A 249,206-nucleotide genomic window follows, 5' to 3' on the forward strand; every position below is an offset into this window, starting at 1 on the left:
ATAAAACAAACTGCATGATATATAGTACTGTAGTTAAATTTATGTTTACTGTTGTTACTGCATTGAACTTTACTCGGGTACCAAGTGATTCATATTTCCAACTTGTTTTGGTGTACACTACGTGTTTTAACTGCTTCACAGTTCCCATCCTGTGGGCTATGGTTAATTTCCTACTTTTTTGGGGGGGAGGGGGGTGGGGGTGGGGCTATTGGTATTATGCAAAATTGAAGGCAAACTTTTTTACCGGGTTACAAGCTAAGAGAGTCATCTTATATATTTATCATATTACGTCATTCCCCCAGCGCTGAAAGTGAAAGTATGTAAATTAGATATTCGTTTCTACTTTTATATTGATCGCATATCCTTATGTCATGCAGAAAATACTTTTCTTTACTCGAAGCAGATAAAAGAGATACTGTATCTCGGATAAACATGTTCGAGATACCCGAACTCGTGATATAGCCAATAACTGGCCCTAACTGATAAATGGTCCTAGCTGATAATTGGTCCTAAACTAGTATAGTCATTTTGTACACGAGGGCTAAAATGTAAACATTTTTTAACTGTGTTGTTCTTCCAAAACCTGACCAAAACTGTTACAAAAGATACAAAGGCAATAAATGTTTCTATAAAATTGAGTGTACTTGAAATTATTTTTTATCGAGTATAGTTATTCCACGGTCATTTTTTGTAGCTGCATGATTTTCCACCATCTGAAAATACTTGGATTGATTTTAGATTTTCTTTAAAAGAGTTATGTCATAAAAGAATATTTCATTTTATATTTTAGTCGTGTTGAATGTTTGTTGTATTTGTATGTCAGTATATATATGCAATATACTGAAACATGACATATTCATCGTGAAAATGTTAAAATATACGAAAGCGAGTTTAGTTCTTTTTTATCGATGATTTTTACATTACATCAGGAATTTTTTCAGCCATCGGTATTTCCGCGTGAAACGTTTATTTAAATATCTTCTTGCATATGACGAAAACATTTGACACAATAAGATAATTGTCCATTGGATTGTAATAATCTTGTTCTACCAAGCAAATAAACTATAAGCCCCATGTATAAACACTGTAATTAACATTACAGGCCCTTTTCTCTTGATTTAATCAGTAATGTCCTTTGAAAGCAAATTTATTGAGATTCACCATTTGATTGTCAACACTATTTATGTTTCAAAGTAGTTCTTTCAAGAAATGTTTGATACTTACTCTTATTTCTTTATTCGATTTAGAATTAATAACAACATTTTTAACTATAAGATGCAATTATCATAATTATGAATAGGACAAAACTTCCAAAGAACTTGTATTTGAACTTCCGGACTAGATCAACTCTCTTTGAAAGAAAATCAAAGTTCTTTTTGAAGGTACATAGCTCAGAATTTTACAATCATGACGACAATTGAACAAAATATAATTATTTAAATCATTTTATATCTATAGACAGTATCTATCATATGGCAAAATTAGTTCTTAACATTATTTAATTAAACGTGAAAGGGACACACAAAATTATATTCAATTCACCATTATGTCGTTCAAATTGATGAGATCTTTAAGATTGCCTTCCATATCCTTCATATTTCTATCATATTTCTATATTAAATAATACATTGTGTCCTTTGAAGCACTTGCATAATGTTGATATACATTCTTTCTGTAAAAAAAAATATATATATATATATATATATATATATATATATATATATATATATATATATATATATATATATATATATATATATATATATGCAGCAAAATATTCATTAAATTTGAGTTAATGCGTAAACTCTTTTTTACAAACGTTTATACCCCAAAAATACACTTTATAAGAACTTATGAGGAAGACATAACCCTTTTACTTCTGTAAAACGTCTATAAGACAGATCCATGTTTTAATAATTATCATAAATACACTTTTAAAGGATAACGTCTGAATTGGTATATTAAAACTCTTGGACGATATTGACGCATTTTGATAATGCATGCAATGATCAAAGTCTAAATTTACAAGTACTTTGGTTTAATTTTAACTAAACCAAATTTCTCAAAACGCAATGTAACATACATGTAGGAAGTACCTAGTCATGTGTTTGAACAGTTGTTAACTTGATGCGTAACGTTTGGAAAACATCGTGTTTGATTATAATTAGATAACGAAATTCACAGTTTAAAAAGATATATTATTACACAGGAACAACTCAAGGAAAATGAAATTCACAAAATTTAGATCAATGACAATAAAAATGCAGCAATAAATCTTATTAGTACGTTGTTATCATAATCAACATTTATCATGGTAAAACTATTATGGATTTTTTTAATACAGTATTTGAACATTTCCATGGTCGTCTGTCAAAATATTGCTGGGTCGAATGTCTGCATGGTTCCTAACAGGTAAGCAATTTTCCTGACTAAATAGAATTTTAATGCGACACTAATTATAAATTTATTTCGAATTGTTTTGAAATATTATTTGAAAACACATGGTAATGTTAATAATCTTGCCATTCATACAAGCGTTTAAACGTCATCTTTTAATGTTTTGTTTTAGCCCCTCTGTCAAATGTTGCAATGGGCTTTATCTGAGTCAGGATAAATGTATAAGTAAGTATGATCAGCCATTAATACAATCGGACCAGTAGTCAAATTTATATAGGCTGAAAAATAGAATTCAAAAACAAAAAGATCAGATTACCCATATTGCCCATTCTTTATTGATGGTAATTTAGATACAAGATCATTTACGTATGTTTTAAGTTAAATAATTAACATGAAAAAGATCATTGGTTTAGTATTTGAAAATGAATTACAATACTAAATTCATATGTCTGCATTGTCCATTGGAGCTTTTTTTATCAAGTTTGTTTCATTTAAGTAAATCCTTAATAATGATCAGAAACCCAATCAGCGTGTATGTTTCGATGTAAATTGTTAGTGTGGCGTTACCAATCAAGCAATAATTTGATTATAAACTTGCAATCATCAATAATAATTGGAAGGTTTTTTCTGATATCTCTCGTTGAAACTGCATGGCAGTATAGTTTTACTTTATTTTAGTAGAAAAAGATATTCGTGCACTTTATACGCCTTTATACGAAAGCCGAGAAGGATCATTCGAGATTCGAGATTCAAAATACGAGATTCGAAATACGAGATTTGAGATTCGAAATTCGAGATTCAATATCTAAATTAACCAATCAAATCATGGATCTGAAACCTGTATCCTAGCAACATCAAACTGTTCTAAATAAAGATCATTCGTACATGCTCTTTCCTACAAATAAATGTCTTAATAGCTCTTATGTAATGGTTATAAAATGGTTAAATTAACATTAATGAATTAACCCCACACAATATAAACAATTAAATGAGTGATAACACTGTTGGCTTTGCGAATCTATGTGATTTTGTTTGTCCTGTATGTATTTTCCCCCCGAACCATTTTAACCCGTAGTGTATTCGCCACAACTGTGTAAAAATCGGCTCGCGAAAAAAGATCTGTTTGATCTAAATAATTAAAACTGAGTGTGGTTTTAGCTATGAAACGAAATTCAATGAAATAATCGAAATGTCAAAATATATGTTATGATAAAGTTTTAAACCATAGGATATATAATGATTTACAACCTCAACGACAACAATCCAGATAGGAATAGTGTATTGTAGGGTATCAATGTCATTGTCGATATGAGAGAGAGAGAGAGAGAGAGAGAGAGAGAGAGAGAGAGAAAGTGTTGTAGTGTCATATTCAATTTTGATTTAGAATTTGAAATTGTTTGATTTGATACAAGCATATACAGACAGTTAAGCCACTCAAAGGAGAAAAGAGAGGAGGTAGCTAGGATAGGGCAGACCAACTAGCAAGCTTTAATTTGAACGGTGTTAACGCACGTGTGATTTACATCGACTCTCTCTCTCTCTCTCTCTCTCGTTCTCTCTCTCTCATCACCTAGCATTTCCTTTTCCGTGAAGGGGTTTGGGGTAATTGTGATTTCTTACATTAGCAAGCAAAAATGATAAAAAAAAAAAAACCATGGAATTTTCTTTAAATTGTGTGCGGATGTTGTACTCAATAATCTGTTTTCAGTATATAAATTTCGGGGGGGGGGGCTATATAGTCCTAATTTAATTTGTCAGTTATTCTGTCCCCACTTCGTTCTCTCTTCGTTTTCCAGGCTTTTTTTTTATTTGGCTAGGCAAAATATATCCGTACTTAATTAAATTTGACTCTTATAATCGGATTTAATGTTCCAATAAATATAGGGTAGGAAAGAGTAGACGGGACTTTTTTGCGCATATCCTACTGTACCATTCATTCAACACAGGTATTAGCAATCATCGAGTTCGACTTTCATTTTTTTATCCACTGGTTTTAAAGCTATTAATTTTTGAAAAATTTCGAATTTATGGCCTGATTATATATAAATTAGAGCTGCGCTGGTGCATCTATTTACCCAAATGGACCAAAATATAACTAAATGAATCTAAAAAATTTGACAAAATTAGTTTTAAACGACTCATTTTTCAATTCTAATCGGGTGGTGCCGGTAAAAGACATGTATTGTTTGTGGCAGTTGGGCTATACTCTCATTTGTTATAATAGGTATTACTACATATTGATATAAAATGAAAGTTTCCAATTACACTGTACATAGCTTCTATCATGCATTTTGACCCGCGCGATACTTTTAGACAATTTTCAAAGCATTTAATGTAATTCAACCGATCATTTTTGGAAGAAAAAAAATTCCGGATCCCAGCCTGATACGTCCGCCTCCATGTACATTAGAATTACATGTACGTTGACCATAATATGTAAACATTAACTTAATCGGCTATGTTATGTGACGATAACATTTTTTATCAATGTATTTGCAGGATAGGTAACAAATAACAGCCTATTTGTTGATTTTTGCACTGGTTATTTGAGATAATTTGCCGCCATCTTTTATGCATTCCCCACACCACACACAGTTTCTTAATTTGGTGTTCTGTGTGTATGGCGACAAATTGGTAAATTTGCACTTCTCGCCCCTTGTAGCTATCACCCTGATTACATTTTATCTGGCTTAGTGTAATGTAGTAGTATATTAAGTACACACATCTTTGCAGTGCTTATTTACATCTTTAGAGAGTTACTTACATACAAAGTAAACTTTTGTATGATTTATATGCAATTATTGTCAATTTTGATGCGTTTGGGGGGGGGAGGGGGTAGGAAACTACAGAGACACTCAACTTGGGTGTGATACATATGCCTGTCTATACCTTCTATTCTTTCTTGTTGATATATCAATGAATGAATTATAACAAACTACAACAATAGATTTTGAAAAATTCATGCACAATCAAATTTTTTAAATTTTACTGTTCTCTGCACAAGAAATCAGCAATGTGAACAAATTGGCACCCTATTATCCCTACCTTTAATTGTACAGAATATGTATCCTTCTATATTGAAAACAATGCCAAAAGTAAGACTCATAAGAGGTTGTTTACTCAAGAAAAGGGAAAAAATTGTATATATTAATAATTCCCTATGATGTGATAATATTTCAATGATTAGTTTATAATCATAGTACTAGTGTATGCCTGTATACATAAAAAACGATAAGTAATGCCTATATTTATTGGTGAAACCTGGACTGATTATTTATATTTAGATTAAAACGTATTTTAGATACTAATCTTCATGCGCGGAGGAGGTCTATAAAGGAGGGGGTCAGGGGGTCTGGACTTTCCTCGGGAAAATTGAAGCTTAATATACATAGTAAAATTATTGAAAATTGGCCTAGGACCCCCTTACCGAAAAAAAATTGGCTCCGCTTATGAAGCTCTCTACCATAACCGCATTTGTACACAAAAAGGGTGAATAAAGCCGGGGTTTAAACTATTGGTGGTGAAATACCCCAGGGTTCAAACGCATCAGGTGGAAATTACATGCACAAGGGCAAACAAAATCACATAGATCTGCGAAACACACTGCATTATTACTATTCTACTTGAATATTCTGCGTAAACATAAATACAAACAATTATTTAGTTAGCTAGGGAGAAGTGAACATAGCATTTATTTGTATATAAGAGCATGTACTAATAATCTTTATTTAGAACAGTTTGATGTCGCTAGGATACGTGTTTTCAGATCCTTGATTTGATTGGTTAATTAGATATTGAATCTCGAATTTCGAATCTCGAATCTCGTATTTCGAATCTCGTATTTCGAATCTCGTATTTCGAATCTCGTATCTCGAATGATCCTTCTCGGCTTTCGTACCTTTACATGTTTTTTGTTTTAAAATACTTTACATTTAAAACTAACGGAGTGTTATAGCTATGCTTATACAAAACATGAATGCAGAGTGTGAACCAGGCACCACAGGTGTGAACTGCTCCTTACCCTGTGCACCTGGATATTTTGGACGTCAGTGTAATGAACGATGTCACTGCCCACCGGACAAGTACTGTGACCCAACGAAAGGGTGTGTGTGTAACTTAACAAGTGTTAAATGTACAGATCCAGGTAGGGTTTTGATAGAATCAAAGAGAAATAATCAAACGTCCTTATACCCCATTGAAGTTCAATGTAACATATAATTTTTTACTTAAGACATATTTGAAGTTTTGTGCAATATCCCTGCAGAAAATCGTTAATAATATTTGTTTTGTGATAAACATGATACTTTCAGTTGAATCTTGTCTATTAATGATAGTTCTATAAAACAGATTTCATTTATTTACACTTATTGTATCCCTAATATTAAAAGCAAATTGAGACATGTACGGCGTATGATGAAAATTTGATTTGCAGAATCATAAATCCCTATTTATAACTATTTTGTTCTCTGTTATTCGCAATTAAGTTCAACCAACTGTATTTTGTTGTTATCACTGGTTTACAGTTCATATGAAATATTTGAGTGTAACAATATGCTTTACATTCTACGGTTAGTTTTTTTTTAACTTGATCGCAAAAATGACGTCATACAACTGCAAGGAGCAGTGCACCTAGATTTCATTAAGAAATATACAGCAAGTAAAGACCATTTGGCCTGAAAAGCTGAATCCTGTTTGGAGACATTCTCATGTAGTGTAGATTCAAGTTTGTGATTATCATGGTCCCCGGGGTGGGGTAGGCCAAAATGTAGAGATGAACGTTACATAGGATTATAAATAGAAAATCTTTAAAAAATCTCTCTTTAATTTATCTAGTGTAGATTCAAGTTTGTTCAAATCATGGTCCACGGGGGTAAGGTAGGCCACAAAGTACAGATGAATTTTTACATAGAATTATATAGAGAAAATCTTTAAAAATCTCCTTTTGATAAAATATTTGGCCAAAATAGCTGAAACTTGTTTTGAAACATCAACAGATAGTAAAGGTTTAAGTTTGTTCGAATCATAATCCCCGTGGATTTAATGGGACCACAATGAGGGAGAACTTTTTACGTAGGAAATTAAAAAGAAAGAAATCTTTAAAATTATTCTTCACAAAAACCAATTTGCCAGACAAGCTTTCACTTGTATATATTCAAGGTTGTACAAAACATGATCTCCGGGGGTTGGGTGGATCACAAGGGGGGGGGGTGGGATTTTAACAAAGGATTGTATAGAGAAAACACCTTTTAAATTTTTCTTCTCTTAAACCAGTTATCCAGAAAAGCTCAAACTCGTGGGAAGCATCATCATGTAGTTCATATTCAAGTTTGTTCAAATCATGACCCGGGAAAAAAGGTTGATCCTCAATTGGGGGGAGGGTCGAATTTCTTTTTTACATACGAATATATTAAAAGAAAAACGTCTTAAAGATCTTCTGGAAAAGCATTCAGTCCAAAAACCTGAACTTGTGCAGATAAAAGTTTGATCACATCAGGGTTCCTGAAGGGTGGGATCACAAAGGGGAGATGAATAGGAATAGTGAAAATTCTTCTCACAAATACTGAAACAACAACAAGGACTTTAATTTTAACATATGTGGATCAAAATAGAAAGGTTTTTGTAGCTTTTTGTGCAAGATCTACTTTACTAAATTGTCAATATATTTTGAATTAGATACTGTAGTGCTAATTTGATCAGAGTTATCGCTATTGTTGCTCTGGTGTGGGATGTGGCCTCCGGGCTTCTTGTTATATTAACATGTAATATGAGAAAGGCGTGTGGTAATCATTGTGAGGTCACTAAAAAGTTCACACAGAATTGTCCATATCAGTGTAATAGTCTTTATACGTGGGACCGTTTTGTAACAAGGATCCTTGTGTTACATGATGACACCTTCGGGTTTGTTGATATATAATTTATTCACTATAGATCTGAATAATCATCCTGAAAAGATACATAAATATCACTTAATGACATAGTTCATATCAGATATGTTTACTTTTACATGCATAGAATATATACATAAAAGTATAATGTCGAATAGTTATTCCCCTTGACACAGTATCTGAAGAAAAAAAAATTGAATCCTACATGATATAAAGAAATTTCACTTCCTAAACTGTTTAATAATTTATTTTAAATGAATAATTTTTGACTTGTAATAATTCCATGTTGGTATTTTACATTTTAACAAAAATGGTATAACAAAGCCACACATGCCAATTTTATGTTAGTTTATCGAATAGTGCCAAAAACATATTGGTCTTTGAATTCCCACATGCACCATCAATTTTCTAATGATGCGACGCTTAAAGTTACCATCATTATGGATGAATTTATAATTAGGACATCATAGGGTACTGCACTTCTATATGAAATATTTTTGATTTTATGCCCAAATTCAGTACACAAAATTGATAAGGAAGAAATAAATACATATGTGCTTGTAATATAATGAAGTAAACAGTAGAAGAACGTGTATCCTTTTCTATTAGTAACAAATAGGAAATACGTCCGTCAAAGTTTAGCCGTTCTCTTTGAGGAACTTAACATCCATATATTCTTTTTTTCCTGTCCCTTTGTAACAATAAAAAGATAAGAAGTGACACGTCGTTTATTGTTTGTTGCATTGTGTAAGTTTTACTTTGTCTGCAAGCACAGAAATAAGTGGGCCTAGAGTTTGTATGCCACCAGATAGATAAGTTATTGCTTTGATTAATCTGAATACTTTTCAATTAACGTTCCTTTGAAATTACAAGTGAACAAGTGAAAACATCGCATTTTTGGACGACAAAGTAATTCCATGTGTTAGAAAAAGTGTAATTTCAGTTCGTTTGTTATTTTGATGATATTAGATTAGACGCTGTTTTCATTGACTTTAAATATTTTATTTATGTCGGTAATTTTAAGATACACTTCTTTTTCAGCATAATCACTAAATGTTGTACAGGATATATGTTCGTAGGAAACATTTGTTTAGGTGAGTAGAATTAGATTTTTTAAAAATACCATTTATCTAATATCCATAGTAATGATATAAAGTAAAGTTGACATTATACGTATCTTCAGTAATTACAATTATTATTTTCAAAAATTCTTGAACAGCCGTTAATATGTTTGTCGTAAGATGTTTTTGAGCATACATAAACAGGATCGGAGAGACTTTGAAACTTTTTCATAAAACTTAAATTGAATTGTAGATGTGTCATAGGGCATTCAAATCTGCCTGGTACAAAAAGCACCGACGACACGAAAATTAAAATAAAAAGGCATTTCTTATATTTTTTGGATTATTTCTTTTCTCGATAATTTTCAGTGAACATATTTAATATCAAGCTTAAAATGTTTTTAAATGCATTCTAGTAAGTGACACTAAGAAAAATGGGCTGCACCTGTATATGGAATGCCTTAATGAGTTTCAAGTCTTCCCTTAAAGGCTCTTTAATGTAATTTGTTTTGCTATATGTTTAGTGAAGTCATTCACTAATGCATAATAGTTATCTATAATATCATCCATACTGGTATTTGAGGGTTTTAATGGACCAGAAGATTAAATCTTTAATTATTTATATATATGAACGGAAAAGACAGTGAAAAGCAATAGAGAAGAATATATTTCTACTACGAATTTGTCTTAAATGTTTGTTAAACGGTCCGATAAGGAAGGAGTCGATTTCCAGAAAAATACCACACAAACTACAACATTTCTATTCCTTAATATATTTTGTTAAACAGGCAAGCTATTGCATTTGTCATCAAGATTAAAAAGGGTTGACCCTTCGAATATAACACCACCGTGGCAAAACATTTATCGTTCAAATCTCCTTATAACATGTTTTAAACCCCTGTCACACCGGAGCTGCGTCCTCACGGCAATCCCACTGCGTCCTTAAATAATAAAAAACGCCGAGGTAAACACAGTAGAGTCTCCTACACCGCCGTAACAACACAACGGCATCTTCGTCCGTCGCGGTGGGATCGCCTTGAACATTTTAGAACGCCATGCTAAGGCGCACACTTTGAACATGCACAACTTTGGTCTTATAAACACGCCATAGAAGCGTAGTGAGGTCGCCGTGACAGCGCCGAAAGATATCCAACAGCGCCAAGAGAGCTACGTCGGCGCTCAAGGAACGCAGCTAATCGCAATGTAGACGCAGTGATAAGTCAATCGCGTTTACACGAAGACCTTTCGGAGTCCTTTGGTATCTCCGTGCGTCTCTATCGTGCTCTCACTGCGCTCTCACTGCGCATCCATAGCGTTTTAACCCGTAGTTTTTCATTTGGCTGCGTTCACACAGCGACCCCAAAGAGCTGTTGCTACGTTCATCGCGCTCTCGTGACGTTTCGTCTGCGTTTATACCGCGCTCCCACGCCGTTTTTAGTGCGTTGTCACCAAGACAACGTAAACTCGAACAATTGCTGTTGTACATTTGCAAGCGATGTAATTATTATCAAACTAGATGTAGATGACAATGTAAAAAGTAGCATTTGCTAATATTCCAAGACCTATCAATGGACGTAGATGAAATCCATGCCATTTGGTTCTGATGTTTTCACATCTTTTCTATGTTTTGAAACATCTAATAACGGATCTTTTTGTAGACCTTACTACTAAGAGTTCTGTCCTAGTCCTTCACAAATTATTTAAAAGTAGTTATGTTTCAATTACAATGTACCTTTTCATGAAATCAAAGCAATTTTTTAATAATTCATTTACTAGTTGTAAATTCGTGTTTGTTTCCTATACAATTGTACAAATTAATATTAACCTACCAAGAAGTAAGAACGTCTTGTGCACGCAGTCAGCGCACAAAGCACGTCGTGGACGCGCGGTAAAATCTCCTAGCTCGTCATGTGCGCTCGGCGGAGACTCATCGAAAGCGCAGTTTATCGCCAAGTAGAACTCCGTGGAAACGCAGTAACACGCAGTGGGAGCTCCGTAAGAACGCCTCGGTCGCCATCAGGACGCCGTCACATCTCCACTTGTAAAATTTTTAAATAAAACTGTACATTTTTTCTGAATTTTCCTTGCGATCCTACGGCGATTCCATGAATTTTACAACGTTGTGAACACAACGTGGGACGCAGTTCGGTGTGACAGGGCCATTAAATTGCAGAAGAAAACACTTTCCATTTCTACATAACCACCTATAGAGCGCTATAATAAATCATGTACACTACAGCCAACGCGGATCCCGTATTTTCCCGCGACACCGTGATGGTGTTTTAATCTTTTCCGCGATACACCGTCGCGGTATTGTCATCGCGGTGATCGCGGGGCCACGATTTTACCGCGATGGTGTAAGACACCGTAACAAGCGTGTTATCTGTATCAGGGATTAAACCAAGAAGGAGAAAACAAGCGCTGTTTTAATCATTGTTAGAATTTAGATATAAATTATATTAGAAGAAAAATTCATTATTTTCTTTGAATTGTTTTTAACAAAAACTTCTAAAAAAACTATTGCTGCATCAATTTTGTTAATGTTGTTCAAGAGTCCCAAACATAGCAATGTTTTACGCAAATCATGCATATACGTGTACTTGAAAATTAGTAATATTTTAAAGTATTATTTTTTGTATATGATAAGTTGAAATTATGCCACAGATTTAAAGAAGACAAATATTCCGCGATGTACTATTATAAGGTCGCTACCGTAGGCATCAACTCATCTTGTATGTTTTCCCCTCAATATGACTCTTGTTTAACTCATTAAATATTTTCCGGCCTCTCTCTCTCTCTCTCTCTCTCTCTCTCTCTCTCTCGTTTTAAATAAATCAGATTATATGTACATTTAGGACGATCGGTATTAATTATAGTCTAGGCAACGGTATGGTCAATCAAGGAACACTTATCACCTTGCAGGACGAGTGTCACCTGCAAAAAAACCCGTAACACGGGTCCCGCGTCTAATGCCTTGAGCCATTTAAATGACAAAGTAGGTGTTAAAATTAGGTAACGCTTGCATATACTCCACTTCGGAGTATCGAGAGTAAAAGAACAACAGATTATGAATAACGGGACTGCAGTTTGACTTCGAGGGATCAAGGGTTTTGAGAGATCAAGAGAGTAGATTTACTTGGAAATATTGGGGGAGGGGGGGTGGGGGGTGGAGGATATGGACCAGAGACTCACATCGAGTGAAATAATTCAGACAGGTACATTGACAATCAGTCATCCCTGTGTTTATGGGTGTGTAACTATTACATAACACTTCCTGACCATGGCAGCACCCGTGCTCTGACCACGTGCCGTGAAGTATTTTATTGACTGCCGAGACTCTCTCTCCCCTCTCTCATTTCAAATAACTAATATTTTATGTGAACTGCTAAAGTAGTACATATAGCCGTAACGGCATTCTGATTGAAATGCACATAATAACACATGTTTTCGTAACGGGCGTTTTCAGAAAAATCATACCAGGGACGTAGATATAAAAGTCCCTGATCATACGCGCCTTCTATCTTTACTGCATGAAGATAAAATAATGCCTGAATCAGACAGGTATATAGAAAATCATAAGTTCGGCACAATTTATAGAAAAGTTATTCCTGTGTTTACGGGTGTGTATAACTATTACATAACACTTCCTGTCTGTGACAGCACCCGTGCTCTGACCACGTGCCGTGAGAAATCTTATCAAATGTTGAGACAACTCTCTCTCTCTCTCTCTCTCTCTCTCTCTCTCTCTCTCTCTCTCTCTTTCTCTCTCTCTCTCTCTCTCTCTTTCTCTCTCTCTCCCCAAAATCAAAATAAATAAAATTCTAACAAAATAGAAAATTAAAACTTTCTTAATTTTAACATGGCTAGAGGAATAAATAATATACCACATATCGCGTAAGGAAGTTTTTTTTACTTATGCACACAAACACACATCTTTGTTCATATGATTCCCATAATGATTCTAAACTAACATTCATTCAAACAATCTCATTTTTACCATTTTAAAAAGTACAAATACTAGATGTGTATATAAAATTTACTTTAGCTGTGTTCTCAATTACTCTCTCCATTCCTGATTAGCCCTGATTATAGTCTGTTTGTTAATTGTATTTCAATCGAGTATAAAGTATATCATTAAAAGGTAATTTTATGGATGTATTTTGTAAACACTGTGTTCTGAATACGCAGAATAATTTCCTTAAATTTAAATTGAAAAACAAATTTTCATTTGTTTGAAATTAATTTAAAATTATTCTATCAAGAAAATGTTGCTGTTCGAAAGAACGGACTATATACTTCTATTTAGCGGACCCCAAGTCACACTTATTGCTGCAGGTCACCCACCCTGACGGCAACAACCAAAATTCTGTATACACATACTGTATACGTAATGTTACGCAATTCACCTTCCTCTGTTGGTCAACTGACACTGCGAAATTGGATACCCAAGAATAAATGATCATTCATATTTTTTAATCCCGGGTTTTGAACGACAGACATAAATACTGGGCGACCCACTGAACATCATACTTTAGCTAGACCGGATAGGAAATCAATTTTTAAATACACACGATTTTAACATTAGCATTTTCGTAAACTGATTGAATCTTTTTTTTAAACATTTAATAAACAATTTATACAACTTATATTAATAGCCTTCGTTGGCACGGATGTTAGCGCGAGGGGGTCATCGATATGGAAGAAAGCCTGAGTGCCCTGAGAAAACCCACGTGTCCAAGCGGGCAACCAGCATATCTATTCAACTAATGTAGATCACGGGGATAGAACTCGGGTCGCAGCGGTGATAAGCGAGTATACTTCAAATTATTTTATATCTACATGTATTTTGTTATTCATTAAACGAGTTCTTTAAATGTTTTTAAGAGAAATGACCAAGTGTAAGATATGTTTTAAAGGTAAGATTTAGATATGAAAGATTGTAAATGAAACGCTAATTAGTATCCCTTTCTTGAGGCGAAATAAGATATTTTGGTGAAGTGTTTATTACCGGGTATATAATTACAATCAAATTCATTGATAACCAAGAATTGTCAGCGATGAATGTGCCAAGATTAATTTATCTGTAACGCCATCGAGTATACAAAATAGTATACAAAATTCTGTATTAGCATAATTACACCTTCCTTTTATTTCTACCACTTTTTTAAAAATAATAATAAATTGTAACAATCAACTCCTTTCATAAAATAAAGGAATATGAATTAATATTCATTAATTATCTCAATCATATTTCCCGTATGAGAAAAAATGGGGGGAGGTAACTCGCGTTAAAAACAAGAATAGTTTTACCTGGGACTGGTTTCACAGTACCGCGACGGTGTGGCCAAGGTGAGAAGCTGTACCGCGAGGATGCGCGGTTTTACCTGAGTTACCTGTGCTAAACCGCGATCAATTTCACACCACGAGGACTCGCGGTAAATACGCAAACCGCGTTGGCCGTAGTGTATACAGTCATTTCAGAAGAAGTTTCAAGGATCAGAAGACTAAAGCTTTGATCTATTATAACTAAAAAACATTTTGAAAAAGTAAAAAAAGATGAGATGGGAAAACAAATGGTTTAGACAATTAATTTCTATAAAACTTTGTGTTAAACGACTCCGGTGTTGTAGCATAGACGTTGACATTCCTCCAAATCTTTTCTCTTGCCCGAAAAAAAGTTAGATGCTCCTCCCTGTACAAAAAGAGTAATCAGACTATTTTGTATAAAATTCATGATTCTATGCATTTTTTCTGATATTTTAATGAAATAAATTTTATCCATGCACATCAATCAGTATCGTTTTAGACCGTTTAACTACTTTGTGCGCATTATCTGTCAGCAGCATGTTATTTTCTAACATTATATATGATTAATGAACCAAATTAATTTTATGTTTTCATTAATTAGATATTAACTTGAAACTTTTGCTTCATGCATTGTCAAAGAGAATATATAAACTAAACTATTCTTTAATTATGATATCACTAATAAAACGTTAAACCATGATAGTTTTGGTAAACTATATACAAACTGTCGCATAAGCGTTAAATATGTACATCATTTGTAAAACATACAAGGGTGATCAGAAACGTCCATATCAAATTGATTTTCTATGGGCATTTTTTAAATTGATAGCAAAAATTACGTCATACAAGTATTTTTTCTTACTATAATCAAGAATTTATACTCCATGCTCTTTAAAAGATTTAAAGACGTCCTATTTTTATCACGGCTTTTTCAATGTGTTACAATCTTTCCCTTGTGTACTTCACTCTTGTAAATCTAATGTCATAAGTTGTATATAAATAATACTAGTGACAAAATTAAAACTCCTTTATTATCTCTTTTAGATTGTAACCCTGGATACATAGGTAAGAACTGTTCATTGACCTGTACATCCGGGTACTTTGGACGACTGTGTGAAGAACGATGCCGCTGTTCACTGGGCGAGTATTGTGATCCATCGAGAGGATGTAACACAAACAGCGTTAACTGTTTTAAAAAAGGTATGAGTTTTTGACCAGAAAATGCAATCATGCAATATCATTACATGGAAAACAGTGATATATTAACTGAATACATACAATCTATTCCTTTATATTTCTTTCTTTATTTGTTTCAAAGGTTTTATTTCTCGATCATGGTATAGAACTTCAATTATTATTATAAAACAACAACTCCATATAAAAGTAATGCTTACTTATTAATGTTTAGAGGACATATTTAAAACATACATCTTATCAAAGAGTGTGCAGGTAGTCCAGAAAGACTATGTTAACTTTCAGTGAATTTCTCATTGGTCAGAATCTCAAAATCATTGTTATAAAAAACTTATAACAACTGTAAGATACATGTAGAACTTATAAACTGATCGATCTAAGGAGGATAATCAGGTCAAAGACGCTCTTTAATATTCTTGGTCACAAACGATGACAAAATGTACGATATTAACAGTTATTTACTTTCCTAGTTCCAGTATCAACATTTTAAAGGAATTCATAAGGTGGCAAGTATTACTGAAATAGATATCTTGTAATTTAATATTTTTCCTAAAACGGAAATGCATTTTACAGTGCTAATTTTCCCAAAGAATCGGATTTACACAGCTGTTTTTATTTATTTTTTTCAGCATATGGAGGAAGGTTGATGAGTGAACAAAATGAGAGTTTACGTTTTACGGTACTATATATAAATAAACAGGTGATTTTATTATACTATGATCGATTTCATAATTATGACATGAGATACAACAATTTGTTATCTATTAATGACTCGTTAACATAGCTAGTGTTGCTTTGTTTGTGTGTAGGCGTCTCTATTGATAGAATCAAATATAAACAACCAAACTTCCTTATACCCGATTTTTGCTAAACTTGGCATTTGTCCCCTTAAAATAAGTACCAATTATTGTGCAGTTTCCCTACAGAAAATCCCTAATATTATTTGTTGTTGTTGTTGTTTCGGTTTTTTTATCATGTTACTTTCATTTAAATATAGTCTATTAATGCAACGTTCTAAAAAACAAAATTCATTTATTTGCACTTATTGTATCTTTGACATTTGCTTCAAATTGAGACATGTATGGTGCATGATGAAAATATGATTTGCAGAACAATAAACACACATAAACTAGTATAACTATTGTGTTCTCTTTTATTCACAAAACGTATTTTCTCATCATCACGGGTTTACAATTCAGGTGCAATATTTTGAGTTTATCAATATTCTTAATGTTCTCCGGTTAGTTTATTATTTTCAATCTTGATAGCAAAACTAACGTTTAACAACTGCAAGGAGTTATGAATCTTAATTAGCTTAAGAAATAAACAGCAACTTCAAGTTTAAAAATTCACCTGAATATGAACTTGGTAGGTCGCTTTATAAAATCCTCATTTGCCCGTAATAAATTTACGTCTGAAAAAAAAAAAATGTTCAGAATCATTAACATAACCGTGGTTCTATATTTAAAATGGTGCAACAGCGCGTGCGGTGTTAGTTCATTAAAAAGTTCATACATATTTGAACATTTTTGCTATTCTATAAGTTTATATAACTTTAATCATCAAAGACACAAACATAGCTATAGATAGATCATATTATATTTATTTTTAATGTTTGACGCTACTGGCCGCGGTGATGATATGGGGGTTACCACTGGGCTGTCCCCGCCAAAAAAAACAATATATAATACAATACAAAGTCTGACGAACAGTGTATGGGTGAATTGTGCATTGGGTTACAAATGCACAGATGTCACAATTACCAATATGCAATATATAATACTATAACCTAATCAACGGGATTATTACAGATTAAATATTTTCGTCTATTTTGTATGTGTATATTGTTTTTCTTAACTACTGAAACGATCTTTTGAACTGCCGGTCAATAAACTGAGATCTATTAGACCGCCGGTCAATAGACTGCGATCTGTTGGACCGCCGGTCAATAGAATGCGATCCGATGTATTCTGGAAAAACCGATCAAGGTTTCGAATTTATATTAGTAACAGTAAGGTAAGCAGACATCAGTTGCAATCAATTGAGGCAGCGATATTATTTAGTTAAATGTAGAAGACTTGAGTTAGCTAATGGATAACAAAGATTCCAAAAATACAAAAAACGCTATTTAAATGACTGTGACTGTGCTGATTTCCTATTGCGGGAATAAAAACTTTTTTTTTCGGATTTTGAGAAGTTACCATTGGACTCGTTGTGTGAAAATTTTAAAACAGTTTATGCATCTGCAAGAAACCAAAAGTCTATGATAAATTTACGATACGAAATGCAACGCCATTTTCTTAAAATTAGAGACACCGGCATTGTTAATAACAATGCATTTAAGCCAGCAAATCTTTAGTTTCAAGCAATGATGGTAAAACTGAAACAAGTAGAAATTGGGTCTAGTGAACACAAACCCCCCTATTTAAGCTGACGACCTGGCTGTACTTTATACAGCATTCGATCTAAAAAGAAAAAACCCTAATGATCTTCAAAACAAGGTGTTTTTCGATTTTATGATATATTTCTGCATCCGAGGCAGAGAAAACTTGAGAGACTTTAAATTCCATGGTTCTGGTACAAATAAGTATGTGACTTTGAGGGACCACTCTTCAAAAAAACTCACCAAGGAGATTCTACAGTTACTGATAAAAGTCAGGGCGGGCGGTTGTACACTTTACCAAACAACGATTTGTTCCCAGTGAAGTATTTAGCTGTGCTCAACCAAAATTTTGATTCATTTTGGCAACGTCCTAAATCAAAAGAATAGAAAACAGAGGTCGAGTATGAAGATATTTGTGTTCGTAAAAACAGTTTGGGAAATAAAGTACAAGTTAAGCAAATCTTACACAAACCATTCTTTGCGTGCCACTACAATTACCCTATTACATGAGGAAGGGTTTGATGCAAGGCATATTATATCAATTATTGACAAAAATCTGAGACAAGTAAAAAAAACCTTACAGCAGAACAGGAGAATCCTAAAAGCGGATGATAGCAGAAACAATTAGTTACAACATTCTAGGTAAGACCATTTTCATGCACCATTACTTAAGATTAAGATGCTTTTGCTTATAGATTTATAAAAACCCTGATTGTACTGTTTGAAAAACAGCAAGTATAACCAGATTCAATTGGTAATCTTTATTGAATGTAGATCTGAAGAGTATTTTTGACGGTTTAGATACAACAAATGAGGTTTTTCTAATTTTTTTACAACTGTTTTATTTTTTACTTTAATTTCAAGCTCATCCATTCAATGTTGCACAGGATATTTTCTAAATGAAAATAAATGTAATGGTAAGTATCAGTGATCCTTTTTTTATCTTCATAAGTAAATAATTTCTTATGAAATAATGAAATTTCAGCACACTGTAGAACTTTGTTGAACTCTACATTGGTTCTTGAGAAATTTATACAGAATATTTTCTATCTAATGAATGAATACTACGTTATATAGTAAAGCAAACCTTGGGGCAACTTATGTTGAATGAACTGCGATACGTAGTCGCACCAGAGGCCCATTGGACACATTGCTCATCTGAGATATACAAGCTTTAAATCTAATCAAATCAGATTTAGGTATCAAATACAGAATATTTGGACATGTTGGTAGAATATATACTGTTACTACTATATAATATTTTTCTACAATTATAAATAAACATCAAACTTCATTTGTTGTTTCAGTTTTTTAGAAGTTTTTTTTTTCGTATCTTAAAACCCGAGCATACCCCTATAATTTGAACAAACTTAAATAAATCTACAGTACTCAAAAATACTATTAGACATGTTTCACCTTCTCTTGTCAAATGAATTTTGAGACGAGTTTTCTCTATTTAATATATTTTATCTATGTAAAAAAATCAACTTGTCATTATGCCTTAACCCTATCCCAGGGAATTACAATTTGAGATAACTTGAATATATCCGGAGGATGCTCTCACACAAATATTAACATTTTTAGCCGGGTGGTTTTTGGGAAGAATAATTCTAAAGAATGCAAACAAAGGACTATATGCAGCAGTATGCATTTCTCGCCCACAACATTAAAGTTTAATAAATAGCTTTAAAAATAAGGTGGAAATAGCTAAGAAAAGTTTCGACGGAGAGCGCATGAAATCTGTATAGTAATAAATAATATGACGCTTCACAAGATTTTACTTTGAAATATATATTGTGTTTTAAACTGTGTTTATGATCAATTGAAAAGGAGAAAATATCCTACATATTCAAAAAACAATATATTTCAGAAAATAAAAATTTTACAATAAAAGAATGTTTCAGAGCCCATCCAACCCCAAAATATGATAATAATCGTGCTCTACTTTCAATCATATTTTTATTTTTAAGTTTTATCATTAATTGTAAAACTAGTACTACATGTATTTATCAACACCGGAAGAGTAATAAAAAGCATTGAACGTGATTGAATGTCGTATATACATATATTGAACTATCTGTCAATATTTTAGTGTCATTATAAATGAAGCAGGTTTAACAAGTGTTTTGTAAAAATTGCAAACGCCCAGCTTTTATCCATATTACATCATGTGATACATGTATATGTTACGTCTATCAGTAAGTTTTTCAGTAAACACATGTTAAGTCCGTTTAGGTCGTGCCTATAATTTCCTTTGGATGGCAATCCCTTTTAAGACTTATCAGTTTTTACAGTTTGACATAAGTAATCCTTTGTAGAGTGTGAACCAGGCTACGTGGGTATAAACTGTTCCAGAACCTGTCCACACGGGTACTTCGGACGTCGGTGCCTCGGGATGTGTAACTGTTCACTAGACATGTATTGTGAGCCTGCAAGAGGATGTTTGTGTAACATAACAAGTGGTAACTGTTCAGATCAAGGTACAATTCTTTACTGCGGCTTATAAAGAAACGTATGAAAATGCATTTAAAACATGGGCGCGGACGTTGAATTGATATTAACCTCTAACCATTTTTGACAGAAAAGGAATCTACAAAGGCATTGACAACAGTTGTTAGTCCGACAGCTAGTCTATCTGTTAAAAGTGAGTAATTTACTATCAATACCGGACTGGTTTGTCTAAATCAAAGAAAACTAGATAATAATCATAAACATTTATGTTTATAAAGTAATCAGATTTTACATTACATGTGAGGTCATATTAGTGATATAAACACACATGCAAAAAGAAAGTAATTCAGATCTACACTAGGAATTAAAGAAGGGTTTAACATCAATCCCAAGTTTGTATATATTCAAAGGACAATTTTCCAAGTTGAATCCATCATACACTTATCCTTACTTAAAACATAGTTGTGAAGTCTTTTTATTGGTCATTTAGTCTTATTACATATGGCAAGCTTATATCAGTGTGTTCAATATAAGTCTAACACTCCACTCTTCAGTATTGATAACTTTCAGAATTAGAAAATCAATAGATAGCCCAAATTAAAACACGTTGCTGCAAATACGATATATGCATCATAAACGCCCGAAAACACCAGACAGTTAAGGAATTAATTCAATATTTATTTGTTTTATACGATATAAAATGGTCTGGGGCAGTTTACGCTTTATAAACCGCGAATTCATTGCTTATAATTTAATTTTTTTACTCTCCGTTGTAGATAAAAACGGTCATTTGACCTTTAAAATGACGTAAAATTGTACAAAATTCAAACGTAACGTCAGGCGTATTGATACATTTTTGACGTTAGTCTTATTATGACGTAGGCAACATTCTTTATACGATATCAAATAATTTTTTAGCCAATCAAAAAGCGCGTTACAACCAGAATTAAATTATTTTCTGATAACCAAAGCAACCTAATATGTTTTCTTATGGAACTGCAATTGGCTGTGTCTAATATTAACCGAGATGCCTCAAATATGTTATTTTCTTAAACAAACAATGATGATGATAAGATAACGGTTCTTATCAATTTTCATCCAAGACGATTATTATCAATTTTTGTACGTTGTGCTTCATATTTATTAAAACCGATACTATTCAAAATAAGACATTACATCATATTCGTATTATTTTGTACAAAAATTAAAATATAGTGATCACCCACTTTAAACGTTTCACACTGCGAAATGCATTTTTATTGACTTTGTTTATAATATTCGTTTAACATATTGAACGTGTTACACTGCAAAATATATTTGAATTTACATTAAGAAATTTCATTGAACAAGCTTAAGACCGACAGCGAAAGCAAGGCATATATTGTATCTAATCACATATCGGAAATTTCTAATATAATGATGATCGAAAAAGAAATTTGACAAGTGAAAATTATGCAAGAAAATCTATTATGAATCTTGAATAATACTTTACCATGTATGATTTGTTAGTTATAGTTCTCGTTTACTTAGAACCTCCGTGGTAAGCGCAAAATCAACAAAATTATTTCATTTTTATTAAGGTCTCATTGGTCAATTAGGGGGTAAGTTGACAGTTAACAAGTATTTACAGAGGCACTTTGCGCTGTGGTGAAGTGTATGTCATGAAATTCATCGGATCATAGAGAGCATTGAAAGGTTATGAATCATGAAACTTCTATGAAAGATAATTATTTTAAACAATTATTATGTTTAGTTAAGACCACAGATGGAGCGGGCTTGGAGAATCGGGTCAGAGAGACGAAATCATCTAAAGATATTTTTCCTTTGGCAAGGCATCGGTCGTTAATGCTCTTTTTTTTTATGGTACTTTGTTATTCATTACTAGTGACTGATGAAGGTGAAGAAAAAATAGAAGCTGTAGCCGTTCCTTTATCGATTTCTGCCATAGCCTTTCTGGTTTTTGGCACAGTCTGCATCAGGTAAACTTGCTTAATATAATATACCATTTTCAAATCATACCTAAAACTCTAAAATAGTATCAGTGGCATATCAAATCGTTTGATTTAGATTATGTTATGTTTTTTTAAGAATACGATATTCACAAATCTTGAAAAGAAGAACAGGTAAGTATTTTCCTAATATAATTATATCAATGATAAAGGTTATAAACAGTGATTTATTTTCAAAGATGAAGTAAATAATAGTTTCATCCTTACTTAACGGGTTTCTTTTAACATATTAATACTTTTCTAATAAAACTTGTAACAGATTCCACAGTCAGAAACCACCGTTCCGAAACAGATGAGTCCAATCCAAACGACGACATTTACGACCATTTAAACCTTAGAGTTCACCATTCCAACCATTCTATCTATCACATGGGCAGTATGGCGGTGACCGGGGATACAGCGTCTGGTAGTAACGTCCCCCTACAGCAGGCGCAAAGTGAGGAAAGTATCCAAAACACATATCACGACTGTGGCTTTCAGAGATATGAAGAGGAAATTAGTGAAAGTTTAGTGGACGAACACCACAGGGAAACTGTTAACGATAAAACAACAGATCAACAAGCAGTTATATATTCAACACCATGCAAACGTATAACAAAGAAACCGCTATCTTGTTCTTCTCAACATGGGCAACAAAAGAGTTGTGATGAAACTATGAATTTCGAATATACAAACTCGACTATTGATACTGTCGTGCTCGAGCCAAAACTACAAACAAATAATATCCTTCCAAATTGGACACAAGATTAACAAACATGCAAATGATGGAGTGATTTAGTATTAAAATAGTATTAGGGCAGAAAGTCCATTGGAGAGCGAAGAGTATATGCGTCAGTTTTAATGAACAGTTGACGACGTTTTTTTATAAAAATTAATTGTGTCCACTTGCCTTGTTTAACAGAATCTGATCTCGAAATCTTAAATTAAATCAACTGTGCTGCGATATTAATGTATTTTAACACTGAACTGGGCCAAAATATAACATACTGGCTATTGCTCAGATAATGTATACCGGGAAATATTCACCCCTCTCGCCCTCATTGTCAGCTGGTGAATTTAAGACTGGGAGAGTTCCAATGTTTTATATTATCTTTTTTAAAGACGACTGCGCCTGGGTTAATTCAAAACGGGGCAAAACTTTTTGTAAGTGTAGACGGGCAAAAATTACACTGGGCAAAAGTAACCCTGTATACAGTATCTCGTTGAACTATTTTTCACAAAATAAATATTGTTGTATTTCAAAGTTTTTAAAGAAATGAATCAATTTTTTCTTTGCAATAGTTACATGTATTACTTGCTTATTCCAAAAGAAGACCTGACAAGATAATTTTCTGTCTGTAAACATGCAGAAGTGCCGAAACGGAAAAAGGCATGAGTACAGTTCCGCAGGGGGTGTAATACGGATCCGTATCAGCCCAAGGGCTAATAAATTGTATCAGTCCCGGAGGCCGATATGAGTTTTGGGGTGTCATCTGTATCACATAAACAAAAAACATGTATTTATTATTAAGGATGTAATAGAATCATATATAAAAATTTTGTAGATATCGACGAACTTTGAGATTGCATGCGATGATCAAAGTCCAAAATTGTACGGACTTTGGTTTTATTTTCACGAAATCAAATTTCTCAAAGAGCATATACATGTTACACACGATGTCCTCAATCAGATGTTTGAATAGTTGTCAACTTAATGCGTAACGCTTAGGTTTATATCATGTTTGATTTTATCAAGATTACAAAGTTCACAGGGTAAATATAGATATATTATTAAACCGGAACAACTTAAGGAAATTAAATTTAAAACATGTAGATCCCCAAAAAGAATTAAAGAAACAAATCTGTATTTTCATCTCATCTTATAATTTGAAATCAGAGTCAACATTCACCATGGTAAATCTATTATGAATTTTTGTAATACCAAAAAGGGTTGTCTGTCAAATTATTGGTTGCTCGAATGTGTGCATGGTACCTAACAAATAAGTAATTCCTTAACTAAATAAAATTCTGATGCGGCTATAATTGTAAATCAATATAGTTTCAATCATCTTTCCCTTTCCAATGATATTAATGATAAAAAAAATTTTGAAAGTTATTTGTTCAAAGTTTTGTTTTAGCGCTTCTGTTAAATGTTGTACTGGGTGTTATCTTAGTAAGAATAAATTTATAGATAAGTATGGTCGAACATTAATAATCAGAATGGTTGTCTGATATTTATAGGTTCAAAACAAAAACACCAGTTTAATTAAATTGTCAATTCTTGTTGATGATGCTGTAGATAAAAGATTATCTACCTGTGTTTTGCATTAATTCAGATAGAAAAAAAACTTATCATTAGCCTGGTTATTTACAAGAGGATATCAGAACCAAATTCATAGATTTGCATTTCTACTGGGTTTTTTTTTATCAAAGTGCCAACTAGGTAAACGTGACTTTTGGTAGTAGTCAGAAACCCGATGAATGCGAACTTGACGACATAAATTTTCAATGTTGATGTAAAAATTAAGTAATTATTTCAATGTTTTATAACACTCCACATTTTAATTTGAAACCAAAATAGAGTTAAAACTATGATTATACAAAACATAAGTGTAAACCAGGCGCCACAGGTGAGAAATCTCCTACACATGTCCACCAATGCAAAGAACAATCAAATCAAAGTTCTATACCAATATAAAATTATAAAACCTTCAAAACATAGGGTATTCGCTCAAAGCGAATCATTGTGCGGGCAATTATGACACATACCAATGTCCAATGGAAATGTTTGGCATTATGCGAGCAAATTACAGCAGGAAGCTTAATGAGATAACAAACATGGATTTGTCACATGTTATGATTTTGATAATATCAACAGGTGACATTATTACACAAACTCCAGTTTCTCTTCATGATCCTGACTGAACAGCTGTGTATCAAAGGTCACCTCAGAGAGATTTAAAATATTAGATAACTGAAATACCAAAGGGACGCACTTTATTGTGGACGAGTCTGTTTTTGGTAAACACGTTGTTAAACATAGCGTATACAATAACACAAGAGGAGTCAAAGAATTTTACGTTAGAATGCTGCCTGTAAATAGTATCGATAACTATTCCCAATTAGCACAGACATTTTTTGTACCGTTTACAATGTCTTTACAAAATATTGTGTCTTACCGCTGTAATATAACATTGAAACAAGTATTTTTTAAAAGAATGATCGGCATGTAATATCATTCGTCACAGCTTTGTTGATGTAATGCGAAAGCGTTATGTTACATGCAATAAACATAATTAATAAGATATATCGCACCGATTTGTTGATATCCGAAATAGGAAGACATGAATAAGCTTTGCTTTAAAAGGGGTGCGCAGCTATCTGTACATTTGAGGATAAGAATTTTAGCATTTCTTGAGGTGGCTTGTTTCTGCCTGATTTTTAAATCTTTAAAATAATTATGAAGCTGCGCAGTTCGACAGCTGTTTTGAGTGATTAAAAAGACATTGTCCCGTTCTTGTATACATTTTTTTCAAAGTACAAACAAAATGACATGTTTGACTTCAGAAGAAGGCAGAAACAAGCCAGTTCAAGAAATGTTTACATTCCTATCCTCAAATGTACAAGATGGCCGCACATCCCCCTTAAGTAGGCGAATTGTACTTTCTATTAAAGGGACATGGTCACGATTTTGGTCAATTGTTTTTCAGTTTTTAATGTTTTAATGAGAACTATTTTAATGTTTAAAATGATTTACTAAGGCATTTTTAATAATCGTGACCATGCCCCTTAAATATTCATAAGCATATGTGAAGATAAACGTAATCTAAAACATTATTTATGTAACTGTATAAATGTTTTATACTCTCAGATCAAACGCATTAGAATAACGCTTTTAGTCATTTACATACACGAGGTTGTCATTACATAGTAAATAGTGTAAGGTGCAATGCGCGCGCAAATAGTAACATTTGCCGGATGCCTCATATTGACACAATTTTAAAGAACGCGCTTCGTGTCGATGGCTACTTTATGCGATTGATATTAGTTTAGTTACAGTTTCAAATGCAAATAATAAATCTAAATTAATCAGAATTTATTGTGTGCCAATTTAAAACTTTAGTTAGGTATAAAAATGCAGTGAAAAATGCTGGGAATATAAAAGAGATACAGCGTGTATAGTTTAACATACCCCTTATAATGAAATATTTTATTGTAGAATTGTGATTTTACATAAAACAGTTGCAAATAATTTGGAAATTATATAAAAAAAATTTTAATAATGTTTTTGTCTATGCTATCCAAATTAAAACAATATTGCCCAGTAACGAAAATATATATAGTTGAAGCCCCGATGTGGTCATCTAACGGTGTAGGTTTTCCTCTAAGACTACATTTCCAATGACACTATCATTTAATGAGTCAATGATTTACATCTACGTATCACTACTTATTATCGCTGTAAGATGTTAAACCTCTGGTTGATCAGCAAATAAACTCATTTACTATCAAAGCAGTTCTATAAAAATGAAATATTTTGATTTGGTATATTAACATACAGCGATGATTTTTTGAGAGTGTTCAGGTTAAGACTTATTATAGTCTTTGGGATCAAAAGGATGTAATATTTTCGAAATTAGGAAACTTTCCAGTTTTACAAAAATATACATCGGAAAAACTATTTTTAAAATGCTAATATTTGTGAACGTAAGATTGCTTGGGAGTCTTTAAACTTCTTGTTATAGTCAGAAAGAGAACGTTACACTTTGGAAGAATAACCAGTCTAAACCAACCAATATTGTTATAGAAACACTTACGAATATTTTCCGAGGACATATATTTTTTGGCAATTATAATTGCAATGTAATAAAACAAACTTTATAATGTTGCAAGTTTTGGCTCACTGGATCATAGAAACGACAAACTTTCAAAACGGGCAAACTTTTGTACTTTTGCTTATTTTCATATATATATTTTCTTAGAAAGATTGAAAGTTTGAAAATATATGTACTACTTCTTTGATAAGAAGTACTGATATAAACTCAACACTAAAAGTACATTTGGACTAATTAAATCAAATTGGTATGGCGGAAATGTCCAAAGTATGCTTGATGCCTTATCGATTGATAATCACTATATAGATTTATGATTATTGGAACAAACCAGGAAAATATTTAAACTAAAATATTTACTTCAGAAATTAGCCGTTATGTATTACGTGTATATTTCATGGTATTTAATTCCTTTTAATGAAGTTTAACAATGATTCATCAGCCATGGATTATCGTTCTATGCTATTTAAACATTTTTTCGGGTGCATGCCAAACTGCTTCTGATAAAGGTTATTGTAACCTACCAAACAGGTAAGGGGTCCCTTCAAATAGTCTTAAAGAGAGAGAGACGAACCTTAACATGGAATATATATTAACATATAATGTTCAAATATTGACACACCTTTTTGAAAACGGCTTCTGCTTCTCTTCAGAACCCAAAACAAATTAATGTAGTTTCATAGTCTTGAAATACGATTTATGAGTATTTAGATCTTTCAACATTAACATTTTACACATAAATGTACGAGATAAATATTCTTATTAAACTTATATTCTTCGAACTTACTTTTTTCAGTTTTTCAATAGATTGTTGCACAGGGTTTTACCTAAGCGAAAATAAATGCAAAGGTATGTATCACCTTATATATTTATGTTTATACTTGTATTTGAGATGGCCTGACAATATTTGTTGCTTAGTTTTTTGGGGGGTTATTTTGGATTTTATTTGGTTTTGGGTTGTTGTTGTTTGTTTTGGGGTTTTTTTTTGGGGGGGGGGGTGTAAATGAAATATCGATAGTTAACATTGTATTGTAAGATATGTATATGAGAATTCAACAAAAGTTCATTCGGAAAGACATGTGGTGATAACGACAATGTTCAAATTCAAAAGTCCAAAGGAAAATTACAAAACAGGAGCAGAGCGAACACGGACATCTTAAAAATATAGAGGTAGGATCAGATGCCATGGAGGAGTGAGCATTCTCTGGTCACACCCGCCATGTGCTTTTTATAGTAATCGAGGAAAACGGAAAAAGTCCGTAGACAATTAGGTGATAAATTATGGTCAAACAATTAGTATGAAAATTTGAAAAACGTCAGTCAGCCTGCAACCCAGTGGACGATTGTATTAGCTGACAAGGTCGTTGTATCGACCATAGAACTTACGAAAAAAATTACTTTAAACAAGACTGTTGATAGTCCTGTTTTATCAGCTTGTTTGTCGGTAGCTTGCCTCGCCTTAGAAACTGTTCATACGAAGAAGTGAAGGGCATTCTGGAAGGTGAAACGTATCATTTAAAACAAACTCATTTTATTATTATTAAATGAACTGTACTGAGGAATTAATGAGGTTGCTTAGAGGTCACGTGATGGTCAGTATTTAGAGGTTTCTCAAGATGTAATGACGTTGATGTTTGGTGTTTAAGCAGTTTGGATTATTTAAGGAGTTTATTACCTATATCAGAACTTTTTATATCCAGTGCAGATTATTGTGTATTGATTGTATGAAGAACGGAAACATTTTGCAGGTCTACCTGTGCAATTAAACGCTGTAAAAATTAGGAAACGTTTTCCTGAAACTTGATATGATGCCTAACCTAATTCTGGGTGACGAGGCTGGAGCTACACCCAATTCTGGGACATGCAATAATCATGATAATGTAAACGTGACTTTACCCAATTCTGGGTTGAATGATAATGTACCTCATTCTGGGTCTGACATTCTGAATACATCCGATTCTTGATTTAAAATTATTTTGACAATGCTATTGTGCAGTCAATTAGTTCTGAATACAGATATTCCGGGATTACCGTAACGGGAACGATGGCGGCAGCCATATGCGAAGCTTTGCTAGGGACCATTTTGAACCAACAACAAACGTTCTTTAACAATTTAATGTTTGAGATCAAGCAACAGAAATCCAGAACTCCGATAACTGAAAATCGAGTGTAGAGAGTAAACTAGACCTCGGCAAATCAGAATCGGATGTATCTGACGACGACGATATAGAGGAAATTCGGAGGACATTGTCACACTAATCTGATATTCATATAGAATAAGTCGATCTCCTCAAAGTCGAACATATAAATCCAGATAAAGATGAAGACCTCATCAAACAAATTGAACATTTTTACAAACAGGACGAGAAAAGGAGTTCAAGGAATGATTGGCTAAAATAGTCAACGATAGAAGTTATATTCGTATAAATGATGATGAGAAGGAAGATCAGTTAACTAAACATTACAAGCCTGATAATTGAGTAAATTTACAAGTTCCAAGGGTAAACAAAGGCATCTGGACCTCTTTGGGACGAAGATCTCACAAAATGAACAGACACTTGTTTGCAAAGTTTTATATCCATTGTTAGATTTAATGGATTAACTCATGAATACAACCACAAATAAAATCGAGATGAAAACAACAGATGTAAAAAAATCACTTAGCCTTCGCTAATGACACCCTCACAATGATGCAAATAGCATTCGCTGATTTATCACAACGCAGTTGCCATTTTCTCAAGCCAGACCTGACCAAAGAATTTAAAACATTGTGTGCTGTGGACAATTCCGTTACCAGCAAACTCTTTTGTGATGATCTTGACAATCATATCAATGAAATCACAGATGCGCGTCAATTAAGCAGAAAAATCGTTCACTCAAATAGAGCGAAGAGAAACAATCGGAAATATATGCCCTTTGATTAACAAAAAACATCTTGATTAAGATCTTGACACAAGCAATTGGTCAACGAAATACGAAGTCGACATTTTTAGACAGGCGCCAACAGCCAAAGATATCCAGGAACCAAAACTAATTACATAAGAAGTAGACCAACATGTAAGTGAGTTACAATATATGATTGGGATTTATTCTGTGGTGATCTAAGATTATTGTGTCCTAAACTTTTTATTTTGTTAGCTTTGTTGTCAGGTCAACGAAGTCAAACATTTCAATTGATAGATAGATATTAGAAATGTACAATTTGATAGGTTTGGTGTAAATATTTATATTGGTGATATTTTGAAACAAACTTGCCCTGAATATCATTTGACACCTCTTGAGTTCAAGTATTTTACAAATGAAACCTTTTGTGCTGTGATGACTTCCCATGTATATATTGAAAGAACAAAAAGATTAATAAAGAATGAAACTCAATTGTTTATAAGTTCCACAGGATATGTAAACAGACAGTGGCAAATTGGATAAAAAATGTGCTATGTAAATCAGGGATTGATGTGATACAATTCTCACCTCATAGTACATAAAGTGCAGCAGTCAATGCAGCAGTCAATGCTGCATAACAGTATAATGTATCAATTCATATCATTTTCAAATCAGCAGACTTGGCATCAGGTTGTGTATTCAGAAAATTTTCTCATAAAGACATTATTACTCATTAAAGTATGGGAGAAAATCTTATGAAAAAGGCTTAAAAAAAGACTTAAGTTATTGTTTTATAATAGAATAGTAGATGGTATGATATTAACTGTTGTACATTTGCTGTTGTAAATATTAGATATGTATATATTGAGAATAAGATGTTTTGTTTTTGAATTATTAAATACTTTTGATGAATCTAATATCTCATTGATTCCTCAGTACAGATGGTTTGGTATAATTGAAAATTAAATGAATAGTCTATTGAATATAAAATTTAATGACAATTTTACCAATCAACATACTATTGAGGGATCAAATGCTTATTCCAATTAATTTTGGTTCCCTCTTTATAAATTACATGAATAAGTCTGAAAATGAAATTTGTAAATTTATAATTACATCAAATGTATAATGTATTTTCTTTGAAGACTGACCATCACGTAAACTCTAAACCTATTTTTTTGTAATCCTCTCAAAATGTATTAAGAATACACACACACACACACACATATCTCTCTCTCTCTCTCTCTCTCTCTCTCTCTCTCTCTCTATATATATATATATATATATATATATATATATATATATATATATACTGCCACAAAATCGATGGGAAAAGACACTTTGGTGTCATCTTAAATGCTCCAATACTTACATGTATCATTCCCTCAATTGATTACATACTGTAGATCCCTAATCTAACTCGAGGAGATAATTTCCGCGTTAAATCGCGAGAAGCAACCCTCGCTGATTTTAGAATCTCGCTTTTATTTTTCAGACAGTTTTTAACTAAAATTTATTTTTTTAAAATGATGCTCGCTTTTTAATATTCTCGCAATTTTATACAAACCAGCGGAATTGCAGGATTAAGTACTCGCGTAAAAAAGAAATTAACAGTAATACAACCAATCAATGCGTTCAGCATTAAAAATTTGAGAACACTCAATCGATTTGAAATGTTGTTTAAAAGGATTTCACTCCCTTTTGAACCCTATTATGGTTAAAGTTAGATAAAAGAAATATGCTTGTAGAATGTGAGCCAGGCTTCATTGGTAAGAACTGCTCCTTAACCTGTCAAATAGGATACTTTGGACTTCAATGCAAAGAACTTTGTAACTGCTCCCCGGATAATTATTGTGATCCAAGAAGAGGGTGTGTGTGTAACACAACCAGTGTTAACTGCACAGATCCAGGTAGGATTCCTTCTTACAATACGGATGATAATTAAAGAAACACAAGTACATGATTAACATACAAAACGCTTATATTACTTGATTTTCACTTTCGTATTATTGTTGACTATGCAGTCTTTAATTCGGAGATTGTTTATACCGCTAGTAAAACCCTAAAGGCATCAAAGTAAAGATGATTTATTTTATTAAGATAGTGCCCAAATAGTAAGAAAACTGAAAATAACAAAACACTTTATTACAATTCAATCTCAAATAACAATACCTAAAAAATAACCTTGCAGAATTATGACAGTTATTAGTGACCATACTTTCAAAATGTAAACAAAAATTCCCTACAAAATGAGTAATTTTAACAGGATATATCCCATAAGTATAAAATATAACTTTCTTAACTTTAATGACTTATCAAAATTTAAACAGTGTGCACTCAATATCATGACACAATTTCACAATAAACATTTGACAAACAAAAACATATGTAGGGAAATGCAGAAGTAATAAAGTTTACAGATGTATCAAAGATCCATATACATGTATATATATATGAAATGTATCAATATATTTAGAATACTTAGTAGTGAAACGAATTGACCGCACCAATAAAAATGGAATGACCTGACATCCCTTGGAATGAACTGTTCCAAGGGTATATAAGTCGGCTCTGCCGGCAGCTGAGGCAGTCTGACTGAGAAGCTCAAAGGCGACGCATTGGAGAAGCCTGAGCAGAAGAAGAAGAGTATTAGGAAGGCAATAGTTAGGAAATTAGAGGTTAGGGCATCTTCGTTAGCCAAGGGTTTTCGGTCCACTTTGCTCCCCATAAACCCTTGGCGGATTTCATTACGAAAACTCGGTGACAAGCTCCGTTTTATGATTGGCTACAGCTGCGAGTAGCTGATCCAATCGCAGTGCTTGTAAATATAAACTTTAAAAGAAAACACATGTGTGATCTTTCGTAAAACATTCGGTGCTTTTAACATTTTAACTTTTGCCTCCCCAACGATGGTCTAACCAGATCGCTTTAAAAACCTATATATTTTACTGGGATTGACCATAGTTCTAAAACCTTGTCAAGGCTCTCGTAATAGCATGGGAAGTAAACATGGCGAATGTAGAAGTTGCCTATCCCGTTCGTATATACGTTCCTGCTTATAGTTATTTCTTTTTAAGGTTCAGTGAGCTCTGTTTTATTTAATTTCTTTGGTCCGCAATATTCACGACAACGATACCTGATTTTATGGCATGAAAGCTTTCATATAAATCGGCGACTTTTTCACTCCCGGTACAGGTCCTTACAAAACACTATGAATAAAATATTCCGTGTTTTCCTTACGTTATAACTTAATTCGTATTTAATAGCATCGTTAATTATGTTCCGATATTCGGTAGTCAACATGTTTTCAAGTTGTATTAATTTCGTAGTGTGTATATAACCAGTTGTTTAATTCGAATAAATTGTAAATATGCAAGGGGCGCAACTCAAGTTGCTCGCTAGATAGCGCCACCACATCACCGAGTTTTCGTAATGAAATACGCCAAGGGTTTATGGGGAGCAAAGTGGACCGAAAACCCTTGGCTAGCGAAGATGAGGCTAGGGTGGGAATTCGAAAACGTTTCACCAGCAGTATTGGTGTCTGGGGAATTAAGTTGGGAATCAAGACGTAGAAGATCTGCATAAGATTGAGGCACATGGTTCCCAATATTAATAGGAACCCAGTACCGGTAAGTCTGCGGTGCAGTATACCCAGTCTTTAGAATACCTGGTAAAGTCTCTGATAAATCATTTTTATAGAAGCAAATCATAAAAAACTCAGGAAGAGTAGAGGAAAATCTTTTTATAATCGGATCAATCAAAATACTCAGAGTATCTTCGGAAAATTATATATCCCTAAAAAAGAACCCTTATATAAATTGTAGTTAGAGAAGCACGTTACAGTAGTTATGTTAAAAGATAGGAAAAAATGTATGAATTGTACAATTATGTACCATAAGTTCATTCCGAATTTTCTCTTACAATTTAAATAGCATGGTGTTATATATTTGGACTAGTAAATAAACTATATTAACAAACTTATAATTATAACAACGTTTCTGTACTATGAAAGAAAAACACAAACCCAGACAAAATTGAAAATTATTCCGGAGACGGAACATTGACAGTGTATAAATCGACACAAGAAATGACAATAAATTCGACCACTATGCAGTCTGTTGAACGTTATTTACACAATAACATCCCTAGAGAACGTTGTTATTGAGGGTATGAACGCATTGAGCATTACGGAAAAAATACATTACCCCATTATATTAATATCATTTGCTTCATTTTTCTTTAACAAATTTGTAAATTATCGTTCTTGTTCTTGTAAATTTGGTGTTACACCGAACTTATTTTATTAGTCATTACAACTACTTGTAACTCTGAGGTCAACCAATGCAGGTTCATGGAGTTCGTGGAGTTCGTGCTCTCATTGAGGTTTCTATTGGTTACTATGTCAACGTTAAACGCTTCACTTTTTCGAGTACCATGAGAACTGGTGCTTGAGAAGCGATGCACCAAATCGAGTGACGAGGAACAAGTTTAACAACATACTTAGTACATGTTTTGCACGAGAAATTATTTTTTTATATTTCAGTCTATTTATTGCTTTTAAGTTGTGTTATATTTTACCAAATCAAGGAAATATTAGGAGTTAAATGTATTAGTCCAAAAGGTCTCTTTGAATAACGAGATTATCATGTTTTTTTATTTAATTTAGAATAGAAACTTCATTCAACACGATTGTAAAAGTTTTATTTTTCAAAGTTGCAATCATTAATATTGCAAATACATGGTGTAAAGTTGTATATCGTCAGCTCATTAAAGAACATTTTATTATTGCTTAGCCTGGGTGGCCTATTTTTTTGACAACTGTTATTTATATATTCAACACTAGCTGCTGCTGATAGTATAGCAACTCTAAAAGTCGTCCCTTTACTGATAACCGCCATCACCTGTCTAGTTCTCGGCACAATCTGCATCAGGTAAATTTACTTAATATAATTGACCATTTTCACAACATCACAAGTATATTTTAATTGTAATCATTGACAAATTAATTTTGTTAATAAACGGTACATGTTGCATCTTTTAAGAATGCGGTATTCAGAAATGATGAAGAGAAAGAAAGGTAACTATGAACACATTGATACTAATGAAATATAAGTATGAATGGTACATTTGATAATATAACTGTTTTGATTTTAAAAAATTGCAAATAATTGCAAAATATATCTTATCAAAATGTCTTCTTTTAATATTAAGATCTATTTTCCATGCAAAATGTGGCCAACTTTACGGTCAGAAACCATCCTTCAGAAACAGAAGAGGAAAATCCGCACGAAGATATTTACGACCATGTAAACCTTAAAGTGCAGTATTCCAACCACTCTATCTGTAACACAGGCAGTACGGTAGATACAGGGGACTCGAGTCTCGGATTGACTAGTGCAGTCCTTTTACAGCCGTACGAAAGTGTAAAAGGAATTCAGAACAAATGGCGTCTACACGACGAGCAGTTTGGTGAAAGTACTGTGGACGAACCTGATGTAGAAACTGTTGACAACAAGACAACAGATAGAGAAGCAGATATATATTCAACACCATGCAAATTCATGACAACGAAACCAATACATCGCTATTCAGAACAAAGACAACAAAGAAATAACAATGAACCTGTGACATTTGAATATCCAAACTCGATGATTGATGCAATTGTTCACGACCCAGGATCACGAACAAAACCAATTTCCCCTCTAAAGTGGACACAAGATGAAGAAATATATACAAACAATGACATTTTAGCTCATACTAACAACTCTTTAAGACAAAATAGCCCAATGGAAAGCGATGAGTCTGAAGAATACTTTGATGTCAGTTATGAAGGACAGCAAACGGCGTAATTACACAAAAATGAAAAGCTTGACCTTGTTTGTCAAAACCTGGTCCCAAAACGTTAAGTTAGATCAACTGTCCTGCAAGAATTTTTTTTCGTATATCAATACACATAAAATTGCGAAGAATTGTACCTGATTAGATTTGTTTTAATTTTCATATTAAATAAGTTTTACTTATTAAAATACATTTGTTAATGTCAAATTTGTTTAAAAGAAGTTAAATCACAATTAAAAATAAGAATTCAGATAAAGTGTTTCAAGTATTAATACTTTTATGACAAGGAATTAATCTTATATATATATTACTTTGATGGAATTTTTGACTAACGAGATTCAGGAAGTCGTCAAATGTTTACACAGAAATATATATTTCTTGAAAATCTTTACGGCAATATGAGGGTAGATTTATTGCAGTTTTATGCAAAATTGTATGAAAAGAAAATTACCTTATATTCAGTGATCTTGTGAAAGCTAGAAATGAGCCATATATTGGATCTAAATGCCTAACATATACATTGAAACACCTAAAATAACCAAATGGATTTACACATTTTTTAACTTATTTGCAAAGTTACTATATCATTTTCCAAATCCGTATAATATAAAACAAAATCTACCTTGATATATAGAAATTAAATATCAAATAGTCATTGTATTGTTACACGATTTGCTACAGTATTTTGTGGCGAGCCCATGGATGAGTCCCCATGCTGCACCCCTCTGTGGATGTACGAGTATGCCGTCATTGTATTCTAAATAAATGTAATAATTTTTAGGACCAATTTCAAATTTTTGAGGAAAAAAACAATAGAACCTAACTGTATTTCCCGTCAAAGAAATATTAATATTCCATTCAAACCAGGGACACCGTAAAATTGCCTCAAAAAAGTAAAGTTCTAAGTTAAAACACGTAATTTAAATAATCAACTCATTTAAATATATGGTCAACTCATCCTTTCTTTGTTTAAATCACAAATAATTAGTACATGATAAAAATACAATTAAATGATGGGTTTTTTTTTTGGTGATTCATGCCAAATACGAAGGTGTCGACATTGCGAAAAAAAGCTAGCGGATTAAGTAACTTTTGTTTACAATGATCGCTACCTTCATAACCCGCATGAATCATTAAAAAGCATTTTCTTTTTTATATTTACCTCTATTACTAATAAATAAATTTATTATTAAAAGTAAGTCACTAAATTACGGTTAATGTACTTCAATACGTTAGCTAAATGAAACAGACAAATTGTCTCCTATCTAATTTCTAGTCTGACATCATCATGATTTTTTTGTGCAGTCCGTGATTTTTCTTAAGTCGCTGTAGCTTGGCATGTACATGTCATTCCTATCAGATTCCTGATATTATCAGCCTTTGTAGATTTCGACCCATCGATAAACGAGGCTTGTTGATTTCAGTCTGGCTGTTTCTATAGAGCTATGAATTACATTATATATATATATCCAAATAAAATAAAAAGTCACAGTGTCCGGTAATATATATTCAAATAACAATTAACAACACTAATCGCAAAACGTAAGCACTTTCATTTCTTCCTCAGACGCTTCACAATACATTTAAAAATAAGTGTCGTTAAAATTATATATATATATATATATATATATATATATATATATATATATATATATATATATATATATATATATATATATATATATATATATATATATATATATATATATATATATATATTCAATAAATCAATTTTTCTTGGTAGCGGGGATGAATAAACACAAAAATAAGTCCAATGCTCAAACAACTTTTATCTATAGCGCTTTCGCCCTACCAGGCTCTTCAGTAGATTTCTACTTGATATAGATAGATAGATAGATAGATAGATAGATAGATAGATAGATAGATAGATAGATAGATAGATAGATAGATAGATAGATAGATAGATAGATAGATAGATAGATAGATAGATAGATAGATAGATAGATAATATTAACATGTTTAGAATTATACATTCATTCTTAACACTGAAAGTTAAATCTATTAAATCAAATCCAGTTCATACAGAGGAAATGGAAATGTAGGTTTATCATTACATTGCAAAAAAAGGAGAAAAAAAACATACGATGCATTAAAATTAGATTTATGATTACTGGAACAAAACAGGAAGCATTGTAACTGCAATTTTTATTTGAAGTTGGGCACTTGTGAATAAAGTACAATTAGAATGATACATCAGCAATGGATGGCCGTTCAATGTTGCTTGATCATATTCCCGGCTGCTTGTCTTACCGTTCGAGATCCTGGCAATTGTACGCTACCAAACAGGTAAGCTGTGCCTTAGAATAGTCTTAAAGACAGTAAAATTAGGATAGAATAAAAAAAATACAACACATTATTTTTACTTATTTTTGCATCTGTCGGTCCGTAGCAATTTTTCCCTTCGTTTTAAATGGTGAACTATTTTGAAAACATAAAAAAATTAAATATAATTTACCAGTTTTTGTTTTTGAAATCTGACTTAAGAGTGTGTTAACACCATTTATCATTAAACAAAATGTATATAATTTTTTAAAAAGAAATACTTGTATCAAAATAATACTTTCTAAAACTTTAATTTTCAGTTTTTCCGTTAAATGTTGCCCAGGTTATTTTCAAAATGAAAATAAATGTAAAGGTATGTATGGCCTACTTAGTATATACTGATTTCTTCATGCATACATTTGACGTAAGCTGCAAAATTTGCTTTTACAAAAATAAGATTTAAAAGTTAGTATACAATGTCATTGTGAACTCCACAAAAGATTAGTAGGAAATGAGAGGCATTCTATAATAGGAAACGTCCTGTTAAACGAGGTACCAGATGAATTGTTAGCACTGCGCCAGTTTCCCTCATGTTACCGATTTTATGATTAGTCAGCAATGTTGCTGACTTGTTAAGTTAGGATGAAACTTCAAATGCAATAGCGAATGAATTCGAATGAGATATATATTTATTGTATCTCAAAAGGTTATGTTTTTACTCTTTACCTAAAAATTGATATCCCAATGGCTTACTTTCTTAGCTTTTTAAATCGCTAACATTGTATGGCCGTTTTAAAAAACTATGTGGTTTTGCAACGCTACTACGAAACAAGAGGCTTAATAATTAGTGTATGCTACTTTTTGTTGGCATGGACACAATTACGTAAAAATGTTATCGATAAACAATTGATTATTTAGTGACATTCTGTCCAAATAGTTTTATATTTTCAGAAGAGGTATAATTCCCATTTTTATAAAACAAATCGAAGTAATCACTTATTAATCGATTACATGTAACAAAGTAATCGATTACAGGACGAACATGGGTATAACAGATTATAGACAGAATTCCACTAAGTTTAAGTTTGGTAAAATTTTGACCTTGTACCTTTCGCTATCGTAATAACTCTGTTGTGTTTGATTTCTTTGAATTTGATGAAGATATTCTTGGCAATTTGCAAAGACGTTTGAGAGAATCTTTCTTAATTATTTGAATGATATTATAATAGATTCTTATTGGGTGTATTTAAATTGTAATCTAAACATAAGGATGGTCATACCTCATAAACTGCATTGTGGATTTCTTAACTTAACAGGACAAACACACTTAGTGACACTAACACAACCTATTGTCTATTCCTATTGCAAAACAAAAAATATGAATAATTTTCTCTCTCTCTCTCTCTCTCTCTCTCTCTCTCTCTCTCTCTCTCTCTCTCTCTCTCTCTCTCTCCAATGGTATATCATCAGGAACACATTAGGTTAAATTAATTTAAAAATCTGCAAGGAAGTATGAAATAGTGTGACCCGCTGAATATTTACTCATTTTCAACAATATTTATATTTATTAAGTGAAAAATCAAAATGAATGAATATAAATACTTTAAATCCATGAATTATAATATAAACATCACTGGCGTATTTTTTCATACCAAATGTGCATTACAATATATTAATGTGAAGAGTAATAGAAAGTAATCAAAAAACTAAGTATAATTAATCTGAAAATTTTAGATGTCGTCGATATAAGTACGATTACAAGTAACCGATGATCTCTAATTACAGAATATTTACATTTTCAACTGTCTTTGTCTGTGATAACATTAACATTAACATTAATTTTGAACCCTCAAACCCATTAACTTTATAAAACATGAGTGACACAAAATGGGCGTGTCTTATACAATTACAGAAAAACTGTGTTGTCTGCGCTGCGTATCTATACATAGCATATGTAACATAAAAAGAAATAATGGTTTTAAAAATAATGTTGTTTTAAAGTTTACAAATTGGAAATAATATAAATATAAGTAATAAGGGATCGTTCTTTGCATATTATGATGAGCTTTATGATAGATTTGACCAAGCTCCGACCGACATTATCACCTCAGAATATTCAAAGAATGATTCCTTATTCCTTAATTACTGTCGATTGCTTCAAAATGAGCAATCATTACAATTACCCCATGTCTACCCCCTTGAAGCTTTGCGGAGAGAGAGAGAGAGAGAGAGAGAGAGAGAGAGAGAGAGAGAGAGAGAGAGAGAGAGAGAGAGAGAGAGAGAGAGAGAGAGACTGGTTCAACAAGAAATATTAAGAAAATGTTATAGATTTATAAAAGTGACAATGCGGTAAAATTGGTGTTTCGTAAACATTTTGAAAATGTTTTCATTGACAACAAACTTATAGAACCTTTGAAAATATTATTTTTTGATTACATATTGAGTAAAGAATAAAATTAATAGTGTATATAAGTTTTGTAATGCAGAAACACAAATGGTTCGCGGCAGTTCTTCTGCAACTGTGTTAATGTGTTTCTTGTACGATACTTGAAGTAACATACATAGCATGCGATAAACACAAGATATATACAATTATTTTATTTGGAAATGTCACAGCAATTGCTAATAATATCAAGGCAAAACAATTGTATTTCCTGATAACACTAGAGGTTACAAAACATCAACAACACAAAAACAAAAATCTTTATTTGTCTTCAATCCAGTGATAGAAAAGCAATACTTACAATCGGGTCCTTTTAAATTATTTGATTAATCGTGCTTTAAATTTTAACTATTTTGAAATTCAAACTAAAGATTTTTTTTTCATCAGGAGAGTTAAAAAGAAAATGAATATGATCGGAGTTTTAATACATTGACACTGCCATATAGGTCATTTTGTGTGTCATTTCAAATGAATCAATTTGAAACTATTTGATTAGAAAAATCATCGGGTATACACAATAGATCAAATAAAATACATCAATTGATAAGTTCTAAGAAACATTTAAAATCTGTTAAATCCTTTATCCATTTGCATTATTATTATAATTTCAAAGAAATCTGGTCCCTTTTAAATCTTATCAGGGTATGTAGTACAGTACAAAATATTTGATTGTAGAGTGTGAACCAGGCTACATTGGTGAGAACTGCTCATTGACCTGTCCTCCTGGACACTATGGTCGTCAGTGCAGAGAACATTGTGACTGCTCCCCGGACATGTATTGTGTACCAACTAGAGGGTGTGTGTGTAACACAACCAGTGTTAACTGTACAGATCCAGGTAGAGGTCCTTCTTACAATATGGATGATAAAGAAACACAATAATATGAATGCCAAATCATGTGCGTTTAGCGATTACCTCATGCATATTTACTTTTGATTATTGTTGACAGAGCTAGAATTAACACAGGAAATGACAATATATTCAACATCTATGCAATCTGTTAAACGTGAGTATCATGCACACAACAGCATACATCGACTTATTTTTAGAGGGTATGAACGTAGTGACCATTACAGAAAAAAATTAAAAACAACGAAATTTTAACCCAACAAAATATGTGATTCTACAGTATAACCTGCATTAGCCCACATGAGACGCCAACCAAAAGTTGTCAATATTAATATCAGCTGTTTCATTTTTCCATGACAAGTGAGTGAAAAAAGGTTCAACATGTTACACAAAGGTAACAAAACTACAATTAATATAACTTCTGTAGTAGCACATATTTTCGTTGGGTTCAAGTTTCGTTCTTTTTAAACCATACACAATTTTGCTGGCATTTAATTTCGTCATAGTGTAATTCCTTATATATATCAACTCTGTATCTTTATAATACTTCGGTTGAAAATTCGTCATGAATTTAAACAAGTTAAAATACCTATTTGGCATTACTAATACCAATGAACATAATATAAGTGTAACATCAGATAATTTAAAATAATTTCAAACCGTTGATCTTAGTACGATTCATGTACATGTCTTGTTCATTTCTGCGTCATAAACTCATCATTAAGTAAAAAAAAGTCCGAAGAAATCAGTTATAAATATCGACAATTCTATCTTTATAAAGAACTCTTAGTCTGAATGTCTAAAAATGGCCAAAAATAGTAAGTCCTCATATTAAATATAACTTATTTGTTAATGGCAAATCCTCTTTGAAATGTGAAATTATCATGTACATGACAATTGTGTTTATTTTTTTCTTAATCTTAAACAGAGACTTTATTTAACTTGATTGTTTAGTTTTATCATTTAATTGGATCTATTTAATTGCAATCATGAATATTGCAAAAAGATGGTGTTACATTCTATGATCTAAACTAATTAAAAACACATTTTACTAAGGTTTCGCCTGGGTGGCGTATTTCTTTCTTGACAACTTTTATTTTAAATATTCAAACACTAGCTGCTGCTGACAGTATAAAATCTCGTCTGGTCGTCACTTTATTGATACCTGTCATCGCCTGTCTGGTTTTCGCCACAGTCTGTATCGGGTAAACTAACAATATAATAGACCTTTTTGAAAACATAATACTTAGAAGATTTGAATTGTAATCATCGGTAAATGAATTTTGTTTATAAACGGTACATTTTGTGTCTTTTAAGAATATGGTATTCTCAAATGATGAAGAGAAATAAAGGTAACAATGAACACAATGATACTAATGGCATATACTTTATGAATGGTAAATTTAATAACATGACTTTTTAATATTCAAAGATGCAAATAATTGCAAAATATGTCATTTCTTGTCAAACTATCTTCTTTGAAAATGTAGATCTATTTTCCATCCAAAATGTGGCCGACTTTACGGTCAGAAACCATCGTTCAGAAACGGAAGAGCAAAATCCAAATGACGATATTTACGACCATGTAAACCTTAGAGTGGAGCAATCCAGCCACTCTATCTATAACACAGACGATACGGTAGATGCAGGGGACTCGAGTCTCGGATTGACTAGTGCTGTCCTTTTACAGCAGTACCAAAGTGTAAAAGGAATTCAGAACAAATGGCGTCTACACGACGAGCAGTTTAGTGAAAGTATTGTGGACGAACCTGACGTAGAAACTGTTGGCAACAAGACAACAGATAGAGAAGCAGATATATATTCAACACCATGCAAATTCATGACAAAGAAACCGATACATCGCTATTCAGAACAAAGACAACAAGGAAATAACAATGAAACTGTGACATTTGAATACCCAAACTCGATTATTGATACAATTGTTCACGAGCCAGAATCACGAACAAAACAGTTTGGTGAAAGTACTGCGGACGAATCTGACGTAAAAACTGTTGACAACAAGACAACAGATCGACAGACAGATATATATTCCACACCATGCAAACGCATGACAAAGAAAAAGCAATGAAACTGTGACATTTGTATACGCAAACCCGATTATTGATACAATTGTTCACGAGCCAGAATCACGAACAAATCTCAGTTCCCCTTTAAAGTGGACACAATATGAAGAAATATATACAAACGGTGACGATTTTGCTTATACTAACAATCTTGTCCAATGGAAAGCGACGAGTCTGAAGAATACTTTGATGTCAGTTATGAAGGACAGCTGCCGGTGTAATTACGCAAAACAATGACAAGTGTAAGCTTGTTTGTCAAAACCTGGTCCCTAAAAGGTTAGAACAACTGTGCTGCAATACATTTTTTTCTGTATACCAATGCTCTTAAAACTTGGAAGAATTGCAGCTAATTAGATATGTTTTAATTTATATATTAGATAAGTTTTACTAATTAAAATGCATTTTTTTTATTTCAGTTTTGTTTAATAAAAGTCAAAACACATTAACGAGATTTTATTTTTATTTTATTCTATTTTATCTCTGTAAGATATGATACTTATTTGCATATTTGCATGATGCTGTGCGTAAATAAGCGAAAATATGCGACATTTACAATATATGTTGACTTGTACAGATGAGAAAAGAATTCATAATGTTAAGTGAAACAGTGAGTTTAAACCAAAGCACTCTATAAATGACAAATAAAATTAATGATGAAGTCGAGTAAAATTTCATATCTGTAGATTAAACACATACTAGTAAGTGGCACTTGTAACGATATCCTCTCCCAAATTGCTTTTCGGTATTAGAGCCGAAACAGTTAAACTGAAAAGCTATGAAATATTTGGAAAACTAACCGCACCTTATAATAATCAACATAATTCAGCATTATATCATGTGTATAAGATAATATCAACAAGTGGTATAATTGGAAACGTTGTGTTTAGGATAATATAAACAGATGATATAATGAGAAACGTTGTCTTTTGATGATTCTGTCTAGCAAGCACCTGTCCCTTAAGTCGCTTGTTCCTAACTAAGTAATGTTAAAAACTTAATCTTGTTTATACATGTAGTATGTTCTAGTGTTTTAATTCTTCATTCATATTGATTAATTACTCTACTGTCATTTAGAACGAGAAGGGGGCAAGCAAAGATGCATTCTATTTAACGGTATTTCATTCAAATTGAATGCTAATAGAAGGTTTCCTGTCCAGTTCTCTCATTATGTCTATTCTAATTTATACCCTTTTTTTTTTTACATTACTTGTATTTTGTCGATGTACATTCTTTTGGTACAATTTAGTAAATATATGAGGGATAAAAATTGGACATTGGACAAAGAGAAACCTAGAGAGGTCTGTTTTCCTTAAAAGGTTGATGGTCAAGAAATTAACCATCAAATCTTCTGGAACTTTAAAATATGAGCTGTTATGCTAAAAATTATGATGTGTAAGAAATAAAAAAACCATATAACTTACCTTTTAAATTTGGGTATTTTCCTTCATTCTGATACGGACCTCTTCATAGAAAATAGATCAATACAGTCTAAAAATGGCCAGAACCATCAGTCCGCTGACGATTGTTGAAGAAAAACTTTGAACCTTTGAAAGAGTGGTTGAAAATTTTTGGAAAATCCGTCTATTCTAATTGTTTCAGTTGATGTATTGGTACTATATGAGTTATCAGCTTAAATTTACGGGGTTTTTTTTATTGTAACTTATTTAAATATCTGAAAATATCTGCATGGATATTGATAGTGTAAATCATTGACTCTTACTTACTGTTAAGTTTATTTTAATTGTAAAACATTGTACACCTATTTCAAATGATCTTTAGAACACCCGATCCTCGCTGACTTATAACGAATCATTGGACCAGTTTCGACAACATGTTAATAAAGTTAAAAAAAATCATCAAAGCATGTAATATATTTAAATAATTCACTCATATTGATTTCATAATAAAACAAACTGCATGATATATAGTATTGTATTTATGTTTACTGTTGTTACTGCATTAAACATTACTCCGGTACCAAGTGATTCATTTTTCCAACTTGTATTGGTGTACACTACGTGTTTTAAATGCTTCACAGTTCCCATCCTGTAGACTATGGTTAATTTCCTTCATTTTTTTTTGGGGGGGGGGGGGTGTTGGTTTATGGAAAATTGAAAGCAAACTTTTTACCGGGTTACAAGCTAAAAGAGTCATCTTATATATTTATCATATTAAGTCATTCCCCCAGCGCTGAAAGTGAAAGTATGTAAATTAGATATTGGTTTCTACTTTTATATTGATCGCATATCCTTACGCCATACAGTAAATACTTTTCTTTACTCGAAGCAGATAACTGAGATATCTCGGATAAACATGTTCGAGATACCCAAACTCGTGATATAGCCGATAACTGGCCCTAACTGATTAATGGTCCTTGCTGATAATAGGTCCCAATCCAGTATAGTCATTTTGTACACGAGGGCTTAAATGTAATCATTTTGAACTGTTTTGTCTCTTCCAAAACCTGACCAAAACTGATACAAAAAATACAAAAGGAATAAATGTTTCTATTAAATTGAGTGTACATAAAATTATTTTTTATTGAGTATAGTTATTCCACGGACCTTTTTTGTAGCTTCATGATTTTCCACCATCTGAGAATACTTGGATTGATTTTAGATTTTCTTTCAAAGAGTACTGTCATAAGAGATTTTTTTATTTTATATTTTAGTTGTTTTGAATGTTTGTTTTTTTATGTCAGTATATATATATGCAAGATACTAAAACATGACATATTCATCGTGAAGATGTTTGTAAAATATATGAAAGCGAGTTTAGTTCTTCTTTATCGATGATTTTTACATTACAGGAATTTTTTAAGCCATCGGTATTTCCGCGTGAAACGTTTAATTAAATATCTTCTTGTATATGACGAACACATGTGACACAATAAGATAAACGTTCATTGTATAGTAATAATCTTGTTCTACCAAGCAAATAAACTATAAGTCCCATGTATAAACACTGTAATCAACATTACAGGCCCTTTTCCCTTAACTTAATCAGTAATGTCCTTTGAAAGCAAATTTATTGAGAATCACCGTTTGATTGTCAACACTATTTATGTTTCAAAGTAGTTCTTTCAAGAAATGTTTGATACTTACTCTAATTTCTGTATTCGATTTAGAATTAATAACAACATTTTTGTAACTATAAGATGCAATTATCATAATTATAATTAGGACAAAACTTCCAAAGAACAAGTATTTGAACTTCCGGACTAGATCAACTCTCTTTCGAAGAAAATCAAAGTTCTTTTTGAAGATACATATCTCAGAATTTTATAATCATGACGACAATTGAACAAAATATGATTATTTGAATCATTTTATATCTATAGCCAGTATCTATCCTATGGTAAAATTAGATCTTAACATTACTTAATTAAACGTGAATGCAACACACAAAAGTATATTCAATTTACCATTATGTCGTTCAAATTGATGAGATTTCTTTCCATATTCTTCATATTTCTATCATATTTCTATCATATTTCTATCCAAAAAAAAAAGTGTGTCCTTTAAATCACTTGCATAATGTTGATATACATTCTTTCTGTAAAATTTAAGAAAATACTACAGAGATGAAAAAGGGTTAAAGGTTTTCTTTATATATAGCATATATATGTAGCAAAATGTTCATTAAATTTGAGTTAATGCGTAAACTCTTTTTTAGAAACGTTTGTACCCAAATGATACACTTTATAAAACTTATGAGGAAGACATAACCCCTTAACTTCTGTAAAATGTCTATTAGACATATCCAGTGGTGACGTACCAGAAAAAACATAATTATCATGTTTTAATAATTATCATAAATAAACTTTTAAAGGATAACGTCTGAATTGGTATAATAAAACTCTTAAATCTGGACGATATTGACGCATTTTGATAATGCATGCAATGATCAAAGTCTAAATTTGCAAATACTTTGGTTTAATTTTAACTAAACCCAATTTCTCAAAACGCAATGTAACATAGAAAGTACCTTATCATGTGTTTGAACAGTTGTTAACGTGATGCATAACGTTTGGAAAACATCGTGTTTGATTATAATAAGATAACGAAATTCACAGTTTAAAAATAAAGATATATTATTACACAGGAACAACTCGAGGAAAATGAAATTTACAAAATGTAGATCCATGAAGATAAAAATGTAGCAATAAATCGGTATTTTCCTGTCATCTTATTAGTACGTTCCTATCATAATCAACATTTATCATGGTAAAACTATTATGGATTTTTTAAATATATTTTTAATATATTATTTGAACATCTCCATGGTTGTCTGTCAAAATATTGGTGACTCGAATGCCTGCTGGGTTCCTAACAGGTAAGCAATTTTCCTGACTAAATAGAATTTTAATGCGACACTGATTTTAAATTTATTTCGAATTGTTTTGAAATATTATTTGAAAACACATGGTAATGTTAATAATCTTGCCATTCATACAAGCGTTTAAACATTATCTTTTAATGGTTTGTTTTAGCCCCTCAAATGTCAAATGTTGCACTGGGTTTTATCTGAGTCAGGATAAATGTATAGGTAAGTATGATCAGCCATTAATACAATCGGACCACTAGTCAAATTTTTATAGGCTCAAAAATAGATATCAAAAACAAAAAGATCAGATTACCCATATTGTCCATTCTTTATTGATGGTAATTTAGATATAAGATCATTTACGTATGTTTTAAGTTAAATAACTAACATAAAAAAGATCATTGGCCTTGTATTTGAAAATGAATTACAATAGTTAATATTTACATTCTACTGTGTTTTTCCATTAAATTCTGTGATCTTCAAATGCCTCTAAATGCAACAAGTAGTCAAAGGTCAAATTGACGAGTTTTATTATGACGTCACAAACGTTGAACGCTGTAAACTGCAACGTCACAAGCGAAAATCAAAGTTCACGCTTGTGGTTGTTACTGTGGCTCTTCCATGAATATTAACTTACCCTTAGGATAAGAAAGGGATTTTAAGGTATGAATCACATTTGCAGACAAGGCAAGAAGTTAAAAAAATGTTAATATAAGCATTAAATCATGATTTTTTGAACTATACACTCTCATAAGTGCAGCGGTGTGTGCATACAAATTTTCATAACGCGCTTACGCGTTACTCAATTTGTATGCACACACCGCTGCAGTTATGAGAGTGTATACTTAAAAAAATCATGATTTAATGCTATAGTAATACCTTGGTAATGATCAGACACCCGATGAGCGCGTATGTTTCTATGTAAATTGTCATTGTGGCGATTCAAATCAGTAATAATTTGATTATAGGCTTGCAAGCATCCATATTAATTGGAAGGTTTTTTCTGATAGCTCTTGTTAAAGCTGCCTGGTAGTGTAGTTTATTTTATTTTAGTATAAAGAGATGCACTTGTTTAGGCGCCTTAACATGTTTTATGTTTTATAATACTCTACATTTGAAACTAATGGAGTGTTATAACTATGATTGTAGAGTGTGAACCAGGCACCGCAGGTGAGAACTGCTCCATAACCTGTGCACCTGGATATTTTGGACGTCAGTGTAATAGACGATGTGACTGCCCACCGGGCAAGTTCTGTGACCCCACGAAAGGGTGTCTGTGTAAGTCAACAAGTGTTAAATGTACAGATCCAGGTAGGGTTTCCAACACAGACAATGAACAGTTAATTTACACAATAATAAAAAAAAATCCGAAAGATTGAACTTTACACCATGACACATGTTTCAAGTGCATCATAGATCCCATCCTGCAGGATATGGTTGATTTTTTTTCTGCTGGTATTATGCAGAATTGAATGCAAAACAGAATTTTTTTTTTTAAAAGTAGTCTTCTTATTTATATATATTTTTCACATTACGTCACCCCCCCCCCCCCCCCCAGCACTGAAAGTGAAAGTATGTAAATAAGATGATCGCTTCTACTTTTTTCTATTATTAACATTTATTTATTTTCATAAACAATTTTTAAGATAAATGTTTTACAATGATTTTTTTTCCTTTCACCGCCCATGCATACATGTACATACAGTCACATCAGTAAAGTAATATACTTTTAGATTTACACAGGTAAATAGAAGATATAATCAATATTAATCGATTACTGCTCTTGATACTATTGAAATATAAAATATTACACTACTAGTTTTGTTCAAAAATATTTTTCCAGAGCGACCACTGGTTATCAAAATCTGACAATTTTGAATTGTGTATTTTTAGACACCTTTTAATTTAATATTTCATTCTTAAATTACATAGAAGGCTACACAAATTTGAAATAATTCTCTTTGCAACATAATATTATAAGATTTATTACCATGTTTACATTTAATGGTGTCTCACCTAAAAAAAAATTGGTAACATTAAAACCGACTATACTAGAGGTTGTTGTGTGTAAATGCAAGCTAAATTTCTTCACAGAGGTAATATTTTCACACATAACAAACATATGCAGTATGATATCTATTTCAGTGTCACAAAATCCACAACAGTCACCGGTTTTAATTTTGATTTTTTTTAAGGTAGTAACATACATGGAGAATCGTTTCTACTTTTATCTAAATCGCATATCCTTATGCCATGCAGTAAATATTTTTCTTTACTCGAAGCAGACGGTACCGTATCTCGGATTAACATGTTCGAGATACCCGAACTCGTGATATAGCCGATAAATGGTCCCAGCCGATAATTAGTCCAAAACCGATATAATCTTTTTGTACACGAGGGCTAAAATGTAAACATTTTTTAACTGTTTTGTTACTGCAAAAAAATCTAACCAAAACTCTTACAAAAGATAGAAAAGCAATATATACACTTTTATGTTTCAATACATTTGAGTGTACACGAGATTATTTCCTATCGAGGTATAGTTATTCCACGGGTTTTTTTTTATAACTGCATGGTTTTCCACCATCTGAAAATACTTGGATGGTTTTTTTACATTTCTATAAAAAAAATAAAGTCATAAAAGGAACAATTCAAGGAACATGGCATTAACAAAATGTAGATCTTTGAAAAGAATAATGTAGCAATAAATCGGTTTTTTCCTTACGTCTTATTAGTTGATAGACGACATTCACCATGGTTAAACTATTACGGATTTATGCAATACTTAGTTTGGACATTCCTAAGGTTGTCTATCAAATTATTGGCGGGTCGAATGTCTGCATGGTATTATAGGTAAGCTCGTTTAATGCGACACTAACTTTGCAATTAATTTTGTGTTGTCATATTGTTAATTTGAAAACACATGGTAATGTCAATTATCTTGCCAATCATAAATGCGTTTGAAAGTTATCTTGTTATGTTTTGTTATGGCACCTCTGTTAAATGTTGCACTGGGAATTATCATAGTAAGGATAGATGTGTAGGTAAGTATGATCAGCTATTAATACAATTAGACAAGTGGTCAAATATTTATAGGCTTTAAAAAAAGAGAACAAAAACGTCCGATTAACCATCTCGCCCATTCTTCATTGATGATACTTTAAATGTAAGAAGTATCTTCGTATATTTTGTATTAAGTTAGAATAAATAACATAAAAAACCATCATTGGCCTAGTTTTTTGAAATGAATTACAAAAATAAATTCATATGACTGCATAGTCCATTAGAGTCTTTTATAAAATCTGTTTCATGTGAGTAAACGTAATTCTTGATAATGGTCAGAAACCCGATGAACGCGTATATTTCGATGTCAATTGTCAATGTGGCGATACAAATAAAGTAGTGATTTGATAATAGGCTTTCAATCGTTCATAATATTTGAATTATTTTTCTGAAAGCTCTAATTAAAGCTGCCTACTAGTGCAGTTTTACTTTATCTTGATGTAAAACAAAGCTATTCCTGCACTTGTATGGTCGGTTTAACATGTTTTTCTATGGTTAAAAATACTCTACTTTTGAAACTGATAGAGTGTTTTAACTATGCTTATTCAAAACATGAATGTAGAGTGTAAACCAGGCACCACAGATGAGAACTGCTCCATACCCTGTGTACCTGGTTATTTCGGATGCCAGTGTAATGAACGGTGTCACTGCCCGCCGGACAAGTACTGTGACCCAGCGAAAGGATGTCTGTGTAACTCAACAAGTGTTTACTGTACAGATCAAGGTAGGGTTATCCAACACAAACAACGAGCAATTCAAATTAAATTTTGGTTTTGCATTGTTTGTTTGTTTTTGGGGGGTGGTTTTTTAATTTTGGTTTTATTTATTTTTTGTGTGAATCATTGGTAGAAACATCTATAAACGTACACAGTGAATGTTTTTGATCAAGTATTCAACTATCGTAATTTTTGCATTGACACAACCGACAGTGACTGAAACAGTTACCAAGGCAACAGTTCATCAGTCCAATTACTGTAAGCAATACTAGTATAAAAACTTATTTTATATTTTCATAAACTTTGAATACACACAGAGAAAGAAAAACATCTGTTTTAATTAAAACATTTTTGTCAAGATCTACTCAAGATGATTACGAGTTAAACGATCAAACGCAACAAACAACAAGATCATGCATTTTATTATATAAAAATTTCGGTTTTCTTGTTGATTTTTATTATAAGATTTAACATTTAACAGTTTGTTATTGTCATTTTTCATCTGAGAGTAAGTGTAAATATCAGACTCCATGCAATGGATCGGTAGAAATTACTACAAACACTAAATTTATTTAAGATATGTTTTTTCTTTTCTCGTTTCAGTCACCACCCTTCTATTCATGACCATGCCTTCTGTCAGGTATTGTTACTTCAAGGTTTAAGCAATTATGAAATGTTGACTCTAAAAATTGATATCAATAACTCTTAATTTCATTGTACTTTGATGTACTGTGATTTCATCAGTATTCGTTGAATACCAATTTTCGTGGATTTCGTTGTTAAGATGATCCACGAAATTAAATGTTCATTGAAGTGCAATTTCAACTAGCATTTTTTATTAACAGGATCATTGGCCACGAATTTACGTATCCTTGAAACTGTGATATTTAGAAAATCCACGAAAATTAATACCCACGAAAATTAATGAAACCACAGTAGGCTTTAATGTTACGATGTGCAACAGTTTTGAGATGTAAAGGTAAACATATAATTGTTAATCAGGTTTGAATTTTAGTTCTAAAGAAGAATAAATCACTCTAATTTCTCATTACCTAGTTAGTTCAATAAAGTTCTCTCTGTTAAAAATATATTCCACAGGCATTGAGACTGAATCTAACGTCGGAGCCCAGCGTCCGCCATCAGAACATGACCTGAGCGTAGTGACATCATCTGATGTTTACAACCAGTTAAACCTCAGGGTTAATTATCAAAACTTATCTCATTATTACACAGATAGCATAGCTACTGGTGTAGAGCCATCTCCTTGTCCCGGACTCTCACCAAATAACTCTTCACAGAACGATCAAGAAATTATCCATTTCAACTGGCACTCTTTGAGGATCAATCGTCAGAGAAACGTCAAAGAGTTTGATAGAAATCCTGTTAACGGGGCGAATACGGGGTCAGTTTATAATCAAACGATAGATCTCTATTCATCATCAAGACCATATGATACAAAAGAACTTTCACATGTCAATTCAGAACAAAGAAAAAGCGACAAGACCATTACACTAAAACAACCACAACCAGCACTTGAATTAGTCGTTTTGAAACCCAAATCACCATCATCATTATCATCACCATCCAAAAACCGGACACAGAATGAAGAGCTATATGTGAACGATAATGATTTGCCATCTAATCGGAGCAATTTAAGACCAGACAGCCATTTGGACGAGGACGAATCTGACGAATACTTTGACGTCAGTTACGACGGACAGTTGACAGGATCCTCCTCTGTCCGTTCTTTGTCTGGTTCCTCCAAAACTGGTCCTGATATGTCAGATTACTTTAACTGTGGTACACTAACCTTGTAACCATGGAATCATTTTATAACTTTTATTTGAAGACTTTGTTGAAACAATGAGGCTGATATTTGATGTGAATGTTTTCATATTTAACAGCATCAAAATGTGTAAACTTTATAAATTGTTCTTGGTTTGTAATGAAGACTTTTTGTAGACATTCTTTTCGAAATAAAATTGGATGCTCAGGAAAACATCAATAATATGTCTGCATCTAGTTTGAAATATAATTTCAAAGATATTTTTGAATATTGTTTAAGATGAATATTTCATATAGTTTATGCTCAGAACAAACGTTCTGTTTTTGTATACTATTGAAATATAGTATTGAAAGCAAACATGTAGACGAATATGATTGTATTTGATGATGTAATTGTTCGTTACATAATGACAATTATATCAAATTCGTACAATAACTATGAAGCATACGCTCAAATTTTGGAGATCGCATATTTAATGTGAATTGTGAAACATGATATTGATATGGTATTGATATGGTATACAATTATTGCTATTTCTGGTTTAAATGAGGATTATATGACAGTTGTTATTTAGATATATTTATCCCGACGTCTAATAAATGCCAAAACTATGGCGATCTTCTACATAAGGAAATATTGATTGTAACGCAATTGAACATGTCCTCATTAATTTCCATTCATGATGCACGAGAAGCTAGTGAAAAACTTCATTAGTTTCGTTGAATGAAATTTGATGATAATGATATTGTTTATCTATACATTCATGTGAACAAACAAATTTAGATTTTCTCGGTGTGAAATTTGTTGTGTTGCGAAATGTGTTCTGAGTCAAATCACGGGTACAGAAAGTTTCCAGGATTGACAAAAAACTAAACCTTAAATCAAAACAATGCCAGAAGTTAAGAAATTAACAATTGTTTAATTTCCTCGATCAAGCATCAATATTTTTAAAGTAATTCATAAGGTAACAAGCATGACTAGAATAGAGGTACTGTAATTTATTATTTATTCATAAACGGAAATGCATGTAACAGTACTTATTTTCCAATAGAATTGGATTTACCCAGCTGTTTTTATTTTTCAGCATAGGAAGGAAGGTTGATGTGATAAAAAAAAAAAAGAGAGTTTACGCTTCAGATTCAGTGCTTTACATAAATAAATAGGTGACTTTATTCTACAAACTCCGATTTCATAATCATGATATGAAATACAACAATTTCTAATCTACTATAAAGATTAGTACTAAAGACTCATTTGCATTACTATTTATGCTTTGTTTATGATCTAGGCGTTTCTATGATAGATTCAATGAGAATTAACCAAATTTTCTTATGCTCCATTGTGGCTTTTTCGTCATCATAGCAAATGTTCCCTTATAATGAGTTTGAAGTATTGTTCAATATTCCTGTAGAAAATCACTAATAGTATTTATATTTTAGTAATCATGACACGGTCAAAATATCGTCCATAATTGTTATGTTTAATTAAGTATAATTTATTTGCATTTATTATATCCCTAACATTCGCTACGCATGATGAAAATATGATTTGCAAAATCATTAGTCACAATATTTAACAATATTTAACTATTTTGTTCTCTATTATTTGCAATCAAATACAACAAAGTTATTTTGTCGTTATCACCGGTTTAAAATTAGGTTGTAACATTCTGAGTTTAACAGCAATACGCTTTTAATTCTCTGATTATTTTTTTTTCAAAATTGATTGCAAAAATTACGTCAAACAACTGCAATGAGTAGTGCATCTTGTTCAGATAACTAAGATATAAACAGCTCGTTAAAAAGTTCAAACGATATGAACTTAGTTGGTCACGTAGTCAAATTCTGATAAGCCCGAAAGGAATTTACGTTTGTAAAGGTTAATCGTTCAGAATTATTATCCTTACATTGATATAATGTTTACAATAATCCAAAAAACGAAAAGCACGCACGGTAATCATTGTAAGGTCATAGATATTTTAACGTTTTTGCTCTTCTTTAGGATCTTATATGTGAAATAATCTGTAAACGTAAAGTCACTTTGTGATAGGGGTCCTTGTGTTTAATGGCGTGTTCGTTGATGTATGATTTATTCACTATAGTTGTAATTTAAAATTCATCCTGGAAATATACATCAATATCATTTAGTTACATGTACATAATTCATACAAGATAATTTTTTTTACAGGCATAAGATTTAGATAATTGACAAATGCTATGATGTCGAAGAGTTATTCCCCTTGTCACAGCATCTGATTGAACATCAAATCTTTACATGATACAATGAAATCTAAACTTTTGAAACTGTTAAAAATTACGATTGAATAGATTTAGACTTGTTTGTATTCTGATAAAAAAAATAAATGATACAGCAAAGCCAGATATGCTTACTTCTATGATAGTATATTGATTAGTGCAGAAACGTGTAAAAAAATTCGAACTGTCTACTTGAACATTTACCATTCATTCTCCTAATGATACAACGCTTAAAATAACCATTATCAAGGACGAATTTATAATTAGGACATCATAAGGTACTGCACTTCTACATGAAATATTTTTCGATTTTTTGCCCAAAGTAAGTACACAAAATTAATAATAAGGAAATAAACACGTATATGTTTGTAATATAATGATGTGAGCAGTCTCAGTACGCGTATCGTTTCTTATGAGCTTATAAGCAACGACTAGGAAATGCAACGTTTGACCGTTCTTTGTGTAGCATTGTACAAGCGTATATCCCCTTTTTCTTGGTATGTTTCATTTGAACAGCAACCAAAATTAGTAATGCAAAACCGTTCATTGTTTTGTTTGATGTATTGTGTAAGCTTTTCTTTGACTGTCACTGGACCAGGAGTATGTATGCCACCGAACAGGTTGGTTTATGCTTTAATTGAATTGAATTATTATCCACAAACGTTTCTCTTAAAATCAAACATTGAACATTTGCAAACATGAACGACAGAGCAACAGTGTGTGAAATGAAATCTGCGTATAGTAGATTGCTAACGTAAATTACATGTCATTACAATAATGACAAGCAATTACCATTGCAATTACCATTGTTACTTTTTTGACATTGTTTGATTCACTACTAGTATAACAAAAAAGGTTAAAGAGTCGTTTAGACTATAAAAAATTATAGTTACTTTGTAGTCTTTTAAAAATGCTTTAAACATTTGTCGAATGACAAGTTATATAAACAAAAGAAAAACTGATTAAACAATACATAATCCACAAGACTGAATTCGCGCTTGTGTTCATTAACCTTAGAATCATTTGCGATGGGTTTTTATACAATTTAATGAAAAGGTTTAGGGCTAATGATAGGCTTATTTTTTATGCGTGACTATTTTTTTTTTGTGCTAACCGTTAATGCTAATGCTAAATATAAGATAAATTATATGTTTCAGCTCAATCATCACATGTTGTTTTGGATATATTCTAAAAGAAAACATTTGTTTAGGTGAGTAAAATTTTCTATCGATTGAAAAAAATGTAGCTTTGATAAACATATGTTTTGAGATGTGTTAAAATCATTATACAACGTTTAATTAGTATCAGTTTTATCTTCATTCGATACTATCATTTGTTTTAAATACATGTTTTGTCTGCTCATTCATTGTCGACGTTCTACAAAAAACAAACGAACTGAAATTGCTTTAAAGACATACCACCCCTGCGAATGTGTTCGGAATGTTTTCTTTATCGTTGCTAAGTATGTAATAAATCCAGGGGTGCTCGAATGAAAGTTCACGAGACTTCACCGAGATTTGTTCAGTTCCTGTGAAATTTCGAGCGGAAGTATAAGTGTTCGGATAATATTCTCAAAATACGTAAGTACTGGTCGATTTTCATATCATATTCTACTTTGATTTATGTTAAAACATAAACATCTTTTAAGATGTATGTCTTTTTTCACCATTTAGCGGTTTTTTAAATCAAACGATGATATTCAGAATAGAGTTATCGTTCGTGTTCAACCACGTGTATAGTGGTTGATACTATAAACATTGGATTGCTTAATAAAATCATAGCCATGTTTGATGCTTGTGGTGTGCAATACTATGTTTTTAAAAAAATAATGGGTGAATGTTTTGCATAAAAACTTAGTATATCGAGCCATTTTCAAGGGGCATTCTGCATAAACTAGTACAGTCTGTTTCACTATTAATGTTATTACTAGGTCAGGCGCGGATCGAAAATTAATTCTTAAGGGGGATCTCTACTACGCATGTTAATTGTCGCAACAGCAGAAAAATAACTATTTTTTGTATTATAACATTTCTTTCCAGAACACATTTTATTCACCAATTAATGAAGATAAAGTTTAAAATCAATAAACCTCTGGAATTTATATTTGACTACAAGTACCTAGATTCTCTAAAATAAACTATAAACACGAGGCACGATTTTTACTGCGAAACTGAAGGGGTCAAATAAAACCACGTGGTCTAAAATTTAAATAATAATAACATTCGCAGGGGTGATAACAACGAGAAGTAAATTTCAGGGCACTTGGTGTTAATGATTTCCGAATTTTGTTATCCAACGTCTGTTAATTTGACAATAGATGTAATCCTTCTTTAAAAAGATAAGATTTCCATAATATGTTGTCTGTTGATTTCAGGGCGCTTAGACAATTTTATTTCATCAATCCAGGAAAGTTTTATTTAAAGATCTATATCAAATTTTCAAATATATTCATAAAAATTTAATAAACACAGTGTAAGAGATAGTAAAGACTATTGTCGATTATGCAAATAACATTTCAACGGTGGTTTGATCTTACTACGGTGATACATTTGTGAAAGAATACATTTTATCTTGAAACATTAATCGTCGTTGTTGATATCTTAATGAAGGAGTCTTCTTGTTATTAGACAAACTTTTTATATTCAGAAAATCATGACATTTTTACACTGTCAAACAGATCATATAACCTCATGATTCTATCAGTTTAATCCAATATTCGCGAAAAGGTCAGGTCAAGGTTACTACTAAGGTCACTTCTATCAACAAAAGGATGATAAAATTAAAACATGTTTAAGATATGAAGTTGCTATTCTTCAGTGTAATAATAGAAAAAAGAATGTCTTTAAGCTTCTATACTACTATATCACAATAATAGACTCGAATTTTTGGCCTTTAATACCGATAAATCGGAAGAGTAGTAACTTTTGTTATATATATTTTAAAACGTATTTGTACTTGGAGATTACCAATTTGTTTTTATTTTTTTAATCAATCTTTGCTAATTAATAATCAACGAAAATTGCTCAAAAAATTTCGAAAATCATCTGGATCTTTTTGATTTTGCAATCTTGCGCATGCGCATTACATTCGCGCTAAATCACGGGAAGCTTTTAAGTTTATGTTTCCACAGTATCACATTTTCCATGGACAAACTCAGAAACAATAATACAATACGTCTAAATTTCTTTATTCTGTTAATCAAAGAAAATACGGGAGATAACTCTAACACATTTCATTTTAATTGAACAATCCTGAGAGTTCCGAATGTCAATACTGTGTGTAAATTTAAAGCAAGCAAACGTTGGTGAAAAAGTGTTGAATTCTTCAATAGTTTGAATTGAATTTTAAGATGTATCTACAGCCAAAAAATGGTTTGTTAAAAAAATGATTTGACTCTTTTTTTCAATGTAACTTTACTAATTTTCTCCAAAATCGTTTCGGAAAAATTCTGCAATTTTCTGCTACATTACGGATATATGGGAGGCATTTTAACTGTCTTGAAGGTATGTTCCGAGACACAGTTAGATTATTCTAGCTAAGCAGAGTATAGTGAAATTAATAGCATTATTGTAGGCTTAACGCTTGGTTCTGTAAATATCAACAATACGGTGTATCGATGTATCTATTTCATGATATACAAGTAAATGTCCGATATCATATGCAATGTCAACCCATACACGCACGAGTCAAATTTTAGAAAATTTGGATATATTTTGATTATTTTTTTATGCTTTAAGGAGGCCGATCTGGGTTTTTTTGCGGAAAAACTGCAATAGCATAACTCTTTATTTTTTAACCATATGTAATTTAAACCAACTCTAGTTTATTTGCGAAGGTTCATGAAAATCGACCGTCTGGTTCTTTTTAGGGACCATCTCAAAATAGAGGTACATTTACTATAGGAATATATAAGAAACTGTCATTTTCCGCACATCAAAGCAGTTTTAAAAAATACTACAATAGCTTTTTTTCTCAAATTGTTATATATGATTAGTAATAACATTTCCTACCTTATATGTAAAAAACACAAAATTCTACCGTCTGGTTTTAAGTGGGGGCCATCTCAAAATATTAAAATGCACCAAGTTTTGCTATATATTTGGATCATCACGAATGATGATTGGTATAATGGATTCATTCCAAAAATGAGGAAAATGTCCTCGAGGATAGCATCATTCTGTATATAAAATTTCAACAGGGTACAATTTTTACTTTTTCTTTTATGTTATTTCTTATAACGTACTCCTACAAAGCTTCATTTTATCATAACGTCTTAGAAGCGCAATGGCAATGCTCCCCTACCGCACAACGTATAAATCGTGTTAAAAATAAAAATTTCCTTTAAAAATCTAAATATTTTAATCTGTATTTTGTTTATTGTGTTCAATTTTATAAATGATATCGAACAAAATTCATAAAAAGTATAAATCAACTGTATTATATTAGAATGCGCAAAAACATGCGCAATGCAAACTAAAGTCGGCTTCCTTAATTATAAAAATATTTCTGATTTTTACATATTATAAAGACTTAATTTGAAGATGTTAGTTAACAAAAAATCCGATTTATGTTTTTCACATAAATATATTTATAGAATGAGTGCTTAAAAGCTAATAAAAATGTTATTTGATAGTTTCATTAAATTTTAAAAACATACTTTGAAATCCAAGTTTCTTATCATTAGTTCACAATAGTTGAAAAAAATCCAACATTTATTTTTTGTTTTTAAATTCTAAATAGACTCATGAATCTACAGCAATTCTTAATTGCAAAAAGTGATACCTACGTTAACGTTCCGCCAAAAATATGGCCCATTTTAGATTCTATTAACCTTGATTACTCTTTCTATGAAAAGTCGTGTGAAAATAAAAAAAAATATATATGTAATATTTTAATTTTCTTTCATCTTTATTTAATGAACAATTGATCAAATTTACTTTTGATAAGTCAAAAAACCGGAAAAGACTCCTTCCTAAACTGCCTGTTTCTGACCAGTGTATTTCCAATATGTTATGACATTTATTCACAAAATTTTAAGAAGTTCATTTGTTTTGCCGCTCTCAGAACTTTAGTTCAGCAAACCAATATTTGCAATGTATTTGCTAATTATTGTAAAGAATACAATTTGCAAATACAACTTTTATCTATGAACTTAAAACGAAGTAATCTTATTGGGGAAAGTTCAGGGTTTTTTTTTCAGAGTACAATTTCCTGCTTATACTATTTAGCACTTTAGATCATTTTAGATCAACTGTTTCGTACTGCAACTTCAGTAACACTTATTTCAGCTTTTCAGCTTTAGCTCGAAAAAAATGTCGTTTGTTCAATCTTATCTTATGTCATTAATTGATATTTTTTCGTAAATATCTCAGCAAAATGATTTGTTTGTTTTAAGAAAGTTTTTTTTCTTTTGTTAATAGATAACCAAGCAGTTCTTTTTTTTAATTTGTTGTATGTACTGTTTTGCGTTCGTCTATATACATGATAATACATAATTAATAACTTTTTAAGGTTTTGAACAATATTGAAGACAAGCAAATGATTACAGTTTTTCTGCTGCAAATTGAGTATCATATATCAAAGTAAACTGCTTTATTGAAAAGTTCTGTTTTACTCATTAATGACTATAGCGTAATGTCATGTGTGTAAAATACTTTATGCCCCAGTCACACATTCACGGATTAAATGCCGGATTAGCTACGGAAGCGATCCGGAATCATTCGTGGCGATATGTATTGACCCGTGGCTTTTCCGTCTGTTATCGTATCCAAACGTAGCAATACTTGTATAGCTGCGACAATTTTTGAACATGTTCAAAATTCCACTACGGATGAAACCACCGTAGTACTTCCTTAGAAAAACTTACTAAACCGTTTTAGAACGTAGTAATCCGTTTTAACTCCGTATAATTCCGTAGTAATTCGTATGTATCAATTTGTATCCATTCTGTAGTGCATCAGCACTAACTCCGTATCATTAGATTTTCCGGTGTCAACCGTGGAAAATATTCCGTAGTAGAACCTAGGAGTTGATCTGTGATTGTGTGACTGGGGCATTAACGATTATTTGATTTTCCGGTGTCAACCGTGGAAAATATTCCGTAGTAGAACCGTGGAGTTGATCCGTGAATGTGTGAATAGGGCATTAGAATATAATGAAGTTACTCTAGTCAAGACTCACCGTTTGGGTTTATAAGTCATTCGTAATGACATTGAATTGTTGTAGAGTGTGACCCAGGTACCACAGGTGTCAACTGTTCCATGACCTGTCCGCATGGATATTATGGACTTTTTTGCAGTAAACCATGCCTTTGTTCCTCTGAAATGTTCTGTGATCCTGTAAGAGGTTGCCTTTGTAACCTAGACAGTGTTGACTGTACAGATCAAGGTATATTGTTTAGATTTAACTCACACAAACAAATACATCTTACAGTCCGATGGACAAATATGACTCTAAGATAAGTAATCTATATGACATATGACAATAAAACGGAAATATACCCCTAGCATTGTAAAAGTCTAGTGTGTCTGACAAAACAAAGCAGAGGGATTAACATAATGTTAAGATAATTCTTAAAGATGCTAGGAAAGACATAAAAAGAAAAACTACTAACGTAAACTTAAGCTTGTGTGTATTCTAAATAACGCTAAATTTTGTCAAATGACTCTTAAATTTTCAGGCATATTTTGAAAAAAAAATAATTAAATCTAATTCAATAGAGACAAAATTAATTGCATTGTTATGTTTTGTTTTGTTTAATTTAAATAGTAACAGAGTAAGATTGCACAACATTTGCTCCAGTAACCAAGCATTGTAATTATACTTTCATGTTAAATACTGAAATCTGATTGGTTTACACGCAGTTTATAATCCGTTCTATTACCCGCACGGTTAGCAACACACTTGGCAACGGATAACACGGCGAATTGTTACATGCGTAAAACTTATGCGCGTACAGTTCACCTTAGAATCAACGTCAAAATATTTAGAAGCAGTAAATTTTTCTTTAAAATTAAGACATTCAGTATAATAAAATAAATAGTGCCTGTTTGGGAGGGCAACAGTTGAAATTGAACCCCGAGAGAACCATTGTCAACCGACACGAAGCGTCCCAAACTGTCCCAAACAGGCACTTTTTATATAATATTACACAGATCAATGACTGAATCATTTGACTGCAGTGGTAGAATATAAACTCTTACCGCTTTTATTTCAAAGAAAATGACAGAGTTGTCAAAATTGAACTGTATTAATTTTTTCTAAAATTTGTCCAACCTGACATAAAAGTATTTCCGGTTGTACCTGTACCGATGGAAATAAGCCTTTGCCAATGCACAACAAGGAAGTTTACTACGTATAACAACTGTCATTTTTAACTGAAACCTGGAAAAACCTGGTATGAGTGTTTTCAAAAGTGGCAATCACTCCAATATATAAAGCAAAGTCAATCATATATTTGTGACTATCAAATACGAGTAATAGGTTTTTAAAAATGTGACAGGCTACTTACAACGTTAATCCGTAAACCTTGCTTCAATCACATTTGGTTTTTATTCTAATTAACATTTAATGCACTCTCATTTATAGACGACGTGTAGAGACGAAATTTGATCAAAACATTGTAAAGTTCATGTGGATCAAATCACCTTCAAATTTGTTGTTATAGAATCAAAATATATTGACTAATATATTTTTTACTGTTCAATTTGAACATTCGTACCTATGAAACAGTTTAATCAAGCATTACATTAAAATATATAGATTTCATAAAATATTATGAAGCTATTTATTTTTAGTTATAATAGATACTTTTGATTCTAAAAACAAAAGTTAATTAAAGTAACATACGGTATATTTAATGTATTTCCTCCATATTTTATTTTTATCACTTTATAAAGGTAAGGTTGTGACAAGGTCGTAGTTCATAACTGTAAAGTATTTACTCTAAAAGCAATTACACTGTACATGTACACAAACCTTTCTATGTCAAAAAGAGGTGATATTACCGGCTTTAGAGACTTTCCAATTTCATACGGTAATTAATCGGGAAAAAATGATAATATAGTCAGGTAGTCCGTTTGAGTGCTAGAAAAAAATCAGATATTGGATTATCGGATTCTGCATACAACTTTCACTTGAAATGAAATGCGACTAATTATGCGTGTCATTTGAGTAACTTAGAAGCTTTACCTCTTCCGAGTTTTTATAATGTAAAAAAATTGTTAACTTAAATGATTGAGTTGCAATGCGTTGTGTCTTGATACAAACTAAATCCTCTAAGGATGAATAAAATAGAATCGTGGATCGTCACCCTTGGTAAGCGAAGACGATCCCAGTGATGTGTCCAAATTATGAACACTTACGTTTAGGTAGATATCAAATCATCACATACTTTGTATATGAAATGAAACTTTATTTTAGAATCCCATTTCAATTTTTTGAAAAAGTTATAAGAATGAATCTGTATATTTAAACATTGAAACATTTATTCTTATTTATATTAGCGATGCCGCTTTCTTGCTTTTAAACGCAAATTTCATACATATTAAAAGTAATCGGCTAATTCAAAAATGCATACCCAACATCTCCTTTCCTATCATATTTGTTAAAATCAGACGAATCGTTAAAGTAACATCGTATAAACTTGTTCTATTTTACAGTACTTGACTCACTTATATTTAATGAAAAAAACTGAATTGGTCTTTAATTCCAATTATTAATAATTGAATACATTCCTTTTGATATTCTATTCCAATATCACCATCCTGAATCTAATATTGTTACATTAATTTTGTAAATTTATCAAATATCTGGAAATGTTAAAACACCTTGGGACACTGTTACTTATTAAAAAAAAAAAACAATACACATTTTGTCAAGTAGTACTTGAGAAATGTCACAGATACCAAACACTTAACGGAAACCGCACAATTGCTTCAGATAACACTCTCTCAGAATTTCGCTCAGAATATTTAAAAATCTAAGAAAAGCATCCTCAATTTTAAACACTGTTTTGATGTTTATGTATGTGTAATATGAAATTAGACTTTCCTGTAGCGATTAAAAATAGCTTTAGATATGTCACATATATTAATGGGGTGAATGTGTCATTGGTCGTAATAATAAGGTGGTTTGTTTCATCATATGTGTTGTTTGTTATTAAAATTGAGATCATTATCTATTACGACCACAGAGTTACAGTTTTGTAAAACATTGAGTAAATCAGCTTTTCTACACAATCTTCACAATAAATACATGTCATCTGCATTGCAGCGGTGTAAGGACAACATTGTACACGATCTAATTGATTCCATTTGTGACTTATCTACTCCTAACATCATTTCTGGTTGTTATTAATTATCTATAATTCAGGGGCAAAAACAACACTATATAAGTCAAGGGTTACATTCTAAAAGAGTTTATATAAAGGAGTTTTAATTTAATTACTAGTATTATTTATATACAACTAATGATATTTGATTTACAAGGGTAAAGTTACACAAGGGAAAGAGTGTAACACATTGAAAAAGTCGTGACAAGAAAAAGGACGTCTTTAAAACTTTTAAAGAGCATGGGGTATAACGACAATTTCACTTTAATCCACCGCATGTTTCTAAAAATTACTTTTTGTTTGTCTACCGTATCTGATCGTTGGATACCTATCAAAAGCAGAAAGTTTCAATGGTACAGTTTTAACATTTGCTACCACGCTAACAACGGAAGTCAGACTTTGATCGTTCATAGACTGACTATGTTTCGCTATTGTTGTTACGCAAACGGTATACCTTTTAGTTCTAATTTTATCACATATTATGTTTGAGTTGAATGCATACAATTCATTCTTTTATTTTATTTTTTTAGTTATTTCAAGGGTTTCATTTCTTGATGCAGGTGTAGAAATTAATATCATAAAACAACAAATTCAGATAGAAGTAATGCTTAGTCGTTTATGTTTAGATGACATATATGGCACAGGAGTGTGCAGGTAGTCCAGAAAGACTGTAATATTGATTGCAGTTAATTTCTGACTGGTCAGAAATATAAAGCATTTTTTAAAGCCCTTCCAACATCTCTAAGTGAATGTAGATATCAGGAACTGATCAACCGTAGGAGCACAAACAGGCCAAACGCTCTCTTGAATATTCTTGGTCAAACCAATTACAGAAGGTAAAAAATTAACAATTGTTTAATTTCAAAGATTATGTATCAATATTTTTAAAGTAATTTATAAGGTGACAAGCATGACTAGAATAGAGGTCTTGTAATTTATTATTTATCCGTAAACGGAAATGCATGTAACAGTACTAATTTTCCTATAGAATCGGATATACCAAGCTGTTTTTATTTTTCAACTTAGGAAGGAAGGTTGATGTGATAACAAAAAGATTACGCTAAAAGTACGGAACTATATTTAAATAAACAGGTGACTTTATTATACAAACTCCGATTTTATAATCATGATACAAAATACATCAATTTGTTATCTACTAATGACTTTTGCATAAGTAGTTATGTTTTGTTTGTGATTGCGTCGTTTCTATGATAGATTCAAAGAGAATTAACCAAACTTTCTGATACCCCATTGTAGCTTTTTTCCCAACATAGCAAATGTTCCCTTATAATACGTTTGGAGTATTGTGCAATATTCTTGTTGAAAATCACTAATAGTATTTATATTTTAGTTATCATGAGACGTTCAAAATATCGTCCATGATTGCTATGTTTAATTGAACAAAAATAATTTATTTGCATTTTTTGTATCCCTAACATTTGCTTCGCATGATGAAAACCACGATATCTAACAATACGAGTATTTAACTATTTTGTTTTCTATTATTTGCAATCAAATTCAACAAAGTTATTTTGTTGTTATCACGGGTTAAAATTAGGTTATAATATTTTGAGTTCAATAGATATATGCTTTAAATTCTCCGATGATTTTTTTCTTCAAAATTGATTGCAAAAATAACGTAAAACAACTGCAATGACAAGTGCACCTTGTTCAATTAATTAAGATATAAACAGCACGTTAAAAGTTCAAACGATATGAACTTGGTTGGTAACGTAATCAAATTCTATTCTGATAAGCCAGAAAGGTATTTACGTTTGTAAAGGTTAATCGTTCAGAATTATTATCCTTACCTTGTTTTAATGTTTACAATAATGCAAAACACAAAAGGCATGCACGGTAATCATTGTGAGGTCATACAATTTTTAACGTTTTCGCTCTTCTTTAGGATCTTATAACTGAAATAATCTGTAAACGTAAAGTCACTTTGTGATAGGGGTCCTTGTGTTTAATGGTGACACCTGCGTGTTCGTTGATGTATGATTTATTCACCATAGTTGTAATTTAAAATTCATCCTGGAAAATACATCGATATCATTCAGTTACATAATTCATACCAGATAATTTATTTTACAGGCATAAGATGAACATAATTGACCAATGCTATGATGTCGAAGAGTTATTCCCCTTGTCACAGCATCTGATTAAACATCAAATTTTTATATGATACAATGAAATGTAAACTTTTAAAACTGTTAAAAATTACTATTGAATAGATTTAGACTTGTTTGTATTCTGATAAATATATAAAGATAAATAAATGATACAACAAAGCCAGATATGCTTACTTCTATGATAGTATATTGAATAGTGCAGAAACGTGTAAAAAAATCGAACTGTCTACTTGAACATTTACCATTCATTCTCCTAATGATACGACGCTTAAAATAACCATTATCAAGGACGAATTTATAATTAGGACATCATAAGGTACTGCACTTCTACATGAAATATTTTTTGATTTTTTGCCCAAAGTAAGTACAAAAAATTAATAATAAGGAAATAAACACGTATGTGTTTGTAATATAACGATGTGAGCAGTCAAAGTACGCGTATCGTTTACTATGAGCTTAAAAACAACAACTAGGAAATGCCTCCGACAACGTTTGACCGTTTTTTTGTGTAGCATTGTACAAGCGTATATACCCCTTTTCTTGGTATGTTTCATTTGAACAGCAACCAACATTAGTAATGGAAAACCGTTCATTGTTTTGTTTGATGTATTGTGTAAGCTTTTCTTTGACTTTCTGCAAAAATATCACTGGACCAGGAGTATGTATGCCACCGAACAGGTTGGTTTATGCTTTAATTGAATTGAATTATTATCCACAAACGTTTCTCCTAAAATCAAACATTGAACATTTGCAAACATGAACGACAGAGCAACAGTGTGTGAAATGAAATCTGCGTATAGTAGATTGCTAACGTAAATTACATGTCATTACAACAATGACAAGCAATTACCATTGCAATAACCATTGTTACTTTTTTGACATTGTTTGATTCAATACTAGTATAACAAAAAAAGGTTAAAGAATCGTTTAATCTATAAAAAATTATAGTTACTTTGTAGTCTTTTAAAAACGCTTTAAACATTTGTCGAATGACAAGTTATATAAACAAAAGAAAAACTGATTAAACAATACATAATCCACAAGACTGAATTCTCGCTTGTGTTCATTAACCTTAGAATCATTTGCGATGGGTTTTTATACCATTTAATGAAAAGGTTTAGGGTTAATGATAGGCCTATTTTTTATGCTTGACTATTTTTGGTGTGCTAACCGTGAATGCTAATGCTAAATTTAAGATAAATGATATGTTTCAGCTCAATCATCACATGTTGTTTTGGATATATTCTAAAAGAAAACATGTGTTTAGGTGAGTAAAATTTTCTATCGATTGAAAAAATGTAGCTTTAATAAACATATGTTTTGAGATGTGTTAAAATCATTATACAACGTTTAATTAGTATCATTCTTATCTTCATTTGATACTATTATTTTTTTTAATGAATGTTTTGTCTGCTCATTCCTTGTCGACGTTCTACAAAAAAACAAACGAACTGAAATTGCTTTAAAGACATAACAACGAGAAGTAAATTTCAGGGCACTTGGTGTTAATGATTCCCGAATTTTGTTATCCAACGTCTGTTTATTTGACAATGGATGTAATCCTTCTTTAAAAAGATATGATTTCCACAATATGTTGTCTGTTGATTTCAGGGCGCTTAGACAATTTTATTTCATCAATCCAGGAAAGTATTATTTAAAGATCTATATTAAATTTTCAAGTATATTCATAAAAATTTAATAAACACAGTGTAAGAGATAGTCAAGACTATTGTCGATTATACAAATACCATTTCAACGGTGGTTTGATCTTACTACGGTGATACATTTGTGAAAGAATACATTTTATCTTGAAACATTAATCATCGTTGTTGATATCTTAATGAAGGAGTCTTCTTGTTATTAGACAAACTTCTTATATTCAGAAAATCATGACATTTCTACACTGTCAAACAGATCATATAACCTCATGATTCTATCAGTTTAATCCAATTTTCGCGAAAAGGTCAGGTCAAGGTTACTACTAAGGTCACTTCTATCAACAAAAGGATGATAAAATTAAAACATGTTTAAGATATGAAGTTGCTATTCTTCAGTGTAATAATAGAAAAAAGAATGTCTTTAAGCTTCTTTACTACTATATCACAATAATAGACTCGAATTTTTGGCCTTTAATACCGATAAATCGGAAGAGTACTGGCTTTTGTTCTATATATTTTAAAAATTATTAGTCCTTGAAGATTACCAATTTGTTTCTATTTTTTTTAATCAATCTTCGCTAATTAATAATCAACGATAATTGCTCAAAATTTTCTGAAAATCATCTTGTTTTTACAATCTTGCGCATGCGCATTGCATTCACGCTAAATCACGGGAGGCTATTTAATTTATGTTTCCATAATATAACATTTTGCATGGATAAACTAAGAAACGATAATACAAATACGTGTAAATTTTCATTGGAAATTTGCTCTATATTCTGTTAAACAAAGAAAATACGGGAGATAACACTAACACATTTCATTTAGTTTGAAAAATCCCGGGAGTTCCCAATGTCATCACGGTGTGTAAATTTTAAGCGAGTAATAAATGTTGGTGAAAAAGTGTCGAATTCTTCAATAGTTTGAATTGAATTTTAAGATGAAATGTATCTACAGCCTCAAAATTGTTTGTAAAAATAAAATAATTTGGCTTTTAATATCAAGGCAATTTCATTAATTTTCTCCAAAATCGTTTCGGAAAAACTCAGCAATTTTCTCCTACATTACGGATATAAGGGATGCATTTTAACTGTGGTGAAGGCCTGTTCTGAGACACAGATTATTCTAACTAAGCAGAGTATAGTGAAATTAGCAGCATAATTGTAGGCCTAAAGTTTGGTTCTGTGAATGTCAACAATACGGTGTGTCGATGTATCTATTTCATGATAATCATGTAAACGTCCAATATCATTTGCAATATCAACCCGTGCACGCATGGGTCAAAATCTAGTATAATACTAAATCGGAATAAATATTTAAACTTAAATTGATATTGTTTAGCACGCTTTTCCGCTAATTTTCGACAATTTTAAAGATATTCTGATTATTTTTTCATGCTTTAATTATAAAAATGTTTCTGATTTTTACATATTATAAAGACTAAATTTGAAGATGTAAATTTACAAAAACGATTATAACATATATTTTATAAAAGAGAAATTCCGATTTTAGTTTTTCACATAGATCTATTTATAGAATGAGTGCTTAAAAGCTAATAAAATGTTATCTGATAGTTTAATCAAATTTAACAGCATATTTTTAAACCCAACTATCTTATCATTAGTTCACATTAATTGAAAAAAATCCAACATTTATGTTTTTGTTTTTAGAATTCTTAATAGACTCATGAATCTACAGCAATTTTGAATTTAAAAAAAGTATACCTACGCCAACGTTCCGCCAAAAATATTGTCCTTGTTAGATTCTAAACCTTGATTACTATTTCTATCAAAAGTGGTGTGATAATAAAAAAAAATATGATATTTTAATTTCCTTTCATCTTTTTTTAATGAACAATTAATTCTCATTAGGATTTGATAAGTCGAAAACCGGAAAGACTCCTTCCTTAACTGCCTGTTTCTGATCAGTGTCTTTACAATGTGTAACGACATTTATTCACAAAATTTTAAGAAATTCATTTCGTTTGCCGCTCTCAACACTTTAGTTCAGCAAACCATTTTTGCAATGTATTTTCTAATTATCGTAAAAAATACGATTTCCATTTGCCACTTTATCTATGAACTGTAAAGGAAGAGATTCTTATTAGGGAAAATTCAGGGTTTTCTTTTAAGATGAACAACGCTTGAAACATCTTGACATATTCAATTTCCTGCTTATACTAATTAGCATTTTATATCATTTTAGATCAACTGTTTCGTACTGCAACTTCAGTAACACTTATTTCATCTTTTCAGCTTCCGCTCGAATAAAAAATGTCTTTTATTCAATTTTATCTAATGTTATTATTTGATATTTTTTCGATAATATCTCAGCAAAATGATTTGTGTGTTTTAAGAAAGTTTGTTTTTTTCTATTAGATAACCAAGCAAGACTCTTTTTTTAATTTGTTGTATGTACTTTTTAGCGTTCATTATACCTGATAATACATTCATTATTACAACCTTTTCAAGTTTTCAACAATATTGAAGACAAGTAAATGATTACAAACATTTCCGCTGAAAATTGAGTATCATATATCAAATTAAAGTATATTGCTTTATTCAATAGTTCTGTTTCACTTAAATAATTTCTATAGCACATTGCCATGTGTGTAAAATAATTTGAAATAATGAAGTTACACTAGTGAAGACTCACCATTTGGGTTTATCAATCATTCGTAATGAAAATAAATCGTTGCAGAGTGTGACCCAGGCACCAATGGAGAAAACTGTTCCATGACCTGTCCGCCTGGATATTATGGACTTTTTTGCAGTAAACCATGCCTTTGTTCCTCTGAAATGTTTTGTTCCCCTATAAGGGGTTGCCTTTGTAACCAAAACAGTGTTAACTGTACAGATCAAGGTATATCTTTTTAATTTAAAAAAAAATGCAATACTTAATAAATCCTAGTAAGTTTTTTTACGTGATTTTTTGACACAACATGCCAAAACAACAACACAAATTTTAGCATACGCTTTAAAGATATCTGATGCACAAAATTAATAACGTAATAGTTTGTGAAAATCTCTGATATTATATTTGCAACATTGAAGAAAACCAATAAAATAAAGTATGTTCAAAGAAAAGTGATATAACAGTTAAACTCATTACGAATAGATCAATGTGTATTTACAGATCAGAAATTGACAACGGAATATGCCGAGAATTCAACAGTTTATAAGTCAAATCATAGTAAGTGCATTCAAAACACCATGAGATTTTGCTACAGAAGAGCAAATTGGAAAGAACTATTTAGATTATTACAATTTTTTTTATTCTTCTAAATATTGACAAATTCGGATATCCTCCGTGGCGTTGTTAATGAATCTGGTTAAAATCTGGTTCAAGATCCTGTGATTTTGTGGTCCTGGTCCCTGTACTAATAACAAACCAACCACTGTTTATTTTACAGAATGATTTTTTTCTGCTTTCTTCACTGTGGTTTTCCAAAGTCAGTTCATCACTCTTTGAAAATGACAACGTAGAACACAATCAAGAACGTTTAACACTTTCGAAGAGAGTTCGTTTTAAATATCTTTGTTGAATGTACTGTAATGATTGATTGATAGATAGATAGATAGATAGATAGATAGATAGATAGATAGATAGATAGATAGATAGATAGATAGATAGATAGATAGATAGATAGATAGATTTACGTGGTATTTCATACAGTATAGTTTCCTTACTTAGGTTGTCACTTTTTTTAAAACAGAATCACCATTCATTGACGAAAACATCCTCCCCTCGTTGGTATTTGCTATCACTGTATTGCTCATCAGTATTATATGTATCAGGTATGAACATTAGTTATTTGAGTTTTACTAAAACTGATAAATACATTCATTCCAAGTAAGGACTATATGAATACTCTGTTTTTGTTTTGTAGATTGCTGTATTCAAAGATAATGAAAAGAAAAGGTTAACATGTTGGAATATACTAAGCTAGCTTTAAAATCTTTAATTTTTGTAAAAAAAAAAAAAAAAATTAAATCTAAGTGGTACTGGTAAGTTTTAAGCTCTGTAGTAACGATGACACTTTCTATTCAGATATACAATCCGCGCAGAACATGCAGACAGACAACCCGGCACCTTGTCTAGGGTTAAACCCGGATGCCCTTCCTCAGCAAACCATAAAAAGTGTAAATATAAACTGCCATCTACAGAATACCACCAAGCAAAGAGTTGATGAAGAGATGGATAACATTAGTTGTAAAGCAATTCAGAACCAATCGTCAGATCGACAAACAGACAAAACCACACATCCGTGTAAAACAACCAATAACCATTCTGTAAACACAAAACAAGGGAAACGGAAAAATGGCGGTAAAACTGTGATGTTAAAGTTTCCTGACTCACAATCTGATTCAGTTTCTCGCAAAAGAAAAATGCAAGTAAAATATTCAATAACCCAAGAACCGTCTTCCGATAAAGAACTATATGCGAATCAAGCTGATTTGACTCATACAAACAAATCTTATACACCAGACAGTCAAATGGACAAATAGGACTCTGAGATTATGTAGTCTATGTAACATATGACAACATTCCAGCATTGTAAAATTCTAGTGTGTCTGACAAAACAAAGCAGAGGGATTAAAATGATGTTAAAACAATTCATAAAGTACTAAAAGCAGGGCTCTTTTGGTGTGTCTTTACGCATATTGTGTAGTAAAGACTGAAAATATCTCTCTTTCATACGCATTATATGTGTCCAAAATGCATAGTCTTGTTTTTAAAATATGTTATTAATAAGAGAACTAAAAATAGATAGAGAATTCTCTCGAAATTAAAAAGACACAAAATGCCAACACTTTTGAGAAAACGTGGCTCTTTGTGTAACTATTTGGTATAGCGGAAGCTTTTACTTTGATGCTGTTTGGTTTTCTGTTTACTTTTGAAGTTGTGCTATTTATAGTAACATTGGCGATTTGCCTGCCTACAGCCAAGACTCTGCTTAAAATGCGAGGAAAGAAGTAAAATGAAAAACTACAAACGTAAATTACTATGTGGAGATATTTATATTTAAACTTAAGCTTGTGTGTATTCTAAATAACGCTAAATTATCTCAAGTAATTCTTACATTTGCAGGCATAATTTAAAGAAAGAAAAAAAATTAAATTTAATTCAGTTGAAACAAAAGCATTAACAATGTTACGTTTTGCTTTGTTTAATTTAAATTGTAACATTGTCAGATTGCACAACATTTGCTCCAGTAACCAAGCATTGATATAACAATGATCAACGACTAAATCATTTGACTGCAGCGAGAGAATGAAACTCTTACTGCTTTTATTTTAGATAAAATGACAGTGTTGTCAAAGTTGTACTGCATTGGTTTTTCTTAAATTTGTCCAACCTGACATAAAAGTATTTCTGGTTGTACATGCACCGAGGGAAATAAGCCTATGACAAATGTAAACCAACGAAGTTTTATACGTATTACAGCTGTCTTTTTTAACTGAAACTTGGAACAAATAAGGAAGAATCAGGTATGAGTGTTTTCAAAAGTGGCAATCATAACAATATATACAGTTAAATCAACCATATTTGTGAATATCCAATACGAGTAATACGTGTTTAACAATGTGACATGCTATTTACAAAGTTAATCCTTAAACCTTGCTTCAATCACATTTGGTATTTATTTTCTTTAACATTTAATGTCATCTCATTTATCAACGACGTGTAGAAACAAATTTGTATCAAAACATTATAAATGTTCATGTGGATCAATTACCTTAAAATTTGGTTTATTGAACTAGTTATGATAGATACTTTTAATTCTAAAAACGAAAACTAATTGAAGTAACATACGGTATACGTGTATTTAATGTATTTCAACCCCATTTTATTTTTATCACTTTATAAATGTTAGGTTGTGACAAGGTCGTAGTTCTTAACTGTAAAATCATGCTAGACTTACACTCTAAAAGCAATTACACCGTACATGTATACAAACTTCCCTTTATATTTTTCACATGTCATACCATTACCATAACCCCTTGGGCCAGGAAGCGGCCAGAAAATTAAGCTTTTAACCTTATATATTTATATTCAGTGTATATTTCCACTTAGATTTGCATTGGAAATCTGCAACGTTCAATTTTCTATGTTTACATCTACCAAGTATTATTTCCTCTATTTCTTACGGAAACTTATAGTTAATTCATAGCTCTATAGAAACAGCCAGACTGAAATCTACACGCCCTGTTCATCGATTGGTCAAAATCTACAGCGACCTAAGAAAGATCACGGACTGCATAATATAATCGTGATGATGTCAGATTCCAAGTCTCACAATTTGATCACTGTTTCTTTAAGCTAACGTCCTTTTGTTCATTAACAGTGATTTAGTGAATTCTACTAACTTTTCAAAATCAATTTATTATTTAGCTAAAAGAAAGATGTTGATATAAACAATAAATTGCTTAATTTGATGATTCATTCGGGTTATGAAGATAGCGATTAGTGCAAAAAAAAATTACATAACCCGCTAACGCGGGTTATGTATTTTTTCTGCAGAAAAGGAAAGCATTTTAGTGTTTAAATGAATACACTTTGCTAATTCATGCGCAATGGGTACAGATACAAACGTTTTCACGTTTTTTTAGTATATTTATTTTTGTAGCATTGAATGAAACTTTCAATCTTTCATAACCAAGTCAATATGTACTTTCGAAAAACGATTATTAATATACATCTTCTCCTTCATCAAATAAGATTTTTCTCCAAAATCTTTCTGGCTCTATATTTTTGTCGCGGAAGCTTACTAAATAACATGTTAATATGGATGTTCCATGTACATGTATGTTTCATATCTTTAAATTAAAGCGCAAATCATGGCTTTAAAGTGGCGATTCACAATATTTTATAAAATTAGACATCAGTATGAAAATATAAATATAAGCATTAAATGCTTATTTTTGGATGTCGTCGTTCCTATGACAAACCAAGCAGTGCAGACAAATTATCATACCGGGCTAACGCGCGGTTTTCAATTTCTCTGCACCACTTGATGTGTCATAGGACCGAATATGAAGATAGGGGTCCAAGTAGCGTAGTGGACAATGCACTCGCTTGTCGCCGCTGCGACCCGAGTTTGATCCTCGTGATTAACAGTGGCTGTAAGTGATAGGGTATGACGGTCGCCAGCTTGGACACGTGAGTTCTCTCCGGGTACTCCGGCTTCTTCCCACCCCAATAACCCCCTCGCGCTTACATCGGTACCAACGAGAAATATTAGAATGAGTTGTAGGACTTGCTTGTCAATCGTTGTAAAATAAATAAAGTTCAGTTTATAGGACCGCCATTACTACTAGAAACGGTCACATCTTTGTAAAAGCGAGCTAATGTATAATATTGTAGTCAAGTATTAGCCTTAGTTGAACCAATGACCTGGCCCCGACGTCACCAACTTTCCTCAAGTCAATACTCAGCTTCAATATTGAGATTTGAATTCAAATTTATGCACTTCTCATATAAGGATTTGTGTTGAGGACTGAATGCGTGATTTGAACATTTTAGTGGCCGTGGAGCCAGGTTGATTAAAGTTAAGTATGTTCAAGTTTATGCTTATAATAATCATAAGGGTCAAAAAGAGGTGATATTACCGACTTTGGATACTTTCCAATTTTACACGGTAATTAATCGGAAAAAAATGACAAACAATACACATTGTTAGTCTCGTGAGTGCTAAAAAAATCATAGGATTATCGGATTATGCATACAACTTTCACCTGAAATGACAAGCGACTAATTAATCATGCCATTTTAATAACTAAAAATCTTTACCTTTTCGGAGTTTTTTTTTTTTAATGTAAAATATTGTGAACTAAAACGTTATTGTATCGATGTATGAGCTGATATGCCTTGTATCTTGATTCAAACTAAATCTTCAAAGGGTAAATAGAGAAATATCATGGACTGTCACGCTTTGCTAGTAAAGATGATCCCGTTGATGTGTCCCAATAATGTACCCTAACGTTTAGATTTCATCATTTGGATATTTAATCATCACATACTTTGTATATCAAATGAAAATTTTAATTTAGAATCCCATTTAAAAATTTTGAAAACGTTATTAGAATGAAACTGTATATTCAAACATTGAAATAATCATTTTTATTGATATTAGCGACACCGCTTTCTTGCTACATATCAAAATGTATTAAACTAATTTAGAAATGCATACCCAACTTTTCCTTTTCTGTCATATTGTTAAAATCACAGACATATCGTTAAAGTAACAACGTAAAAACATGTTCTTTGTTACAGTTCTTGACTCATATTTAATGAAGAAAAATTAATGGGTTTTTAATTCCAATCCTAAATAATAAAAACATTCCCTTTGATATTCTTTTCCAAGATCACCATCCTGAATCTCATATTGTTACATTAATTTCGTAGATTTATTAAATAACTGGAAATATTAAAACTCCTTGGGACACTGTTAAAAAAATAAAACAAAACAATACACAAGTAATACTTGAGAAATGTAACAGATACCAAACACTTGACTGACACCGCACAATTGCTTCAGATAACGCTCTTCGGAATTTCTGTCAGAATATATAAAAATCTAACAAAGGCAACCTCTATCTAAAATACTGTTTTGATGTTTATGTGTGTGTTATATGAAAATATACTTTCCTGTAGCAATTAGATTTAGCTTAAGCTATATCATATATATCTAGGGGTTGTTTTTTGCGTCATTGGTCGTAATAGAAAAGTGGTTTGTTTAATCTTGAGTGTAGTTTATTATTAAGATTGAGATGATTATCTATTACGACCACAGAGTTACAGCTTTGTAAAACATTGAGTAAATATGCTTTTCTAGACATTCTTCACAGTTCGTACATGTTTGCGCCATTGGTCGTAATAGAAAAGTGGTTTGTTTAATCTTGAGTGTAGTTTATTATTAAGATTGAGATGATTATCTATTACGACCACAGAGTTACAGCTTTGTAAAAATTGAGTAAATATGCTTTTCTAGACATTCTTCGCAGTTCGTACATGTTATCCGCATTGCAGCGGTGTCAGGACAACATTGCACACGATCTAATTGATTGTATATGTGACTTATCCACTCTCAACATCATTTCTGGTTGTTATTAATTATCTATAATTTAGGGAGAAAAACAGCATTAGATAAGTTTGAAAATTCGCCATCTAAAAATAATATGTGATTTTTGGAACAAAAGGGAAACGATTAGTTTAAATTTCAAGTCTGGCAGTGCCGTATTGGATACGTTAATTCAATTCATTCATTTATTATTCTATTCTAATTTAACAATGGTTCATCATCCGTGGATCTTTATTTTACACCTTTCAAGCATTTCTTTGGGTGCTTGCCAAACTAACCCTAATATAGGTTATTGTACAGAACCGAACAGGTAAGCAGTTCCTGGAATATATTTTAAATAGTCCTAATATAAGAGTATATAACATTGTTCATCAACGATGAAGGTTTTTAATACTGTCTGTCAAGTATTTTTTACTCTCATTTTCTTGATAGCGCGCTAAGTAACTTTTCATAGGCGATCAAATAGTGTTCTCCATTTATATCGTACAAAGATTTCTCTTTTATTATTATTTTCATTATGATCAGTGTAATCATATACACTTCTTATTGTATTTATAAACACTGTTTATTTTACCGTGTATGATCTGCCTGTTTGAGTCATGCGGGTTTTAATCTATATCAACCCTCTATGAAATTGATGACATTTTACATAAAAAGCGTTTGTGTTTGTTTGTCTGCTTTGGGTTTTTTTTGGGGTTTGTTTATTTTTTTTTGGGGGGGGGGGGGAGGAGGGTTATGTGTTTATGTGTTTGTTAAACATTACATGTTTCATTCAAAGGAAACATTGTACAATTGATTTTTAAAAAGGTTGTGTTAGTACTTTAACCTTTTGATAGATTATATAAATAAAGGATATCTTACAAATAACGATTGAATTGACCTATAGGGGAGAAGGATCTCCCGGAAGAAATCACTATTGAAAATCAAAGTTTTTTGTTATTTTCTTTCGTACATATTTCTAAATTTTTCAACCGGCCTGTCCCTAAAAGATATTTCGATAGCTTTTGTTCAAAGAAATAAATTAAGATAGTATCTTTAGGAGAACCCGGCTTGGCCCTGCGCTTGAATTTTGCAACAAAAAATTTCGAAAACCAAAGTCTATCATAGTGGTCTATATTTACACCAAAGAGTTTGGGTTCTTGGTAGTTCAGTAGGTTAAACCGCTCGCTACGAAACACGTAATGTTTTTGGGCCCTGGTTCGATTCCATTGGGCATACTTTGTTTCAAATTTAACGACATTTATAAACACCTTTTGCTTTTTTATGCAGTATTGTTCATTTTGTACATTTAATTTCGATCTTCTTCTTCAATGCAATCTCCTCCCTGAATTAAAGATAAAAATGGGAAAAAGTACATGTTTCTACTTAACTGCATGTGAAAGCAATCATCCGGAACTTTACCTAAGTGTACGCACGCTTTGTTTGAGGACAAGAATCAATTACTCTGTGTTACTCAAAACAGGTGGCAATTAAAAAAAAATAATGCCGAGCAAAAACTGTTGCACGTTTGCTTTTCCAGAGCATCTATAGGAAATGGTGCAATTGTGAGAGAAGTAATGCAAAGTAATTACAGTTCGGTCTTTGCAAAGAATGTGTGCATTGGTGATATTTTATGCCAAAAATTGCAGGAGGAAGGTTAGATTAGATAAAAGAACTTGGGGGTGGGTGGGGTGAGTTACAGTTTTAAATCCGTCCCGTTGTCATCCCGGCATCAGATAAGCCCTTTATACAAAGGATGCAGCTATTAATACGGAAAATAGGTCAGTTAAATGTACGGTGAATGATGATAGGGTTCGAACGCCTGGTAAAAATCCTTCTACTTCTAAAAACATCATTCTTCCTGTTATTTCTGTTGAAAAAGACTATGTCGACGTGCATTATTTGTAGCAAAGAGTCAAACGGTTTGTGGCCTTCGTCGCGCGAGACTTTCGATAGTTGATCATATGTCCCTGGTTGTAAATAAACGCATTTAACGAGCAGGTGTCGTTTTATAGAAAGTAAACTGAAAACAAAATTCAATAATATTTAAGTTTTAAAAAATCGCCAATAACTGATACTGCTCGGACAACGAGTGTGTAACTTTTTTCAATCACTATACATTATGAGAACTAGAGCCTATGAGTTTACTGTATATTGCCTAAGTGTGAAGAAGTAGCATTGAAATCGATATGTTTGTTATGTAAAGAAAGAAACCAATACCTGCCCTATAGGTCAATTAAATTGTTATTCGCAATAGATCCTTAATACTCCAAATACAACTGTAACTTGATCCAAGGAGCCGGATTACGTCTCGTTGCCAAGCGCGTAGTTTAGATTAAGAGTATTTTTAGACACATTAGATACAACAGATGAAGTTTTTCAAACGTTTTATGAATGTCTTATTTTCATTTTTTTTTAAGCTCAACCATAAGATGTTGTCCAAGGTATTTTTTAACTAAAATTAATGTAAAGGTTAGTTTCAATTATCCTTTTTTATCTTCAAGGGTAAAAAATAATCTATGGAATCATCAAATTTATGACACCAATTTTCGTGGATTCCTAAAATTTTACATATTCGCAGGGAGGTAATTTCGTGTATTTTCTTATACCTACAAAAGGAAATATGGGTTTTTTTTCTTTTTCTTTTTATTAATTCGTGGAAATGTTGATTTTCAATTATGTATTTATTCAAAAAAAATATTGTTGGCCGTATTTATAACATTAGAACCAAATATGTTGTGTCTTTTTATGCTAGCGTTAATTTGTCACTTATGCGATTAGCGAGTAACAATCGAGAATCTGCAATAATATGATTTCAAAACAGGATACAGTGAATTAAAAATGTAACTGGCTAACTACTACATGGTACTTTGCTAACAAGTTTCAGATTCTTGCAATACACAGTTTTAAAAATAATGAGCATATCGACACTGAAAATAATATCCTTTCCGATCGGAGAGAATACCAAAAATTACTTCAAAGCTATCAGTAAGTCGCGCTCTTATTGTCAATCATGTTTTAATCATCAATTGTAAAACTCGTACTGTTAATCAACATCAGGAGAGTAAAGCAAAAACATTGAATGTGATTGAGTATCTATCAGTAAGTTCTTAAGGTCAAGATCTAGTAAATGATTCCAGACTGTCTTTTTGGTGCTAGAGCCATTATGACGTCATAATTGACTTGATGAATCTTTTCCCGTTTTTTACGGCTTTTAAGGAATTATGTAGCCAAAAAAACCAATATTTTGACATTCTTTATTTAATCACGTAAAAAGTAATCCCGGTACTTATTTTCAATTTGACATCATTTTAAAGAGAAGGTCAAGAGCTTGTTTATTGCCGTTTTTGGAGAGACTGTAGGCATTCTAGATATATTTCATTAGTCAAAAATAGACAAAACTCTGAGATTTGTTACTTTTATCCTTCATATTTCATAGAAAATGGTTGTTTAAAACATGATTTTTCATTGTGTTTACCAAACATTTAAGCCCCGGTACACCCTATGAAACAAAGATATTGTTATGAAGCATCATTAAAAGAATTCATATCTTGAATTTCATAAACCAATCTTTTTTTAGAGTTATCAGTTTTTACAGTTTGACATAAGAAATCCTTTGTATAATGTGAGCCAGGCTACGTGGGTACAAACTGTTCCAGAACCTGTCCATCCGGGTACTTCGGACGTCGGTGCTTTGGGCTGTGTAACTGTTCACTAGACATGTATTGTGATCCAGCAAGAGGATGTTTGTGTAACATAACAAGTGGTAACTGTACAGATCAAGGTATAATTCTTTAGTGCGGCTTTTAAAGAAAGGTATGAATATGCATTTAAACAAATTTTAACACGCTGTACGTTAAATTGTTATTAACCTCTAATCATTATTGACAGAGAAGGAATCTACAAAGGCATTGACAACAGTTGTTAGTCCGACAGCTAGGCTAACTGTTAATAGTAAGTAATTTACTATCAATACCGGACTGGTTTGTCTAAATCTAAGAAAACTAGATAGTAATCATAAACATTTATGTCTATAAAGTAATCAGATTTTACATTACATGTGAGGTCATATTAGCGATATAAACACACATGCAAAAAAGAAAGTAATTCAGATCTACACTAGGAATTAAAGAAGGGTTTTACATCAATCCTCAGTTTGTATATATTCAAAGGACAATTTTCCAAGTTGAATCCATCATACACTTATCCTTACTTAAAACATTGTTGTGAAGTCTTTCTATTGGTCATTTAGTCTTATTACACATGGCAAGCTTTTATCATTGTGTTCAATATAAGTCTAACACACCAGTCTTCAGTATTGATAACTTTCAGAATTAGACAATCACGGATAAATCAATAGATAGCCCAAATTAAAACACGTTGCTGCAAATACGATATATGCATCATAAACGCCCGAAAACACCAGACAGTTTCTGATAACCAAAGCAATCTAATATGTTTTCTTATGGAAGTGCAATTGGCTGTGTCTAATATTAACCGAGATGCCTCAAATATGTTATTTTCTTAAACAAACAATGATGATGATAAGATAACGGTTCTTATCAATTTTCATCCAACACGATTATTATCAATTTTTGTACGTTGTGCTCCATATTTATTAAAACCGATACTGTTCAAAATAAGACATCACATCATATTCGTATTATTTTGTACAAAAATTAAAATATAGTGATCACACACTTTGAACGTTTCACACTGCGAAATGCATTTTTATTTACTTTGTTTACAATATTTGTTTAACACATTGAACGTTTTACACTGCAACATATATTTGAATTTACATTAAGAATAGTTAGAAATATTCATAAATTTCATTGAACAAGCTTAATACCGACAGCGAAAGCAAGACATAAAAATTGGCGTATATATTGTATCTAATCACATATCGGAAATTTCTAATATAATGGTGATCGAAAAAGAAATTTGCCAAGTGAAAATTAGGCAAGAAAATTTATTATGAATCTTGAATAATACTTTACCATGTATGAATTGTTAATTATAGTTCTCGTTTACTTCTAAAGATATTTTTCCTCTGGCAAATCATAGGTCGTTAATGCTCTTTTCTTGATGGTACTTCGTTATTCATTACTAGAGCAGCCTGATGAAGATGAAGAAAAAATAGAATTTGTAGCCGTTCCTTTAATGATTCCTGTCATCACCTGTCTGGTTTTTGGCACAGTCTGCATCAGGTAAACTTACTTAATATTATATACCATTTTCAAATCATACGTAAAAGTCTAAATTAGTATCAGTGGCAAATCAAATTTTTAGAATTAGATTATGTTGTGTCCTTTTAAGGATGCGATATTCACAAATCTTGAAAAGAAAAACAGGTTAGTATTTTCCAAATCATATCAATGATAAAAAGGTATAAATAGTAATTTATTTTCAATGATGAAGCAAATAATGAAGTGTTTTATATTCCATGCCTAACGGGTTTCTTTTAACATATAAATACATTTCCCATAAAACTTGTAACAGATTCTACAGTCAGAAACCATCGTTCCGAAACAGATTAGTTCAATCCAAACAACGACATTTACGATCATTTAAACCTTAGAGTGTACTATTCCAACCATTCTATCTATCACAAAGGCAGTATGGCGGTGACTGGGGATACAGCGTCTGGTAGTAATGTCCCCTTGCAGCAGGCACAAAATGAGGAAAGTATCCAAAACACATGGCATCCACACGAAAGGTACTTTCAGAGAAGTGAAGAGGGAATTAGTGAAAGTTTAGTGGACGAACCCCACAGGGATGAAACAACAGAACAACAAGCAAATATATATTCAACACCATGCAAACGTATCACAAAGAAACCGTTTTCTTGTTGTTCTCAACAAGGGCAACAAGGGCAACAAGAGAACTGTGGTGAAACTTTGAAATTCGAATATCCAAACTCGACTATTGATACTGTCGTGCTCGAGCCAAAACTACAAACAAATCTATTCCTTTCAAAGTGGACAAACGATTAATAAACATGCAAATGACGGAGTGATTTAGTATTAAAATAGTATTAGGGCAGAAAGTCCATTGGAGAGCGACGAGTATATGCGTCAGTTTTAATGAACAGTTGATGACGTTTTTATATAACAATCAATTGTGTCCACTTGCCTTGTTTAACAGAATCTGATCTCGAAATCTTAAATTAAATCAACTGTGCTGCAATATTAATGTATTTTAATACTGATGTGGGCCAAGATATAACATACTGGCTATTGCTCAGATAATGTATACCGGGAAATATTCACCCCTCTCGCTCTCATTGTCAGCTGGTGAATTTAAGACTGGGAGAGTTCCAATGTTTTATATTATCTTTTTTAAAGACGACTGCGCCTGGGTTAATTCAAAACTGGGCAAAACTTTTTGTAAGTGTAGACGGGCAAAAGTAACCCTGTATACAGTATCTCGTTGAACTATTTTTCACAAAATAAATATTGTTGTATTTCAAAGTTTTTAAAGAAATGAGTCAATTTTTTTTCTTTGCAATAGTTACATGTATTACTTGCTTATTCCAAAAGAAGACCTGACAAGATAATTTTCTGTCTGTAAACATGCAGAAGTGCCGAAACGGAAAAAGGCATGAGTACAGTTCCGCAGGGGGTGTAATACGGATCCGTATCAGCCCAAGGGCTAATAAATTGTATCAGTCCCGGAGGCCGATATGAGTTTTGGGGTGTCATCTGTATCACATAAACAAAAAACATGTATTTATTATTAAGGATGTAATAGAATCATATATAAAAATTTTGAAGATATCGACGAACTTTGAGATTGCATGCGATGATCAAAGTCCAAAATTGTACGGACTTTGGTTTTATTTTCACGAAATCAAATTTCTCAAAGAGCATATACATGTTACACACGATGTCCTCAATCAGATGTTTGAATAGTTGTCAACTTAATGCGTAACGCTTAGGTTTATATCATGTTTGATTTTATCAAGATTACAAAGTTCACAGGTTAAATATAGATATATTATTAAACCGGAACAACTTAAGGAAATTAAATTTAAAACATGTAGATCCCTAAAAAAGAATTAAAGAAACAAATCTGTATTTTCATCTCATCTTATAAGTTGAAATCAGAGTCAACATTCACCATGGTAAATCTATTATGAATTTTTGTAATACAAAAAAGGGTTGTCTGTCAAAATATTGGTTGCTCGAATGTGTGCATGGTACCTAACAAATAAGTAATTCCTTAACTAAATAGAATTCTGATGCGGCTATAATTGTAAATCAATATAGTTTCAATCATCTTTCCCTTTCCAATGATATTGTTGATAAAAAAAAATTTGAAAGTTATTTGTTCAAAGTTTTGTTTTAGCGCTTCTGTTAAATGTTGTACTGGGTGTTATCTTAGTAAGAATAAATTTATAGATAAGTATGGTCGAACATTAATAATCAGAATGGTTGTCTGATATTTATAGGTTCAAAACAAAAACACCAGTTTAATTAAATTGTCAATTCTTGTTGATGATGCTGTAGATAAAAGATTATCTACCTGTGTTTTGCATTAATTAAGATAGAAAAAACACTTATCATTAGCCTGGTTATTTACAAGAGGATATCAGAACCAAATTCATAGATTTGCATTTCTACTGGGTTTTTTTTTCAAAGTGCCAACTAGGTAAACGTGACTTTTGGTAGTAGTCAGAAACCCGATGAATGCGAACTTGACGACATAAATTTTCAATGTTGATGTAAAAATTAAGTAATTATTTCAATGTTTTATAACACTCCACATTTTAATTTGAAACCAAAATAGAGTTAAAACTATGATTTTACAAAACATAAGTGTAAACCAGGCGCCACAGGTGAGAAATCTCCTACACATGTCCACCAATGCAAAGAACAATCAAATCATAGTTCTATACCAATATAAAATTATAAAACCTTCAAAACATAGGGTATTCGCTCAAAGCGAATCATTGTGCGGGCAATTATGACACATACCAATGTCCAATGGAAATGTTTGGCATTATGCGAGCAAATTACAGCAGGAAGCTTAATGAGATAACAAACATGGATTTGTCACATGTTATGATTTTGATAATATCAACAGGTGACATTATTACACAAACTCCAGTTTCTCTTCATGATCCTGACTGAACAGCTGTGTATCAAAGGTCACCTCAGAGAGATTTAAAATATTAGATAACTGAAATACCAAAGGGACGCACTTTATTGTGGACGAGTCTGTTTTTGGTAAACACGTTGTTAAACGTATACAATAACACAAGAGGAGTCAAAGAATTTTACGCAATGAAATACGAATGCTGCCTGTAAATAGTATTGATAACTATTCCCAATTAGCACGGACATTTTTTGTACCGTTTACAATGTCTTTATAAAATATTGTGTCTTACCGCTGTAATATAACATTGAAACAAGTATTTTTTAAAAGAATGATCGGCATGTAATATCATTCGTCACAGCTTTGTTGATGTAATGCGAAAGCGTTATGTTACATGCAATAAACATAATTAATAAGATATATCGCACCGATTTGTTGATATCCGAAATAGGAAGACATGAATAAGCTTTGCTTTAAAAGGGGTGCGCAGCTATCTGTACATTTGAGGATAAGAATTTTAGCATTTCTTGAGGTGGCTTGTTTCTGCCTGATTTTTAAATCTTTAAAATAAGTATGAAGCTGCGCAGTTCGACAGCTGTTTTGAGTGATTAAAAAGACATTGTCCTGTTCTTGTATACATTTTTTTCAAAGTACAAACAAAATGACATGTTTGACTTCAGAAGAAGGCAGAAAAAAGCCAGTTCAAGAAATGTTTACATTCCTATCCTCAAATGTACAAGATGGCCGCACATCCCCCTTAAGTAGGCGAATTGTACTTCCTATTAAAGGGACATGGTCACGATTTTGGTCAATTGTTTTTCAGATTTTAATGTTTAAAATGATTTACTAAGGCATTTTTAATAATCGTGACCATGCCCCTTAAATATTCATAAGCATATGTGAAGATAAACGTAATCTAAAACATTATTTATGTAACTGTATAAATGTTTTATACTCTCAGATCAAACGCATTAGAATAACGCTTTTAGTCATTTACATACACGAGGTTGTCATTACATAGTAAATAGTGTAAGGTGCAATGCGCGCGCAAATAGTAACATTTGCCGGATGCCTCATATTGACACAATTTTAAAGAACGCGCTTCGTGTCGATGGCTACTTTATGCGATTGATATTAGTTTAGTTACAGTTTCAAATGCAAATAATAAATCTAAATTAATCAAAATTTATTGTGTACCAATTTAAAACTTTAGTTAGGTATAAAAATGCAATGAAAAATGCTGGGAATATAAAAGAGATACAGCGTGTATAGTTTAACATAACCCTTATAATGAAATATTTCTTCGTAGAATTGTGATTTTACATAAAAAAGTTGCAAATAATTTGGAAATTATTTTAAAACATTTTTAATAATGTTTTTGTCTATGCTATCCAAATTAAAACAATATTGCCCAGTAACGAAAATATATATAGTTCAAGCCCCGATGTGGTCATCTAACGGTGTAGGTTTTCCTCTAAGACTACATTTCCAATGACACTATCATTTAATGAGTCAATGATTTACATCTACTTATCACTACTTATTATCGCTGTAAGATGTTAGACCTCTGGTTGATCAGCAAATAAACTCATTTACTATAAAAGCAGTTCTATAAAAATGAAATATTTTGATTTGGTATATTAACATACAGCGATGATTTTTTGAGAGTGTTCAGGTTAAGACTTATTATAGTCTTTGGGATCAAAAGGATGTAATATTTTCGAAATTAGGAAACTTTCCAGTTTTACAAAAATATACATCGGAAAAACTATTTTTAAAATGCTAATATTTGTGAACGTTAGATTGCTTGGGAGTCTTTAAACTTCTTGTTATAGTCAGAAAGAGAACGTTACACTTTGGAAGAATAACCAGTCTTAACCAACCAATATTTATATAGAAACACTTACGAATATTTTCCGAGGACATATATTTTTTGGCAATTATAATTGCAATGTAATAAAACAAACTTTATAATGTTGCAAGTTTTGGCTCACTGGATCATAGAAACGACAAACTTTCAAAACGGGCAAACTTTTGTACTTTTGCTTATTTTCATATATATATTTTCTTAGAAAGATTGAAAGTTTGAAAATATATGTACTACTTCTTTGATAAGAAGTACTGATATAAACTCAACACTAAAAGTACATTTGGACTAATTAAATCAAATTGGTATGGCGGAAATGTCCAAAGTATGCTTGATGCCTTATCGATTGATAATCACTATATAGATTTATGATTATTGGAACAAACCAGGAAAATATTTAAACTAAAATATTTACTTCAGAAATTAGCCGTTATGTATTACGTGTATATTTCATGGTATTTAATTCCTTTTAATGAAGTTTAACAATGATTCATCAGCCATGGATTATCGCTCTATGCTATTTAAACATTTTTCCGGGTGCATGCCAAACTGCTTCTGATAAAGGTTATTGTAACCTACCAAACAGGTAAGGGGTCCCTTCAAATAGTCTTAAAGAGAGAGAGACGAACCTTAACATGGAATATATATTAACATATAATGTTCAAATATTGACACACCTTTTTGAAAACGGCTTCTGCTTCTCTTCAGAACCCAAAACAAATTAATGTAGTTTCATAGTCTTGAAATACGATTTATGAGTATTTAGATTTTTCAACATTAACATTTTACACATAAATGTACGAGATAAATATTCTTATTAAACTTATGTTCTTCGAACTTACTTTTTTCAGTTTTTCAATAGATTGTTGCACAGGGTTTTACCTAAGCGAAAATAAATGCAAAGGTATGTATCACCTTATATATTTATGTTTATACTTGTATTTGAGATGGCCTGACAATATTTGTTGCTTAGTTTTTTGGGGGGTTATTTTGGATTTTATTTGGTTTTGGGTTGTTGTTGTTTGTTTTGGGGGGTTTTTTTTGGGGGGGGGTGTAAATGAAATATTGATAGTTAACATTGTATTGTAAGATATGTATATGAGAATTCAACAAAAGTTTATTCGGAAAGACGTGGTGATAACGACAATGTTTAAATTCAAAAGTCCAAAGGAAAATTACAAAACAGGAGCAAAGCGAACACGGACATCTTAAAAATATAGAGGTAGGATCAGATGCCATGGAGGAGTGAGCATTCTCTGGTCACACCCGCCATGTGCTTTTTATAGTAATCGGGGAAAACGGAAAAAGTCCGTAGACAATTAGGTGATAAATTATGGTCAAACAATTAGTATGAAAATTTGAAAAACGTCAGTCAGCCTGCAACCCAGTGGACGATTGTATTAGCTGACAAGGTCGTTGTATCGACCATAGAACTTACGAAAAAAATTACTTTAAACAAGACTGTTGATAGTCCTGTTTTATCAGCTTGTTTGTCGGTAGCTTGCCTCGCCTTAGAAACTTTTCATACGAAGAAGTGAAGGGCATTCTGGAAGGTGAAACGTATTATTTAAAACAAACTCATTTTATTATTATTAAATGAACTGTACTGAGGAATTAATGAGGTTGCTTAGAGGTCACGTGATGGTCAGTATTTAGAGGTTTCTCAAGATGTAATGACGTTGATGTTTGGTGTTTAAGCAGTTTGGATTATTTAAGGAGTTTATTACCTATATCAGAACTTTTTATATCCAGTGCAGATTATTGTGTATTGATTGTATGAAGAACGGAAACATTTTGCAGGTCTACCTGTGCAATTAAACGCTGTAAAAGTTAGGAAACGTTTTCCTGAAACTTGATATGATGCCTAACCTAATTCTGGGTGACGAGGCTGGAGCTACACCCAATTCTGGGACATGCAATAATCATGATAATGTAAACGTGACTTTACCCAATTCTGGGTTGAATGATAATGTACCTCATTCTGGGTCTGACATTCTGAATACATCCGATTCTTGATTTAATATTATTTTGACAATGCTATTGTGCAGTCAATTAGTTCTGGATCCAGATATTCCGGGATTACCGTAACGGGAACGATGGCGGCAGCCATACGCGAAGCTTTGCTAGGGACCATTTTGAACCAACAACAAACGTTCTTTAACAATTTAATGTTTGAGATCAAGCAACAGAAATCCAGAACTCCGATTACTGAAAATCGAGTGTAGAGAGTAAACTAGACCTCGGCAAATCAGAATCGGCTGTATCTGACGACGACGATATAGAGGAAATTCGGAGGACATTATCACACTAATCTGATATTCATATAGAATAAGTCGATCTCCTCAAAGTCGAACATATAAATCCAGATAAAGATGAAGACCTCATCAAACAAATTGAACATTTTTACAAACAGGACGAGAAAAGTTCAAGGAAAGATTGGCTAAAATAGTCAACGATAGAAGTTATATTCGTATAAATGATGATGAGAAGGAAGATCAGTTAACTAAACATTACAAGCCTGATAATTGAGAAAATTTACAAGTTCCAAGGGTAAACAAAGGCATCTGGACCTCATTGGGACGAAGATCTCACAAAATTAACAGACACTTGTTTGCAAAGTTTTATATCCATTGTTAGATTTAATGGATTAACTCATGAATACAACCACAAATAAAATCGAGATGAAAACAACAGATGTAAAAAATCACTTAGCCTTAGCTAATGACACCCTCACAATGATGCAAATAGCATTCGCTGATTTATCACAACGCCGTTGCCATTTTCTCAAGCCAGACCTGACCAAAGAATTTAAAACATTGTGTGCTGTGGACAATTCCGTTACCAGCAAACTCGTTTGTGATGATCTTGACAATCATATCAATGAAATCACAGATGCGCGTCAATTAAGCAGAAAAATCGTTCACTCAAATAGAGCGAAGAGAAACAATCGGAAATATATGCCCTTTGATTAACAAAAAACATCTTTATTAAGATCTTGACACAAGCAATTGGTCAACGAAATACGAAGTCGACATTTTTAGACAGGCGCCAACAGCCAAAGATATCCAGGAACCAAAACTAATTACATAAGAAGTAGACCAACATGTAAGTGAGTTACAATATATGATTGGGATTTATTCTGTGGTGATCTAAGATTATTGTGTCCTAAACTTTTTATTTTGTTAGCTTTGTTGTCAGGTCAACGAAGTCAAACATTTCAATTGATAGATAGATATTAGAAATGTACAACTTGATAGTTTTGGTGTAAATATTTATATTGGTGATATTTTGAAACAAACTTGCCCTGAATATCATTTGACACCTCTTGAGTTCAAGTATTTTACAAATGAAACCTTTTGTGCTGTGATGACTTCCCATGTATATATTGAAAGAACAAAAAGATTAAGAAAGAATGAAACTCAATTGTTTATAAGTACAATTAATCCATTCCACAGGATATGTAAACAGACAGTGGCAAATTGGATAAAAAATGTGCTATGTAAATCAGGGATTGGTGTGATACACTTCTCACCTCATAGTACATAAAGTGCAGCAGTCAATGCTGCATAACAGTATAATGTATCAATTCATATCATTTTCAAATCAGCAGACTTGGCATCAGGTTGTGTATTCAGAAAATTTTCTCATAAAGACATTATTACTCATTAAAGTATGGGAGAAAATCTTATAAAAAAGGCTTTAAAAAAGACTTAAGTAATTGTTTTATAATAGAATAGTAGATGGTATGATATTAACTATTGTACATTTGCTGTTGTAAATATTAGATATGTATATATTGAGAATAAGATGTTTTGTTTTTGAATTATTAAATACTTTTGATGAATCTAATATCTCATTGATTCCTCAGTACAGATGGTTTGGTATAATTGAAAATTAAATGAATAGTCTATTGAATATAAAATTTAATGACAATTTTACCAATCAACATCCTATTGAGGGATCAAATGCTTATTCCAATTAATTTTGGTTCCCTCTTTATAAATAACATGAATAAGTCTGAAAATGAAATTTGTAAATTTATAATTACATCAAATGTATAATGTATTTTCTTTGAAGACTGACCATCACGTAAACTCTAAACCTATTTTTTTGTAATCCTCTCAAAATGTATTAAGAATACACACACACACACACATATATATATATATACTGCCACAAAATCGATGGGAAAAGACACTTTGGTGTCATCTTAAATGCTCCAATACTTACATGTATCATTCCCTCAATTGATTACATACTGTAGATCCCTAATCTAACTCGAGGAGATAATTTCCGCGTTAAATCGCGAGAAGCAACCCTCGCTGATTTTAGAATCTCGCTTTTATTTTTCAGACAGTTTTTAACTAAAATTTATTTTTTTTAAATGATGCTCGCTTTTTAATATTCTCGCAATTTTATACAAACCAGCGGAATTGCAGGATTAAGTACTCGCGTAAAAAAGAAATTAACAGTAATACAACCAATCAATGCGTTCAGCATTAAAAATTTGAGAACACTTAATCGATTTGAAATGTTGTTTAAAAGGATTTCACTCCCTTTTGAACCCTATTATGGTTATAGTTATATAAAAGAAATATGCTTGTAGAATGTGAGCCAGGCTTCATTGGTAAGAACTGCTCCTTAATCTGTGAAATAGGATACTTTGGACTTCAATGCAAAGAACTTTGTAACTGCTCCCCGGATAATTATTGTGATCCAAGAAGAGGGTGTTTGTGTAACACAACCAGTGTTAACTGCACAGATCCAGGTAGGATTCCTACTTACAATACGGATGATAAAGAAACACAAGTACATTATTAACATACAAAACGCTTATATTACTTGATTTTCACATGGTATTATTGTTTACTATGCAGTCTTTAATTCGGAGATTGTTTATACCGCTAGTAAAACCCTAAAGGCATCAAAGTAAAGATGATTTATTTTATTAAGATAGTGCCCAAATAGTAAGAAAACTGAAAATAACAAAACACTCTATTACAATTCAATCTCAAATAACAATACCTAAAAAATAACCTTGCAGAATTATGACAGTTATTAGTGACCATACTTTCAAAATGTAAACAAAAATTCCCTACAAAATGAGTAATTTTAACAGGATATATCCCATAAGTATAAAATATAACTTTCTTAACTTTAATGACTTATCAAAATTTAAACAGTGTGCACTCAATATCATGACACAATTTCACAATAAACATTTGACAAACAAAAACATATGTAGGGAAATGCAGAAGTAATAAAGTTTACAGATGTATCAAAGATCCATATACATGTATATATATATATGAAATGTATCAATATATTTAGAATACTTAGTAATGAAACGAATTGACCGCACCCATAAAAATGGAATGACCTGACATCCCTTGGAATGAACTGTTCCAAGGGTATATTAGTCGGCTCTGCCGGCAGCTGAGGCAGTCTGGCTGAGAAGCTCAAAGGCGACGCATTGGAGAAGCCTGCGCAGAAGAAGAAGAGTATTAGGAAGGCAATAGTTAGGAAATTAGAGGTTAGGGCATCTTCGTTAGCCAAGGGTTTTCGGTCCACTTTGCTCCCCATAAACCCTTGGCGGATTTCATTACGAAAACTCGGTGACAAGCTCCGTTTTATGATTGGCTACAGCTGCGAGTAGCTGATCCAATCGCAGTGCTTGTAAATATAAACTTTAAAAGAAAACACAGGTGTGATCTTTCGTAAAACATTCGGTGCTTTTAACATATTAACTTTTGCCTCCCCAACGATGGTCTAACCAGATCGCTTTAAAAACCTATATATTTTACTGGGATTGACCATAGTTCTAAAACCTTGTCAAGGCTCGCGTAATAGCATGGGAAGTAAACATGGCGAATGTAGAAGTTGCCTATCCCGTTCGTATATACGTTCCTGCTTATAGTTATTTCTTTTTAAGGTTCAGTGAGCTCTGTTTTATTTAATTTCTTTGGTCCGCAATATTCACGACAACGATACCTGATTTTATGGCATGAAAGCTTTCATATAAATCTGCGACTTTTTCACTCCCGGTACAGGTCCTTACAAAACACTATGAATAAAATATTCCGTGTTTTCCTTACGTTATAACTTAATTCGTATTTAATAGCATCGTTAATTATGTTCCGATATTCGGTAGTCAACATGTTTTCAAGTTGTATTAATTTCGTAGTGTGTATATAACCAGTTGTTTAATTCGAATAAATTGTAAATATGCAAGGGGCGCAACTCAAGTTGCTCGCTAGATAGCGCCACCACATCACCGAGTTTTCGTAATGAAATCCGCCAAGGGTTTATGGGGAGCAAAGTGGACCGAAAACCCTTGGCTAGCGAAGATGAGGCTAGGGTGGGAATTCGAAAACGTTTCACCAGCAGTATTGGTGTCTGGGGAATTAAGTTGGGAATCAGGACGTAGTAGATCTGCATAAGATTGAGGCACATGGTTCCCAATATTAATAGGAACCCAGTACCGGTAAGTCTGCGGTGCAGTATACCCAGTCTTTAGAATACCTGGTAAAGTCTCTGATAAATCATTTTTATAGAAGCAAATCATAAAAAAAACTCAGGAAGAGTAGAGGAAAATCTTTTTATAATCGGATCAATCAAAATACTCAGAGTATTTTCGGAAAATTATATATCCCTAAAAAAGAACCCTTATATTAATTGTAGTTAGAGAAGCACGTTACAGTAGTTATGTTAAAAGATAGGAAAAAATGTATGAATTGTACAATTATGTACCATAAGTTCATTCCGAATTTTCTCTTATAATTTAAATAGCATGGTGTTATATATTTGAACAAGTAAATAAACTATATTAACAAACTTATAATTATAACAACGTTTCTGTATTATGAAAGAAAAACACAAACCCAGACAAAATTGAAAATTATTCCGGAGACGGAACATTGACAGTGTATAAATCGACACAAGAAATGACAATAAATTCGACCACTATGCAGTCTGTTGAACGTTATTTACACAATAACATCCCTAGAGAACGTTGTTATTGAGGGTATGAACGCATTGAGCATTACGGAAAAAATACATTACCCCATTATATTAATATCATTTGCTTCATTTTTCTTTAACAAATTTGTAAATTATCGTTCTTGTTCTTGTAAATCTGGTGTTACACCGAACTTATTTTATTAGTCATTACAACTACTTGTAACTCTGAGGTCAACCAATGCAGGTTCATGGAGTTCGTGGAGTTCGTGCTCTCATTGAGGTTTCTATTGGTTACTATGTCAACGTTAAACGCTTCACTTTTTCGAGTACCATGAGAACTGGTGCTTGAGAAGCGATGCACCAAATCGAGTGACGAGGAAAAAGTTTAACAACATACTTAGTACATGTTTTGCACGAGAAATTATTTTTTTATATTTCAGTCTATTTATTGCTTTTAAGTTGTGTTATATTTTACCAAAGCAAGGAAATATAAGAAGTTAAATGTATTAGTCCAAAAGGTCTCTTTGAATAACGAGATTATCATGTTTTTTTATTTAATTTAGAATAGAAACTTCATTCAACACGATTGTAAAAGTTTTATTTTTCAAAGTTGCAATCATTAATATTGCAAATACATGGTGTAAAATTGTATATCGTCAGCTCATTAAAGAACATTTTATTATTGCTTAGCCTGGGTGGCCTATTTTTTTGACAACTGTTATTTATATATTCAACACTAGCTGCTGCTGATAGTATAGCAACTCTAAAAGTCGTCCCTTTACTGATAACCGCCATCACCTGTCTAGTTCTCGGCACAATCTGCATCAGGTAAATTTACTTAATATAATTGACCATTTTCACAACATCACAAGTATATTTTAATTGTAATCATTGACAAATTAATTTTGTTAATAAACGGTACATGTTGCATCTTTTAAGAATGCGGTATTCAGAAATGATGAAGAGAAAGAAAGGTAACTATGAACACATTGATACTAATGAAATATAAGTATGAATGGTACATTTGATAACATAACTGTTTTGATTTTTAAAAAATTGCAAATAATTGCAAAATATATCTTATCAACATGTCTTCTTTTAATATTAAGATCTATTTTCCATGCAAAATGTGGCCAACTTTACGGTCAGAAACCATCCTTCAGAAACGGAAGAGGAAAATCCGCACGACGATATTTACGACCATGTAAACCTTAAAGTGCAGTATTCCAACCACTCTATCTGTAACACAGGCAGTACGGTAGATACAGGGGACTCGAGTCTCGGATTGACTAGTGCAGTCCTTTTACAGCCGTACGAAAGTGTAAAAGGTATTCAGAACAAATGGCGTCTACACGACGAGCAGTTTGGTGAAAGTACTGTGGACGAACCTGATGTAGAAACTGTTCACAACAAGACAACAGATAGAGAAGCAGATATATATTCAACACCATGCAAATTCATGACAACGAAACCAATACATCGCTATTCAGAACAAAGACAACAAAGAAATAACAATGAAACTGTGACATTTGAATATCCAAACTCGATTATTGATGCAATCGTTCACGACCCAGAATCACAAACAAAACCAAGTTCCCCTCTAAAGTGGACACAAGATGAAGAAATATATACAAACAATGACATTTTAGCTCATACTAACAACTCTTTAAGACAAAATAGCCCAATGGAAAGCGATGAGTCTGAAGAATACTTTGATGTCAGTTATGAAGGACAGCAAACGGCGTAATAACACAAAAATGAAAAGCTTGACCTTGTTTGTCAAAACCTGGTCCCAAAACGTTAAGTTAGATCAACTGTCCTGCAAGAATTTTTTTTCGTATATCAATACACATAAAATTGTGAAGAATTGTACCTGATTAGATATGTTTTAATTTTCATATTAAATAAGTTTTACTTATTAAAATACATTTGTTAATGTCAAATTTGTTTAAAAGAAGTTAACTCACAATTAAAAATAAGAATTCAGATAAAGTGTTTCAAGTATTAATACTTTTATGACAAGGAATTAATCTTATATATATATTACTTTGATGGAATTTTTGACTAACGAGATTCAGGAAGTCGTCAAATGTTTACACAGAAATATATATTTCTTGAAAATCTTTACGGCAATATGAGGGTAGATTTATTGCAGTTTTATGCAAAATTGTATGAAAAGAAAATTACCTTATATTCAGTGACTTTGTGAAAGCTAGAAATGAGCCATATATTGGATCTAAATGCCTAACATATACATTGAAACACCTAAAATAACTAAATGGATTTACACATTTTTTACTTATTTGCAAAGGAACTATATCATTTTCCAAATCCGTAAAATAAAAAACAAAATCTACATTGATATATAGAAATTGAATATCAAATAGTCATTGTATTGTTACACGATTTGCTACAGTATTTTGTGGCGAGCCCATGGATGAGTCCCCATGCTGCACCCCTCTGTGGATGTACGAGTATGCCGTCATTGTATTCTAAATAAATGTAATAATTTTTAGGACCAATTTCAAATTTTTGAGGGAAAACAACAATAGAACCTAACTGTATTTCCCGTCAAAGAAATATTAATATTCCATTCAAACCAGGGACACCGTAAAATTGCTTCAAAAAAGTAAGGTTCTAAGTTAAAACACGTAATTTAAATAATCAACTCATTTAAATATATGTTCAACTCATCCTTTCTTTGTTTAAATCACAAATAATTAGTACATGATAAAAATACGATTAAATGATGGGGGTTTTTTGTGATTCATGCCAAATACGAAGGTGTCGACATTGCGAAAAAACGCTAGCGGATTAAGTAACTTTTGTTTACAATGATCGCTACCTTCATAACCCGCATGAATCATTAAAAAGCATTTTCTTTTTTATATTTACCTCTATTACTAATAAATAAATTTATTATAAAAAGTAAGTAACTAAATTACGGTTAATGTACTTCAGTACGTTCGCTAAGTGAAACAGATAAATTGTCTTCTATCTAAATCTAGTCTGACATCATCATGATTATTTTGTGCAGTCCGTGATTTTTCTTAAGTCGCTGTAGCTTGGCATGTACATGTCATTCCTATCAGATTCCTGATATTATCAGCCTTTGTAGATTTCGACCCATCGATAAACGAGGCTAGTTGATTTTAGTCTGGCTGTTTCTATAGAGCTATGAATTACATTTTATATATATATATATATATATATATATATATATATATATATATATATATATATATATATATATATATATATATATATATATATATATATATATATATATACAGTGTCCGGTAATATATATTAAAATAAAAAATAACAACACTAATCGCAAAACGTAAGCGCTTTCATTTCTTCCTCAGACGTTTCACAATACATTTAAAAATAAGTGACGTTAAAATTATAATATAATATAATATTTACATGTTTAGAATTATACATTCATTCTTTACACTGAAAGTTAATTCTGTATAATCAAATCCAGTTCATACTGTTCATAGGGAAATGGAAATGTAGGCTTATCATTACATTGCAAAAAAAGGAGAGAAAAAACAAACGATGCATTAAAATTAGATTTATGATTACTGGAACAAAACAGGAAGCATTGTAACTGCAATTTTTATTTGAAGTTGAGCACTTGTGAATAAAGTATAATTTTCATAACAATTAGAATGATACATCAGCAATGGATAGCCGTTCAATGTTTCTTAATCATATTCCCGGCTGCTTGTCTTACCGTTCGAGATCCTGGCAATTGTACGCTACCAAACAGGTAAGCTGTGTCTTAGAATAGTCTTAAAGACAGTAAAATTAGGATAGGATAAAAAAAATTACAACACATTATTTTTACTTATTTTTGCATATGTCGGTCTGTAGCAATTTTTCCCTTCGTTTTAAATGGTAAACTATTTTGAAAACATAAAAAAAATTAAATATATATTACCAATGTTTGGTTTTGAAATCGGACTTAAGAGTGTGTTAACATCATTTATCATTAAACAAAATGTATATAATTTTTTAAAAAGAAATACTTGTATCAAAATAATACAAAATAATACAAAATAATACTTTCTAAAACTTTAATTTTCAGTTTTTCCGTTAAATGTTGCCCAGGTTATTTTCAAAATGAAAATAAATGTAAAGGTATGTATGGCCTACTTAGTATATAGTGATTTCTTCATGCATACATTTGACGTAAGCTGCAAAATTTGCTTTTACAAAAATAAGATTTAAAAGTTAGTATACAATGTCATTGTGAACTCCACAAAAGATAAGTAGGAAATGAGAGGCATTCTATAATAGGAAACGTCCTGTTAAACGAGGTACCAGATGAATTGTTAGCACTGCGCCAGTTTCCCTCATGTTACCGATTTTATGATTAGTCATCAATGTTGCTGACTTGTTAAGTTAGGATGAAACTTCAAATGCGCTAGCGAATGAATTCGAATGAGTGATTATATTTATTGCATTCAAAAGGATATGTTTTACTCTTTATCTAAGAATTGATATCCAAATGGCTTACTTTCTTAGCTTTTTAAAACGCTAACATTGTATGGACGTTTTAAAAAACTATGTGGTTTTGCAACGCTACTATGAAACAAGAGGCTTAATAATTAGTGTATGCTACTTTTTGTTGGCATGGGCACAATTACGTAAAAATGTTATCGATAAACAATTGATTATTTAGTGACATTCTGTCCAAATAGTTTTATATTTTCAGAAGAGGTATAATTCCCATTTTTATAAAAAAAAATTGAAGTAATCACTTATTAATTGATTACATGTAACAAAGTAATCGATTACAGGACAAACATGGGTATAACAGATTAAAGACAGAATTCCACTTAGTTTAAGTTTGGTAAAATATTGACCTTGTACCTTTCGCTATCGTAATAACTCTGTTGTTTTTGATTTCTTTGAATTTGAATTTGATGAAGATATTCTTGGCAATTTGCAAAGACGTTTGAGAGAATCTTCCTTAATTATTTGAATCATATTATAATAGATTCTTATTGGGTGTATTTGAATTGTTATCTAAACATAAGGATGGTCATACCTCATAAACTGCATTGTGGATTTCTTAACTTAACAGGACAAACACACTTAGTGACACTAACACAACCTATTGTCTATTCCTATTGCAAAACAAAAAATATAAATAATATTCTCTCTCTCTCTCTCTCTCTCTCTCTCTCTCTCTCTCTCTCTCTCTCTCTCTCTCTCTCTCTCTCTCTCTCTCTCTCCAATGGTATATCATCAGGAACACATTAGGTTAAATTAATTTAGAAATCTGCAAGGAAGTATGAAATAGTGTGACCCGCTGAATATTTACTCATTTTCCACAATATTTATATTTATTAAGTGAAAAATCAAAATAAATGAATATAAATACTTTAAATCCATGAATTATAATATGAACATCACTGGCGTATTTTTTCATACCAAATGTGCATTACAATATATTAATGTGAAAAGTAATAGGAAGTAATAAAAAAAAAATAAGTATAATTACACTGAAAAGTTTAGATGTCGTTGATAACCGATGATCTCTAATTACAGAATATTTACATTTTCAACTCTCGTTGTCTGTGATAACATTTAACATTAATTTCGAACCCTCAAACCCATTAACTTTATAAAACATTAGTGACACAAAATGCGCGTGTCTTATCCAATTACCGAAAAACTGTGTTGTCTGCGCCGCGTATCTATACATAGCATGTGTAACATGAAAAACTAGATGCTGTCATTAGACAGTAATACCCGCACCATGTGTTTGCCCCTAAATAACACTGTTTTGTACCAGTTTAATTAAAAATGAAGGCTACATGCAAACTCCGGTAATACATTTAAAAATTATAATTTTCATAACTGAAGGATGAGATCCCTGCCCATATGATAATACACATCGTGACATGAGCAGCACTTTATGTGCAATTTGGGGTAGAACTGTTTGCAGTGAATTTTCAGTTAATCAATAATCTTAACATTTTATGTCATAGGAAGTATAATGGTCTATATAATTATTACAAACAAAATTAAAAATTAAATTATGCCCCCTCCCCGTGGCGGTTGCCGGTTTTAGATTTGCTTCTGTGTGCCTACATGTACATCATCGTGTTCACAGATTTAGAGAAGGGGTGGGAGTGAGGGGTCCAGACCCCCCCTCCCCATGAAAATTCGTAAATTACCAAAAATACACCTTGGACCCCAATGCTCTTACAGACATGTAAAAGCTCTAACCCATTGCGATTCAATGTTAGGTAACATTATTTGGGGGGGGGGGGGTAAATATTTAATCAATATTCAACATACTTTATTGTTTATCTCAATAGGAAGTATACATGTACATCACAATATGCAGGTGTCCTGCACCACCTTAAAGCTGTTATTTACCTAATAAAATAGTGCAAGTGGATTTGAAGAATAGGTCATAAAAATACATGCATGTTACAAATGACTGATCTTTGTCTGAAGTTACGTACACAACACAGGTTTGCATGTCTCATTAGCGGGTACTAGTTTTACCAAGCTCTTTGATTAGATGGGTTCACATGTATACATACATGGGTGTTGCTAAAACGCGGAACGGAAAACGGAACGGAAGGAAAACGGAAAATCTTATCTAATGTTATTTACCTCATAGATTTGTTAAGTATGCTAAAACGATATACTTTATGTACCTTTTTAATTTTTTTTGAAAGATTAGCAATATTAGATTATTTATTCAAGAATATTTATTTCCTCAAAATTAACAGTACATGCATTGACCACTATATTCTGTCCCAAAATATCATCGATTCACTTTTTGCTGTATATTTATATATACCTCAGGGTTCAAGCGATTCTCTTTTAGAAGCATTAAACATTCTCATTATTCTTTCTTTAAAAAGTCCTCTCTAGCTTATCAGCTGGTATAAATACACGGCTAAAAATAAAGAAGTCTACGGGGTTTTGCATTTTAACAGACCCGGATGATAGTGTTGAAAAATTGTGCAATGTCTTCTGAGTGACTTCCAAATGGAGAAAAGATGTCAACATTTTCCATTATAAATCGTCCAAATGTGCTGCATGAATATTTTGGGATCGACAGACTATAGTCCCAATATAAAATCGGAAAATCAAACCAGGCAACGTCTAGAGCTCTCTATTCGGATCATATGTATATAGCTGCTGGAATAAACAACTGCATGCTTTGTAATGCAAACATAAACAAAATTGCATTGCTAAAAATACTAGTTTCACAAATTACTAGTTTCAAAAATTACCGGGTATTTTAATGTTTACTGTATTTTAATTTTTAATGTCGTCAGTCCTACGGTTTTTTTTCTTCCATCTCAATGATACTGTATCATCTGTATGATAAAAGATCGTCTAGAACACCGAAAATTCAATTTTGATGTAAGTATATACATGTACATCATATTTGAAAATAATATAAAAATACTCAAAACACGCATAAAACGCTTTCACTAACTGCGTATGTTACGCTAATATGCCAGCAATACCATATAAGAGAAATAAGTAAAGAGTTATAGCTAATTTGCTCGTTTAATCATGTTAATGTTTCACAATTCGTATACATTTGATTTTTCCGTTTCGCACTCAACTAAAGCCGAATAAATACAATGCTATAATTGATAGACATTCATATGAATATTAATAAGATAGCAACATGTTGATAATCATTCATTAGATATAAATAAAAGATACAAAGTAAATCGTTTCTGGCCAGTCTATACCCTTTTTAAGCGATAAACGTGATGATATTTTCCATTCCGTTCCGTTTCCCGTTCCGCGTTTTAGCAACACCCATACATACATGTCTGTGTTTTCCGTATGCAGAAAAGGATTACGGTAGTTAAGATCAGCTAAAGGAATTCATTATTGTGTTTTAATTGGATTATCATTATGATGTTGACCAATTTAGGTAAGCATAATACATGTAGTAGCAGTAGCACAATATAATGAGATGCCAGCATGGGATTCCTGCCAGCATACATACACATGTATATAAGTTCTACTTTCACTTTCTAAATGTAATCTCCCTTTGACAGCATACTGTATCATCATCTTTTAATATTTAAATAAGCTTATCATCGTTACCTATCCTATCGCATTTGTAAAGTTTCTGTCATTTTAGTTGCAAAAGTTATTTTTTTCATTTGTCAGACTGCATGCACTGTTGAGTTGACCCCATATTGACCCTAGTATAAACAATTTCTTATTAAATTTGTGTATTACATATGTAAGTAAGTGTAGACACTTATATTTTTTATAATAGGAAGGAAGGAGTATTTCTTTCTTAATGTATTATAATGCATCAAATACAATGTAGGTCATGACCTTATGGGACTGTTCTGACCCCACGAAACAGGAAAATACAAAATATCTTCTAAAGTCATTATGATGCATCAACTGGTGTAAAGTACATTAATGACCATCAGGTGTTGTCTTTAACCCATATTGACCCTTTATAAACAATTTCTTATTAAATTTGTGTATTACATATGTAAGTAAGTGTAGACACTTATATTTTTTATAATAGGAAGGAAGGAGTATTTCTTTCTTACAGATGATTGATCTATATCTGGGTTCTTAAATTGAATCATATATCATGTACATATTATATTATTGTTTCTCTGTTCAAGGCATTTAAGATGGTATGTAGGTCATGATCCCAAGTGCTCTTCCTGAAATTATCAAATATCATAAAAACCATTGAGATCCCCACCTTAATCCAAAGATATTATTCTTCCTTAGGTCATACAGGCGCATCAGATCATTATGCCATGTAAGTCATGACCCTAAGGGGTCATCCTGGCCCCCTTAGAATCAGAAATTGTCAATTATCTTTAAATTATTGATGTTTGATGATCCTATCTCTATTTAATCTTTATTAATTATCAAGTCTCCTGAATGAAGTTTGGAGACTTATTGTTTTTGTATGGTTCTTAATACATGTATTATTATTCTTCATCTTCTTTTTCTTCTTTCCCGCTCTGAACTTGTTTCTTAGAGATGGCTGAACATAATTGTACAAAACTCTAGGATATGATAGGCCTGCAAATCTAGTTGTGCACCCTGGTTAGATTTTTCTCATTTTGGGTGAGACAACCACTTTTCGGGGGAGGGGGGTGTCAAAAGGGTGTGGGGTCTAACATTGAACCTTGTAGGAAGAATCGTAGACTCTATTGTAAATGGTAACTTGAAAACGGACAAAGATAATAATATAGGGTTTTCATAATCATATATTGGCTGTTACTGGCAATATATAGGGTTTATTAGATCTGACCCCTGGGGTCATCCCCACCCCCCAGGAATTTGAAATTACTATATATCTCAGAAACTGTTATAATCATGACCCCTAAACCATATATATTCATGTTTCTGAGGTCAAGGGGCATCAAATGTTATGTAGGTCATGGGCCCTGTGGGTGGTCCTGACCCCCTCAAACCGCAAGTCCCTTAATATCTTCAAAACAGTTGAGATCCCCACCCTTAAACCATATATATTCTTGTTCCTTGTGTCAAGGGGCATCAAACGGTATGTAGGTCATGGGCCCTGGGGGTGGTCATGACCCCCCTTGAACAGGAAGTGCACGAATATCTCGAAAACGGTTGAGATCCCCACCCCTAAACCATATATATTCTTGATCCTTAAAGGGCATCAAAAGGTATGTACCGGTAGGTAATGGGCCTCAGGGTTAAATTTAATTTTTCAAAACCGTTATGCACATCTATGGAACAGTTCCTATCATATCCCAAGATATGATGTGTCTATCCATTAAATCATAAAAGGATTTCTAGGATCTATTCTTTTTTGAAGTGATAAACATCATTTTTCTACTACTTTTTGACTCCCTGGATGAAATTTAAATTTTTAAAACTTTACTGCACATCTATAGAACAGTTCCTATCATATCCCAAGATATGATTGTCTATCCATTAAATCATAAGAGGAGCTCTTGGATCTATGGTTTTTTTTAGTGATAAACGTCAATTTTCTGCTACTATTTAACTCCCTGGATGAAATTTAAATTTTTAAAACCTTATTGCACATCTATAGGACAGCCCCAATTATATCCCAAGAGATGACATAGCTACTCCAAAAGTTGTAAGAGGAGTTCTGGGAACCATATTTTTTTGGCAAAAAAACGTCATTTTTTGTTGCCCACTGATCCCCTTAATAAAAAAAAAATTCTGGAACCTGATCACGCCTCAATATGACACCCCCAATCATATTCTAGAAGATCATTTGGCTACTGCCAAAAAAAGTGACGTTTTTGAAACCAGTTTTTTTGTAAAAAAAAACGTCATTTTTCAGCCATTTATTGACCCCCAGAACAAAATTGAAAATTCCAAAACCTTATTGCGCATCTATAGGATACCCTAAAACATATTCCAAAAGATGATTTGTCTACTGTTGAAAATGTAGGAGGAGTTCGAGGAAGAAGGTTTTTTGTGAAAAAACTTCATTTTTTACTACTTATTTGACCCCTGGGACTAACAGAGAATTTTTGAAACCTTTTTACAAAACAACATGATAGCCCGAATCAAACTCCAAGAGTTCAGTTTGCTGGTTTATAAGATGTAAGAGCAGTTTGAGAAAGTAAAACGTGACAGACGGACGGACGGACGGAACAGGGTAACAACAATATACCCGAACTTTCTTTAGAAAGTGCGGGTATAATAATGATTTTTAAAGTAATGTTGTTTTAAAATTTACAAATTGGAAATAATATAAATATAAGTAATAAGGGATTATTCTTTGCATATTATGATGAGCTTTATGATAGATTTGACCAAGCTCCGACCGACATTATCACCTCAGAATATTCAAAGAATGATTCCTTGTTCCTTAATTACTGTCGATTGCTTCAAAAATGAGCAATCATCACAATTACCCCATGTCTACCCCCTTGAAGCTTTGCGGAGAGAGAGAGAGAGAGAGAGAGAGAGAGAGAGAGAGAGAGAGAGAGAGAGAGAGAGAGAGAGAGAGAGAGAGAGAGAGAGAGAGAGAGTGGCTCAGCAAGAAATATTAAGAAAATAATATAAATTTATAAAAGTGACAATATGGTAAAATCGGTGTTTCGTAAGCATTTTAAAAACGTTTTCAACAAACTTAAAGAATCTTTAAAAATATGATTTTTTGATTACATATTGAGTAAAGAATAAAATTAGTAGTATATATAAGTTTACAATAATTTTTGTAATTCAGAAACAAAAATGGTTCGTGGAAGTTCTTCTGCAAATGTGTTAATGTGTTTCTTGTACAATACTTGAAGTAACATACATAGCATGCGATAAACACAAGATATATACAAATATTTTATTTGGAAATGTCACAGCAATTGCTAATAATATCAAGGCAAAACAATTATATTTCCTGATAACACTAGAGGTTACAAAACATCAACAACACAAAAACAAAAATCTTTATTTGTCTTCAATCCAGTGATAGAAAAGCAATACTTACAATCGGGTCCTTTTAAATTATTTGATTAATCGTGCTTTAAATTTCAAGTATTTTGAAATTCAAACTAAAGATTGTTTTTTTCATCAGGAGAGTTAAAAAGAAAATGAATATGATCGGAGTTTTAATACATTGACACTGCCATATAGTTCATTTTTTGTGTGTCATTTCAAATGAATCAATTTGAAGCTATTTGATTAGAAAAATCATCGGGTATACACATTATGATTAGATCAAATAAAATACATCAATTGATAAGTTTTAAGAAACATTTAAGATGTGTTAAATCCTTTATCCATTGGCGTTGTTATTATAATTTCAAAGAAATCCGGTCCCTTTTGAATCTTATCAGATAAGATTGAACAGTACAAAATATTTGATTGTAGAGTGTGAACCAGGCTACTTTGGTGAGAACTGCTCAATGACCTGTCCACCTAATCACTATGGTCGTCAGTGCAGAGAACAGTGTGACTGCTCCCCGGACATGTATTGTGACCAGATAAGAGGATGCTTGTGTAACACAACCAGTGTTAACTGTACAGATCCAGGTAGAATTCCATCTTATAATGAAACACAATAATTTAAATGCCAAACCATGTCCGTTTTAACGATTACATCATGCATCTTTACTTTTGATTATTGTTCTCAGGGCATGATTTAACACAGGAAATGACAATATATTCAACATCTATGCAATCTGTTAAACGTGAGTATCATTCACACAAAAGCATACATTGAGGGTATGAACATAGTGAGCATTACAGCAAAAATTTAAAAACAACGAAATTTTAACCCAACAAAATATGTGATTCTACAAAATAACCCGCTTTAGCCCACATGAGAGACCCACAAAAAGTTGTCAATACTAATATCAGTTGTTTCCTTTTTCCATGAGAAGTGAGTGAAAAAAAGTACATGTTACACAAAACTACAATTAACATAACTACTGTAGTAGCACATATTTTCGTTGGGTTCAAGTTTCGTTCTTTTAAACCAAACACAATTTTGCTGGCATTTAATTTTTGTCATATTGTAATTCCTTAAATGTATCAACTTTGTATTTTTATAATACTTCGGTTAAAATTCGTCATGAATTTAAACAAGTTTAAATACCTATTTAGCATTACTAATACCAGTTAACTTAATATAAGTGTAACATCAGATAATTTTAAAATAATTTAGAAGCGTTCCTCTAAGTACGATTCATGTAAAGTCTTGTTCATTTCTGGGTCATAAACTCATCATATAATGAAAAAAGTCCGAAGAAATCAGTTTTAAATATCGACAATTCTATCTTTATAAAGAACTAATCGTCTGAAGGAAATTAATGTCTGAAAATTGCCAAAAATGGTAAGTCCTCATAATAAGAATAACTTATTTGTTAATGGCAAATCCTATTTGAAATTTGAAATTATCATGTACATGTGTATATTTTTTACTTAATCTTAAACAGAGACTTTATTTAACCCGATTGTTTAGTTTTATCATTTAATTGCAATCATGAATATTGCAAAAAGATGGTGTTACATTCTATGATCTAAACTAATTAAAAACACATTTTACTAAGGTTTCGCCTGGGTGGCGTATTTCTTGATTGACAACTTTTATTTTAAATATTCAAACTAGCTGCTGCTGATAGTATAAAATCTCATTTGGTCGTCACCTCATTGATACCTGTCATCGCCTGTCTGGTTTTCGGCACAGTCTGTATCAGGTAAACTAACAATATAATAGACCTTTTTGAAAACATCATACTTATAATATACGGATTGTAATCATCGGTAAATGAATTTTGTTTATAAACGGTACATTTTGTGTCTTTTAAGAATATGGTATTCTCAAATGATGAAGAGAAATAAAGGTAACAATGAACACAATGATATTAATGGCATATAATGTATGAAAGGTAAATTTAATAACATGACTTTTTAATATACAAAGATGCAAATAATTACAAAATATGTCATTTCTTGTCAAACTGTCTTCTTTTTGTGTGTAGATCTATTTTCCATCCAAAATGTGGCCCACTTTTCGGTCAGAAACCATCGTTCAGAAACGGAAGAGCAAAATCCAAACGACGATATTTACGACCATGTAAACCTAAGAGTGGAGCAATCCAGCCACTCTATCTATAACGCAGGCATTACGGCAGGTACAGGGGACTCGAGTCTCGGATTGACTAGTGCTGTCCTTTTACAGCAGTACCAAAGTGTAAAAGGTATTCAGAACAAATGGCGTCTACACGACGAACGGTTTGGTGAAAGTACTGTGGACGAACCTGATGTAGAAACTGTTGACAACAAGACAACGGATAGAGAAGCAGATATATATTCAACACCATGCAAATTCATGACAAAGAAACCAATACATCGCTATTCAGAACAAAGACAACAAGGAAAAAGCAATGAAACTGTGACATTCGAATACCCAAACTCGATTATTGATACAATCGTTCACGAGCCAGAATCACGAACAAAACAGTTTGATGAAAGTATTGTGGCCGAACCTGACGTAGAAACTGTTGACAACAAGACAGCAGATCGACAGACAGATATTTATTCCACACCGTGCAAACGCATGACAAAGAAACCTTTTTATCGCTATTCAGAACAATTAGATATGTTTTAATTTATATATTAGATAAGTTTTACTAATTAAAATGCATTTTTTTATTTCAGTTTTGTTTAATAAAAGTCAAAACACATTAACGAGATATCATTTTTATTTTATTCTATTTTATCTCTGTAAGATATGATACTTATTTGCATATTTGCATGATGCTGTGCGAAAATAAGCGAAAATATGCGACATTTACAATATATGTTGACTTGTACAGATGAGAAAAGAATTCATAATGTTAAGTAAAACAGTGAGTTTAAACCAAAGCACTCTATAAATGACAAATAAAATTAATGATGAAGTCGAGTAAAATTTCATATCTGTAGATTAAACACATACTAGTAAGTGGCACTTGTAACGATATCCTCTCCCAAATTGCTTTTCGGTATTAGAGCCAAAACAGTTAAACTGAAAAGCTTTGAAATATTTGGGAATCAACATAATTCAGCATTATATCATGTGTATAAGATAATATTTACAAGTGGTATAATTGGAAACGTTGTGTTAAGGATAATATAAACAGATGAGATAATAAGAAACGTTGTCTTTTGATGATTCTGTCTAGCAAGCACCTGTCCCTTAAGTCGTCTGTCTAAACACTGTTAAAAACTTAATCTTGTTTAAAGTATGTTCTATTGTTTAAATTCTTCATTCATATTGATTAATTACTCTACTGTCATTTAGAACGAGAAGGGGGTAAGCAAAGATGCATTCTATTTAACGGTATTTCATTCAAATTGAATGCTAATAGAAGGTTTCCTGTCCAGTTCTCTCATTATGTCTATTCTAATTTAAACACTTTTTTTTTTTACATTACTTGTATTTTGTAGATGTACATGCTTTCGGTACAATTTAGTAAATATATGAGGGATAAAAATTGGACATTGGACAAAGAGAAACCTAGAGAGGTCTGTTTTCCTTAAAAGGTTGATGGTCAAGAAATTAACAATCAGATCTTCTGGAACTTTAAAATATGAACTGTTATGCTAAAAATTATGATGTGTAAGAAATAAAAAAACCATATAACTTACCTTTTAAATTTGGGTATTTTCCTTCATTCTGATACGGACCTCTTCATAGAAAATAGATCAATACAGTCTAAAAATGGCCAGAACCATCAGTCCGCTGACGATTGTTGAAGAAAAACTTTGAACCTTTGAAAGAGTGGTTGAAAATTTTTGGAAAATCCGTCTATTCTAATTGTTTCAGTTGATGTATTGGTACTATATGAGTTATCAGCTTAAATTTACGGGGTTTTTTTTATTGTAACTTATTTAAATATCTGAAAATATCTGCATGGATATTGATAGTGTAAATCATTGACTCTTACTTACTGTTAAGTTTATTTAATTGTAAAACATTGTACACCTATTTCAAATGATCTTTAGAACACCCGATCCTCGCTGACTTATAACGAATCATTTGACCAGTTTTGACAACATGTTAATAAAGTTAAAAAAAATCAAAGCATGTAATATATTTAAATAATTCACTCATATTGATTTCATAATAAAACAAACTGCATGATATATAGTATTGTATTTATGTTTACTGTTGTTACTGCATCAAACATTACTCCGGTACCAAGTGATTCATTTTTCCAACTTGTATTGGTGTACACTACGTGTTTTAAATGCTTCACAGTTCCCATCCTGTAGACTATGGTTAATTTCCTTCATTTTTTTTGGGGGGGGGGGGCTGTTGGTTTATGCAAAATTGAAAGCAAACTTTTTACCGGGTTACAAGCTAAAAGAGTCATCTTATATATTTATCATATTAAGTCATTCCCCCAGCGCTGAAAGTGAAAGTATGTAAATTAGATATTGGTTTCTACTTTTATATTGATCGCATATCCTTACGCCATACAGTAAATACTTTTCTTTACTCGAAGCAGATAACAGAGATATCTCGGATAAACATGTTCGAGATACCTGAACTCGTGATATAGCCGATAACTGGCCCTAACTGATAAATGGTCCTTCCTGATAATAGTTCCCAATCCAGTATAGTCATTTTGTACACGAGGGCTAAAATGTAAACATGTTTGAACTGTTTTGTTTCTTCCAAAACCTGACCAAAACTGTTACAAAAAATACAAAAGCAATAAATGTTTCTATAGAATTGAGTGTACATGAAATTATTTTTTATCGAGTATAGTTATTCCACGGACCTTTTTTGTAGCTTCATGATTTTCCACCATCTGAAAATACTTGGATTGATATTAGATTTTCTTTCAAAGAGTACTGTCATAAGAGAATTTTTTATTTTATATTTTAGTTGTGTTGAATGTTTGTTTTTTTTATGTCAGTATATATATATGCAAGATACTGAAACATGACATATTCATCGTGAAGATGTTTGTAAAATATATGAAAGCGAGTTTAGTTCTTCTTTATCGATGATTTTTACATTACATCAGGAATTTTTTAAGCCATCGGTATTTCCGCGTGAAACGTTTAATTAAATATCTTCTTGTATATGACGAAAACATGTGACACAATAAGATAAACGTTCATTGTATAGTAATAATCTTGTTCTACCAAGCAAATAAACTATAAGTCCCATGTATAAACACTGTAATTAACATTACAGGCCCTTTTCTCTTAACTTAATCAGTAATGTCCTTTGAAAGCAAATTTATTGAGATTCACCGTTTGATTGTCAACACTATTTATGTTTCAAAGTAGTTCTTTCAAGAAATGTTTGATACTTACTCTAATTTCTGTATTCGATTTAGAATTAATAACAACATTTTTGTAACTATAAGATGCAATTATCATAATTATAATTAGGACAAAACTTCCAAAGAACAAGTATTTGAACTTCCGGACTAGATCAACTCTCTTTCGAAGAAAATCAAAGTTCTTTTTGAAGATACATATCTCAGAATTTTATAATCATGACGACAATTGAACAAAATATGATTATTTAAATCATTTTATATCTATAGCCAGTATCTATCCTATGGTAAAATTAGATCTTAACATTACTTAATTAAACGTGAATGCAACACACAAAAGTATATTCAATTTACCATTATGTCGTTCAAATTGATGAGATCTTTAAGATTTCTTTCAATATTCTTCATATTTCTATCATATTTCTATCATATTTCTATCCCAAAAAAAAGTGTGTCCTTTAAATCACTTGCATAATGTTGATATACATTTTTTCTGTAAAATTTATGAAAATACTACAGAGATGAAAAAAGATTAAAGCTTTTCTTTATATATAGCATATATATGTAGCAAAATTTTCATTAAATTTGAGTTAATGCGTAAACTCTTTTTTACAAACGTTTGTACCCAAATGATACACTTTATAAGAACTTATGAGGATGACATAACCCCTTAACTTCTGTAAAACGTCTATTAGACATATCCAGTGGTGACGTACCAGAAAAAACATAATTATCATGTTTTAATAATTATCATAAATAAACATTTAAAGGATAACGTCTGAATTGGTATAATAAAACTCTTAAATCTGGACGATATTGACGCATTTTGATAATGCATGCAATGATCAAAGTCTAAATTTGCAAGTACTTTGGTTTAATTTTAACTAAACCCAATTTCTCAAAACGCAATGTAACATAGAAAGTACCTAATCATGTGTTTGAACAGTTGTTAACGTGATGCATAACGTTTGGAAAACATCGTGTTTGATTATAATAAGATAACGAAATTCACAGTTTAAAAATAAAGATATATTATTACACAGGAACAACTCGAGGAAAATGAAATTCACAAAATTTAGATCCATGAAAATAAAAATGTAGCAATAAAACGGTATTTTCCTGCCATCTTATCAGTACGTTGCTATCATAATCAACATTTATCATGGTAAAACTATTATGGATTGTTTTAATACATTATTTGAACATCTCCATGGTTGTCTGTCAAAATATTGGTGGGTCGAATGTCTGCATGGTTCCTAACAGGTAAGCAATTTTCCTGACCAAATAAAATTTTAATGCGACACTGATTTCAAATTTATTTCGAATTGTTTTGAAATATTATTTGAAAACACATGGTAATATCAATTACCTTGCCATTCATTAAAGGGTTCAAACGTCATCTTTTAATGTTTTGTTTTAGCCCCTATGTCAGATGTTGCACTGGGTTTTATCTGAGTCAGGATAAATGTATAGGTAAGTATGATCAGCCATTAATACAATCGGACCAGTGGTCAAATTTTTATAGGCTCAAAAATTGAGAACAAAAACAAAAAGATCAGATTACCCATATCGCCCATTCTTTATTGATGGTAATTTAGATAGAAGATCATTTACGTATGTTTTTAAGTTAAATAATTAACATGAAAAAGATCATTGGCCTAGTATTTTAAAATGAATTACAATACCAAATTCATAAGTCTGCCTTGTCCATTGGAGCTTTTTTTATCAAGTTTCTTTCATTTAAGTAATACCTTGGTAATGATCAGAAACCCAATGAGCGCGTATGTTTTGATGTAAATTGTCACTGTGGCGATTCAAATCAAGTAATAGTTTGATTATAGGCTTGCAAAGTTTTTTTCTGATAGCTCTCGTTAAAGCTGCCTAGTAGAGTAGTTTATTTTTATTTTAGTATAAAGAGATATTCATGCATTGGACTTGGACACAATAATTGAGCTCTGTATAAACTTCTTTATTTATCAATATAAACATTGAAAATGGAAAAATAAAACTGTGAAAATTTTAAGTCAAATGGTGTCCAAGTCTCTTTAAGGTGCCTTTACATGTTTTTTTTGTTTTTGTTTTATAATACTTTGCATTTGAAACTCATGGAGTGTTATATCTATGATTATACAAAGTTAAAAAGAAAATGAATATGATCGGAGTTTTAATACATTGACACTGCCATATAGGTCATTTTTTGTGTGTCATTTCAAATGAATCAATTTGAAACTATTTGATTAGAAAAATCATTAGTTATACACATTAGATCAAATAAAATACATCAATTGATAAGTTCTAAGAAACATTTAAGATGTGTTAAATCCTTTATCCATTTGCGTTGTTATTATAATTTCAAAGAAATCCGGTCCCTTTTGAATCTTATCAGATTAGGTTGTACTGTACAAAATATTTGATTGTAGAGTGTGAACCAGGCTACATTGGTGAGAACTGCTCCTCAACCTGTCCTCTTGGACACTATGGTCGTCTGTGCAGAGAACAGTGTGACTGCTCCCCGGACATGTATTGTGAACCGACAAGAGGGTGCGTGTGTTACACAACCAGTGTTAACTGTACAGATCCAGGTAGAAATTCTTCTTACAATATGGATGATAAAGAAACACAATAATATGAATGCCAAATCATGTGCGTTTAAACGATTACCTCATGCATCTTTACTTTTGATTATTGTTGACAGAGCTAGAATTAACACAGGAAATGACAATATATTCAACATCTATGCAATCTATTAAACGTGAGTATCATTCACACAAAAGCATACATCGACATAGTTTTTGAGGGTATGAACGTAGTGAGAATTACAGAAAAAAATTAAAAACAACGAAATTTTAACCCAACGAAATATGTGATTCAATAGAATAACCCGTATTAGCCCACATGAGACACCAACGAAAAGATGTCAATATTAATATCTGTCTTTTTTTCCATGACAAGTGACAGGTGAGTGAGAAAAAAAGTTCAACATGTTACACAAAACTACAATTGATATAACTACTGTAGTAGCACATATATTCGTTGGTTCAAGTTTCGTTCTTTTCAAACCAAACACAATTTTGCTGGCATTTAATTTTTGTCATATTGTAATTCCTTAAATGTATCAACTTTGTAATTTTAGAATACTTCGGTTAAAAATTCGTCATGAATTTAAACAAGTTTAAATACCTATTTAGCATTACTAATACCAATGAACTTAATATAAGTGTAACATCAGATACTTTTAAAATAATTTAAAAGCGTTCCTCTAAGTACGATTCATGTATAGTCTTGTACATTTCTGGGTCACAAACTCATCATTTAGTGAAAAAAGTCCGAAGAAATCAGTTTTAAATATCGACAATTCTATCTTTATAAAGAACTTTTCGTCTGAAGGCAATTAATGTCTGAAAATTGCCAAAAATGGTAAGTCCTCATAATAAGAATAACTTATTTGTTAATGGCAAATCCTATTTGAAATGTGAAATTATCATGTACAAGACAATTGTGTATATTTTTTACTTAATCTTAAACAGACACTTTATTTAACCCGATTGTTTAGTTTTATTATTTAATTGGATCTATTTTAATTGCAATCATGAATATTGCAACAAGATGGTGTTACATTCTATAGCCTAAACTAATTAAAAACACAATTTACTAAGGCTTCGCCTGGGTGGCGTATTTCTTTCTTGACAACTTTTATTTTAAATATTCAAACACTAGCTGCTGCTGACAGTATAAAATCTCGTCTGGTCGTCACTTTATTGATACCTGTCATCGCCTGTCTGGTTTTCGGCACAGTCTGTATCAGGTAAACTAACAATATAATAGACCTTTTTGAAAACATCACACTTAGAATATTTGAATTGTAATCATCGGACGGTAAATGAATTTTGTTTATACACGGTTCATTTTGTGTCTTTTAAGAATATGGTATTCTCAAATGATGAAGAGAAATAAAGGTAACAATGAACACAATGATATAAATGGCATATAATGTATGAATGGTAAATTTAATAACATGACTTTTTGAAATACAAAGTTGCAAATAATTGCAAAATTTGTCATTTCTTGTCAAACTGTCTTCTTTTAAAATGTAGATCTATTTTCCATCCAAAATGTGGCCGACTTTACAGTCAGAAACCATCGTTCAGAAATGGAAGAGCAAAATCCAAACGACGATATTTACGACCATGTAAACCTAAGAGTGGAGCAATCCAGCCATTCTATCTATAACACAGGCATTACGGCAGGTACAGGGGACTCGAGTCTCGGATTGACTAGTGCTGTCCTTTTACAACAGTTCCAAAGTGTAAAAGGTATTCAGAACAAATGGCGTCTACACGACGAGCAGTTTGGTGAAAGTACTGTGGACGAACCTGATGTAGAAACTGTTGACAACAAGACAACGGATAGAGAAGCAGATATATATTCCACACCATGCAAACGCATGACAAAGAAACCAATATATTGCTATTCAGAACAAAGACAACAAGGAAAAAGCAATGAAACTGTGACATTTGAATATCCAAACTCGATTATTGATACAATTGTTCACGAGCCAGAATCACGAACAAAACAGTTTGGTGAAAGTATTGTGGACGAACCTGACGTAGAAACTGTTGACAACAAGACAACAGATCGACAGACAGTTATTTATTCCACGCCATGCAAACGCATGACAAAGAAACAGCAATGAAACTGTGACTTTTGTATATGCCCGATAATTGATACACAATTGTTCACGAGCCAGAATCACGAACAACACTCAGTTCCCCTTTCAAGTGGACACAGGATGAAGACATATATACAAACAGTTTAATAAGACTAAATAATCCATTGGAAAGCGACGAGTCTGAAGAATACTTTGATGTCAGTTATGAAGGACAGCTGCAGGTGTAATTACGCAAAACAATGACAAGTGTAAGCTTGTTTGTCAACACCTGGTCCCTAAAAGGTTAGAACAACTGTGCTGCAATTCAGTTTTTCTGTATACCAATACTCTTAAAACTTGGAAGAATTGCAGCTTATTAGATATGTTTTAATTTATATATTAGATAAGTTTTACTAATTAAAATGCATTGTTTTAATTTCAGATTTGTTTAATAAAAGTCAAAACACATTAACGAGATATTTTTTTTATTTTATTCTATTTTATTTCTGTAGGATATGATACTTATTTGCATATTTGCATGATGCTGTGCGAAAATAAGCGAAAATATGCAACATTTACAATATATGTTGACTTGTACAGATGAGAAAAGAATTCATAATGTTAAGTGAAACAGTGAGTTTAAACCAAAGCACTCTATAAATGACAAATAAAATGAATGATGAAGTCGAGTAAAATTTCATATCTGTAGATTAAACACATACTAGTAAGTGGCACTTGTAACGATATCCTCTCCCAAATTGCTTCTCGGTATTAGAGCCGAAACAGTTAAACTGAAAAGCTATGATATATTTGGAAAAACTAACCTTACTTTATAATAATCAATATAATTCAGCATTATATCAGGTATATAAGATAATATTAACAAGTGGTATAATTGGAAACGTTGTGTTTAGGATAATATAAACAGATGATATAATGAGAAACGTCGTCTTTTGATGATTCTGTCTAGCAAGCACCTGTCCCTTAAGTCGCCTGTTCCTGTCTAAACACTGTTAAAAATTAATCTTGTTTATAATATGTTCTAGTGTTTTAATTCTTCATTCATATTGATTATAATTACTCTACTGTCGTTTAGAACGAGAAGAGGGTAAGCAAAGATGCATTCTATTTAACGGTATTTCATTAATATTGAATGCTAATAGAAGGTTGCCTGTCCAGTTCCCTTATTATGTCTTTTCTAATGTATACCCTTTGTCTTTTTAATATCACTTACATTGTGTCGATGTACATTCTTTTGGTACAATTAAGTAAATATATGAGGGATAAAAATTGGACAATGGACAATAAGAAACCTAGAGAGGTCTGTTTTTCTTAAAAGGTTAATGGTCATGAAATTAACCATCAAATCTTCCGGAACTTTAAGGTCAGACGACACGTTCCTCAATTTTATATAACATTTTCAAGGAATTTGTTAATGGTTTACTACTACTCCGACGAGCTTTCTTGCAAAATATTAGGATAACTTACCAGAAATTTCTGCAAAATACTAGAGAATGCAATTTCCTATGTAATCTTCTTGAAAATACACATGAATTGCTGATTCAAAATTATAATACAGCACAGGGAAATTCACTATATTGGGCCGGGCTTTGAACTCACAACCTCTAGAGCCTACGCTCATGGCAGAGAGCGACCACGGCTCTAACCACTCGACCATCTAGGCATATAACCATGCACAAGTAAATTTATATCATTATAAAAAATCATTATAAAAATAATAATTCTTATTTGAACTCTTTATTACGAGGAGATACCAAAGATGCTCGAAGAACGTGTCCTCTGACCTTAATAAATGAACTGTTATGCTAAAAATTATGATGTGTAAGAAAAAAAAACCAAATAACTTACCTTTTAAATTTGGGTATTTTCCTTCATTCTGATACGGACCTCTTCATAGAAAATAGATCAATACAGTCTAAAAATGGCCAGAACCATCAGTCCGCTGAAGATTTTTGAAGAAAAACTTTGAACCTTTGAAAGAGTGGTTGAAAATTTTTGGAAAATCGAAATCTTTTTCGTCTATTCTAATTTCTTTAGTTAATGTATTGGTACTTTATGAGTTATCAGCTTAAATTTACGGGGTTTTTTTTTATCTTTACTACTATATTAAAATAATAGACTCGAATTTTTGGGCTTTAATACCGATAAATCGGAAATCTTTAGTTTATGTTTCCACAATATCATATTTGCATTAATAAACTCAGAAACGATAATACAATTACGTGTAAATTTTCATTGGAAATTTAATTGCTATATATTCTGTTCATATATATTTATGTGATTTTTTAATGAGAGAAATTATAAAATAACAAATATACATATCTACTTAGTACTTACTTTTGTCTTCGTGATGGCAAATAAAATATTTGATTTCATGCATAAAATTCACAATATATTTCTTAAGAGAGTGAAGATGTAAAATATAGAATGTTTTATCGATAAATGATAAAAATATATATTTATGTCCTACGGACCCGGTTTTACGATAGAATACGTTCCGTGTATTGTCTTTGTAGCAAAGAAAATACGTGTATGCGTTGTTGAAAAAGTGTTGAATTTTTACATTATATGGATTAAATGTTTAGATGAAAGGTATTTACCCCTGAAATTATTTATTTGAAATATTTTCTCAAATACACAAAATGATGACTTAATATTATGTAAAAATTAATTTCAGTCCATTATCTTAAGAATGAAATATAAATCCTACCCATCAATTACTCAAGGTCAAATAAATTTAGGATACAACGTATTTCGAATATTTTGAAACATACATTTGGATGGTGTTCATATGATTTTTATGCAATCTGTTCATAGTAAAGACCTGAAATTTGGACACAACCACCACCAGTGTTTAGGCTTTATTTCAAACATTAAACCTTAATTAATCTAAAACCAATCGTTAAATTTTCTTTATTTTGATATATTTTAATTACAGGGTCAACACAATCATACTATTAAATTTTATTCAAATTTGAATGATAGATTTTCTTTTTAGATACCGTTAAGTGCTGCAAATTTTCGTCTTAAAAGAGTATTCACAAGCAATAGTTTTACATTATATCGCATGAAAAATTATCTTAAGTTACCAGTTAGAATTTATTTCAGTATCTTTAAGCAGCATAATTATTTGTAATATCTTGAAAAATAATTTTATGGCATAGGAAATTATAACAATGACTATTTCGTTTTACACTCCACTGAAAGGAGGTTCCAATGGTAGGTTTGAGGCAATGTGGGCAAAAATTGTGAGGTCGGATTTTTTTCAAATTTTATGTATTGAAAGATTTTATTGCAAAGAAAAAAATATAAAATTTTCAGAAAAATTGAATTATAGGAAGAATTTAGCTTATCTGTTTTGAACTACCTTAAACGTGAAAGGGACACACAAAATTATATTCAATTCACCATTACGTCGTTCAAATTGATGAGATCTTTAAGATTTCCTTCAATATCCTTCATATTTCTATCATATTTCTATCCAAAATAATACATTGTGTCCTTTAAAGCACTTGCATAATGTTGATATACATTCCCTCTGTAAAATTTAAGAAAATACTACAGAGATGAAAAAAGTTGAAAGGTTTTTTTTTATATATAGCATATATATATGTAGCAAAATTTTCATTAAATTTGAGTTAATGCGTAAACTCTTTTTTACAAACGTTTATACCCAAAAGATGAACTTTATAAGAACTTATGAGGATGACATAACCCTTTTACTTCTGTAAAACGTCTATTAGACAGATCCAGTGGTGACGTACCAGAAAAACATAATTATCATGTTTCAATAATTATCATAAATAAACTTCTAAAGGATAACGTCTGAATTGGTATATTAAAACTCTTGGACGATATTGGCGCATTTTGATAATGCATGCAATGATTAAAGTCTAAATATGCAAGTACTTTCGTTTAATTTTAAATTAACCAAATTTCTCAAAACGCAATGTAACATAGGAAGTACCTAATCATGTATTTGAACAGTTGTTAACTTGATGCATAACGTTTGGAAAACATCGTGTTTGATTATAATTAGATAACAAAATTCATAGTTTAAAAATGAAGATATATTATTACACAGGAACAACTCGAGGAAAATGAAATTCACAAAATGTAGATCCATGAAAATAAAAATGTAGCAATAAATCGGTATTTTCCTGTCATCTTATTAGTACGTTCCTATCATAATCAACATTTACTAGTATCATGGTAAAACTATTATGGATTTTTTTAATACATTATTTGAACATTTCCATGGTTGTCTGTCAAAATATTGGTGGGTCGAATGTCTGCATGGTTCCTAACAGGTAAGCAATTTTCCTGACTAAATAGAATTTTAATGCGACACTGATTTTAAATTTATTTCGAATTGTTTTAATATATTATTTGAACACACATGGTAATGTCAATAATCTTGCCATTCATACAAGCGTTTAAACGTTATCTTGTAATGTTTTGTTTTAGCCCTTATGTCAAATGTTGCACTGGGTTTTATCTGAGTCAGGATAAATGTATAGGTAAGTATTATCAGCCATTAATACAATCGGACCAGTGGTCAAACTTTTATAGGCTCAAAAATTGAGAATAAAAACAAAATAATCAGATTACCCATATTGCCCATTCTTTATTGATGGTATTTAGATACAAGATCATTTACGTATGTTTTAAGTTAATTAATTAACATGAAATAGATCATTGTCCTAGTATTTTAAAATGAATTACAATACTAAATTCATAAGTCTGCATTCTCCATTGGAGCTTTTTTTATAGTTTGTTTCATTTAAGTAATACCTTGGTAATGATCAGAAACCCAATGAGCCCGTATGTTTTGATGTAAATTGTCACTGTGGTGATTCAAATCAAGTAATAATTTGATTATAGGTTTGCAAGGTTTTTTCTGATAGCTCTCGTTAAAGCTGCCTAGTAGTGTAGGTTATTTTTATTTTAATATAAATAAATATTCATGCATTGGACTTGAACACAATTTAAGGTCATAATTTTTTTTTTAAAGTTTATGTACAAAATGGTTTACATGTCATTTTAAATGATTTAAATGTTTACAAAACAAAGAATTATGAACTCTGTATCTTGATATTTGACTTTCAAATTTTGACATAGCGTTATAAACTTCTTTATTTATCAATATAAACATTGAAAATTACGGCGGCGTGGAAGGGCCAGATGAAAAAATAAAAAATTCTTCTTTGTTCGGACAAATAAGTTATTTGTTCGGACGAATTACGATTTGTTCGGACGAATAAGTTATTTGTTCGGACGAATTAGTATTTGTTCGGACGAATTAGTATTTGTTCGGACGAATAAGTTATTTGTTCGGACGAATTAGGATTTGTTCGGACGAATTACATATTTCTTCAGATAGATAAGTTATTTGTTCGGACAAATAAGTTATTTGTTCGGACGAATAAGTTATTTGTTCGGACGAATTAGTATTTGTTCGGACGAATTAGTATTTGTTCGGACGAATAAGTTATTTGTTCGGACGAATTAGGATTTGTTCGGACGAATTACATATTTCTTCAGATAGATAAGTTATTTGTTCGGACAAATAAGTTATTTGTTCGGACAATAAGTTATTTGTTCGGACGAATTAGGATTTGTTCGGACGAATTACGATTTGTTCGGACGAATAAGTTATTTGTTCGGACGAATTACGATTTGTTCGGACGAATTAGATATTTGTTCGGACGAGTTAGGATTTGTTCGGACGAATTACTTATTTGTTCGGACGAATAAGTTAATTGTTCGGACAAATTAGGATTTGTTCGGACGATTTAGGATTTGTTCGGACGAATTAGATATTTGTTCGGACAAATATCTTATTTGTTCGGACGAATTAGGATTTGTTCAGCCGAATTACATATTTGTTCGGACAAATAAGTTATTAATAGTGGTACATGTATGAGATATATATATATATATATATATATATATATATATATATATATATATATATATATATATATATATATATATATATACATATATATATATATATATATATATATATATATATATATATATATATATATATATATATATATATATATATATATATATATATATATATATATATATATATCATAATCATGGATACATACATGTAAATGTGAAAAGTCTAATCAGTTTTACATGATCATGCGCGGATCCAGAAAAATTTACCGGGGTGGTGGGTGTGGTGGGTGGTCTGATAGATAGTTTTGTTTGCGGGGTGGGGGTGCAAGGCCCCCCGACCATCCCGGCTCTAGATCCGCGTATAGACGTATGCCAACACTAGGCAGCGCAGGTTTTTTCTTTGCTAACTATAAGCGATTGTCGATGTTTATATTGAAAATGTAGTCATTCTTCTTTTTACTTGGGACACTGGACATACGAAATTATCTTTCGCCTTAACTTTATACTATATATACATGTAACTGATATGCTTCATGGAATTGTAATAATCGCACAATTACTTAGGTGACTTATAAAACAAACTAATTTTTACTTATACTTTATAATATAAAGTCAGCAAAATAACCCAACATCCGGATCTAGAGCAGGGGTGGTCGGGGAGCCTTGGACCCCCACCCCGCAAACAAAACTATCTATCAGACCCCCCCCCCCCCCCCCCACCACCACCACCCCGGTAAATTTTTCTGGATCCGCGCATGATCATGTAAAACTGATTAGACTTTTCACATTTATGTATCCATGATTATGACATCTCTCTCTATCTCTCTCTCTCTCACTCTCTCTCTCTCTCTCTCATACTTGACCACTATTAATAACTTATTCGTCCGAACAAATCATAATTCGTCCGAACAAATCCTAATTCGTCCGAACAAATATCTAATTCGTCTGAACAAATCCTTATTCGTCCGAACAAATCCTAAATCGTCCGAACAAATAACTTATTTGTCCGAACAAATCTTAATGCGTCCGAACAAAAAACTTATTCATCCGAACAAATCCTAATTCGTCCAAACAAATAACTTATTTGTCCGAAAAAATCCTAGTTCGTCCGAACAAATCTTAATACGTCCGAACAAATCCTAGTTTGTCCGAACAAATCTTAACACGTCCGAACAAATAACTTATTTGTCTGAACAAATAACTTATTTGTCTGAACAAATAACTTATTTGTCCGAACGAATCCTAATTCGTCCGAACAAATCCTAATTCGTCCGAACAAATAACTTATTCGTCCGAACAAATAGCTAATTCGTCCGAACGAATAAGATAAAAAAAAATTTTCATCTGGCCCTTCCACGCCGCCGTAGACAATGGAAAATTAAAATTTGAAAATTTTAAGTCAAATCGTGTCCATTTCCCTTTAATGCGCCTTTACATGTTTTTTTTATGTTTTATAATACTCTACATTTGAAACTAATGGAGTGTTATAACTATGAATGTAGAGTGTGAACCAGGCACCACAGGTGAGAACTGCTCCATACCCTGTGTACCTGGATATTTTGGACGTCAGTGTAATAGACGATGTCATTGCCCACCGGACAAGTTCTGTGACCCAACGAAAGGGTGTCTGTGTAACTCAACAAGTGTTAAATGTACAGATCCAGGTAAAGTTTTCCAACACAAACAATGAACAATTATAGTTTTGTCTTGTTTGGTTATTGATTTTTTTTTCTTTTTGGGTTTTATTTATTTTTTGTATGAATCATTGGTAGAAACGTCTATCAACATACACAGTGAATGTTTCATCAAGTATTCAACTTATAGTAATTTTTGCATTGACAGAACCGACAGTGACTGAAACATTGACCAAGGCAACAGTTCATCAGTCCAATTACTGTGAGCAATACTAGTCTAGGTTTTAATAAATACTTTTTGTCAAGATCTACTGAAGATGATTACGTGAATTACACAATCAAACGTAACAAACAATAAGATCATCCATTTTATTATTTAAGATCAATTCTATGTAAGAATCAATGATTTATAAAATGGTCTGGCCACGCATAGTCACCAATTTTCCTTATATTTCATACATGGACACACCTAGGTGTAAAAAGCAAAAAACCACTAAAAGTTGGTTGCTGGGGGTAACCGTTGCCATGGTAATCGAGGCTAAAGATTGGAAAATAGCAAAACTTACATACTTTGAAGCCATATTAGAAGGTTTTGCCCACTAATGTAAACTATCAAAGACATGAAACAGCCTTTGTCCTATTTTCAACTATTTAATTATATAAGAAAAATGATGGAGAAACCAATACTTTTAAAATGTTACCATGGAAACGTTACAGATTTTTGAAATCAGTTTTCTGCGATTTTTTAATAAGCCCAAATGGAAAACTGTTAAATTTTTACATCCATATCAATGTCCATACAATATATATTTTATCATGAAAATTGACATCCGTTGCTATGGCAACAAGGCCAAAAATTAAGAAAAACTGAGAAATTGAAGATTATTTTGATATGCTTTCATTTCTGATTTTAGAATTTATTTGCAATTGTTTTAGTTGAAACTTATAAAAATATATCTAAATTTTTATTATACACGACAAAAACCATTGTTATGCAACAGAGAAGTGCTGTTGCTATGGAAAATTAAGTTGCGTAAAAAATCACACAGAAATTCTTACTTTTTGAAAAGTCCATAGCAACAGTAGTTATTTTTAGAAAAATTCAGATTTTTTCCAGTGTCATTAAAGTTAAGGACATACTTTATTTTTTCTCACCATTTGATTTTATATATTTATTCATTATAATTGAAAAATATCCATTCAAAGATGCCTAAAAATATAATATTTTCCTTATTTTTTAGCTTGTTACCATAGCAACGGTTCTCAATTTTCATATTTAAAATTTTAATTGCACATTCATAATAGTGTTTACCAAAAAATCCAAAATTTGCACTTTTTTTTTAAATTAGATGAAGAAAACAGATTTTAAAATGTCTGCTTAGTAACCATGGAAACGGTCAATAAATATGCGTTTCTCCATGAATTTTTTTCTTTCTTTTGAAAAATGACAACTATTTTTAATAATATATTCTACCCTGGAAACCCCAAGTTCAGCACATTACTCACAATATGTTCTCAAATAAGCATTAAAATGCCATTTTTACATCTTTACCCTCGGTTACCATGGCAACGGGACCACATAACAACAACAAATGGTGTTAGGCTTTTTTACTCACCAAAGTTTATCAAATTGTCAAGTATGAAGAAAATCCGTGACTATGCGTGGCCACCGAATTTTGATTCTTACATAGAATTGATCTTAAAACATTCGCTTTCCTTGTTGATTTTTGTTATAAGATTGACTGTTTACAGTTTGTTTTTGTAATTTTCATCTGAGAGTTTAAATATAAAGTTTAAATTTGAATATTAGACTCCATACAATGTATCGGTAGAAGTTACTACAAACACTAAATTTCTTTTAGATATGGTCATTCTTTTCTCGATATCAGTCATCACCCTTCTGTTCATGACCATGCTTTCTGTCAGGTATCGTTACTTTAAAATTTAAGCCATTATGAAATGTTGAATCAAAAAATTGATATACATAACTCTAATTTCATTGTACTTTGATGTATGCTTTAAGGTTACGATGTGCAACAGTTTTGAGATGTAAAGGTAAACATATAATTGTTAATCAGGTTTGAATTTTAGTTCTAAAGAAGTATAAATCACTCTAATTTCTCATTACCAAATAAGTTCAATAAAGTTTTCTCTGTTAAAAATATACTCCACAGGCATTGAGACTGAATCTAATGTCGGAGCCCAGCGTCCGCCATCAGTACATGACCTGAGCGTCGTGACATCATCTGATGTTTACAACCACTTAAACCTCAGGGTTAATTATCAAAACTTATCTCATTATTACACAGATAGCATAACTACTGTCGTAGAGCCGTCTCCTTGTCCCGGACTCGCATCAAATGACTCTTCACAGAACGATCAAGAACGTATCCATTTCAACTGGCACTCATTGGGGATCAATCGTCAGAGAAACGTCAAAGAGTTTGATAGAAATCCTGTTGACGGGGCGAACATGGGATCAGTTTATAAAGAAACGATAGATCTCTATTCATCATCAAGACCATATGATACAAAGGAACTTTCACATGTCAATTCAGAACAAAGAAAAAGCGACAAGACCATTAAACTAAAACAACCACAACCAGCACTTGAAACAGTCGTTTTGAAACCAAAATCACCATCATCATTATCATCACCATCTAAAACCCGGACACAGAATGAAGAGCTATATGTGAACGATAATAATTTGCCATATACTCGGAACAATTTAAGACCAGACAGCCATTTGGACGGAGACGGATCTGACGAATACTTTGACGTCAGTCACGACGGACAGTTGCCAGGATCCTCCTCTGTCCGTTCTTTGTCTGGTTCCTCCAAAATTGGTCCTGATATGTCAGATTACATTAACTGTGGTACACTCACCTTGTAACCTGGAATCACTTTATAACTTTGATTCGAAGGTGGCTATGTTGAAACAATTAGGCTGATATTTGATGTGGTTGTTATATTTTACAGCATCAAAATGTGTAAATTTTATAAATTGTTCATAGTTTGTAATGAAGACTTTTCGTAGACATTCTTTTCGATATAAAATTGGATGCTCAAGAAAACATCAATAACATGTCTACATCTAGTTTGATAAAAAATTTCGAAGATATTTTTAAAGATTGATGAATATTTCATATAGTTTATACTCAGAACACACGTTCTATTTCTGTATACTATTTAAGATTTGTATGAAAGCAAAGGCGTAGACGAATATAATTGTATTTGATGATGTAATTGTTCGTTACATAATGACGATTATGTCAAATTCGTACAAAAGCTATGAAGCATAACCTCAAACTTTGGAGATCGCATATTTAATTCTAATTTTTAAAGATGTTATTGACATGATATACAGTTAATGTCATCTCTGGTTTAAATGAGGGGTATAATATGACAGTTGTGGTTTAGATATTTTTATCCCGGCGTCCAATAAATGCCAAACTATGGCGATAGTCTACATAAGGAAATATTGATTGTTACGCAGTTAAACATGTCTGTCCTCATTAATTTCTATTCATGATGCACGAGAAGCAAGTGAAAAACTTCCTTAGTTTCGTTGAATGAAATTTGATGATAATGATATTATGTATCTAATCATTCATGTGAACATTCTCGGTGTGAAATTTGTTCTGTTGCGAAATGAGTTTTGAGTCAAATCTCGGATACAGAAAGTTTCTGGGAATAAAAAGAAACTGAAGCAGGGTTTGAGCTCTCAAATCTTGATTGTCAAAAATTCAATTTTATGAGTAAAATTTGTTCTAAACACAAAAAGTATTAATAAATGAATTATTATTAACATAACATTCGATATTTCGACTATATTATGGAATTAGTCTGAAAAAAAATTAGGCAGTTAGCAAAACAGAGGAAATTCAGACTATTTTTTTTTTTTATTTTTTTTTTTTATTGAAATATTTTTTGGTAGTACTTTAATCTTAAAAGTTAAGATTTAATTTGTTAATTAACATAATTTTGCATGAATTCTGTTAGTATTATCTCACTGTTTCATTAAGATAGGTATAGCACACACTACAATAATATTGAAAAATGCTTAAAAACGATAAAAGACATCATATCTCAAAATTTTGATTATTGACCTCATGAATTTTAAAATGGCAGAATAAGGTCAATTAAATTAGTTTGAAACTATAAATGTTTTAGTATTATAATTCTTTTTAGCTCACCTTAGCAGAAAGCTCCAGTGAGCTATTCTGATTACATTTTGTCTGTCGTCCGTCTGTCCGTCTGTACTTACGTTTTACATTTTCAACAACTTCATCAGAACCACTAAGCCAATTTGAACCAAACATATGCATAGCACAAAACAACCATAGGCAAAGAGATTGTTCCCAGGAATATATAGAATAAATTTTGAAAAATCGTCTTCTCAGAAACCAATTAGCCAGGAAAGCTGAAACTTATATGGAAGCATCCTCAGGTAGTGTATATTCAAAGTTGTGAAAATCATGACTCCCGGGGTTATGATAGGGCCACAATGTGGGGTCGAATTTTTACATAAAATATATAGGATTAATCTTTAAAAATGTTCTTCTCCAGAACCATTTGGCCACGAAAGCTGCAAGTTATGTTAAAGCATTCTCAGGTAGTGTATATTTTAAGTTGTGAAAACAATGACCATCAGGGTAAGTTGGAGCCACAATGATGAGGGGTCAAATTTTTACATTGCAATTTATAGAGTTAAATCTTTAAAAATCTTCTAACGAACCATTTGGCCAGGAAAGCTGAAACTTGTGTGAAAGCATTCTCATGTAGTGTAGATTCACAGTTGTGAAAATCCTGATTTCAGGGGTAGGGTGGGGCTACAATGGGGCTCCAATTTTTACGTAGGAATATATATACACTATCTTTAAAAATCTCCTTCTCAGAAACCAATCAGCAAGGAAAGATGAAACTTGTGTAGAAGCATCATCAGGTAGTGAAGATTCAAATTTGTATAAATCATGATCTCCAGGGGTAGGATGGGATCACAACGGGGGACAAATTTTTACATAGGAATATATAGAAAAATATCTATAAAAAACCGTTTGCTTAGAAATGCTGTAACTTTAGCGAAAGCAACTTCAGATAGTGTAGATTCAAATTCGTGAAAATCAAAACCATTAGGAGTAGGGTTGGACCACATCGGGGATCCAGGTGTACAAAGGGAAACATTTTAATTATTCACAAAAACTGAATGTTATTACTAGTTTTTATGGTTTTATTTATATAGAAGCAATTTTACATATTGCTGTTTCTTTAAAATGGTCTAGGCTTTGGCCCCTTGACAATTCTTGGGCCTCACAAGGGTTTCAGAGTTTGATGAAGGCTTATATCCCGTATGTAAACAATTGTTTAGGATCTGTTTGAGAACTGCAGTGTTCAACATGTGATATGCCTATAAAATCATCCTGTTAGAAAAGGGACTTGATTAAAAGAATATCCAGGGAGGAATGGATTTTTATTCATACAGGATCTACATGTATTAAACCACATTGTCAAGATATTTTGTATTTAACTCCATTAAGCTGATTTTATCATGCCTATTTTTGTTCAGGTGAGCGATGTGGCCTATGGGTCTCTTGATTGTTAAATTGAATCAAAAATGGGTAGAGATTTAAAAACTGATAGAGAAAATTCGGACTGGAATATTTATAAAACTTGTCAATGAAAAATAAGTGTTTTGTATCTGTTGAGTGTCATTGCCATTCATAAACTATTTCATTTTAAAAAAAGGTTTATCAATTTGTATTATTTTCAAAATTAAGAAAATCTCAGACATAGTGTAAAATGTTTAGGGATTTTTCTTAAATTTTCAAAATATATTTAATGGCCATCATCTCAAAAAGTAGGTCATTAACCTATCTTTTGAAAGTTAAAAATAACACTACAATAAAAGATCTAAATGGTTTTTCATTATCATTAATGGAATTTTTATTCATTCTGAGTAAACGTAATCCTCAACACATTGAATATATTTGAGACTTTCTAGGCAAGGGAAATTCAATTTTCCGTCGCTCTACATCGTCTACAGTCATAATTCAGCTTCATATTTTTTTTAATAAAAGAATGATACATGAAGTGTTTTCCTACGTTTAAAGGGGTTTGAACATCATAGAATAAATCATTTTCAGAAAAATGTTAAATTCGTTCGTTTCATCATTGCTTGTGATGCGTGCGTATGTTTTCTCTTACTATTTCTAAATCGACAGGATTTCAAATAATTATAATTTTGTAACATATTTTTTTTCGGCTGTATCTCTTGTCAAATCCTATTTGGTAATCAGTAACGCAGATTTTGAATATGAGGTTTATTTTTATCTTGGATTATTGGGTCAGCAAAGAGCGGAAAGGGACATTACATTGCAATAATGTGAGTTCGTGGAAAAGATTACTTCAGCAGATAAATTCAATAGATGAACTTAGATTGGATAACAGCTGCCCTAGTCAAGCTTACGGAAGTGTTTCTGTACTAATCTGTGACAACAACAAAGTGAATAGTCGTCATAATACGATCGTGATCAAATGGCCATGATAAAATAAATACAGGGAAGATATTGTAATTAACGTTCATGCACTCCTCTATTTATTATTGGTGCTTAGTTATCTTATAATTTAGAATAGAAAGAAAAAGAAAGAAAGTATTGCACTATATTCAAATACCCTACATGGACAAGATCACTAGCAACAATGTTTCACCAGTTCAATTCAAAGTAATCTTCGATACCAAGATTACTTATAGCATGGTGTTGTCCGTCTCTTCTCCCCTTTTTGTACAATTGTGATCCATAAGTTTGACCCGAAAGAGGGACCCAGCCTCTAATGAAATTACTTTTGATGGTGATGTTACGTTTACGCTGCAGGAGGTACAATCTTCTTGAGACATTGTGTTTCAACGACGGACTCTATGTTCTTTGATTGGGATCATTTATTACTAATCAACTTTAAATTAATTACATCCAGTATGGTTCATTATTATTGACTGTTGAGTAGGAAAAATATAAAGAAATAGAACAGGGCATAGACCTGATGTAGGGTAAAAACACTGTCAGTCATTGCCTTAGATGATATTTGAACGATATGAATATATAGAACAGAACTATTGTACTGTATGATCCATACTATTATGTTTCTTTATCTTGCAGCTACAGGCACTAGTACACGAAACTGTAAGAAATGTGCAAGTATTCGACTCAGTGGGCGCTTATCTTGTTTTGCACTATTAAGTAAAAGGTGGCACACTTCAACAAAATGACGACAGCTCTAAAGACGATCATAGCCATCTCTTCTATTTCTGTGGTCCTCGGGTACGTATTCTTTCACTGCTGATTCACGGCCTCTCTGAATCCTATTTCTCCTCTACACCGGTCTCCTGTGTTGTGTCTTTCAGGGCTGGACCCGGCGGAGGGACGGGGGGACTGAGCTTTACCGACATAGCCCGCCTTGTGGCCGCCAATGTGGACCAAGACCATGACGGTAACTTGACCCTGACGGAGATCTACAACTCCCTGATCACAAGGTTTGATCACGACGGTGAGTGACAATACTTCGGAGTACCTTTCATTCATCCATCTAATTTTTTTTTTATCTCTTTCAGACATAAGTGTAAGGAAACTAGAAGTATTGACAACTGAGTGCTATATACTAGTACCATACCTTTTACCTGTACAATTATTTACCTGGTTTTTTTACATTCAAGTCCGTTTCCGTTTAATGCTTGAACCACTATCGTTGATAATTTGTCTCCTCTCTTATTGTATGAATCATTACAATGATAGTTATGTCGACACAAATTAAAACATGGACTGCCAGCATACTATTGATATAGGTCAAAGCATAAAACAACTTCCAGATAATTCTTCTGACTATGACAAAGGACATAGATCGTTGCAATAAATAGATAACAGATATATTGAGATCGCTGACATAAATCTCAAATCAACGGTCAGTGAGGCTGTCAGTGTTCTGATGATATCAGATTTGTGTTTGTAAAGCTAACCACTGACAAAGTGTCAGATACTTTAGCATTTATAGATCAGGCAAATGTCAGTGATTTAATCAATTGTTCATGGTCAGTCAAACTGACATTGATCGGTGTCATAATTCGATCTGTGTCAGCGCTATACAACTGTCTCTTGTCCGTTCTATGCTTTTTTGATTGATGTCGATTAAACTGGCCGTTATCCGCTGCGTACAAGAACGTGCACGTGGATCTCTGCAACCAATCACTGTCAGGTTTACATTATATGATCTGGCCCCGCCGCCACCAAACTAACCACTGACAAAGTGTCAGATACTTTAGCATTTATAGATCAGGCAAATGTCAGTGATTTAATCAATTGTTCATGGTCAGTCAAACTGACATTGATCGGTGTCATAATTCGATCTGTGTCAGCGCTATACAACTGTCTCTTGTCCGTTCTATGCTTTTTTGATTGATGTTGATTAAACTGGCCGTTATCCGCTGCGTACAAGAACGTGCACGTGGATCTCTGCAACCAATCACTGTCAGGTTTACATTATATGATCTGGCCCCGCCGCCACCAAACTTTTTGCAGCACTCAACTCAGTCCTCATTTCAAATCGTTGTAGGAAAAGTGCATGAATTTGAGGACAAAACTCAGACTTGAGGAAAGTTGGTGACGGTGAGGCCTGGTTTATTCTATACTGGAATGTAATCTTTTCCACGAACTCACATTATTGCTATGTCATGTCCCTTTCCGCTCTTTGATGACTGAAGATAAAACTGAAGATAAAACCGACCAGTGATGATTCAATATTTCAAGATAAAAAATAAACCTCATATTCAAAATCTGCGTTACTGATTACCAAAAAAGATTTGACAAGAGATACAGCACTTATTTTGTAAATGTATTGTATTTTAAAAGGGGATGGTTGCGCAGAAAAGCAAGAGTTTGTCAAGCAATGGAGTCACGATTACCATGACAACCCACACGTTTCCGGAATTTTCTTTGACCATCTAGATTTAGACCAAGACGGTTGCCTCACACAGACAGACATAGACTTTAATTTTAGAGCAATGGACGCTCATGGTAAGGTCCATCTGATAATCTCCTAGTATTAAAAGAAAATAAAACACCGCCAATGAATTACAACTTCAGTATTTTTACAATGGCTGTGCTCTGATAAAACAAGCTTATCTTTAAAAAGAAAATGAAAACTTGCGTTCTTGAATGTAAACAATAATAGAAAAATAATAGAAAAACAAAAATATTTCTTCGATTAGACGCTTTACGCTGATCCTTTTTTTCATGGAGGGGGTGCACATTTTTTCTTTATGTTCTTCTCTGTTGTTTTGTTTAGTTACAAATACATAAACTGTATGTTCTTTGACATTAGGAGATCACAGCGTTACAGAGGCAGAGTTTGCTTCTTTTCTCTCGGCGGTAATTCTCTCTCTCTCTCTCTCTCTCTCTCTCTCTCTCTCTCTCTCTCTCTCTCTCTCTCTCTCTCTCTCTCTCTCTCTCTCTCTCTCTCTCTCTCTCTCTATGTGTGCTACTCATAGATTTAAGACATAAACAGAAGCAATATGTGACTCTCCTTTTCTGTTTTTGGTACAGGTACACCCGTCGTCCACAGGTGGGTCGTCGGTGGTCGGGTAGTTCCTAACATAAGACCGCCATGTTAGGGACGATGTTGTCATTTTACTCTTTCTAATAAATCATAAAAAAATTAAATTGTGTGTTTATATATTAATCTCATGTAAATATAAATTCCTAAGTTAAATATTGTACTAGCATGTAAACCTAAAATATTTTTGTATCGATAAATACGTAAATGTGAACTGTGTTTTTAAGGTTGACAATCTATAACTTTTAAGCCTAGTTGGCATCCTCATGTATATCTTTTTAGCTCACCTGAGCTGAAAGCACAAGTGAACTATTCTGATCACATTTTGTCTGTCGTCCGTCTGTCTGTCTGTAAACTTTTCACATTTTCAACATCTTCTCAAGAACCACTGGGCCAATTTCAACTAGACTCGGCACACAGCATCCTTAGCCTAAAGGAATTCAAAGTTGTGAACATTAAGGATCAAGCCCTCTTACAAGGGGAGAAAATTAGGAATTAATGAAAAATTTGGAGAAATTTTCAAAAATCTTCTTCTCAAGAACCATTTGGCCAGGAAAGCCGAAACTTTTGTGGAAGCATCCTCAGGTAATGTTGATTCAAAGTTGTGAAAGTCATGATCCCCGGGGTAGGATGGGGCCACAATGGGAGGGGGGTCGTCTTTTTACATAGGAATATAAAGAGTAAATCTTTAAAAATCTTCTTCTCAAAAACCGTTAGACCAGGAAAGCTAAAACTTATGAGGATGCATCCTCAGGTAATGTTAATTCAAAGTTGTGAAAACCATGACCCCCGGGGCCACATTGGGGGTCGACTTTTTACATAGGAATATATAGAGTAAATCTTTAAAAATATCTTCTCAAAAACTAATTAGCCAGGAAAGCTCAAACTTGTGTGGAAGCATTCTCAGGTAGTGTATATTTAGATTTAAGAAAATCATTACCCCCAGGGGTAGGGTGGGGCCACATTTGGGATCGAATTTCTACATCGGAATATATAGAGTAAATCTTTAAAAATCATCTTCTCAGAAACTAATTAGCCAGGAAGTCTGAAACTTTTTGGAAGCATCCTCAGGTAGTGTAGATTCGAATTTGTAAAAATCATGATTCCTTGGGGTAGGGTGGGGCCACAATTGGGGTGGAATGTTAACATGGGAATATAAAGAGTAAATCTTTAAAAATCTTCAGCCAGGTGATTATTGAATATAATTTAGATTTTGGCTTCTGGGCGATTCCTGGACGATTGGGTCCCACAAGGGGTTCAGAGTTTGATGTAGGTTTATATCATTTTATTTATTATTTTATTCACAATTGTTTAGGATCATTTTGAGAGCTGCAATGCTCAACATGCGATATTACTATAAATTCATTCTGTTAGAAAAGGGACTAATGATATAAAACATAACAATACCCAGTGGACAAAAATTTTCATTTTCATTTATACAGGATCTACATGTATTATACTACATTGTCTAGATAGTTTGTATTATCACTCCATTAAGCTGATTTCATCATATCTAGTGTTCCTCAGGTGAGCGATGTGGCCCATGAGCCTCTTGTTCTTGATTTTGCATGATTCTTGCATTTTAGTATATATTTTGAGACGGTAAAAGTGTCATTTATTAAAGGAAAAACTTATAATTTATAACATAGATGCCTTCGTATTGCGTCAACTGATTTTCAGACATACTCAATTGATCGAACTTTTTTGTGCAGGTTAATATTATGAAAGTACACATTTTGTGACATGATGAGACCACACCAGTAGTTGATACATTTTGTAAGAGAGGATTTCCTGTCCTACTTATCTGGCGTTTGGAAGACCTCCTTTGATTTGCTTCATTGTTTATATTAAACTATATACTATCGGTCCTTTTCATTGTAGAGACGTTTAATAGCATCACAAGTGTGATATAAGTACATGTACATGTACACATAATTCAAGATTTAAAAAAAAGATTAACAAAAGCAATTTCAATAATTGTCAAATGATTTTAGCCAATGACATGACTTTTTTCATGTGGCCTCTTCGTAATTAAAGGCTTTTGATAGGTTATATGGGAGCAGTTAGTATGTATTCACTTTATATTACGTTATAGTGTTCACGCCTTTCATTTTCAGTCACCAGTTAGGTTTTTTTCTGTTTTAAAGTGCCCTTGGTCTGTTGGTCTGGAACGTTTTACGTCATAACTAAAAGTTCCTATTCACGTTAGTCATGCAGGGACTCCCTGCGCCTCTTCCCTGATCAATTCAGACAAATCTGACCAATTGGAGCATAGCTCGTGACAGCTGGACAGTCCTTCCTGTGAAGGTGTGTTAGAGGGTGACGTTTTGTTGGGATTGTTCGCATTGTGTGCGGTTGTGTAAGCAATTTCGAATATTACATAAGCAATGTCAGTGCGTAGGAATGTTGTAGTAGCCCAATGGAATAGTAAATGATGTTGTGTTATAAAGCTTTCGAAAGCTTGAAGTTATGTTGTGACAATACAAGCATTTGTTTCTGCGATAAATTATACCCCATTGTATAATTGTATACACATGTTGTTATTACTAGACTGTATTGTCAACTTTTATTACAGAAACAGGCGCTTGTGTGTGAAAGGTTAAGTCAGTGCGTAGGAATGTTGTACGAGGTTGTGTTAGCGCGTTGGAAAGATGCATGAGGTTGTGTCGGGTTGTGTTAGCGCCTTTGAAAGTTAATGAGGTTGTGTAAGCGCGATGTAAAGTGGTATGAGGTTGTGCTGGCGCGTATGAATGTTGTATGGTTGTTTTAGTGCGTAGAAATGTTGTATGAGGTTGTGTTAGCGCATTGGAAAGTTGTGTGAGGTTGTGTTAGCGCGATGTTAGCGGGTAGGAATGTTGTATGAGGTTGTGTTAGCGCGATGTTAGCGGGTAGGAATGTTGTATGAGGTTGTGTTAGCGCACTGGAAAGTTGAATGAGGTTGTGTTAGCGCGTTTAAAAGTTGTATGAGGTTGTGTAAGCGCACTGGAAAGTTGAATGAGGTTGTGTAAGCGCGTTTGAAAGTTGTATGAGGTTGTGTTAGCGCGTTGGAAATCTTATGAGGTTGTGTTTGCGCGTTGTAAATTTGTATGAGGTTGTGTTATCGCGTATGAATGTTGTATGAGTTTGTGTAAGCGTGTTATAAAGTTGTATGAGGTTGTTAACGCGTTGTAAAGTTGTAGGTTGTGTTAGCGCATTGAAAATTTGTATGAGGTTGTGTTAGCGCGTTGGAAAGTTGTATGAGGTTGTATTAGCGCGTTGTAAATTTGTATGATGTTGTGTTTTCGCGTTAGAAAGTTGCACGAGGTTGTGTTAGCACAACGGAATGCATTGTACGGTTGTATTATGTACGGTTGTATTATCGCAATGTTGTATGATGTGTTGTTTTTGCGTAGGTGCTTTTTTCTGTTGGGTTTTTGCAAATCTGACAAAAACAATATCATACACGTATGTAACAGGTGATCACGAATGGACTGTTATTCCCACGCCCTGTAAGTGACAAGGATGTATTTTTTTTATCTGGATTTTCTAAGCTTTGTGTATTGTCTTTTTAGGCTATTGATGTAAACATATAATATAATTATCCTTACCTATACATCTTGTAACACATTTTACCTTCGCTTAAACAAATGGAATTTTTGGTTGATAACAAGTAAAGGTCCCGGTATCGTATAGTGCTTACAGGAATGATTTGTAGGACAGGTAAGCGCTCCATTACATGTACCAGTAACATTGATACAGTCCGGTGTCTAAGAAGGCGTGCTATTAACAATAGAGAGGTTTAATTACCAAACCAACAGGTGCGCGGACTTTTATGTTTAGGTTAAAAGTTACAAGTTCAAATTCCTTTTCTTGTTTAGCTTTTATAACGCTTACTTGTATTTTCAGATGTTGAAATTGTAATTTGTATATTTTGTCCTTTTTAATGTGGGCATTGATAATTACGGTCAAAATCTGAAGACAAGCAAGTTATATTTTTTATTGAAAAACATTGTTTCAAAACATTTTATATAATTATATGCATACATGTATTATTTTAGTTAAGCATTTGAACGTGTACGTCTCCGGGTACGTGTGGAGCAACAAGTTTGTTAACACGTACATGAACCAAAGTCTGGGTTGTGTTATTTAACTGCATGTTCTTCAAGTAGCTAGATAAGTGTATCAAAACTTCCACAACACAACACACCTTAGTGAAAATTTATCTTTCTTTATATCAGTAGCTGCATTAAATATCAAGGCTCTATGAAAATAAACACATTTGTTCATGTAAATAGTCAACAAGTAAATATAAACTACCCGTTTGACCTTACGTGTACTTAGCAATCTACATGTATGTTCATTCATGAATTCGTCATTACAAAAACTGACGTACATATTTTCCTTTCTACGCTTACACGTTGGTTTGCTAAACCTCAAATATTTACCTGTAGGGGCGAAGAATTAAAGTATATATTAATATGATCTTTTTTTACCCTCGAAACGCAACTAACAACACATTAATTTGGGGCTCTAAGCACAGGCGCCTGACGTTATAAATTTTTCTCATAATAAAAAAATATCCTATAGCTAATTACACGCTTATTTATGTTTTATTATAAGTAAAAATTGTACCGTTACATGCATGTGGTTCTATGTCCTATTTGATGAAATTCTCCTGTATAAAAGACAGGAACTTTTTGGTATAGGAATTCATTTCGCCTAGACATTTTATTAAATAAACATGCACTAATTGTATATTAGATATGACTGGTTGCATTATTTATCTATTTATTGATTTTGTAAATATATATAAATGATTGAAAGATTGTTTATTTCATTATTTCTTAATTTGATTAATTGATATAAAACCGCTAATTAAACAGTTGTTTTTTCTGTTTCTATATTTTCAACATTCACATCATTTGTATATTTCCTAATCTTCGAATGTTTTCATATCGCTATAGGCAACTCCAAACTTCGATTTAACTTTTTGGAAGCTATTGTTAACCTTTCTAAAACTGACTACAAATGTATCAGTTAGCAATGTTCGTGCATTCAATGAGGAAGTTAATCCAAAATGGGGTTTTTTCTGAATAACGTTTGTTGAATGGTGTCTTATATTATCTTGATGTTTACTGCACCTGGATTGTTTTGTGATCGATCTAAACTTTTTTGTACAGTGAAAAAAGGAAAGCAAATAAATAATTCAACTTATAAGCGTTAAACAGTCAAAAAGACATTTCATGGAACTAAAATATGATCTTTTTTGTTTGAAAAACTAATAAAGCAATAATTTCAAACTATTATTTTTTACCTTTACACTTAAGCACGTCAATATTTAATTTATATGCAATACTATCAAACTTAGACAAAATGATATAGATGAACAAGAATGAACATTAATCATCCCGAATTTAATTGACTGAAATCTTTACGGAATTCGACATTTGTTTTAGTTCTCGTTATGTGTACAAATATCCAATCGTTTCTTAGTTTTACAAGAAAAATAGCTCGAAGTAAATGGTAAATAATTTATCAGTTTTATGAGGCATAATACATGTAGCCTTCAGAATAACTTAAGTAATAAATGAAAATATACATATACAAAAGATTTTAATATATAACACAACCATAGAATGTAAAAATTCAAGCAAAAGTTTTAAAAATATAACTAGATAAGTTCTTAAATGCCCATAACAAAATAAAGTTATCAAATAAAACGACAGGGTTAAAAGCACAATAGAAGGATGAATTCGTAATAAAGGAATCGATGGTCAATATAACATGAAATGATCCACAAGGATACATGTATAGACGTTATTAGAAGATTGCCCAGATAATTAACAATGTTCATTTCATATACATAAAGGCCACATTACTCGGTACAATTGTTCATAATACTCTTGGGACGACAAAAAAAAACCGGCATTTATATATCGATTTGATACATACTGATAAAAGACAACACATTAATTCACCATTATTTCACCATATCACACTTTAAAAAACGCAAAATTAAAATCATTCTTACGAACTTAATAAATAGCAAAATAAAATAATAATACGAATGTCCAACGCCGAGACAGATCAATGCCACGTGTGAAAATAATCGCTCCATTGTAAATTGCACAAATCCCTTAATATCAAGTCAGGTCAAACGTCGGAATGTCTTGACGACAAACTTGTCATATAAATAGTAAATCCACAACCTTGGAACTATTGAGTAGATTATACCTAGACAGGTGCTCTCGTTAGCTGGGTCTCTGGACGGCGGTACAGGCCACGGGGACCAGTTCATCGCTCCTCTCCCAGTAGCCGGAGGGGTGGTACTTGAGCACGGACACCGTCACCTCCACGAGTTCACACGCGTACTCCACAGGCGTGCCGTTCAGCTGGAACACCACTGAGGACTTGGTGCAGGTGGTGGAGGGTAGCTGACGCGGGACCCTGTCGTTGTCCTCTACCATGATGGTGGACCAGGGACAGATCGACTGGGTGTCCAGACGCTCCGAATCGTCGTAATCCGAGTAATCCAAGCCCCGGAACGGGGGGTCAAATATGTGGCAGCCGCGACACCTGGAGACGGGGTGGGGGAGGCAGCATCTAGTCAGTAAGGCAAGGACGAGAGTCAGCCAGACAGGGGCATTCATTGTTTGTTGATTATCTTAGTACCTTTCTTAATGCAGAAACTCTTTGCAAGTCTTCTATATATAGTGATCACGCCGGTTTTGGGCATTTCCGCTATTTTTCCAAATCTGAAGTAAATCCGGATGTATCAGTACACAAAAAAAGGATCAATAAGTATGAAGTTATTTCATTCAATTTCATTTTACGCACAAGCTTATCGTTCAGTAATGATAAAAGTTCATGAAACATTAATTACTTACTCGTGCAGATTTCATAAGTGTATCAAATATTAAAACGTAAAAATAGTACCTATCGGTTTGCACCTGAATTTGTAAACGAAAAAAAAATAGAGTGATTGCATTAACGTTAGGCAATCATTGGTATCTCAAAAAAGTGGAGAAAACGTGTCCTTCTAACGCACATAGACAACGAACCATTAAAAGAGCATTGATATTTGAACTTTTATTTTTTTTTTTTATTGTAAAATTTAAAATTGATGTAGTCAATGAAGTACATATAAATGCATGAAGGTGTGAGTGATATTTTTAGAAAAAGGGGTTTTTCTGTCGACAGGAATGCTCTGTCGTCATTAGGTTTACATGGGTATACACGCTGGTAAAATTAATCAGAGGTGAACATGTCATGCATATCGAAACGTTTGCAAAATAAATCTCTCTCTCTCTCTTCTCTCTTCTCTCTCTCTCTCTCTCTCTCTCTTGGATTTTACGTATACGTAATCTGTTTTTAGCTGTCTGATTTCGGAAATCACCGAGGAGACCAGTCATTTAAAGATCGAGGAAGTTCACGATATTGACGAAATAATTCTGGGATTGTTTATTTTGTGTACTTAGAGGTGACACTATAGCTATTGGTTGGTCCGGGTGATAGAATTCCTCGTCCTACCTTATATTTTGTGCAACAACTGCATTATGTTGCTTTGTGGATTATGCAACAAATATTGCGTAGCCAATTAGATATTGAGCTGCACTATGCTTGCACATGCCTCTCTTCACGTACTTTGACTGTATCTCACACCCTGACTCTCCGAGTCCTTTGTTGAGGCCCAAAGGGGGAACAGGCTGAGTACCGTGGCAAGCAGGGAATTGTCTGAATATGTATATAGTTACACGCAGAAATATCTGACTCACCAAATTATATAATAAAAATGTTGATATGTCAAACAATTGGAGTTAAAAATGTATGACGGTGAGTGATACATTTAAGAACTTAAGAATATTTTTTTTTTTTAATTCACGAAGGGTTCCGCTAGCTTTGATAAGGTACGCCAGCCTCATAAAGTCTTAATGGTATTACGTACATACATCCTGTCACAGAGGGGTCACAATCGGTAACCCATGAAGGGTTTATGAATGAGAGAGCGATCTGAAAGTGCATACATTTGTAAGGTCACGGGTTTATTTTTTATGAGTTTACGTCGCTGAAACATACGAATGGAAATAATGAATTACTTTTAGTTAGCTCCTGTACCTTTCAGATAATTTTTAAAGTAATTTGATAACCCGCAATAATTTTCATACAAGCTGTTAATAATTCTTATCACATTCACCTTCTTCTTTTCAGGTAATGAGAAATGATTTTTAAAAAGTTAATTTTATTGAATTTGTTATTACAAATAACAATGTGATAGTGACATAATTTTATTAGCGAGCGGTGTCTGGATTTACTAGCATTTTGTACAGTATATCATTATTTAATCAGTAGAAGTTGTAGAAAAACTTTAAGGATGCCATAAGACGGTATAAGAATTAATTTTCATATCCATTGTATTACAGCGTATAAGTATACTTCAATTTAAAAAAAAAGAAATGATTAAAAAGTCAAAAATTGTGAATTGGTGTGGCACGATTTTTCGAAAATGCTGAAAATCCCGTTATATGTTAAGATCTGTCATGTGAGCATTCCCGGATCAAGATGATGAATCCAATCGTTTCTTTTCTTATGGACGGGACACTCCAACGACTGCCCCCACCCACTCACCAATGTTTTTCCCTGCGAAAAAGCACAGACCCACTTTATAAAGAAAAAGCCTTGAAGTTCTAAAAAAAAAAAAATACGCCTGTTTGAGTCAACGCATCCACGTATAGGGCATATTTAAAGATCAAAATCGATAATATGTTAAATATATATTGTTTTGAATATTTTCAAAAACAAATACCATATAAATTGATATTTTAATTTTTAAATATACTTTTCCGCCCGTGTATAGGCATTTTACACGCATACACTCAATTCTTTACATCATGCTGTAAATTTTGTATTTTCACCCATCCAGTAAATTCAAAATTTGCTACATGACACAAGCCCCGATTTTTCGATCAATTGGGCGATTTTCATTCATGACCCCCCTCCCCATGGATCCACGGAGGAGTTCATTCAAAGCATCGACGATTTTATCCTTTGAAACAGGGCTTCGTGCCATATTGTCACATTTATAATTTTTACACATCTATATAGGGGACGAGTCCAAAATGGGATCGCGAGAGAGAGCTATCCAGTAATGAGACATTCCGGATCACAACATGTGTACACATGCGGCTTTATTTGAAAAAAAAAAATAAACAAACTTTCCTGTTTTCTTTGCTTGGAAATGTCAGAAAGTCCATCCTAATATAACACATATAATTCAAATAAAATTTTAAAAACTGGGTTTTTTTCTGCTTTCAAGCTTACAGGTCAGTAATTTCCTGATATAATTTGAAATAATAAATAATAAATAATTTAATAGCTGCAAGTAGAACCATTCTATAAGATCTAATATGATATACAGGGCTGCGTTCAAGATCGTAGCAGCTAGCCTAGCCGCTAGGTCGTAGATATCTAGGTCTGTTGAACGGACCGCTAGGTTAGCCGTTAGTTCTCAGATTTGAAGTTGGTTATATTCAACTAAAGACTAATTACATGTACATCGACATAATTTGTTAATTTCAAGTGGAAATTAACAATCGACATAATTTGTTAATTTCAAGTGGAAATATACATGTTGAAATTTACTAAGCTCTCGTCATCACTTACATTTTTTGGACCAAATATTTCTAACAACAAAATAAAAATGACTTAGCAGACATATATGATGCTTTGTATTATATCCTTTGGAGTGAAGTAATTTTGGAATTTTCTTCGTTTAGCGAATGTTACGGCGGCCATTTTGCGAACTCATTTATGGCACGCGACTACTATATGATTTCCCATGTGACTGGGGACAGAAGTTCTCATCTCCTGCAGCCATATACAGAGCAGAGGAAAAGGACATTGGACAATCTCTTCTTAAATCTGCACGTTCTGTTTATGAATTTATGCCATCTTAGCTACGAATATTCAGATTTATTTCTTACAAAATAATTGATAAATGTTGTCAATGAAAAATTTTTTTTTAGTCAGGCAATGTTTTTGGAGAGCTGTACAGGTACAGTCGTAACGTGTATAATTTTGGAAAATACCCTCTCCCCTTTTAATTTTTTTTTCTTTTAAATAAATGCAGGTCACATAATTTTATGTCTAATGATCTTTTTTGCACTATGAAGCATTGTTTGAAAACCTTTTATAAATGCCTTAGTTGTCCCGATTAATATTTTTCATCAGTTATTTTAGAAAACATTATATATCGACAAGACAAACATATAGAAGATAAATGTATAATCGTACATTTATGAAGATATGTCTTTTTGTAAATATACAATTTACCGGGTAGCAGTAAATGTAAAATTTCCAACCTGGAAAATTTTTGCTGTGTCTCCATTCTGTCAGAAAACATGAACTGTATGTATTCGACCTCTACTTAGAAAATATTCATCAGATTGTTAAATAAAGGTATCCAGTTTACTTTTAATAAAGTTTGAAATGGAAGTTCATGCTCTGCAATGTTTACTTACAGCAATAGCATAATGTAAGTAATGCAAACATTCTAATTTCTGTATTGACATATTGTCAAAGAAATAAAGAGGACAAAATCATCTATGCACCAATAAATGGTTTCTTATTTTATCGGAAAGTGTATTTTGCTTTTGGACAAAAACATTATAAAAAACACCAAACTGTTTTCAATCTTCATCTTCATCTTAAAGGGACTTGAACACGATTTAAGATCAAACATTTTATTTTTTTTTTTTATGTATAAAATGGTTAACTGGTGCATTTTAAATGATTGACCAAAATATTGACTGTTAAAGTCAAGTTACAAGCGAGATACAGAGGTAAGAATTGGTTGTTATGTAAACAAAGCTCGAGTCTTATAGTTGTTTACAAAAAATGTAAGGTAGAGAATTACCATTTCTTAGACAAAATGACATGCAAAAAACAATTTAAACTAGTTCACTATCTTCATAAATACTATTATCAACAATAGAAAGATACATTTGATTGAAACTTACACCAATACAACACATATGTAAAAATGACAATATTTGAGCTTTGTTTACAAAACAAAGAATTATGAACTCTGTATCTTGCTTATAACTTGATATTTGACTTTCAAAATTTGACATAGCATTATAAACTTCTATATTTATCATTATAAACATTGGAAATGGAAAAATAAAATTTGAAAATTTTATGTCAAATCGTGTACAAGTCCCTTTAATTAAAGTAGATATTGCTCTCTCTCTCTCTCTCTCTCTCTCTCTCTCTCTCTCTCTCTCTCTCTCTCTCTCTCTCTCTCTCTCTCTTACCTTTGCAATGATGGGCTCCCGGAGACAACTACCCGTAATACACGGCTGAAAATCAGCTTTTTCATTGTATTGTCCGTATAAGTATATAAGTATTGAACTCCGTTAAAGATAATTCTTTCCTCAAAAAATGCATTGGTAAAACCGACCTAGTTTTTTAAAGAATTATTTTCTCTTCGGACATTGTGTCTATTATCAAAAGGGGAAAAGCAGATTATAAGATACTGGTCTTTATCTGAGTCTCGTTAGAAGTGCGATTTCCTCAGTTTTTAGCTTGCCTGAATCGAAGGTTCAAGTGAACTTTTCTAAACTTTTCCGTTGTCTGTCCGTCCGTTTGTCCTTCCGCCCGTCTTCTGTATTTTTTTTTTACATTTTTTTTCTTCTCTAAAACCACTAGACCACATTTAATCAAACTTATTTCAGAGAATTCATATTGCATTTTAAATGGTATAAATAAAGGGCAAAACCCTTTTTTAAAAGGGAGATAATCACTAAATAATGGATATAAAGTGAGTGTCTTAACAAGTTCTTCTTCTCAAGAACCACTGCACCAGAAATGCTAATATTTACAAAAAAGCTTGTATTTATTGTTTTGATTCTAAATCGGTAAAATCTTGACCCCTGGACCATTATCGGGGCTCCAAGAGGAATTCAAAGTTTAACATTGAAATATATAGGGAAATTGTTTTAAAGAGGTTGTCACCTGCAATAATAGTATTGTCAATCATCCGAAAACCTTTTGGATATAAAGATGGGGACCTAAAATGTTCATTTATTTTATTTGTGACACATGTCACATGCCATTTTTTGGAAATATAGGGCCCCAAACAGAAAATATAATTTTCATGAAATTTTTGCTCAAAAATATGACATGGAAATTGATAACTTGAAGAAATCAAAAAAATATTTATAGTTTGAACGATCATTAAGTTATGATTTTAATACAGTATGAAGTTGAACACGTGTAGTGTCTATAAAAGTAAAATCTAAGTCAAAGTTTAAAAATTCTTGCTTTACTGGTTGCTTCAAAAACCAGTACATAATGAACACAACAACAGATGTTACAAAATGTAGGATTAGTCAAACTATAACGCAAATTAAAAAAAAATCATAGTAATGTCATCTTTACAAAACTTTGCATACAATATTCATACATTTTATGTCTCATGCAAAAGTAAAAAAAAAAAAGTTGGGGTCACATCTCAAAAAATTGAGATATAGCATGAAATAAGCTAATTTTAGACCAAAATTGGAGTTAATTTTTTTTCTAAATTTCTATGAAATATAAGCGAAATATGCTAAAATATATCGAAAGAAATCTCAAAATATTGCTTAAATATGTTTTTTAGAACATCATGAATATATCGTAATACACAAACTATCTAGAAGTTCGGTCCGCGCTGAAAATTAGGAAGTTAAAGTAACAGCACTCTAAAACTTGTGAGTTGTGAAAATTGTTCATTTCCTTCTTGAAAACCCTCCGCCACTAAATATAGTCCCTTACTAAACTCTGAAAAAATGTATTTCTTTTTAAAATAATTTTATTCGATGAAGTTTATTTTGCATTGTAAAAAAAAAATATAGTACTAGAATTAATATGTAATGAAGAATTTTCCGACTAGAGGTGACCCAATAAAGCTACCAAAAACCTAAGGAGTGAACCTCTTTAAAATAAATCTTCTCCACAAGAACTACAATGGTACAATTTGTGCACATGAGAATACGATGCAGGTCTCTTCAGATAGTGTAGCTCATAACTTATGCAAACCGTGAACCCCGGACCAAAATTGAGGCCATTAAAGGTGTTCAGAAATTTATAGTGAAAATGTTTATAAATCTTTTCTACAATACGACAATTTCTGATAATAATATGCAAACATTTTCAGATAATGTAGATTCTAAATTGTTAAAATTGTAACCCCAGGACTAATGCAAGAGCCTCAAGATGGGTTCAAAGTTCAATATGGAAACATATTAGGATCATTTTAAAATCTTCTTTTAAGGAGCTACCACTATAATGCTACAATTTGTGATATAACTATGCAATTAAAATCGTTAAAACTGTGACACCCATGAGGGGTTTCAATGTTTAACATAGAAATATATATCGAACATGTTTAAAAATTTTCTTTTCAAGAACTCTTATGAAACAATTTGTTATATTACTACGCAAGCATCCTTAGATTGTGTAGATTCTAACTTAACCGTGACCCCCGAACTAAGACTTGGGCCTCAAGAGGGGCTCAACGTTCAATAAAGAAACAAAGGGATAATGTTTAAAAATCTGTTTTAGCTCACCTGAGCCGAAGGCGTCAGCGTCGTTGTTGTAAACATTTCATATTTTCATCTTCTTCTCCAAACCACGTGTACTGGACCAAAGCACAAATCGTTATTGAATGAAGAGGATTCAAGTTTGTTCAAATGAAGGGACTTGCCCTCTTAAAAGGGGAGATCGTTTGAAATATTGAAAACTTGTTAGCATTTTTCAAAAATCTTCTCAAAAACCATTTGGCAAGAATAGCTGAAACTTGGTTGGAGGCATCGATAGGTACTGTATATTCAAGTTTATTCAAATCATGATCCCCAAGGGTAGGGTGGGGCTACAATGGGGGTCGAATTGTTACATAAGAATATAAAGAAAAATCTTTGAAAAATCTTATTCTTTAAAACCATTTGGCTGCAGATTCAAATACTCAGGTAATGTGTAATGTAGATTCAAGTTTGTTCAGCTTATGTAGAGTAGGTCCACAATCAGGGTCAAATTTTTACATGGGAGTATAAAGAGAAAAAATCTTTAAAAATTAATGCATCCTCATGTAGTAGATATTCAATTTTGTTCAAATCATGATCCCTGGGGGTATGGTGGGGCCAAAGTGGGGGTGTTAGAATTTTTACATATGAATAAATATAGAGAAAAACTTTGTAAAATCTCATTCTCAAAATTGAAACAAAAAAGGAGATAAATGTTTAACTTTACAATATGTGTAGGAAAAAAATAAAAACGTTTCTAAACAATATATACTCCATTAGGCTAATACTCTCAAGTCGGCCTAACGATTTCCTGTTCAGTTGCTCAGGTGAACGATGTGACACCTAGGCCTCTTGTTGCAAGTTAAGCGACTAATTTTGTCAGCATGACAATATAATATTAAAGGATAATTTTGGTCGGGGCGTTGGCAAACCCAATAAAGCATTTAATAAGTTTGATCACGCCCGGCCTTATTTGATCACCCCATAATATTCAAAGAATGATTCCTTATTACCTATGTTTGTATAAGAAGATGGAGAGAAGAGATAGCGCAAATGTTCATTCGATTTAGTCGTGAAGTACAACTCTGAATTTATTTATTATTTCAATTAAATCTATTTAAATATCTCATAATACAAGTTTGCAAAAGCATAATTCATTTTAATACTTTTAACAAACGATAAGAAAAAAATATTGCCTTATATTTTGTTGGTATCGAAGCAACATCATAAAGCCCCTAATTATATAAACTTAGCTTACATCAGGTGCGCTAACCACTGAGCCATTTCAAACACAACAAAATAGGTAGTTAAAATACTACATGTGTCAGTTTGGCCACGAATTTACGGACTTTTATCATTTATTTCAAAACGTTCAATTGTTACAATTTGTCAAAAATGATATTTTAATGTATAGTGGGTCATTTCTCCACGTTTTTGTGGATTGAGAATGGTTTGTTTTCTGACGAATGGTGACGACCAAGCCCTCCTCTACGCACAGAGACATATACTATAACGTATAGTATATACGTCACTGACAAAACACACACGTATACACTTATTTTACACAATATAATTTGAAGTATAATACATGTATTTTACATGTATTTATTTAAAACATTTCCTTACTTTGTTGAATAGAACCTCTACATATAAATACTTTAGCAATCAATTAACAAACTATAGTCTATAATTGATTTAAACACATATATAACATTAAACATTCATATGAATGTCTATATTTATTCACCAATCAAGGGCCCTCAGGGGGGCATATACATTATAAATAATAATATCATGATTATAACCATGATAACAAATAATGAATGAAATAATAGCATAGAACTGATGTCCAGGTTCATATTACAAGCAACCATATGCAAAATGATTCATCAATACAATAAAATATATCAATGTAACACAATCTCTATTTCTTGTAATTATAAGATTATCCCCTGTGATAATAATAAGCCTTTAGTACAGGGGATTAGATCTATCTTATTATTAAAAGAAATGTCAGTAGGCTTTATGAACGATATCCGGGAAATGTAGGCTTGATCATACATGACCAACACATTATTTGGCTGTATATGTTTCCTATTGGAAAAGTTGCTCGTTGCTCGTGGCTTGGAGTTGGAATCTACGGAAGGTACGTTTTATTTATTTTAAAAAATGATTAACGATTTATTCTATTTAAATAACGATGACTTCTAGACTTTAGGAAATTTTTTCAAACTTACTGCCTGTGGACTTTCTATAATTTACTGCCCCCCCCCCCAATACTCTGTCCCAAGATATCCTCGATTCACATTTTGCTTATTTACTCGATATTTAAATAATTCTTCAGGGTTCAAACGATTTTTATTCAAAAGTATGAAACATTTCGAAGATTTCTCGGTTGAAAAGCACCCTTTAGTTATTATGTTTCGATACACGGCTAAAATATGTGATGTTTACGGGGTCTGCAGACCCAGATAATAACGTTAAAAATGCACGAAGTATTCTGAGTTACTTCCAAATAGATAATATTGTTTAACACGATACAATGCCATATAATATTATATGATACAATATCATATCTTTTACAATATCACATTGTATCATTTATATATTATCATATAGATTATAGTATTATATTACATCATATCATATGAATGATATGATACAATTTGTATGATATCTTAGGATGCAATATCATGTTTTATAGTAATATGTTGATAAACATTTTATCTTACAATACTGTATGAATATGATTAAATTAACATGATTATCAAACAACTTTTAAACATGATATACGATATTGTGTCAATTGAAACTATACTGCAGGATCCATGAATATCCAAGATCATTTACTATGGTTTTCATATGATATGATAAAGGTGGTCTCATAAAGGTGATGCCTCATAAAGGTGATGCCTCGTCTCTGTGAGATTTGTAATCTATGATTACCTATGTTTTTTCCAATTTTAAGAAGGCGTCAAAGGTTGCAATTTGTTTCTCTCAGTACTAGTATGGAAGACCTTTAACATTTCATATCCTAGTGTAAATGCTAAAATTTCAATATGACAAAATTTCAAGCCTAGGAAGAAAAAAAAAAAAAACTTGACTTTTCACCACCTGTTACACATGTACAAGTAAATGAGTCCAAAGAGTGATGTTTTAGGGTATAATAATGAAGGAAAATGGACACATACATACTTATAAAAACTGTTCTTCCAAAATTTCAGGAACAGGATCTATTGACTCTACAAATATAACATGCAAGATGCATACTAAGTCTTATGTATTTAACTCTGTATAGATATTTAGTTAACAAATTTTGTTCCTACAAAAGTATGGCCATAATTAATAGGATTGCTGTACAAGATTCACAATTGAAAAGTATTTATTTGTTTCATTAAAATAAGAATAAACAAAACTAAGACATAAAATTTAAAAGTTACTCTTGTTGACAACTTCAATTTATAGATATCAGGCTTGGGGCAAATTACATTGGAAAGTAATTCATTACATTACAATTATTTCATGAATATTTGGCATTAAATTACTATTACCATTACTTAGTTTTCTTGAAGTAATGCATTATATTACCATTACACGAGTAAAGTAATGCATTACCATTACCATTACTTTGTGAAAAGTTAATAATAAGTTTTAAAATGTAGAGCTAAATAAAAAGTTTTTGCAAATGTTTCAAAATAATATAAAACACACTTCAACGTATCTACAGGTTCATGTTCTCTATCAGGTTCAAATTTAATGACTTAAGTACTGTGAAATCGTTTAAATTCGTGGGGGCCAATCTTCGTGGATTATGACTTTTTTTGCTGATTCGTGGGGATGTAATTTCGTGGATGCGTCGGTTACTGTTTTAGCAACAAAGATAACCCTTTCTAAAATTGTTTTAAAGTAGTCCAAGTATCGCACTGCGTCATAATACGGATTTTACAATATTGGTTCGACTTTTACAAAGCGTTTTTGATACCCGGTTTTGATTTTGTTCTACATCAATGTTGTAAACAATGGCAATAATAAGCAATTAGAACGGTAATAAATGTATACTATGAGAGATAGAAATGATTAATGTTGAGAAACTCGATTCTGTTAAAGTAAAATGAAAAACGAAGTTTCTGATTAACCAGGATCTCAGGTATGCTTATATCTTCTTTGTTTTTACCCCCCCCCTCCCCGAATTTTTCTTTTTCTTTTACTAAAACATGTTTAAATGATATCTAACATTGTTGACAGATCTAGGCAGAAAACTGTAGCAAAATGTGATTTTTACGGATTTTTTCGCCAGGGTCTACTTGGTTTAGAGCTTATAGCGTGAAAAGTAATCCGTCAACATATAATTTATTTTACCAAATCTTTTTTCTAAGATGTCAATCTATAGAATAAACACCATGAATTTAAGTTTGAGCCCATAAAATAGTAAAAATATTACAAAACGCGATACTAGCATTGCATTTTTTGTATTCTATTTTGATACATCAGGTCCATAAAGCGTACTTACTTACAAAAATTTGCGTAAAATTATTGATGAGATATGGCTTGAATAAATATAATACTCTATTTTGTATGTCCAGTTCTAATTTTCCCAAAATTGGTAATTATTTTTAGGAAAAACGGATGTCTGGCAAATTCCATATTTGTCAATAATTTTCGCAAGGGGATACACCCGTCTGAGAGGTGATAACAAACAAACTAGCATGTAAACATACATATTTTCTTTTGTATATGTATTGCTAGAATGTATATTTATCATTTAAAGCTAAGCTTTTAATGATTGAGCCCATTTAGTGCAGAGTATAGGACTACCTTAATTGAGGATTTAAGTTTGTGGGAAAGGGTTACCCACGAATACCACGAAAATTGAGCCACCACGAATTCTAATGATTCCACAGTAAACAAAATTGCTGTTGGACTTTGTGATCATCCGAGTTTCAAAGATTTCATCTTTTAACAGCACCCTGTTGGGTTTGGAAATCTTTCCTGAGCTATATATAAATGTTTTATGGGACTGAAAGACACTGTTTGGCAATCTTTATCTTAGAATATATTATTACATGTAATAAGTGTTCAGGCAATGATAAAAAAAAAACATGAATCTTGTAAATGTTATATGTATTTTCTCTCGGTCAAAAATAATGTACTCAATATACACCACAAATATTGAGAGAGAGAGAGAGAGAGAGAGAGGGAGAGAGAGAGAGAGAGTCATTTTCAAATGGGTTATAATTAAGCTTCCAGAAATCATAGTTGGACAGTGTGGTCATTGGTGCATGTCTGTCCTCTGTTCTTTTGGGTCACAACCAAGAGAAAGGGATTTTGGATGTTTAGCACTTCTTTTATAAACAATAGACTGTTTGGATTCTTTGTTTATCCTGAGGTCATTGTGTGTTGTTGACACAATCTTCACAGTAAAGAATTAATTGGATGCACAGCTAATTGGAGTTAAATTTTCAAATAATTTCAAACGGTGTGTTCTCCGAACGCCTACTCCTCAATTAAAAATATTAATTGGTCAAGGCAATTATGGGGCCCTCTAAGGGGACACAGGTAGACTTTACCTGTATATACTTTGTGACACAGGTAGACTTTACCTGTATATACTTTGTGACACAGGTAGACTTTACCTGTATATACTTTGTGACACAGGTAGACTTTACCTGTATATACTTTGTGACACAGGTAGACTTTACCTGTATATACTTTGTGACACAGGTAGACTTTACCTGTATATACTTTGTGACACAGGTAGACTTTACCTGTATATACTTTGTGACACAGGTAGACTTTACCTGTATATACTTTGTGACACAGGTAGACTTTACCTGTATATACTTTGTGACACAGGTAGACTTTACCTGTATATACTTTGTGACACAGGTAGACTTTACCTGTATATACTTTGTGACACAGGTAGACTTTACCTGTATATACTTTGTGACACAGGTAGACTTTACCTGTATATACTTTCGTTCACCGGTAGACAACATTGTCTTATTTTTAATTAAAAAAAGATGCAATAAATAGTGCTAATGGCTGCATGTACCTGACATTCTATTAAAAATACGATATTTTTTTAATAACCTAAATGTTTCACTGAAATAAAATAATCATTAAATAAAAAAAATTAAAATCAAATATCTTTCTTCATTTTTAAACTTACATCTTAACAAAATAAGAATAAAACATTATTTCTTAAGGTATAAATTAAAATCAGAGATTTTAAATGATGATTATCTAAATTATGACTGAGATAAAATTATGATAAAAAATCACTTTCTTCAACAAGTTTGTCCAAGCTGTGAATAAATAAATGAACGTGAAGAAACTGATAAGAAGAGCAGCCGTCCTACCCCTAGTTCCTCTAGACAGCATCGAAGACGTGTGGTCCTGGAAGACCGCGATGAAGCCGACCTTACGGAAGTTAGAGAGACCTTTACAGACTATGTGACAGAACAGTGGGTGAATGGTGACAGACTTATTTGGAATCACTTCGGAACCAATGGACCACGGACCAATAACAACTAAAAGCATGGAACGGGAAGCTGAAGAGGATGGCCCTACACGCGCACCCAAACATCTACACTGTCATCAAGATCTTCAAGGACATCCAGAAAGGCAAAGAAATTCTACAGATCCAGAAACAAAGAAGTACGCGAACATCAAGAGGAGACTGCAGACCCTGAAGGAGCGTTACCAAGACGGGATCATCGACCTTATGACCTACCCAGATTCAGCTTCGGAACTTCTTTATTTAGGACATTGACATAGTGACAGTGAAAGAGAAAGGACATTATGACAGACTCCGTGCCCTTACTAGTATATGTGTAAATATTGTATATATACTGGTATGAATTATACTTTTTAAAACTTAATGTCATTTTGAATTGTTATTTATGTTTTAGACAACCATGTATTTATGAGTTTGTTATAAAATAGTGCTATGTGTCAAAATAAAAAGAAAACTGTATATAAAATGTTATGCAATTTTAAAACATTATTTTATTGTTTTAAATTATATGTAGTGCTAATAAATTAAATAAATATATTAATTAAAAATTGATTCAATGTTTTCTTTTTATTTATGCAACAATTTTAATTATAAAGACATTCAAAATTTAACAAAAATTACAAACTGTTATATTATTTTTCATTCAAGGAAACACAGGTAAAGTTTACCTGTGCCCCTTTAGAAGGCCCCATAATTGCCCAGTATAATTGAATAATGATAATTGGGCAGTAGGCGTTTGGAGAATCAGCCTTTATAATGCAACTAAATTAATTCTATTTCAGGAATTAATTTTTAATCAAATACAATTCCAGTCATTAAATTCGTCACAATTTTAAAAATGAACATGCATAAATAAAGCATTAGTAATGCAAAGTAATGCAATGTAATGGCTGCATGACACTAGATTTTGGAAAATAATGCATTACAATACCATTACTTGTAATGTTAAATTTAAGGCATTACACATTACTAGCATTACTTTGAAAACATGTAATGCATTGCAATGCATTACCATTACATTTAGCATTACCCCAAGCCTGATAGATATAGCCCTTCGGGCTTGGGCCGATACCAACCGCTCGGGCTGACACCAGGGCCGAGATCAAAACAACAGTGTGATGTTGTTAATATCATATATCTAAAATCAAAGACTTTTTTTCAAATTCAAATTCCAAATAAGGAATATAATTTATCATGAAGAAGCTATAGATTTTTTTTCGGATTTACGAAACTCGTTCGTTTTATTCTTTTTTATATGTGTTAAGAACTGTATGAGTTGTCGGACTTTGTTGACAAACTATATGTCGTTTGAAATATATAGTAGAAGAGAGTCTATCGTCTGAAATAAAGCACTATCTATTATCTAGAGAGAAACTTCCATCCTTCGCAACGTCGTAATGATTCAAATTCCTTCACTGGGATTTCGTAAGTTTCCTGTCAGATTCCATTCATAAAAATCCATATTGTTAGACCTAGCAAGTTGTTTGAGAACGTTCATAAGCGCGTCCATTACTTTAATCACTTAATTTTTACAGTCTAATCTCTGGTTTTCTAAGATTAAGTCTCGTTCCATCCTTCTCTATACCCTCCATAATTTAAATGTTGATATATTAAATAAAGCGTGCTATTATTATGAATACACAACCATTGTGTAGGTTACCTCCCCTTTCTTAGATACATATATTCAATTTTTTTGCGCTATTTTTGAATTATTATTTTTCAATTTTCAGCAATAAATAAAAATATTCAGATGTGTAAGGTGATGCTTTGTATTATTTATTTGTTATTCTATCGTTATTTTACAAACTAGTCTTAATATAAAGCAAAGATATTCGGGAATTAGCGATTTTAAATTTGTGGGCAATACACCACCTTGACGACGGGCTGAGACAGAGAAATATCAGCCCCGAGGGCGATACAGCCCTAGCTTCCAGTTGCTGTCTCACCTAGTCCAAAACAATTGTATCAGGGCTGATACACTACTAGGTATATGATATATATACACATGTATATTATAACTAAAGAATATTGTCCCACTAATATTTGGCCAATCAAGAACTCCTAAATCCTAATTAATTGTATATAGGTTTTCCAAACATATGTTTTGAACTTGTAAATAAAAAAACCTCTTTAAGGAAATGATATGCTATTTTTTGATTTTTCTGTTTTTTTTAAAGCCACCTGTGGATTTAGAGAAATATCATCAAAGTTTTGGTCAGTTATTATCATTGCATTAACAATAAACTATAAAGTAAAATTAAATTGATTTGTTTTTAGTCCATCTTTTTTTTAAATTGTATTTATAATTATTAATTGCTTTAGTGTTCATTTATTTACTCTTTAAAGTCAACAAAGGAGGGGAAAGGATTTATGAAAGAAAAATACAGGTTCAGTTGGGAATTTCTATTTTATTTGTTGGTATTTTCAAGAAGAAAGGTAAAATAAAATTTCTGATTCAGCTGTTGCAACATGATATTGATAATGTAGAAAATCTCATGTTTACTTACCAATTCATTGTTATTCCGGATAATGTTTGTAATTCCTGGATTTATTCCAAGACATAGTAGTATCAATGTGTTCATGTATTTCTTGTGAACGTGATGTTGATTAAGCAGTACAGAATCTTTTATAGACTTACACATTGTCTCCCCCTCAAAAGTCACCTGACATCAGTCACATAGGGGCTTAATTAATTTTTGAAGGGGAAGATTAAATTCTTCAGACGACGCTTAAGTTTCCTGGTGGTTTTTGCTTCAAGAAAATAGTTTTTGTTCTGCCCAGTCATCAAAACACCAGACTGACTAGCAAATGTCTTCAGGAGGAAATTACTTTATTTATAACATTAAAATCCAGACTCAACTTGATACCTGGTTATTTTAGGTCTTCAATATTGCACAAAAATTATTTCGAACAAGATTTTCAGGAATATATGCAAATGACATTACATAGGAATGGTAAGGAAGAAAACATGTTTCTCATGAATAGGTTTTAAATTTCAAAATTATGCTTTTTTTTATTATGAATGAAAACTTGTGTTAAAGGTAAAACTCTGCACAAGCAGTCTTGTTGTGTGAAACTATGCAGTGAACATGTGATAAAAAAAATCCCACTCTAACAGATAGGGGTAAGACTGAATTTCATTATTTTTTAAAATGATGATTTCAAATCATACAACTGATTTTTAGTAATAAATGAAATTCATCACCATTAGAATATTGATGATAAACAGTTATACTACTGGGATTTATATAAAGTGACCTGAGAAAATAAGTTTTGACTAAGTTTATTTCATCATTTTTTATCAAATTAGTATCAAATTAGTAAGTCTAGGCACACTTACCTGGCATATATAACATTTGTTTTATGGGGCACACTAATTTATTTCGGTTTAAATTGTTTGTCAAGATGTTTCTCTTCCCATGGGCCCATGGCAGGACAGTGAACTATATCTCATTAATGAAGTAAATGGGTTGGAATAATTAACTTGGGATTGGAAATGTGATGAAAACAAGTCATATTTATAAAAATGATAAAGATGTGTACAGAACATAGTTAACAGAAATTAAAACAATTAGTTATTTTTCAATGTGATGAATTTCAGTATCACCCTTGACTGTCTGATGAGGTATTGATAAAACGCATGTATCTTAACAATCCTATTGACCTTTTGTTGATATTGATCAAGTTAATGATGGATAAGTAGAATGACAATTTTATTATAAATGCACTGTCTAATTATCATGATTATGAAGTGGAGAGGAAAGATTTAGCTTTTTTGTTATCACATCTGCTTATTTTCAGTAACAGGAAAATTAGACGACAGAGAAAGTTGGTGACTTAAAGGACAATATGAGTGATGTGATGAATGAAGAAAAAGTAGATAGTGGATTGAATCAGGGAGTGGATTTAGCCTGTGATGAAATGAAGGATACTGAGACAGCCAATGAAGACTCAGAGAAGGCAGCCAATGAAATGGACTCAGAGGGAGCAGCCAATGAGGGCCCAGAGAAAGCAACCAATGAAAACTCAGAGGACCAAGAGGAAGGGAATGAGGAGAATGGAAAGGATCCATACAGCTACACTAAGCGTGAAGAATTCACATCAGAAATTTTTAAGATAGAAATCTGTAACTTGCCTCGCTTTGGGTTTAAGGTACCGGTATACCCTTCTAGTGCTTTGTATTTCACATGATAATTCAATCAATTTTCCAGGGTGAAATTATTTGCATATTGGAATTACCAACTGAGGGAATTTTGTTTGTTAATGTGATTTTTCACTTTCTAAGGAACTGAAAAAAAGGCTAGCAAAACTTGAATTAAAACCTGTTAAAATCAAGTCGGTACCCCGAGCAACATTTGCCTTTGCCACCTTCAGGTAAACACAATGCTTTCCTGTTAAAGTTAAGAAACAAACAACAAGACTCTCATATTTTCAAATGACCATGACAGTTAAAACACTGTTTGTTTGTTTGGGTTTTTTTTTGCTTATAATACGTGTGTATTTCTCTGTGGTAGAAATGAAGAGGAAAGGGAGTCGGCCATTACCAAAATCAATGGACATGTTTGGCGCGACAAGAAATTAACAGCAAAGGTTGACACCTCTCTCTCTCTCTCTCTCTCTCTCTCTCTCTCTCCCCCCCCCCCTTTGATATTAAGTTAATGTACTTATGAGATTCATAAATGAAAATGTTTCCTCATTTGTAAGTTAATACAAAGTATATCACCAATTTCCTTTTTCATCATTTTTCTTTGGTCTTCTATAACTGCATGACCAAGTATCATTTATCATAACCTTACAGAAAGCCAGTGCCACAGCAGACCCACTTCTGAAGAAAAGAAGAGCTGATGGACAGGGAGGTGAGAGAGTTATTTCCCTTTACCTGTGAATATTACAGTGGTTGGAAGACAGTATCATTCAGAAATTAAACTTAATTTTAATAGAAATTGAAAAATGACCCATTTTTCATATTGCGCACAATGACTGTTGTCGTAAACTAAGTTAACACACTTCTATTGTATTTTGCAATTTAGATTCCCGACAGAAATGCTTTCTTTGACAATAATTTATAGTTCTGCATTTGATGTAAAGATCGATCCTGCAGTAGTAGTTGGCAAACAGCATGCTCTGAGAATCTGTATTTTACCTCATCAAAGAAAGTGCAACAGTACTGGGTAATGATTCAGACCAATTGATGATTTTGTAGATGATGAACCCTCAGTGAAGAAACCGTGTGTGGGTGAGAAAGGAGAAGAGAACCTCTCTCCAGATGAACGGTGAGTAGTAGTTTATCATTTTCTATCAAAAATTCAGCTTTTATAAAGGTATTTTGGAGAATTGATTAAATAGAGAATAGAACTCTAGGTTATGGCAAAGTAAAGTAATTTTCTAAGAAAAATCCGCTATTTTACAGAGAATTGATCGAAGACAACGACTCTAAGTACAAGCAAATTAGTCAAGTAATTTCTTCTCCAGATGCTTGCTAAATTTAAAATTCAGTCGAGAAGCTAAGGTCGTAAACTCTTTTCATGTTACCGTTTTTGTATCAGCTATGTTCAAGAGAATAGATTCTACTTTATCATTAGAGTCAGATCTTAATTTTTATCTGTCTATTCTGGTTTAATTCTTAATGAATTAGCCTATTTAGCTTAAAACAAATTTGACTAAATTTAAATATAATCAGTAATACATATACATGTAGATACACTTGTAATTTTATTTAAGGTTAAAGAAAGCTGTGAGTCCACTATGGAATATGCCTTACGACAAGCAGCTTGAGGTGTGTGATAAATCTTTGTATATAGGATCAGGGGAAAGACATCATATTCACTTGATTTCTTTTTCTGTGGAAATGAAAATGTGTTGATAGTTAGTTGATAGTGTTGGTTCCATCATTTTAGTTTGCTATTTAAATTTCAGTCAAAATCAGAAGAAATTGGACAAATTATGAAAAATTTTGCCAATCAGATCTTCAAGAACAATGCAAGCCTTAGGGATTGGTTGATAGTGTTGGTTCCATCATTTTAGTTTGCTATTTAAATTTCAGTCAAAATCAGAAGAAATTGGACAAATTATGAAAAATTTTGCCAATCAGATCTTCAAGAACAATGCAAGCCTTAGGGATTGGTTAACAGAGCAAAGGTATTACTGCTAAGCATGTTCAGAAAATATAAAATATTTGTTGTGATTATGGTACAATTCATTCATTCAGATGTATAAGCAAAAATTTCATGTCTTCCTCAACTACTAAAAAAAACAGATCATTGAAAAATTTTGTGTGCAATCAAATTCAAGTTGTCTGAGTTCTCTGTATCGTTGTTTGAATTCTCTGTATCGTTGTTTGAGTTCTCTGTTTGAGTTCTCTGTATCGATTAAGTTCTCTGTATTGTTGTTTAAGTTCTCTGTTTGAGTTCTCTGTATCGTTTGAGTTCTCTGTATCGTTGTTTGAGTTCTCTGTTTGAGTTCTCTGTATCATTGTCAGAGTTCTCTGTATCATTCTTTGAGTTCTCTGTAACGTTGTTTGAGTTCTCTGTATCATTGTTTGAGTTCTCTGTTTGAGTTCTCTGTATCGTAGTTTGAGTTCTCTGTATCATTCTTTGAGTTCTCTGTATCGTTGTTTGAGTTCTCTGTATCATTCTTTGAAATCTCTGTATCGTTGTTTAAGTTCTCTGTATCGTTGTTTGAGTTCTCTGTATCGTTGTTTGAGTTCTCTGTATCGTTGTTTGAGTTCTCTGTATTGTTGTTTGAGTTCTCTGTATCGTTGTTTGAGTTCTCTGTATCATTCTTTGAGTTCTCTGTATCGTTGTTTGAGTTCTCTGTATCATTGTCAGAGTTCTTTGTATCGTTGAGTTCTCTGTATCGTTGTTTGAGTTCTCTGTATCATTCTTTGAGTTCTCTGTATTATTGAATTCTCTGTATCGTTGTTTGAGTTCTCTGTATCGTTGTTTGAGTTCTCTTTATCATTGTCTGAGTTCTCTGTATCATTGTCAGAGTTCTTTGTATCGTTGAGTTCTCTGTATCGTTGTTTGAGTTCTCTGTATCATTCTTTGAGTTCTCTGTATCATTGAATTCTCTGTATCGTTGTTTGAGTTCTCTGTATCGTTGTTTGAGTTCTCTGTATCGTTTGAGTTCTCTGTATCGTTGTTTGAGTTCTCTGTATCGTTGTCAGAGTTCTCTGTATCATTGTCAGAGTTCTCTGTATCGTTGAGTTCTCTGTATCGTTGTTTGAGTTCTCTGTATCGTTGTTTGAGTTCTCTGTATCATTCTTTGAGTTCTCTGTATCATTGAATTCTCTGTATCGTTGTTTGAGTTCTCTGTATCGTTTGAGTTCTCTGTATCGTTGTTTGAGTTCTCTGTTTGAGTTCTCTGTATCGTTGTTTGAGTTCTCTGTATCGTTGTTTGAGTTCTCTGTTTGAGTTCTCTGTATCGTTTGAGTTCTCTGTATCATTCTTTGAGTTCTCTGTATCGTTGAGTTCTCTGTATCGTTGTTTGAGTTCTCTGTATCGTTGAGTTCTCTGTATCATTGTCAGAGTTCTCTGTATGGTTGAGTTCTCTGTATGACCATAATTATCATGCTTTACTTGTGTGATGAGGATTTGGTTTGTAATAGTACTAACCTGTCAGGCTCTTTATAGGAAGAAGTATGATGGTCACTGTTGTGAATTACAACCAATCAAACCCTCGGTAAGTACCTGTATATATTCATTAAGACAAGCCAGTCAAATCCTCTGTAAGCATATATACTTGTATAAGGTTTATATAAAACAAGCTAATTTCCAGTTCTTGAACATTAGATGTACCCATTACATGGATAAGTATGATGATGCATACACATGAATGTACATGTTTCAGCAAATTTAAATTTATTTACGTAGTTAAACTACGCATTATTTTTTCAACTGTAGTTAAGAAATTTCACTTCAATGAAAATACAATGATTTAAAGAGTATTTTTTCCTGTTCAGCCTGTCCAGACTGGATATCGCAACAAGTGCGAGTTCACCATAGGTCAGGATATAGACAAAAATGGTGGGTAGACCTTCATCAATTGATCAATTCATGTCACAAGGATGTTTTTAAATGAAGTAATTTATTTTGCATTGTAAACTACCACACAGGTCTAGCAGGAAGTTACTGGTAACTGTTTTGCTTGTTTTAAAGATAACACTGTTGGGTTTCGATTTGGTCAATACAAGGATGGCACCAGCTCTGTGGGAGAACCCCACTGCCTGTCCAATATTCCTGACACCATGAAAACCGTAGTCAAGGTCATCTTTTTGCCTTTATAACATTTCATATTAAATATGAGGAAAATGTAAATAGATAATAATTACCTTGATAAAGTGATATTTATCTCAGAATGCTTTGTGTAGAGTTTTCAGGACTTTATAAGACTCGGCCCCTACGGTGCGTATAATCCCGAGACCCACGCCGGACACTGGAGAATGCTGACCGTTCGCACCACTCGCTCTGATGTCATGGCCATCGGGGACTTCCACCCCCAGCAGCTGTCCTCTGTAAGTCTCTTGATCCCTCACTCTGTAAGTCTCTTGATCCCTCATTCTGTAAGTCTCTTGATCCCTCACTAGGGGGTAATGTAGATCTACTTTTACATTATACATGTATTCAAAGTTTATGGCTTACATAGTACAGTAAAACGTTGTAGAAGAAAATATGCTGTAAGGTTCTCCGATCCTCGGCCTCAAAGTATTTTTTTCATCATAAAAATTTTATTTCTCTTTCAAACTTTATTAATGAAATGAAATAAAATGAGTTTTTAGATGGTATCCATGCATTCTACAAAGTTATTGCAAATTTGACTGTGGTGGATATAATGGAATAACCATTTTTAGTTTTTTGATAAAAAGTACTGGTGCATCTGTGGCTTGAACTCTTTACCAACATGTATATGGGTAGTAGTTGTCCGGGAATTCCCTAAGCCAAGCATACAGTTGTGTGACTGATGGTAATTCTAACACTAGAATACTATTTATTAATATTGTCTGTATAAAAGTAAGATTTATGGTACAAATAAAAGAAATCCGAATAATGTAGAGTTATCGAACATTGCTGAGGATTGGAGATCGTTAAAATATGTTTAATTTACTTTGAAGACAGATTCATTAATCCTAAAAATGTATCATAAAGTTATCGGATATACCAGTAATGAATTACATATATTATGAATTATTTTAACTGTACATGTAGATTAATGTAATTTCACTCTCATGCAGGAAGAAATTGAGAAGGAAAAAACCAGACTTCATGAATACTTTTCCTCGGGGGAGGGGAGGTCTAGTGGAGTTACTTGTCTATACTTCAGAGTTTACTCAGACAGGTAATTGTTGTTCCCCATCGCGGATCTAGAAAGGGGGGATCTAAACCAACCCCCACCCCCTTTGGAAAATTAAAATTCATTAATTTAACATTGTAAAATTATCGAAAAATTTGCCTCAGACCACCCTTTCTGAAAAACTTTTTGGATACATGTTACCCATGATTCTTTACCATCTTTACCTAATAATATGGTTAGATTTGTTACAATACACATTAAAGAATTGATTCTGTGTAAGATGTTATACCCTAGTAGATTGGTCTGATTCCCTGCTCTGATTGCATTAATATCTGTCCACAGAATGACAGGAAACACCACTGAGCCATACAAACATGTGCTGGGAAAAACGGTGAGTGGGAATAAGTACTCAATTCATTGATTTCTGATGTATCAGGTGTAACTGTACTACCCAATACATGTTGTAGTTGATTGATGACTGACATTCACCCTTCATTCAAACACTGGCCAATGTATACTGGTAAAAAACCACCATCAAATCTTTATATTGTTTGTAGATCATATCGGCGTGGTTGTATGAAATATATATATTACTATGTCTCATCTATAAGTCGGACCCCCACTTTTCACTCAGTTTTTTACTCCTAAAAATCCGACTTAGAGGCGAGTATATACAGTAGTGCTAAAAAAGAAGATACCAAGAAATGCTATGTTTTTTTCCCTGATTGTATTAATTAATGCTCTCAATTGATGAAAGATCCTATGTACCTAATGCCATAGGTATCACTATTTCTTAAATGATGTTTTCAGTTTATATTTTCCTCACACTTTGTTCAATTGTAGAATATTCAAGAAACTCTTCTGAATATGAACTTTGAAATTTCTCCAGATGCTTTCTTCCAAGGTAATTTAGAAATACTATTATTTTATACGTATGGAAATGAATAATGTGAGACATTTAACAAACTCTGAGCTCTGTTTGATAGTGAATACAGCGGGAGCAGAAGTATTGTATGAACAGATAGCCGAGTGGTGTGGTGCTACCACGACGACCACTGTCCTTGACATCTGCTGTGGAACTGGGACCATTGGTTTGACCTTGGCCAAGGTAATGTTATAAACTTAATATGTAGAAATGCGCTTACAGAACTAAGTTCTCTCTCCTTCAACTGATAAGCATAATTATAAGTAATTTGGCACAATCAGAGCAGATCTTCTATATCAGTCTGTATATTGACGTTAACTTTAATTTGCATATAAGTGCTAAATTATGTGTTTAAATCATTGCAGAATAAATGTCAATTAGAGATTAATAAATGTAATATGTATACATGTATTTTATTTTAGAGAGAAATGTTTATTATTGTGTTTTTAGAGAGTATCTTCTGTGATTGGGATAGAGTTATGTCCTGAAGCCATAGAGAATGCCAAAAGAAATGCACACATTAATGGTACTTCTAAAATCAACTTTAAAAAAATTATAGTCAAAGATCCTCTGTTTATTGCTTCAAAGGCTTATAAATTTTTCTTGTACATAAGTAACATCCAAGTATTCTCAAAAAGCATGCAGAAATTAAAGAAATTGTGCTAATTGGTCATTTATCGATGTCTTGAATAGGTTGTTAGCTCACCTGAGCCAAAGGCTCAAGTGAGCTTTTCTGATCACAATTTGTCCGTTGTCTGTCGTTGTCGTCGTTGTCGTTGTCGTCGTCGTCGTCGTCGTCGTTGTTAACTTTTCACATTTTCAACTTCTTCTCAAGAACCACTGGGCAGATTTCAACCAAATTTGGCACAAAGCATAACTAGGTGAAGGGGATTCAAGTTTGTTCAAATGAAGGGCCACGCCCTCTTTAAAGGGGAGATAATTGAGATTGTTGAAAATGTGTTCTTGTTATTTTTCAAAAATCTTCTTCTCAAAAACTATTTGGCCTGAAAAGCTAAAACTTGTGTGGAGGCATCCTCAGGTAGTGTAGATTCAAGTTTGTTCAAATCATGGTCCCTGGGGGTAGGGAGGGGCCACAATTGGGGGATCAAGTTTTACATAGGAATATATAGAGAAAATCTTGAAAAATCTTCTTCTCAAAAACTATTGGGCCAGAAAAGCTCAAATTAAAATGGGAGCATCCACAGGTAGTGTAGATTCAAATTTGTTAAAATCATGGTCCCCGGGGGTAGGGTGGGGCCACAATTGGGGGATCAAGTTTTACATAGGAATATATAGAGAACATTTTTAAAAATCTTCTTCTCAAAAACTATTAGGCCAGGAAAGCTCAAATTTGAGTGGAAGCATCCTCAGATAGTGTAGATTCAAGTTCGTTCAAATCATGGTCCCTGGGGGTAGGGTGGGGCCACAATAGGGGGATGAATTTTTAAATAGGAATATATAGAGAAAATCTTTAAAAATCTTCTACTCAAAAACTATTAGGCCAGAAAAGCTCCAATTATAATGGAATCATCTTCAGGTAGTCTAGATTCAAGCTCGTTCAAATCATGGTCCCCGGGGGTAGGGTGGGGCCACAATTGGGGGATCAAGTTTTACATAGGAATATATAGAGAACATTTTTAAAAATCTTCTTCTCAAAAACTATTAGGCCAGGAAAGCTCAAATTTGAGTGGAAGCATCCTCAGATAGTGTAGATTCAAGTTCGTTCAAATCATGGTCCCTTGGGGTATGGTGGGGCCACAATAGGGGGATGAATTTTTAAATAGGAATATATAGAGAAAATCTTTAAAAATCTTCTACTCAAAAACTATTAGGCCAGAAAAGCTCCAATTATAATGGAATCATCTTCAGGTAGTCTAGATTCAAGCTTGTTCAAATCATGGTCCCCGGGGGTAGGGTGGGGCCAAAATGGGGGGATCAAGTTTTACATAGGAATATATAGAGAAATCTATAAAAATCTTCTTCTCAAAAACAATTTGGCCAGAAAAGATCAAATTAAAATGGAAGCATCCTCAGGTAGTGTAGATTCAAGTTTGTTCAAATCATGGTCCCTGGGGGTAGGGTGGGGCCACAATGGGGGGATCAAGTTTTACATAGGAATATATAGAGAAAATCTTCTTCTCAAAAACTATTAGGCCAGGAAAGCTCAAATTTGAATGGTAGCATCCTCTGGTAGTGTAGATTCAAGTTTGTTCAAATCATGGTCCCTGGGGGTAGGGTGGGGCCACAATTGGGGGATCAAGTTTTACATAGGAATATATAGAGATAATCTTCTTCTCAAAAACTATTAGGCCAGGAAAGCTCAAATTTGAGTGGAAGCATCCTCAGATAGTGTAGATTCAAGTTTGTTCAAATCATGGTCTCCAGGGGTAGGGTGGGGCCACAATTGGGGGATGAATTTTTACATAGGAATATATAGAGAAAATCTTTAAAAATCTTCTCAAAACTATTTGGCCAGGAAAGCCCAAATCTGAGTGGAAGCATTTCCAAATCGTATATAGATTCAAGTTTGTTAAAATAATAGTCAAGTGGTATGGTGAGGCCACAGTGGGGAATGGATTTTTACATAGGAATATATAGAGAAAATCTTTAAAAATCTTCTTTTTAAAGACCATTTGGCCAGAAAAGCTTTAACTTGTGTAGAGGCATCCTCCGGTAGTGTAAATTCAAAATCACAGTCCCTAGTGGTAAGGCGGGGCCGTGATGGCGGTTTGAATTTTTACATAGGAATATATAGAGAAAATCTTTAAAAATATTCTGGGAAAGTTTTTCAGTCCAAAACTCAGTACTTAGTGTGAAAGCACAGGTTATGCAGATATAAGTTTGATGAAACCATGATACCCTAGAGAAAATTGGGGCCACAAAATTGGGGGGGGGGGGGTATATAGGAATAGAGAAAAATCTTCTTACGAAACAACAACAAAAGGGGCTTGGTATTTACCAAAAGAAAGAGGTGGATAAAAATTGGCAGATTTTCAATTTTTTTTAGCAAGATCTACTGTACTTAGTTGTCAAGATATTTTGATACTGTGATGCTAATTTGATCAGAATTAAGGCAATTGTTGCTCAGGTGAGCGATGTGGCCCCTGGGCCTCTTGTTTACATCATATTCCAACAAATGATTCCTGTAAAGTTCATGTGCTGAGCTGAGCTCATTCTATTGTCTCTGTTGACTGTAGGCATCACCAATGTGACATACCACTGCTGTAAAGCGGAGGACGTAATCACACAGACCATGAAGTCCATCACGTCACATGATGTTGTGGCCATTGTCGACCCACCCAGGGCTGGCCTCCGTAAGTCATGTCACAAAAAAATTGCATTTTGTGAACCATGTACACCTACTGTAAACGTATTATTTTTGGCGTGTACAATATTTGGCAGAAATTAGTTTTTGAACACGTTGGCGTAGATTTGAATTAACGTATTCTGAGTGTGCCTTTTCTTATACATATAGGCATAGCATTTAGTGATGTACTTGATTTAGCGGAAGCCGTATTCAGCCAAAAGCTCTAAATAGAATACACAGCCAAATGTAGTACGTTTACAGTATATGTCTTCAAAAGTAGATATTTATCTGTCAGCTGCTGATATACAAAATCCTATCTATATTGAATCATTCAGGATCATGTTGCTTTAGTTTTACTGCTTGTGTTCTTATATATATGTTAATACATGTATATAAATGAACCGGTGTCAATATGTGTAAAATAAATTTGACTTGGGGGGGGGGGGGGTTCTTTGTCTACATAATCTTCTCAAAATGTGGGGGGTTTTGCACAGTTCACACTTATTATGATCATTAATCAAGCAGATCCAATGATTTAAAGATTTGCTCATATTTCAGATCCACAAGTTGTTAGGGCATTAAGAAATTCTCCATTTCTAAAGAAGATTGTCTTTGTGTCCTGTAATCCAAAAGGAGCCATGAATAATTTCATAGAGTAAGTTTCTGTGCTGTCTATATCTGATAAGACACTTTGATACATCCATGAAGTCTGAGTTCTCTGTATTGTTCTAATTTTCTGTTGAGTTTCTTTTGTGTTACTTTTAGCCTGGTGCGACAGACCTCCAAAAAGATGCGTGGCCAGCCGTACAGACCAGTCAAAGCTGTTCCTGTGGACATGTTCCCCCAGACCAAACATTGTGAACTTGTCATTCTGTTTGAAAGAGATTCCTGTACCTAGTAAACAAATCTGTTGGACGTCTTCATCGACATTTCAGATGTATGGAATGTATGTTGAGATGTATGTTTGCGAAATAGAGGAAGATATACAGGAATATACAGGATATACAGAAAGACATAAATTGTGTACACAGGTTGTTCAACAAACTGACAGCCCTGACTGACAACACTGTTAATTTTCTGTGATCCCTTGTAGCAAGGTTCCACAGCTGTTAATTTGTACCTAAGTATAAACTTCTTCTATATGGTACAACAATAAACTGTAAATCTGTAAATTGTTTATGTGATGATTTTTGAACTGTTGAGACCATTCACTCTTGCTAAAATGAGTGAGGACTTCAGATTTAGAGTTATGTTAAGCATTTGGGCACATGTAGCAGTGAGGGTTCATTTTTCATGCCAAGCTTTTGGTTGGAAAGGAACAGCTGCCACCAGTGTGATATATGGGAGGTTTGTTATAATGGTATACTGTGGTTTCATTAATATTTATGGGTATCAATCTTCATTGATAAAGTAAAAGTCACAGTTTCAAGGTTACGTTAATTTGTGGCCAATGATCCTGTCAATACAAAATGAACACGTAATTTTGTGGATCAACTGAATAACGAAATCCACAAAAATTAGTATTCAGCGAATAGTGATGAAACCACAGTATAAAGAAAAAATTCTAACCAAGCAAATATGACACAAAGCATTGTGGGTGAATGACTTTGCTTTGTTCAAATGTAGGGCAGCCCCATAGGACCTATAAAACTATGAAAGAATGTGTTTACATATATTTGATACAATTAATCGTTTTAGTCGTTTTTAGACGGGGTCACGTGACCCCATCTATTGGTTTACTGTCAGCCGAAGTCTCAAACCGGAAGGCACGCGTAGAACACATGAATTGAGTCTACGCGTAAGAAAATAGTGCAGAAAGTGTTCATGCATTTCAGTAAATATGTATTATAAAAACACGCATTAAATCTTCTTAAGTCCTCTGTGTATAAACAAAATTCTATTTAGAAAATAAACAAATAGTTTTATTGATCAAAATATTCTTGCTCGGGTTCAAATGTGGAATGAGTTACGTAACTGAATGCACAGCGCCGTTGACGATTCAGTTGGTGTACGAGCTCATTAATCAATAGAAGAGGTTGATGGTGGAATCGAAATTAAAGTTCCCAAACGCAATGTGCCATTTTTGAAAAGTTGTGAATTTTATTTTGACAATCTTTCACCTTAATACTACCAAACTTCATGCGCAAGCCGAAGTTAAATTGGGACGGTTTATACACAGATGTTTTACAAATTAAATAGGTGTTTCATTGGCTTCCAGTCTACTTGTGGTATGACTGCTGTTCGTCTCTAAAGGAATTTTGCACAAAGAAAAATAAAAACAATTTTAAACAATGCATTGTAAGCAAAATCTATAATAGATTATACATTTTGGAAGACTTATACATCATACATGTATAATATATACAAACTTATCGATTGAAGAACCAAGTTAAATGTTAATGTTCATGTTTTCCGCCTTAGTTGGGATCAGGCTTGGGGTAAATTACATTGTAAAATAATGCATTGCATTACCATTACTTCATGAATTAGGGCATTTAAATAACCATTACTTAATTTCTTGAAGTAATGCATTACATTACCATTACATGAGTAAAGTAATGCATTACCATGACTTTGTGAAAAGTCAATAAGTTTAAAAAAAGTAATTTAAAAACTAAATAAAGAGTTTTTGTAAATATTTCATAAATAAAACATGCTTAAAATATTTACAGGTTTATGTTCATGTTTACTATTAGGTTCAAATTTAATGACTTATACAAGATTGCTGTTGCACTTGTAGTTCTCAAAGTAAGGTTGGTCCCGTAACAATTACACGCTAATGGCGGAGTTGACAATCTCTGTTATTTATGTCTCTGATTTTCGGAGTATGATTTTTAATGAAAGGAACGGTTGTATCGTAATTCGCGTAGGTGATGCACGATTTTACACAAAAAAGTAGCAAGTTGCGAACGGATTTATTTTTACCTATTAATTTTGCATGATTCGCAAATGAAGAAAATCGTGTCAGATAAGTCGGTCTTAAAAATCAAAATGGTGACCGTGACATATCTTTTTATTGTCAAGGTTCTTGGAATCTTATTGTAAAAAAAATATTTCTAACGTCAGGTGCCTGTGTTTGTTATCGGTATACAAATGTTCACTTTGTTTGTTAATTCAGCAGTTTTAGAGTTTTCGGGGTCTTCATAAAACTTTTATTACAGATACCGTCCGACTTGTGGATTTTCCCTTGGATCACAAAATTGAATAAATCTAATGATTAAAATTATCTACTGTGATATAGTTGTTTGATTTTCCCGGTTAGTAGTATTTTTTAAAATTTTCCTTGGGGTCTTATTTTACATAATATACCGTTGTGTCAATTTTCTACAATTGTGAAGGCCGGAATAGAGTAAAATTTAGATAAAGTATCAGACAATTGCAAAAAAGCCGAATTAACATAGATTGTAACAAATAATTCAAACTCATAAATTTTGGAAGCATATTCGAGGAAATCCAGGTCAATTACAAATTCAAACTTTCAAGACCCCGTCTTTCAGTACTCTCAGTTCTTTGATTCTTTTGGATATCAAATAGTAAAACTAGTTATGTTTCTCAGGTAAGCAATGTAGCCCATGGGCCTGATGCTAGATCGAACTCAATATCTTTTAAATAGAACATGAAGTGTCAATTTAAAATAAAGAGATGCTATTAAAGGATGTAGAATTCCACCTGGCTGTTTTGACTATAATATCTGTCTATTACATATACAAGATTCCCCCTATGACTAAACATTTTGCTTGAATTTATTGTCCCCAAATTGTGGAGAAATGTTTTAGGTCTATACACGGCTTCAACTGAAAGCTCGGAATCTGTATATACTATGGATAATCCATACCCACATATTTACTCCCCTTACCGATATACTATTGTTAGCTCATATTTTATATAAATAATATTGAAAGTTTCCTTTCCGAATGGCACCGTGACCATAGACCTGTAGGTCTTTGGGAGAGGACCTGAAATGTTGTTTCTTCTGCGTTCAGTAATTTTTAAATATTTTCTTTAAATTCATCATGAAATATTGTTTCGATTACATTTTGGACATTCCACGTAAAGTGATAATTCCTCCATCATTAATCTATACATATACTATAAACACGAAGGGTTCATTTTTATTTTATAGTCTGTCCCAAGATATGTATGCTGCACATTTGGACGATTTTTGGGAGTTGATTTTAATCAACTCTCCTATGCAGTCACTCTGGCAAACCGAAAGTGAAACAGTGTTTGGACCTAAGCACAAATCATCACCGCTGACAAGTCTTAGTTCCTTAATATAATAGAAAAATTCGACGTTATTTTTACTGAAGCATTGTTTTTCAAGGAAACTTATCTATAAACACTTTGAAAATGGTAAGATGTTATATAATACGAACAATTTAGATATTTATGTAGTCTCGTGTATTCCTACGCCAGAGTTTAATATAGTCTCGTTCAACCAGACGCTCGGCTGTCTCCGTAAATCTCCGACAAAGAGAGAGGCTCTCTTGCTTGTCGGAGTTTATAACGGAGACAGCCGAGCGTCTGGTTGAACGAGACTGGAGTTCAATATCAATAGTGCTTGGATCCATACAATTTTTAGAATTGCTTCGATTACTAATACAAAGTTTAAAATCTTCTTTGAATATTACACAACATGATTCATATGGGGTTTCTCTAAATTCTTGTCTGAAAAGTCTAATTAAAATTCATATTATAAAAAAGTGCGTAATTTAAATACAGACTAGAAACTAATTGCCACGCAAGATAAGTTGATTTTAAAATATATGATAATCGATAAAATCAACTCCCGTCAGTACTTCAGTACTTTGATTAATTTTAAATCTTTACCTTTGAAAGAAATACAATTGAAATCGATGAAAGGGAAAATTTCCAAGATGACTTCATTCACACATTATCATTTTCCCCTCGTAAAAATTCACAGGAACGAAAACAGATTTCCTACGGAGATTTATAATGGGGAATGTTGACATCTTTTCTCCATTCGGAAGTCACTCAGAATACCTCGCACAATTTTTCAACGTTATCATCTGGGCTTACTAATGGCTGATGCAATGCAAAATCCCCCTAGACTTTCTATTTTTAGCCGTGTATTGAAACCTGACAAGCTAGAGGGGGCGTTTTAAAAGGAAAATCTTGGGGTATTTTCATACTTTTGAATAAATATCGTCTCTATCAAGAGGAATTTAATTATTTATTAATATCGAATGATTTAAGAAAATATGCGGCAAAAATATTTTGGGACAGACTATAGAATTCGTTTATACCGAGGTAATAGTTCGACCATAGAAATTATTATAATATTGGTGTATTTAACATCATTTGCTTTGTCTTTAACTGTAGTACATATACAAAAAAAGATATTCAGACCTGGAGAATTGTTGCTTATATAGACTATCGCTCTTTGATAAAACATTTCCATTATTCTCTATATCTTTTGGCATCGTAAATCAGAAGTAAAAATCTTATCAACTTCAAATAAACATGCTACATTGACCCTTGTAGCAAGTGTGTTGCGACTACTGTACGTAAAAAATGGGTAGAAATTTCGATTTTTTCATCTTATTTCTTCTCGCCTGTAACCTGAGTGGCGTGGCCCTTGGGTGTACAGCATCAAAGTACTGTCAGATTTTATTGTGGGGTCCATGGTCAAATTGTTCTTTGGGGTGCGGACAGGGGGTGAGGTACCGACAGCCTGGGTTGTGTTGTCCCCCGGGGACGACTGTCCAGACCATCTTTGAGGAATGCGCGGTAAAACTCTGTAACATGACGGAGAGAGAGTACAACCAGACGGACACCTGTCTGTCCACGGACACCTGTATCACAGGTAGGCTACCCCGCGGACTGAGAGTCCCATCAGTGGTCTGAAATCGAGTCTTTATTATTGCGGTTGGTTTTAAGTAGTAAATGTGTTTAATGCATTGAAAATGTTGCTATTTCATGTACATGTAAAAATGTATTTTAAAAGAAATGTCTAAAATTAATTAGGGTCTTCCGTTTTCAACGGAAGACCCTCTTGTTATTCTTCGGTTTCTTTTTATTATTAAGGTCTTCCGTTTCCAACGGAAGACCTTATTGTTTTTCTTCGGTTTTTTTTTCTCATTCTTCTCCTTTTTTTTTCTTACCGATTTTGTGTCAGCGATTACTCGGAAACTCTTTGATCGATTTTAATAAAATTTTCAGATCTTATTGATATTAGTTTAAACTTGATCGGAAATTTTTTTGGTTGTTGACGTCATTTCCGTTTTTGATATATCGACGTTTTCTTGATTTTCAGAGGGACGGCTTGTCCAAGAGAGTTATGAAAAACTATAAAAGATATTTAGTTCAAATTTTCAGGAATGATAGACAAAAGATTGTAGATATGTAATAAGGCATTAATCACTTTAAGGCACAAAAGGCGCTAAAGCTCGGTAGGGCTCGAAAAATGAGATTAAAAAAGTGTTGTGATTTTGCCTGGTTTTCTTAGATTATCTTTTTTCTCACAAATATTTTGTTAAGACATGTAGAAGAAAAAAAATTTATATTTACAAGATCTTTTGTTTGACACCTAGAAAAAGGGGCTGGCCCCTCAAATTAAGGGCCTAGAACCCTTCAAAGTTTTCACTTTATAACTCAAAATTGGTTAAGATTTTAATATGGCTGTCGTTGCAAAAGTTGTTCATTATGGTCTTATTAATGTCGTAACAATAATATTTTGTTCGGGTATTGCGTAATATGAGTGTAAAAAGCCAGACTTGTTACCATGTATTTGTGTTTTATTTGGCAAATAAACGGGATATTTGTGCGTATAACTGACATAAAGGATACCCGTTTATATACGGAAAGTGTTTAAACATTTTAGTTATTTTCTAGTGAAACACATTACGGATGAAAGAACTGTTTCTATGCAATTCATTTGAGTCGCATTTAAAATCTAGCTGTATTCCGAGCTGTGTATGCGAACAGTTACGTATCCACCCTTGCCCGCAGCCGATGAAATAGGTCACGACTGGACTAGCGAGCGGGTCTGCCATTATCAAATACACAAGATTTGCGTCTTGCTGTAATGCACACATGGATTTTTATATGTAGCTGCAAACACAAAACTTCCGATATTAGTGATTTTAATAGTAAATAAAAAAAGATTATACCTTTACCTACTACCATAGACAGTGTACTAGCTTGCATTCGGAAAGTGTTGAAACAGTGTAATTCTTTTCTAGGGAAACACATTATGGGTAAAAGAATTACTTCTATGCAATGTATTTGAGTCGCATTTAAAATCTAGCTGTATTCCGAGCTTCATGTATGTAAACAATTATACGTATCCGATCCTTGCCGGTGTAATGAAGAATAATGACCCCCGTAGAATAATGACCGGGGGTCATTTTTCGACGTAGAATAATGACCCCCCGGTCATTATTCTACGCAGAAAAATGACCCCCCGGTCATTATTCTACGTAGAAAAATGACCCCTTTGCCTGAAGAATAAGTGTCATTTTCATAAAAATGAGCACACTCCACATGAAGAAAAGTGACCCCTGTCGAATAATGACCCCCTTGTAGATTAAAGTTTTTCAGTACATTTTTTTTTATTATTTGTGAAATAGTCTTTACACTATTGTAACTTTTACTGCTGCAGTTTACAGAAAGTAACAGAAATTTTAATTCATATTCAAATAAACTTAAAGTGAAAGAAGGGGTATATCTTAGAAAATAAAAATCCTTCCGTTATAACAAGACATTAACGTATTGCATCGGGGTATGGTTGTCATCTTAAAGGGGCATGGTCACGATTTTAGTCAAAAATTATTTTTCCGATTTTAATGTTCACAATGCTTTTTCAATAGGCAACCAAAATTTGAGTGTCATTCGTTGAGTTATAAGCAAGTTACAGAGCTTGCAATTCTTTGCTATGTAAACGAAGCTTTTGTTTACATTTTAAATGTTGAAGTGAAAATTCCAATTTTAGACCTAATGAATGTGTTAAACGTAAGGAACTGTTTATTTATGCTTACAATGAATAAGACGATAGAAAATCAGCTTGAAAAGATTTTTTATTGGTATATTGAACCTATGTAAACAACAACAGGGCAGGAGCCTTGTTTACATGACAAAGAATTGTGAGCCCTGTATGTTGCTTATAGCTTTACAATTGACCCTCAAATTCCATTTGATCAGTAGAAATGCTTTACTTAAGCATTGTAAATAATGAAAACAGAAAATTAGAATTTGACCAAAATCGTGACCCTTTAACAATTACAGTTACATATATCTATAGTGTTCCGATAGGGCCACTTCGACCTTAGGGCGAAGATGCGAAGTTGCATAGGCGATAGTGCGAAAGCGAAGGAGCAAAAGTGCGAAGATGCGACGACGAAGCGCGAAGATGTGATGCCTAAAGTGCAAAGTTGCGAAGGCGAAGGGGCGATACTACTAACGCTCCTTCCCAACTTCGCACTCTGGCCTTCGCATCTTCGCACTTTCGCCGTCGCCTTTTTTTTTTTTTTGGCATTCAGCAAGTCTCGGTCGATTAAATAGAATTTAATGCAGGCACCGTACTTGCCAAGATTTTCCGATTAATCCAGGCTATTATTGGTACGCATGCGCTAGGCCATCGAGCTTACTATGAATGTTTAAAAATATTTTAATGTGTACATTTAACATATATGTTCACCAGTGCTAGCTATCATTATCTACTCCACACAACATTTATTGTCCACCATGATTTGTACATTTGCACTTGCAGACTCCTGTCACTTACCAGCCGTCTGTTTACCGTGGACCAAACACAGTAACATTCTAATTTCATTATGAGACACACCTAGCTCATGCATGGATCTAGAGGGGGAGAGGGGGTCCGTCCCCCCGGGAAATTTAATATTAATAATTTCAAACAGTTAGAGGGGAGAGGAATCCGGACCCTATCCCCCTGGATAATTTAATTTTATTAATTTTATAAAAATAAAATTTCCAAAATATGCCTCAGAACCCTTAAACGTAAGAGCTCCGCAAGTTTAAAACATAGGTAATCGCAGATTACAAAGCTCACCGAGACGAGGTATCACCTTTATCAGTTTATAAGGCCTTACCTTTATGAGACCACCTTAATCATATTATATGAAAAGCATCCTCTTGGATATTCATGGATTCTGTTTTGACACAATATCGTATATCATCTGTTAAAAAATTGTATGATAATCATATGTTCATATGTTAATCAATACAATGATATAAAATTAAAAATTGCATCCTATCATACTTACAATATATATCATATAATACCATAAAATACCGTAAAAAATTCTGACATATGATATTGTAACGTATGATATGACATTGTATTGTGTTATACATTATTGTATTTGATTAAATAAAACAATATCATAAAACATAATACAATATAGTATTATATGAAACAATATCATATTGCAATAATACATCATAACATTGAAACATATGTTGTTATATTTTATAATATAGTACGATATTGTATTGTATGATACTGTATCATATTTGATAAATTATATGATATTGTATTATATGATACAATATAATTTGATACAACATTGTATGACATCAAATGATACAATATCATTGGATAAAAAATATTATATAATACAATTATATTAAACATATTGTATCATATGATACAATAATATATATTACAACATCATACAATACAATTTCATGTAATATGATAATATATCATAAAAACCAATATCATATTATACAATATCGTATGATACGATATTTTATAATATTACAATATCATATATACAAAATTCTATATTACAGAAACCAACATCATATTATACAATACTGTATGATACAATATCGTAGAATATACAATATCATATCATAGGATGCAATATTAAATATTGCAATATAATATGTAAAAGTATCAGGTGATTAAATAATTTATTAATAATACAATATAATATAATACAATATTGTGTCATAATATACAATCCTATACATAACAATATCATGATACAATATCATATCATAAAATATAAAAAAAAAATGATACAATATCATATCGTATCATATAACGTTTTACAATATAACATATGGTATTATATTGTCTCCTTTTAAACAATAGTGTTTCATATCATATACAATACTATATCATAGGAATCATGTTATATCATTTAATAACAACCACATCTATCTATCAAGCAGGTTTGAGTGAGGTAGGGGATTTCTTTAGCATCCTTGATAATGGAGATCTGGCTCTGCATCTGAAGCAACTTCTGCGTTTCATTTATAATATAGTTAAATCATAGTAGTATCACTTCTTCGCCTTCGCAACTTAGCACTTTCGTCTTCGCATCTTCGCGCTTCGCCGTCGCATCTTCTATATTCTTCATATTGTTCATGAATTATACTTGCATTGAGGATCTCCACTATTACTTTGGATACAATAAAGATCGTGTGATCAAAATCAAGGGGGGTATAAACCCCTAACATAGGCCCTTTCCTTTTATCAACGCTTTTAGAAACAATCTTTTCTTACTATAATCGATCAGTGTTTATTATCTATTAAGATTTACTATAGTCAGGTACTCTTCACACATTTGCTATAAAAGAATAAATTCTATTCATGATCACAAATACAACATTACAACAAATGTTTAGATTATGATGTTCATGTATTACGTAGAAGAAAACAAAACAAACGCAAAATGATTTTTTAAAAATCACTTTCCTCATGAAATGTAAATAAAAAGTATTCATATACCTGCCCCCTTAGTATTTTTCCATAAAGATATATACATGTATCATTCTAAGATTGACAATTCATTCACCAATGAATATTGCTTATATTATTACAACAATTATTCTTTCATGATTATTGTTCTATCACACAATATCCTCATTGTGTATGAATCTTTCTTTATTTGCGTCATTTCCCGCCGTATGTCGACGAGAGAAGTGACGTAACTGTTAAGGTCAAGATCTAGTAAATGAAAAATGCCTACAGGTTTATGAAATTCAAGATATAAATTCTTTTTATGATGCTTCATAATAATATCTTTGTTTTATAGGGTGTACCGGGGCTTAAATTTTGGGTAAACACAATGAAAAATCATGTTTTAAACAACCATTTTCTGTGAAATATGATGGATAAAAGTAACAAATCTCAGAGTTTTGTCCAATTTTGACAAATGAAATATATCTAGAATGCCTACAATCTCTCCAAAAACGGCATTAAACAAGCTCTTTACCTCCTCTTTAAAATGATGTCAAATTGAATATAGGTACCGGGATTACTTTTCCCGTGATAATATATAGAATATCAAAATATTGTTTTATTTTCTACATAATTCCTTGAAAGCCGTAAAATACGGGAAAAGATTCATCAAGTCAATTATGACGTCAGAATGGTTCTAGCACCAAAAAGACAGTCTGGAATCATTTACTAGATCTTGACCTTAACAATCAATTTGTGGCAATGTAAGAGTGTTTTGTGTGTGCTTGCTACGGATATGAAAAACTATATACAGCAATTTATTTACGGGGTAACCAATACGGGGGGGGGGGGTCATTTTTCTATGGGGGTCATTTTTCTTCATGTTTAACATGAAGAAAAATAACCCCTGGGTCTTTTTTCTTCAGAAAAATCCAATTATACTTCAGCTAGGGGGGTCATTATTCTACGTCGAAAAATGACCCCCGGTCATAATTCTACGGGGGTCATTATTCTTCATTACACCGGCGGCCGAGGAAATGGGTCGCGGCTGGACTAGCGAGCGGTCTACCGTTATACAATACACAAGATATGCGCCTTGCTGTAATACACACACGGGTTTATTTATTTTGCTGCAAACACAAAGAATTCAGATTTAAACGATATTAAAGAGTAAATGGAAAAAGATTATACCATTACCTACGAAGTATTGCTGTTTTGCTCTTGTAATAAAAAAAAAAAAATAGATTGTATGACTGTCATTGAAAAAGGGGCGTTCTTTGTGATCTTGTCTATGTCATGAAATAGTTTTATTGTTGGAAAATAAAATTTAGTTATCAAACTGCAAACATTTCAAACCCACCACGTTGAGTGTACATTTTCATAACACGGGCCAAGGAGAAGCCGCGCTAGTGGACAACCGATTCGCTGTAGGACACACCACATTTTAATGCTCTTTGATTCGTTGTTATTTTCATTTCCAATGATATCGGTTAACGATGCATCAAACTATTGATTTAAATCATAGTTCGTAAAATAAAGGAAAAAACTGCCATCAATGAATATAATACGTTTTACAGTCGTACGATGAAATGTAAATAAATTCACCTGTTTCTATTTGTGACATTTTGCTGCTGAGAATTAAATGCATTACACTACCAATTTCAACAAAATGTTGGCGATATTCACATCAGTATCTGTAATCTATGATAATGTCATTCTTCATTTGTCTAACAAAGTATTAGAATTTTTGATGAGTTGAGAGAGAGAGAGAGAGAGAGAGAGAGAGAGAGAGAGAGAGAGAGAGAGAGAGAGAGAGAGAGAGAGAGAGAGAGAGAGGGTTAAGCAGGATGTAGTAAGTAAAAGTTGAAATATTTTTAAAAAGCGTTCGAGATAAGGCAGCTTAAGAAGTACAATTTTACATGCTTGTGGTAGGTGCGGGCACGATAAAACTAACCATTTTTAAAGAAGTTGAAAAATTATTTACATTCAGGCCGTTAAATAATAAGGGTCACAATATTGGTATAATAACCTCTTCTCAATGGTGGTCAGATTCATTAAAAAGCATACTCATTGCTGATTTTATTAATTTATTATTAATCAAATTTTATTTTTTTTTTTGATTCTGAAGAATATGTGAGTTATAAAAAGTTTATGTACATGTGCATTCATTGTGAATATTTTGATTGTATTCGGACAGTTAAAAATCGAGTAGAGTACACATGGTTAAAAATAATACTTAGTAGATTAATTATCTAATACAAATCGAATTGGCTTTAAATTTTGCATATTCAAGCACACTTAAATAGTTTATACATAAATTATATATATATTAATAAAAACGTCTGTATGCTGTATTATGTATTCACTGTCTGATTAGGACTATTTTTCCCAAAAAAGAAGCGCTCGGCAATCGCGTTATTTTTTAAACGTTCTATAAAGTACAACACCTGATTGGAGTACATGCTTATATATATAGTTTTTTAAAAATGTTAACGTTTAACCAAGCTAAATTGTAGATGTCATGGAGTCAATAGGCAAATCAAATTCGCCAATCAGGCAATAGCAGTTATCTAATGACTATGATTGATAATTTTACACGGTACATTAATATATGTCAATATGAATTTTAAAGCACTCCCTGCTCCCCTGTTTAAAGCTCCCGTTACCTGCATTCTTTTATTTACGATTTTTGTGCACACAGTTATTCGGAAATGGCTCAAATTTTGTTACACGGGCCCGATAAAAAGATGAAAGGATGACCCCTAAACTTTCTTTCCCAAATATTTCAAGAACGGTCTTAAATTTCAAACACTGGTTGAATAACATATAACTTATTTTGTACAAATTTTATGTGCATGAATGACAACGTTCCTGTAACTTAACAAAAAATGACACTTTTTGAAATCTATAAGTTTCTGAATTCATCATTAAAATTAATAATGTTAGACGGTCCATGCAGCAAGTTTTTCTAGTCGAGTCTTTCGTTCAACAGCGAATCGATTGTGAACATTTCAGCGGGGTTTAAAACAAGACGGTGAAACGACCACGAATTTTTACAGATTTGGCTAAAAAGAGTTTAAAAGAGATGGATACAAAACACAGGTGCGATTATATCTTGTAGGAGATAAAAAATGATTAATTTATGTTTGCCAAAAATACCAATTTTTATCATAAGAATACTTTAACATTTATATCCGCCGAATATTTCCATTTCCCTTTATTGTTTGGTGTCTGATTTGAAATAACGTTTCGAGGTATAATAAGTTGAGAAATTTCTTTAAGCTGCATGGTCCGATTTGTCGGCCATTACAGTATCAAATAATTTTCTTTGCAAACCAAATGAATGATCTTACAAAGTTATAGATGTATTTACACGGAATTGCTCTCCCTTCAACGTTAGAAATATTCAAAATAAAAAAAAATATTGGGCATACAAAAAACCCCTCAAAATACATCATTGGAATGTTTAAAAAAGGAAACCGTTGGGTTTCATCCTTCGAATGATTGGGTTTATTCATCCTGCATGTTTTGCAATGATTATAAACAACGTAAACATAAAAACTATTAATGAACAAATGTACACTGCTTTATTTTTGTTTAAATATAGTCACGCTGTATTTTTCATATGTTATAACAGATTATATAAAAAAAGACAGATGTCAAAGTCGTAATACAATCATACTAGCTTCGACGTAAGGGGCCAGTTTAAACACGAGGCGAAATAACGCAAAACCCTTTTATGTCGATTATTTTGTGGATATACACAAAAATTGTCTAATCCGGCGGAGGGTGGTTCTGAAAAAAAAATGGCCGGATTAGGCAACATCCGGTTTAGAGGACATTGTTGCAAATTAATTTTAGTATTTAATGCAGTAGGTCCTGATCCTGTATTCTTGTAAAATTTTCAATTGTTCTGAAATATATTAGATTTCATCGATCTTATCTATACGGTACCAATTTTCATTTTAAATTATTTTTTTGAAACAATAAATCCATAACGGAATACATACGATGGAAATACTTTTTGAATCAAATCATCGTTATTGATAATTTTTCAAACAGCCGATCTACCTGTAAAGTGCATGCTTAACCGTAAATTGTTAAACAAAACATTAACAAGTCAACAGGTGGCTGAAACACCTGATGGCGAGAACTGTTATGATGCAGGGAAACAATGGATGAATATTAATATAATGAGAATTTTATTTTTTAAAAAATTAGCATTTTGACAGATCTAGAATAATATGCAACTCTGTACGTGTAGCCATACAATGTACAACGGGGATAACAAACAATATCGGCAGTCTTACTCTCACAGTATCCTGAATCACGGCCTGAAAAAATGGGGTGAATTATAATCTAATTATCTAATTTTTGCAATTCATAACAAGACTTTACGGTATTAACTGAAATGAGTTGCTAGTTTGGATCTATATTTACAGTTATTTAAATCAATAGCAACGACAGAAAAATTAGTCGATAATTGAGCATTTAAAATATCTCGCTGAAGGCCGACCGATCGATAAGTAGACGGACTACGGGAGATAACTCTCACTAATTATAAGCAGTATGTTTTTTCATTTCGCCGGTTTACAGAATAGACAGGATCCGGATTGCACAATTTTTTAAAAACAAAAATGATAGGAAAATGTCAAGGGGCTGAATAATGTCGCCGGATTAGGCAGCATGCCGTAATACACAACATCCGGATTCAACGAGTTTCAACATGTACATAATTTTTTTCATTGAAATATGGCTTAATTGACCGGAAAAACATCTTCGCTAGCCAAGGGTTTTCGGTCCACTTTGCTCCCCATACACCCTTGGCGGATTTCCTTACGAAAACTCGGTGATGTGGTGGCGCTATCTAGCGAGCAACTTGAGTTGCGCCCCTTGCATATTTACATTTTAATCGAATTAAACAACGGGTTATATATACACTACGGCATTAATACAATTTGAAAACATGTTGACTACCGAACATCGGTACATAATTAACGATGCTATTAAATACGAATTAAATTATAACCTAGGGAAAGCACCAAAATAGGAACGAATATACTAACGGGATAGGCAACTTCTACATTCGGCATGTTTACTTCCCATGCTATCACGCGAGCATAAAAATGACAAGTTTGCAGAACTATGTATAATCCCGGTAAAATATGTAGGTTTTTAAAGCGATCTGGTTAGACCATCGTTGGGGAGGCACTGTACTCGAGAACTTGTGCCTCAACTTGTTAAAAGCACCGAATGTTTTACCAAAGATCACACATGTGTTTTCTTTTAAAGTTTATATTTACAAGCACTGCGATTGGATCAGCTACTCGCAGCTGCAGCCAATCATAAAACGGAGCTTGTCACCGAGTTTTCGTAATGAAATCCGCCAAGGGTTTATGGGGAGCAGAGTGGACCGAAAACCCTTGGCTAGCGAAGATGCCGGAAAAACTACTGCAACGTATATTATTGCACACATACTTAGCATAACCATCGTTTAAAAGCATACAATAATTTTATTGAAAATTGGACCAAGCAGCTTTTACATTAAGATTTACATGTGTAAGACACTGTATTTGTCATGTACATGATCATGTGCATTAATTATGTTTAATACCCGCTTATTCTCCAAAATGATCTACCATTTCATTCACAACTATGGTCATTCAAAATCACATGAATTAATCAAAATTTTAAATTTTGTGTCGATCTCAACTATTATGTATCCAAGAAATCTATTGATTTTATCATGTGTTACGTAATTAGGTATTAACGTTTTTAGGGGGTCAAACTTCATTCGGAAATTACTATTTTCCTTCGTAAACATTCACAGGATCAAAAACAGATTTCCTACGGAGATTTATAATGGGGAATGTTTACATCTTTTCTCAATTCGGAAGTCTCACGAAATATCTAGCACAATTTTTCAACGTTTTCATCCGGGCTTTATAATGGCTGATGCAATGCAAAATCCCCGTAGACATTCTTTTTTTAACCGTGTATTGAAACCTGACAAGCTAGAGGGGACGTTACAAAAGGGAAATCTTGGGGATTTTTTCATACTATCGAATGAACCTCGTCTGAATCAAGAGATATTTACAAATATCGAATAATTTGAGAAAATGTGTGGCAAAAATATCTTGGGACAGACTTTATGTATAATACGTTTATATATCCCAACAATATAATGATTTTCTCATGCGTTAACTAACTAGGGATATTAGGGGCCAGAGGTAAAATAGTTTAATCTTTTCTATTTCAATTGGAAGAAATGCAGGTATTTAAAAAAGCAACGTAAAAGAACTTATAAAAAGCATTACAGAAAAGCATTAGTTCTTCACCCCTATTTCCATATCATGTTTTGTTGTCAAAAATTAATGTCGATGACGTCATTTCACCTTCTAAAAATCGGACGGAAGACCTCCTCGTTGCTCGCAACGAGATCGTGTCTAGTTATTATTATTATTCTTTTTCTTTTCTTCTGACTCCTTTTTTGCTTCATAACTCAAAAAGTGTTTAACCGATTTTGATGAAATTTTCAGAGATTTTTGTAAGTTGGCGTCCCTCAAAAATATTAAAGTTTTAAAGAGAACGTCACTCCCGTTTTGACGTGACGTCATTTTTAAAAATTTCAAAAAGTCATTTTGTCCCGGACTTTTCTCAAAAACGCTTAAAGATAGAGGCTTGAAATTTTGAATGGTTATGATTTGATTGATTTACCTCTGTAATAAGGCTGGAAATGAAAATCTATCACTTCCGGTCGAAACCGGAAGTAAAACAAAATTTTCGAAAAAATGAATTTTCTGATTTAATAAAAAATGTATATGTGTTTTGTAGAGCTTATTAAGCTGAATCTAACACTGAAAGCCGTTTTAAAATCGGACGATGCATTGCAGAGATATCGGGGTTTAAAAATTGATTTTTCCGGAAATTTTGATTCTGCGTCCTTGGTTTAAAAAATAGCGTAATGTTCAAAGTAATATTAACTCGTACCAAAAATAATTGTTAAGTCGTACTTTGACACATTCGGATTTTTTTGTTAAGTCGTTCTTGAAATCAAAAAGGTTTTTGTTAAGTCGTACTTAAAATCATTCGGATTTTGTTAAGTCGTACCAGGAATAATTCGATTTTTCATCTTTTTATTTTAGTTACTCTTGTTATTGGTTTAAGAGCTCTGCTTCTTACAGGAACTTCCAGCTTTACTTCCGACATTAACGGAAGACCCACTCGTTGCTTTGCAACGAGCTTTGCTCTAGTTATTATTCTTTTTCTTTTCTTCTGACTCCTTTTTTGCCTCATAATTCAAAAGGTTTTTAACCGATTTTGATGAAATTTTCAGAGATTTTTGCAAGTTGGCGTCCCTCATAAATGTAAAAGTTTTAAAGAGAACGTCACCTCCGTTTTGACGTGACGTCATTTTTAAAAATTTCAAAAAGTCATTTTGTCCCGGACTTTTCTCAAAAACGCTTTAAGATAGAGGCTTGAAATTTTGAATGGTTATGATTTGATCGATTTACCTCTGTAATAAGGCTGGAAATGAAAATCTATCACTTCCGGTCGAAACCGGAAGTAAAACAAATTTTTCGAAAAAATAAATTTTCTGATTTAATAAAAAATGTATATGTGTTTTGTAGAGCTTATTAAGCTGAATCTAACACTGAAAGCCGTTTTAAAATCGGACGATGCATTACAGAGATATCGGGGTTTAAAATTTGATTTTTCCGGAAATTTTGATTCCGCGTCCTTGGTTTAAAAAATTGCGTAATGTTCAAAGTCATATTAACTCGTACCAAAAATAATTGTTAAGTCGTACTTGGACACATTCGGATTTTTTTTGTTAAGTCGTTCTTGAAATCAGAAAGGTTTTTGTTAAGTCGTACTTAAAATTATTCGGATTTTGTTAAGTCGTACCAGGAATAATTCGATTTTTTTCATCTTTTTATTTTAGTTACCCTTGTTATTGGTTTAAGAGATGTGCATCTTACAGGAACTTCCAGCTTTACTTCCGACATTAACGGAAGACCCACTCGTTGCTTTGCAACGAGCTTTGCTCTAGTTATTATTATACTTTTTCTTTTTTTTCTGACTCCTTTTTTGCTTCATAACTCAAAAAGTTTTCAACCGATTTCAATAAAACTTCCAGAGATTTTAGCAAGTTATCGTCCCTCAAAGATGTTAAAGTTTTAAAGACAACGTCACTTCCGTTTTGGCGTGACGTCATTTTTAAAATTTTAAAAAAGTCATTTTGTCCGGGACTTTTCTCAAAAACGCTTTAGGATAGAGGCTTGAAATTTTCAATGGTTATGATTTGGTCAATTTACCTCTGTAATGAAGCTATATAATAAAAATCTGTCACTTGCGGGCGAAACTGGAAGCGAATCAAATTTTTTGAAAAAATGAATTTTTTGATCAAACAAAAAACGTATGCGTATTTTGTAGAGCTTTTTAAGCTGAGTCTAATGCTGAAAACCGTTTAAAATTTGGAGGATGCATTACAGAGATATCGGGGTTTAAAAACTGATTTTCCCGGAAATTTTGATGCCGCGTTCTTGGTTTCAAAAATAGTGCAAAATTCACACTGAAAGTAACTTCTACTGTAACAATTCGTACTGATCATAAAACTTTATAAAAAACATAAAATTATAAGCATACTGTATAGTTCGCAAAGCTAAATACAAAACTTCAATTCGTTTTAAAATCGGATACTGCATTGCGGAGATATCGGGGTTTAAATATTGATTTTTCCGGAAATGTTGATTCCTCGTTATTGGTTTAAAAAATAGTGCAAAATTCACACCTAAAGTAACTCCTGCTGAAAAGATTTCGTACAGGTCATAAAACCGAACTCCTTTTTTATATAGTTAATCAGAGTGTTTATTGAAACAATTTCGTTAACTCGGTCGATAATTACGTTGTTAGTTTTTATTAGTCTGATTAGTTTTAATCGAAATAATTATCGTACGATTCACCATGTCAACTCGCCATGTTTTGACTGCGAACAACAGCTGATAGCGGTGTGTCAGAAGAATGGCCTGCAAGACGGCGATAGTGGAAATTTCAGCTCAACTAACGCATGACAGATTATAAAGGTATGTTTCAATACAGGATATGTCGTATTGACTTTTTCTTTTCAAAGTGTTTGTGCACTTTTCAATCTAATCCGACATTCCTCTGACTCTAACCTCCGCTTTTGACGTGCGTAACAATATAAAAGCGGGCATTTGAGTCAGAGAAATCTCGGGATATTATCTGTCCAATGTATTTTCACGTGTATGTTTTGCACACTACTCGTTTGAATTTCTATTTATTATTATGTACATTATATGTATGTCTTATTTTGTATTGAACAACACACCACACACTGTAAAACAGTGCAATTAAAAGAGGTGGGGGTCCAAAGGCACACAAGAGTAGAATGTTGTAATTAGAGTGCATGTTTGCATGATGATAACTTTACCCTAAATATTTGAAAATAGCAGATCTTTACCATATTATCTCCACTTAATTAATGAATTAAAGAACTCAGACAGGCTTGTGCTTAATTAAATAAATATATTTGACATGGTAAATATTCAGTCTAATTAAAATTAGAACTTTTGTCTGGCTCGCCGTAATATATGATTATCGCCTGTGAAAGAGCATGTAAATCAGAGTGCAAGATGAAAAGAACTTTAAGTTCAGATTTTAGGTTAATGTTCCCTGATATCTATAAAACATTCTTCTCAAGATTTGATTATTTCACAGAACATTGTAAATTCTTTGAGATTAGTTTATCTTTTATATACCGGTATATTGAATTTTATTGATTCATTTTAGGTAAACTTTACATGCAGAACACATCTACATTGTAAACAGTTTTTACAGTAAGACAAATGTATGTAATAATTTTTACTACATGTGGCTTAGATCTCTCTCTCTCTCTCTCTCTCTCTCTCTCTCTCTCTCTCTCTCTCTCTCTCTCTCTCTCTCTCTCTCTCATGCTTTTAATCTTGGCAAAGCATCACAGAGCAACATCATTTTGTGCATATCTCTATCTAGGAAAAGAAATCAACAATGCTTTAAATTTCAAAATGAGCATGTATTATCATGCAATCCCTCATTTTTTCATTGTACAACTAAAATCCAAAGCTTTGTAAAATTGTTTATGGAATTTTATACATACTAAACATAATATTGTATTTAAAACCTGTCATTAATAAGAAAAGAGAAAAAAATCCTTGCTAAATTTATTTGCCAAAAAAAAAAACCCAGTAGAATTCATTTTTAAAAAATGGTATAGCAGAAAATTATACTTTGAGGCTGTTCGGATGAAATACTGTAAGTCGTTTTAATTCCACCGTGTTAAATTTTCATGATTTTTACTAAAGTATCAATTGCGATGGTTTTAATTTTACGCTGGTTAAAAATTCAATTGATCAGAATAGAAGCATTTAAATTTTATAATATTTGGTTAAAGTGTTCAAACTAATGCTTCTTAGGAAAATCAAAAAATAGGGGGATGGTATACATGTAAGGGTATTTCTAAGTGATGTGATGCTTTTGTCATGATAATATCATGTATATGTATGTAGTTTTGAATAAGGTTTCTTATTTAGGGAGGTTGAACAACAGTTGACCTCTAAAAGATTAGGTAAAGATGCTTTATTTATGGAGAGCCCTATAAATCTGTGTTAAATAGAAGAAAGTGGAAATGCTGGGTTCACTTAAATGGCCATATTTTTCTTAATCCTTAATGGAATTGGCAAAATGAGGTATACTTTTTCTCAGAATAGCATAAGCTTTGTAAGTTTAAGACAAGATGACTTTTCAGAGAATGTTAGTGTAAGTTTCAAGACTACATGGTATTTTCAGATTTCTCATTTAACTGTAATTTTGAGTGGATTTTGTACCAAAAGTAGTCTATTTTGGGAAAATGGATGATTTTGTTGGTTATACATTGTATATGTCATTACATGATTTATTAGCTATAATATACACCGGAAGTAAATGCCTTTTAAATGTGTAGAATGACCACCACTAGAGTAAATTGGCTTAGAAAGTAGGTATTTCCTATCCTGATGACAATTAATAGGCTTAAGTTAATTACCGAGATAAGAATTAATACTGCACAGTAAAAGAGTTTTGATCAATTGAATTATTTAAATTATAAATTTGCAGCAATTTTGCTGTCTGATTTCATGAAATAACATTAAGCAACCTGACTTATATAACTCAATTTTTTTAAAACAGCATATTTTTCTTTCAAATAAAATTCACATGTAGACAAATGCAGTTATCAAAGTATACAATATGTCAAAAAATTCAAGTTTTTGCTCCTTCCTATCCAAAAGTGATATTTTAGATATATTTACAGAATTCAAAAAGCCATCCCCCCCCCTCTTTCCAATTGTCTCTATTACCATTACATGTTGGATATGTAAATGTACATTTGACCTTGAAATAACATCTGCTATAATAATTACTCTCGAAATGATCAAGAAACAACAAATGTTTACCCTTTTATTGTATATATGCATCAAAAATGTAGGAAAACATGTAAAATTTGAACATTTATCATGGAATTCTCATCCGTCCCCAGGTACCCGGTTGTGTTTGAATTTCATTTTAATTAAGAGCAGACATCACACTGGTAGGTCTTACTATTTTAGCAAAGTTAAAAGCAGACTAGAAACAAAAATAAATAAGATATTCACTAAATACGATTATAAGCTTACTGTTTCATGAAAACAAGAAATCACATGTATGGCGGCATGCCTTTTTGTGAATAAGAATGTTACATTTCATCCATTTACCAAGAAAAAATCAATTTTCAATATCAGTGATGGTTGTTTTTAAATATGTGTGAGAAATGACTTAAGGGAATTGCCACAAGTTTCATAATATTAAGGTTAAAGTGTTCAAACTAATGCTTCTTAGGAAAATCAAAAAATAGGGGGAGGGTATACATGTAAGGGTATTTCTAAGTGATGTGATGCTTTTGTCATGATAATATCATGTATATGTATGTAGTTTTGAATAAGGTTTCTTATTTAGGGAGGTTAAAAATAGTTGACCTCTATAAGATGAGGTAAAGATGCTTTATTTATGGAGAGCCCAATGAATCTTTGTTAAATAGAAGAAAGTGGAAATGCTGGGTTCACTTAAATGGCCATATTTTTCTTAATCCTTAATGGAATTGGCAAAATGAGGTATACTTTTTCTCAAAATAGCATAAGCTTTGTAAGTTTAAGACAAGATGACCTTTCAGAGAATGTTAGTGTAAGTTAAAGGTAGCAAGGGACAGTTTCGGATAAAGTACCTGTCAATATTTTTGTAAAATTGAGAGTTGCTGTACTTAAAGGCTTATGAGTGTTGCTAAAATTCATGAAATGATTTTTAATGATTATCATTACTTACAGGGATGTCTCTTGTTGAAATTGATATTCAATATGTAGGCCCCATATGTTAGGTACATGAGATTCAGAAGTAAAATGTGAAACCTGCGGCTATGACTGTTGTGTTGACTTTAGACAGTGAAAATGCAAGTTACAGACGGGAGGGTAAATAACACGAAAAGTAGGTGGATGGGGCATTATAAACTATACACCGGTAAGTTTCTGACATGTGATGGTGCAACATGCACATGGTACGTAAGGTCAACCCTTTGCAGGGAATTGGCTGGGGGAGGTCTAAAAAGCTGAAAAATCATGAAAAATTAGCAAAATATGGAAGGGTCAAAATCTCATAAAAACCAGTATGTAGAAAATTTTACAGGTTTTGACTAGTAATTTTCTTCAAAAATTGGTGTTTGGCCTTATAAAAAGTGAATTAAGGTCAGACGACACAATCCTCAATTTTATATAACTTTTTCCAGGAATTTGTTGATGGTTTACTACTATTTTGACAAGCTTTCTTGCAAAAAATTAGGGTACCTTACCAGGCATTTCTGCAAAATACTAGAGTATGCAATTTCCTATATAATCTTCTTGAAAATACACTTGAAGAGCTGATATAAAAATAAATACATATACAGCACAGCAAAATTCACTCTATAGGAACTCTGTCTCTGCCGGAGCGGGGATTTGAACTCACGACCTCTAGAACATATACGCTTCTGGCGGTGAGCGGCCACGGTTCTGACCACTCGGCCATCTAGACACATAACCACATCTAATTAAATTTTAATCATTTTTAAAATAATTATAAAATCAATATTTTTTATTGGAACTCTCTATAACGAGGAGATACAAAAAAGATTCTCGAGGAACGTGTCGTCTGACCTTAAAGGTATTTGTGCTGAATGGGAACTGAGGAAATTCTAGTTACAGGGTTCCGAAGACACACGTCCCCAGGCTACAATGAAACGTATCAACAAAACTGTCCTGTGCCATCTAATGTCACGTATCGAGATATGTCATACTAATAACACGGCATGGTCAGTGTATTTTTTTTCAGAAATACTATGCATATGTTAATGTAAACACAGCTATTATTAGTACCGGTACAAGTATTAACACAGCTTATTGATTTTTTTAATTTCAGCTATTGGTGGCCACATGGTTTTTACCTGTTGATTCTTTTCAGCTCTTGAGGTTAACCTGTCATCTCTACCCACATGCATATTCCTTAATGTGTTCTACAGACTATTTACCAGTAAAAATTAAATTGGATAATTCATGAACAGTTACTGTAATGCAACTTTAAGAAAGCATCATGCCTTGTTGTGGTTTGTGTTTGATAAGAAATTATAACAAACAAAATTATGGCTGTAAGTAATTTAGAATTGTTAGCTGTGAAAATTTGTTTTTCAATAAAAGTATGCAATTATGTTCCTTTTATTTTGTTTTTAGCTCACCTGAGCCAAAGGCTCAAGTGAGCTTTTCTGATCATTTGTTGTTGTTGTAAACTTTTCATATTTTCATCTTTTTTTCAAGACTTAAACCAAATTTTGCACTAAGCACCACCACTCGGTGACGGGGATTCAAGTTTGTTCAAATGAAGGGCCACGCCCTCTTTAAAGGGGAGATAATTGAGAATTATTGAAAATTTGTTGGTATTTTTCAAAAATCTTCTTCTCAAAAACTATTCGGCCTGAAAAGCTTTAACTTGTGTGGAGGCATCCTCAGGTAGTGTAGATTCAAGTTTGTTCAAATCATGGTCCCCAGGGGTAGGGAGGGGCCATAAGAGGGGGATCAAGTTTTACATAGTTTCAGCTTTTACATGGTAAAGACCTAGTAAGTTGTCAGAACTTGTATGTATACAATAAAATATGTTAAAATCAAATCAAGTTTTACATAGGAATATATAGAGAAAATCTTTGAAAATCTTCTTCTCGAAAACTATTAGGCCAGAAAAGCACAAATTAAAGTGGAAGCATCCTCAGGTAGTGTAGATTCAAGTTTGTTCAAATTATAGTCCCAGGTGGTATGGTGGGGTCACAATGGGGGAATTGATTTTTACATAGGAATATATAGAGAAAATCTTTAAAAATCTTTTTCTCAGAAACTAATAAGCCAGGAAAGCTGAAACTTATGTGGAAGCATCCTCAGGTAGTGTAGATACAAAGTTGTGAAAATCATGACCCCGGGGATAGGTTTGGGCCACAATGGGTGGGGTGGGGGTCAAAGTTTAACATAGGAATATATAGAGTAAATATTTAAAAATCTTCTTCTCAGAAACTATTCAGCTAGATGATTCTTTATAATTGTTAAGACTTTGGCCCCAGGACAGTTCTTTGGCCTCACAAGAAGGTTCAGAGTTTCATGTAGGTTTATATCCCATATATAAACTATTGTTAAGAATCTTTTTGAGAACTGCAATACTCAACATGCGATATGACTATAAAATCAATATAAAATCATCCTTTTAAAAAAGGAACTAATGATTATAAACATAAGAATATTTAGGGGGGAAAATGGATTTTATTTATACAGGATCTACATGTATTATTGTACATTGTCCAGGTAGTTTGCATTGTGACTCCATTAAGCTGATTTTATCATACCTATTGTTCCTCAGGTGAGCGATGTGGCCCATTTGCCTCTTGTTTAAGTTTTTCATTGTTTTTCATTATTAAAAATTAAACATATGTAACCTACGGTAATTTTCATGATGAGTAGAAAACTTAAATCCGCTTTTAAATCGGACGATGCATAACAGATATCGGGGTTTAAAAATTGATTTTTCAGAAATTTAGATCCTGCTTTTTTGGTTTCAAAAATAGCGTGAAGTACAAACTCGTACCAAAAATAATTCGAAGTTTGTTAAGTACTTTGACACCTTCGGAATTATTTTTTGTTAAGTCGTTCTTAGAATCGTTAAGGTTTTTGTTAATTCGTACATAGTATCATTCGTATTTATTTTTATCGTTTACTTTAAGTTGCTCGTTATTGATTTAAACACTCTGCTTCTTGCAGGAACATCAAGCTTTACTCTTGACATTAACGGAAGACCCACTCGTTGCTTTGCAACGAGCTTTGCTCTAGTTATTGTTATTTTTCATAGAGTAAACGTTACATTTCAGCCTATTTAAATTATGAATAGCGTGATCACAGTACATTAATTCAATTTTGTTGCATGCATGCCATTTTGTAATAAGTATTATCAAATCTCTCTCTCTCTCTCTCTCTCTCTCTCTCTCTCTCTCTCTCTCTCTCTCTCTCTCTCTCTCTCTCTCTCCCCAAGACCCAAGGGAGACGACTGAGCAGGGCACGCTGGGTAAGTTCAGTATGATTCCGTGTAAATTACAGGTACCTGTTTCGTCACTAGTCAGACTCTGGTCAGCCACACAGCGGGGCGGTTCCTTGTGTTATAACCACGGGTATTTAGTGGTCTCTTGTCCGGTGCAAATATGCGATCAAAGCATAAATTGGATCATAAATCATAAGTTTTATGCTCTTTGTTCTATCAGAACCTCTACAAACTATTCATCAAAGAAAACGGCGCGCTAACAAGTGGCAATAAACCCGAAGAACATACGTCAGGTTAACTTGCAACTTATCACTCAGTCTCAAACTTACATGCACCAAAGATAAATGCATATGTAATGCACGCATATATACGTAATAATTGGTAGATATATCTCTATACTTTTATTATTTATCATCAAAGTATACAGAGAGCCTTTTTGTTCTCTTTTAGTAAACGTTTTATCAGGGTCTGTCATCATGTGCGGATCTAGAGGGGGGTCAGGGGGTCCGGACCCCCCCCCCCCCCCCCCCGCAAAATTTAAATCAAATAACCGCCCCCCCCACCCCCTCTTGATAATGTTTCTAGATCCGCGCATGCAGAAAAAGCATGTCATTCCGCCATGTCCAAATCTTGATTTTCAGGAATTTTACAAATAATGCATAATAATTACAAATTAGCACAAACTAAAAAGAATAGTTATGATATTTATATACATATTGACATTATATGTGTGATTTTTATTTAATAACGTTGTTCTTGATTATTTTAGCTACGGACAAAACAAATCCATTTGACCCATTTGGTAAGTACAAAAAAAGGAAAAAGGAAATCTATAATCCGTTCTTTTTTCGCTGTGCATTTCCTTAAGGTTATATCATAGTTCAATTTTTAAAACTGCATCATTTTTTGAACGCAACTAAATTAGATTTAACAAGGCGTGCAAAATGCCTATACACGGACGAATAAGATACTGAAAAATTAAAATATCAATAAATCTAAAAATTTTTAAAAACGATTATTTAAAACTATATATCATCATCGATTTTTAACCTTTAAAATGTTCAATATTTGGAATATGTTTACTCAAACTATAATCTTCTAAATAGACGTTTAATAACACTGTGCTTCATATTGCTGACATAAACATATCAATTTCCCATGCATTAATCACAGTAAATTTGTGACAATCATTTGTATCATAAATTACCTTTATCTGTAAATACGAATTAACCACTTCGATCATATCGATTTGGATTTAAGAAAGGTTTTCCAAATGTGATGATAAAATAGGAAGGGATTCGTAATAAGTCATACATTTATTTTTTTATTTCTACAGGTTTGCTGCCTCTTATGGTAGGGTCCACCCTTATTGTGGCCACTCTGACGTCCGCCATCATCTGTATTGTGTACTGTGCCAAACGATACCGCAGACGCAAGGGAGATCCTAAAAACTCCGTGCGGCCTTATAACCAAAGAGACTCAGTCAACGCCTAGATATAAACCCAAGCGCCGAAATCGGCGCCTATAAACAGCTGATCATAAATTCCTGCCGTACCTCAATTAATTATGAGAGGGAAAGTGGCCTTCAATAAAATTAGAACTATTTTAACAAGAGCTTGGACTTTGGGTAGTTGTGTCAAACAGCAATGTGACGTTGGCCTGTCTATTTCATTGCTGGCCACTCAGCCATGGCTCTTTGAAATTAACAAGATTCGTGAGGTTTTTGAGCTAAAACTTCGCAATCGGTACATACTTCGCTTGAAACCGTGTCATTTTTAACTTGTTTTGACGCAAGAAATAGATAGCTACGCCCTACTGAAAGTCCAAGGTCTTGTTAAAATGGTTCTAAATGGGGTCGCATGTTATATATGCTTGTATAGAAGCTTATATATGCTAATGTATATGATTATATCTGCTTGTAAATTGTTAGTCGAAAATGAAAAACATTTTGTACCTTAATGTCCTGTATATGACAATCTTTGATTTCACTATTATGAATATTTTTAATGATATTTTCAATAACTAGAATTATACTGTGGTATTGATCCCATTAAATAAATTGTTTTAATATCCATGTGATTATTATACTACATGTACATACAAAACGTCTATGTGTCGACTTAGATATATATGCTTTATGCAGAGAAAACAGTTCCAGGGACTTGTCACTATGAAGTATTTTATAACACTGTCTTGCATGCCTTTATGTTATAATTTGACAATTATTCTTTTGTCTGTCATTTGATTTCATTTTGACTGTATGCCAACATGATGATTTCAATAAACCATTGAATTGAATTATATATTTCTGTGTTCTTCAGATAGTATCACTTTGAAGTACATGTATATTAAAATCCTCCGTTTACGGCTTCCATGTGTAGGACTTGGGTCTACAAAATAGTCGACGTATTATTTACTCAGCATTGTGGACAGGCACCTGTAATACATGTACATGTACCTACGCCTGTCGTCGCTCGCGAAAAGTTTCCAACTTAATGATAGAGATCTAGAAAAGTTAGCCCCAAATAAAACAATTTTTCTTTTATTAAGATTTGAATAGTATATATATATATTATTAACATTCGAGAAGAATTAAACAAGTTATTTTTACCTAGCTGTTTCGTGTGTTTATCACGCTACCTGCATAAAGCCAGTAGAGCAGGTACTATGTGTATACCAGGGAATGGAACCGTACAAGGTGCTCCATATCGTGCTACAATGTATTTGTAAATAAACCCCCCATATCATACAAAACTCTCCGAGTCGAGATAAATAGATAAAATGTTCCAGGGGTGGGATGATCACACATTTATTACGGGTACTGTTCACGTTCTTGCGTAGTTCGTTTCACATTTTTATGACTAACAGAAAAGCTATCCTGATTTTTGTTGCTTTACTTAGGCAATCTATTTTCACAAATGAGAAAAAATAATTGCATTTTGTAAATAACTAAACTGTAAAAAGTAAACACAAAGATACGGATTTCCAAACTTATTTTTACGTTCTATAATCTCAGTAATAAAATTTAAGTAAAATAAACAAATGATAAAAGAAAACATGAAAATTTTTATTCGAACAAAATAACGAATTTGAGACACATGGAGATGAAAGGATTTTGATTGATAGCAGTATAAAACCGTATATATAGCATCGGCTTTTGAAAGGGGACAGTCCTGTCCCCAATTTCACAAGTTAAAAAATATGGGAAACACCGAGAACGGAGTCGGAGTAACTCCGAATCTTAAAATTTAGATCTGTACGCTAATTTTCCTTATGATTTTTAACAATCCCCCCCCCACCTTCCCCCTTGAATTAGGGGGATAGTTCTATCAAAATTAATTTACTTATAAATGTAGTATTAAGCCCCTGTTTCGAAAAAAGATGCCCCCTTCCTTGCCTTCTTTCGAAAAGAAAAAAAAATTACTTGAGATTTCTTTGATTTAGTAAACTATCTGAAGTACTAGTATAGGTCCTAAAGATATGTATATTGTAATTAATCACCAGCCTATTCAATGCGCCAATCCTAATTTTTTTTTAATGCGAAAGTTAGAACCATTTCACCAGTGACTGTGGTAGCTGTTGGTTAAATTGGAGAAGGAGGTGTTAAACGGATATCACCTACCAGCTCTACACCTCTACCAATTTTTACACCCTTTAACGTTTTTTTAAAAACTGTTATCGTTATTTTTTTTAAATTGTTGTCAATTGACATCAACCATGTTGTAAGAAAATGAAATTTCTAATTTAAGGTGGTCTTTCAACTTTCTTCGCACATTATCAAACAAAGGGGTTTTAAATAATTTTAAAAGAGGTACAGTAATGAATGTAGACTTTAACCACCCCCCCCCCCCCCACACACACACACACACACATCCACGAATTAGCATTTTGAAGTTTAGAAAATATCTGGAAAGTCCCTCGTATTCAATGAAAAATGCAGTTCTGCGTTCCTGCAGAGACATAATTATGGTTTGGCACTGAATAAGTATGCGAGCTTCTCTGTCCCAAGGGGCAATCAGTTCATGTACCATTCATACCTTCAAGTACAAAAGAGCTAATTCCGGAAGTAGGTGGCGATTGAATGAAAAATGACGGTGATGTAATTAAGAGATGGTAATGTTTACATCCAGAAATAGATCGTCTGTGGGGAGAATCAATCAATTGCTAGTTTGATTCCCAAAATGTCGGATAGTGAAGAGTTTGGGGCGCTGGAAACAGCGTCCATTTCTCCTTCAGGTATTTCATGAAACAAATTGTCAGCAGCCTGCATCACTAACTGCAGGACAGTGTTAGTATCGATCGATAGTATACATTATTTTACATCCTCCTTGGTCTAAGAAATCCCAAAGAACTATTTTGTTCTTGTTTTTAATTATTTATTCTGAAATGGTCATCTAGTTTCAGTTTAAAACGGACGCTGATGATTTTTAGCAGTGTGTAAAACTTGATTTTTCATGTTCATCAGTTCGATCATTTTTCTTGTATGTGTTCGTTTGCAGAAGAGTTAACACATCTAAGAGAAAAGGTTAAGACCCTTGAAGAACATGAAGCAGAATTTGGTCAAAAGAGGGCAAAGTTTAAGGAGATTTACATGCAGAAAGAGAGTACGAATCATTTTATTTGATAGATAACTTGTTTATGATTAAGCCTTATGTTAATGAGAACTGAAAACTATAAAAAGGTTAACACTAATCTACAGTAGTACAATTAATTCTTTATTGCTAACAAAGTAATAGCCTTATAACATAATCTACTTTCTGCTCTCTCAATAAATCTTCATACTCTTTTGCACATAATAACTCAGAGTCTTATTAATCAGTTATATTTTGTTCTCTGGGTTATTTTTTCCAATTAAATTAAGTTACTGTAAATGATGAATATTTTATCTTTTTTTAAGAAATGGGTGGAGCTTCTTGAGTTATCAAGATTTCCACAAATAATATTTGTTAATATTTAGCATATACATGTAATTTGTTTTGTTAAAATAATTAATTTGTGAATGGAACCTGTGTCTATATAAGTAATGTAGAACATGATACTATGTCATGATATCTTGATATCTTCAGAGGAACTGGAGTCAGAAAAAGAACGACTACAGAAAACAGAATCAGAATTAAAGTCGGTCAAGGAAGAGTATGAAAGACTAAAAGGAGAAATGGAAGGAATAAAGACAGCTGTAGCTTACTCTGAATCCAATAGACAGGATGAGATCGAGGCGATTCGTAGACAGTGTAAAGAGGAGATTGACACACTACAATCTCTTCTTAATGGTCAGTTACAAATATACAAAGAAAGGAAACTAATTGTGGGGATAGTTTAAAATATAAAATAGTGATAAAGGGAGACTACCAGTACTTATTTTCACAAAATGCAATGAACACATTTTCTCAGCAGAACCTTTCTCTGTTTAAAACGTATTGCTGCTTTAATGTGTTATGAAAATTAAAGAATTATGCTATTCGTCCAAAATGGATGTATAACAATTAATGTGGAAGTGGGGCTTAAATTATTATCAATTTTGTTTATGGACCCACTGCAAAATTTTATTAGAGGAAAATAGGATATCAATTACTTTAAATACATGCATTAATACTATTTTACACCTTTAATTTTCTTTAAAGAAGTAAGAAATGAAGCCTCAACATCAACAGCCATGCAGTATGAGCAGGAACAACGGAAGCTGAAAGAATTATGTGAAAAGTACGAAGAGGAAGTGCGTGAGTTACGCAGCCGCCTCAATCAAGATGGGTACGTCTGTAGGCCATTGAAAATAAATTTGATAAACTTGCATAAAATTAAACTACCATTATTACTTTGCTGGAGATTAGTACTTACCAGTACATGTTTTGTATCTAAAACTACCAACCATTTTTTGCAATGTTTTAAATGCAAGAAATACTATAAAAAAAGCTGTGTATATACTCAGTCATCTACATGTAGGTGTTTGTTGTGTAGAATTGTCTAGAATTATTAGATTACAATAGAGAAAGTGCATGATAGTATACAAATAAACTATAACATTACGAATCAAATAGTGAGAACTAATCTATTGTGTATTGATATAACTCATAGCAGAAAATACTGCTCCAGTAAATAAAATACTAACAGTCATACCAATGCTTCCCTAGCGATTCTCAGAAGTTACCACCAAGGTATATAACAGATGACTCTGCATGACATGGTCTTCTTGTACTTCTCTCTGTTCATTTGTTTAGATAAGAATGAAAATTCATTTGATTTTTCATGAATGGGCAGGCAAATTGTCTGTGTTGGTTTCTAGTTGTTTGATTTTTCATCTTGTGTTCACTGTTTTTGACAACATTCATTCATCTATAATTTAAGAAGTTTGATCATTATTCACATATTTCTAGTTATCTTGGATTTCATTGTCAAATTGATATACAATATTAAATGTTCATCAAAGTAAGAATTCTAACAATATTTTTTATTGTTACATGAAGGAACATTGTTCATAAAGTATCCTTAAAATGTAACTTTACAAATTCCATAAAAATGGATGCCCAAGAATAATCATAAAATAAGTCAGTCTTCCCTTTAGTGTTTCACTTTGTTTTTCATCTATCACTATGATAATTATAATCAAATTTATATTTATCTGAGATTTTTTTCTTAAATTTTTGTAGAAATATGTGGAGATGTCATGCATACTTAAAAAAATCTATTTCTTACTGAATCTTGAACCTAAGTTTCTGTTTGATTTGAAGTATATCTATCACTTATTACATGTATTACACATATTACATGTATTGTTATATTTGTGTAATCACAACACACACATAAAAAAAAGTTATAAAAGTTATCTATAGTAAAGCTAGTAGAATCAGTTTTCATGTAATTGGAGCATTTGTTGCAATTTTGTAAAATTACTTTCAATGACTACTCTCTCTCTCTCTCTAATAATGCATTACCTAGTGCATATACAGTTATATTTTAGACTTGCCTTAATTTTTATCTTTATTTTTTCCAGAGAGGGGTTCTTGTCCTCTGTTGCTAAGCAACTAAAGCAGATGGCGCCAGGGTCCCTGGCAGGAAGCAGTTCCAGTCTGGCCCAGGAGCATGAGAGTCTGGAGGACGACATGAGGAAGGTCAGGGTCACCACTATGTTAGATTGGTTCAACAATGTCTTTAAAATGAACATTCATATATCATTTCTTATCTGGGTATGTGACATGAGGAAGGTTAAGACAGCCAACCAATGTCAGCTTAGTTTGACAATAGCCTATCTTTAAAATAAACATATTGATTCTCATCTAGAAGAAAATGAAATGAGCTTTTATAGTTAACTAGTTTTGTTTGTAGCTGTGTAGCTGAATGTTCTAATCAGGATTGATTGTCTGAAATGTTGTCATTTGACTTTGATTCTGAATTGAATTGATTGAGAAAAAAATATTGAGTAAATATAAAACCCAACAGAAAGAAGAAGTACATGTAGAGTTATGGTTAAGAGTATCATGTTTACTGACTTTTATACAGGCACAAGCTGATGCAGAGATACTAAAGTCAGTCGTAATGCCTCTGGAGGAGGAGATAAGAAGTTTAAAGGAACAGCTCCATGAGGCGAGAGGGAGGGGGAGAGAGGGGCAGGGAAGTCAGACCTCCCCCAGCAACAAACACCCCACCCCTGACACTCAGTCCCTCTCAGAAATGGACCACTCCAGAGACCCCGAGGAGAGGGTGAGACTTGGGCACAGACTCAGTAATAAGTTTGAGAGGGGGTGGGTGGGGGTTATTTTCAATGTAGAATTTATGTTGTTCAAGTTCATTCTTTTCTAAATCAACATATGATAGACGTATACCGGTATGTGATCTCAATTATTCTAAAACTCCAAACTACAAGTATCCAGGGTAAATTGCTTTTATATATTGTATGAGAGGGTTTTAGTAACTGACATCAAGCTTTTAATAGCTATTTATAAACCTCCAGAGATGATCATGAAGAAGATCAAGGTGCTTTGTACTGTTCATTCTAGATCAATGAGCTCATGAAATACTTGAAAGCAGAGAAGGCGTCACGCAAGGACCTGGAGATGTATGTAGCCGTGCTGTCGACTCAGAAAAATGTGTATGAGGAGGAGGCCGACAAACTCAAAAAGGATTTGGACGATGGTGAGCGCGCTCAGTGAATGAGCATGTAAATTACATGTATCTGTGGTTTTCTTTCCTTAGATTTAAAATACTGTAACTAAGCGACAATAGGAATAGGTGACATGAAATAACCTGTGTATTCTTATAAGACAAAGTTCCTCTTTTCATAGTCTGTAAAATCCTGGAGGAAGAGAAGAAGTCCCATGAGGACTTGAGACAGACTTGGCAAATGGCCAACGACCAGTTCCTGGAATCTCAGCGCCTAATGATGATGGATCTCCGGCGAATGGAATCTGTCCTGACCGTGGAACAGCAGAGGCAGATCGGAGGTAAGGTCAAGGTGTTCAGGGTCAGATTGAGAATGAGGCTGTGGTACTGCATAGCGGGTTGATTTGGCAGGTGTCAGATTTGTTGATTGTAAGAGATTGGGGTAATTTTATTTTAATGTTGAAATGGGTTGTAGTCAGCACATTTCATGTACCGAAATACTGTAACCTGCTGTGCAGTATGTGTTTAGAGAAAATCTTATATTACTGTGTATGTAAAACAGAATGGTTAAATTAATAAGGGGGCATGAATTTGAAACATTTTGCATGGTTTGAAGAAAATTTCCCTTTGGTAAATGATGTAATAACCATCTCTTCTATTAATAGAGCATTGTATGAGGTGTAATTAAATAGTGTCTTAAAAGATCATTCTACTGATTATGGATTCCCTTGCATTTTGATGACATGTTTGTTTGCTTTTGCATGCTGGTCTTAGAACTCAAATTGAAAGACAGGAAAAGAGAGGCCCAAGAAAAGCGCGTCAAAGATTTGGAGGAAATGCGGAATAAACAGGAACAGGATCAGCAGCGCCGTAAACTAGGTACTGCCGTAGCTTGATGTGCTACTAACCTGTAATCTAAGATGTTTTATTCCAGATTTTTAAGTTAATTTTGCTGCTAAATAGAATAAAGCATATATATCACGCTGCCTCTAGAAGTCTTGGGTCACTCAGGTATCCTATTGCAGTCACAGTTTCTCTGTTGTCTTGGGTATACTTAAATGTGTACAATTTCTCTCAGAAAATACAAGGCCCATAATCATAACTCTTTTTGACTGTTAGTCAGTCCGTCACTGTTGTATTTTTGTAAAAGCAATTCCTCTTAAACCACTGCACAGAAAATCAGGAAACTTTGAAGGTATTTAGAACACAATGTGGAGATATTGCCAGGAAACTCGAATTCTGATATTTTTCTGGGAATTTTGGCCCTTTTCAACTTGATGATGCCTCATAAAGGTGATGCCTCGTCTTGGTGAGCTTTGTAATCTGTGATTACCTATGTTTCTATCATGAAAATATAATGCTGAAGTACGTGTACATGTATTATCTACACAAAAAAAATTCTTTTTATATCTCCCTTTCCCTGGTGTGTCATTCCTTGATGACTGAAGTCCTGTACTGTTCTATTTGCTGTGAAAATCCCACCCATATATGACCCAGATTTCTCTTATTTGCTTTTGTTCGTACCAGTAATTGATGAGTATTGTAGTGCAATATCATTTCTGCCAGAAGACCTTTATGAAGGCCTGTCTTTAACTGTATTGTGTGCTGCATGCTAGAGTAGGTGTAGTACTATAAGAACCATTTTAACAAGAGCTTGGCCTTTGTGTAGTTGTGTCAAACAGCAAAGTGATGTAGGCCTGTCTATTTCTTTGTAGGCCACTCAGCCATGTCTCTTTGAAATCAACAAGATTTGTTTGGCTTTTAAGCTAAGACTACGCAATCGATGCATATTTCGCTTGAAACCGCGTCATTTTTAACTTGTTTTGATGCAGGGAATAGATAGCTATGCCCTACTGAAAGTCCAAGGTCTTGTTAAAATGGTTCTAAAAAGAATAATTTTGTTAAGGTATATAAGTGTGTGTCTGGCACTGCCTGCACTTGCACGTGCCCATGCAATAGTGTGTGTTTGTGTACAATATACCGGTAATAGACTGGAGTGGGTGTATAGTACAGTTGTTGTGATGTGTGTGTGTACAATATAGTAGACTGGAGTGGGTGTATAGTACAGTTGTTGTGTTGTTGCTGTAGTTGTAGAGGCCACCCTCAATAATTTACGGAGATTGAACCGACGTAAGTGTGCCGACATCAAGAGCATGACGTCTTTTGTTTTCTTTATCTATGTTTACTTTAGTGATCTGAGCATGTTAACATTAGAAAAATGTTCTTTGAGTTTTTCTTTTTGAGCAGATTAAATTCACTTGCATGTTGTTTTGTAAAAGATTTTTCAGAAATAATTTTTAAATTTCAATACCGGTATATGTACATTGTATAAATATTTAAGATTTATGAAAACTGTTGTATTTCAGCTATTAGGAATTCAAACTCATATTTCTAAATATGAATTTTCTTTTTGTAGTATTTTGATCATATTGTTCGTAAAATTTCTAGGCTCTATTGTAGATTCCTTATTTGCCACAAGTGTAAAATTTCACTATTCCTGCCTTTAAACAAATTATGAAGATATAAAATTGCAAGCATGAAGTTTATCATTAAAGAAAGTGCCATAATTTCATCTAGATTATATAAACTGTAAGAAAACAATTGCGAAAGTTTTAGAATTTGTGGGAATTTATGCAGATAATCATTCCTTGTGTTTGAATAGGAATCTACAGTAGTACAGTAACAAGTATCATCTTACAAATATTCTTACTTGCTAATGTAATCCAAGTATTTCATTATATTTTACTCTTTAAAGAAATCATGTTTTTTTTTCTGAAGTGATTTGAAATAATTTTTGAGATAATTTTACTGAAGTATATGTATGTCATGAGAATAGGACAAAACTTCAATTTACACTGACTGCTCAGAATTTGAAAAAGTGTCGTTATTTTTTTCCAGATGCTTTGAATAAGATGGAACAGGCTTCAGAGGTAATTCAATAAATTTTCTATTTATTTATACATGTCAGTAATGTGTTCTTTTTTAAATCCAAAATTTTAAGATATTTTTCATATGCTATTTCAAGGATACTCAAATTAAAAAATATATGAATTTCAAGTGTATGACCTAAGTTTTGCTGGCTGAAATGGTGGTGAATTTAAAATAGTTTTAATCACCCCTGCGAATGTGTTCGGAATGTTTTCTTTATCGTTGCTAAGTACATAATAAATCCAGAGGTGCTCGAATGAAAGTTCACGAGACTTCACCGAGATTTGTTCAGTTCCTGTGAAATTTCGAGCGGAAGTATAAGTGTGCGGATAATATTCTCAAAATACGTAAGTACTGGTCGTTTTTCGTATCATATCCTACTTTGATTTATGTTAAAACGAGAAAAGCTTTCAAGATGTATGTCTTATTTCACCATCTAGCAGTTATTTATATTAAACGATAATATTCAGACCAGAGTTATCGTTCGTATTCAGCCAAGTGTAGAGTGGTTGAAAATATAATCAATGGGTTGCTTAATAAAATCATAGCCATGTTTGATGCTTGTGGTGTGCAATACCATGTTTTAAAAAAAAATAAAAGAGTGTCTGTTTTGTATTAAAACTTAGTATATCGAGCCATTTCATGGAACATTCTGCATTAAATAGTATAGTCTGTTTCACTATTGATTTTATTACTAGGTCAGGCGCGGATCGAAAATCAATCCTCAGGAGGGATCTCTTTTAAGCATGTTAGTTGTTGCAACAGCAGACAAAAACTAATTTTTGTATAGTCACATTTATTTCTAGAACACGTTTTGTTCACCAATTAATGAAGATAAAGTTTAAAATCAATAAACCTCTAGATTTTATATTTGACTACAAGAACCTAGATACTGTGAAATAGAATATATACACGAGGTACGATTTTTACTGCGAAACTGAAAGGGTCAAATAACACCACGTGGTCTAAAATTTGAATGACAATAACATTCGCAGGGGTGTTAATGACAAGGGTTACTTGGTAATATCTCTTAAAAACAACTGTATTAGAACAAATTTAAAAATGTGGTGAATTCTTTCACAAGTGCTGATGGGCAAAATTAACCCCATTTACTATAGATAATTCTGTTGTTTTCATTTGATCCTTATCCATTGACAGAAACTGCAGGCTCTAGAGAACCATGACCTTGGGAACGTCCTTCAAGTACAGTCCGAGTCCTTGTCCCAGGGGTCAAACTCCAGCATCAATCTCCTCTCGACAGATGACGGTCAGGTCAAGCAGTCGCCGAGTAACGACACGCTAGATACCACTGGGGAGAGCCTGGTGGACGGTCTGTCGGCTCCAGAGGACGGGCTCAGGGTCCAGATCAGTCCAGAGAAAACCCTTCACATGCCTCACCTGTCCGAGGCCCAGATGAAAGCCATTACAGGTACGATTCTGCCCGAGTCAAACAGAGTTACACATTGATTGTAAAAAGAGTAATTACATGTATCGTGTCAAAAATCTTCTAAAAATCATTTGGCCAGAAAAGTTGAAATTTGTCTGGAATCATCCTCAAGTAGTGAAGATTCAAATTTGTTCAAATCATGGTCTGCGGGGATAGGGTGAGGCTACAATGAGAGGTCAAATTTTTACATAATACGTACAGAAAAATCTTCAACAATTTTCTTTTCAAAAAATAATTGACCAGAAAAGATGTAGCTTGTGTGGAAGCATCCGCTGGTAGTGTAGATTCAAGTTTGTTCAAAACATGATCCATAAGGGTAGGGTTGGGCCACAATGGGGGTCAAATTTTTACACAGAAAAATATATAGAGAAAAATCTTCCAAAATTTTCTTCGCAAAAACCATTTAGCCAGGAAAGCTACAACTTGTTTGGAAGCATACTTTCATGTAGGTTGTGTAAATTCAGAATTATTTTGTTATGGTAAAAGAATTTGTTCAAATTATGATCTCCAGGGCAAGGGTGAGCGGAAGTGGTGAATGTTTACTTAGGAATATATATAGAAATTCCTTAAAAATCTTCTGCTGGAAAACCATTCAGCCAGAAAAGCTGAAACTTTTGTGAAAGCGTAGGTTGTGTGGATTGAAGTTTGATCAAATCATGATTCTCTGGAGAAGGATGGGAACAGAAGGGATGGAGGGGTTAAATGGGAATAAATACTGAAACAACAAAAGGAGCTGGATATTTAACATAAATATATATGAATAAAAGATTTGTTAGTTACTTTTTTGAGCAATATCTACTATACTTAATTGTTAAGATACATGATTTTGAATTAGATACTGGAATGTCGATTTGATCAGGCAATTGTTGCTTAGGTGAGCGATGTGGCCACTGGGCCTCTTGTTTGTTGTTTACAAACCCTACACCTTGTATACATTGTTTGTATAGCATGTTCTAGATATCATATTCTGTGATCTACTGTCATTTACAGACCCTACCCCTGAGTTGGTGGCTCGCCAGTCTCTGCTGGCCACAGCCAGACAGACGGACAGCAGAATCTCCCTGGAGGGACGTAGGATGGTCAGCGAGAAGGAGTGGGAGCTCCTCCAGAAACAGGTACCCTACACATCCACAGTCCCAGGGGTGCTAAGTATGTCAATCTTATAACACATATCGGTATGAATTCCAGGAGTCAAAAATATTTCATTAAGATTTGATGAGTAAAACAGTTTGTGTCTGAATAGTAAATTTAATAATTATCATGCTTTTTACAGTAAATTTACAGTACATAATAAAATTACCCATTTGAATACAGTAACAAACAAAATATGGGACCTTATATAATGTAGACTTCATAAGTATGTTACAAATATAGGGAATTCTCACAAGTTATAGGAAAGTATTAGTGACACAACTGACCACCAGTCAGCAATCAGATGAAGGTACACTTAGTCATCTTTAAGGGTATTTTTTTTTAACTCTCAGTACTGTTCTAACCTAGTAATCCAATTAACAAATTATATGCATATAGAGAATGTAGATCAATTGATTACCGGTACTTTTACACACACAGCTGTTGGAGGCACGGGAGAAAGCTGGTAAGCCCTGTGATATGTGCAATAACTACGAAGCCCAGCTTCAGAACATTCAGGACGAGTACAAGAGAGAACAGGTGAAGGCCAAGTCCCTGGAGCGCCGGCTCAATCACGAACTACAGACACTGGAGAACAAACAGAAGTACATCACAGACCTAGAGAACAGTCTCAACAACTCAGCGACCGAAGCTCAAAACCAGGTCAGTGTGTCACAGGGGTGGGAGGGGGGTGTCACATGATCAATTGAACAGTCTCAACAACTCAGTGACCGAAGCTCAAAACCAGGTCAGTGTGTCACAAGGGTGGAAGGGGGGTCACATGATCAATTAAACAGTCTCAACAGCTCAGCGACCGAAGCTCAAAACCAGGTCAGTGTGTCACAAGGGTGGAAGGGGGGTCACATGATCAATTAAACAGTCTCAACAGCTCAGCGACCGAAGCTCAACCAGGTCAGTGTGTCACAAGGGTTGGAGAGTTTATCACATGACCTATAGAACAGTCTCAACAACTTGGTAGATATTCTCTGTCTTGAATTCACCCAGACAATGAATTATATGATAGATACTCTTGATTAACACAGAAACATAAAAAATTGTTTTGTTTAGCCCATTCTTAAATGTGCCCACTGGCGACAAGGGTGAAATGGGTGAAAATAAAACATAGACAAATTATTCCCTGTTAACAGTTTTCTGGCAAATTATTTCTTGTAAAAAATATCAGACTGTTTGAGGTCTGTTTGAAAAGGCATGGTTACGATTTTGGCCAAAATTTATTTATCAATTTTTATGGTTTACAAAGCTTTAGTAATGCATTTCTAATGATCAACCAAAGTGTTGGTTATAAAATTGCATGTATAAGCAAGATACTAAGGCATTGTAAACCATAATAATTGTTTGCTATGTAAACAAGGCTTGTGCTTTGTTTATGTTTACATTGGTACATATTCGGGTGTAAGTTCTTTTTCAAGCTGATTTTACAATCTGCTGATTCATTTTGATACATGAATCAACAGTTCCTAGTGTTTGTTACATTCATTTTAGGTCTTAACATGGAATATTCAAAATGTAAACAAAAATATTACCCGAGTTTTGTGTACATGGCAGAGAATTGTGAGCTCTGTATCTCGCTGATGACTCAATGACTGACCCCCAAATTTTATTTGCCTATTAAAAATGCATTTTTAACATTAAATTGGGAAGAAAAAAATTGACTTCAGTCGAGATCATGCCCCTTTAACTGTATCTCTTGAATCAGAAGAAAAGTATTGGGGATGATTCTCATTTATCTTAATTGAGATTAAAGTGTATATAAATGTCCATGTCTGGGCTGTAATATGATGAACAAACAGAGGATCTGCCTTATTTTTATCTTTTTTTAATAATATAAACAGCAAAATACACTGTCAGTAAGTTTTGCTACATTGTGGTAGGTCTCCTAAGTAACTATGTTTAATGTTTATTAACTTAACAGACTGCTATAGAGAGATTTTGACTGTTTGAATGTTATCACAACAATGTTTGAATGATCATGATTAACTGATATACAGATGTGCATGACTAATATGAAAGTCTTGATACAGATCACCAGTTTAACAACAAAAATCCAGGAATGTGAACGGTACCTGACAGAAGTCAGGCAACAGAACACGCAATCTCAGCTCGAACTCAGGGATATGTTGGTGAGTGAATTCAAACAATCTCAGCCCAAACTCAGGGATATGTTGGTGAGTGAATTTAAACAATCTCAGCTCAAACTCAGGGATATGTTGGTGAGTGAATTCAAACAATCTCAGCTCAAACACAGGGATATGTTGGTGAGTGAATTCAAACAATCTCGGCTAGAACTCAGGGATATGTTGGTGAGTGAATTCAAACAATCTCGGCTAGAACTCAGGGATATGTTGGTGAGTGAATTCAAACAATCTCAGCTCAAACACAGGGATATGTTGGTGAGTGAATTCAAACAATCTCAGCTAGAACTCAGGGATATGTTGGTGAGTGAATTCAAACAATCTCAGCTCAAACACAGGGATATGTTGGTGAGTGAATTCAAACAATCTCAGCTAGAACTCAGGGATATGTTGGTTAGAGGGTACAATTTATATCTGCTCGAACTCAGGCATATATTGGAGAGTAAATATGCTTAATCTTAGCTAAAAGTCAGGGATATGTTGGTAAGTCAGTATGGTTAACCCTAGCTTGACCTTGAGGACATGTTTGTGAAGTTAATACAATCAATTTTGGGTAGAACAAGTGATATATTAGTGAGTTGAGAATCTCAATTTCAATTAGAACTCTGAAGTATGTTTATGAATGAAAGTAGTTTAAATCACACTCATATGAAATTAGAATTTAAAATCTTGCTTTCACCACTTCCTATGTTTGTATGGAGTAACAGGGGCAACAGGACTTATTTTTTATTGCATTTTTCCTCCTTTTGCAGAAATCATTAACCAAAGACAGAGAAACTGTACAGAAAGAAGTAAGTGTAATAATGTAATAATAGATTAACTGTACAGAAAGAAGTAAGTGTAATAATAGATTACAGAAAGAAGTACGTGTAATAATAGATTACAGAAAGAAGTAAGTGTAATAATAGATTAACAGACTGTACAGAAAGAAGTAAGTGTAATAATAGATTACAGAAAGAAGTAAGTGTAATAATAGATGTACAAACTGTACAGAAAGAAGTAAGTGTAATAATAGATTAACAAACTGTACAGAAAGAAGTAAGTGTAATAATAGATTAACAAAAAAATATCACCTGCTAGGAAATTATTCAGGAAAAGGAAAAGTGTAGCATGCTCGATTTCTGGTAATGAAATGAAGCATAATGTATAAATTGAATGGTAGGCCGAATATGTGTGAATTAAAAAAAAATACCATACACTTTCCTAATTAGCTATGCCAGATTTGGACAGATGAATACTGTGCTGATTTCCCCCACTTCCTGTACTTGTTTTTTGACCTTCCTGTAAACACTAAACAGTTTCAGAAGCTTTCAGTTATGGTGGGAATCCAGGATAAATGTTAACAGTTCTGATTTTTCTGCCTACAGATCATGAAGCTACAGAGTGATAATGATTCCTTGATGGGGGCACACTCAAAGTTTGCCCAGCAGCTTCAGAATGAGGACATCAACCTCCCCAACAACATGGAGGTAATGCACCTCAGACAAATCTAACAAATGGCCAATCATCTAATCAAGTTATCATTGTGTAACTAAGAAGTAATTGTTGTCTAATTTTCTGATGAACAGGTGGACAATAAGGTACTAACCTTCACAATATTCTTACTTTAAACCCTAGTGGTTATTTTCCACTAAAATTATTATGAAAAACCCTTGTATCAAACATTTCCCAAAGCCTCAAAACCTTCCACAGCCTTTCTCTGTAAGAAGAAACTACTCCAACACACACACACCCTGATCTTAAAGTCGCACAGAGAACAGATATCTATAAATTATTGCACAGCCCCACGCATACATATCATATACATTAGTTAAGTTGAATAGAATTGAATTATTAGAAAAAAAGAGATTTTTATATTTTCAGTATATAAGCAAGTAAGTACGTATTTTTCAGGAGCTACAGCTTCTGTTACTGAAGTACAGAGAGGAAATCATTCAGGCCAAGGTGGCCAAGGAACACATAGAGAGCTCGCTCAAGAGTGAAAATATGTTTCTAAAATCCCGAGTCCACGCTGAACAGGAAGAGAAAAACACGCTAGAGGAGACCCTGAATCAGGAGATAAACAGTCTACAGGAAAAATTAGGTGCATAATTTCATAGATCAGTGATCTCTAAAACCATACATGTTATCTCACCCACGAGGAAGTCTTGCGCTTTTTGACTCTGTCTCATGCTTACAGCTTTTGTTAAAAAATTATCTGCTTTTACCAAAATCTGCTTTTTTGTTTTGATAGATAGCCATTTTGGAAGCCTATGTAGTCAGAAAATTTTGTCGTGTTTGAAATTAGCCATTTACTTGAATCAAGGGCAAACAAACACTTTTTTAAGTCTGACGAATGATAAGATTTCAAGCATGTGTTTTATATTGAATGATGAAAGAAGTGAATACATTACCGGTAGTTACAAAACATGTCAATATCCTTGCCAAGGAAAAGCTTTGCTATTCCAATCATGGGCTTTAATAATGAATGAATATGTATTTTAACTTTATAGCTGTAAAAGTAAAATTGATTTGCAATTTATTGCAACACTGCATGATACGTGATAAGCATGTTAACATCATTTTGATATTGGAAAGGAATACTAGTTCTTACTTCTTAAATTTTGGCAACTAAACCTAATTTTACTGACCAATGGCATTTGCTAAAGTCTCTGCACAAAAGGATTTTTTTCCTCCAAATAGGCTTAATCAAAAATGATATGCAAAATTATGTGACTGACTTCTTTTGCATGTCTACACTTTGTTAAAACTTTTGTATTTTAGTTGATAATCTTAATTACTAATCAGAGAACCCATCTACAAATATATTGGCTATAAAGCCTACATTAAAAAGACCATGTGCAATGCTACCTCTTTGGCGTTCAAAATCCACCTCTTTTTCACCACTGGAGGTTAGCATGTATGATAGAACAAAATGTACTAGGTACAGTGATAATTTAATAGACTTTTAGTCTATAGAGCAAAATCTAGGCAATGATATAACAGACTTGTAGTCTATAAAACAAAAAAAAGGCACTAATAAAATAGATCAGTAGTTTATAGACCAAAATCTAGGCAATAATATGGTAGACAAGTAGTCTAAAGTAAAAAATCTAGGCAATAATATGATAGACAAGTAGTCTATAGAACAAAATCTAGGCAATAGTATGATAGACAAGTAGTCTTAAATAAAAAATCTAGGCAATAATATGATAGACCGGTAGTCTATAGAACAAAATCTAGGCAATAGTATGATAGACAAGTTGTCTTTAGAACAAAATCTAGGCAATAGTATGATAGACAAGTAGTCTATAAAACAAAATCTAGGCAATAAAATAATAGACCAGTAGTCTATAGAACAAAATCTAGGCAATAGTATGATAGACAAGTAGTCTTAAATAAAAAATCTAGGCAATAATATGATAGACCGGTAGTCTATAGAACAAAATCTAGGCAATAGTATGATAGACAAGTAGTCTATAGAACAAAATCTAGGCAATGATATAAAAGAACGATAGACTAAGAAATGAAATCTAGGTCATTTATTTTACTGGTAGATGAAATCTCCCACTATCAACATTTTACATGCTTTTAAATTTTTTTTGCAAAAAAAAAAGGTTATCTTATATACTGATATTTTTTTTCCTGTAGCTGTGCAGGAAAGCCTAAAGTCAGAGTTAGAGAGAGAGGCTACAGTAAGAGCAAACTTTGAGGCCAAATGCAAAGAAACAGAGGAATCGATGAAGAGCATTCAGGCCAAGTCTAAACAGCTGATATCTGCCTTACAGCAACAGGTGGAGGAACAGTCCAATGCAAGGGTAGGGACAGGTTGATATCTAGGAAGCATGATTGTATACTCTATCAGGTATCGGTTCTAATTATAGAAGCATAGTTCACATGTAACAAGGGAAAAAGCAGTGCAATGATGGAACAATATTGGTATCTTCAATCTATGATCTTGATGTGTACATCGTAAATGGGGTAACAAATATGTACCAGTATTCTATGATATGTAGAGGGCTAAACTAGAGACCCAGTACAAAGTACATGTATTACGATGACCAGTATAGTATTACATGGTATGAAGAGGGTAATATAACATTACATTATTTATAATGTGAATATAAAAATCCTTGTCAAAGGAAATTTCAGCATTAGGGTAGTTTCCTTGTTTTATGCCAGATCTTAGTTCTGCAATTTAACCATTTTTCATCAAAGCACTAGAATATAAAATTGTGTACTCTGAATTTTTTATCATGTATAATTTCATTTAGTTTAAATCTGTCCGAAAAACGAAGGCAAGATTTTAAAAGGTGCGAGATGTGCTTCTTGCAATTTTACACGGATTTTATTTCCTCTAATAAGGAATCTACAGTATATTCCTAATGATAGCAGATATTAATGCTGTTGCTAGTGAGATATTGTGTTTGATTGCAGACACAGCTGGAAAATGAGCTCCAGAAACAAAAGGGCAAAGTTCAGTCTCTCCAGATTGACCTTGACAACAGTGAGGCCGTACAGAGGGACTTTGTCAAACTTTCTCAGTCACTACAGGTAATTCACCTGTGTAACACCTGTGTAACACCTCCCTTAATTATCATAACAGTTTATGTAATTTGTCATATAACAATTACAGTCATTATGCATTCGGTAACTACTGTGTGACCTTGGTTGTCAAGGACATCAGAGATATCATATTAACATTTGGTATGAAACTAATGAAATTTTCCTTTTATGAACATCTTTGAGATGCTAAAATTATTATCGAAGTGATTCACATAAGATTCAAAAGAAAAGCTAGAAATAGACATTACTTAACATATACTAGTATAACATATGATGTTAAATGACTGTTTGCAGATACAACTAGAGAAGATTAGACAGGCTGAAAATGAAGTACGGTGGCAGCATGAAGATGATGTAGAAGACTGTACAAACTGTAAACAGGCATTTAGTGTCACCAAAAGAAAGGTAGGAAAAAACTGTAAACAGGCATTTAGTGTCACCAAGAGAAAGGTATGAACAAACTGTAAACAGGCATTTAGTGTCACCAAAAGAAAGGTATGAACAAACTGTAAACAGGCATTTAGTGTCACCAAGAGAAAGGTATGAACAAAATGTAAACAGGCATTTAGTGTAATCCAAGAGAAAGGTATGAACAAACTGTAAACAGGCATTTAGTGTCACCAAAAGAAAGGTATGAACAAACTGTAAACAGGCATTTAGTGTCACCAAGAGAAAGGTATGAACAAACTGTAAACAGGCATTTAGTGTCACCAAAAGAAAGGTATGAACAAACTGTAAACAGGCATTTAGTGTCACCAAGAGAAAGGTATGAACAAAATGTAAACAGGCATTTAGTGTAATCCAAGAGAAAGGTATGAACAAACTGTAAACAGGCATTTAGTGTCACCAAAAGAAAGGTATGAACAAACTGTAAACAGGCATTTAGTGTCACCAAGAGAAAGGTATGAACAAACTGTAAACAGGCATTTAGTGTCACCAAAAAGAAAGGTATGAAAAAACCGAAACAGGTACAAACAAACTGTAATCAAGTATTGAAAAAAAAGAGAAAGGTATGAACTCATTTAGTGAACAAAGGTATAAACAAAAATGGAAAGCTGCTAAGGATGAGCGATTTTGATTCATCATTGAAAATATGCTTTAGTCTGATTAGATTCAATAAGTTTATAAACATTCTTCAGAAAAGGTGAATAAACTGATTTTGCTATAAATTTACTGAATTCATTACAAGGCTGTTGGCTGCAACCATGTTTTACTGTAGATAAAAGAACAGTATGATAAAACCTTTAATGACCATGAAACATATGATTTTCTTTTACTGTCATCGCCACTGATATATTTTATTCACTTGCAGCACCATTGTCGACACTGTGGTAGAATCTTTTGTTCGGACTGTATATCAAAGACAGTGAATAGTGGGCCTAATAGCCGGTCGTTCCGAGTCTGTGACATCTGCCACACGATCCTCGTCAAGGACGCCATGCCTTACTTCAGCACGGAACCCCCCAGCACGCCTGACTAGATGGAGTTCTCCCCTTTAGTTTACCTTATCATTGTTATAATACGTATTTGTTGTTATTGTGTATTAGCCCACTTAAATGTAGCTGAAAGTGAAAATGAGATTTTCTGATAAAAGATGTGTAGCTTGAGTTTATCAACATTAGTCTAGAGCTCTCACAGATATAAAGTGCATTTATATTTATTGACCTGGCATGTGGACGGTGATTATTAGAGACACTTCTCGAATTTTTGTCCACATATAAAACATTTATGGCTTAGTTTAATGTAGCTCTTTAAGTATTTAATGAGATCAGATGTAACTTAAGTATTTAATGAGATCAGATGTAACTTTGGAGGATTTTGAAAAAAAAATGTTTTTGATTTGAAAAACAGAAGAAGTGACAAAAATTTTAAATATTTTTTAAAATAGCAATTTTAGCACTTAAATGCTATGGCATATCAGTGCTTGAAACAACTGAACAAAGCTGATGCAGTTCATAAAAGTGGCTTTTTTATTTGGGTTTTTTTTACAAAGCTAAAAAATATTATAGAAACATATCAAGTGTTGATTTTGTCTTAAACAGCTAAAATTTTAACCTTTTTTAAAAAGTGATGATTCATTAATCTGTCATTCTGAACTCCATCTTTTGTTAATTTGTATGTATTGCTTTTATAATGCACCAATAATTCTATAAAGAAATGAAAAGACAATAATTCAGAGTGATTTACTTCTAATGGAAATCTATGCTATTCATAATGCTAATATTATTGTAAATTGTTGAAACAAGCAGACACAAACACTTATTTGGGGAGGAAGTAGGATGTACAATCGTGGTGGGGGGGGGGGGGGGGGGATGTACAGTTTGGTTCCTGGTGCTGTGTGCTTTAGAAGTTAATGTCTACAAAACTCTGATTTCTGTAAAATCATGGATTAGTGGATGTAATGTTATAGCTCTGTCTATTTGTCTGTCTGTGTAAGGAACTATTTATTACACCAGTGTAAGTGAGTGAGAGTGGAGGGATCCACCATAATAGTTGTATTCAGGGTGATTGCGGATGTATGTTCAGATATAGGAGTGAATGGGAGAACAGGATTGACCTTTTATTCCGATTGAATGTACATATAGAGAGATCTGTTTGAGTGGGGTGTTTGATGAAGAGAGTATGAAACATGACAGGTCTATCTCCAACAGTTGTGTGATCAGCTAGGCTACACTCTTACACTAGAAATTGGTTTGTTCTGGTGCATTTAGCAGATTAGGTGTTTGATATCATATAAAGCTAAGAAGAAAACCAGCTAGGGCAATATTTAGATATTGTTTAAAAGATTGTTCATTATGTCAATCACTGTTGAAATTTTAGTTTAAATACATGAAGGTTTCATTTTAAATGTACCTCAGTTCATGTGTATATACATGATTTTATTAAAACTTGGTTGTTTTATTCAAAGTGAAATGAATGTTTGGTCTTTATTTGACATTTTCTGAGAGATTTCTGTGATACATACAAGACTTGGTATAAATGGCCTCATTTTAGATCTGAGAAGTGCTGGTGTAACATGTATTAGGACAGTTTGTTTTATTGAATGTTTCAATGTTATGATGATACTGCAATTTCTTCACAAACTTGTATGCTCTTGGGAAGCAAAATTCTTATGGCAATGTTTTAGAATGTTATCAATACTGTATTACATTCAGATGACAATTTTCAATTTTGAATTTGTTTTTATGTAACATAGTGTGATACTATAGTCTGTGTCAAGATATTTATGCAGCACATTTGGACGATTTTTAATAAAAATACACATATTTTTGAAAGAAGTGCAATCGAAATCAACAACAGGAAAAATATCAAAGATATCTTCATTGACAGAATATCATAAAAATTCACAGAAACAAAAACAGATTTCTATGGGAAATGTTGACATTTTTTCTGAATTTGGAAAGTCTGTTGAAATACCTTGCACATTTTTTTTTACGTTATCATCCAGATACTTTCATATCTGTTGCAAAAGATTAATCTTGGAATTTTTTAATACTATGGAATGAACAGTGTTTGAACCTTAAAGGGTTTATAACTATTGAATATTTTAAGAAAATGTATTGCATAAATATCCTGGAACAGAGTATAGATACCTTGTAAAGTTGAACATGTAGTGGATTTTGAACAAGAACAAACCAGTACTAATACCACTGCTAGAGAGTTGTCTTTTTGAAATCTGTGCTTATTGATCTAATTATAGTTGTTTTGTATCAATTGTAGATCATTTGGGTTTTAGGCATAATTACCCTTTGATAAGGGAGATAACTCTATTCCAACATAGATGACTGCTGCACCTCTGTAACATTTTCAAAGTAAAAGACAATTACAAACAAAACTTTATTTCAATTGTACTTCTTTTCGAAAAGTAGACAATAACTTTTACCAGATTTTAAGCTTTTGTAGGTCAACGTGAAGTGAATAGTCTATTTTCTGTGAATAGTGCAATTTCCAAGAAATTAACTTTTTACATCTCTGCATGGAATTACTTGTATAATTGCTAACAGTATTAGTAACCTTATATGTTCAACTCAGATGCATTCAGAATTGAAACCAAAAATGAAGACAATTTGATTATCTGAAAAATGCTTGTGATTTTGTAGACAAATTTTGCAAAAATTGTACTTTGGTAACCTAATTTTGTTTCAATGGTTTGATGAGCAATTTGTTTCAATGGTTTGATGAGCAATTATGACCCACTCAACAGGAAGTTCTAGTCACTATATGGTCTATACGTATCCAGGATGTACCAGCGTGTATTTATAGATTCCATTCTGAGCATTCTGTGATGTGTCGGTGACCATTAAGTACACTATATGCTACCTATTGCCAGATATCTTTGTTTTATCAAAATGATTAAAGTGAATTATAATGTGATCTCTCCGTTTCTTCTTTGTTTTTGCGGCAGATTCATCAGTGTATGATATCTACCATGCATCTACCTCTTGATAAGGCTAAAGGAATTGTTCGGACCATCCTCTGGTCTCTGTTGTTTTGACATATATAAGACATCCATACATTTAGTTTGCATTGTTATGCTGATGCAGTCATAATGATTCCATTGTCAACTGGAAAAGATAAAACTTTGAAACCGATGTATAGTGAAACCACAGCCCTTCAAATCAAACGATATATAGGTCAACAGCATATTTTGCAGTGTTTTGGTTAATATAGCATTGAATGATTCATTTTTGACGTCGTCGTGTCAATAACTGCCGTCAGGTGAGCAGACAAATTGAATAACGCGCGTTAGCGCGTTATGATAATTTATCTGCTCACCTGACGGCAGTTATTGACACGACGACGTCAAAATTGAATCATTTAATGCTTATATTTACATTCCCTTACTGAAGAAATCAATTGTTTACTTAAATAAATCGATATAAAGTGCAGATCACGGAGGGAGTGAATAAGTAACAGCAGGAACAGCTGTTTTGTAAAACCGGTTTAAACTGGTTTTCACATAGACTGTTGAGATGAGATCGACGAGCATGAAAATATAATCCATGATAAATAACTCTTGAAATGGTGCTTTAAACAATAAAGTCAACTTTTTTGTTGAATAATTATAAAACATGGTGTTTTTACAACATTCATGAAATACATTTTTTAACAAATAACATAGAAATCACTGTTTGAGAACTACTTATGTAAATTACTTGTAAATTCATACGCAGTGAATAGGTGTTGCATTTAGAGGCATTTAAACGTCACGGAATTTAATGGAAACACACGGTAGAATGTAAATATCGTGAATTAAATGTTCGATGTATGAATATTATTATCTCTAATAGGGATCCGTGATATGGATAACAAATAAAGACAGTGAAAAAGTGAATTGTAATGAACAAACAATCTTATTCTACTCTTACTGTAACGGTTATATTGAGACAACGCGAAGTTTCTGCGTTAAAATCGACAGAAAAAATTTAAGTGTATTAACATAAGCAAATCAAAAAATACGCGAATAAAGTGTAAATTCTCGTTACCTTCGCATTAATTCGCGAAAGTTTCGCGAGACATCAACATATGAATGAAAGTAACACATACATACATGTCTTCAAATTTATTTGCCATTGATGCGTTATCGAAATTTACATAGGGATAAAAATTATTTATCCTCATTCGGTCTCGAAATCATGACTTGCTGTTTACTATTAAAAATCATAGTAGCTAATCACTTCAGACGATTATTAGCATACCAGTGTTTTAGCATACATGTAATATCTATATATTGTACGTATAATCATAGTTATTTAGAACTATGAAAGACACCCCCTCCCCTCTCCCCTAACTGAAAGTAAATTAAACGTTATTTTACGACGTATTCATCTAAACTCCTATATCTATAACCTACTGTTTGAAATATCTGTATTTGGTGCAAATTCTGTATAATTCTTAAATAAATGGATCAATGCATCAAATGCAAATTCTATATAATTCTTGAATAAATGCATCAACGAGCACTGTGGGACTTATTTTAAAACGTAGTTGGTTCATACAGGTGATGGGGTATCCAACTATCCATCTTCGCTAGCCAAGGGTTTTCGGTAAAGTGGACCGAAAACCCTTGGCTAGCGAAGATGTGGGGTATCGGGCAATGCAAAAAAGTGTAAAAACCTGACTACTTCGTAACTTGCAACCACGTCATGAAGATGTGTAATATGTATTTTTGGCAATGGTCGCTACCTTCAAAACACTGATGAACCGCCAAGAGCATACATTTAACTATATACAAATGCACAGTACGTGTAATTATACTTTATCTTAACTAGCCCCCAACCCCTTTCTGTGGCTGTATTAGTAAATGAATGTACATCAGATTCATCTAAACTTGTATTTATCTCTGACTGTTGGAAAGAGTGCAAAAGGTACGTATACATAGGCCATCATATACTTCAAATGGTGTTCCCCACGTACGTCAGCAGGTTATACGTGTGTCGGAAGTGCTCGCTGTCACTAACGCACGTGTAAACCACTTTGAACATTTTACATTTTACTTTACATCTGTCTTTGTTTTTCTTTAACAATCATGTAAAGAGTTCGATATTATAGAGAGTAAATTACTAATTAAGAGTACACTGCTCATTAAAGATTTGTAAGTTCCACAGAAGAAACAGTCAAAAAGTATGTTAGCTCATCAATTAAAGTACAAGATTGAGAACAAAACGTACGGGATATAATTTAGAGATTGAGCGTGTATTCAAGTGTATACGAGTATGAGATTGAACATGCATAAAAGAAAAAGTTTGAAAATGCATAAAAGAAAAATTCTGAGCATGTATACGAGTGCGAGATTGAGCATGTATACAAGTGTGAGATTGAGCATGTATATAAGTGAGAGATTGAGCATATACATACCAGTGCGAGATTGAGCATGTACATACAAGTGCGAGATTAAGCATGTATACAAGTGAGAGATTGAGCATGTTAGAACGAGAATCGGATGAACAAAATTTAATGGAAATGAAAACTTTGATTTTTTTAACGATCGATTATACCTCAACAATTCGAAACTCTTTTTAGTCGACTAATTACGAAACATGCCATTGACCATGCGAATTCGAAGTAAAGTTTTGGCATGGAAGCATATTTACGATATGTCTATAATAACGTGGTTTTAGCGTATAAACAAATTCAACACGTGTGTATACATGCAAACATAACGATTCGTTTTATCCTATTTGTGCAGGAATATCATAATTAATGAGCGCAGATCCATTTTATAAATCTTACACAATTTACACTGCATGCTCTGTTTGGAAATAACAATATTTACTATTCATTCATAGCTAGCTTGCATCTTCCCAAGTCAATTATATTTTCTATAGATCACTTTAGAAACATTTCGAGTAACTTTCAGGTACTGTTCATGTACAATTCATGTATAAATAGTCACATATTCCCCGTTAATCTACATATTTTGGATATTGGTAGAATGCAAACAACAACAAAAACGTGCCTTAACAGCCAACTAGAGTATGTGCTAAGAATTAAGATGGGGGGATGTGGGGGCAGTGAATGTGTTTCCCCTTTATGTTTAAATTTAACTCTTTTGAAACATAATTAATTCATATTGATCATCATCATCAATAATGTGATATATCTACTTTATTTTCGCACTATATATCCCCGAGTACCCAAACTCCGTCACCATAAGCAGAAAACCTCCCGCGTTTCTCTGCATGTAAATTATTTTTTGTGGTTTTTATCATTTGCAATCACTAAATATAATCTGAAACAATATAATTTATAAAATTATTAGCAAAAATATTTTTATTCTTATTCAAATAACCCTCTGAATACGACGTCACGCGTGCTTAATATATCTTATGAACCTAACTCCGTCAACCACATGCTCTTTGATATGGCAGGGAATGAAGACACATTAACAATTTAGTTAAAACTCCATTTGTATCTAGGCCAAGTTATAATAAGTAAAAATGGTGCATACAATTTAAATTGTATTTAATTTCATTGAAATGAAATGATCGCCAGAATAAAAAATGGGTCCTTGTAACAACAATCACAATGGCCTTTTCAGAATGTATGGATGCCGTTTGATTTATGTCCTTACATATTTCAAATATTTTATATCATTAATTAATAAATTACTAATTATATTATTTATTTATTAGAAATGTAGCATATTCTAAATAGCGATATACCGGATATATCTATACCCTGTATAAGGCAAAAGTATCGGCATGAGCGATTTATCAAGAGTAGTGCATGAAGGCTATTGCGGACTGAAAAAAAAATGTATTAATTACCTTAATCAAAAATGTATTACATGTGAAATGTTTCATTTTGACCTCTCTAAAAATGGCTGACCACCGTAAATGATCGAATGGGCCTGCATGTCAGAAATATCGATATTTTAGTGCACCCGTGAAAAAGTTTTAGCTGATTTCACACAATTAATGGTGCATAAAATGAACAAGGTTTAATGCTGTTATTTTTTTACGCATTCTTAAATTTAACAGTTGCAAATTGTTGACATTTGATTAAAGATTTTTGACATGTAAAAAATGACCTCATAATCGTACTTGATTTCAAACGGCGAGGAGTTTCCCGAAAGTGGCGGAGTTAGGGTAGTGACGGAGTTAGGGGGCTATGCGAAGATATAGTTAAAAAAGACACGCCCTTACTTATATATAAATATATATATAGTGCACGCCATGCAGTGACAGAAGACTCCGCTTAATGAATCAGAAACAGAAGAGGGGAAATTCAAAATATGGCGTTTTTCGATCCATCCATTTTCATGGGAAATTTCACATTTATAAATAATTTTTGGCCGTTTTTTTCTTTGTTTGCTTTTTTGTTTGTTTATTTTTGTTTTTTGTTTTGTTTATTTGTTGTTTTTTTGTTTTTTTTTATTTTCATTTTTTTTTTTTTTTTTTTTTTTTTGGGGGGGGGGGGGGGGGGGGGGTGGCTGTCCTTGTTTGAAATAATGGAATTTCAGATGCAAAATAGATCAAAGAATGCGCAGCACTATTACGTTACTATTATTTGAAAATAAGTAAATCTGGTTGAATTAGCCTCTTTTCTAAAGTATATTCCTAATTAATGTAGATAAGTGATGAAAATAGTTAACGATGTTGTTTCTGCATTGCTTTAATGTACATCAGATGCTGGTGATTCTGTAAGACGTGTGGGAAAAATGAAGATTTCATTCATAAACTGCCCGGAAGTAATTTGTTGTCTGCGCACCACAAAACGCGCAACATTTTTGTGATGTTTGTCTTCCGCTTTAGACAGAACACTGTACGTGTTTACGAACCGACAAGGTACAGTGAACAATGAACTCATCCGTGGATGAATTCATTCAGTCATCAGCGAAAATGAGACCCGAATCTTAATGGCCGCCCATAACGGAGATTTAGGAGGGTATTTCTCGTCCCCCCGAGCCGCGGGCTGGTGCGAGTTTTGTGATAATCAAGCCATTACTGCCTCGGAACAGTTTGTCCGTAGCTTCCTGGATTTTCAAAGAAGTCAGTATACTTCCGCAGATTCTGTACCTCGCGACCCTGTGATGTACGCCAAAAAGTTTGTAGAATACTTTCTTCAGCATTTCGAGCGTCAAATCAAAAGGACTTCATACTATCTGGAGTCACAAACACAGATCAAATCTACGTTCCAAGGGAATGACCCTCTCTTCTCAGGACTTGTTAATGAACATCACGATTTGTCACGGGAGTCAAGTTTTGCTTCACAAACATCAAGATCTCCGACTAATGGCAATTCCAACAACCCGATAGTAGACGACTATGCGGACAATGTGACAGCGGTCAATACATCAGTTACTTCCCCTGATGTAAAGTTGAAACACTCCCCCAAAGAAAAGGGCTTTCTTCGTAGATTTTCATTTCGTAAACACAAACGTTCAGTGAAACATAACAGTGAAAGCGATTTGTCTGGAAATCACAGAAAGTTAAAAAACAATCAGAGGGTTAAGGGGGAAGGTAAATCTAATGTCAAGTCGGACATTCGGGGCTTGGTCAAGCGGGAGAGTGTGGTCAGTGTTCTAACAGGGGAGGATTCCAAAGGCAAGTCCCGGTGGGAGAAAACGAAACTGGTGCTGAAGGAAGCAAGTGGGGGCTCCCTCTTAGAATTTTACTCCCCTCCAAAGGTTTGTATTGTAAAATTTACTCAGACTGCTATCACAAAACTGCATGTTTTATTGTGAAGTTATGATGTGTATTGAGGTTTGCAATTCTTCTTCCAATAAAAGGTTATTGAGTTGTTCTCTTCAAGCATGTTGTACCATTGTATTTGTGAAAGATTATGTTTGATTGATAGGGAAAAAGTATTTCACAAAAGTAGAATTTTGTGATTTGTTTGGTAATACTTTTATAATTTAATTTGCTCTGTACAAAGATGCAATTAAGAAACTTAATATTCTTCCTCTTTTGATTTATATTAGTAATTAAGGAAAACAGCTGGAAGGAAAAATTGCTGAATATGTATTTGCATTGTGAATATTAATTAGTAGTTTCAGTTTGTTTGGTAAACAAGAAGGAAGTAGTCTGTAGTGATCATAGGTGATTCCAGTATCACAGACAGACCTCACCTCCCCCCCCCCCATTACCCCGACCCTCTTAAATCTCCCTCCACCACCCCCAAACTGCAAGCTGTGAGTGTGGACTCGATATTTACTGTGGTCGGTGTGATACTTGCTCGAGTCCTTGTCGAGTTTAGCATCAGGAAGCTTGCCCTTGCTATTCCAGGATATTGATCCAAACATTCCAGCTCTGCACAGGTGCAATTATAGTGTGCAATAAAACTTGTTTTTCTGTGCTCATCTTGTGTGTAGATTGATAGGCCATCTCTCTGAGTGTACAGGGAAAGGAACATGTAAGCCATCTCTCTGAGTGTACAGGGAACAGAACATGTAGGCTATCTTTCTGGGTGAACAGGGAACAGAACATGTAGGCTATCTCTCTGAGTGTACAGGGAACAGAACATGTAGGCTATCTCTCTGGGTGTACAGGGAACAGAACATGTAGGCTATCTCTCTGGGTGTACAGGGAACAGAACATGTAGGCCATCTCTCTGGGTGTACAGGGAACAGAACATGTAGGCTATCTCTCTGGGTGAACACTGAACAGGGAACAGAACATGTAGGCTATCTCTCTGTGTTTACAGGGAACAGAACATGTAGGCTATCTTTCTGAGTGTACAGGGAACAGAACATGTAGGCTATATCTCTGTTACAGGGAACAGAACATGTAGGCTATCTCTCTGAGTGAACATTGAACAGAACATGTAGGCTATCTCTCTTGGTGAACAGGGAACAGAACATATAGGCTATCTCTCTGGGTGTACAGGGAACAGAACATGTAGGCTATCTCTCTGAGTGAACAGGGAACAGAACATGTAGGCTATCTCTCTGGGTGAACAGGGAACAGAACATGTAGGCTATTTCTCTGTGTGTACATGGAACAGAACATGTAGGCCATCTATCTGAGTGTACAGGGAACAGAACATGTAGGCTATCTCTCTGGGTGTACAGGGAACAGAACATGTAGGCTATCTTTCTGAGTTTACAGGGAACAGAACATGTAGGCTATCTCTCTGGGTGAACATTGAACAGAACATGTAGGCCATCTATCTGAGTGTACAGGGAACAGAACATGTAGGCTGCGTGCAAGGCTTGTCATATTCAGGATACATAGATGTATTAAAAAAAATTAATTTAGAGGGTTGGAGAAGGTGTAAATTATCTAGGGTGTGTATTACCGTAGTTTGTATATTCTGTTAGCAGAACTTTCCTTTGTTCACATATTATCGAGAGACAAACTGGTAGAATCTAATTTAAAAAGGTGTCCATGGTTCTCGCTAGCAGGTTTATGCATTGTATTGAATTGTATTTCTGTCTTGAATCTTGGCATTGACAAAAATTGAGAATTTTACTATAAACTACCCTTAAAACTGAGTTACTTTACATTATAGTTTAAGTTTATTTTTTTGTGTAAGTTGATATATTTTTCTTACAGTTGAAAACTATCTGAATTTTCAATTAATTGAGTTCTATGTTACTTAGCTTCATCACAGATAATGCGAACGTCTTATCAAGAAGGATTAATTAATGTTCCTTAGATCTCTAATTGAAATTTCATTCAGTTCAGTGTAGAAGTTACCTGATCTTTAGGATGTTCAGAGCGATGCTGAATGAGACAGACAAGGACTTTGTGTTTTGTGGGTTTCATGTTGTAAATGGTATGATAATCCAGCAGGATTACGGAAAAGACCCCTTCAGTGTTCTGTCTTACCACATCACAAGGGGACTTTCTTACAAACATGCTCTTGATTTTGAGCTCTGTTAAAATGCACAGAAAAGGAATTCTTTTTTTTTCTCTTTCTGTGAATGAAACACAATATGAAAGATTGAATGGATGTCTTTGTTTACAGAGAAATGACTTAATGCAGCAGATTTGATGTGTGGGTCCTGTGTATGAGCCTTGCATGCAATACAGCACTCCTCTCCTGGTGAACAGACCCTGAGGTGTAGAACCTCATACTTGTGTCCATTCCTCTAACCTTGACTGCCCTCAACTTGTCAAAAGCACATTGATAATCACCTTTCTGTTTTACATGGAGTAGATCAGAATCTATGCTGCCCCACTCGTCAGATATCATTGAATGGTTAAAGCTATACACGCTATAATTTGCGTCAATTTTGAATGAAGGGGAAAATGTATGTGTTTGATTACTAATAAAAGTTACCTTTATTCTGTTAATTATAATGCTCAATTCGATCACGTAACAAATATATCAAATATTAAACAATAAAAAATATTTATTTTCCTGCCAGGAAAGTAATGCCTCCTCGTGAATATCAATCTATCACGTGATATCGACAGCTAAATTTAGCCTATCATACCAAAACTGGTGAAGGGTCAACATCTTCATAATTGTGATAGTTTCACAAAGGAAAGGATATTTTCAGTAAAGCATAAATTTGTCCGATATACGAGTACAAACAAAAGGAAAAAATACAAGCCTGTGAGTACATATGAATACTTCCTTTAAAAAAATGACGAAGACCTGTGTTTTTCCCCTATGTGCTATTTATAGATCCTATAAGTGTTAATGCAGAAGTAAGGGTATCGTGAATGGCAAGCGTATTTTACTCATTATACATGTATGTATTTCAAATTAACAACTGTTAAGCATATTAAAAATCAAGTTGGATATTTAATTAGGCAAACAATAACGACCACCTAGTTCTCCGCGGACATGCGCAATGAGGTCGGTTTGCTCTTCCTTCATCAATATTCATGAAAAGGTATATTTTCCTGGCAGGAAAATAAACAATTAAAAATCTATATCTTTGTAACGAGATGGAATTCACCCTTGTAATTTACAGATTAAGGATAACTTTTATAAGTAGACAAACACATGCGTTTTCACTGTCATTCAAAATTGACGCAAATTATAGCGTGTATAGCTTTAATGGGGGGTTGTTTTTGACATCTGTAGAACAGAAGTGACACTGTGGGATAAGTCACTTGTCTCCGGGCTCCAGGGATGACACATGCACACATCAGGCTGTTCATCCCATCAATTACAGCCCCCTATACACTAATAAGGCCCAATACACAAACAACTCCCCCACACACAAACAACTCCCCCACACACAAACAACTCCCCCACACACAAACAACTCCCCCACACACAAACAACTCCCCCACACACAAACAACCCCCAATACACAAACAACTCCCCCACACACAAACAACTCCCCCACACACAAACAACTCCCCCACACACAAACAACTCCCCCACACACAAACAACTCCCCCACACACAAACAACTCCCCCACACACAAACAACTCCCCCACACACAAACAACCCCCAATACACAAACAACTCCCCCACACACAAACAACTCCCCCACACACAAACAACTCCCCCACACACAAACAACTCCCCCACACACAAACAACCCCCAATACACAAACAACTCCCCCACACACAAACAACTCCCCCACACACAAACAACTCCCCCACACACAAACAACTCCCCCACACACAAACAACTCCCCCACACACAAACAACTCCCCCACACACAAACAACCCCCAATACACAAACAACCCCCAATACACAAACAACCTTAATATACACAAACAAGTCTCTAATACTGTTACACAAACACCTCCCTTACACATACATGATCCAAATACACAACAAGACTAAATACACATAAAATTCCCCAATACAAAGACAAGACCCAATGCACAAACAAAAATACTCAATGCACAAACAAAAAACCCAATACACAAACAAAAAAACTCAATACACAAACAAAAACTCAATACACAAGCATGTCTTTTACATATAAACAAACATGTCCCTTATACATATATGTCTCATTAGACACATACATGTCCCTTACACACAGACATGTTTTGTGTACACATGCTGATTGACGTAGTGGCCTTGAACTGTTGTAAACAATGTAGGTGTAGCCGTGTAAACAAGTGTTTATTGCTGGGGACCCAGGTTGACTTGGGCCTGACCTCTGGCCGGACACTTATGAGGCCCACTGGCTAGTGTGTGTAGTACATGTACCTAATATTCTCACCTACAGCTCAGATGTAACACATATATTCAGTAAATGTATTTTAATACATTGGTCATGTAATAGCTTAAGGCTGCATTGAGGAAGTTCATATGTATATAGGTATCATTTGTGCGTTCTAGGTAGATAAGGAATTGATATTAGTTTTCAGGTCGTTAGATATCTGCATTTTTATCTATAAAGATGATATCTACATTTTGTGCAATATCCCATTAATTTATTCTTTTTATATGAATTATCAATAACCAAAGAATAGGACCAGTCTTTTCACTATTTTAGGGAAATAAATGTGTTACATTTTAGAACTTTTTAATATAATTTGGTTTAATATTCTGTTTCCCAATATTGTTATACAGCTTACATGAAATGTTTCACATTTTGTTTTTGTTTTTTACTACGTCATTTTTAGCCGGAATAACGAGACCAGTGTAACACTGTTCCCATCCATCAGATTATTAAACTGTCTTATCTAGTGTATCCCCCCTGTCTGTGGTACATACTCTGTCCATGACTCATATTTCTAAAGACTAGATAAGCTCTTCAAAAATGTTTTGACATTGCAAAAAGATATATTGAAGACTCCATATTGCTATGGTCTCCCTCACTCCCTGATTGTGTCACTTTTCAGTTTTATGGATTTGAGTTAACTTTAAGTTTTGGAAACAAGGGGAAGTCAGATTTGCAGAAAATGTATTTAAATTATATACACATTTCCTGGACATGCTAGTACATGTTTGTGACATATGCATGAGTTATTCAGAGTTAAGGAAACAATTTTATTTTTTTGTTACCGGTACATTAGTTAGATATGAATTTATGGTAAAAGCTTAGTGAAAAATATAACAATTTGCTTGCAAAGTCATTTTTAAGACACATTTTGATGGATGAACATGTAGAGAAATAAACAGTTGTAGGATTGATAGAGATTGTTTGCTATGTGTAATGTAGGTAATTCTTTTAAGACTTGTTGTAGTAACCCTAGCATTTAGCATAATTTGTCATTCATATGACACATTTTTACACTTGTTAAATGAAGCCATTTGTTAGTACTCTAAAAAGCAAGGGTGCTGGTAATTGTGTTCATTTATGATAATTCATGATCAATAATTATAGTTGCTTAATTTATACTTTGTATTTATAGTCGATGAAACCGAAGGCAGGCCTATTTTGTTTCTTCATCACCGAGGCAAGGGAGGCAACCTCACTAGAAATGCCAGAAAACCACCAGCATACGTTTGTTTTGAAGGTATTGAAAAACACAATTTAACACTGTGTGTCCCCTAGCAGAGTTTGCTAACATCTTAACCCGAAACTGATTTTTTAATGTCTGAAAATAGATATGTTTCTGACATGTTCTATAAATAATGAATTTACCAGTGGGGACACTACTGATAATTGTTCTTGTTAGAAATTGCTTCTGACTCCTGCGGTCTTGTTTCCAGGATGTCTTCATTTTTCTTAAGTTTTCTATAGTTTGTTCTATAGATATAGTTAAATGACTTTGTAAAACACTTTAATACGATAGTGAATGTCTTAATATTTTCACACAGATAAAGTATGGAAAAGCAGACAACACCTAAAGGTGGCTCACTATACTTTGAAATATTTTCTCAAATCAGCAAAAATTTAAGTCAGATGGGAAAAAAATGTGCAATTTTGGATGAAAAATTACTTTTCAGAAAATTTAATTCAGTAAGCATGAACAAAAGCTCCAGGCGGATTCGAACTCATGATCTGCGGTTCAGAAGCCCAATACTTTAACCACTTAGCTATGACGATATACAATCGAATCGAAAGATATAAACAATTTAACAAAACATTTAAATTGCCATCTTGTGATGTAGTGTCTTGAAAAGTATAAGTCTGTGTGTAGTGAGGTACCTTACTTAGGAGTGTAACAATATACCGTTAAATACAATTATGGGCCAAACATTATACGTGGTATAAAATACTGTGTCCTTATCATATTTTCAGCAACGATATTAATTTATATTGTATAACGATTAAATGTTGACCAAAATTTTTGTAAAGATAACGTTGTGATCTTGTTTAGGTTCTTTTCCAAGAACCACGTGGTGATAAATAGGATCCAATTTAAAAACAGTCACAATTTGTATAAAAAATGAAAATATGCAACACATAACCTTGTATCACAGTAAACTAAACAAATGTATTCTGATATGCTTCAACTTTATCATAACATCCCTAACCTTTAGGAAAATAACAATAAAATTTGTAGTCCCTAAAGGGACAACCTTAACAAGTATATGATGCAGTTATTGAAATGGATCCATATAAATGTTAAAATTGGGGGGAAATTAATTTTCCTGCTGTTCAGAATTCTGGATCTCATGTTTGTAAAAACCTAAGTATCCTAGATGCTGAGTGTACTAATGTCTCCAGGGTAACCCTCCAGTACTATTACACGGTAATAATCATTCTAATGCTGAAAGCTAGGAGTGCATGGGCTTGATTTTGTTCATTCAGTGGGAGAATTTCCCAGCAGTATGTCATTGTCTTGTCCATTCATCTGATTGTCTGACTGTTTGGAGTGAGATGAGGGATTGTGAAGTTAGCTGATGGTTGTAATAAGCTATTGATTCCTGTGACAACGCCTCATTACGAGGCAGTGGGAGGAATACTGGCAGGATTAGCTCCAGTCCACAGGAAGGGATAGAGTGCCCTGACCTCAGCATGTACTTTACTCAGGGCAGCATTAATCTAATAGATTAGATAGATATAGGCAGATGGAAGCTGTCCTGTAAAAAGTCCAATACTGTCACATGTATTAGATAACAAAGCTGGTGCACCTATACAAACTGTGAATGTGTTTGTATAAACTCAAGCCAGATATTAGATATGCTGCAGCATTTACTTTATTGCTGCAACAGAACTAAACAAATTGTGAGAATAAAAACCATTGCTATCGTTCACTTTTATCTCTGATAAATTTCTTAAGTGGTTATGTAACTTACGGGTGTACAGAATTTCTATATCCCACCCACTCCTTTTTCAGATCCAATTGTTCCATAGTTTGTTTTGTGGCAGTACATCCATGGGGACTTCAATGTATTTTTGATCAATTATTTACAAAATATGAGTCTGAAAATAATTTCTAAAGCTCCCTGTCACTTGACTTGCATATGACTTAAAGGTAAATTACATAATCAAAGAAACTCTAATATATTGATGGAGCTTTTGATTTGAACGACTTGTAACCTGTATGATTTATATGATTAAAACCACAGGGGCCAAGCCCATTTTAACATTAATTTCTTTATTTATGGTTACATTGAAATTAATGTTAAAACGGGCTTGGCCCCTGTGATTAAAACAAACAAAACCATTAAATGCATAGGCGTCGGAATCAAGGGGGCTATGAGGGGCTTAGCCCCCCCCCCCCCCACTTTTTTTTGCAAAGTTAGACCTAACCATTAGGCACATAGCATCATAAAGGGTTCAGCCCCCCCCCCCCCCCCCCACTTTTTCTTGCAGGAAAGAAAAAATTGTTCCAAAATTTACCTTGAGGAGATGAAAATATTGAGATGTTAGAGCCATAGGCATACTAGCCCCCCCCCCCCCCCCCCCAACCCATGGATTAGGATTTTCCTGATTTTGGGTATTAGGTTTGTTTTATTTTTTTTTACATGACAAGATATCTTAGAATTAATCTAGCCCCCCCCCCCCCCCCCCCCTACTTTCAATTTGGTTCCGACGCCACTGAAATGGTTACCATGACTTATATCAGCTTAGATAAAATCCAGTGTTTTATGGAAAAGGTTTTCAAACTAGCTATAATTTCACTCCAAATGCTCCAGTAATGGTCTTCAAGAAATGCAGTTAGATTAAAATTGCTAACTTCCAGTACTGGTCCTGTAAAATGATAAGGCCAGGTGAGTTATTCAGGCTCGTAAGGCCTGCTAATTTAACCAAAGAATATTGATGTGTCTGAACTTGAGCATTATTCAATCAAATTCCAAACTCTGGGTCTCTCAGAAATAAGGACAAAAAATTATAATAAACCTTAGATAACAACTTAACTGTTCTATTGTACCATTTTTAGCTCACCTGAACCGAAGGTTCAAGTGAGCTTTTCTGATCACCCGTTGTCCGTCGTCCGTCCGTCCGTCCGTCTGTCCGTCCGTCTGTAAACTTTTCACATTTTCAACTTCTTCTCAAAAACCACTGGGCCAAATTTAACCAAATTTGGTACAAAGCATCCTTATGGAAAGGGGGTTATAAATTGTTAAAATAAAGGGCACAGCCCTTTTCAAAAGGGAGATAATTGCGAAACAGTAAGTTTAGGGTGCATGTCTTTAAAAATCTTCTTCTCAAGAACCACGGCACCAGAAATGCCAATATTTACACAAAAGCTTGTATATATAGTGAAGATTCTAAATTGTAAAAATCGTGACCCTCGGACCAAAACTGGGGCCCCAGGCGGGGTTCAAAGTTTAACATAGAACAACATATGGAAAATGTTTAAAAAATGTTCTTCTCAAGAACCACTGCACCAGAAATGCCAATATTTACAAAAAAACTTGTATATATAGTGAAGATTCTAAATTGTAAAAATCGTGACCCTCGGACCAAAACTGGGGCCCCAGGCGGAGTTCAAAGTTTAACATAGAAATACATAGGAAATTTTTTTTAAAATCTTCTTCTCGGGAACCACTGCACCAGAAATGCCAATATTTACACAAAAGCTTGTATACATAGTGAAGATTCTAAATTGTAAAAACCGTGACCCTCGGACCAAAACTGGGGCCCCAGGCGGGGTTCAAAGTTTAACATAGAAATACATAGGAAAATGTTTAAAAATCTTCTTCTCAAGAACCACTGCACCAGAAATGCCAATATTTACACAAAAGCTTGTATATATAGTGAAGATTTTAAATTGTAAAAATCGTGCCCCTCGGACCAAGACTGGGGCCCCAGGCGGGGTTCAAAGTTTAACATAGAAATACCTTAGGAAAATGTTTAAAAAATCTTCTTGTCAAGAACCACTGCACTTGAAATGCCAATATTTACACAAAAGCTTGTATAATGAAGATTCTAAATTGTAGAAATCGTGACCCTCGGACCAAGACTGGGGCCCCAGGCGGGGTTCAAAGTTTAACATAGAACTACATATGAAAAATGTTTAAAAATTTTCTTCTCAAGAACCACTTCACCAAAAATGCCAATACATACACAAAAGGTTGTATACATAGTGAAGATTGTAAAAATCGTGACCCCCGAACAAAAAGTGGGGCCCCAGTAGGGGTTTAGATTTTAACATATGTAGGAAAATGTTTTAAAATTTTCTTCTCAAGAACTATAGTGCAACTGTTTGGGATATTACTATGCATACATGTACATCCTTAAATAATGTAGATTCAAAAAATTGCAACTCTCGGACAATTGATGGGCACCAAGAGGGGTTCAAAATTTAAACATTTTAAAAAACATAAAGGAAAAGTTTAAAAATTTTCTTCTCAAGAACTACAATGTTTTAGTTTGTGGAATTTCAATGCATGCATCCTTCGCTTATGTAGATTCCTAATTGGTAAAATCGTGACCCCCGGACCAATACTGGGGCCCCAAGATGGGGTCAAAATTTATTAAAGAAATATAAAGGTAACATGTTAAAAAATCTTCTTCTCGAGAACTACAATGCTTCAATTTGTGAGATTACTATCATGCATACAACCTTGGATAATGAAGGTTCGACAGTTTTAAAATAGTGACCCCTGGACTAATACTAGAGACCCAAGATGGGTTTAAAGTTAAATGTAGAAGTACCGGTATATATGGAAAATGTTTAAAAATCTTCTTTTCGAGAACTACAATGCATCAATTTGTCAGATAACTACGTCAGCACCCTCAAATAGTGTAGATTCGAAATTATAAAAGCTGTGATCTCCATCTAATACTGGGGCCCCAAGAGGTGTTCAAAGTTTAGCATAGAAATATAGAGGGAAAATGTTGAAAAATCTTTTTCTAGGGAACTATAATGCTTCAGCTTGTGAGATAACTAGGCAAGCATCCTTAAATAATGTAGATTCCAAACAATTAAAACTTTAGCACTGGACTAATACTGTGGCCCCAAGAGGGGTTCAAAGTTTAACATAGAAAGATATATTGAAAATGTTTTTAAAAAGTTTTTCTCGAGAACTATAATGCTACAGTTTGTGAAATTACTATGCAAGGATCCTCAAATTGTGTAAACTCTAATGTAGTGGAACCAAGAGTTATCTTTCTTGTGTTCTGTACAGTCTGAGAGTTATTCCTCTTGAAGTGGAACTCTGCTATGTTCAGTTTTTCAGGTTGTGTACGTGCGGTCCCACCGCAGTGCTTCACATTTTCATTCCTTTGTTACTATTTATGTTGTTCAAGCCAACCATAAACCTCGGACCATAACTGGGTCCCCAGAAAGGGGTTCAATGTTTAAAATAGAAAAAGCATATGCTACGAAATGTAATGTTACAAGGAACTGCTGTTCAGGTGAGCGATGTGGCCCATGGGCCTCTTGTTCATTATTTGTACTGTTATGTGATATTGTATCATTAATGTACTGTTAGACGGTATAGGTTTATCTATTGAACTGGTATATGATATTATTTTATTTATCGCACTGTTGTATGATATTGTTCTATTTATGGTACTGATAACTTATAACAATGATATTTTATTGACCCTCTCCAGGGCCAGGGGACCAGTGAGTACGTTATCGAGGCCCAGAGCCACCAGGACATGAAGGCGTGGCTGTCGGCAGTCAGCGGATGCATCAGTCAACCCAGCACCCCCGCCGAGCCCCTCTCACCCCCACCCAGGGTCCTGGAGGTGGACGCAGACTCCTTAGGACCAATGTAAGAGATGATGAAAAAGTCCTCAATGAGAGACAGTGACAATTTAGCCCAGAGATGTTAACATATAATTTCAATTTCTTTATTAACCAATTAAGGGCCCTCAAAAGGCAGCATGAAGACTGTACATACAACATCCAAAGTACATAAAACATTCAATAAACATATACAAGAGGGAAAGAGTTGGATGATTGAAAGAGCTAGGACAGACATGAACATTACATATATGAGCACTGATATGTTCTGTTTAGTCATTTGATATGACACTATAAGGGTTCACAGTGGCAGACATGTAATGCCTGCTGAGGTCAGTGATATCCATGACCTTTGTGCACTCAAAATAGGTCCGAATAGGGTACATGCATGATATCATTGGAAACATACAAAATAAGACACCATACACAAATTGTATGTCATTACAAATTTTTACTATAGAGCTGATTGTGAAATACATGTATTGTAATTTCAGAAGTCATGATATGCAAGTCCTGATGAATTGTTGTTGTAATAAAAGAATGGAAATTTTAAAACAAATATTAACAAATTAAAATTATATTAGATAAATAAAGTTAAATACATGTGAAATTGTATATAGTACATGTAAAAACAGAAATCTTAATATTCCTATACTTAGGAAAACATTGATACAAATATATGTGTAACTCAAGGTGCAGTTCATTGAACCTGGGATTTTGTTCTGGTTAAATAGTAACCTCTAAAGACCAAAGGTACAGTTGTCAAAGTCAATGAACATTTGACAGTCGTTTCTTTTAGGCCCTTTAATTGTTTCCGATCCTCTCAACACTAATTAATCTTCCCTTATATCAGCTTGGAGATTAGAGACGGTGGCTACTTCCTGTTCCTGTCTGCCTTTTGAATTCTGAATCAATACCATACGTCTCTGCCAATCAATTTCCTATGTAGTATTTTGATGAAATCAAAATAGATACCTGGTAAATTCCAATTTGTCTTCGATGATATGTTAAGTACCACTGTAATCCTCTCCAGTTAATCAAGGAAGCCACCCTTCTTTTATTTTCAGTCATTGGGCATTATATCGTAATTGACAGTATTGATTCTTAATTTACCATTGCATGATGTCTTTCTCATGTAAACTGTTCAGATATTATCTTGCTAGTTTAAAGATGTTTCACTGAGCCCAAATTCACTTTTTCAGTCTGCTTTGAAAAGAATCAAAAGGCAGTATTCATTAGAGACTTATTTAGTGTTCAAAGTTTCGAGCCAAGGTTCGTTTAAGTAGGATGATGCTACAATAATTTGGTTAAAGATCATTTAAAGTACCTTTTCACCAACTCTTGTATATTTTAGCAAAATGAGAGAAACCAAAGTGTTTTTCAAATTATGTCTCTCATGGGTGGACTTTGCGATTAAATATTATATTTAACCTTTCTGTGCTGAAAAAATGTAGTTTGGAATCAAAATAACATTTTGGTGTAGGAGCTGTACTGGTCTCCATGTGTTCTTTTTTTAGTCAGATGTTTTGTCTGTTTTTTAGGCGACCACGACTGCCAACAGCTCCCAGTGGATCTATGACAGATCGGAAAGGTAAACTTTTATTGTATACAGTTTACGTAGGTTCTTGTGGATCTATGACAGATCGGAAAGGTAAACTTTTATTGTATACAGTTTACGTAGGTTCCTGTTTAAATACAAGGAATCAAAAGTACATCCGCTTGCTAAATAAAAAAAATCATACTTAAATTTGTATAGATTTGTATACAATGTCATAGCACTGTAACCAATAATTAATATATGGGATAGGCCACTACTAGAGAAACTTTTTTGTGCTATGATAAATTTATTTCTCTTAATGATTAGGGCCAGTTGTTACACTAATTTAGTTTGTGCTTTAATTATTTAAATTGCACATTAGCTGAATGTTCAAATCAGGTTGAAAACATGACATATTTACAGGAGGTATATATTATTTGTATGATGTTATTATACTTGTACTGGTATTAACTTTGTATGATGTCATTATGGTATTAACAACGCTCTTAAAACTAGAAACAATTTCTGATATTACAGAGATGACGACCCTGCATCGTAGTTCCTCTCAAGGCAGCCTGGGTAGTAACCCGCCCCCCGATGTTCCCCCTCGGCCTCGCCCAATCAGCACTAATAGTGACATCATACAGACCAGGATGTCCTCGTCAGAGGCCCTCAACATGTCCTCCTCTCCAGGCCGGCTTCACGGCGAGCTCGGTAAGTCCTGTTAACAGCCAGATAAATTCCTGATCCAGAGTGTTAGTCCACGACAGTGGCTTTAGGATTAACAAGGATATTACTCTAAGGGAATATTACCTCACATGTAGAAAGAATATAACTCTGTGTATACAGGAATACAGTGGAAATATTACTTCAAGTATAGCAGGAATATATTGGGAACATTACTTCAGTATAGTGGGAACAACATATTGAGGGAATATGCTGAGAATATTACTTAACAGTATAGAGGGAATATATTTGGGTCATTACCTCTGACTCTACATGAAATGGGAATATTACTTCACATATAGCGAGAATATTACATCGTGTATAGGGGGAATATTACTTCACATATTGCGGGATATTACTTCTCATATAGCAGGGATGAAATAGTGGGAATATATACTTCATGCATATAGTCTTTTCAGCATGTGCCATATTTAGCAGAAATAGATTATCTATATATAAAAAAAAAACGTTGATTAGATTCATTACATGTCTAATGAAAAATCGATACATTTGTTCCATAATTTGTATGACATTCTGCAGTGAACTTGATTTTCTTGGAAACTGCTTTCCGCCAAAAATTGAAAATAGAGTACACAGCCAGATATACTTGTAATACGTTAAAAGTACTTCCTTCCTGGTATATTTTTGTGTGTCCGTCCGTCTTGCTGCCTACACACATAGCGGGAACATCACTTCCTGTCCAGGGACAGGAGATGTCCTGATTACTGACTGCTCGATAAAATGATTTGATTTCAATCAAACAGGAATAAGAAATCAATCATGATGATAACATTATAGGTTCACAGGATGATAACATTATAGGTTCACAGGAAAGTGAATACATGCCTGTTCAGATCATCTGATAGTTATTAGTGTCAGTATTACGATTGAATGTTTTTCTATTGCAGTCAATTCAAAAAGGCTCAGAATACTTACAATACACAGTTGATTATTGGCGTTTTCCCTATTGATATATTCCCATCATTACTTAGTTAACTTGTTGTCTGTCAATTGTAAACACTTATTGTTATTTTATGCACACTCATCCCCATCATATGAATAATTTATAGAAAGGTGTACATACATGTACACAAAAATATGCTTTTCTTTTGCTAATGGGTAAATAACAACTGATGTTTGCAGGAAAAAGGAAAAAATAAAGGGGCTTTTATGCAATGCTTACAGTTGTTATACCCTTAAGAACCAAACAGAAAGCATCTACCGTAATTAAAGGGTTTGTTTAGTCAGAGCACTTTACTAAAGACTAATGCACTAGTGTTCCCAATCCAGTACTATATACACGCTATCTGATCTTGTTTACATGCTGCTGCTCATTCCAACAAAATAGAATTTACTTGTAAAACGAATCGTTAATGACATCCAGACCAGTAAAGTACATGGAATTATGGAACACCTGTACTTTTATCAAAACACAAATAGCCCAGGGCAGTTTGGCTTGTGGATCAGGAAACAAGTACCTGTAAAAAAGGTATAGGCAGATAAACAAGGTACCAAAAATAAATCCACTGGGGCATCATTTTATTATAAACAATGGATGGAACTTTCTAAGCTTTCTCAGGTTACTATTTAGAATCATTTTAACAAGACCTTGGACTTTCGGTTGGATGTATCTGTCTATTTCTTGCGTCAAAAAAGATTGCGTAGTCTTAGCTCAAAAGTCAGACAAATTTTGTTGATTTCAAAGAGCCATAGCTGAGTGGCCAGCAATGAAATAGACAGGCCTACGTCACATTGCTGTTTGACACAACTACCCAAAGTCCAAGCTCTTGTTAAAATGGTTCTATCTTATAAACATCAGATGGATATATGGAATTGAATTGCTTTAAATATTTGTTTTCATTACTGCATAGTAATACATGGATACAAGCAATGCCATGATAATTGTATCAACAAAGAAATCCTTGTTTTGCAATGATTGAGTCACTGTAAATGAAACAGAGACAAATATTGCTTTGCAGGAGATTGAACCTGGGTCCTCTGGCTTAAAAACCCAGCACTCTAAAGATTGAGCTGAAGTGTTAACCCTCTAGTAAGAGCTAGTAGGAATCCCATATACCTGACTAATCCACATAAGTCATATGTCTTTTTGTTTTGTAGACTCAGGGAGAGATGAGACGCACGTAGAACAAATGTTGCGGGAATACCCATGGTTCCATGGCACGCTGTCACGACTGGAGGCGGCTCAGCTTGTTCTACAGCAGGGTCACATGGGGCATGGAGTGTTCCTTGTGCGACAGAGCGAGACCAGAAAGGGGGAGTACGTCCTGACCTTCAACTTCCAAGGACGTGCCAAGGTTCCTGTTTTTTTTTTCATTTATAGCTGTCTTATTAATGTGATTCTGCTGAAAAAAAAAGTAGCAATATTTAGTAATGATGTTATATTTTAGTTTGTGCCACAGTTTAAATGATGCATATTTCTCAAGAAAAAAGAACATTTACCGGTATTTTTGTTTTGAAGTGACATGCATTCACTGAAGATTTATGAAATATTTTCATGGTCTTCACAGCAATTGTTGAATAGATCCTTAAAGTGATGCTTCTCCAATGGATAGTGATGTAATTCTTATGGTTGTTTTTTGTAGCATTTGAGGATGACAATAAACAACGATGGCCAATGTCGAGTACAGCACCTGTGGTTCCAGTCCATCTTTGACATGTTAGAACATTTCCGCACTCACCCAATTCCGCTAGAGTCAGGCGGTTCATCTGACGTCACTTTAACAGACTATGTGGTTGCCATGGAACGTCCTCGGACCCCACAAATGTTGAGGGGGTCGCCGCGAACAAGAGGTGGGGCCCTAGGCTCCAATCCTAGCCTAGGGAGAAGCCCGGGGAATGTGACCAGCCCGATTGATCTAAGTGGGCGTGAGGTGGTGGTAATCAGCGGTTCCGTCCGTGCCACCACCGAGTCCTTAGAGAACGTTATGCGGGAGCAGTCCCAGGGTCAGGGGTCACACGGTAGAGCAATAGAAAACCAATATTCCTTTGTGTGAAGTTTCCGGCTCTTGACTGGTAATAAAGTCAAGACCTACATTTATACAGCCAGTGTTCTTATCTGAATATATTTGCTTTTCAACATCAAGGATTCTTTTTTAGACCTACAGTCATATATGCATAAAATTTTTCCTATGTATCCTCAAAAATAAACAAGCATTAAAGCTATAGCAAAGACTCTGGCCACAACGTCCATTGATAGGAAGAGGCTTCAGCTAGACCTGGTAATGTTTTCCATGGATCATGATGTGAAGAAGCTATAGTCAGACTCCGAGTATATTTTCCATGGATGTAAAAAAGCTATTGCCATACTCTGGATATATGGTACATGGATGTGAAGAAGCTATAGCCATACTCTTGATATGTTGTCCACGGATGTGAAGAAGTTATAGCCAGACTCCGGATATATGGTCCATGGATGTGAAGAAGCTATAGCCAGACTCCGGATATATTGTCCATGGATGTGAAGAAGCTATAGCAGGACTCCGTATATATTGTCCATGGATGTGAAGAAGCTATGTGTCTATGTTGTTCATTTATCATTGTATTGACGAAGTGTTCTAACATCTGGGTGATAGATGTTTCTACTTTTACAGCTTGTGATAATGTTGTGGATGACAATGTTGTTCTGTTTCCTTAGTTGTGTACGTGGTACAGGAGATTTTCACTATTCCAGAACACAGGCCCCACTATGGGGGCCTTGGTATCCTTGATTTTATTTTGTTTTGTAGTTGTTGTTCATTTTTTTTTTCTTACCCATCCAGAGTTTTATTTAATTTCATATGATCTTTTTATCAAGGGAAGATAATTCTTGTATATAAAGAATTTAGAAATAAAAACAAATATTTTATATTGAATTTTACAACAACAAAAAATGCTGGACATCTTTTTTGTTTGTTTTGATTTTTACTTTTTAGCTCACCGAGCTGAAAGCTCAAGTGAGCTATTCTGATCACATTTTGTCTGTCGTCCGTCTGTCTGTCTGTCCGTCCGTCTGTCCGTCTGTCTGTAAACTTTTCACATTTTCAACATCTTCTCAAGAACCACTGGGCCAATTTCAACCAAACTTGGCACAAAGCATCCTTAGCCTAAGGGGATTTAAATTTGTGAAAATTAAGGATCACGCCCTTTTGCAAAGGGAGATAATTAGGAATTTATGAAAATTTTCGAGAAATTTTCAAAAATCTTCTTCTCATGAACCATAAGACCAGGAAAGCTGAAACTTGTGTGGAAGCATCATCTGGTAGTGTAGATTCTAATTTGTGAAAATCATGACCCCCGGGGGTAGGGTGGGGCCACAATGGGGGGTCGAAGTTTTACATAGGAATATACAGAGTAAATCTTTGAAAATCTTCTTCTCATGAACCATAAGACCAGGAAAGCTGAAACTTGTGTGGAAGCATCCTCAGGTAGTGTAAATTCTAATTTGTGAAAATCATGACCCCCGAGGGTAGGGTGGGGCCACAATAGGGGGTCGAAATTTAACATAGGAATATATAGGGTAAATCTTTAAAAATCTTCTCCTCATGAACCATAAGACCAGGAAAGCTGAAACTTGTGTGGAACCATCCTCAGGTAGTGTAAATTCTAATTTGTGAAAATCATGACCCTCGAGGGTAGGGTAGGGCCACAATGGGGGGTCAAAGTTTTACATAGGAATATATAGAGTAAATCTTTAAAAATCTTCTTCTCCTGAACCATAAGACCAGGAAAGCTGAAACTTGTGTGGAAGCATCCTCAGGTAGTGTAGATTCAAAGTTGTGAAAATCATGACCCCCGGGGGTAGGGTGGGGCCACAATTGGGGGTCGAAATTTAACATAGGAATATATAGAGTAAATCTTAAAAAATCTTCTTCTCATGAACCATAAGACCAGGAAAGCTGAAACTTGTGTGGAAGCATCCTCAGGTAGTGTAAATTCACAGTTGTGAAAATCATGACCCCCGGGGGTAGGGTTGGGCCACAATGGGGTGTCGAAGTTTAACATAGGAATATATAAAGTAAATCTTTAAAAATCTTCCTTTCAGAAACTAATCAGCCAGGAAAGCTGAAACTTGTGTGGAAGCATCCTCAGGTAGTGTAAATTCATAGTTGTGAAATTCATGATCCCCAGGGGTAGGGTGGGGCCACAATGAGGTGTCGAGGTTTTATTACATAGGAATATATAGAGTAAATCTTTAAAAATCTTCTTCTCAGAAACTAATCAGCCAGGAAAGCTGACACTTGTGTGGAAGCATCCTCAGGTAGTGTAGATTCAACGTTGTGAAAATCATGACCCCCGGGGGTAGGGTGGGGCCACAATGGGGGGTCGAAGTTTTACATAGGAATATATATGGTAAATCTTTAAAAATCTTTTTCTCAGAAACTAATCAGCCAGTAAAGCTGACACTTGTGTGGAAGCATCATCAGGTAGTGTAGATTCATAGTTGTGAAAATCATGACCCCCGGGGGTAGGGTGGGGCCACAATGGAAGGTCAAAGTTTTACATAGGAATATATATGGTAAATCTTTAAAAATCTTCTTCTCAGAAACTAATCAGCTAGGAAAGCTTAAACTTGTGTGGAAGCGTCCTCAGGTAGTGTAAATTCAAAGTTGTGAAAATCATGATCCCCAGGGGTAGGGTGGGGCCACAATGGGGGTTCAAAGTTTAACAAAGGAATATATATGGTAAATCTTTAAAAATCTTCTTCTCAGAAACTAATCAGCCAGATGATTCTTTATAATTGTTAAGACTTTGGCCCCAAGACAATTCTTTGGCCTCACAAGAAGGTTCAGAGTTTATGTACGTTTATATCCCATATATAAACAATTGTTAAGGATCTTTTTGAGAACTGCAATACTCAACATATGATATGACTATAAAATCGTCCTGTTAGAAAAGGGACTAATGATTATAAACATAAGAATATCCAGGGGAAAATGGATTTTATTTATACGGGATCTACATGTATTATTGTACATTGTCCAGATAGTTTGTATTATGACTCCATTAAGCTGATTTTATCATACCTATTGTTCCTCAGGTGAGCGATGTGGCCCATGGGCCTCTTGTTTAATGTTAATATGAATATCCCTTTGGGGATGAAACATTATCTTTGTTAAAGAGATATTGGTGTATGTTTAGCAGATGAGGTGCACAAGTTGACTGATTTTATTTGGTATAATTATAGCGCCAAGAATTTTGTTTTCAGTCTTTTAAAACTTACGAATTCTAAAATCTTGTTAATGTCAGCTTTCTTCTTTAAATTCATATGCACATTGTCATCATCCCCCAAAAAATGTCATCGATGTAATAGGATTATTTTGTACCATATTTCATACATATCTAAGTACGTTGCTTACCTGTTGAGACTGAGTTGTTTTTTTGTTTGTATTCTGTATTCGGTATATTGGATGATTTGTTTTATATTCTAATATTACCCAGAGTCCATCCTTTGCTAATTTCTGTTTAGATTACATGTATATCTAAACAGTTAAAATTGTTCTAAAATCACTTAAATCAGTTTTTATTTTTTCAATTGAGATCATTTTGTAAATTGATAATTTTTTTATTTTGTTTTTTAATTTTATGATTTTAATGATTTCAAAGACCCATTGAAAGACTTAAGCAGAGATCTCTTTTATATACTTTCTTTTTACATAAAAAACATTTCAGTTTTTACAAGAAAAATATAAATTGCACATGTAGCAAACAATAACTGAGGTCATTATTTTGTTCCTTTTACCTTGGTAATGACCTTGACCTCAAGATTACCTTGATCCGTACCTGACTATTTATTCAGTATCTGTCTAGAATGGAAACATATCTCTGGTTACCTGATATTTCTGTTGTGAAATCCTTGAGAACAGACAGACAGACAGACAAACCAAATATTGCCTTTTTTGATCTCAGTAAGCTGTATCTGCTTTATTGATACAAAAACTGTTTACCACCCACTGGAATCGAACTTAAGCGCTGCAAGTTAGTTCACTCAGTTAATACATAGTCTTCTTCTGGTAGTTCATATACTAGCATAAAAAAATGTGAATCTGAATGAAAAGTAAAGATTATAGTCTGTGCACTATAGTATACTGTTCAGGGGTTGACTTGCCCAGCACTAGTTTCTTGTTATACATGTACATGTTTGTCATTAGGTCATCCTTTAGAAGCTGTTTGCCTTCTCCTGACTCTGTCTTATTACCGTACCTGTGGGTTGATAGGTTGTGTACAAAAACACGGTATTTAAGAAAAAAGATAATTTGCAGAATGAAAAAGATTTTTAAAGATTTCTCTGGATTAGAACTTGAGCATTGTTCTGTGGCCTTCATTCTGGGAATGAACCTGTAAATATTAAGAAAAAAAAAGAGCAGGGGTCAACCAAAATGATTGAAGAGATGTTGGGGAGGGGGACAGGGTTTGTACCTTATTGAATTAAGCAGGTTCATTCCACTTGATATGATGTCAAATAATGTGAACAAATCCTGATGAATTGGAATCAAGCGTTGAATTATCAGGCGGAGCAAGGTCTGAACACCTTGATATCTGTGTGGAGTTGTGTATGATACATGTATACGTAGTCCTGTGAGCTTTTTAATGTAAATGTTTAATATATCTGAAATATTGTTATTAAGATTGTTACATTGACAGAATGTTGTGCAGAGAGAGAGAGAGAAAGAGAGAGAGAGAGAATATCAGTGGATTGTTACAGAATCGAAGTGCAAGAGGAATGGTTTTACAGTCAGTAGTGACTTGTATGTATGAATGGCTTGGTCATCATTTCTATACTGTCTGTAGTGTGATATACACGTCTATTGTACTAATTATCAATGATATCAAACGAATAAACAATGAAGAGTACTTCTGAGTGTAGAATTCTTTAGTGGCCAGTGTGGGTGTTAATTGACATTGAGTTGAATTCTAGTTGTCTGATAAGATAAATACTGAAACCTCTCATTGTCCACTTCAGGACTTTCATCGTCCATTTTGATTCCTTACAGTATTTTTTCACCATTATTAAGTCAATATTAAAAACTTTTCACCATCTGTGTAATATTCTTCATCTACCACTACATATATCTAATGATCTTTAAGATATCCTTCACAATCAGTAAGATTTTGTTCATCGTCAATGAGATATCCTTAGCATTCAGTGAAATATATTTCATATGTGAGATATCTTTCAAGATGAGCTATATATTCTTTATGATCAGTAGTATCTAACATCATCAATAGGAAATCATCATCATCGATAAGTTATTTATCACCACCAGTGGCATATCCATCTCAGTCTCTGAGGTTTCTTTTCCTACAGTGAGATTAAAGAGATATTTCTCTAACAGTAGGATATTCTTCATCGTCAGTGAGATATCTTTTACCGTTAGTGAGATATTTTTGTACCATCAGTAAAATATCCTTCATGGTCAGTAAGCTACATGTATCAATCACAAACAGTGAGATATTCATTGTTAATGAGATATTCTTTATCGATAGTAAAATATTTCTAACTACATTGTACTAGCATAAAATAAAGTAAATACAACATGTTTCATGGACACTGAAACATTTATCAGTCATCAGGGATATTATTCATTGGTAATGGGATATCTTTACCATCAGTCATATTAAGTGTGATCTCTTTCATTGTAAGTGAAATGTCCTTTCTCAGTGAGCTATCTTTCACCATCAGAGAGATATACTTCTTGATAAATGAGATATCTTTTACCATCTTTTAAAAGATGTCTTTCCCTTTTAATAGGTATATTTCACCATTTAGATATTCATGCAGTCAATCAAAATTCCTAAACCATTAGTGAGATATCTTTCATGGTCATTGAGAATTGATTCATGGTCAGTGAAATGTTCTCTATGGTAAGTGAGATATCCTTCACCATCACTGAGATATCCTTCACCATCACTGAGATATCCTTCATCATCACTGAAATATCCTTCACTATCACTGAGATATCCTTCACCATCACTGAGATACATCACTGAGATATCTTTCACCATCACCGAGATATTCTTCACTGAGATATCCTTCACCATCACTGAGATATCTTTCACCATCACTGAGATGTCCTTGACTAATATATCCTTCACCATCACTGAGATATCTTCATGGTAGATAAGACATATCTAACTACTTTTGAAATGATTTTAATGAGATTTCTTTCACTATCAGTAAGAAAATTTCACCGCCATTGAGACATCTTTCACCATTAAAAATATATATTTACATTCTACTGTGTTTTTCCATTAAATTCTGTGCGTTACTCAATTTGTATGCACACACCGCTGCAGTTATGAGAGTGTATACTTCAAAAAATCATGATTCAATGCTATAATACATGTACTTTATGTAAATTTTATTTGATGGATCAATAAAGAGTCTTTATTGAAATATGATTTCATAAACAAAAGAGTCTGATATCGGCTTTTAATTTTTCTAGAGGATTTTTTTTTCCAGAGAAATGGGAAATATTGTTTTGTCTGCGAACAGGATATTAATTTGGTCTCAGTTGATACATAATATGATGACGCAAGGCTCTAGTAGAAAATAATTTTCCCATATTTCTCAACTTTCCAGATAGGTTTTATGTGTATATATTTTCATAGATAAACTAAAACAAGTGGGCTAGTCAGTATACATGTTTTATTTAAAATAACCTCCCATTCCCTATCCCCATGGGAAGACAGGAACTCTCCCTAAGGGCATTTAAACAAAACATAACAGCTATTAAATACAGCTATCACGTGTTTCTCACATATCCCGTTTCAGTGTTCATTCTTCACTCTCTTTGGTTTATACCAAAATCGTTCCTTTTTTTATGTTTTCCTTATCGGTGATTTTGGTTAACCAATTATTACTTTACTTTTAACAAGTCTATTTGTTTATTTAGAAAGTTCAAAAACTGTTTTTGTTTTAAATGATAAAAATACTTGCATAACTCATTAGATCATACAACTTCTTAATTACATTATATTTATAATGATTAATTACTAAATATGAACAAGCAAAGGAAGATAATTCCATTATGAAGAAGCAAGGGAAGAGAACTCCTGCGCTTTTTCCGAATGGTTTCACAATTTTCTTAACTTTGATAGAGAGCTTCATTCTGTCTCTTTTTGGGAGTTGATTTTAATCAACTCTCCTATGCAGTTACTCCGGCAAACCGAAAGTGAAACAGTGTTTGGACCTAAGCACAAATCATCACCGCTGACAAGACTAAGTTCTTGAAAATAATAGAAAAAAATTCGTTGTAATGTATGCTGAAGCATTGTGTTTCAAGGAAACTTATCTATAAACACTTTGAAAATAGTCAAATTTTATATACTACGAACAATTTAGATATTTTTGCAGTCTCGTGTATTCCTACGCCAGAGTTAATAAAGTCTCGTTCAACCAGACGCTCGGCTGTCTCCGTAAATCTGCGACAAGCAGAGAGAGGGGGCTCTCTTGCTTGTCGGATATTAACGGAGACAGCCGAGCGTCTAGTTAAACGAGGCTAGAGTTCGATATCAATAGTGCTTGGATGCATACAATTTTTAGAATTGTTTCGATAACCAATACAAACTAGTAGTTGAAACCTATCTTTAAATATTGCACAACATGATTCATATGGGATTTCTCGAAATTCTTGTCGGAAAAGTCTAAAAATTCATATTATAAATAAATGCGTAATTCAAATACAAACTAGAAACTAATTGCCATGCAAGATAAATTTATTTTAAAATAAATGATAATCGGTAAAATCAACCCCCGTCAGTACTTCAGTACTTTGAGTTTAAATATGTGAACTTTCTCATGTCTTTGGTGACATGAAATATTACAAAAGATGACAACTCAATGTTTTTTTTTCTTCTAAATATGCAGTCAGGTTTTATACTGTGTCAGTAGACGTTGTTTACATTTACACTTAATGACCATTTTGGCCACACCATGCATTAAAAACCCCTACCCTCATCACTATATGAGTGTTTTGGCCCCGCCCTGGATCCAAATCACTTCCTTTGGAGACATGAAATTTTGAATTTTGATAGATGGCTTTATTTTCTTTTTTCTTTTTTTTTTTTTTTTATATGTTGTCAGTTTTTATTCAGTATCAGCAGAAGTAATGAAGACGATATTTTAAAACAATAAATGCATTAACATTATATGATTATTTTTGCCCCGCCCTAGAGTCAGAACCCCTTCCTCAGGGGACATGGAATTTGTATTTTTAGAGGGAGGGCTACCTGGTCTATAAAATTATGAATTCAGTTTTCCTCACAGTGTGTGAAAGTAAAGAAGATAATTTTTAAATGCAGTAACACTATACAACATCCATTTTGGTCCCGCCCTAGGCCTAGGATCAAAACCCATACTCTAGGGGACAAATTGTTGGGTTTTTTTTTGTTTTTTTTTTACAATTTTAGTAGACGACTTCCTGGTTAACATAATTATGAAGTCAGGTTTTCTTATAGATGTGTGAGAGTAGAGAAGAAAATTTAAAACATTATATGCATTAACACTATTAGTATTTCAGATATCCTTCACTTTTCACTTCACTTTTCATTGAGACGTCTCTGTCGCCTGTAAGATTT

At 33.0% G+C, this 249,206-nt stretch overlaps 11 protein-coding genes and 5 long non-coding RNA genes across 25 annotated transcripts; 15 read left to right on the forward strand and 1 right to left on the reverse strand.

Annotated features, from left to right (window-relative positions):
* Positions 1-20,476: 20,476 nt before the first annotated feature.
* On the forward strand, positions 20,477-24,159 carry LOC136273403 (uncharacterized). Its single transcript, XM_066077811.1, has 5 exons — positions 20,477-20,707; positions 20,809-20,871; positions 22,564-22,657; positions 22,767-22,801; positions 22,947-24,159. The coding sequence occupies exons 1-5, from the start codon at positions 20,623-20,625 to the stop codon at positions 23,435-23,437; spliced, it is 768 nt and encodes a 255-aa protein (XP_065933883.1). The 5' UTR covers positions 20,477-20,622; the 3' UTR covers positions 23,438-24,159.
* A 7,974-nt stretch (positions 24,160-32,133) lies between these two features.
* Positions 32,134-36,343, forward strand: LOC105342243 (uncharacterized). Its single transcript, XM_011449120.4, has 4 exons — positions 32,134-32,291; positions 35,225-35,312; positions 35,424-35,458; positions 35,593-36,343. Exons 3-4 carry the CDS (start codon positions 35,425-35,427, stop codon positions 36,228-36,230), a joined length of 672 nt encoding a protein of 223 aa, XP_011447422.3. The 5' UTR covers positions 32,134-32,291; positions 35,225-35,312; position 35,424; the 3' UTR covers positions 36,231-36,343.
* A 2,057-nt stretch (positions 36,344-38,400) lies between these two features.
* LOC109620448 (uncharacterized) lies at positions 38,401-44,164 on the forward strand. Its single transcript, XM_034481224.2, has 7 exons — positions 38,401-38,526; positions 38,823-38,875; positions 41,621-41,782; positions 41,895-41,951; positions 42,912-42,999; positions 43,112-43,146; positions 43,285-44,164. Exons 1-7 carry the CDS (start codon positions 38,426-38,428, stop codon positions 43,881-43,883), a joined length of 1,095 nt encoding a protein of 364 aa, XP_034337115.2. The 5' UTR covers positions 38,401-38,425; the 3' UTR covers positions 43,884-44,164.
* Positions 44,165-67,813: 23,649 nt separating this feature from the next.
* LOC136273404 (uncharacterized) lies at positions 67,814-72,001 on the forward strand. The gene is made up of 3 exons (XR_010711614.1): positions 67,814-68,165; positions 68,702-68,754; positions 71,846-72,001. It is a non-coding gene; the product is annotated as an uncharacterized lncRNA (long non-coding RNA).
* A 281-nt stretch (positions 72,002-72,282) lies between these two features.
* LOC136273405 (uncharacterized) lies at positions 72,283-74,536 on the forward strand. The gene is made up of 4 exons (XR_010711615.1): positions 72,283-72,337; positions 72,861-72,942; positions 73,035-73,066; positions 73,196-74,536. It is a non-coding gene; the product is annotated as an uncharacterized lncRNA (long non-coding RNA).
* Positions 74,537-81,780: 7,244 nt separating this feature from the next.
* LOC105342236 (uncharacterized) lies at positions 81,781-84,077 on the forward strand. Its single transcript, XM_034481223.2, has 5 exons — positions 81,781-81,993; positions 82,101-82,163; positions 83,323-83,419; positions 83,529-83,563; positions 83,712-84,077. The coding sequence occupies exons 1-5, from the start codon at positions 81,930-81,932 to the stop codon at positions 83,747-83,749; spliced, it is 297 nt and encodes a 98-aa protein (XP_034337114.2). The 5' UTR covers positions 81,781-81,929; the 3' UTR covers positions 83,750-84,077.
* A 14,644-nt stretch (positions 84,078-98,721) lies between these two features.
* Positions 98,722-107,743, forward strand: LOC136273406 (uncharacterized). Its single transcript, XR_010711617.1, has 4 exons — positions 98,722-98,914; positions 99,233-99,285; positions 107,005-107,166; positions 107,268-107,743. It is a non-coding gene; the product is annotated as an uncharacterized lncRNA (long non-coding RNA).
* Positions 107,744-107,746: 3 nt separating this feature from the next.
* LOC136273407 (uncharacterized) lies at positions 107,747-109,225 on the forward strand. Its single transcript, XR_010711618.1, has 3 exons — positions 107,747-108,332; positions 108,445-108,479; positions 108,618-109,225. It is a non-coding gene; the product is annotated as an uncharacterized lncRNA (long non-coding RNA).
* Positions 109,226-115,202: 5,977 nt separating this feature from the next.
* On the forward strand, positions 115,203-116,902 carry LOC136273408 (uncharacterized). The gene is made up of 3 exons (XR_010711619.1): positions 115,203-115,722; positions 115,839-115,873; positions 116,012-116,902. It is a non-coding gene; the product is annotated as an uncharacterized lncRNA (long non-coding RNA).
* A 3,646-nt stretch (positions 116,903-120,548) lies between these two features.
* On the forward strand, positions 120,549-128,010 carry LOC117692658 (uncharacterized). The gene is made up of 7 exons (XM_066077812.1): positions 120,549-120,896; positions 121,054-121,106; positions 124,005-124,166; positions 124,345-124,398; positions 125,999-126,062; positions 126,160-126,191; positions 126,311-128,010. The coding sequence occupies exons 1-7, from the start codon at positions 120,796-120,798 to the stop codon at positions 127,027-127,029; spliced, it is 1,185 nt and encodes a 394-aa protein (XP_065933884.1). The 5' UTR covers positions 120,549-120,795; the 3' UTR covers positions 127,030-128,010.
* A 2,851-nt stretch (positions 128,011-130,861) lies between these two features.
* Positions 130,862-133,843, forward strand: LOC105342238 (uncharacterized). Its single transcript, XM_034481227.2, has 6 exons — positions 130,862-131,011; positions 131,291-131,452; positions 131,536-131,678; positions 133,034-133,198; positions 133,506-133,552; positions 133,727-133,843. The coding sequence occupies exons 2-6, from the start codon at positions 131,397-131,399 to the stop codon at positions 133,766-133,768; spliced, it is 453 nt and encodes a 150-aa protein (XP_034337118.1). The 5' UTR covers positions 130,862-131,011; positions 131,291-131,396; the 3' UTR covers positions 133,769-133,843.
* Positions 133,844-139,234: 5,391 nt separating this feature from the next.
* LOC105342241 (hypothetical protein) lies at positions 139,235-156,403 on the reverse strand. Of its 2 annotated transcripts, XM_011449118.4 has the most exons (2): positions 156,299-156,403; positions 139,239-140,470 (listed from the first exon to the last, which is right to left on the reverse strand). In XM_011449118.4, the coding sequence occupies exon 2, from the start codon at positions 140,363-140,365 to the stop codon at positions 139,967-139,969; it is 399 nt and encodes a 132-aa protein (XP_011447420.3). In that variant the 5' UTR covers positions 140,366-140,470; positions 156,299-156,403; the 3' UTR covers positions 139,239-139,966.
* Positions 149,309-168,483, forward strand: LOC105342240 (tRNA (uracil-5-)-methyltransferase homolog A). Of its 2 annotated transcripts, none has more exons than XM_066080569.1 (20): positions 149,309-149,420; positions 157,593-157,943; positions 158,077-158,165; positions 158,306-158,381; positions 158,590-158,647; positions 158,995-159,064; positions 159,513-159,567; positions 159,835-159,929; positions 161,423-161,471; positions 161,752-161,815; positions 161,948-162,054; positions 162,160-162,303; positions 163,021-163,124; positions 163,422-163,470; positions 163,923-163,983; positions 164,066-164,187; positions 164,455-164,530; positions 167,202-167,318; positions 167,870-167,966; positions 168,077-168,483. In XM_066080569.1, the coding sequence occupies exons 2-20, from the start codon at positions 157,641-157,643 to the stop codon at positions 168,207-168,209; spliced, it is 1,869 nt and encodes a 622-aa protein (XP_065936641.1). In that variant the 5' UTR covers positions 149,309-149,420; positions 157,593-157,640; the 3' UTR covers positions 168,210-168,483. The 2 variants fall into 2 exon arrangements, with proteins under 2 accessions (XP_065936641.1, XP_065936642.1); XM_066080570.1 differs by lacking the exon at positions 149,309-149,420 and adding an exon at positions 155,757-155,777.
* A 4,219-nt stretch (positions 168,484-172,702) lies between these two features.
* On the forward strand, positions 172,703-195,936 carry LOC136274150 (uncharacterized). The gene is made up of 3 exons (XM_066080571.1): positions 172,703-173,138; positions 194,425-194,457; positions 194,992-195,936. Exons 1-3 carry the CDS (start codon positions 172,847-172,849, stop codon positions 195,147-195,149), a joined length of 483 nt encoding a protein of 160 aa, XP_065936643.1. The 5' UTR covers positions 172,703-172,846; the 3' UTR covers positions 195,150-195,936.
* Positions 195,937-197,701: 1,765 nt separating this feature from the next.
* Positions 197,702-216,254, forward strand: LOC105342245 (rab GTPase-binding effector protein 1). Of its 7 annotated transcripts, none has more exons than XM_066080572.1 (23): positions 197,702-197,891; positions 198,155-198,259; positions 198,722-198,925; positions 199,277-199,403; positions 199,784-199,807; positions 200,644-200,761; positions 201,150-201,350; positions 201,647-201,782; positions 201,932-202,090; positions 202,524-202,628; positions 203,838-203,879; positions 204,648-204,679; positions 205,836-206,106; positions 207,115-207,239; positions 207,697-207,918; positions 209,298-209,396; positions 210,161-210,199; positions 210,776-210,877; positions 211,302-211,491; positions 213,039-213,205; positions 213,825-213,941; positions 214,248-214,358; positions 215,266-216,254. In XM_066080572.1, exons 1-23 carry the CDS (start codon positions 197,837-197,839, stop codon positions 215,431-215,433), a joined length of 2,919 nt encoding a protein of 972 aa, XP_065936644.1. In that variant the 5' UTR covers positions 197,702-197,836; the 3' UTR covers positions 215,434-216,254. The 7 variants fall into 7 exon arrangements, with proteins under 7 accessions (XP_065936644.1, XP_065936645.1, XP_065936648.1 ...); XM_066080577.1 differs by having other exon boundaries at positions 197,711-197,943; XM_066080573.1 differs by lacking the exon at positions 199,784-199,807.
* A 6,926-nt stretch (positions 216,255-223,180) lies between these two features.
* LOC105321569 (SH2B adapter protein 1) lies at positions 223,181-240,691 on the forward strand. Of its 2 annotated transcripts, none has more exons than XM_034481236.2 (7): positions 223,181-224,085; positions 229,685-229,789; positions 235,231-235,394; positions 236,908-237,017; positions 237,441-237,617; positions 239,748-239,944; positions 240,233-240,691. In XM_034481236.2, the coding sequence occupies exons 1-7, from the start codon at positions 223,315-223,317 to the stop codon at positions 240,641-240,643; spliced, it is 1,935 nt and encodes a 644-aa protein (XP_034337127.2). In that variant the 5' UTR covers positions 223,181-223,314; the 3' UTR covers positions 240,644-240,691. The 2 variants fall into 2 exon arrangements, with proteins under 2 accessions (XP_034337127.2, XP_065936652.1); XM_066080580.1 differs by having other exon boundaries at positions 223,182-224,085; positions 236,908-236,957.
* The last annotated feature ends 8,515 nt before the right edge of the window (positions 240,692-249,206 follow it).

This window comes from Magallana gigas, chromosome 3 (assembly GCF_963853765.1).
Source record: "Magallana gigas chromosome 3, xbMagGiga1.1, whole genome shotgun sequence".
Taxonomy (NCBI): domain Eukaryota; kingdom Metazoa; phylum Mollusca; class Bivalvia; order Ostreida; family Ostreidae; genus Magallana; species Magallana gigas.

Coding starts and splice junctions, on each gene's coding strand:
- LOC136273403 (XM_066077811.1), top strand. CDS start 20,623: ATGTGTAACTGTTCACTAGACATGTATTGTGAGCCTGCAAGAGGATGT. Junction 20,708..20,808: donor TGGTAACTGTTCAGATCAAG/GTACAATTCTTT, acceptor CATTTTTGACAG/AAAAGGAATCTACAAAGGCA. Junction 20,872..22,563: donor AGCTAGTCTATCTGTTAAAA/GTGAGTAATTTA, acceptor ATTCATTACTAG/TGACTGATGAAGGTGAAGAA.
- LOC105342243 (XM_011449120.4), top strand. CDS start 35,425: ATGCGGTATTCAGAAATGATGAAGAGAAAGAAAG. Junction 35,459..35,592: donor AATGATGAAGAGAAAGAAAG/GTAACTATGAAC, acceptor TTTAATATTAAG/ATCTATTTTCCATGCAAAAT.
- LOC109620448 (XM_034481224.2), top strand. CDS start 38,426: ATGATACATCAGCAATGGATGGCCGTTCAATGTTGCTTGATCATATTC. Junction 41,952..42,911: donor ATCTATGCAATCTGTTAAAC/GTGAGTATCATG, acceptor TTCAAACACTAG/CTGCTGCTGACAGTATAAAA. Junction 43,000..43,111: donor TTCGCCACAGTCTGTATCGG/GTAAACTAACAA, acceptor GTGTCTTTTAAG/AATATGGTATTCTCAAATGA.
- LOC105342236 (XM_034481223.2), top strand. CDS start 81,930: ATGTATTGTGATCCAGCAAGAGGATGTTTGTGTAACATAACAAGTGGT. Junction 81,994..82,100: donor TGGTAACTGTACAGATCAAG/GTATAATTCTTT, acceptor CATTATTGACAG/AGAAGGAATCTACAAAGGCA. Junction 83,420..83,528: donor TTTGGCACAGTCTGCATCAG/GTAAACTTACTT, acceptor TGTCCTTTTAAG/GATGCGATATTCACAAATCT.
- LOC117692658 (XM_066077812.1), top strand. CDS start 120,796: ATGGTAAAACTATTATGGATTTTTTTAATACATTATTTGAACATTTCC. Junction 121,107..124,004: donor GAGTCAGGATAAATGTATAG/GTAAGTATTATC, acceptor CTATGAATGTAG/AGTGTGAACCAGGCACCACA. Junction 124,167..124,344: donor TGTTAAATGTACAGATCCAG/GTAAAGTTTTCC, acceptor TTGCATTGACAG/AACCGACAGTGACTGAAACA.
- LOC105342238 (XM_034481227.2), top strand. CDS start 131,397: ATGACGACAGCTCTAAAGACGATCATAGCCATCTCTTCTATTTCTGTG. Junction 131,679..133,033: donor CACAAGGTTTGATCACGACG/GTGAGTGACAAT, acceptor GTATTTTAAAAG/GGGATGGTTGCGCAGAAAAG. Junction 133,553..133,726: donor TTGCTTCTTTTCTCTCGGCG/GTAATTCTCTCT, acceptor TTTTTGGTACAG/GTACACCCGTCGTCCACAGG.
- LOC105342241 (XM_011449118.4), bottom strand. CDS start 140,365: ATGAATGCCCCTGTCTGGCTGACTCTCGTCCTTGCCTTACTGACTAGA.
- LOC105342240 (XM_066080569.1), top strand. CDS start 157,641: ATGAGTGATGTGATGAATGAAGAAAAAGTAGATAGTGGATTGAATCAG. Junction 158,382..158,589: donor ACAAGAAATTAACAGCAAAG/GTTGACACCTCT, acceptor ATAACCTTACAG/AAAGCCAGTGCCACAGCAGA. Junction 163,471..163,922: donor AACATGTGCTGGGAAAAACG/GTGAGTGGGAAT, acceptor GTTCAATTGTAG/AATATTCAAGAAACTCTTCT.
- LOC136274150 (XM_066080571.1), top strand. CDS start 172,847: ATGGGTAGAAATTTCGATTTTTTCATCTTATTTCTTCTCGCCTGTAAC. Junction 173,139..194,424: donor CACGGACACCTGTATCACAG/GTAGGCTACCCC, acceptor TGATTATTTTAG/CTACGGACAAAACAAATCCA. Junction 194,458..194,991: donor AAATCCATTTGACCCATTTG/GTAAGTACAAAA, acceptor TTATTTCTACAG/GTTTGCTGCCTCTTATGGTA.
- LOC105342245 (XM_066080572.1), top strand. CDS start 197,837: ATGTCGGATAGTGAAGAGTTTGGGGCGCTGGAAACAGCGTCCATTTCT. Junction 204,680..205,835: donor AGATGGAACAGGCTTCAGAG/GTAATTCAATAA, acceptor ATCCATTGACAG/AAACTGCAGGCTCTAGAGAA. Junction 207,919..209,297: donor CGACCGAAGCTCAAAACCAG/GTCAGTGTGTCA, acceptor GTCTTGATACAG/ATCACCAGTTTAACAACAAA.
- LOC105321569 (XM_034481236.2), top strand. CDS start 223,315: ATGGCCGCCCATAACGGAGATTTAGGAGGGTATTTCTCGTCCCCCCGA. Junction 237,618..239,747: donor CCGGCTTCACGGCGAGCTCG/GTAAGTCCTGTT, acceptor TTTGTTTTGTAG/ACTCAGGGAGAGATGAGACG. Junction 239,945..240,232: donor ACTTCCAAGGACGTGCCAAG/GTTCCTGTTTTT, acceptor TGTTTTTTGTAG/CATTTGAGGATGACAATAAA.